At 39.7% G+C, this 288,358-nt stretch overlaps 2 protein-coding genes across 2 annotated transcripts; one reads left to right on the top strand and one right to left on the bottom strand.

Annotated features, from left to right (window-relative positions):
* Positions 1–29,703: 29,703 nt before the first annotated feature.
* On the top strand, positions 29,704–207,648 carry CAMK2A (calcium/calmodulin dependent protein kinase II alpha). Its single transcript, XM_058169649.1, has 20 exons — positions 29,704–29,765; positions 80,072–80,166; positions 123,995–124,054; positions 148,478–148,532; positions 153,630–153,695; positions 155,759–155,831; positions 157,905–158,007; positions 159,999–160,082; positions 162,818–162,912; positions 169,458–169,580; positions 170,456–170,539; positions 174,682–174,724; positions 179,437–179,477; positions 183,910–183,942; positions 185,001–185,049; positions 197,296–197,371; positions 199,099–199,193; positions 200,533–200,761; positions 201,618–201,680; positions 202,509–207,648. The coding sequence occupies exons 1-20, from the start codon at positions 29,704–29,706 to the stop codon at positions 202,510–202,512; spliced, it is 1,533 nt and encodes a 510-aa protein (XP_058025632.1). The 3' UTR covers positions 202,513–207,648.
* A 37,290-nt stretch (positions 207,649–244,938) lies between these two features.
* SLC6A7 (solute carrier family 6 member 7) lies at positions 244,939–277,698 on the bottom strand. The gene is made up of 14 exons (XM_058167856.1): positions 277,687–277,698; positions 275,760–275,943; positions 269,674–269,805; positions 268,483–268,717; positions 267,147–267,285; positions 264,273–264,407; positions 263,059–263,162; positions 262,055–262,179; positions 258,914–259,026; positions 258,687–258,818; positions 257,652–257,751; positions 256,783–256,883; positions 255,186–255,356; positions 244,939–245,151 (listed from the first exon to the last, which is right to left on the bottom strand). The coding sequence occupies exons 1-14, from the start codon at positions 277,696–277,698 to the stop codon at positions 244,939–244,941; spliced, it is 1,896 nt and encodes a 631-aa protein (XP_058023839.1).
* Between the last annotated feature and the right edge of the window lie 10,660 nt (positions 277,699–288,358).

The following is a 288,358-nucleotide window of genomic DNA, read 5'->3' on the forward strand; positions in this document are numbered from 1 at the left end:
CCCCCTTTTCACAGCCCTTCTGGCATTGTGTGCATATGTGCGCGTGTGCTTTAGACAAGCCATCTTTGTTCTAGCTTGTACCTTCTGTTCTCTTTGTCTACTGCTACAACTGCAGTTTCTAACTAATATGAAGAGAGTCCATTCTGGTTGGTCATTCTGATGTGCGATAGGGTACCAAGGTTTAAAAGGGAGCTTCCTTTGATTAATTACCATAAGAACATTGACTGATAGGCACTTCATACAATCATTTAGGCAAAGGACTTTCTATTGGGCTCTTAACAAGGCTCCTGAAATAGCTTTAAGACATTCCAATTCACATCCTAAAGCTTTGGACTCTGATGTCTTCAGTTCATGGCCTCTTGAGTTTTTATTTATTTCATTTGTCACAACAGTATACACAAACATCGACATAAAAAAAAACAACACATCATAAAAGAAAAATATATACCTATAAGTAAAAGTAGGCAACAGCTATGTTAATTTGATATAATGAAGGGAACAATAGGACGGGAACGGTATGCACTTTTGTGCTCTTATGCATGCCCCTTATAGTCCTCTTAGGAATGGGGTGAGGTCAATAGTAGACAGTTTTTGGTTGAAGATTTTGGGATTATGAGTAGAGACTATGGAGTCAGGTAATGAGTTCCAAGCGTTAACAACTCTGTTACAGAAGTCATATTTTCTGCAATCAAGTTTGAAGCGGTTGACATTAAGTTTGAATCTATTGTTTGCTCTTGTATTATTGCGATTGAAGCTGAAGTAGTCTTTTACAGGAAGGATATTGCAATAGATGATTCTGTGTGTTAAACACAGGTCATGTCGAAGTCGGCGGAGTTCTAAATTTTCTAATCCCAGGATTTCAAGCCTGGTGGTATAAGATATTTTGTTGTTTTCGGAGGAGCGAAGAACTCTTCTAGTAAAATATTTCTGGACGCATTTGATTGTATTAATGTCAGAGATGTGGTATGGGTTCCAGACAGATGAACTGTATTCAAGAATAGGTCTGGCAAATTTTTTATATGCTCTAGTTAGTAGTGTAGAGTTTTTGGAAAAGAAGCTGCGTAAAATTAGGTTTACAACTCTTAGAGCCTTTTTTGCTATGTAGTTGCAGTGGGCTTTGGCATTTAGGTCATTTGATATGAAAACTCCAAGATCTTTGACAGGGTGGTTATCGTCAGTAAGGTAATGACCATCAAGCTTGTACTTGTTGTTTGGGTTCTTTTTTCCAATATGTAAGGCTGAGCATTTGCTGGTTGAGATTTGGAGTTGCCAAGTTTTAGACCAATAGGAAACAAAGTCAAGGTCTTCTTGAAGGGTAGGAATATTGTTAGTGGTATTAAATAGTTTGACATCGTCAGCAAAGAGAACACAATAACTTGAGATAAGTTTCTTTTCTTATAACAGCTCTCTTCCCTTCTGTTTTATTTTATGTTCATTATACATCCTTTTTTCTTTGTGCAGAACAAAAGACGCAGCTTGCTGCTTTAACTGCTGAGTTAAAGAGCTCTCCACCCACCCGGAAGAAAACTTCACCAATGTGAAATTGGCTGCTTCCATTGCTAATCGCTCTCCTCCTTCAAATGCCTCTGTTCCCAGTCACTGTGTGACAGCTGACTTCCATCCAAAATAATGGATGTCAAAGCCCAACAGGTTTTGCATCCCTTAAGGCTGCTGGCCTTGGACAATATCAAAACAAACCGGAAAGCACTGTGGCTCTTTTGGATTGTCAAGTTCAACTACGAGCCACTTTAAACATGCAAAAAAGTACGATGGCATAAATTGTACTATGGCCTTCCCTCAATCTCTGTTCTACAACAGTCGTGGAGTTGGTGTAGGCTGCTGTTTGTAATGATATGTGGGAATGACCTTGGGGGAGAGGAGAAAGAGCCACAAACTAGACACCCATCATTCAAAAGACATCCCAGCCTATAGAAGCAGAAGGGACATGGAAAGCATTTCAGAAGAGACCCAACCTAATTTTCTGGAGAATAAAAGTAAAGAAGAGGAGAAATACTTTCAGACTTGCAAGATTCTGTTAACGGAATCTTACAACAAAGATAGAGCTAGCATTCAGAATTGTATTTCTTTTCTGGATTACTTATTGGATTGCAGCTAACATTATACTGGGCCAAAATAAATGATTTATGGTTCTCTGAGCTTTGTTTCCCCTCCAATAGGAAAACAATCACTTTCACTAGCATGTATTGTGGTAGATGCATAGAATGGCATTTAAGAATACCTCTCCAGTCTTTTGATTAACAGTGACAAGCACTAAAAAGGAGTGTGGGTTGAGGTAGGAGGAAGCACACCAGCTCCCTGCTTGGTGCAACTCTTCCTCCATACCCACTCTTTATTTTTAGAAAGAGCATTAAATCTATGATTGAAAAATCATTCAGATAATTGGGAAGAAGGAGAATCATACTCAAGGTGAGATGTAACAATAATGAGTGAGATCCATCTATGACTATTGCTCTAATAGAATGGCAAAGTTGGCAGTGAGTGACCAAGGAGTCTTGGCCAACAATATTTAGTGCTGTCAAAGCCGAAATGGAGTATAAAGAATGCCACCATCCTCATCATAGTAAACCCAACGAAGAAAGAATAAGTGTTGCCACACAATTCTACCTTTCCAGCAGATCATCTCTTCATGGGTTTCTATGACAATTTCTCAGTAATAGTGGCAAATATCTGTAGCTCAGATGTAGGATGAGGGTGGAGGTTTATTCTGTGAGCTTGGTTTCCAAACATTTCGTTACCAGTCTAGGTAATATCTTCAGTGGAATTTAAGGGAAGTCAGTGACAGTTTTCTTCTGCTTCTAAGCGATAGGTGTGTAAGTAGGTCTTGTGATGGTGAGGTAACATAGGTCAGGGTCACACCAGGTCAGGGTCACACCAGGTCAGGGTCTTGTGGTGGGTCAGGTGTGGATTGTGTCAAGTGATTTCAAATTTTTCAAATTTTAAATTTCTCTGTTGTATCACATCCCAAATTGCTTTCTTTTCAACCTCGTCCTCCAAAATCTTACAAATGCCTACAAACAAGAAGAAAATCCACATAGTGACTTCTCCATTTAGTTCAAAGACCAGGAGATCCTCTTTCTTCATGATTGCTCAAAATTAGAATTCTCCTCCTCCTCTGTATTGTTCTCTGTAATAAAAGTTGGACTTCAAAGAAGCAGGATAGGAAGACTATTCACATTTTTGGATTTTGATACTGGAGAAGACTTCTTAGAATACTGTGGACATAAACAAACAAACAAATGGATCATTGTACAAATAAACCAAGAGTTCCTAGTTTGAACACATTATGTGAAGATGTAGTTCTCTGGATGAGGCTTTAATGCCAAGAAAAGTGGAAGGAAAGACATAGAAAATGATTCACTATATGTTATGGAATATATACAAAAACTATAAGGTATTTAGAAGATGGCTTTACATTAAATTAGAAAAATTGTGTGCAAAACTTAACATTCCTACCCTTGCGTAAATCATTCAGTACATTAAGTAATTTGTTCTTTGTGTATTTTGTGATTTGGACAAGGCGTATGTACACTTATCTATTATGGATCTTGTTTCTGCCTGAGAATAGACAATGAAGGAGCTGTTGGCTTATTTTATGAGTAATTTCAAAAGAACAAAATCCACCCACAAAACATAGATTGGAATCAACATTTATGGATTTTTAATAGGAAACTTTACTAAAATGACCTAAAAAAGAACAAGATCCAAATTATATACCATATTGCTGTGGAATCAATACCACAGTTTCCATAGATCATCATCTAATCAGGCCTGGTATGGACCAAATCATAAAAATTGATGGACACAGTGCTTAGTATATCAACAATCCTCATTTTAATTATATGGCAGGAATAGCCAACACTCCAGAAGATAGGCTCAAGTTACAGAAAGATCTTGACAGACTTGAACATTGGGCGCTATCTAACAAAATGAAATTCAACAGTGAAAAAAGTAAGGTTCTACATTTAGTCAAAAAAACCAAAATGCACCGGTACCGTATATGTGGTACCTTGCTCAATAGTAGTACCTGTGAGAGGGATCTTGGAGTCCTAGTGGATAACTATTTAGATATGAGCCAGCAGTGTGCAGCAGCTGCTAAAAAAGCCAACACAGTTCTGGGCTGCATAAACAGAGGGATAGAATCAAGATCACGTGAAGTGTTAGTGCCACTTTATAATGCCTTGGTAAGGCCACACTTGGAATATTGCATCCAGTTTTGGTCGCCACGATGTAAAAAAGATGTTGAGACTCTAGAAAGAGTGCAGAGAAGAGCAACAAAGATGATTAGGGGACTGGAGACTAAAACATATGAAGAACGGTTGCAGGAACTGGGTATGTCTAGTTTAATAAAAAGAAGGACTAGGGGAGACATGATAGCAGTGTTCCAATATCTCAGGAGTTGCCACAAAGAAGAGGGAGTCGGGCTGTTCTCCAAAGCACCTGAGGGTAGAACAAGAAGCAATGGGTAGAAACTGATCAAAGAAAGAAGCAACTTAGAACTAAGGAGAAATTTCCTGACCAAGGCATTATAAAGTGGTACTAACACTTCACGTGATCTTGATTCTATCCCTCTGTTTATGCAGCCCAGAACTGTGTTGGCTTTTTTAGCAGCTGCTGCACACTGCTGGCTCATATCTAAATGGCTATCCACTAGGACTCCAAGATCCCTCTCACAGGTACTACTATTGAGCAAGGTACCACATATACAGTACTGGTGCATTTTGTTTTTTTGGCCTAAATGTAGAACCTTACTTTTTTCACTGTTGAATTTCATTTTGTTAGATAGCACCCAATGTTCAAGTCTGTCAAGATCTTTCTGTAACTTGAGCCTATCTTCTGGAGTGTTGGCTATTCCTGCCAGCTTGGTGTCATCTGCAAATTTGATGAGTTCCCCATCTATCCCGTCGTCCAAGTCATTGATGAAGATGTTGAAGAGTACTGGGCCTAAAACAGAGCCTTGGGGTACTCCACTGCATACTTCCCTCCATGTGGATGTAGTTCCGTTGAGGACTACACGTTGAGTGCAGTTGGTCAGCCAGTTACGAATCCATCTGGTGGTGGTGCTGTCTAACCCACATTTTTCTACTTTATCTAGTAGTAGGTTATGGTCTACTTTATCAAATGCTTTACTGAAGTCCAAGTAAATTATATCGACAGCATTCCTCTGGTCTACTAATTTTGTCATTTTGTCAAAGAATGCGATAAGATTAGTCTGGCATGATCTGTTTTTGACAAACCCATGTTGGCTTTTGGTTATTACTTTGTTTGCTTCTAGGTGTTCAGTGATTCGTTGCTTGATTATCTTTTCCAGAATCTTCCCCGGTATTGAGGTCAGGCTGATAGGTCTGTAGTTTCCTGGATCTGTTTTTTTTCCTTTTTTGAAGATGGGAACTACATCAGCTCTTTTCCAGTCCTCTGGCAGCTCCCCTGTGCTCCAGGATCTTTGAAAGATATAGTTCAGTGGTTCTGAGATCACGTCTGCCAGTTCCTTCAGAACCTTGGGGTGTAATCCATCCCGTCCTGGTGATTTGAACTCGTCTAGGGTAGGCAGGAGTTCACTTACCATTTTCTTCCTATTTTAACTTGTGTTTCTAATCTGTTTTTGTAGTGCTGTTTTTGATAGGTTGGATTGTTTTTTCCTTTTGTGTAAAGACAGATGCAAAATATGAGTTAAGTAGATCTGCTTTCTCCCTGTTGCTTGTCATCTTCTTGCCACTTTCTCCCAGCAATGGGCCAATTGTTTCCTTGACTTTTTTCTAGAACAATTAATAAGTGGAACGACTTGCCTGCAGAAGTTGTGAATGCTCCAACACTGGAATTTTTTAAGAAAATGTTGGATAACCATCTGACTGAGATGGTGTAGGGTTTCCTGCCTGGGCAGGGGGTTGGACTAGAAGGCCTCCAAGGTCCCTTCCAACTCTGTTGTTATATTATATTATATTTATTTATTTATTTATTTATTATTTATTTATTTATTTATTTATTTATTTATTTATTTATTTATTTATTTATTTATTTATTTATTTATTTATTTATTTATTTATTTATTTATTTATTTATTTATTTATTTATTTATTTATTTATTTATTTATTTATTTATTTATTTATTTATTTATTTATTTATTTATTTATTTATTTATTTATTTATTTATTTATTTATTTATTTATTTATTTATTTATTTATTTATTTATTTATTTATTTATTTATTTATTTATTTATTTATTTATTTATTTATTTATTTATTTATTTATTTATTTATTTATTTATTTATTTATTTATTTATTTATTTATTTATTTATTTATTTATTTATTTATTTATTTATTTATTTATTTATTTATTTATTTATTTATTTATTTATTTATTTATTTATTTATTTATTTATTTATTTATTTATTTATTTATTTATTTATTTATTTATTTATTTATTTATTTATTTATTTATTTATTTATTTATTTATTTATTTATTTATTTATTTATTTATTTATTTATTTATTTATTTATTTATTTATTTATTTATTTATTTATTTATTTATTTATTTATTTATTTATTTATTTATTTATTTATTTATTTATTTATTTATTTATTTATTTATTTATTTATTTATTTATTTATTTATTTATTTATTTATTTATTTATTTATTTATTTATTTATTTATTTATTTATTTATTTATTTATTTATTTATTTATTTATTTATTTATTTATTTATTTATTTATTTATTTCGACAGATAACCGCCCAGCTGCCCTGTTTGGGTGACCGCTCCCTCCTTCACCAGGGGCGGGATGACCCGTTGCAGGGGCGATGCTGAGAGTTTAACGTTATCTATCGATAAAATCGTTCAGCTTCGGGACGGTCTGGACCAAAATTGTGGCGATTCGGACGGGGCGTCTGAGGGCGGTCTTGGTGATATTGTTTGGGATGAGTTTGACCCTGTGGCTCCCGAGGACATGGACAGGTTGCTGGGTAGATTGAATGCCACCACGTGTTTACTGGACCCGTGCTACTCCTGGCTGGTGCTGGGCACTCAGGAGGTGACACGAGGCTGGCTCCAGGGATTCTGGCGCTTCTTTGGTGGAGGGAGTCTTTCCGGCCGCCTTGAAAGAGGCGGTGGTGAGGCCCCTCCTCAAGAAGCCTTCCCTGGACCCGGCTGTTTTAGGTAATTATCGTCCGGTCTCCAACCTTCGCTTCGCGGCGAAGGTTGTAGAGAGTATGGTGGCATATCAGTTTCCCCTGCACCTGGAGGAAACTGTCTATCTAGACCCGTTCCAGTCCGGCTTCCGGCCCGGTTACAGCACTGAGACGGCTTTGGTCGCGTTGGTGGATGATCTCTGGAGGGCCAGGGATAGGGGTTGTTCCTCTGCCCTGGTCCTATTAGACCTCTCAGCGGCTTTCGATACCATCGACCATGGTACCCTGCTGCGCCGGTTGGAGGGATTGGGAGTGGGAGGCACCGTTTATCGGTGGTCCCCCCCCTATCTCTCCGCCCGGCCGCAGACGGTGTTGACGGGGGGGCAGAGGTCGACCCCGCGGCGCCTCACTTGTGGGGTGCCGCAGGGGTCGATTCTCTCGCCCCTTCTGTTCAACATCTACATGAAGCCGCTGGGTGAGATCATCAGTGGCTTGGTGTGAGGTACCAGCTGTCGCTGATGACACCCAGCTGTACTTTTCACACGGGCCACCCCAATGAAGCTATCGAAGTGCTGTCCCGGTGTCTGGAAGCCGTCGGGTCTGGATGGGAGAAACAGGCTCAAGCTCAATCCCTCCAAGACGGAGTGGCTGTGGATGCGGCATCCCGGTACAGTCAGCTGAGTCCACGGCTGACTGTTGGGAGCGAGTCATTGGCCCCGATGGAGAGGGTGCGCAACTTGGGCGTTCTCCTGGATGAGCGGCTGTCTTTTGAAGACCACCTGGCCGTCTCCAGGAGACCTTTCCACCAGGTTCGCCTGGTGCGCCAGCTGCCCCTTTCTAGACCGGGATGCCTTATGCACAATCACTCACGCCCTTGTGACGTCTCGTCTGGATTACTGCAATGCTCTCTACATGGGGCTCCCTTGAGGGGCATCCGGAGGCTTCAGTTAGTCAGAATGCAGCTGCGCGGGTGATAGAGGAGCCTCGTGGCTCCCGTGACACCTATCCTGCGCAGGCTGCACTGGCTACCTGTGGCCTTCGGGTGCGCTTCAAGGTGTTGGTGAGCATCTTCAAAGCGCTCCATGGCATAGGGCGGGCTATCTGGGACCGCCTGCTGCTACCGAATACCTCTCACCGACCCGTGCGCTCTCACAGAGGGACTCCTCAGGGTGCCGTCGGCGCGACAGTGTCGTCTGGCGGCGCCCAGGAAGGGCCTTCTCTGTGGGGCTCCGCCCTCTGGAACGAACTCCCCCCAGGACTCCGTCAACTTCCGGACCTCTGAACCTTTCGTCGCGAGCTTAAAACTCACCTATTCATCTGCGCTGGACTGGGTTAGTTTTTAAACTTATGGGTTTTTAATGGGTTTTATTCTAAATTTTAATCATGGCCAATTTAATAAGTTTTTTAATTATATTTTAATTGTATTTATATTGTATTATTTTGTATTATTTCTGTGAACCGCCCTGAGTCCTTCGGGAGAAGGGCGGTATAAAAATTTAAATAATAAATAAATAAATAAATAAATAAATAAATAAAAGTTGGACTTCAAAGAAGCAGGATAGGAAGACTATTCACATTTTTGGATTTTGATACTGGAGAAGACTTCTTAGAATACTGTGGACATAAACAAACAAACAAATGGATCATTGTACAAATAAACCAAGAGTTCCTAGTTTGAACACATTATGTGAAGATGTAGTTCTCTGGATGAGGCTTTAATGCCAAGAAAAGTGGAAGGAAAGACATAGAAAATGATTCACTATATGTTATGGAATATATACAAAAACTATAAGGTATTTAGAAGATGGCTTTACATTAAATTAGAAAAATTGTGTGCAAAACTTAACATTCCTACCCTTGCGTAAATCATTCAGTACATTAAGTAATTTGTTCTTTGTGTATTTTGTGATTTGGACAAGGCGTATGTACACTTATCTATTATGGATCTTGTTTCTGCCTGAGAATAGACAATGAAGGAGCTCTTGGCTTATTTTATGAGTAATTTCAAAAGAACAAAATCCACCCACAAAACATAGATTGGAATCAACATTTATGGATTTTTAATAGGAAACTTTACTAAAATGACCTAAAAAAGAACAAGATCCAAATTATATACCATATTGCTGTGGAATCAATACCACAGTTTCCATAGATCATCATCTAATCAGGCCTGGTATGGACCAAATCATAAAAATTGATGGACACAGTGCTTAGTATATCAACAATCCTCATTTTAATTATATGGCAGGAATAGCCAACACTCCAGAAGATAGGCTCAAGTTACAGAAAGATCTTGACAGACTTGAACATTGGGCGCTATCTAACAAAATGAAATTCAACAGTGAAAAAAGTAAGGTTCTACATTTAGTCAAAAAAACCAAAATGCACCGGTACCGTATATGTGGTACCTTGCTCAATAGTAGTACCTGTGAGAGGGATCTTGGAGTCCTAGTGGATAACTATTTAGATATGAGCCAGCAGTGTGCAGCAGCTGCTAAAAAAGCCAACACAGTTCTGGGCTGCATAAACAGAGGGATAGAATCAAGATCACGTGAAGTGTTAGTGCCACTTTATAATGCCTTGGTAAGGCCACACTTGGAATATTGCATCCAGTTTTGGTCGCCACGATGTAAAAAAGATGTTGAGACTCTAGAAAGAGTGCAGAGAAGAGCAACAAAGATGATTAGGGGACTGGAGACTAAAACATATGAAGAACGGTTGCAGGAACTGGGTATGTCTAGTTTAATAAAAGAAGGACTAGGGGAGACATGATAGCAGTGTTCCAATATCTCAGGAGTTGCCACAAAGAAGAGGGAGTCGGGCTGTTCTCCAAAGCACCTGAGGGTAGAACAAGAAGCAATGGGTAGAAACTGATCAAAGAAAGAAGCAACTTAGAACTAAGGAGAAATTTCCTGACCAAGGCATTATAAAGTGGTACTAACACTTCACGTGATCTTGATTCTATCCCTCTGTTTATGCAGCCCAGAACTGTGTTGGCTTTTTTAACAGCTGCTGCACACTGCTGGCTCATATCTAAATGGTTATCCACTAGGACTCCAAGATCCCTCTCACAGGTACTACTATTGAGCAAGGTACCACATATACAGTACTGGTGCATTTTGTTTTTTTGGCCTAAATGTAGAACCTTACTTTTTTCACTGTTGAATTTCATTTTGTTAGATAGCACCCAATGTTCAAGTCTGTCAAGATCTTTCTGTAACTTGAGCCTATCTTCTGGAGTGTTGGCTATTCCTGCCAGCTTGGTGTCATCTGCAAATTTGATGAGTTCCCCATCTATCCCCTCGTCCAAGTCATTGATGAAGATGTTGAAGAGTACTGGGCCTAAAACAGAGCCTTGGGGTACTCCACTGCATACTTCCCTCCATGTGGATGTAGTTCCGTTGAGGACTACACGTTGAGTGCAGTTGGTCAGCCAGTTACGAATCCATCTGGTGGTGGTGCTGTCTAACCCACATTTTTCTACTTTATCTAGTAGTAGGTTATGGTCTACTTTATCAAATGCTTTACTGAAGTCCAAGTAAATTATATCGACAGCATTCCTCTGGTCTACTAATTTTGTCAAAGAATGCGATAAGATTAGTCTGGCATGATCTGTTTTTGACAAACCCATGTTGGCTTTTGGTTATTACTTTGTTTGCTTCTAGGTGTTCGGTGATTCGTTGCTTGATTATCTTTTCCAGAATCTTCCCCGGTATTGAGGTCAGGCTGATAGGTCTGTAGTTTCCTGGATCTGTTTTTTTTCCTTTTTTGAAGATGGGAACTACATCAGCTCTTTTCCAGTCCTCTGGCAGCTCCCCTGTGCTCCAGGATCTTTGAAAGATATAGTTCAGTGGTTCTGAGATCACGTCTGCCAGTTCCTTCAGAACCTTGGGGTGTAATCCATCCGGTCCTGGTGATTTGAACTCGTCTAGGGTAGACAGGTGTTCACTTACCATTTTCCTCCCTATTTTAACTTGTGTTTCTAATCTGTTTTTTGTAGTGCTGTTTTTGATTGGTTGGATTGTTTTTTCCTTTTGTGTAAAGACAGATGCAAAATATGAGTTAAGTAGATCTGCTTTCTCCCTGTTGCTTGTCATCTTCTTGCCACTTTCTCCCAGCAATGGGCCAATTGTTTCCTTGACTTTTTTCTAGAACAATTAATAAGTGGAACGACTTGCCTGCAGAAGTTGTGAATGCTCCAACACTGGAAATTTTTAAGAAAATGTTGGATAACCATCTGACTGAGATGGTGTAGGGTTTCCTGCCTGGGCAGGGGGTTGGACTAGAAGGCCTCCAAGGTCCCTTCCAACTCTGTTGTTATATTATATTATATTATATTATATTATAATATATTATATTATATATTATATTATATTATATTATATTATATTATATTATATTATATTATATTATATTATATTATATTATATTATATATTATATTATATTATATATTATATTATATTATATTATATTATATTATATTATATTATATTATATTATATTATATTATATTATATTATATTATATTATATATATTATATTATATTATATTATATTATATTATATTATATTATATTATATTATATTATATTATATTATATTATATTATTATATTATATTATATTATATTATATTTATATTATATATATTATATTATATTATATTATATTATATTATATTATATTATATTATATTATATTATATTATATTATATTATATTATATTATATTATATTATATTATATTATATTATATTATATTATATTATATTATATTATATTGAATTCATAAACTGTTGTTTAATGCCCATCTCCTATTGAAGGCAATTTACAAAATATCATCATCAAACTGTAACCAAAATTATGGCATTGTTATTATGGAAAAAAAAGTAAATACTTGCTATGGGTCATTGTGAATGCATACTGCCTATCTGGACCCATTTGAAATTTTATGCCTTTTTGTTACAAAGTGGGAGAAGTAATTTAAAATATTTATAGCAGACCATTTCTCTCCAGGGTTCCCCAGTAAAAAGTAATTATATAGGCTTCCCACAGGTTAGATTAAACCTTCTGGCACACTCTAGGGCAGGAGACTCCATCCCAAGTCATCATAAGGACTACATGAGGACAAATTCATTAAATCAAAGCCTTTTCACATGCTAAATTTCTTTTCATAGAATTTTTTAAAAAATCACAGGATAGGTTTGGGAAATTAGCCTATGTTTTTCCATAGAGGGCCAATTAGCTTAAGCATGCAAATAATAAAATGCTGATTAATTACATAAGGCATATAATTAAAGTCATCTGCCAGTAACAGCTCACATGTAACAAATGAATTGGTAAACCTCACGAGTAACCCAAAGTTTGCCTGCTCTTCAAAATATTATACAGACTTGACAAGTAGGGGCAGTAAGCAAAATGAAGGTCACTAATGGAGTTCAAAGAAGATAAGTCAGGAGATGCAGGAGAGATGTGAAGAGGACAGAAAGTGAACAATATTGAAGGAGATTCTTCAATATTCTCCTCTTCTTGGAGGACTTAGTGCTACTGGCTTAGAAGGAGACATTCTCTGCACTTTTGATTCTACTGATCTCTCTAGAGCCATCAAGAATGGCAAGAGTCAATGAGCTACTCCTTCCTTGTTTGTCTCTGCTCTCCCTGATGGGAAGCTGACTCCCTCTTCAGCCTGTTTTCTTCCTCTCTAAGGACAGAAAGATTGGAGAGGCAGGCTTTGGATCAAAGCACAACTGTGTCCTTTCACCATCTGTCTTTAAGAATCTTTATTTATACATTGTGATCCATTGCCCCTTTGCATCTAATCAAGCAAAAGCATGTCCTAGCGGCCTCCTTTTTCAGCCGAGTCCTTCTTCTGTTGCCTTCTTGACCCAGTCCATACCTGTCTAGAGTTAAAGTACTTTTTCCCCTTCAGTTGACAACTATGGCAGCTTTTTCCTATTGATGCTTTCAGGCACTCTTCTGGTCCCTGGGAACTGTCCAATTAAAGCAGCAAAGTCTCATTCTTTTCAACCAGTCCCACCAATTCACTGAGCCCATACCCAGTTCAGAGACCCTGATCAGCCCCAAGAGCAATGGGACAATGCAGGGGAAGAGGGCTGCACTATGAGCCAGAGGAGAGAGCATGGTGCCTGTGTTCAAAAGGAGCCAAAGCCACATTTAACAGGTGCAAGAGAAGGATCCCATGGTGCAGGAGGAAGAGCTGGCTTTCTCTCACTACCACAAAGACCTCCACCCTAACATGATAACTGTTAATCAGATTTCTGAAAAGCTGACAGGCACTGTGACAGGGGTGAAATCCAGCAGGTTCTGGAGAACCGGTAGTGAAAATTTTGAGCAGTTCGGAGAACCGGCAAATACAACCTCTGGCTGGTCCCAGAGTGGGGTGGGAATGGGGATTTTGCAGTATCCTTCCCCTGACATGCCTACCAAGCCATGTCCACCAAGCCACACCAAGCCCACCAAGCCACGCCCACAGAACCGGTAGTAAAAAACATGGATTTCACCACTGCACCCGTGAGTAGGAATTCTTTCAAAGGCTCCAGAAAAGCTCATCAGCAGCGCTGTGATGGGTAGATGGTTTTCCTATCAGCTGGTGAGCAGGAAGATAAGAACAGAGAAGGTTTTGACCATCAGCTGCAAACCAAAGCATAGTTTAACATGGTCATGCTGTAAGAAAGACCCCATAACTATGTTCTTTAGTGCAAGGGTCTCCAACCTTGGCAACTTTAAGACTTGTGGACTGTAATTCCACAAGTCTTAAAGTTGCCAAGGTTGGAGACCCCTGCTCTAGTGAATAAAATGGAGGATTTTTTTAAACCAACGTTAGCTCAACGTTCCTCCTATTTCTGTGCCACGTCACAGCTAGGCAAGAACTCAGGCTGGAGATGCTGTGAGGAATGGTAAATAGGATATAACATGTTTTCATTGTGGCAAAAATCTCCTTGAAAATGACCATGTTACGATTGAAAAATTATGAAAACCACAGGAAGGGATCTTATTAGTTGTACCTTAATGCTACCTAAATTTCAGTTCTTGTTCTAAATGTTCCAAACATTCTGAATGAAAGTTCTACATGCTACTGTCCTCTGAACATGCAAGAAAAATATATAGTCACTGAGAACCAGGTGACATGCAAATTTAATATATTATGATAATTACAGTTACTACCTCTGTTAGCAACAATTTGCAAATACAATGGTAATAAGTAGTAATAAAAAAATCATTTGCTGAACAATGTCTACACTTAACTCCAAATTTCCATACCTGATAATGCACATGGAAGGATGCTGCACAAGAAAACTTTTTCTAAATGAGATGGCAACAATCAGTGATCTTCACAATCTGTCACTGTCAGTCACATGTTTGATTTAGTGACTTTTGCTTAGCCATTTTTCTGAAATAAATTGCTAAATGAGGAGACACTGTGTTGTTGCTGGTATTGAACTGGTCTAAAAAGTGATTTAAAAATAAACTGAAACAAAGTCGCATATAATAGACTTAGAGAATAAAGAGAGAGAAGCTAGAGTCTGATAGGTGAAGACTTCAAGTAAATCAGAAGGAAGTAAAGGATTCTCTTTCATGAACTCATTGGAGGCTGCTTTTTAAGGACCATTTGGAATCCCGAATTTTTTTAAATGAATGCCTGGAGTTATTAATAAAGAAATTTTGTTGATTTTTTCCCCCTTAAAATATCCAGGATCCTGTAAAGGTGCAGATTTTCAAATTACACATGCCAGAGGATCTCTCTTTTCAGCTTTCTCTTAACAAGACAAAGGAGCAGCATAAAGCAGAGATGTTAAGCAAAGGAGCCACAGTGGTTTTGGACCCTAATGGGAAAGTAAGTCTGACAAAGACTGAAAGCAGAACATTCATGGCTGAGTCTAGACTAGCAAGAATGAAGGAGGATCATGGAAAGTTTCTGGATAAATCATGTTTGGGCTACTGAATGGGAAGCATTTCAATTGGCCTCATCTTTCAATAGCAAATGAGAGAGCTTATAGATGAGAGTTACTCTATTGAATTAACGGTACATAACTTTGTAGAGCAACTTTTCTGGATTAGTTCCTCCCCTGACTGTAGATATTTTATTTATTAGGATCTTATCCCGCCTTTATTTCTTTATAAGAAACTCAAGTTGGTGAACCTATCTAATATTGAACACTCCTTTCTTTTCTTATTTTCCCCACAACAACAACATTGTAAGGTGGATTGAGCTGAGAGAGAGAGAGAGAGAGAATGACTGGCCCAAAGTCACCCAGCTGGATAATGTGTTGGATGGTGGGACTAGAACTCTAAATGTTTATCACCTCTCAACGTGTTTGCTTAATGAATGGGTCCCTCTTAAAAGGAGCATGATTCATTCCCCGGGGAAATCCCCCAACAATCAATTAAGGAGGCATGCAAGTACCTCTTCCTCATTTAATTGTTTTTCATTCATGCTGCCTTGTTCAGCTTCTTACAGCTGACTTGTTTTAGAAAAAAAACATAGCTGCTAACGGAAGTCAAAAGGTAAAATGTCTGGGTGATGGCAGGCTAAAATATAAAACATCAAAAGACTCTCAAGTGGAAAAGGTTCCCCCCCACCATATATCGGCATGGATGTCAAAACTGTTCCAAAGCCAGGTTTATCTGGACATATTGATATCATTTAAAAATTCCTTCATGATAGTATTTTCGTCACATTAAAGCTATATCAAAGATTCTTAATCTTCATTATTTTAAAAACAATCTCCCCTGTTTTATTCGCGCTCACATTTTGGGCTGCTTCACTTGGCTGATTGTGATTAATGAAATTATCCTCCCCATCATCAGTTCTTCATTAGCTTCATTTTCTTTGTTTTGATTCAAGCTGGGTACCCAGTTCCATCTTCCTTCCCTGATCCAAGAGGAAAATTTTCTGCCTTGAATTCTCAAGAAACGATGCCATCTATTCATCATATTGATCCTCTGTGACCTATTTTATATTTGTTTATTAAAAACATTCTAAAGAATCTTCATTAAAATGAATTCCAGCCCAGGTAGAATGCAAAGCTCCTTATCCCCTAGTAAGGGGCTTTTATAAAAAAACCAAAACCCAAAAAAACTTGCTTTAAAATTTCTCTACCAGGTCAATAATGTAGTAGCTCAAAACAGCCAACTCAAAAGTAAGATTGCAAATTGGATGGTTGATGAATAGGTAATCACAGTTGTTTCTGACATTCTAACAGAAATATAGGTCACTCAGTCCTGTTTTTATATTTTCAGAAAAATGAAAACTAAAGGGGAAAAAACCCTTCTGAATTGGGTTTATTTTATGGTTAAGTCCCAATCTACGTTTTTCTAACAAAGTCCAATTTCAGTCTGAGGGATTCTTATTTCCATAATTGACAGCCAATAAAGTCATTGGCTCTGCTGGCTAGAATCTAGGGATGATAAAGTATTTGGAGGATTTCATATTTAGGACCCCTGTCCTAATGTCTAAATATGCCTTATGATAGACTGTTAGGACATAAGTTTAATATTGACTGAAATGTCAGTATCTTATCCCCTGACGAAGCCTGGAGAATTGTACTTAACTAAGGTTAGCAGTACCCAGTGCGGAATTTTTAGCTTGAACATTCTCACAAAACTCAGAAGTAATACAATTTCAATTCATGGTAACTAGAATACAAATATGCAAATAAAATGGTGTAGAATAAAATGTAGAATAAAATGTTCTAATATGCATTAGAACATTGCATGTATTTAGTTACTCATGAAGATAATGTCTTCTGCAAATTATGGTAAGTACGTGTGATACTCCTATGCAGTCCCAGAATTTCTGTAACTATAAATGCAGGTGTAGGCAAATCTGTAGTTTTATAAGGGACAATCTCTCAGATTCAATTAGCTTTCTATTGTGCTTTTGCAGAGGTGCTCAGGCGCCAGTCCCATGCTGCTAGCAATGACATACTTTCAATTCAGATATAGCTATGGCAGCACTAGACATAATATATCATTCTGAAGGGTTGCAATTATCTGTCAAATTATGAACAGAAAAGGACATATTGCAGCAAACATTTTCTCAAAGCGATTAACATTATTTTCCAAAGGTAGTAACCATCAGCTGGCTTTCTGTCGCAATGTCCCACTGCAATTTGGTGAAAAGGGATAATGGAGGTGCATAGCTTAGTTTAGACAGAAGTCCGGTGTTTCCTTTTACCCTAATAAGGTATTCTTGGAGTAATAAGGCAGATCCTTACCAAGTACCATATTTTTTGGAGTATAAGACACCCTGGAGTATAAGACACACCTTATTTTGGGGGGGGAGGAAAATAAGAAAAAAAAATTCTGCCTCTGCCTACCAGCATCCATCAGTATTCATCTGGCTACCGTCCTTGCAACAAGCAGCAAACAGCCTGGTCAGCTTCAGCACATTAGCCTGATTCAGCATGAGCAGCTGATTGGCAGGTGGATCGCCTCCCAGAATACCTCCAATCAGCTGTTCCCAGAAGTGAACTTTAGCAACAGGTTCTCTGGTTGTGAGCGCACATGCGTCTCGTTGGGGTAGATACGCAGCTTCAAAAATGCAGCTGATTGTCGCAGGGCGCTCCAGTGAGTACAACAGGGGAAATATGGAAGTGGTCTGGCAAGGCAACAACTGTTCCGGGTTGCCATTTTGGCCTCTTTGCCTTGCCTTTTCACCCTCTGAAAGCTCCATTTGAGAGGCTGCCTTTGCAAAGAGAATCTCCTTTGCAAACAGAGCTTTTGGAGGCTGCTTGAGAGGCTCTCTGCTTGAGAAGCTGCATTTGCAGCCTCCAAAAGCTCCAAAAGCTCGTTTGAGAAGACACGCAGAGGCCGAAGGGTGGGGGGTGTCGGGTGGGCGGGTGGGCAGGGCTACATTCGGTGTATAAGATTCACCCAAATTTTCACCCTCTTTTGGGGGGGGAGTGTGTCTTATACTCTGAAAAATATGGTATATTGAAAAAGAGATAATTCCAAGCTTGATTTAGAAATACTGCAGGGTTCTGATAGAACATATCAGAAAAAATATCTGAGTGAATTTAAAACGAACACCCCAGCTTTACAAGTGAAGAACCATAAGACAAGAACCAGTGGGTGGAAGCTTTACAGAGAGAACCAAAGGTGAACTGTGTGACAAAAATAAATAAATAAATAAACAAACAAACAAATAAATAAATAAAGTGAACTAAGGCGGGATTTCCTGTCTCAGCAATGGAGCTGTCTGCCTCCTGAAATGGGAAGGTTCGTTAGTGAAGGCTTTAAAAAAATAACTGTACAACTTTTTGTCCAGAATGATATGTGGATTTCTGCCCTGGACAGGGGACTAGAAAACCTCCAAGTTCCTTTCAACCCCATGATTCTAAGAATTCCCAATATATTGCCAACTGACACATGACTTCTTCGAATATCCACAAGTACTTCCATGAATGCTCATTGTTTGCAGGAAGGGTGCAGTGGCAGTCCTCCTTTGAACAGGACTTTTAAGTCCATTCTATTCTTCATTGGCCAGGACCATGTCTACTACTGGAAAGTACATTTTGAAAGGCTCCAAATAAGGGTGGCCAGTCAGATGTCTGGAAAGAAGTCCATGATTAAAGAGCTAATTATGTTTAGCCCAAGAAAAAATTAAGAAGTATTATTAAAAGATTGATGTTAACAGGAGATGGAATGGATTTGTTCGATTTCCAGAGAGGAGGACTTGAAACAGCAGGTAGGAATGGCAAGCTAATAAATCTCAATTAAACAGGAAAAAAATTCATAGCAGTGAAAGCTGTCTGACAATGGATCAAACTGCTTAGACTGGACATATTTAAACAGAGACTGAACAGATGTAAGTGCATCTGGCGTGCTACATCCCGGATCAAAGAAATGGATTTGGTAGCTTCCAAAATCCTTTTGAATGCCATGATTTAAAGAAATTAATGTAATTGATTTTTTTAAAAATAGAAAATGAGTCCTTTTTTTTAAAAAAAAGAGAGAGAAAATAATAAAAGAAAAAACCAAGAAGGCATCTATACATCCTTTATCAAAAAGGCTCTCCCTTGTGCATTTCTCAGAAACCTTTGATTCAGCTAAAACACCATTATGGTTAATTATCCATTGTTCTAACCCAGCAGAATAAATCTTCTGTTCATTCATTACTTGAAATTTCAAGACCTAAGTGAGTTCTCCTGCCATTTGCCCAGAAATTGTTCTCAATATTATTCAGTGGCATTTAAACAAGCAACCTTTATTAGTCATTGCTGAAGTAGCTATGTAAGAGAGGCAGGCAAATGGAATCTATGCTTCCTCTTAACTAGGCTGTTCAGGTGCTTGCCTAGCCTTATTTTTTTTGTCAAAGAAGCTGTTGCTCAACAATTTCTCCCAATCCACAGTCAATGAATCAGTCAATGCTCTGATTCTGAAGCAGAGTCTTCCTCCAAAATCTGGGTAAAGGCGGTTGAATTTTCCAGGGAACATGTTGAGATGACTGTAATAATGTGCTTTTCTAATCTGACTTGACTCATCCAGGATGTTTGTGGGTGGAGTCAAATTGCTGAGTGTTGAGTCTTGAAGAACACCGAGAAACCCTTTCCTTGTCCCTTTCCGTCAGGATGAATGCTGTGCTGAAATAGGAAGAATTGTAGCCCAATAACTACAGCTCTTTCAAACTACAATGAGCCAAACTACTAACTACACTAGCCAAAAATAGTAGTAGCTATATTTCAACTTCTAATATATTCCAATTATTCTCAAATCTCTTTGCACAAAGGTGACCCAGGACTATTTTTAAATGACAGTTTTTTGTGATTTGTGCCTTCAGTTCATCCTCCAGCCCACAGCAGAAATTGCTTAATTTCTCCAACCTTGGCAACTTTAAGACTTGTGGACTTCAGCTCCCAGAATTTCTCAGTCAGCAAAGCTGGCAATGTGGCCAGAACCTCATTCCTTGGTTACTCATTGTAACAATCAAGAGTGGTTCTGGAACTAGAGATTCTACTCATAAAAGATTTGTTTATTGATCAGATTTATAGAGCTGCCCAACTCAGACAGGTGGCATACAGCAAAAAGCCAACAACCACCCCACCCCACCCGATCACATCAAAAAAGCTACCCAGTATATGAAACATAAAATGGCAACTGTCTATAATAATTAAACATAATTAAATAATTAAACAACTGAAAGGGGACTCCTTTTGGATCCAATGACCAAGAGAAGAAGTCAAACAGAGGTGGGGACTGTAGCATATTGGATGGGGATGGAGGGGATTGGTCCAGAGCACAAGGCAAAAGGCACACTTCTGAGGTCTGATAAGATGGAAAGATTTCAAAGAGGAAATTTAGAGCATGGCCTACCTGGGGAAATGAGTGGGGAGGGAAGCTATTCTTGGGTGAAGTCAATGCTACAATGTACAACCCCATTATTGTACGATCTGTAAAACTCTGTAAATGGGAACATGAGATAATATAACAACTGTATCTCTGCTCTGAGAGTTTAAGATAGTGTTTCTCAGCTTTGGAAAGTCCACACATCAATTCCCATAATTCCCCAGCCTGATGCATCTTAAAGTTTCCAAGGCTGAGAAACTGATTTAAGAAAAGAGTCTGCCTTGCTGTGCATTGGACTTTGGGCTTCATCTCATCTCATTTCTTATTTTTCCTTTGAATTTGCTCCCTAATTGCTTGCTTAGATTGTTGCCTTGCCTATTGGGCCACAAGGACTATACAGTCTTTTCTCAGATCTAATGGGAGGGTTTTTTCCCCCTCATCTAGTGTGTGGAAGAGACTGAAGCTACTTATCTATACCCTGTGACAGATTTATAGCTTGGTAATTTACTCTTTGGCTGGCAGTCAGCCATGCTGGCAAAGAAAAGATTATTACCAGCTGCACCATTCGCAACAAACTGCAGAGTAAGTATGTGCAAGCCACAGAATAAATACAAGCAATTACAACCATACAAATCACCACAAAATTCCAGTTGAAAATCTTCTAATATGTCACAGGTACAGGAAAAAAATTCTCCTCTTGCATCACTCATTAATCTCTCCTTCTCTTGCTCAATCTTGCCAAAGAAAGAAAAAGAAGGAAGGAAGGAAGGAAGGAAGGAAGGAAGGAAGGAAGGAAGGAAGGAAGGAAGGAAGGAAGGAAGGAAGGAAGGAAGATCAAACGTGGGGAAAATGGGAGAATTAGAAATGGAAAATGTCATTATTTGGAATTCTTTCTAAATTCCGGGATTGAATCAGGTTGGTTTCCTATTAAATGCTAGATCAAGAGCAAGCTTTCTCGTGGGGAAAGAGGAGAGGAAGTAGAAAATGGAAGGAGAAGAGGAATTAGGAAAGTAGAAAGAGACAGAAGAAGGAAGAGAAGGGAACGGAAGAGGAAAAGAAAAGGTTGTGCTAAAACAAAGGAGAGGAAATAGTAAAAGAACAGGCCTGAACAATTAACAAATGAAAGTTAAAAGATAAGATGAATGAATAATGATTAATGATGGATAAGAGACTGTACATTTAAATATGTTGATAAAAAATAAAAAACTTTTTTTTTAAAAAAACAGCAAGCTTTCTTGGTATCACATGGTTGCTTCATGATTGGTATCTTGGAATAAGGAAATTGATATAATATATTCCCCAAATGAACCTGCTGTTATGTATACATTAAATAGACTAAGAGAAAATTCATATTTGCTTCTTAGTATGTTCCCTGACATAGCCTTTCTAGCAGCTTGCTTCTTAGTGGTTGTTGTTTTTTTTAATATAAAGGGTGTTGAACAGTGCTACTGTATTTATAATCTTTCAGATACTATCACAAAAGTGTCAAGTTTATCTTTTTTAAAAAAATTATTGTATTAAAAGTTTTCATTACAATAGTAAAATATGATACAAATTTAATAAGAAAGGAAAAATAGAGCAAATAAAAGATGCAAGTAAACAAAAAAAAGAGAGAGAGAGAAAGGGGAAAAAACCCTAAGAAAGTGACTAGACTTTATCATGACAAGTATAAATAATTTCATTATATTTTCACTTCCTCTTAATTAACAGATATAAAACTCTTCATCATATAATTCAGCTCTTAATGATAGGCAAATCTAATAAATAACATCTCCAGTCCAGGTATTAGCAAAGTCCAAGCAGAGCCCTAAAATAATAACATTAATTAATAAATGTAAAACTCATCATTCCGTATTTCAGCTGTTAACTGTAAGCAAACCCAGATTTAAAAGGCATAAAGTGGTCCCAGTATTTTCGTATGGACAAAAGGCTGAAACATAACATGATAAAGAGGGGAAATATCTCCTTCAAATACAGCAAGTTCACAAAGTACCTTTATTTAAGTGAAAAGACAATTAGATACTAAAGCAATTTAGATGCTGTCAGATTGGGATATATAAAGTGACTGTGAGGAAAAAAGCATGTTAACTGTAAACAAATCCAATACAAAATGTTTTTTCCAATTCAGATGTCAACAAGTCGAAAAAGAACCATCCAAAGTAACACATTCCATTTTAATTCGGATTGAATGAACTGGCTTTGCAGTCCTTTCTTTTGGGTAAAACAATCTTGCTCTTTATTCCATTCAGATAATTGTTTATCTTTATCTCCAATTTCTTCTAAATTTTAAAATGCCTCTTTTGTATGTCCAGCAAAAAGAAATTATTCCAATTATTCTTTGGGATTGGCATTCTTATTTCCTTAATTCTAAAAGTTTCACCTGATATTTTTTTTTGTATGTTAATGACAGATTCACATTCTCAAAAAGATTTTGTTGCAAATCCTTTTCTACAACAGCTTTATCTGGGAATAGACTGTTCCTAAGAAGAGACAACACAGCTGACATCAATGATTCAAGAACGATGCAATTCCTCATAAATGTCTTTGAATGCCATTATAAATTACCTTGTTACGTCTCCAATATTAAAAATATTTTTTCTTTTCAAGAAAAATATATTTAATCTTTATAATTAATTTTAAAGTCTGAATACTCCAAGTCCAATGTCCATATGATTACAGAGCCATTCATCTGTTTAAAACTTTCTATAGCCAAAACCTTGTCTTGCTTTTGCTTTTATTTTGAATTCTTAGAACTTATAAACAAAGTTTCATTTTGTTATATTAAGGATGGAAGGTACTCCCCTGGTGTTCTAGCTTTGACATTTTAAATGTGTACCTCTTTAAAGTAGCCATACGCAATTTCCAAAAGTGATTAGCAAAGGAAGTATGTAAGGAGTCCTTTGAAGGCTCCAATTGCAGCTGGAGAAGGTATGGCAAATTCCTTCAGCTATGTGGTCTCCCACCCTTCAGGGACTGCTGCCTTGAAGTCCCCTTGTGAGAAACAAGTATATGGAGTGCAGCCTGAGAAATCTCACATCCTTTCTTTGTCCAGAAGGATCGAAGGAGATGATCTGCTTGTCAGTTCCCTGTTCTTAGCCACAATTTTTACCTCCATCTTTCCAGATATATGTTCAACCCACCATTCATCACAAAGGCATTATTTATAATTTTCAAGTTTATCAATGTATCCATAACAGGTAGAGTCTTGTTTTGAAAATATTAATGTTCATGGTATTGATGTTTGCACCTGTTACAATCCAGGGTTTATATGGAATATATGATATAGGGTTTTTCTGCAATGCAGCATTACATATTTTGCTTTTCTGGGCAAGAAATGAAATCACTTTAAGGCATTCCTTTTCAAATGTTAATATTCTCCTCTGCTTTGACCATCAAGATGGATCTTGATGAGTAAATTCGTCTGCTATTTATCCCTTCCATTTCAGGGAAATGCAATGCCTAATGCTTTCTGTTCATGAGTGGGTCTTTGAACACATGCAATCCCCACTGTTTGACAACTTGGTTGAACCGCTGGATTTTCACTCCACCTTTTATTTGATGTACCATTAGGATAGGAAGGAAACGTTCACAGTTGTACAATTTTTCTATCTAGAAGGGGAAAGTAGTAGAAGGATTATCAATTTTACCAGATTTTAAAGGTTTCTATTTCACTGTGGCATTGTGTCACAGCTGAATCTGTAAAAAAAAAAAGGAATCCCCCTCCCCATTGCAATCTTTCACCATGGAAGCAGTGACCAGTAACCATAGGGAAGGGGGTTGTTTCTGCCACAGAGCACAGTAGCGAATTGGCACAAAAGTATTTGCCACAATGAAATCAAAGGTAGGTGAATCAGCACGGTGTGTACCACCAAAAATATCAAATGCCACTTTTTATGTACAGCAGGAAAAGACAGAAGGAAGTGGAGTTCCCAGTGGGAAGGTACAGCTGGACCACAAAATTTGTCTTGATTATTGCTAAACTATTAGCTCTTCAACATTGGAAAACAAATATATGACCCATGTGATTCATTGGGTCAAAGATATGATGCTACTTTCATTCTATCAATGAGATTTCTATAGTATGCTCCATCTCATAACTGGGTAGACCAGGTTGCCCTAATAGACCGGTCTCACTGGGAAAAACACTTAAACTCTCCCCTGGTATAGCCAACAAAGTGAGGAGAGCCTGTGGCTTAGAGGTTAATATATCTATATAATATGCAAGTAGCCTGAGTTTGAATCCCAGAAGGGTATGGCTAGCTGATGAGAGCTAAATAGCTTAAAATAGATCTAATGTCCCTTTATTTCTTTGTTGGTAAAGCATCAATTCAACACAAAAAGAATTTGTCAGGAAAGCAACTGCCTGCGAAGGCTCCTGGATTGGGACTGAAAGGTGAAAGTGGAAGCAGTATGCTCCATTCCATAATTGGGTAGACCAGATTGTTCTGATAGACTGGTTCCACTGGGGAAAAAAACTCCACTTTCTAGAGATTTATAAAGACTTCTATAGACAAAGATTATGCATGAACAATTACAGTGAAAGATGTTTTTCTTGAATGAAGCTGTTATGTGAAATATCTCACATATTTGCATCCATATTTGCACAAGAAGGGCGTCTTTGTAGGATTTATCTTGTTGTAATTGCATTTTTATATTTTTCAGCACTTTTCTTCATTTTACTCCCTTAAATAAAACAATGAGCATGTATTTGTGTGCATATTCATTATAGCAATAGCACTTAGACTTGTATACACAACGCCATAATGCTTTACCACACTCTCTGAGCGGTTTCCAGAGTTAGCATATTGCCCCCAACAATCTGGACCCTCATTTTACTGGCCTTGGAAGGATGATATACTGAGCAGAGGTGGGTTTCAGCAGGTTCTGACCATTTCTGGAGAACTGGTAGCGGAAATTTTGAGTAGTTTGGCAAACCAGTAAATACCACCTCTGACTGGCCCCTCCCCATCTATTCCCTGCCTCCTGAGTCCAAGCTGATCAGGAGGAAATGGGGATTTTGCAGTAACCTTCCCCTGGAGTCGAGAATGGAGATTTTGCAGTATCCTTCCCCTGCCATGCCCACCAAGCCATGCCCACCAAGCCATGCCACACCCACCAAGCCACATCCACAGAACTGGTAGTAAAATTTTTTGAAACCCACCACTGATACTGAGGCAACCTTGAGCCAGTCAGGATCAAACTCCTAGCAGTGGGTAGAGTCAGCCTGCAATACTGCACTCCAACCACTGCACCACCTTGGCTCATACAAGGGCCGGGATAGCTCAGGCTGTTAGAAGCCTGTTATTAGAACACAGCAGCCTGCAATTACTGCAGGTTCAAGCCCGGCCCAAGGTTGATTCAGCCTTCCATCCTTTATAAGGTAGGTAAAATGAGGACCCAGATTGTTGGGGGGGGGCAATAAGTTGACTTTGTAAATATACAAATAGAATGAGACTATTGCCTTATACACTGTAAGCCGCCCTGAGTCTTCGGAGAAGGGAGGGATATAAATGTAAATTTAAAAAAAAAATGTCTCCAAAACTTTCTACGTTTGCATTATTGTATAAACGACCAAAACAATCTGGAACTGAACACACTCAAAACCGTAGAAATGGTGGTAGATTTTAGGAAAAACCCTTCCATACTTCCACCTCTCACAATACTTGACAACACAGTATCAACAGTAGAAACCTTCAAATTTCTGGGTTCTATCATATCGCAAGATCTCAAATGGACAGCTAACATCAAAAACATCATTAAAAAAGGACAACAAAGAATGTTCTTTCTGCGCCAACTCAGTAAGCTCAAACTGCCCAAGGAGCTGCTGATCCAGTTCTACAGAGGAATTATTGAGTCTGTCATTTGCACCTCTATAACTGTCTGGTTCGGTTCTGCAACCCAACAAGAAAAACACAGACTTCAGAGGATAATTAGAACTGCAGAAAAAATAATTGCTACCAACTTGCCTTCCATTGAGGACCTGTATACTGCACGAATCAAGAAGAGAGCCGTGAAAATATTTGCAGATCCCTCGCATCCTGGACATAAACTGTTTCAACTCCTACCCTCAAAGCAGCTATAGAGCACTGCACACCAGAACAACTAGACACAAGAACAGTTTTTTCCCGAAGGCCATCACTCTGCTAAACAAATAATTCCCTCAACACTGTCAGACTATTTACTGAATCTGCACTACTATTAATCGTTTCATAGTTCCCATCACCAATGTCTTTCCACTTATGACTGTATGACTATAACTTGTTGCTGGCAATCCTTATGATTTATATTGATATATTGATCATCAATTGTGTTGTAAATGTTGTACCTTGATGAACGTATCTTTTCTTTTATGTACACTGAGAGCATATGCACCAAGACAAATTCCTTGTGTGTCCAATCACACTTGGCCAATAAAAAAAATTCTATTCTATTCTATTCTATTCATATGTCCATATCCATGGACTGATAACACAATTTATCTCTTTTCTTTGAAGTCCTCATCAAGTCTGTCCAGCTACAAAATTATTGTTCTTCTCCTTCTTCTGTCCCACTGACTTTCCCTTCCTACATTTAGTTGTGATTCAGTCCTCGTTCAGTCTTTCTATATAACCAAACCACCTTAATGTACTTTATAAGAGAAGTAATAATACTTGTGTGCTATTGCAAGAAATGAAATAGTCTCAGATTTATTTTCTTTTTATGTATTTTCATAATTATGTTGAAAAAACAACATATACATAACATAACATAACATCAGAGTTGGAAGGGACCTTGGAGGCCTTCTAGTCCAACCCCCTGCCCAGGCAGGAAACCCTATACCATCTCAGTCAGATGGTTATCCAACATTTTCTTAAAAATTTCCAGTGTTGGAGCATTCACAACTTCTGAAGGCAAGTCGTTCCACTTATTAATTGTTCTAACTGTCAGGAAATTTCTCCTTAGTTCTAAGTTGCTTCTTTCTTTGACCAGTTTCCACCCATTGCTTCTTGTTCTACCCTCAGGTGCTTTGGTGAACAGCCTGACTCCCTCTTCTTTGTGGCAGCCCCTAAGATATTGGAACACAGCTATCATGTCTCCCCTAGTCCTTCTTTTTGTTAAACTAGACATACCCAGTTCCTGCAACCGTTCTTCATATGTTTTATCCTCCAGTCCAAATCATCTTTGTTGCTCTTCTCTGCACTCTTTCTAGAGTCTCAACATCTTTTTTACATCGTGGCGACCAAAACTGGATGCAATATTCCAAGTGTGGCCTTACCAAGGCATTATAAAGTGGCACTAACACTTCACGTGATCTTGATTCTATCCCTCTGTTTATGCAGCCCAGAACTGTGTTGGCTTTTTTAACAGCTGCTGCACACTGCTGGCTCATATCTAAATGGTTATCCACTAGGACTCCAAGATCCCTCTCACAGGTACTACTATTGAGCAAGGTACCACATATACGGTACTGGTGCATTTTGTTTTTTTGGCCTAAATGTAGAACCTTACTTTTTTCACTGTTGAATTTCATTTTGTTAGATAGCGCCCAATGTTCAAGTCTGTCAAGATCTTTCTGTAACTTGAGCCTATCTTCTGGAGTGTTGGCTATTCCTGCCAGCTTGGTGTCATCTGCAAATTTGATGAGTTCCCCATCTATCCCCTCGTCCAAGTCATTGATGAAGATGTTGAAGAGTACTGGGCCTAAAACAGAGCCTTGGGGTACTCCACTGCATACTTCCCTCCATGTGGATGTAGTTCCGTTGAGGACTACACGTTGAGTGCGGTTGGTCAGCCAATTACGAATCCATCTGGTGGTGGTGCTGTCTAACCCACATTTTTCTACTTTATCTAGTAGTAGGTTATGGTCTACTTTATCAAATGCTTTACTGAAGTCCAAGTAAATTATATCGACAGCATTCCTCTGGTCTACTAATTTTGTCATTTTGTCAAAGAATGCGATAAATATACCTTAACAAGAACATTAGAAAAATGTAAAAACAAAGAATAAATACTATAAGCATTTTCCATCTAACTTGGCAAAATTCCCTTCATTCTTAGAAAAATGAGGAATACTTGGGCATGTATAATAATTTTCCCTACACAGCATTGTTAAAGCCAGGCTTAATCTGTTAATAGTTTCTACCATTCCATTCCAAACTGTTCTGAGGCAGTTCAGCCTCATTAACCTTTTAAGGTTAATGTCAGACTATCGCTGTGTTGCATACTATTCAGGATCCTTAACTAAGCCATAATCCACAATCACTCCCACTTAGGGACTGATGTCTGCTAGACAGTATGTCTTTCCATCTGGGTTCTTTTCCGTAATAGCAGCTGCCTATAGCTAACAAGTGCATCATGAACTCTCTCACATGGAGCGATTCAAAAACAAAACAAGTGCCAAAACAGAAAGTGCAAGAAATCTGGGCCAGATACTCCATTGGGAATAAAGCTCAGTAGCTGCGTTCCAGAAGATTTTTCAGAGTCTAGATCAACTTTAGTTTTAGCTGCTCCCCCTATTGGAATTTGAGAAACACTGAAACTTTCTGCTATATTTCTTTTATTCCTAAACCATAGAATCACTAGAAGACCTTTAAAAGAATTTAGTTCTAATTATCTTAAGTTATACCAAAAAGAAGCTATAGAAGCAGCCCTTATCCCATCTTTCCTAAGAAGCTGTGACTGAAGGAATAGAATAGTTGCCAGGCAACCCAGCAACACCTGTCTTTCTGGAGTAAAAGATGCAGTTACCAGGGCAACAACATCCTGTCTTTCTGAATACTGTCCTGTAATGTGGAAGCTGCAGTTTCCATAGTAATCTTTTTGACCTAATTAATTCTTACTTATGTGATTTAATTGTATTTTAATATTGACTTTTGTTGGCTTGTTGTTTGCAAAAGCCTTTTTCTTCGAACCACCTCTTGTCCAGCTCAAAATGCAGCTTCCCCGCTCACAGACTCAGGGCGTAAGAGAGCTGCAGAAGCGGCAAGCAAAGCAGGTGTTTGGGAAGTAGTTACCCGGGCAACAGAACCAGGGCGTTCCGGAGGTGGTTGCTATGGAGAGCTGGATGCTGACGAAGGCTTGGGAGACTGAGAAGACAAATTGCCCACATCATTATCTCCAGGCTTGTCAATCATACATATTCACTTATTTACCTCCGAGAGGCAAACAGCGCTAGGAGCAAAGAGCAAAAGGAGAACGTGTGTGCTCAAGCCAGTAACGGTGCCAGTGTTAAACTTCAAGCCAGGAGAGACAGTCACCATCCAGGATGGCAACCATCACCTGCAACCGGTTTACAGAAGAATATCAGCTCTTCGAAGAGCTGGGGAAGTAAGTTTGAGAAAGATCTGGGGGAAAAACAACAACTGTGTTTAATCTAATAGGAAATGTTGGGTTGTGCAGAAATGGGGGTGGTTAGAAGCCTTGATCAGAATAAGTGCAGCTTGTATCTCAAGGCAAAGACAAGGCAATGTAGTGAACAACAACCACAAACTCATAAGAAAGGAGGGAAATGCAGGCGCTAAAGACAGCAAAAGAGTGCATTAGGAGAGAGAGAGAAAAAATCAGGGAATTGGCAAACATTACCAGCCTGCTGTTAAAATTAAGGCAGTGGAAATAAGCACGGGAAGGTTACAACTGCTTGCTGACACTGTTCTCTTATTGGAATGCTTGTTGGTTCAGCCTGTAGTTCTGAGCTGTCCCAGCCAGAGAGGACAAGGGATCTATGCTCCTGTATAACAATTCTGTCGTGTTGTGAATTTGGGAGAAGTTTATGCTTCATTTGTCTAGTGAGAGCAACTTCCCAACGATGGCACTCTCTTCCCTGGGAATGATCAACCCCCATCCCATTGCTTTCCCCCCCCCAAAAAAAACCTTACTTTTTGTGAGATAATGATACAGCCACCTTGAAATCTCTAGGTAAAAGCACCCAAGTCAGTGCAAGAGAGTGTACTATTTGGGTGCTGCAACAAACAGATGGGTCTATGTTTAATTTTGCACATTTCTAGCCATGTTTTTGCATGCACAATTACACAAGCTTCCGTTGTACTGTTAGTTTGCACATGTGTTTGTCCAAGCCTATATCTGTGTGCATAAGGATATGTGTGAGTTTGCATTACAATATTGTTTACTCTCAGTGAAGCAAATACAAAGTCACTTTATTTGATTAAATTTCTGGAAAGATAATCAAGAGCTATGTACAGCTTTAGGGAGAGAGTGTTTGGGATTATATGTATTTCATTCTTTATAATGCATCTTTATAAGGCTAAAGAACATAATTCTTTATGTTCTATTTTTAATACTGGCAGGATTTCTGACTCTGTAAATGATGCCTGAATATTTTTGTACTTTTTTTCCTTTTTTTGGAATCATGTATGTATTTTCTGATGTATTTGCTATTTTCATTGTGTGTCTGTAAATGTAGTCCTTTGTTTCAACTTTTCTGTTGTATGTTTGCATTTTTTTTGTATTTGCAAAATATTATGGAAATGTGCATTTCGATTTGAATACGTAGATGTTCCGTTTCTCTAAGAACACACATTGCTACTTTGCATCCATACATACATTTGTGTGGAAGTACTTAGGTTTATGCAATTTATACAACGAACCACACTGGGAAAAAATATATATAGGACAAAAATTTATCATAAAGAGACGAGGACATTTAATTCCTTTATTAGCACATGTCAATGTAAATAAAGGGCCAAGATAAAGTGTGCCAAATTCCATACGAGTCAACTTCATAAAAGTTGACAAAATCGAATGGTTTAAATGTTACTGGTTTACATTTTGCACCAACCTTATATTTATATTCACATACATTTTGATGATTAAATCATGCATGGGTGGATGATAGGTGAGTCAATGAGCAGATCTCTGCAATAAATGGAGATGTGTTTCATTCTAATCCTTAACAAGCATTCTTAAGCATTATTTTTTCCTTTAATATGCACCTGGGAAAAAGTCAAGCTCAGTTTGTCAGGTTGTCAAGGTTCCAGAAAAACCTCTTCTAAAACATAGACTAACTCTCCTATAGGATATCACTTGCAAAGGTGATTTGGACGGGGATTTGGCAGAATGTACATAAGAGTATTGCAAGAGAGCAATGTTTCAAAGGCGCGTGGCTCAGATAGAAAAGAAAGTAGGCAGCATTTTGAGTTCTTCAATAGTGATTCAAAAAGTCGTTTTTTGGTGGCCACCAAAGTGTTACTACCATTTGTGTTTTGTTTTCTCTCTCTTTCTGCTTGGATCCTCATTCACTCTCTATTAGTTCACTCAAGAATATATATGGACAACAGGGTGTGGTGTAGCTTCCATTTTTCTCTTCCTTTATCGTAGCACAGGTGGGAGATGGAGAAGCAAAAGAAGAATGTTATTGCCATGGAAGAGCCCAGGGACAATTGAATGTTTTCATGGCAATAAAATGTTGTTGTTTATGATGTGCATGTGTGGGGGTGGGGACAGGTGGGAGATATAAGTTGCATGAGGAATACTCTTATCTTTGCAGATCTGCACCTAAATACTGCGTATCTATTGCCTTAAATATCCTATAGTCATTTGGTCTTGTTAATGTCATCTAGCTATTGGTTCACATATTATTCAATCTTATTGCAAATGCCCAAATCCTTAGCAAGGAGGGTCAAACCAATAGAATTTTGCGGAGGGGATCAACTTCACTTGAGGCAAGCTTATGGAATTATCCTGCGATAACATATGTAGGACATTGCTAGAGACTGTCTTCTGTAAAATGCAAAGAATTATGTATTTACACCATGAATGTACATCCATATGCATCTGTATTGGCTACTTATGTCCTAGTCCTTAAACTGAGAACCCACTGTTGTGAAATGTGTAACAAGAAAATATTTAAGGAACCAAGGGATAAGGATTTAATCTTGGATAAGCCATCATTGGCATTATCTACAAGTATTTATTTTTTTGAGAAATATCCAGTGTCGTGACCGCCTCAAATTATTTCAAATATTATTTGGAGAAAAAAAATGTTTTAATTTTGCATCATAATGAGTTTCTAAATCCCGCTAGACTTAAGATGGAAACCTAGTCCTATAGTCAAGTCGATAGGCTTGGCTCTGTTATTTTCTCATAGCATTCTTTTTGCTTGTATGTTTCAAAGATTGGTATATCCCTTTCTGATGTCAGCGGGGACGGGGGAAGGGAGCAAATGATGTAATGTATGCAATGGCTGATGCTGTGCCTCTTACATACTTGGAGTATGTCACTGCAAGCATGTAATGTGGAACATGCGTCATGATGTCAGAATACTTGTATCATCATTTTGATAAAACTTAGCTACTGTGGATGCCTATGACATAATTGGGTAGGATAACTTTTCCCTACCAGTTGTCCTTTATATTGTTGGACCACAATCCCATAATTAACAAACAGCAAGGTTAATATATAATACTTGCAAAACATCAGGTTGGAAAAAATTGCCCTATAGTCATATGCTATTATTTGCCGGGTGGTCTAAGAAGCTGGCAATGCAGCTCTTTATGTTATATAAGACAAATACACTTGAGGTTGAAAAAGCAAAATAATGTTCTAAATTTATATTTGGCATGCTAGAAACAAGGGGGAAAAACAGATTGAGTTAATATCTTCCCAAGCTCTTCTGCTGTACAAAGTATTTATGATGGAAAATATTTTTGTTCAGTAATTATGTTTCTAAATTGGCTGTGTATTGAAGGATTGATCTAAATTTTTTAAAAAATAAACATTTCTATTTATCAACAATTCAAGATATGGGTTAATTAAAAAGGTTTTCCAATTGATTTTTTTAATATGACCAAAGGGGGAAAAGGCTTTCTAAAGTGATCTCGAGAAAAAGTAAAAATCATTTTCTTTCTTTTAAAATGTCTTGTGTTGGAATCTTAATAACTGGAGAAGTTTCCAGTATATTCACATTATACAAAATGGTCTTGCATCAGATCCAAAAGGCGTTATCTCAATGTTTTAACATTGAGTAAACAAAAGTAAAGGTAGGGTTCTGTTAGAAGGGATATAATGCTATTATTTACATGACTGTGTCAAATGCCTTTCAAGACAGCATCAAATTAATCTTTAAGAACGCTCTTTCAATCACTCTTGCAGTAAAATTACCTATTCTGGTTAAGTAATACAGTTTCAGATAGAGAGTGTTCACAGAAAGATTAGGGGGGGAAAAAACCCAAGAGATGCATTGAGTAAATATGATGCCTTGTTTTAGAAGCCAGAAAGGTGATCACATCAAATGATCACTGATTAGCACATAGCACTAAACTGCTCCATAGACTCATGCTAGAAATCTCTCTTGCTAAATGAATTATTTACACTTTTAAAATCTTGCTTTTCTCTGCTAAAGAGTCCCAGAGCAATGAGGAAAATATCCTCAGGTCAACAGGCTGTACTCAATGACTCATTGGATCCTTTCCAGCTGTAAATTTACAGCTTATTATAATATTGAAATATGATTGCATTCATTTGTTCAACTATCTAGACTCATACAAAATGAGTTCCCAGTGGTTCTAAAGCAGTTCACACAAACTCAGGATAATTAGAGAATTCTGAATAACCTATCATTAGTTGCCAGCTGTTGCCACTAGCTAAGCTAATGTTCCTGACAGCAGTCTTTTCATCCAGCAAATCAATAATAAATTTACTGTAAGAACATAAGGATCTTGCTAGATTGGGCAAAATCAGTCAAGGATCTTGATTTCCATGGTGACCAACTAGATTCTCATAAAAAGCCATACAACAGCAGAAAACAGTAGTAATTCTTTTCCTGCTTTTAAAAAAAATTATCCCTGCCAATTCTTCATTCATACTTCTGTGAGAATGCTCATATGTTCTTGTCACAAGGCAAAAGCAGGAATGAGGAGGCCAAATGTTGTGTGTGCATAGTACAAATTTATACAACACATTCCAATAAGGAGGAATAGTTATTACTGAACAAAAATAGCTCAAATGATAATAAAGTCCTGAATTTATTTAGATTTTGTACTGCTGATTCCATAAGATCAATGGCAGCATACAATAAAATTAAAACAAAGTATAACATATTTAATATGTAAAATATGTGCAAGAATACTAAAATAACAGCAACACCTCAACACTAAAATCTCCATGGTAAGATCATGCAGCAACCACATAATATCAAAACCTAAATTATAATCAACCTCACTACTATTCCCGTAACTCATGCTTCCTTATCCCCACACACACATAAACACACAATAAGAAACTAACATCAGGAAGATGATATCAAAAACCAAAAGCTTCTGGCTCACTTCAGTTTTTAATTGGAAGCAAGGGACTGTTCTACAATGTTGGAGCCATTATAGAAAAATACACCTCTCACGACTTTGAACATACACACACGTACCCACCCAATCTTATGAAAATGCTAGATCCTCAAGAGTTTTTCCAGAAGATCAGTTTTAATGGGAGAATGCAGTCCTGAGGATGCTGTAGGAGAGATGAGCATGCGGAGCCCAAGGACAGGGTTAAACACACCATTAGTTTAAAGTCCTTCTGTTCTCACAAGAGATCCAAATCCAGCCACTTGTGACTCCTGTTGACCCTTATCTAGTGCCAATTTGATTTGACCATTAGTATATCAGAGTAATGTCAGAAGTTGAGTTCAAGATACTAAAAGTTTATTACATGCTATCTATACACAAGAATCTGAATGGTCCAAAATTGGCACTAGATAAGAGTCAATGGAATTCATGGCGAGCTGGACTTAGGTCTCTTGTGGGAATGTAAGAACTCTCAACTGAGGATGTGTTTAACTTGCCCTTGGGCTCCACCTGCTCATCTCCTATGGATACTTTGGCACGAAACACAAATGGCTTTATAGGCCAAATTCAGCACTTCAAACTGCACTTGGAAGTCTATTGGCAACACCTAAGCATTTTATTTTGTACAAATCACAGCTTTCCAGTGGCCTTTAAAGGCAGCCTTACATAACACACATCACATTAATTTGTGTGATAATGTGGGCATGAATTATTATTGTGGAATCTCCAAGTTCTGGACAAGGTTTGAAATGCTTTTTATATGGTTAAGATACTGAGTTAGAAAGCAGAAGACCCCGAGTTTAAATCCCACCTTCTCTATGAAAGTCAACTGGGGGAATTTGAGTCAGTCACTATCTCTCAGCCCAACTCACCTCATATGGTGGTTGTTGTGGGAAAAATAGGAGAAAAGTATGTTGGATATATTCGCCACTTGTAAAAATAATAAAAGCAGGATACAAATGAATAAATGAATGAATAGATAAATAAATAAATGTTTACACATACATATACACACACCAAAATGGGGAAGAATATTCATTACTCTAGGAAGGCTAGTGCCTTGACATAATTTTTCACATTGTGGACATAACCCATCCCCTTTTCATTTTGATAGCCTTTCACTTTTTCTAGCCCAACAATATATTTTCCTTGGTGGGTTAACCACATCTCTGCATGATATTCCACATGAAGTAGTTTTACACTTGCTTAAATGTACAGTTGGCTTAATTACACTTGGCTTAATTATTTCTGGTGTGTCACTTGTATTTTTACAGTTTCACACACTGCCCATCACAATCCCAAGATCTATCAGTTCAGACTCCATTTGTACAGATTTGAAGTTAATATATTTTGTTTCAATATATATTACACTGTTACCTTTATCTTTTTAAAAATCATGGCCAATTTATCCAATCTAAAGCTATACCTTGGGATTTCATCACAGCTGTTTAATAATTTAGGTCATCGGGAAATTTGATTACTTTCCAGCCTTCTCTTTAGTTAATTGTGAGCCACTTTAAAATCCCCATCCAAATATTAGACTGAGTGCTTTCTTTGCTAGATGCTAATCATTTTCCTGAGTCTTCAGGATAGTCACCATGGGGTACTGCTCAATCCTAGAAAGTGTCTTTGGGTCAGATCCCAACAGACCTGAAAGAAGACAATTTTCAAATGGCAAAATAATAGTATGGAGTTTTTCCTCTAATAGAAAGCAACACATCAAAACAGCTGCTGAAGTACTTTGACATATTGTGCTTCCAGACCCATTTTGAATACAATGCTGTTTATCTGTCTGTCGCTTCCTGTTTAATACTGTTGAATGTGTAGCATTCAAGAAAACTATTTCAGCCAGAATTCTCTTAGGTTACTCTAGATCAGGGGTCTCCAACCTTGGTCCCTTTAAGACTTGTGGACTTCAACTCCCAGAGTCCCTCAGCCAGCAAAGCTCTGGGAGCTTTGGGAGTTGAAGTCCACAAGTCTTAAAGGGACCAAGGTTGGAGACCCCTGCTCTAGATGACCAGAGAGTTCTGCTTATTGTTTACTTATATTCCATTGCAGAAAAATAGATGTTGAGGTCTGTTCTATGTAGCCAATGACACATTCCCCTTACTGTTTCTATTCTTGAGAAGGATGCTTCTCTTTTTCTCTGTAAATAATTGAGCTGAGCATACTTCAAAATGATTGGGATACACTAACAATGTGTTATGCAATACTTCTTTTTTCAGCCGTATATTTTATCAGGCTTCCATGTGAGCCTAAAAACGGGAGTGGGGTGTGTGTGTGTGTGCTGCTTTAAGGAGTTGACTCATGAAACTGAATGCAACTCATAAACTGAAGCAATTAGAAGTTGCTTCATCAAGTAGCAGAGAGGTGCATTTCTTGCATTCACGCAAGAGCCGAAGTACTTTTCCCCCCCAAATCTTTTTCAAGGTAGGTGTGGGCCTAGTAAGTTGGAATTTAGAAATGTACTGTCCCAGAAGTCTAGTCCAACCTAGTGAATTCTGAATACCAATAACTGTGCTGAGATTCAGACGCAAACATTTCAGCTTAGTGCAGGGATGTCTAAACTTGGCCCCTTGAAGAATGGTGGGCTTCAACTCCCAGAATTCCCCAGCCAGCAACTTGCTCATATTTATAGCTCATGCTGGCTGGGGAATTCTGGGAGTTGAAGTCCACCACTCTTCAAGGGGCCAAGTTTGGACACCCCTGGCTTAGCGTCTGCCTCAGAGCTTTTCCTTTCCTGAACAGGAGGAAGAATGGACAGTTATCTCTCAAGGACACTTCAATACACAGCAGTATAACAAGTTTAATAAATAAAATTAGAAAGAGGACAACAAAACCTGAGAGGCTGATTAATGATTCCAACTCAAAGCACATTGATTCCCTTTCCCTGCATTCTCAGCTTTCACCTTTCCTTTATAGCAGGGGTCTCCAACCTTGGTCCCTTTAAGACTTGTGGACTTCAACTCCCAGAGTCCCTCAGCCAGCAAAGCTGGCTGAGGAACTCTGGGAGTTAAAGTCCAGAAGTCTTAAAGCGACCAAGGTTGGAGACCCCTGATTTATAGAATGGCTATGGGGTATTGCCTACATTAAGCAACAACTGATTCTCACAATCATCCTTGAACATGGTCTTAGTTTTCTCCCATGTCAATGTGTTAGTACGGGTACAATCTTGTATGGCAGTATGTTGGGATGCCTTCCTGCTCACACCTTTCACTCTTCTGCTGTGAGATCAGTTGGATTTTTTTTAATAGTGCTGTGATAGAGCTGTGGTGGCACAGTGGTTAGAATGCAGTACTGCAGGCTACTTCTACTGCCTGCCGGCTGCCTGCAGTTTGAAAGTTCGAATCTCACCAGGCTCGAGGTTGACTCAGCCTTCCATCCTTCTGAGGCCGGTAAAATGAGGATCCAGATTATTTGGGACGTTATGCTGACTCTGTAAACCGCTTAGAGAAGGCTGTAAAGCACTGTGAAGTGGTATGTAAGTCTAAGTGCTATAGCTAAGTGCTATTGTTATCTAGAATTGGAGGACACCATGGGTAAATGGGTAAATGCCAGAAGAGATGGAGAGACAGGAGGAGGCCAAGATTTCTGTGTGTAATAACCAATTTCTGCAAACTGGCTAGATAAAAGCCTGGCCAAGGCTGCTAGCTTTGTTCAGAAAGTTTTTGTGGAGATCTTTATCGAAAGCTTTGTAAAACTTCAATCAATCTTTACTGTAAAGATTACTGAGACTCATAAAGAAAGCTCGAAGGGGAATGAGACAGGACTTGCCTTTACAATATTTACCGTCGCTCATGTTTGTCACAGGAATTAAAGTAAATGAACAGAGACAAGCTCCTTTAATTTGGTTTCATGTTTGGCTACGCTTAAAACAAGAGAGGCAGAAACCCGAGGAGGATCTCGGTTCTTTCTACTTGAAACATGATCAGAGGGACAAGGTTGCTTTTGTATTTGCAATTTGAATTACATTTTGTTTCCTGGCCGTGTCTTCGTTTGAACTTACTTCATGCAGAAAATTGTGTCATTTTAAAACACACAATGGATTACTATTGGATTTCAGTAATTTGTAAAAAAAAAGAAGAAGTAAAAAGTCTATTATAAAAAAAAATAAGATTTTTTTTAATATTAAATATCAATTGCCTTCCCCCCCTCAAAAGAAAAAAAATCCATGATCATTGTTTTTAAGCAAGGGATACTTTCATTATGCAAAATGCCTTGTATTCATTCGTTATTATATACAAAGAACCTTGTATATAATAATAATACTTTAGTTTATAATAATAATAATAATAATAATAATAATAATAATAATAATAATAATAATAATAATAATAATAATAATAATAATAATAATACTCTAGTTTATAATAATAAAACTCTAGTTAAAGACAGCCTTTGCATTCCTGATATGGCCATGCTTTGTATGTGATTGCTTGTACTGTATGCATTTGTTTTATTATTTGAGTGATAGCACACACACCCTCTGATTTTGAACCTGCCACCTCACTGATTTGATTGCATAAAATCACTAAGCGTGAGAGTTGGATTTATTTCTCTGCACAGCGCAGACTGGTAGAATTAAGCATCAGAGAAAAAGTGACAACACATTACTCAGTGCAGTGCCGCCAGCCACAGGAGTGGGTTTATCTACATGCTTGTCCCACTCCTCTCTTCCCCCTACCCCACCCCGCAGCATGAGAAGGCAACCTTCCCAGAATTCACTGTTTCCCCGTTCCTCAGATTTGACAATATGGTCAAAGTCCCAGCAGCCTCTTTTCATTGGCAAAATGAGAAAACTGGCTTCTTCTGGACAAGCTTCTGTTAAGACCGTGGAATCAAAGAATGGAGAGGAGCTGATATTTTGTTTAAAAAAACAAAAACAGATGGTTTTCTCCCTAATAACTGTCATAATGTACTCAGTCACTTAGCCCCTAATGAGAAATAGGAGAAGGACAAAGGAAGCGAGTGAAGAATATAGACAGGAATGAAGAGAGCAAACCAGTGTGCGTAAAGAAACTGGAGAGGATCCAAGCAGGGGGAAGAGGGGAGGAAGAGAGAGAGAGAGAGAGAGAAAGAATAGAATAACTCTTGCTGAGTTCTTGGAATCCACCCCCACTGGCAGGTGAAAGAAAAGGCTAAATGAAATTATCATGAGGCACCATATAATCAGGCACCTCATTCCAGAGATGTGGGGGGGGGGGGAAGAGAGATTTGCTTAAAAATAAGAAGAAAAAGAATATTTCCAACCCACACTCTTCTTGCTAGCAAAGAGACAAACTCTTAAAATGGTTTCATGGAGGAGGAATGCAAGGGAGGCAGGCAGGCAGCCTCCGAGCCAACAAGTGAAGTGTGAATAGGGGAGTAGAGAATGGTTCCAAGATGCTGTGCTATTGCAGGGATCTGCCAGCTCCCAGAGTCTGAAAGCAAAAGGAAGCCCCTGTCTTCCCATCGCAAGGCAGAAATAATTGATAAGAAAGAACAGCAGAGTTTATTGATAAAAGTACTAGACTGAGCAAAGTAAATGTCGTGTCCCACTCCTCCTCTGACGGCTGGGTCGGGGAAGTCCGTATCAAGCGTGGCTGCAAAGCCTCTGCAGCTTTGCCAAAGTTCTGTCAGAGTTCTCAGGGCAGGCAGGAGACCAGGATGTGATTTCAGCAATCCAAGTTAGACTTTGCCTGACTCAAAGAATGCCAGAAAACAGATCCTTTATATAGGCCATGGGGTGTGGCTCCATGACTCAGCACTTATCCAGGCCTGCCCCTCCCTTCCTTTTTCTGACGTCGCCTCTCCGGAAGCGTGGGTCCCTCCAGCCTCCAGCTGTCGGCAATTCCAGCTCATGACTGGCTTCACACTCCCCAGGCTCACATGCTGTGGGGGAGGGGCCCAGCTGCTCTGTTTGTCCGGGCATGGTGCCAGGACTGGGGGCTGGAGGCATGCCAGGACATTCTTCTGTACTATCAGTGTCTGGCAGGAGATGAGAGGGGCCCAGCTGCGGAGAGGGGGGTGAGCGAGGCACAACAGTAAAGCAGAACAAACCATGTTCAAAAATCACCTATTGATAGTCCTCCCAAATGTTTGGAAAGCAGCTCCAGGTCCCCAAGGAAATTGTGATCTTTGGGCCTTTTCCTCCTATCCTTGGGTTTGCAGAAAATGATGCCAGCATCTCCCTGCCTCTGTTTTAAATTATTGCAGTGAAGTTTCTCATTGACAATGGCTAGCAGACTGATGGAGTTCTTCAAGAGTTAGAAAAAAAGGAAGACAACTCTGTTCAACACAAGTACCACTAAGGATCCTTTGACCTATTTTTATTCCTTCTATTTTTCTGCAGAATAAGACAAGTCTTAGCAGACCACGGCTGACCTCAAAAAAGCTAAAAAGGGTTAACCTGGCTAGGGTTTGGATGGATGGCCACCAGGAAATTTGGTGTAGAGTAACTTGGAAGTTGAAAAACAGTAACCTGGAAACAAGGCAATAGCAAACCCCATCCACCTCTTTGTGGGGAAAATCACATGAGTGTGACCAAAAGCCAAGTTTGGCACAAAAGTTGACCTCATCTGTCTATCCATGCTAAAGGAATTCATAATAAATAAGAAAACCGCCTGGCTGAAATTCACGCAGAACATTACCATTATGGCATCAATGAAGCAGAATTGGTTGTGTTCATATAATATAAGTGCCTAAATAAATCATACAATGACCTAGTTCACACAGCAGGTTAAGGCAATGGCTGTCTCCTCCCAACACTTTTTCAATTGAGATTAGCAAATTGTGCAGACTCAGCTAGTCTGTGGGCGATTCATTTTATTGCAACTGGGGGATATATCTATTTCAGCCTTTGAATTCGCCTTTGTAAAGGGGGAAGATATACATCTACATCTCTTTTGGGGAGGGTTCATAACTCTGCACATATGGTGGAGTTACCCTCCTCAGTACGATGCTAGTCTAAAATTAGGGGGAGGGAAGAAAAAAAGTTTTCCTTGTTGCTACTACTACTTTCTTCTTCTTTTACCTGGAATCCTTAAAGGAGTCTTGTGATTTAGAAAATAAAATAGATAGAATGTTCTTGTCATGCCAAAAACCAACAATGTTCCCATCTGCACATTGAGTTGACAAGACTGGTGGGCCATAGGCAGTATGAAAACTAGGGAACTCAACCAAAGGATATGAGGATGAGTGGTGTCAGATGTGATTGGATTAAGAAAATAAGGAATTCTGACTTGCTCTACTTTGCAAGACATGGTTTGCTTCGCTTATACTAATTAATAAATACACTTATATTTTGTTTATTTCATGTAAGCTATCCTAGGAACATAGTAGCTACTACTATGCAAGACATGGTTTGCTTCACTTATACTACTTAATAAATACACTTATATTTTGTTTATTTCATGTAAGCTATCCTAGGAACATAGTAGCAAGAAGGACCCAAAGAATAACTGAACTTGAAGAAATGACTGCATTGTATCTCTGGAGAGAAGAATTATCTCCCTTCCTAGAGGCATTTTGGATGATGTATTCAGTGTTGTGGCCTCAACTGAGAATGTGAGAAAACAATCAGTCAGGGCCGTGAAGTGGTCACCTCAGGGAGAATTTGAGTTTTCTGAAAGGGCTACAAAGAGTTAGTTGTTCACTGTAATTCTATTGCATGTGAAAAGGGTGGAGCTTGTGTACATTTCTGCCTTGCATGGAGGGCAAACTGCTTTGGCCAACACGAGTAAGTGTCTTGGGAAGGAGAGGGGATGAAATGTTATACTATGTCTTGCCTTACAAGATTTTCCTCAGATCTTCCCTCATAACCCAGAAAACTGTGGATATGCTGATCAGTATAACCAGGAGCTTCTCCATCCACAGGGAGCACTTCCAAAGACATTTGGGAATCAGCCCTGAGCATTAAATGTCCCCATAAACAAAAAAAACAAAAAAAAAACCACACACAAAAAAAACCACTGCAGTTTCTTCTCCTGTGAAGTCATTCTCCTCACATTTTTCTGTTAAGAGATTGCTTAGTGGAGCAAGGGGGCAGATGAGATGACCTATAAAGTGCCTTCTAACTAACAACAGCATTATTCTCACAACATCGCATAAATATTTAGTTTCCTAATGCTACTTTCAGGTCTGGTAACTTCTAACCAGATCATCTGGTGCAGAATCATCAAGCCCATTTTTCACATTGGGCTTATGGGAGGCGTGAATGCCCACATAAATCAGCTCCATTTTTTTCCCTATGGGCAGTGATGAAGACATGCAGTTCAGAAGAAAACACAGGAAAAGGGAACTCTGGGAGGAGTAGGTATGAAGGAGAGATTTTATGTAAATTTGCCCCGAACTTAGCAGATACCCATTGAGATTTCTTCTCTCTGCAAATAGCTGCTTCAGAAGAGGACAATTCCTTAGGAATATTGAAAATTACAGACCAATCTCTCTATGCTGCATCACCTGCAAAGTAATGGAATCTATCATTAACCAATCCATTACCCTCCACCTAGAAACAAACAACCTACTCTCTAATAAACAATTTGGTTTCAGAAAAAAATTATCATGTACCTTACAACTTCTTCACTGCAAAAACATATGGACTACAAACCTTGATCAGGGCAAAGCAATAGATGCAACCTACATAGACTTCTGTAAAGCTTTTGACTCAGTAGTACATGATAAACTTCTCCTAAAACTAAAATCCTACGGCATTTCAGCACCCCTCCACAATTGGATAACAGCTTTCTTGTCAAACAGACAACAAGTGGTCAAAATTGGCAATGCTCTATGAAATCCTGTTCCTGTCAAAAGTGGTGTTCCCCAAGGCAGCTTTCTTGGACCAACACTCTTCTTAATGATTTCTGTGACCATATTACAAGTAATTGTGTTCTTTTTGCTGACGATGTCAAACTATTTAACACCACAAACAATACAACTAGCCTTCAAAAAGACCTTGACTTTGTATCTGAATGGTAAAACTTGGCAACTTCAAATCTCAACCAGCAAATGCTCAGTCTTACATATTGGAAAAAAGAACCCAAACACTAAGTACAAGCTTGATGGACATTACCTTAAAGATGACCCCACCCTGTTAAAGACCTTGGAGTTTTCATATCAAATGATCTAAATGCCAAAGCCCCCTGCAAATACATCGCAAAAAAGGCTTTAAGAGTTGTAAACCTAATATTGCATAGCTTCTTCTCCAAAAACACTACACTACTAACCAGAGCATATAAAACATTTGCTAGACCAATTCTTGAATACAGCTCGACTGTCTGGAATCCATACCACATTTCTGACATCAATACAATTGAACGTGTCCAGAAATATTTTACAAGAAGAGTTCTCCACTCCTCTGAATACAACAAAATACCTTATGCCACCAGACTTGAAATCCTGGGTTTAGAAAATTTAGAACTATGCCGCCTTCGACATGACCTGAGTTTAACTCATAGAATCATCTATTACAATGTCCTTCCTGTCGAAGACTACTTCAGCTTCAATTGCAACAATACACGAGCTCACAATAGATTTAAGCTTAATGTTAACCGCTCCAATCTTGATTGCAGAAAATATGACTTCAGTAACAGAGTTGTTAATGCTTGGAATACACTACCTGACTCTGTGGTCTCTTCCCAAAATCCCCAAAGCTTTAACCAAAAACTGTCTACTATTGACCTCACCCCATTTCTAAGAGGTCTGTAAGGGGCGTGCATAAGAGCACAAGCGTGCCTACCATTCCTGTCCTATTGTTTGCTTTTGTTAGATCCAATTAATATAGTTATTACATACTCATACTTATATATATGCTTATATATTGTATAATTATTTCATGCTTATGCTTATATATACTGTGTGACAAAATAAATAAATAAATAAAATAAAATAAATAAATAGGGAAGGAAGAGCTTTGGGGGAGAAAACTATTCACTTGTCCTTCCCTTCAGCTTCATGTTTGCTGCAATTTCAAAAAGAGACAGCCCTCTTCAAAATATACTATCCCTTGATAAATATAAGGATATATGTCTTGTTAGATCCTTTAATTCTCAGTCCTTCCATGGACTGTTTTATTTGTATCTGTGTTCATCGGGAAAGCTCTATAGAGAAATTATTGGAGAAGGAGGGGCAGGGACAAGTAGAGGAACATACAGTATTCACCCTCAAACTGCAAGCATGTCTGAATGCCAATCGAGACACCTCACCCACTCAACCACCTACATGCAAATTAAAATATGAACACAGTGAATACCTGTCACAGAACACAGCTCTTCACACAATATGCTCTTGCATACACATCCTTCTGGTTACTTCCGGAACATGTACACACACACCACCACTTTGAAAGAGACAATTCTGTTCCCTTTATATATAAGCTAGATGTAACTTGTCATTCACCAGCTTTAAAATGCTGGTTTCATTAATCGTTTCATCCCATCTTGCTGAGAGTTGATATGATTCACATCAGGATAAATGAGCTGAAGTTTTAAACAGAACTCACCAATTTTAACACTAATTTGTTTTGAGGCTACAACAGAGGCATTCACCAAGAGAGCGGGGGGAAAAACCCTCCCATGTGACTAAAAGCAATATTTAAAGGGCTCCTAAGTTGGATAAAAAGTGCATAAATTCCAGTTAGAGTATGAGATAGGACCTTCAAAAATGCTAAGAGGTAGATTAGTCCGTCTATTGTTTTTCCAAGTCAGTCTTAACCCCTGGTGACTTCCTGGACAAATCCTTGTAGTTTTCTTGGCAAGATTTTCTGGTCTGATTCCTAGGGCTAAGAGAAAGTGACTGGCCCAGAGGTGGGTTTCAGCAGGTTCTGACCAATTCTGGAGAACCGTTGGCGGAAATTTTGAGTAGTTCGGAAAACCGGTAGTAAAAATTCTTACTGGCTTTGCCCCCATCTATTCTCTGCCTGCCAAGTCCCAGCTGATGGGGAGGAAATGTGGATTTTGCAGTAACCCTCCCCTGGATTGGGGAGGGAATGGAGATTTTACAGTATCCTTTCCCTGCCACGCCCACCAAGCCATGCCACGCCCACCAAGCCACACCCATAGAATCAGTAGTAAAAATTTTTGAAATCCACCACTGGACTAGCCCAAGATGATCCTAAGGCAGGATCATAAGGCGGGACTAGAACTCCCAGTCTGATTTATATCCAGGTATCTTAACTGCTATAACAAACTGGCTCTGATGTTTACAAAACATCAGCTGATTTTTTTTTTCTCCCTGTTACTAGAATATTGACCAATCTTCAATATAAGCCTCTAGCATTTGTCCTGAATCTTATGTAAGTTACAGGGGAATCTCCAGAAACTCCCTGATCAAGATGGGCCTGACTGAAAACTCTGCTATAGAAGGATAGTTGGGATATTATTTGTTGGCTCATCTGCTTCTTTTGGTCCTCCTTAAAAACAGTGCTGTGCTTCAGCTGATGGGAAAGACTGGCCAGTGGAGATAGCTGTACTACAGTTCATGTTTCAGATAAATACAATTACCCTCAATGAGTCTGCAGTGGTCAAGACCCAAAGGGAATCAGGAGACCATTTTATAAAGGGCCGTCTACGAGCTCCTTTGTTATGAGTGAGGAAACTGGTACACAGAAAGGCAGTAAAAAAAGAACTGAGGTAGATTCTGCCCTTATACAACTTTGGGTTATATTTGTGGTAGATAGGAAATAATTTAGTTGTTGGAATTTTTTTTAAACCCCATCCCCTTTCTTTGCAATCCTTCATGCCAAAGACACTCTAAGAATTGCCTTTGAAAGAAGAATTATTTTCAATTTAGGCAGATGCCAAACAGTCTGACAAATAGCAATCAATCTGTTTAATGCCCATTAAAGTGATGGTTTTGCTACTGCACATGTATTCCCCATATGTACACAAAGACTCACAATTCCCAATGATAGTTTCTAAATAATAGGAATATAGCCAGGAAGGGCATGCAGATTGCCTCGACTTATAGCCATTTGTTTAGTGACCCTTCGAAGTTACACAACGGCACTGAAAAAAAGTGACTTATGACTATTTTGAGACCGTTACAGCATCCCTGTGACCACGTGATCAGAATTCAGATGCTTGGCAACTGGCATGTATTTATGACTGTTGCAGTGTCTCAGGGTCATGTGACCACCTTTGTGACCAGCAAAATCAATGGGGAAGCCAGATTCATTTAATAACTATGTTACTAACTTAACAACTGCAGTGATTCACTTAGCAATTGTGGCAAGAAAGGGCGTAAAATGTGGCAAAACTCACTTAACAACTGTCTTACTTAGCAAAAGAAATTTTGGACTCAGTTATGGCCGTAAATAGAGGACTAGTTGTATTCATCTTTACACAGCAACAATGAGTCTAAAGTCATGTTAGTAAGGTTTTCAGCCCAGACTGTATGGCAAGAGTAGGGGAACTCTAGATTAGGAATGAACATTCCAGCTCCTAAACTCACATCCAACAGCAATAGAACTGCATCCAAGTCTAACTGGATATTCTTTGAGATGTTCAGGATACAAGGCATAAAATCTCCTGTGATATCCACCACATTTTAAAATAAAAAATAAATTTGCATAAAGGCAACCTTCCATTGGTTCACAACATCAGTACATTCAAGCTTATTGTCCCAAGTTCATGTAAATAAGTTCATCTTAATTTCATTAGCTTCCTTCCCTTTCTTATAAAAGTGGATTAGTGGCAAAACGTTACTGAATTTTACAATTGAGAATCTCTAAGGATAGCAGTATCATCAGAAGCAGACAGTCCAAGCTGTAAGTGCTGAATAAACTGCCAATGTATATCCTTAAGTAAGCCAAATACTATAAAATTCTATCAAGGGATTAAAAGTACCTAGTCCATCAAGAACCTAGTCCAAAATTGTGAGAAGTTACATTAAAAAAAAATCAGCTGTTTTTAAAGTGGGATGTTCTCATAATGTAACCTTTCTATTAAAGCTACCTATTCAACCCAATCTTTTTCATCTTGCATTATTACAAGATGCCTTGTGTTACCTTCCCTATTCTCACCTGATCCTCTGCTGCCAAGCTAGAATAGAGTAAGAAACAGCTCTCCATTTGTACCGAACACCAATTCTCTGTGCATAAGTTTGCATTAAGGAAAACCAAAAATACATGGGAAAATATATCCATTCTCCCTCAACTCTAGGAAGGAGGCAAGGACAAACCACTTCCAAAATCTTGCCAAGAAATCTGCAGGTAATTGCCAGGAGTCAACACTGAGTCAAAGACAAAAGTAACAACAAAAAGGATAAGGAACAAGAGCTTATCATAATATCAGAGCTATATCCTAGTATCAGATAGTCCCATTGCTGAGCTGAAGTGCTCTTCACCCAACAGAAAACAGTAGCCTGAAATTTGCTGTCCCAATTGCCATTTCTTATCTTGGCTTTGTTTTCACTCTCTACTTGACTCCTTGCAAGGTAAACGTGCAATCAATTTAAGATACCAAGGTTACACCGAACAGGCTAGGGAAAAAGTGGGAAAGAGTTGCTGATGCCAGACCTGAAGCCTTCTGCAGACTGAAGATGTACAATTCAAAATAAATATCTTGGTCTGAATAAAATAAGAGAGCAGCTTTGCTTCCATGGGAAGGACCAGCTCTCCATTCAAATAATAAGCATTATTTTGAGAAGCACTTGTATCTTGGGAGGGAACACATCATCATTATAACTGCTGCTGTGGAAGAACTATTATCTGTAGGATGGGGTGGAGAAAATACAGGACTTTAGAATTCTTTTCTTTCCAATTGAAAAGACACTACAAATGGGCTTCTTTCTTGAGCCTTTTTTAAAATCACTTTTGTCCCTTCCCCTCTTATCCACAGATGTCTCCGTCCAATTTCCAGGTGCCTCCACTAAAACAGCATGTCTTTTGGAATCTGTGACTTTTCAAGTAAATTTCACCATTTCACCTTCACTTCCTTTACATTCTATTTTTTTAGGCTGAACTAAAGAGTTGGTTACTGCTATGAGCCTTTTCTACTTTGTATATTGTAAAGGCAGAGATAAACATTATTTCAGAATTGTTTTAGATGATGCCATACCAAATTTCTGCAGTTTACATCCTTTGGAAATATCTACCCATTATATAATCTCTGATGTTTTCTGTATAAACAGCCTCCCCTTCTTTCCATGTAATAATCCCAAATGTTATAATTACTCAAACCTATTAATTATCCAGGGGAACCATGGTCCTTGTTACATCCCCCTTAGAGTCCAGTTATTTTGTCACCCAGTGTTAAGTTCGGGAAGTAACGAGGCTGGAGACCAGGGTAGTGACAACAGCTCTTTAATATATGGTGAACCCAGCAACAGGCTGGGGGAAAAACCTCTCCTTTTATACAGTTCTGCTGGAGGCTTCGTCCAATCAGCAACGTGCTGATTTCCCGCTCAAATATTTAAAGGCACAACTGTTAATACATAACACTCCTCCCCTCCCAGAAAACACTTGGTCTTATTTACATATTTATTTACATGTTATTTTTCGACGTAGTCACGCAAATAACCTGGGCGTCTCCTAGTTCTTTCTGACCTGCGCGGTTCAGTTCTGGGTGGTGTTTCGAGCTGGTCGGAGGGGCTGTTTTCTCCTCCCAGCTCTTTCTCTGGGCCATCGGGCTCTGGATTATTGGCCGACTCTTTTTTGTGGCCATCCGGCTTTGGATTAATTTTGGGATTTTCCTTGCTGTTTCCCTCGGGGACCTGATGGCGTCGCTGGAACTCTGGGACCTCAGCTAAGTCTTGCGCCTCCCCCGGGTCATTGTCAGCTGTGGATTCAAAGTGGTATTGGTCATTACCTGTCTCTGTTGGTTCGGTTTGGTCAGTTATTCGTTTCCTTAACTGATCTATGTGGCGCCGCCACATTCGGTTGTCTGGTAGCTCTACCACATACGATTTTGGCCCTGTTACTCTTGTTACTTGTCCTGCGAGCCAACTAGGGCCGTCCCCATAGTTTCGGGCCCACACCGGTCGCCTATGCTCATTTCCTTGTTTTCCTAGCTCCCCCTTGTAACCCTCGGGTGTGTAATGGGGGTCCAAACGGTCAAGTGGGCACCGGAGTTTTCGTCCCATTAGCAATTCGGCTGGGCTTTTCCCAGTGGCTGTGCTTGGGGTTCTATGCTGGACGGCTAGGAAAAAGTCTATTTTTGTTTGCCAGTCACCTGGCTTGAGCCTGGACAATGCCTCCTTAGCGCTCGGACGGAACGCTCTGCAAGGCCATTCGACGCAGGGTGGAAAGGTGCAGAGAGGGCATGTCGGATGCCTTCCTCTGCCAGGTACTCTTCAAACTGGGCTGCCGTGAATTGGGGCCCATTGTCGGACACCAGAGTGTCCGGCAACCCGTGAGTTGCGAATAGGTGGCGAGGGTTGCGATTACTGCTTCGGCTGTGGTGGACTTCATAAGTATGATCTCTAACCATTTGGAAAATGCGTCCACCACCACTAGGAATGTTTGGCCGTGAAAGGGGCCAGCAAAGTCAATGTGGATTCTTGACCAAGGCCCTTGGGGCTTTTCCCATTCTCTGACTGGGGCTGTTGGGGGTAGCGGTCTGGACTCTTGGCAAGCTTGGCATTTCCCTACCCTCTCAGCAATCTCTGCGTCCATGAGTGGCCACCATACATAGCTCCTAGCTAACCCCTTCATCCTCACGATGCCTGGGTGACCCTCGTGGAGGAGGTCCAATACCTTGCCCCTTAACTTAACAGGAATTATTACACGATCACCCCATAACAGGCACCCCCCTTGAGCCGAGAGCTCATCACGTTTCTTAACAAATTCTTTGAACCGTTCGCCCGGCGCAGCGGGCCACCCTCTCTGTACCCAACCGGTACAGTCCTTAACACAATGTCGGTATGATGCCGAGCCACTTCCTTTGATGTGACTGGGCCAGAGTCAACGAGTCAATAAGGAGGATGGGTGTCCCGGAGTGGGGTCTTCGGTCGCCCGGCAGTGGGCATCGGCTCAAAGCGTCTGCATGCCCCACTTCTTTTCCGGTCGATGCTGCAGCTTGTATGAGTAAGCGGCTAAAATATAGTCCATCGAGTCAAGCGTGGCGAAAGTGCCACAGGCGTTGGCGATCGCCAGCCAGTATCCCAATAACGGTCTGTGGTCAGTCACGATTTCAAAATTCCGCCCAAAGACATACTCATGGAATTTTTTGACCCCTGATACAATGGCTAATGCTTCTTTGTCTAATTGGCTGTAGTTCCTCTCTGGGGAGGACATCGTTCTAGAGTAGAACGCTATAGGGGCTTCTGTGCCGTTTGGAAGTCTATGGCTGAGTACAGCCCCCACCCCATAAGGTGACGCATCGCAAACCAGCACTAGGGGTAGTGAGTCGTGATATTGGATGAGCAGGCTATCACTTGAGAGCAGGTTCTTTACTGCTTCAAAAGCCCTATTTTCTGACTTTCCCCAAGACCAAACAGTATTTTTCCCTAAGAGCCTATGCAGCGGTTCCATAGCAGTTGCTTTGTTCTTTAAAAGACCGCGTAAAATTAACCAATCCAGGAATGCCTGCAGCTCTGCTTTGTTTTTGGGCGCTGGAGCCTTCCTAATTGCCTTAACCTTGCTCTCAGTAGGGTGAATTCCTTTCTTGTCTATCCGGTAGCCCAAGAAATCGACCGATTCGACCCCTATCTGACATTTATTTGTCTTGACTTTTAATCCGGCTGTCCGGAAAATGCTCAAGACCTTTCTTAACCGCTCCCCCAATTCCTCCATGTTTTCCCCTGAAATTAGGACATCATCAGTAGGAACTACCCTGGGAGCCCTTGCAGTAGTCGTTCCATCAGGTTTTGGAACAGCCCTGGTGCCACACTAACCCCAAATTGCAATCGGGTGCACTTGAATGCCCCCTGTGCGTCACAATCGTTTGGGCTTGGCTGTGCGGCGTCTACTGGCAGTTGTTGGTAGGCTTGGGCCAAGTCTAACTTTGCAAAGACTTGCCCTTGCCCCAAGGAGTGCAATAAATGTTGCACTACGGGAACCGGTACGCTTTTCTGTAAGGCTTTGTTAAGCGTCGCCTTGTAGTCAGCGCAAATTCTAATTGACCCGTCCGACTTGATTGGGGTGACGATTGGCGTCTCCCACTTTGCGTGATCGACTGGCACCAAAACCCCTGATTTATGAGCTTGTCCAGCTCCTTATCAATTTTGGTTTTAGGGCAAAGGACTCTCCTCGCCTTAAGCCTAATGGGGGCTACCTGGGGTCTAAGTTGAAGGAAATAGGGGTCCCCTTGTACTTGCCCAGGCAGTCCTTGAAGACATCTTGAACTCGTTAAAGAGAATGTCTTTCAAATTGCAGTCACTTCTGTAGATGCCAGTCACTCCCATGCCCAGGGCACGAAACCAGTCTAGTCCCAACAGACTGGGCAGAGTTCCTTCGACGATCGTGATGGGCAGGGTCTTTTTGTGAGGGCCGTACTCGACTCGGACGGAGGTGGTCCCTCGAACAGGGATGCGATTCCCCTGGTAGTCGTGCACTCGTAGCCGCTGTGCTTGCAAATGGCGCTTCGCGACGGACGGCAGTGACTTCGCCAGGGTGTCCCAGGACATGATGGTGATCGCTGATCCCGTGTCTACTTCAAGCCTGCACCGTACTCCCTCGATCTTGGGCTTTGTAAAAATCTTCTTTTCCACTTTGGTTGAGGCGCGGCCTATAATGACAGTCGTTTGGTTAGACTTCGCGCCTTTCTTGTTTGAACCAATCGCGGGCCGCCTTTCCGGTTCCGCGTTTTGATTGGCCGATTTGAATTTTCGGCGGGAAGGTTGGGCCGCTCTGCAAACCTGAGCTAAGTGTCCTTTCTTCCCACACCGCCGGCATGTTGCGTCTTTAAACCTGCAGCGTTGGCGCTGATGCTGCCCTCCGCAGCTTCCGCACTCGTCACGGTCCTCAGTGTCGCGCTTCTCGGTCCGGCAGACCTCTTCCTCATCCTCGCCCTCACCTTGATTCGGACTGAATCTCCTCCTGGTGTACTGGCGTTGGCTGCTTCGCCTTGGATTGAAGAGGCTTTTGCGGAGTCTCTGCTGCTTTGGTAGACATTTCGTGTGCTCTGGCCTCGTCCAGGGCGGTGGCTAGTGTCAGGTTGCTCCTGGCTAGCAGTCGTCGCCGTAGGCGGATGTCCTTGACCCCTCGGATGAGTTGCTCGAGTAGCACTTCGTCTAAGTCTCGGTATCCACAGTCCTTGGACGCTCTTCTCAACGCGGCCATGTAGTCACCGATGGACTCGCCCTCCATCTGTCTCGTTCTCCAATTCAAACCGCTGCGTATTTGGACGGCGTCGGTGCGAAATGGTTCTTCAGCAAAGTCTGCAGAGTCGGCCACGATACCGATTGTATCGGCGTTGGCTCTGCCAGGGCTTCCGCAATCTCGATTACCTCGGGCCCGCAATGGCTTAGGAAGTAAGCCCGTTTGCGGTTATCAGGGATTCCCTGTAGTTCGTTGGCTTCTAGAAAGCTTTGAAGCGGGTCATATATGTTCCCATTTCTCCTTGCCGGGTTATGCAGTGCGGGTGGCGTGTTTGCCATTTCCGCGTTTCTGCCCTGAGTTTGCTGGGTTCGGAACTAGCGTGCTTCAGCTCGGTTCTGGTTCTCCTTAGCCTCGAGATCCCACCTTCGTCGCCAATGTTAAGTTCGGGAAGTAACGAGGCTGGAGACCAGGGTAGTGACAACAGCTCTTTAATATATGGTGAACCCAGCAACAGGCTGGGGGAAAAACCTCTCCTTTTATACAGTTCTGCTGGAGGCTTCGTCCAATCAGCAACGTGCTGATTTCCCGCTCAAATATTTAAAGGCACAACTGTTAATACATAACACTCAGCAGTACATTTTTCTGGTTTTGTGTGTGTGTGTGTAAACTTCTGAAGTTAAGAGGTGGTGTTATTACCATCTCCTTGCATAGAAGAACCAAAACACATCCTTTTAAGAAAGAGCCTCTTCTTAATATAATTTGCATTGCCATGGCAACTAGTCTTCAGCCATTAAGGAGCCTTTTTACAAGTTTGCAAAACCTGTGGTGGATGGGCTATCCCTTTTCTACAAGAGCTGCATTGTTATACTTTTGCTTTGCTAAAAGTCTCTGCATGTTGTTGTCTTTAGGATTATTGTGCTCGAATGAAGTCTCTCTGGAAGACATGACTCCTCATGGGTTGGGGTAGCGCTAAAGCTAGGTGGGGAAATCTGGGATGTCACCTAATTTGCATTGATAACCATAGAGATGCAAGAGATGTACAGGAGCAGCTGCTTATCAGCTGTAGCTAATGTGTCATGCCCCAAATACAGTGCACTTAATCTAAGCATGGCAGGCAGATATAAACAGCAGCAGGAGCAATCTTGAGTAGGAGATGGAATCCAAAAAATGGATATTATGAACTCAATGTATTACAGTCAAGTGGGGATTGAAACTGGCAGCCCCATGGTCAAATCTAGCATGGCACCTCAGGTGCAAAGCAGCTGTAAGAGACCTATAGCTCCAAAGAAGTGTGTACCATTGAAGCTTGAAAGCACTAATGAACTCCTTTGGGAATTGAGTGAGTATTATCTTTGCTTCCACCCACCTGCCCTCCTACTCCAGCCAGGTACTGGTGCCTGCTAAAGAGAAATTGTCACAGAAAGATTCTCACTTCCTCCTCTCCGGCTGCTGAAAAAGCAGAGATGATTTAGACAAAAGCATGGAAAGGGAGGGGGGAATGGAAAGGGAGCAGTAGCTCCTCCATGGAGAAGAAATGAAATTTGCCTTTTCCACCATTCAATTTAAACTTTTGTGTCCTCTGAACATATGGAGTATTAATTATCTACATAATTCACTGGGAAAGAATAATGGCTAGCTTCCCACGGTGAAGAGCAGGCAAAAGAGGATCTCAGGCAGGGATGTACTATTCTTGCTTTCTTCTGCTCTCTTGTCCCCGAACCCTGTTCACTTCCAGGTCTAGCTGCCATGTTACCAGGAATGGTGGTTTTGAGCTAGGAATCTTTGTGTGAGGATTTGTTTCATTCTGCCAGTTTCAATGCATGCATGCTACTTGTTCATGTCCTGTTGGGTTCCTATTTGAAATAAGGTTCCTATTTAAATGACCTCACCCTTGCACCCCAGTAGGAAAATCAATTAGTCATCCTTATCTATGAAGCAGGCTATAGGGAGGAAGGCAGAGGGAGCAGGCTTGTGCTGAAGATAGTAATAGCAACAGCAATAGCAATAGCACTTAGACCTCTATACAACTTCACAGTGCTTTACAGTGCTCTCTGAATGGTTTACTACATCAACATATTGTCCCCAAGAATCTGGGTCCTTATTTTACAGCCTTGGAAGGATGGAAGCCAGTAAGGATTGAACTTGCTTTCCATTTTTGGGCCCATTGAATAAGACTTTTTGTAAGCAAGCAGTGTTTCAACAACTCTATAGAAATCCACAACAAGCAGGCACTTTAAGGTTTCTGTCCCAACTAATACTGTCCCACCCTCTGGAACGAACTACCCCCCGGCCTTCGTCAGCTTTCGGACCTTCGGACCTTCCGCCGCGGGCTCAAAACATACCTATTTAATTGTGCAGGACTGAGCTAGATTTTAAATTTATGGGTTTTAACTGGGTTTTATTTTTTATATTTTAAAATACGGGCTTATAGAATAAGTTTTTTAATTGTTTTTATAGTGTATTTATGTATCTATGTGTTTTTTAAGTGCCTGTAAACCGCCCTGAGTCCTTCGGGAGATAGGGCGGTATATAAATATGATTAATAAATAAATAAATAAATAATACAGCTCCTCTCCTGCTTTACCATTTCCTAACTAAGAGTCATTAATTTATTTTCAGAATAAAAAACCCACTGTGGAAGGCCACATTTTTGTTTTGTTTACTTCAACTTTTGGAGGGAGATAAGGAGAGGTTTTCAAAATTTTAAACCATCAATTCTGCAGTGAACTCAGAAGATGTAAAGGTAGCCAAAATATTTTTTGGGTGTCACCAGCAGTGACACCAGTGAGATCAATTGCTTCCTCAGTTTAGGTGAAGCAGAAAGAATACCTTGGGTTCTGAGCAGTGGTGGGGTTCAAATAATTTAAGGCGGCAGAGTTCTAAATTTTCTAAACCCAGGATTTCAAGTCTGGTGGCATAAGGTATTTTGTTGTGATCAGAGGAGTGGAGAACTCTTCTTGTAAAATATTTCTGGACACGCTCAATGGTATTAATGTCCAAAATGAGGTGTGGGTTCCAGACAGGTGAGCTGTATTCGAGAATTGGTCTAGCAAATGTTTTGTATCCTCTGGTTAGTAGTATAATCTTTCTGGAGAAGAAGCTACGCAAGATTACGTTTACAACTCTTAAAGCCTTTTTGGCAATGTAGTTGCAGTGGGCTTTGGCACTTAGATCGTTTGATATGAAAACTCCAACGTAACGCCAACTGGATGATCTTAGGCCTTAGAGCTTCCTTAAGCTCTAGGAAGTAAGCCTGGTAAACCACTTCCAAAATCTTACCAAGAAAACTGCAGAGATTTATCATTGACTCAAAGGCGTAATAAATAAAAGAAATAAATCCCATCTGTCCCAATTGCAGATGAAAGATCAAGGTGCATATTATAAGGAAAAAAGGGCATATTAAAAATGTTAGTGATCAGAGTACCTTAACCAAGAAGATTATTTTTTAAAAAAAGCAAGAAAAGGAGAAATGTCTTAAGATGCACCCACAAGTAAATCTATCTTATTTGCTATAACGTAAAATTATTTTCAGACAAATTGTCTTTGGTCTTTTAGGGAAATATAAACAAGTAGGAAAAGGCAAACAATAACAACAACAAAATCCTAGGAAAATTGAAACAGTCACATTTATAGCATTTGTGGAAGTTATACTGCTGGAAGTCAACCAGAGGCCCATAGCTGTGTCAGATCTGTTGTCTGGGCAGTGAACCATCAATATAGGCAGCCACAAAGGGCATAGTGTCCATTATATTGAGTACCCTTAAAGGTAAAGGTAAAGGTTCCCCTCGCACATACGTGCTAGTCGTTGCCGACTCTAGGGGGTGGTGCTCATCTCCGTTTCAAAGCCGAAGAGCCAGCGCTGTCCGAAGATGTCTCCATGGTCATGTGGCCGGCATGACTCAATGCCAAAGGTGCACGGAACGCTGTTACCTTCCCACCAAAGGTGGTCCCTATTTTTTCTACTTGCATTTTTACGTGCTTTCGAAACTGCTAGGTTGGTAGAAGCTGGGATAAGTAACGGGAGCTCACCCTGTTACACGGCAGCACTAGGGATTCGAACCGCTGAGCTGCCAACCTTTCAATCAACAAGCTCAACATCCTAGCCCCTGAGCCACCGCGTCCCTCTTGAGTACCCTTAGAAGCCACTAAATAGAGAAGACCAAGTTAAAAAAATTTCCATTGAATTAATTAAAGCAATATAATTGCATTCCATATAATTAACCATCCCTTTCTTAACATTAGCAACAAATACCTGAGATATGCTGGAAGCTGAATCAAGCACTTGGGCAACTTGCAACATTCCTGTGGCGTTCTTATCCTCACTTAGCAATAATGCTGTATCCCATCCGCAGAATGAGCAGCTTAAAGGACCTAAACACAATGAAATTTTATTGCACATTTTTTCAATCTGACATAACTTTTATGTTTTCGATGGCTCTCTCTCTCTCTCTCTCTCTCTGTGTGTATGTCTGTGTGTAGAATGGAGGGAAGTTTCATGTCAAAAAGTGTCTGGGCCATTCCCTGCTTATATTCATTTTCAGGTAGATCTAGCAGACCTTTTTCCTAGCAGAAAGGTTGATAATAGAAGGTAGCCTGGTGTAATCTTGCTGTGAGGACTTTTGCTAGTAGCAAGTGGCAGGCTGCAGGCTTCTCCTTAGGTTGCTGTATCACTGCTAAGCATTTTGCTTTAGAAAACGTTCTCGTGTAGCTCTCCAAACAGTCTCAAATCACTAGTGAATGCCTGAATATCCTGAATGCAAATTATACGGAAAAAGAAAGGAGCCAAGTGAAATTTGTATTTACGTATTTTTCAATGCCATTAGCGCTGCCCATTTAGGATATACAATCCACTGTTAAAACCTGGCACCTGGAACATCAGTCCTCAGCTTAAAAACAAACAAACAGGGAGCCAACTTGTGAATTAGTCTTGGGGACTAGTTGCTTCATAGCCACCAGATTCCTGATTCAAAGCTTACTTCCCAGCACTGGACTAGCCAATCTCCTTTCTTCTTTTGGCTCTGTGAAGGCAGCATGCATGGCCAATGTTGGGAAAAAGTTATAGGTTGGTGAGGAAGAAAGAAGACGGTACTGGGAAATGAGGAAAGAGAACATATATTTGGTGAGAGATTTGTGGGGGGGTGAACACCATGTACACTGTAGGTCAGGGGTGTCCAAACTTGGTAACTTGAAGACTTGTGGACTTCAACTCCCAGAATTCCTCAGCCAGCAAAGCTGGAAACTGAAGTCCACAAATCTTAAAGTTGCCAAGTTTGGACACCCCTGCTGTAGATAAATGGTAGAAAGAAAAAAAGAACATGCTAGTTAGTTGGGTAGAAGAAAGCATTTGTATGGTAGAAGTTTGGAGAGGAAAAAACCCAGTGGATGAATGAAAAGGAAGTATATATAGAATGGGTGGGGAAGAAAGAATGCAGCAAGTGGGTGCGGAAGAAACACGACACAAAGCTTGGTAAGAAAGGGCATGATGGGTAGACAGAGTCTGTGGTAAATGAATGCATCAGGGAACATGAAGTAAGGGAGGGGAAGATGAAGAGAATATTACAGCAGTGGTTCATTTTCTGTATTTATTTTGTTTATATCCTACCTTTGTTATTTTTATAAACAATTCAAGCCGGTGAATGTATCTAATACTCCTTCCTCCTCCTATTTTCCCCATAACACCAGCCCTGTAAGGTGAGATGGACTGAGAGACAGTAACTGGCTCATGATTATCCAGATGGCTTTCACGGCTAGGAGGGACTAGAACTCACCAGGCTCCTGGTTTCTAGTCTGTTACCTTCACCACTAAACCATATGAATATTATATTATTATCATATATTATATGAATATTATAATAATACCATATATTATTATATGAATCTTTTATACGAATAATTTGGTAGGTTCCAGTCAGGGTGTCAGATCTGCCATCACACCACTTCAACCCTGCTTCACGTTTGATGGTAGCCTGCCATAAAGTGTGGGGAGGGAGCATAGAGGGATATAGGGAGGTTGGGGGGAGGATGACAGGAACCAGAAGTGCCAACCAGAAACATTGATTGAATGATCCAAAGACGCAGGCATGGGAATGGAATTCGAGCGCCCATCAAAGAGGTGCCAAACTTTAGATTGTTACCAAAACAACTAATTTGAACCTCATTGGACACAAACAGGAAGGCCAGGGAGGAGGGCCTGTTTGAAGAGAAAAATACTAGGTTTACACAGGAATTCTTAGATCTTGACTTAGGCTATAACCACTTGGCTTTAGTAAAAGCATACCTTTCGCTACAAATGAAGTAGAGGGTCTTTCTTTCCTAAATGCCCAAGGCCTCAACAGGATCACTCTAGTGACTTCCTCCCCTTATCACTAACCCCTGATAAGGACTTCAGTAATAATACCCTTGCCTTCCTTCCTCTATTCAGTAAATTATGTAATAACTTTTCAGTGACTGTTCTCAGTTTTCCCAGAATTCATAAATAACACATCCCCAAATCTGATTCAGCTGAATAGGCTCAGTTGTGCATTGTCCCTGTTCTAGAGTTGATCCCAGCACTCAGGTCAGCCTGAGGAGAGAAATCATGGGCTTTCTGACTGAAAGTAGCAGGCTATATAGATAAGGAGTGAGAGATCACTTGGTAATTCAACTCAACTTTCATATCAAGAGTCAGTACACTTGTAGCACCTTACACTGACAAATGTGTCAGAGAGCTTCTGATAAAAGACACGTTTCCTAGTAAACAAGGAATGAAGTGTAAGAAAGGAGAAAAAAGAGAATACATTGGAATCCCCAGTGAAGATTTGGTTTTAAAAAAAAACTGTATTAGTCAGGTCCGGCAGGTTTTGGCTTGATGCCCCTTTCAAGGAACTATGAAAGGCAAACTTAAGGACATGGAAATACGTAGTAAATATTAACACATTTGCAATGCAGCAAAAGGATGAAAATGCTCACTTGCTTTTCAAGTACAGTGACTTAAAAAACATCTGCATTATTACATAACTGCCATCAGAAACATTCTAAAAACATTCAAACACATTCTAAAATTGTTTGTTTGATCTCTCTAAATCTAAAAAAAAGCATATGATGTCAAAAAGGGCTAGTACATATTCACCCTATCAAAAATAAACGCCAAAACATTATAAAACCACTTTTGTTATTCACTGGCATTCTTTCAAACAAGCATAGTGTTTATTGGTTATATAAGCTACAATCAAATTCACTTATCTTCCATAAAACTAGACTTTTGATCTCAAAAATATGGTATGCTTATGTCAATTTCTTTCTTTTTTTAAAAAAAAGATAACCTACTTATCAGGGGGTTAGTGATAACATCCTTGCTCACCACTCTGTGAACTCATAGTGTTAAATAATATAATTAAAACACAAAAAGCTATATTAGGAATAGACATAGCCCTTATCTTTCTTTAAAAAGTGGTTGCAACCTACTGCATTGAAATCTGAAAGTAAAATTGATAGAAAAAGAGTAGCTGTTATAAAATGGGATATTAATAAGTTATATGTATTTCCAGTTAGTACTGATACATTCTTAAATGGAAGATTTATTTGTCTCAATGAACAATAGGAGTAAAAATATTTTTGGTGAAAGGTGAAGTAATGAATGGGGGAAGGAGTGGGAGGGGGCTCAGGGTGAGAAAAATGGGAAAGCAGAAGAGCTGGGAATGGGAAGAGAGAACGAGAGAGATGAAAACAAAACAAAAAAGCTGTTTTAAAAAGCAGTTATTAAATCAAGGAAAGGTACTAGATGTCTCCATTCAGTCCTGCAGGGAGCAAGGCTGCTTAGTGTCAGGATCCATTTAATCTTTCTTCTTATTAAGATTACACAATTGTTCTTATTTTGTTCCAAGGGCCAAAAGTGTAAATCTGACATTGGATTTTATTTTTTGTATAAAGCGGTTGACTTAAGGGAATTAATAAGAAGCCCACAGAATATGAGCGGATTTTATTCGTTCCTAAATTATGTAATTTTGATTTGATTTGGTTTCTTCGAGGAGGATTGAAATAAATTAAGAAAAATAAGCAAGCATATGCAAATCTTCTTAAATAGACACAAGCTACCAAGCTCATAGACTGCAAATTGGGATGCAGAATATGGTGTTTGATGTTGTCCCACAAGCGTGTGACACAGATCTGTAAACATATCCTTAGGCAACTGCTGTATTTGTTTGTTCATGCAATTTTTTAATGGCTACCCAATTCCCCAATTATGACTTTGGGCAATGAATGTAGGTTTTAAAAGACAAAAAAGAATGCAAGCAATGAACATAAAAAAATACAGAACCACAAAAATGAAGTACAAAGCAGCTTAAAATGAGATGGATGGTTGGAAAGGAAAGTATAATGTGTATAACAACTCAAACCATTCACCAGTTGGGCTCACCCAATGTCCTGTCTTAGGGCTGGGCAGAGGGGAGAGTGGGGAAAAGGTTTGTCAAGCTTTATGGAAGAACAGGGCCTCTGTGGCTCAGGCTGCTAATGCAGTCTGTTATTAACAGCAGCTGCCTGCAATTACTGCAGGTTCTAGTCCCACCAGGCCCAAGGTTGACTCAGCCTTCCATCCTTTATAAGGTAGGTAAAATGAGGACCCAGATTGTTGGGGGCAATAAGTTGACTTTGTATATAAATATACAAATAGGATGAAGACTATTGCTAACATAGTGTAAGCCGCCCTGAGTCTTCGGAGAAGGGCGGGATATAAGTGCAAATAAAAAAAACAACACATCTAGGTTGGGACCAACTGAATATCAGGACTAGGCTACTCTCAAAGGTAGGCTTCATGAATGAAAAGCCATGTGTCTTAAGTCCCACTGCGTAACATTGTTTTACAGATGAAATCTAAAACATTCCCTGTAGGTTGGATGTCATGGGATGAGGAGACATAACTGAAGATAAGCTGTCCTGCAAATAGCTATGCCCTGAGCCATGCAGGATTTTATAGTATTAACAAGTGCCTTGACTTGTATCCAACACCTACAGGAAGGTTAATGTCACAAAATAACAATGTCCCATGAATATACAATTCTGTGCCCACAACTATCTATGCTTCTACATTCCAGACTAACTGCAGTTTTTTGAAGCTACAGGGGCAGATAACCAAGGCACAAAAGACCATGAGCAGTGCTTCCTAATCCTGGAATGGATGCAAATAAGATGAATTGTGCAGAAGTCCTCCTTCCACCTCTTCAAGCAGGTCTATCTGGAGGAATGTAACCCCCTGTAGATGGAGAAACTTCAGATGCCACAGACCCCATTGCAAGGGTCTGTAATAAACTGTGAAAATAACATTGAGAGATTGGAGGGACGCAGTCTATGCTGCAGCTAGACAATGATCTCATAAGAAAAATCTGAGTCAAAGCAGGAATAGAGATGGAAAGCATCTCAAGCCTGACTCTCCATAGTTCTCTGGAATGTAAGATAGGAGAAGGAGAAGGACTTTTAAAATTCTATAACTATAAACGAAGTATTAATTAATTAATTAATTAATTAATGTATACAGTAGCCCAAGTCACATACAGGGACTCCTGACCACTCTGAATGGGTTCCCTAGCCCAGTGACAAAACCATGTCTTCAAGGCCTTGAGGAAGAGCAACAAAATGAAGAGCCATCTTATCTTTGGAGAATTATATTCCAAAGGGGAAAGCCACCATACATATAAAAGGCCTTTTCCCAAGTCCCACTTGTTAAGTTCGGGAAGTAACGAGGCTGGAGACCAGGGTAGTGACAACAGCTCTTTAATATATGGTGAACCCAGCAACCTGGCTGGGGAAAAACCTCTCCTTATATACTGTTTAACCGGCGGCTTCAACCAATCAGCAACGTGCTTGTTTCCCGCCAAAATATTTAAAGATACATAACACTCCTCCCCTCCCAGAAAACACTTTACCTCTATTTAGATATTATTTACATGTTATTTCTCAATGTAGTCACGCAAATAACCTGGGCGTCTCCTGATTCTTTCGGACCTGCGCGGTTCAGTCCTTGGGAGTGGGTTGAGCTGGTCGGAGGGGCTGTTTGCTCCTCCCAGCTCTTTCTCTAGGCCATCCGGCCCTGGATTACTTGCAGACTCTTTTTCTAGGCCATCCGGCCTTGGATTACTTTCAGAGTTTTCCCTGCTGTTTCCATCGGGAACCTGATGGCGTCGCTGGACCTCCGGGAACTCAGCTAAGTCTTGCGCCTCCCCCGGGTTATGGTCAGCTGTGGGTTCAAATAATGATTGGTCATTATCTGTCTCATTTAGCTCGGGTTGTTCGGCTATTCGTTTTCTTATCTGATCTATGTGGCGCCTCCATACTCGGTTGTCTTTTAACTCAACTAAGTATGATTTTGGACCGGTTGCTTTTATGATTTGCCCTGCTAGCCAACTTGGGCCGTCCCCATAGTTGCGGGCCCACACTCGGTCGCCTATGCCCATTTCTCTAGTTTTTTCCAGTTCCCCCTTGTAACCCTCTGGTGTGTAATGGGGATTTAAACGGTCCAGTGGGCACCGGAGCTTCCGCCCCATCAATAATTCGGCTGGGCTTCTGCCTGTAGCAGTGCTGGGGGTTCTGTGCTGAATAGCCAGAAAGAAGTCTATCTTTGTTTGCCAGTCGCCTGGCTTGAGTCTGGACAATGCCTCCTTAGCGCTCCGGACGGAACGCTCTGCAAGGCCATTCGACGCAGGGTGGAAAGGCGCAGAGGGCATGTCGGATGCCCTCCTCTGCCAAGTATTCCTCAAACTGGGTTGCCGTGAATTGCGGGCCGTTGTCGGATACTAGCGTGTCAGGCAACCCGTGGGTTGCGAATAGGTGCCGCAGGGCTGCGATTACTGCCTCGGCTGTCATGGATCTCATGAGAATGATTTCCAACCATTTAGAGAAAGCATCGACTACCACTAGGAAGGTTTGGCCGTGGAAAGGGCCAGCAAAATCAATGTGGATTCTCGACCAGGGTCCTTGGGGTTTTTCCCATTCCCTGACTGGGGCCGTTGGGGGTAGAGGTCTGGACTCTTGGCAAGCCTGGCATTTTCCTACCCTCTCAGCAATTTCTGAGTCCATGAGTGGCCACCAAACATAACTTCTTGCTAGCCCCTTCATCCTTACGATCCCTGGGTGACCCTCGTGGAGGAGGTCCAATACCCTTTCCCTCAATTTCTCCGGGATCACCACTCGATCGCCCCATAGCAGGCACCCCCCTTGAGCCGAGAGTTCCCCACGTTTTTTTACAAATTCCTTAAAACGCTCGCCCGGCGCAGCGGGCCACCCTCTTTGTACCCAACCGAGTACAGTCCTCAAAGTAATGTCCCGGTATGATGCCCGAGCCACCTCCTTAGATGTGACTGGGCCAGAGTCCAAAGAGTCAATTAGCAGGATGGGCGTCCCCGGAGTGGGGTCTTCGATCGCCCCTGGTAGTGGGCATCTGCTTAAAGCGTCCGCATGCCCCACTTCTTTTCCCGGTCGATGCTGCAGCTTGTAGGAATAAGCGGCTAAAAAGATAGTCCATCGGGTCAATCGTGGCGAAAGTGCCACAGGCGTTGGGCGGTCGCCAGCCAGTATCCCTAACAACGGTCTATGGTCAGTAACAATTTCAAAGTCTCTACCAAAGACGTATTCGTGAAACTTTTTTACCCCTGACACAATTGCTAGCGCTTCCTTATCCAACTGGCTGTAGTTCCTCTCTGTGGAGGACATCGTTCTGGAGTAGAAGGCTATAGGGGCTTCTGTGCCGTTTGGAAGTCTGTGGCTGAGCACAGCCCCCACCCCGTAAGGGGAGGCATCGCAAACCAGTACTAATGGCAATGAGCTATGATACTGAATCAGTAGGCTATCGCTGGAGAGTAGGTTTTTTACTGCTTCGAAAGCCCTAGCTTCCGACTTTCCCCAAGACCAAACAGTATTTTTTCCCAGAAGCTTATGCAGCGGCTCAGCAACGGTCGCTTTGTTTTTTAAAAAGACCGCGTAAAAATTCACTAGCCCCAGGAATGCCTGTAGCTCTGTTTTGTTTTTGGGCGCTGGAGCCTTTCTGATTGCCTTGACCTTGCTCTCAGTGGGGTGAATTCCTTTCTTGTCTATTCGGTAGCCCAAGAACTCGACGGATTCTACCCCTATCTGGCATTTGTTCACTTTAACCTTTAGTCCGGCTGACCGAAAATGCCCAGAACTTTTCTCAAACGCTCCCCAATTCCTCTAAATTTTCGCTGATATCAATACATCACCAAAGTAGGGGACTACCCCTGGGAGCCCTTGCAGAAGTCGTTCCATTAAATTTTGGAACAGCCCCGGTGCCACACTCACCCCAAATTGTAATCGGGTACACTTGAACGCACCTCTGTGAGTTACAATCGTTTGGGCTTCGGCTGTGTTGGCGTCTACGGGCAGTTGTTGATAGGCTTGAGCCAAGTCTAACTTTGCAAAGACTTGCCCTTGCCCCAACGAGTGCAGCAAGTGTTGCACCACGGGAACCGGGTAAGCGCTTTTCTGTAAGGCTTTGTTTAATGTCGCCTTGTAGTCAGCGCAGATTCTAACTGACCCATCTGGCTTGACTGGGGTGACGATTGGTGTCTCCCACTTTGCGTGATCGACTGGCACCAGAATCCCCTGATTTATGAGCTTATCTAGCTCTTTGTCAATCTTAGGTTTCAGGGCAAAAGGGACTCTCCTTGCCTTTAACCTAATGGGGGCTACCTGGGGGTCTAAGTTGAAGGAAATAGGGGTCCCCTTGTACTTGCCCAGGCAGTCTTTGAAGACATCTTCGAACTCGTTCATGAGTATGTCTTTTAGGTTACAGTCACTTCTGTAGATGCCAGTCACTCCCATGCCCAATGCGCGGAACCAATCTAGTCCCAACAAACTAGGCAGGGTCCCTTCGACGATCGTGATGGGCAGGGTCTTCTTGTGTGGTCCGTACTCGACTCGGACAGAGGTGGTCCCTCGAACAGGGATGCGATTCCCTTGGTAGTCGTGGACTCGTATCCGTTGTGTTTGCAGGTGGCGCTTTGCGACTGACGGCAACGCTTTCGCCAAAGTGTCCCAGGACATGATGGTGATCGCTGACCCGGTGTCCACTTCTAGTCGGCACGGCACTCCTTCTATTTTTGGCTTGGTGAAGATCTTCTTCTCCACCCGGGTTGTGGCGCGGCCTATGATCACCGTCGTTTGATTCGAGTTCGCGCCCTTTTTGTTTGAGCCAATCACGGGTCGCCTTGCCGATCCCGCGCTCTGATTGGCCGATTTGAATTTTCAGCGGGAAGGTTGGGGAGCTCGACAGACTTGAGCTAGGTGCCCCTTCTTCTCGCACCGCCGACATGTAGCGTCCTTGAACTTGCAGTGTTGGCGCTGGTGTTGATTTATAGTCTTCCCCTTCCCCGCCTCCTTCCCCCCCCCCGAGACTTCCCAGAACAGAATACAGGGTATTGTAACTAACAAACATAATCTAAAATATAACATAAAACATATTCCATTTCACACCATCACACTATCAATTCCCTTCTTTCTTAAACTAATACATAATAATTCCTAACTTCACTCAAAAACTAATTGATATTTTTTAATCTGATACTTATTTTGAATATAATCAATCCACTTCCTCCATTCCAATATATATTTTTCTTGTGTACAGTCTTTCAAGTAGGCAGAAATTTTTGCCATTTCTGCTAAATTTGATACTTTACTAATCCATTCTCCAATTGTAGGTAAGTCTTCTTTCTTCCAATATTGTGCAATCAATAATCTTGCAGCAGTTATTAAATTCAGAATCAGTTTTGTCTCTATAACAGTGCAATCTGAGATTATTCCTAATAAAAAGAACTGTGGAACAAACTTGATCTTCTTTTTCAAAATGTTCTGCATAATCCACCATATTTTAATCCAAAAGGCTTTAACTTTTTTGCAAGTCCACCATATATGATAATAGGTAGCATCCTCACAATCACATCTCCAACATTTTGCTTTCACATTTGGATACATACATGACAGTTTTTTAGGATCTAAATGCCATCTATAAAACATTTTATAAACATTTTCTCTTAAATTTTGTGCTTGCATGAATTTAACATTCCTCCCCCAAATTTTTCCCATGTTTCTAACATTATAGGTTGTTGAAAATTTTGTGCCCATTTTACCATACAATCTTTAACCAACTCCATTTCTGAATCAATTTCAACCAATACATTATATAATCTCTTTATATGCTGTTGACCTTGATCTTTTATTTGTTTTACCAGATTATCATCACTTTGCCTTATACCAATTTTCTGATCTATTTTCCATCTAGATTGCAATTGTCCATACTGGAACCATGTATAATTTCTTCCTTCATCTCTCAATTTCTCCCTAGATTTCAACTGTAATTCCTCTTTTTCCATAGTCAAAAGCTCTTTGTAAGTGATAACTTCCATTTTTTGTAATATATTTATATTCTCTATCATATGTCTGGGGATGGTCCATATTGGTATCTTTCCATCTAACTTATATTGATATTTTTTCCAAATCCTCAACAACGCACTTCTGACCATATTATTCTTAAATGTCTTATCAATTTTCTTGTCATATATTACATATGCGTGCCATCCATATAACAAACCATAACCTTCTATATTCAAAATCCTTTCCTCTGTTAAATTAATCCAATCAGAAATTAAAGTTAAAACAACTGCATCATAGTACAATTTCAAATTAGGCATTTTAAACCCCTCTTTCCTAACGTCTTGCATTATTTTTAACTTTATCCTCGGTTTTTACCCTTCCATACAAATTTATTAATCCTTTTGCCATTCTTGTAAATTTGCATCTTTCTTCAAAATTGGAATCATTTGAAACAAAAATAAAAATCTAGGCAAAACATTCATTTTATAGCTGCCACTCTTCCCAACAATGATAATTGTAACTTCTTCCATTTCTCCATTTCTTTAATTACTTTTCCCCACAATACCTCATAATTGTTTTATATAATTTTACATTCGATGCTGTAATGTATACTCCTAAGTATTTAACCTTTTAACTACTTCATATCCAGTTATTCTTTCTAATTCTTCCTCTGATGTGTATTCATATTTTTAATTATCATTTTGTCTTCTGTTGATTCACTTTAAACCCAGATACCTTACTATACTGATCAATTGTCTCCATCAAATATACAGCTGAATGTATTGGTTGAGATAAAGAAACAACCAAATCATCTGCAAACGCCTTAATTTATAATCTTGATTTTTAATTCTAATTCCTTTTATTCGATCTAAACCACGATCTTACTCAATAATATTTCCAAAGTTAGAATGAATAATAATGGTGACAAGGGACATCCTTGTCTAGTCCCTTTCTCAATCTTGAAAGATTCTGTTAATCCACCATTTACTATTATTTGAGCTGTTTGCTTTTGATATATAGCCTTAATTGCTTGAATAAAATAATCCCCAAATTGCATTTTTTCTATTACTTTAAACAAAAACTGCCAATCCAATCTATCAAAAGCTTTTTCGGCATCCAAAAAGAGGAATGCTGCTGAAACCTGGCTGTTTCCTTCCAAATATTCAAGTAAATTTACAATTTGTCTCATATTATATCTCATCTGTCTCCCCTTAATAAATCCTGATTGGTCATTATGAATTAATTGATTCATCAGTGGCATCAATCTATTCGCTAGTATCTTAGCAAATATCTTATAATCAGTATTTAAAAGCGATATTGGCCTATAATTCTCTGGTTTAACACCATCTCGATCTTCTTTAGGTATTAATGAAATAAAAGCTGTCCTCCATGAAGGAGGAGCTTCTCCTCCCCTTTGTATTCTGTTAAATAACTCCTTAAGTGGTACAATCATCTCATTTTGTAAATTTTTATAATAAGTAGTTGTCAAGCCATCTGTACCTGGTGCTTTATTCGCTTTAAGCTGCTTAATTGCAAACACTATTTCCTCTGAAGAAATTAATTGATTCAACTCTTCCTTTGATCTACTGTAATTTCTAAAATACCGTGGTCCTGTAAATATCTATCTATATCTTTATCACTAATCACATCTCTAGAATATAACTTAGTATAATATTCTAAAAAAGCTTTTTTAATCAAATTTTGCTGATATACTTCCTTACCTCTATATTCTATTTTATCAATTATCGTCGTTTCTGTTTCTTTCTTAATAAATATGCTAACCACCTTCCAGGTTTATTAGAATTATTAAACAAATTATGTCTTACATATTGTAAATTAGTTGCCACCTGATCTGCCATTAACATATTAAATTGACCTCTTAATATATTTATTGACTCTTTTGTTTTACTATCTCCTGGATTGCCTACCAATAACTGCTCCTTCCTTTTAATTTCCTCTTCTAGTTCTTTTCGCCTTTTGTGCAGTCTATTTCTATATTTATTATTCATCTCTAATAAAATTCCCCTCATATAAGCTTTACTGGTGTCCCAAACTATCTCTATAGGTGTCCCTTTATCCATGTTCAAAGAAAAAAATTCCTTCATTAGAGTTTTACATTCATTTACATTTTGTTCATATTTAAACAAGTTCTCATTCATCCTCCACGACCTCCTGGCCTCTTTTTCCCGATCTAACTCAATCCATACCGGCTATGATCAGACAAGGTTCTAGAACAAATTTTGTCTTCTTCACTCTGAAAAACAAATCATTAGTAATTAAAATGAAATCAATCCTAGAAAAAGATTGATGTCTGTCAGAAAAAAATGTAAAATCTCTCTCTTTTTCATTGCGTTCTCGCCATACATCTCTCAATTCTAAATCTTCCATCAAATCAAAGAATGCCTTTGGCAGTTTTACACGATTGGAAATATTTCTAAGACTTCTTTTATCTTTCTGGGTATCCATCACTCCATTCCAATCACCCATTAATATATAAGTTTTATAATCCCAAGATGTTATTCTTTTATGTACAAACTTATAAAATTTTTCTTGTTGTTGATTTGGTGCATAAACTCCTATTAAAAGTATTTTCTCCTTCCAATAAAAGTTCAATAGCAATATATCTTCCTTGATTATCCGCTTCAATTAATGTTGCAGATAAATTACTCTTTATATAAACAACTAGTCCATTCTTCTTTTCTGTAGCAGATGCAACAAAATGTATTCCCAATTTCGAATTTATCAAATATTTCTGGTCTAATGTTCTAATATGTGTTTCTTGTAAACATACAATGTCATTTTAAATTGCTTCAAATAATGAAATATCTTTCTTCTCTTTTGTGGTGAGTTTAATCCATTGACATTCCAAGATAAAAGTCTAATTGCCATTATCAGCAATCGAAACTTTTGAAGCACCAGCCGCAAATCATATCTTTCTTTGGGCCTTGCTCCTCCCACTGTTTCCGTCTTGGTAATAGCAGATTGAGCCTGTTGAGCCTTTTCTTCTTGTTCCTTGCGTTTGACAGCTGCTCTTGTCATCCTTGGCTCTTTTGGAATCTCTGATCCCATCTTAGACACATCCAACGCTTGTAAACGGTCTTCTTCCATTACTATCACTTCTTTTTCTTTAATTTCACCTTCCTTTCTCCTACCATCCGGAGATGGTGGACTTCAGCCTTAAGCACATAAGCATAAAACTCTTGTGCTTTACTGACTGTATTAAGACGATGTGCTTTCCTTCATAGTAAACTATTATACCAATTGGGATGTCCCATCTATACTCAATCTGACGTTTTTAAGTTCGTTCACCAAAAAGCAAACTCCTTCCTACCTCTCAACATTTTGGGGAATTTCCTTTAGTATTAAAATATCTTGGCCGCTTGAATCTTGTCTCCTTTAAAAAGCTTGTAAAATCTCATTTCTCACTGTTCTAGTAGTAAAATAAATAACAATGTCTCTGGGAAGATTTCTTTGTCTTGCTATCCAGGAATTCACACGATAAATTTTATCAATATAAAGGCCACATCTGCTGGCCGAACTGCCAAAATCTCTGCAAAGGCCTCCGAAAAATTTGCTTCAAATTCTCATTTTACATTCTTTAGTCCACGGATTCGTAAAGCAAGTTCCATAGCTCTATATTGTACCAAAACAATTTCATCATCAACTTTATCCATTTTACATTGAACTGCCTCAATCTTATTTTCCAATTTTAAATTAACTTTCTTTATTTCTTCTACTTCCTGCTCCAATAAAATCACATTTGATGCCAGACCCTGTACTGCTGACACCAAACCTTCTTTAACTTCTTTATTTCCAGTTTGAATTTCTAACATCTGTTTTTTCATCTCTGACATTTCTTCTGTAATTAATTTAAACTTATCCTCTATCTGGGAAGTTTGCCAATTCATAGCATCGTTAAGAGATTCTTTCATAAATTCTTTCAGGTTATCCTGAAGTGCTTCCAAATTTAATGATTTTGTATCTGCTGTATGTGCTGGAGAGACTCCCGGTGTTAATGTTCCTGGGGTTTTTGTAACAGTTGACTTTAATTGTTTTGCTGCCATCTCTTAAAATTTCTCTTTAACTTAATATTACGTATAAACCTTTTAAGTCTTTTTTTTTTTTCCAGTCTCAGTATCTCTTCTCCCTTCTCATTACAATGTTTAAAAAAAAAATTTTTTTTCAGCTGGCCTCAGCTATAAACAACAGACAGTGAGACTTGTAACACTTTCGTTTTCAACTGTGTAGCTCATTAAAGAACGATCGGCATTTTCACTTTGAAATCAGATCCAAAACTTAAAAAAAAAATAACAGGGAATTGATTGATTACTTGCTTTTATAATTAGAGCTCTCCTGTTTCTGTTCAGTCCGGTATTATCTTCTTTAAGTTAAAATTGGTCCCGGCTAATATTACGTATAAACCTTTTAAGTCTTTTTTTTTTTTTTTTTTAAATCAGTCTCAATATCTCGATTTCTTCTCCCTTCTCATTACAATGTTTTAAAAAAATTTCCAGCTGGCCTTCAGCAATAAACAGTAGATAGAGAATTGTAACACTTTCGTTTTCAATCATGTAGCTCATTAAAGAACGATCGCCATTTTCACTTTGAAGTCAAATCCAAAACTTAAAAAAAAAATAATAACAGGGAATTGATTGATTACTTGCTTTTATAATTAGAGCTCTCCTGTTTCTGTTCAGTCCGGTATTATCTTCTTTAAGTTAAAATTGGTCCCGGAAGTTGGTCGCGGCAATTAGGTCTGCCGGAGCAGGAAAAAAGCCTCAGATCTGGAGCACTTTGAAGTTCTGAGGGGCTTAACCTTGAGCCCCTGGTATCTTCCAGGAGCTCTAGGGAAGCTCTACCTCTGCTTCCTTTTGCTCACCACCGCTTCTTCTCCCGAAGAGGGGGGTTTCCGAACTGCTGGACAGCTGATTGTCGCTGTCTTAGCAGTCCAACATGATCCAGAGGTTGGTGACCAGAAAGATCACCTCCATTGCCAACGGAGCCAACCAGGAAGTCCGCGCGAAATGGTTTTTTAACAGGGTTTGCAGAGTTTGCCACGATACCGATTGTACCGGCGTCGGCTCTGCCAGGGCTTCCGCGATGTCGATGACCTCGGGACCGCAGTGGCTCAAGAAGTATGCCCTTTTGCGGTTGTCTGGAACTCCTTGCAGTTCGTTTGCTTCTAGAAAGCTTTCGAAACGGGTCATGTAGGTTCCCCATTTCTCTCTGGCTGGGTCAAACGGCGCGGGCGGAGTGTAACTGGCCATCTCCGCGTTTCTGCCCTGTGTTTGCTGGGTTCGGTTCTTCCGTGCTTCAGCTCGGTTCTGGTGCTCCTTAGCCTCGAGATCCCACCTTCGTCGCCAGTGTTAAGTTCGGGAAGTAACGAGGCTGGAGACCAGGGTAGTGACAACAGCTCTTTAATATATGGTGAACCCAGCAACCTGGCTGGGGAAAAACCTCTCCTTATATACTGTTTAACCGGTGGCTTCAACCAATCAGCAACGTGCTTGTTTCCCGCCAAAATATTTAAAGATACATAACACCACTAGATGTACTTCCTTGATAGTTGGGATCTGCAATGTGCCCTGCCTTCTTAGTCCAAATGGGCTAAGTCAGTGATGGGGAACCTATGGCACATGTGCTGGAAGCAGCACGCAAAACCATCCTGTGAAAAATGCATGGCCTCGCTGGCTCCTCTTCCACGTTCCTGTGATCACACGTGTGGCGGTCAGCTGGCTGTTGTGCATGCAGGAGCGGCGGAACCCAGAAGAGCAGCGTTCCGGCACACATGAGCAGGCCGGCACCCGACCTTCTGGGTTGACATTGCATGCACGCGTGAGGGCCAGCTGCTCGTCAGGCGCACTTCCAGACCAGTATCTGGGTGTTTGGGTGCCTGCTCACGCATGCATGATGGACCGTCGCTCTTCCGGGTATTGCCGCTCCAACACACACAAAGGCCAGCAGGGCTGCGCATACCTTGTGGGATGGTTTTGCGTGCCATTTCCGGCACGCAGGCCAGCACACGGGAACGTCAAAGGTTTGCCTTCATGGGGCTAGGTAGACGTAATTTCTTGATCTGGATTAACTTGAACAGTTGACAACCTTAAAACAACCTTAAAACCCACAGCTGGGTTGAGCCAAAGTCTAATATATTCATACCTGTCCAGATACTGGGAATAAAAGTTGATGGCACACTTCAGTGGTCCTTGATAGAGATATATATCATCAGTATATGATAACACTTAATCTTGCACTTACGGGTAACCTCATCCAACAGCATTATGTTGGAATTAAATGGGAAAGGAGACCATAGAGCTACAAGGAACCCTGCAAAATAGGGATTTAGTGCTAGTTCAACCCTTCCCACCACCACCAAACTTTGGGACTTCCTAATTTCAAAGGAAGGAGATCCAACCACAAACTTATACTCCCAACTCCTAACCCCTAAAGCTGATCCAGAAGGGTAACATAATCAGTAGTATTAAAGACCACTGAAATGTCCAGAGCCTATATCCCAGTCCCACCAAAGGTCATCTGTACATGCAATCAAGGTAATTTCCTTGCTACTTCCCAGCCCCATACCCACTGAAAAGGACCCCCATAATATTTCTCCCAATGTCCTTGTGAGGTATAAACTGACCTTCTCAACAAACTGCCTTAAAAAGCCAAGATTAGAGACAGGACAAAGTATTGTTCAGAGTGGTGGGAGCCAGAGATGGCCTCCTGAATAGGGTCATGTATCATGGACTCTGATATAGAGCTGGTATCCATCAGGTATCTGGAACAGACCAGTTACATTTTCCCAGATCAGGCTTTTCTGGAACACAAACACAAAGAGAAGAAGTGAGCTCAATAATGCTAGAGCAGTAGGGTTAGGGTTAGGAACTGTAAGGGACTATAAGCAATTTGGATGGATCTCTATGTTTTGACAAATGTTTTCACTCAGACTGTTCAGCCAAAATGGATGCATTGTCAAACCAGCTTTAGGCTTAGTCCTCATTTAGCCTGTAATGCAGTGGACAGTTCAGGGCTGCAATTTGAGAACTCCTGACTATGTACAGATTACAAAGCGATGACTAAAAGCATATAGCATAATTTATTTACTTCTTACTCAATCCTAATTCCAGACTTGTTCATTTATCATTTAGGGGTGTATGCAGGGGTGAAATCGACTTACCCTCCTTACCGGTTTGGAAGTGCATGCGCCATGCATGGACTTGCTTTGCTCGTGCGTGTACGCTCGCTTTGCTCATGTGCATGCACGCATCACATGCGCACGCAGACCTGCACATGCACAAAACCTTCTGCGCATGTGCAGAAGGTTAAAAAACACATTACTTCCTGGTTAAAACCACCCGGGTGGGTGGGCAGAGCTTTTGTTCGATAGCCAAACTCCTGGCCACAATTGCTACTGGATCACATGATCTGGTCCAATCTGGGAGCATTTCACCCCTGGGTGTATGGCACTGCAAAGTTAGAGACCCTCAAAGTGTTCTCTCCCCAACCTAAAACTATTGCTGTTTTCAGTGAAACACATCTGAAATCATTTGATGTATTATCCAGCGGAGGACTACTTAGCAGAAAGAATGACATGATCATGAAGCTGAAGTCATAAGTTTCTAATCCAGTGGATGGATGAAAAAATCAGAAAGGAAGAGGCCAAGCTTTGTTTTAGAAACCTCTGGGGAACAGATCAAACAAGTCAAAATGATGCCTCTAGTTGTTTGATTGAAGCCTTATTCATTTTTTACATAGAACATGTGTGCAACACATATAGAAGAGGGGTGAAGCTTTGTAGGGTCATGGCTACCATCTTAACATTTTTATTCTCCCCTACAGACAATTATTTTACATTTACAGCACCCTTAGAACTCTGGGAACCAATTTACTTATGGTGAGAATAGATATATCGGATTAAAGGAGATCTGGAAGAATGTTGGGCATTACATGACCTTGGTGAAATTTAGTTTTGTGTTTCTTTCTATAGAACATTTCCTCCAAAAACGCAAAGTTTAATTTGTCTTTGCAGCTTGACAGGCTTCTAGCTACATTCAAGAAATAAATGGAAACCAAACATTCTTTGAAGAAACTCATAAAATGGCAACAGAACTGTATTATCCAGAAACAATAGTGTAATTTTATTTTTATCTTAGTGTGGGTAGATAGAGTCACCATATTTTATAACCTTTCCTGAGAAAGCCGAAGTAGTGTGGATTTTTCAAAATCCAGATTGGCAGCATTCTTTCTTTCATTAAAATGCATTACATGTGGCGCATATTGCCATTTGTTCTGGGAGACATTTGATAAGACAGAAGGTATTGAATGCTTTCCACCAGTGGAAAAAGTCACCATTGAGGGTGGGGTGGGGAGAAGACAATGAAAAATACTCTGAATGTGCCAAATGTTTGACGGCAGGAAACAAATCATTGCTTTCTATAATAGGAAGATTCTTTTCCAGGGGGTTTTCACATTATATTTTCTCCTTCAAATGTCATTTGAGTGCAAATACATCCCTGGTTGGATCAAATAACATGTTGGCCGTATCAGGTAGGAAAGACATCCCTAATATCTGTACTTAGGAAGTCTTTTTTTCCCCTCACTTTGGTCTCAAGACATTGCCACAATGTGTGAAGAATTCAGAAAGAATTCATCCCTCTTCATGCAGTTTGGGAAAGCTATTTTTTTTCTACCATATTTCAATGTTATGGTGTAAAATTTTTTGGAAAAAGAGCAAGATATTGCTATGATATTGCTATATAAATAGCAATTTCCTGTCAATTTCCTGTCTCAAGTTTCCCCACCTGTGAATAGCATCTGGCTTTTTAAAAAAATCATTATATTTGTGAAGTTTTTTCATGGTGCCTATTAAGGATCTCCTGGCTGTTTTTTAACAATCCATTAAAACTGAATCTCAAATGGGAAATTTCTAGAGATATTTAGATGATGGCAGTTGGAGCTTCAGCCATGCTGCTCTTAGCACTGTTGCAGAATTATATCTCCAAATTTCCTGAAATATTTAATTCCTGTATGGAAGAAGTTGCTAATTTTTTCAGGGAGTGTCATAACTTTTTTTCAAATTTCTTCTGGTACTTTTCAGCTAATTTTATTATAGGGCCACAAATGACCCAGAAGGAATGAGAAGATGAGCAGAGCAGACTATTAAGGACAAGGGTAGAGAATAGCATAGCATAGCATAGCATAGCATAGTGTAGAATAGAGTAGAATAGAGTAGAACAGAGTAGAATAGAATAGAATAGATAGGAATTTTTTATTGGCCAAGTGTGATTGGACACACCAGGCATTTGTCTTGGTGCATATGCTCTCATGTACATAAAAGAAAAGATACGTTCGTCAAGAATCATAAGGTACAACACTTAATGATAGTCATAGAGTACAAATAAGCAATCAAATCATATTAGAAAATAGTCAATATAAATCGTAAGGATACCAGCAACAAAGTTACAGTCATACAGTCATTAGTGGAAGGAGATGGGCGATAGGAATGATGAGATTAATAGTAGTGCAGATTTAGTAAATATTTTGACAGTGTTGAAGGAATTATTTGTTTTACAGAGTGATGGCATTCGAGAAAAAACTGTTCTTGTGTCTACTTGTTCTGGTGTGCCGTGCTCTATAGCGTCGTTTTGAGGGTAGGAGTTGAATCAGTTTATGTCCAGGATGTGAGGGGTCTGTAAATATTTTCACAGCCTTCTTCTTGATTCGTGCAGTATACAGGTCCTCAATGGAAGGCAGGTTGGTAGCAATTGTTTTTTTCTGCAGTTCTAATTATCCTCTGAAATCTGTGTCTGTCTTGTTGGGTTGCAGAACCAGAAAGATAAGAAAAAACAAGAAAGACAGAGATAGAGATGGCAGAGATGAGATAAAGATATCTCCTTTTATTTATTTTATTTTATTTGTCAAGCATATATAAGATAACAGGTAAAAGTGTAAACATAATTTGAATACATGAAAAGAATAAGAGTAAAAAGGAACATTAGGACAGGGATGATAGGCACACTGGTGCACTTATGCATGCCCCTTACAGACCTCTTAGGAATGGAGTGAAGTCAACAGTAGACAGTCTAAGGTTAAAGTTTTGGGGCTTTGGGGAAGAAACCATGGTCAGGTAGTGCATTCCAGGCATTGACCACTCTGTTGCTGAAGTCATATGTTCTGCAGTCAAGTTTGGAGCCGTTTATCTTGAGTTTGTATCTATTATTTGCTCATGTATTGTTGTGGTTGAAGCTGAAGTAGTCATTGACAGGTAGGACATTGTGGCAGATAATTTTATGTACTACACTTAGGTCAGACCAAAGTCAGCGTAGTTCTAAGTTGTCTAAGCCCAAAATTTCAAGTCTGGTGGCATAAGGTATTTTATTGTGGGTAGAGGAAGGGAGAACTCTTCTCATGAAATATCTCTGGACTCTCTCGATTGTATTACTGTCCTATATGCAGTGCAGTTTCCAGACAGATGAGCTGTATTCAAGAATTGGTCTAGCAAATGCTTTAGTTAGTAGTTCAATATTACCAGAGAAGAAGCTACACAAGATTAGGTTAACAACTCTTAATGCCTTTTTGGCAATGTTGTTACAGTGGGCTCTGGCACTTAGATCTTTAGAAATGACTACTCCAAGGTCCTTGATGGAGTGAGGGTCATCTACAAAGTCATTAACATGCTTGCATGTTAATGGATGGGTCAATGGAAGTATATAGAATGAAGGCTAGTGTATAGGAGCAGAAAGATATTATGTTTAAGGATGACCTTAAAATGGATATAAACTGGCATTTTGTTTTTCTATGCGTAATCAGATAGTTAGCTTATCATTTTTTCAGTAGTAACATTGTCTTGTCTTCCATGGTACAAGCAAACTATGTTTTTCTGATCTCCTTCGTATTCAAGGTGGAATCAAATATTAGACAAAATTTGATAATTACCTATTGCAATTTGTGGTTCTTCAAATTTTGAAATTAGATTATTGATAGTTACTGTTCATGAGTTATAGATCAATTCCAGAATTGGATCCAGAACACTCTAACTTCTTTAGTAAACAATAAAAGGTGAATTACAAGATCCAGCACTACACACATTGTGTAGTCTTGGGTCTTGTAATTCACTTACAACAGTAACAATAAAAAAGAAATCAAATACCTAAAGCCAAATAATAATACAACAATAAAGTAAAAATAAATAAATAACGTACGCATCAATTATCAAAACATTAGACATTAGACAGAATAATGTTTGCCAGTTGAGTGTACAAGTAGCCCCCCACTTATACCCATGGATGAGTCCAGAATTTCACTTGTAAATTTTTGTCAAGTCGACATGACTGAAATCGAAGTTGCAACCATTATTTACAATAGTTGCTAAATAAACACTGTCGTTGTTAAGCAAACGCTGCAGTCATTAAACAAATCCATTTTCCCAAAGGGTGTTTTGACTAGAAACTGGCACAAAAGTCTCCAATTGTGGTCCCATGACTGAAAACATCCATGAAGTGAGCTGGTTGCTCTATGCCCAAAATGTGATCACAAGATTGTGGGTGTGACTGTTACAACTCTAAAAATGGTTCATAAGTAACTCTGGGGAGATTTGTCGTAATTTCGAACAGAGTGCTGGAATATGCAGCTGGAGAATGAGTTAAGGGGAATGTTGACTCTACATGCTGCTTCCTAGGGAGGAGGCAGCAATTTCTAGATATTGGCCCAAAACAAGAGAATGTGTGATGGGGGAGGGAGGAAAAGGATCAGGATAACCACACCCTTGAATTTGCCAGGGTATATCTATTATGTCAGAAAGTTATGGCTTTAGTCTGGCAAGATTCTGTCTATTAGGTGTAAGCCAATAAAGAACTGGACTTGATTGGCTCTCACTGTGTCTTTGGGCATAGGTCTTACAATGATCATTAAGTTACTGTTCATAAGTTGAGGACTACCTGTAGTGCCAGAGAGTCAGTTTGATCTAGTGATTAAGTTACCAGGCTACAAACTCGGGGCCATAAGTTCTAGTCCCACTTTAGGTATGTAAGCAGATGCAGGAGTTTGGGCCAGTCCTCTATCTCAGCCTTAGGAAACAGTCAATGAAAAAACATTTCCAAAAAAACCTTGCCAAGGAAACTGCAGGGACTTGTCCAACAGTGGCTTTATTTCCTGAAGATCCCACTATTAAGATAGAAATACAGATGATCATGCTTGGCTTTTGATAGGGCTGTAGACTCCCATAAAGGGCAGGTTCATGGAGTTGAGTTCCTCCTGGACTTATGGCTTCTGATCAAGGAGCAGGTAGAAGCCAAGACCAGGAGAGCTTTTGCCTAGTTTTGACTGGCTCATCAGTTGTGCCCTTACCTGAAACAGGATATTCTGAGGACGGCCACATATGGCCTTGTCATGTCCAAAATAGGTTACTGTAATTCATTGTACATGGGGCTGCCCTGTAGACTTTTTGGCCAGTCTCAATACTACCACATTATACCACTGCAGCAGGAGTTGAAATAGTTGCCAGTGTTTTGAGTACAATTTAAGGTGTTGGCTGCTACCAGGAAAGCCCTATAAGAGGTTGTCTTCTTGGCAGTATTTCTGCTCTCTGAGGTTGAAAGACATCCCAAGACATCCAGCTGGCTTTGTGGCTAAGGCAGGACTAGAACACCAAGATTCCTGGTTTCCAGTCTGACACATTAACCATTACACCAAACTGGCTCTTGGGAAGCAGGAAGGGCTGTTATAAAAGGATCAGCTCTAGGTGGCAAATATGCTAGGTATTACACTGTTTGGCCAAACTTCTCACATATATTTTGTTTTCATTCCTGCAGAGGTGCTTTCTCCATTGTCAGAAGATGTGTGAAAGTGTTGTCAGGACAAGAATATGCTGCCAAGATAATAAACACCAAAAAACTTTCTGCTCGCGGTAAGTGCTGTCTGGCCCTAATATTGTTGCCTTTATTTCATTTCCAGGCCACATCAGTGTTTAATAGTATTTTCTTCTATTTATTGAATCTGTGTAAGAAGAGCTTCAAGAGGCATAGCCCAGGGGTCCCCAACTCCTGGGTAGCAGTCAACTACTGGGTTGTGGCCTGTTCAGAACTGGGCCACGCAAGCAGCTGACCAGCACATGCATGTATGCCTTATTCACACAAGCAGTGGGCCAACATACATATGTGCGCCAGCTTGCGTGGGCCAGTTCCCCCCTCCCCCGCATGGGCTGCCAAACTGCAAAAATTGGAGACCACTGGTCTATGCCACTTATTAGTATGGAAGAAAATCAGGTCCTGGCAGCGGCTGGGTGAAAACAGAGGTGAAAACTGCAGGATAAGGATTAATAATGGGACAAAAAATATGATGCTAGCATTGTTTCTCTGCAGGGTACACCCTTTTAAAAAAAGTATAGTTTTATTCCCAGATTTTATTCCCAGATTTCCCAAGCACATAACTTTTTGATATGACTTTTCTAAAATATAAGTTGCTTTTATCATTTGGAAAAAAACTACTGGTCTTTGTGCCATGGTAGAATCAATACCAGGAAACTGTTTTTCATTGTTGAAGAGCAGCATGTGTCAAAAGCTCCATTGCATAGAATAGGGGTGGGATGAGGATCAAAACTAGATTTGCATTAATTTCATTCACATTGTCATTTGTTTGGTTTAAATGCAGAAAATTTGAGTGTTATCCAGTCATGCATTTAATATGAATAAATATGAATAAATAAATAAATAATGTTTTTCCTTGAACATACAATTATTTATTCATTTAAGTTATCAAAGGTAGTACCAATAGCAATAGGTGCTTTGGGTGCAATGCTAAAACATCTGGAGCACCATTCGAACACTAGAGGCATTGACAAAATCATCATCAATCAATTGCAAAAAGAAGCTTTACTTGGAACAGCTTACATCCTGCGACAATACCTTTAACATCATCAAACAATCACATTTCCCTATCCCAGGTCTTTGGGAAGATTCAAGAGGTGGACAATAAGTGCCAGATTCAATACAAACTGACCAGCCACAATAGTAACATTCCACGATAGGTAGATGTTACAGGTACCTTTAACTGAAGACAAGTAATGTATTCTTCATGGCTTCAATATTTAACCTTGTCTGTCACATGAAGTATTTCAATTCGATAGGAGTTTTTGGAGCTTCCTTGAAGACATGGGGAGGGAAAGCTTCTGCCTTAGGTTCATGCAGAATAACTGTGATCCCACATTGCCTTTTCTCAATCTTTTATGGCATAAGAAATTTTATTCTGCGGGGGAATTAAAAATCAGCCAACTATTTAATTCTTGGTACTCCAAAGTAACTTTTTATTTGATCATGACTCAGTTCAATATCCAATTTGCTAAATCATCCAAACTTTTAAAATTGTTTGTCCTAATGAGAATAGCCTTTGAAACTATCACCTTTCTGCCTTCTTGTATGTGAAAACGGTGCTCTTTCCTTGGTTTCTCCCGTACCTTTTAAAGAAGTTGAAATGAAGGGTGTTTTCACACATCACCTCTGAATCTCTACTGCAATATTCTTGATAATGTGGCAGAAAAAACAAGAGAACATTTGTGGTGTGAATAAGCGTTCTGGCAATGTAAGTTTTACATTTGCATTAGAAAGCTAGCTTTAAAGAGCTACTTTATTTTATTATTTTATTTATTTTATTTAATTTTTATACCGCCCTTCTCCCGAAGGACTCAGGGCGGTGTACAGGCAAAAGTAAAAACAACACAATATACAAATTAAAATACCTTTTAAAAACTTATTAAATTAGCCTGAAATTAAAATTTTCCATACTAAAAACCCCATTTAAAATTAATAAAATTTCCCCTTAAAACTAATTTAAGCCAGCCCCGCGCGAATAAAAAGATGTGTTTTTAGTTCGCGACGAAATGTCCGGAGATCAGGTATTTGACGTAAACCCGGGGGAAGCTCATTCCAGAGTGTGGGTGCCCCCACAGAGAAGGCCCTTCCCCTGGGGGCCGCCAGCCGGCATTGTTTGGCGGACGGCACCCTGAGAAGTCCCTCTCTATGGGAGCGTACGGGTCGGTGGGAGGCATGTGGTAGCAGTAGGCGGTCCCGTAAGTACCCAGGTCCTAAGCCATGGAGCGCTTTAAAGGTCATTACCAACACCTTAAAGTGCACTCGGAAAGCCACAGGCAGCCAGTGCAGCCTGCGCAGGATCGGTGTTACATGGGAGCTACGTGTAGCTCCCTCTATAACCCGCGCAGCTGCATTCTGGACTAACTGAAGCCTCCGAGCGCACTTCAAGGGGAGCCCCATGTAGAGAGCATTACAGTAATCCAAGCGAGAGGTAACGAGCGCATGAGTGACCGTGCATAAGGCATCCCGATCAAGGAAGGGGCGCAACTGCCGAACCAGGCGAACCTGGTGGAAGGCCCCCCTGGAGACGGCCGTCAAATGATCTTCAAACGACAGCCGATCGTCCAGGAGGACACCTAAGTTGCGCACCCTATCCTTTGGGGCCAATAACTCGCCACCAACAGCCAGCTGCGGCTGCAGCTGACTGAATCGGGGTGCCGGCATCCACAGCCACTCCGTCTTGGAGGGATTAAGCTTGAGCCTGTTTCTCCCCATCCAGACTTTAAGTCTCAAGTATGAAAACATCCATAGACTTCTCTCCCCACCCCACCCCTCGCCCCAGTATTATAGAAATATGCACTGGCTGAAGATCTTTCCTCACTTGCCTCTAACCATAGCACTAATTTGTCCTTGCAAGGAGTTCTTCTGCAGTAATGCCTTGATACTGCTTTTGTCTTGTCTCTAATTTACGAATAATATAAATGGAATCTCCCATAACTTCACTTGGAGTTAAAGTAGTGTTTCTCCCCTTAATTTGCCCCGCAAGACTTAAGTTTTCTCAAGTTGCTCAGTTTTGTCACTCCTTGTAATGGGAAAAAGTCAGCTGGCTGGCAGTGAATGGGAACAGAAATAACTGAGACAGGAAAGAGATTGGCAAGGGGAGAGGGAAAATGACATACTATGATAGTTTAGTGATGACCTACCCTTGGATTTTATTTTGATTCAGCAGTGGGGAATAAGTCAACTGTCAGAGTTCACTACCAGATATGGCAATAAATCTTAACTCTCCAGATACCTAAGTCCATATTAAGAAAGTAGCTTACAGCAGGGACACATAGTGATTAGATAAGTGATTTAAGGCGGACCAAAAAGAAGAAACATACAGAAAAGATTTGCCTACTGCAGAATGCAGAAAGGGAAACTTTTGTTTGTCTGCTCTGGGCCGTTTTCTCCCACTTTTTGTGTCAAGGAATTTTTGACCAGGGTTAAAACATTTGCTCAGTGTTTACCCAGTAATTCATAATGGTTGTGTCTTACCTGAGAAATGTTGCTTCAATCCTCACGCCTCCTGATGGGATCTCAAGGAAGTTTGTCTTCCAGTCTATGTGCAAAAAGGCTCATTTTCAATCTCTGATATCTCCAGTTAAACACTTCTATGCCAAGCAACCATTAATTTTCTGACTGGAGTTGGTAGGAGCTGTAGTCCAATACATCTGTGAGATGCTATAAGACAGGGATCTCCAAACTTGGCAACTTGGCATGTTGGCTGGGGAATTCTGGGAGTTGAAGTCCACAAGTCTTAAAGTTGCCAAGTTTGGAGACCCAACTTAAGGAAAGGCAATCTAAGAGAGTCGCTGCCAGCCAGGATTTCTTAGGTAGACAAATCATTGAGATCCTTCAAAGAAAGCGTCAAAGGCTTTGATCTCCTCTTTTCCATTTTGCAAACTGAGAGGTTTGATCTATAAGGGCAGGCAGCCCTCCCGACTCTGTTTTCATTGGCAGAGGGTTGCAGGAAGCTGTCATAGCCAAAAATGGAACTTGGGAGCCCATTTTTGCTGGCAGAGTGCTCGGGCCACCACAGCCCCCCCCCAACGAGTTGATGTCAAGCTGGCCATGCCCACCCTGGCCACCCCCACCCTCATCCCTTGAGGTCAAACACAACCCTGATGCAGCCCTCAATGAAATTGAGTTTGACAGCCCTGTATTAGGGTTTCTATATTTTCTTAAAGAAAGAATGATGGTCAGTAAAAGAAGTTTATTCCCCTAGTCATCCAAAAGCCTTTCTTTCAGTTCAGGATGGTTTACCATTGGCTCCGGAAAATAAAGCATCTATATTTACTAATCTTATTTTTAAATGTTGCAAAACTGATTAATTTAAGGCAGCGATAGAAGCTTCTAAAGGGAAAGGGATGCAGCAGCAGTGAAGCAGATTCCGTTTGCCTGAAGACGAATAAGCGGAGAGAGAGAGAGACACAATTCTTAGCCAAGTAGCGCCTCAGGCTTCGGCTATGTCACAGAGGACTGCCTAGAAAGCACAGCTGCCATCCAGGTGAGAGGAAGCCCAAGAGACAGTGCCAGATTGTGCACAATGAACAGCAAAAGGCAGCTGAAAATGTACACAGACCACCGAAAATAGGGAGGATAAAAAAAAAAAATCACATCTAAAAGAGCTGCCTCTCTCCCCCTCTCCCCCTGTCACCAGTGAAAGATCTATGATATTAACAACTGCAATAATCTTTTCTTTGCACATGAACTCAGCCAAATTTCGGACAGACAAATGAAACTGTGCAAGAGTGAAAGGATATTAAGATATTAAGATATTAGAAAGGTGATTAAATATATGGCCTCATTGTTAGTAGACAATTTCGTGATTTTTGTTTTTTTAAAGCAGATCCTAAACTGTACTTTAATAATAGGAAATAATCGATACAGGGGGATTGATTTGGGGGTGAGAAGAGGGAGCAGCGCACCCCTTACTATCAAGCACGTGGTTGAGTGACTAAAGATTAAAATGCATCTGCAAATTATTCATGAGACTGTTGACCTGGGAAAAAATTGTGTCTGATTAGAGGACTGAGAAATTAAAATGTATTAGTAAAGAATTCAGGAGGCAGAGGTACCAGGTCATGTCTGGACTCAGAGAAGATCACTTATATCAAGGTAGGTTTAATTTAAATGATTTATTTCCCACCTTTATTATTATTTTTTATTTAAAAAGTTTTACAAACATTCTTACCCAAATTTTCTCCCTCTACCCCTCACCCTACCCTTCCCCCTCCCTCCCTCACCCAACCCCCCCCTCCCCCAACCTCCCCAGACTTCCCAGAGCAAAATACAAGATATAATATAAATTAATAATCATAAACTAACATAATCAAACAACCCTAAAAACTTTTATCCCTCCCCTCTTACTTTAACTTCCCCTTTTCCATTAACAAATAGAAAAAAGGAAAAACAAGCTAATACAATTAAACCCTAACCAATCATAAGCTATCTTCAGTCCTTCTTCTCCAGTATATATCTTTCATGGATAGTCTTTCATATACATTGAAACTTCCACTGCTTCTCATAAGTTCCTTAATTTAATGTCCAATCTTCAATAAACAATAGTCCATCTTCCAGTATTGTTATAACAAAAGTCCTTCATCCAATAATATATTTATCTGTCATACATAATAAGTAATCGATTTATCTATTAACATTTATCTTATTCTTACCTACTTAACAAATTTTTATCCAAAATATTTTAATTTTTTAATAAATCCCCCATATAAAATCAAATAAAGTTACCACTATCTTATCTCTTACATTTAAATTTTCTACTTCTTCTCATAAATTTTAATTTAATATCCAATCTTCAACAATAACCAATAATCCATCTTCTAATTTTGCTATTACAAAAATCCTTCACCCAATAATATATTTATCTATCATACCTAGTATTAAGTAATCAATATTTCTATTAACATTTATCTAGTTCTTACTTACTTTAACAATTTTTATCCTAAATAGTTTAATTTTTAGCAAATTCATCACATAAAATCAGATAAAATTACCATAATCATATCTCAAAACTATGCCATCTACTTTTGCTCCATATCTTCCCACTCTTTCCCTTATTTTTTTTATAACCCTGTTTTAATACATATATGAACTAATAACCTCAAATACCATTTAGTTTTAATATAAACTCTTCTCCATTTAACCCCACAGACACATTTCCAACAGTTAAATTATAAATTTCTTAAAAATACATGTACAAATTAAACTTCCTTTTTATATTATATTAAAAAGTTTCCATAATTAACCCTTTCACTTAAAGAAAAAGAGAAAAGAAAAAAAAGAGAAAGAAAAAAGAGGGGGGAAAAAGATCTCTTCCTTTAAATTTAATAGTTAAACAAATTAATATTTAATCCTTTACCTCCTCTACTTTTATCAATATTTCTCCATATTTACAGGCCCAGCTTTATCTTGTGATTGTTTTACTTCCATCCCCCATTTTTACCCCTCCATCCCTGCACTCATCTTAGCTTCTAACAACCCAAAATTTCCAGCCTTTAATACCTTAGTGTAGAAATCTCTTGCTCTGAAAACTGTATTAATACTATACTTTCTTCCTTTATAATTCACTGTTAAACCAGCTGGAACATTCCATCTAAACAATATCTGGTGTTTCTTAAGCTCCTCCACTAAAAAGGCAAACTGCTTTCTACTTCTTAACATTTTAGTAGGGATTTCTTTCATCACTAATACATCTCGGTCTAGTATTTGAATTTTGTTTTTATAAAATGCTTGTAAAATTCCATTCCTAACCTTCTTAGTTGTAAAATATACCACAATATCTCTTGGTAGCTGCTTCTGTCTTGCAATCCAGGAGTTAACAAGATAGATTTTTTCAATGTGAACTTCAAAATCTTCTGCTTTCTCTCTAATTACTTGTGCAAAGGCCTGTGTAAAAATCTTTTTTAAATTCTCCTGTTTGCATTCTTTCAGTCCTCTAACCCTCAAGGCATACTCCATTGTTCCATATTGTAATACAACCTTCTGTTCTTCTGCCTGATCCACCTTAGACTGTACTTCCTCTATTTTGTATTTCAAATTCAAATTGTTTTGTTCCCTCTGGGCCTCTTCTATTTTCTTTTGCAAATCCGAATTAATTTGATTAGTTTCTTCCATCCTCTCTTTCATTTGAACCGCATGTTCTGCCAATTTTTGAAGTGTTGCCCACACTTCCTCTTCCAAATCATTATTCCGAGCTTCCACCATATTTTTAAATTCCAATATTTCTTTTTCAATTTCACTAAATTTTTGGTCTATTACCGAAGTCTGAAACTCAAAAACTTCTTTTAGAAGAGCTTTTAAATATTCTTTCATGTCTTCTTTCAATTTGTGTATTTGAGCTAAAGAAACTTCAACATTCTTAGCAACACTTAACTCTGTTTACTTAGAAGCCATTTCTCCTTAACTTTATTCTACAAAGTCCAAAGGAAAGAAAAATAAATAAAAGAAAAGGAAAAAGAAAAAGAAAAGAAAAGAAAAAAGGAAAAGAAAATAAAAGGAAAAAAATTCAGTAAATCTTCCAATCCTCTCTTTAACAATGTAATTGGATTAAATAAGTCTATTTATACTCCTCTTTGCTTTAATTTCTTACTGTAAAATCAACGCCAGCACCATTAGTGAAAGCTTCCTTAACTTTCATTTTCATGCCTTGTTACAAAGACACCATTTCCTTTCTTCTTCTCCGATCATACGTTATATCCACAAACTGGGGAGTTAAAATTTTAACTTGCAACTGCCAATATTTCTGGTTTTGCTCTGTCTGCGTAGAAATCCATTTATAATCCAAAATTGAATGCAGATGTGGACGCGACGTTTGGCTCTGCACAAGTCAGAGGCGCCTCTGGATCTGGAGCTTTTTCCGGGTTAATGAAGGAGCTCCCTCCCTTAAGCCTCCAGGATTATTCCTGGGGCTTTCCGGGGGGGGGGGCTCAACTTCAGCCCGAAAGCTCACCTTCCCCTCTTCTCCCAAGGGGAAGGCATCCAAGCCGCCAGACAGCTGATTTTCGCTGTCTGAGCGGCTTTACGAGATCACGGGGCTGGCGGTCTGGAAAAGACCGCCATCAACGATCTGCAGAGCCACCGGAAGTTCTACCTTTATTATTTTTAAACATAACTTCAGGCAGCGAATATATCCAATACATCTTTCTCATCCTATATTCCGCACAACAACAACCCTGTGAGGTGAGTAGGGCTGAGAGAGAATGATTGACCCAAAGTCACCCAGCTGGCTTTTATGGCTAAGGCAGAATTCACAGTCTCTTGCTTTCTAGCCTGGTGCTTTAACCACTAAACCAAACTGGCTCTCTAATTAACATAGTGACAAATAATGAACTGACCTGATGACAGAAAAATGACATACGAAAAATCCAAAACTTGGTAGGCAGTAGATACTTTGTGACCTAGGGACTGATAAACAATGACGGCAGGATAGAAATACTTTTGAGCCCCCTCTAGATTATGCCAGCTAGGGGGGAACTGCTCAGGTTATGAACTGCTTCCCCATGCAGCAGTAAACCCAGCTGACCAGAGCAGGGGTCTCCAACCTTGGCAACCTGAAGACTTGTGGACTTGTGGAGTTGAAGTCCACAAGTCTTAAAGTTACCAAGGCTGGAGAAGTCCACAAGTCTTAAAGTTACCAAGGTTGGAGAAGTCCACAAGTCTTAAAGTTACCAAGGACTAGAGGACTCCTCTAAGCTTTCACCCATCTAGCAAGATGCTCTCCATTGCATGTCTACCATTAGACCTTTTATTGTGAGTGTTCAGGTCTGTGGTTGCTTTCTTCACAAAAAGACTTGTTGGCAGAGGGTGAGGGTTGGCTCACACTAGCAGGAGCTGCTACCTTAAGATGGAGTGGCATATATTGAGTAGGCCATATTTTTTGGGGGAAGGGAAAGATACTCAGTTGGACATGGATAAAGCCATCAATAATTTTGCTTTCATCCTTCTTACCCCCATAACCCAAAAGAGATGGTGAAGGCTGTTTGGGCATTTTCAGGGATGCTTGCTTTACAAGAGCAAAAAATAGATTCAAGCTTAATGTCAACCGCTTCAAACTTGATTGCAGAAAATATGACTTCTGCAACAGAGTTGTTAATGCTTGGAACTCATTACCTGACTCCATAGTCTCTACAAAAAATCCCAAAATCTTCAACCAAAAACTGTCTACTATTGACCTCATCCCATTCCTAAGAGGACTATAAGGGGCGTGCATAAGAGCACAAAAGTGCCTACCGTTCCTGTCCTATTGTTCTCTTTATTATATCTAATTAATATAGCTATGCATATCCTTTACACACATGTATGTGTATATATATATTTGTTTTCTGATATATTTCATGATATATATTTTTTGTACTATGACAATGTTTATGTATACTGTTGTGACAAAATTAAATTAAAAAAAAATTGGATTCCAACATTAAGGAGGAGATCAGATTTAAAGGCCTATTCTATCACTCTATTTTTTCATCTAGAAGCATTATGTGGTTTTGTCAACATCATAGATTGGTTTAATGCTAAATAAATAATTTAAATAATAACCTGTTAAAATGTACTCCATTAAGCATAAGACGTGGATAATTAAAATGATAAATTATTAATATGTACACACAGACACCAACAAAAAAAAAATCTGAAGGGAGAATACAGAACTTGATTCAGGGTAATATCTAAACAGAAAACGAGGGCTGAAATTACAAGGGTGGAATGATGGGGCTACCTAAGGACACTATTGTAATATGTGTTATATCCTAATGCAAGATCAACAATGGCTTTAAATGAAACAATTTCAGGAGGAGGAGGAGAATGAATAGACTAAAGTGGAAAAAGGGAAATGGGGGAGGGGAAAGGACCATGAAGTAAGATCAACATTTGTTAAGATAATGAGTAAATCATGGAAGCTGTCAGAAAAGAACAGAAATTAAAATCTGCCACCAGGAATGTAAACCTATTTAAAAGGTTCTTGAGAAGGTCCAGATTCCAAAATTGATTTGGGGCATTTTGAAAAGAATTGCATTTTGGTTTAAAGAACCTCAGAGCCTTGCAGTTCAATTCAGAAATCCACCAACTCATCTTGATATGAACCTCATTTTAGTTTCGCTAATCTAGATTGTTAGGTCCTTTGTGCTTTCTGAGCTTGGTTGTTTTCTTGCAGATGTTTTATTACTAGACTAGTTAACGTCATGCTAGCACTGATGTTACCTAGTTGGGTAATGAGACATTTACAAGAAAACAACCAAGCTCAGAGACCACCAAAGACCCCACAGTTCAACCCTGAGCCACAAATTCTCTTCTATTGGCACCAATCTATTGGACATCTTGCAGATCGAAATGTGTTTAGTTCTAAAATATATAATCCCTAGCTCTATCCTATTATAGGACACCTACTGTCTGTTATTTAGTAAAATAGCAAAGTTCATGCTGAAACATCATTATTTTCTCTTCATAACTGCAATTACCACTTGTTTTTGTCGGAAAATGTTACCAGGTACAGAACATTCTTTTATCTGTAGGCATTTTATTTGTCCTAACAATAGGAGTCAAGCTAATAAGCGATCTCTTGCAAGTTTGCTACTGTTAATGGTGATTGTGCGACTTCTTTCTTGCAGTCACTGCAGAAGTAGGCTACCAAGTCTGAACAAGCAACACTGCATTAATATTGTTAATAATCGCTGGATGGATGCTAAAATATCTCAGCTTTCTTCTGCTGAAGCTTATTTTATATCAATGAAGAAAAAGGAACATGGAAATTTGAATACATTCTTCCTGTGTTCTGCCTCTCCTCTTAAATTTGCATTTACTACTCTTTCTAGCTCTCTACAGGGGGAAAATGAGTAGGTGTGACAAAGTGATAATTACTAAAGGAACATTATCAGTCTGTATTTTGAAGCAGGTTTAGCCAGCTTTCAGTGTTCTTTTTTGTTTAATCTAAAAATCTCATCAATCTAAAAATTAATCTAAAAATCTCAAACCCCCCCCCCAACAAGAAAGCTAAGACAATTCTGCTTCCTTCGCTTTCTCTACAACACGAATTTTCTTATAATTATTTGTGGTTTTTTAGCATCACAATATGCCACCATTAATCAGATACTATATGAATGTTCTGTCTCATCAATGTGGGGGCACATCCATGTGTTCCCTGGAAACTATGCATTACTTCCTAACATCTTTAATCCCAGCTGTTCCATTCTTTCTAAATTTGTGCCCCCATCACACATGCAAATACATACTCTTACATTTAGGCAGTCCAAATAAAGTTATGTAATTCATTGATTTGATTCTTGAGTCAGTTGCTGCTTTTGGGACTGGCAGAAATAAATAAATAACCCAACACCCACTGTTAAGAGGAATGGAGAATCTTTAATAAAAAAACATGAAACAGCCATATACATCCACTGGTTGGGGAGCAATTCCTCCTGATCTGGGAGCTACAGTCACATTTTATGTTTTTAAGTTTATTTCCAGCACATCCTTTAAGATTTGACAGGAACAATATTCTGTGATGGAATATGGAGCTGAGTTGAGAGGAAGAGTGAAAAGGATGACTAGTCTTGAATCACTGATGAAGGGGAAGTGGCTGAAAGATGATCCTCCCTAAAGCTTCTTTGCAGTGTTTATCTAGTATTTTCTTTAGTGAGTTGCATCAGTCTGACAAGAATGCCTGTCAACAGGCAAATAATAATAAACACAAAGTCCCATTTTGCTACAGGCAGATAGAGTACAGCCCAGCCCTTATTTTGATTATTCATGCACTAGAAAACAAGAAGGCCACCTTACTCTTAACAAGAGTCCCTAAGTTAGCATTTCAGTGCCAAAGCCTGCAAGCTTAGCTCTACATAAATCTCTTCATCAAGAGTATTGACTGGAAGCCGGGTCTTAGTAAATTGTAAGCTTTTGTTGCTGTTGATTGAGCACATCAAGCAGATTGTGAGATGCGACCCAGTGAGATTTAGACAGCCTTCGTTTTCGCTTTCTAAAAAGAGAAGCTTTTATCTATTGAATGTGATTTTCCACTTGCTCTTTATATAAGCTACTGTAGAAGAAAGCTGACACATGCCCAAGTTTTTTTTTAAAAGCAATATTTCCTCTTCTGTTAGAAAATTTTTAACCAGTGGATTCGAGGCAAGGAGCTCAAAATCTTTCTTTTGGCATAAAACATGTAATTGCTTTTACATTGAACTTCATAATTAAGCCCAAGATTTGCATTAATGTCTTCACAAATTCAAACAATCATCAAAACATTGAATGATTGGTCCTTTCTTTCACAAAATAATTTTGTCCCCTCTAACACTTTGCAAGACCTGTTCTTTTCTTTCTGTTCCCACTACTGGGATGCTACCAGCAATTAAAATATTCCTGTGCCTTTCACAGGGTCAATTTATGTGGCATCATAAGCCTTTCTCTACTTGCATCTACTGATGATACAAACAAGCTCACCAACATGAATGACAGTGTTTAGCTGTATCCAAACCATAGATCATATAGCAATTTGCAGCATTTTTAATAAGATCATAGAATCATGGAGTTGTAAAGAACAATTGAGGTCACCATGTCCATGTGCTTGCTCAGTGCAGGAATCTAAATTAAATCATCCCAGACAGATGGGTGTCTAGTCTCTGCTTGACCATATCCATTGAGGGGAATCCCACTATTCTCCAGAGAAATCAGTTCCATGATTTTAAGCTGCTCTCACTTGTCAGAAAATTCAACTTTCAGATGAATTCACATTTGACTTTCCCTAACTGGAATCCCTTTTTTATCTCTTGCTCTCTGGATCACTGGAAAATAGGTCTTGAAGTGTTTTATGTGATAGACATAGGTGACACATATTAAAACAAGAATGAGCCCCCAATATATCATTCTCATCACCATCCAATTTATCTATTACTTTTAGACTGATTGTCAAGGATCTTTGTTTGGTCTCCTACTTGCAGTACATTTTAAATATCCTGAATTAGAGCTATTTAAAAATTATAGCAGAACAGCAAGTTGGCCTTTTATTGCTCTTCCCAGAAGACTAATTCATGATTCCCATGTCTGTAAATTTGACAACCAGAAGCTCAAACAATGGTCCCAGCTGACTCCTTGGGAATTAGCCTACTAACCTTCCTTTTAGCAGCTTAGCTTGATGGTTTCTGTAAATATCAAGCAGGTTGCATGTCAGAAGGAAAAAGTCTCCAAAATTGTTCAGAAGTGGATTGTGGGATTGTTCAGAAGTGAGAGGACAAAAGCCTTCCACTGTGGAAACTATATTGGCTGGAGATATAAACTAGAATGGCTGTATTATGTTTCATAACTGGATGCTGTTTAATGTAGAGCATATGAAACTGAATTGAGCTTTATATAATGCATTTTGTACCCAAGGTACCAAAATACTTTAGAAAGCAATGAGTAGGAGCAGTGAGCGTGTGAGTAAATAACACAATCTGTATGTGTATGGGTGCAGCTGTCGCTCAGATGCAGTTTTGTAACTTTCCTTATTGCAAAAGGAAAGAATAGCCCAAGGCCCCCTCAAATATTTTCCTCCTTGTAATTTCCCACAAGTTCTGAAAATTTCAATTGAATAATCAGCGAAGCAAGCTAGGCTGATTTGCTCAATTGCCAATGAATTATTATATAAAACTGCCATTTATATAATGTTGCAGTCTTACTTGTTGCAGCTTTAAGGAACTGGACTCAGGCTTTGAAAAATCAGTTGCAAGATGTTTACTCTTTTCTCATATCTATTTTGCTGAATCCAGCTGAGAATCTGGATAGCTTGCCAATAAAAAAAAGAGAATATGTATTGTTGCTGTTGCGTAATAGATCTTTTGTGGTGCAGTTTACCAGATGTCGTAACAGCTCTTCTATGAAAATTAGCCATCAGATTAAAGCAATACCTGAAAATCTATAAATATAAATGAACATCAGTAAAATGTGATAAGTGTGGATGGAAATATACAGTAATTCTGGAAATGCAAAAACACAAAATATTTTATTCCTCTAGTCTAGTCCTATCCCAAATGTTGTTTGGCCACCCTCACTGTTTTCCTCCGCACTGCAGTCAGGAGATACCAACAGCACAAGGGATCTGTCAGAGGGTGCTTGGCTCAGGCCTTTCTCAAATCTGAAGACAACCTTGTTCTAAGGAGAAATGAACATACCAGTAATCATTTGTGATCAACTGTCCCTCTTCTTTCTCTTCTGTATATGGCAGTGGTGTGCAGCTTTGTATTAACAAAGGCCACCTTTGGTCTATGAATCATGTTCCATGAGCAATGGTTTTAAAAGCCATGAGGGGTTCTAACTAGCAGTAGCCAGACAACTTATTCTAAATTAAATTTTGATGACTAGATTCAGTGTTATGGAAATATCCCAGGCCTCTCTAGATTAGTTCTGTAATACACATACTGTAAAAAAACAACCAAAAAAGATCACTTGGTTGAAGCCAACTTTTTTGGGAGAGGGGATTTGACTCTGCCTGCTGATGCCCTTGTCCCTAACTCTGCTGATGCAGCTGCCATTGCAGTAGTTGCCCTGTAGTGTATAAAGGGTGTGTGATGCAAAACTAGATATATATTTTTTTTAAAAAACCCTCAACACTATTATTTTTATTTTCTGAGCTACTTACTTTTCTGTTGTACTGTTGCTGTTTTTAATCAGTCCATCAATGGACTGTTGAAATGTTAGAGTTTTTTTTTCTTTTTTTCATTTTATGGAGCCCCAGAGAAATGCAGTCATTTAGTGATTTAAATGATTTTGCATCATTTAGTCATTTGGGCTATTTAGACACTGGAATGAAATTCTACCACAAATAACAGCAGGAATGATGAAAAAAGTCCACTGATGAGCTGGTTCATTAAAAAGGCAGTAAAGGGGGTAGCTCAAGAATTAAAAAAAAAAACCCCAATACATTTAGTAAAAAGTTGCTCCTGCTGAGGACTCTTTGCATTTGAGGCAGACATGATAACCACAAAATGCAGCAGACCATATTTGCTATTTTTGGATAAATTGTTCAAGTGTGCTCTTCATTATTCCACTGCAAACACACATGTCCTATTTAGGATTTATTTGTAGCAAGACTAGCAACTGATTTTCTGATAGGGTGAAGAAGCAGGAATGTCCACTAACTGACTGTTGGGTTAATCAAAACCGTGGCCATCATTATAGCCAAAGTGGAAGGAAGGGTTGAAATATAAAAAGAGATTTCTTACGCCAGCCTCATTTCAGCTGGTTTACATCTGGCAGCCAAATAGCTTAAGGCTGCAGTGTGGAAAAAGGCATCAAGAGTATATTCCATACAGAACGCTGCCATGCAGTAAAGTCTTCAATGCCTTCTACTTGGCAGCAATGCCAAGAGCTCACTTAAACCACATTTAGCAGGCATAAGGGGCCAGAAAGATGGTGACCAGATTTCTGTCATCACACTCCTCTCCCAAATGCAGCACAGATGCCACATGAAATGGCGGAGCCAATGGGAAAGCAATGCCTGGAGACTGTGGGGCTGTGGCTTGGGGGATTCATTTTGACTTGTTTCTGAAAATTCAAAGTGGGGGCGTTCCCTTCAGCAAAGCAGCAGAGTGTTTAATTAGCATGAGCGAGAAGTCTGGAAATGGGTAAAGCTTTTCCTTTGTTTCTTCATGACACCATTATTCATCTCTCCCAAAGGTAAAAAAGAATAAAATAAAGGAGCTACTTTCAGAAATAGAACAGCATTTTACAAGCTTCCCACACACAGTTCTGCCAAAGCAACACACATTCCCCAAACCGCACAACTGCAGTTCTTCCATACTGGATCACAAATTAGGTTGCTCCTGCCCTAGCTCCCAGCTCTTTCCTAAACATTTCCCTCCAAGAAACAGGAATATTGCTCTCTATAGTGATCCAAAGATCAGTGTCATGTAGTGGACGAGTGTGTGAGACATCAGTTAAGGAAAAATAAAACTGACTTTAAATATGCTGGGCTGTGACCATTGCTCGGGTTTTCTCCTGAATCTGTTGAATTCATCTCATCTTGTCTCGTGCCAGAATTGCAGGAAGTAGAAAGGAGGAAATTATTAACTTAAATTTAAGAAGATTAAAAATACAAATTTATATGACAGGGATCAATCCATGGCAGATTTTCATAATTTGGCAATAGTGTGCCAATTGAACTATGGCCACTGCAGGACCTAAGAGGTCATTCTCCTGTTTCTTTCCATTCCCACCCATTCAGGGAAGGGAAGGCTTTTGGGTTGGCCACTCTACAGGCAGGTCTACCAATGTCCTCCTTCATTTAGGGATAGTTCCCCCTCTCACCAGTTGCTCTGCCTTTCCTTCGCATTTTCAGATATTTGCACACGTGGATGCCTTCCCATCCCTCTTCCTATGTTCTCTGCTCATTAAGGCCAATCTTTTTTCCCCGTTTCCTTTATTGGACTACTATTGCTTTAATCCTAAAAGGCTTAATGCAAAAGAAGCAGGTGGTTTCTTCATTCCACTATTTGTCCCAGAATACCTACATCGGAAGATATTATAACTTATTATTTTAACCAAAGGAACACTTGCAGTACTGGGCCTTTGATACAACATTAGAAAGAAAATAGGGTATGCTTTACAGAGACCAGTCTAAAGCAGACAAGGTGCCTACATGTGTGTGCTGGCAGCAGAGGTGGGGAAAATATGGTGGCCAATGAATATGTCAGCCTCATGAGGTAAATCAGACAGGAAACATAACCAGATGAGGTAATTCTATTTTATTGTAAAGTTACATTAACAGAATCTTGCAAGTCTGAAAGTATTTCTCTCTCCCATCCCCTTTACTGCCTCAAAACTAGCACTGCCTACATTCCTGCCCTAGGCTCAGCTACCTTTTATCTGATCATTCCCTTGGCTACCTCTATTTTATCCTGTCTCCCACTATCATTCCTACATTTGATGGACTTCATAGATAGTTCTTGGATCAACTGAGATGAGGAGGAGGAGGAGAAGGAGGAGGAGAAGGAAGAGGCTACTAATTAATTCACACTATAGCAGCCAAGCAGCCGTAAACAATGTAGTGACTTGCTGGAAGTTCTGATGCTTTGTAAACTCAAGGCTAGAGACGGTACAATAAACTCTTATGAAGAATGTGGAATTACAACTCTTATTAACCCCAAACAAGAATTATGTTTGGGATGATACCTATACCTATACTCCATAATTTGGTAGGCTGTCCTAAGTCTGTGGAGAAATGGCTACTTGTAAAGTATTTAGAAAAGGAAACAAATCTTCCAGTTTGTAAAGTGGATATGGATGAAAGCACCAAGAGATCATTAAGCTGTTAAGGGAACTTTTGCTGAAATGAATAATAATTTTCTCTGACAATGCATAAGGACAAAGGCCTGCACATGTGCAGTTAGTTAAGATTCATAGCGGATGCACTTCCCGACTAGATCTGACAGGAAATTGATGCTTCCTTCTTTCATATTCTTCCTGAGGGCTTAGCTAGATATATTAAATAATTGTGAGTTATATTAAACTGACGTTAGCAAACTGGAAGAATGCACTTATTAAATAAATGAGGGACATATAATGAGGGAATCAAAACCCACTTTTTTACTTACTAGACTTTCTTGCACCACAATAGTTTTTTTCACTTGCATAGCCCTTGATGAATCCCTAAATATAGGCCAAGGACAGGTAGTCCTCATCTTACGACCACGATTGAGTCCAACATTTCTGCTGCTAAGCAAAACAGTTGTTAAGTGAGTTTTGCCCCATTTTATGACCTTACTTACCACAGTTGTTAAGTGAATGACTGCAGTTGTTAAGTTCGTAACACGGTTGTTAAGTGAATCTGGCTTTCCCCGTTGACTCTGCTTGTCAGAAAGTCACACAAGGTGATCACGTGGTCCCGGGACACTGCAACCGTCATAAATACATGCCAGTTACCAAGTGTCCCAATTCTGATCATGTGACCATGGGGATGCTGCAACATTCATGTGAAAAATAATCATGTGTCATTTTTTTTCAGTACCATTGTATCTTTCAATGGTCACTAAATGAATGGTTGTAAGTTGAGGACTGCCTGTGTTTTTTCCATTTTTTAAAATACTTGTGGCTTCAATGGGCTCATATTCAGGGATCTGTCAAGGGCTATGCACTATTTTTTAAAAAAAGAAGTACACAATCATGCAGAATTATTAAATCCTGCTTATTGTCAACATTTTCATACGAGTTCTCATGAAGGCTTAGAAATGAGAACTTACAAATCTTCAGGATGTAATAATCTTGTGAGTGTATCTGGGAGTGAGATATGAGTAAGAACCACAGCCGAAGTGACAGTCTGATAAAATTTGAATCTGAAAGAGGACGGGTGGCAAAAGCCTCTCAAAAATCTAGCTTACAGCAGCACCATTCACCACAGCTTTTCCTAACTTTCTCTTCTTACAAATCTCCCTTGCTTACTGTATCTATAGAACATTTCATACACTGGCTTTTGTTTCTTAAACTTTTTATTTTTCTCTGTTTCATGATCTCATCAATTCCATCTGAGGACACATTTCTCAGCTTCCTTCATAAATTTGTTTTACAGTTCAGTCCTCATTCATTCTCTCTACGTAACCAAATAATTTCATCAAACATCTTCCGGTCTGGTCACTCATTTTTGTACTCAGTCCACATTTACTCGGCACTCATGCACTCTGGATTCCTTCTTTTTATTGCATTGTACCCAGTGGTGAGATTCAAGTGATTTAACAACCGGTTCTCTGCCCTAATGATTTCTTCCAACAACCAATTTGCCAAACTGCTCAGAAAGTTAACAACCGGTTCTCCCGAAGTGGTGCGAACTGGCTGAATCCCACCACTGATTGTACCCAGTTCTCACTTTCATACAACAGAAGAATGCTTTAATAAACAGTCACTTTTGTCTTTTTCAATAAACATTCATTCCTCAGAACTGATAGCATATTACCTGTTATGTTTCTAGCACTATCTCTACGTCCTAACATTTTCCTATCCATTTGCCTCTCTTTAAATATTCACCCAAGATATACAGATTCATCTATTTGCCCTAATTATTTTATTATTTGCATGTAACTTACACTGTATGTTATACAAGGAACTGCCAACAAACTATTTTTCTTTGTATGACTACCTGCTCAATGCTGAACCATTTGTTCTGTAGTCCACTTATTCCCAAACATGTTTTACTTCTTGCCTTCACAATACTAACAATTGTATGTTTTAGTGTTGTGGTGCAATTCCATGGACTCACTGACAATGATAGGTTCCATGCAACCTAGAATTAAGGAGAAATTTCCTACCGATGAGAGCAATCAACCCATGGAACAGCTTGCCTTCAGAAATTGTGGCTGCTCCATCACTTAAGGCTTTCAAAAAGAGACTGGACATATATCTGAAATGGTATAGACTCTTCTGCTCAAGCAGGAGATTGGACTGGAAAACCTCAAACTCTAATATTCTATGTTCTAATGAATCGAAGGAAGTCTCCTTTAAATTAAATTCAATCACCAATGAATTTAACTGAGGAAGTGACTGAGGGAGTGACTAAAACAACTGTCCAATTTTTAGGGAGTATTAGAATATTGGCAGAAGCTGTTGAAGATCAGAATGGAATAACCCCAATAACCCCAAAATGCCTCTCTGACTATTAATACTTCTGGTCACCTTATTTTGCTTCCAAATTAAGGGCTGCAAAGCTGAGGTAGGTTTCAGCAGGTTCTGACCAGTTCTGGAGAACCGGTAGCAGAAATTCTGAGTAGTTCGGAGAACCGGTAGTAAAAATTCTGAATGCTCCCACCCCCTTCTATTCTCTGTCTCCCGAGTTCCAGCTGATGGGGAGGAAATGGGGATTTTGCAGTAACCTTCCCCTGGAGTCGGGAGGGAATGAGATTTTACAGTATCCTTTCCCAGCCACGCCCACAAAGCGATGCCACGCCCATTAAGCCACACCCACAGAACCGGTAGTAAAAAGAATTGAAACCCACCACTGCTGTAGAGTGCAAACACTTTATACATCTTGAGGCTGCTGTTAAAACTATCAAAATAACAAAGTAAACACTACTTGAACACTGATAAGCTAAGGAGAACTTAAACCTATCCCCCCCCAGGTGCTTTTTCCAAAAAGCAATTGGACTTTCTTGGGTGTTTTTTTTTAAATATTTTGTTTCTAATCCAAGAAGTTCATTCAACTGAAGAAGCTTCTTAGATGAGAAGCAAAATGTTTTCAAAGAAAAAAACCCACCAAGATTTCCAAAAGTTGGAAAAAGCATCTCTGGGACAACAATGACCAGGATGATTGAGAATCTCCATAGACCTGTCTCATTTATGGCTGGAGAAAAGAGGTATTGAGGCGCTTCAAGGTATTGGTGACCATCTTCAAAGCGCTCCATGGCTTAGGACCAGGATATTTACGGGACCGTCTACTGCCATCTTCTATCTCCCAGCGACCGGTGCGTTCTCACAGAGACTCCTTAGGGTGCCGTCAGCCAAGCAATGTCGACTGGCGGCCCCCAGGGGGAGGGCCTTCTCTGTGGGGGCTCCTACCCTGTGGAATGAACTTCCCCCTGGACTTCGTCAACTATCCGACCTTCGGACCTTTTGCCGCGAACTTAAAACCTATTTATTCCGTCTAGCTGGACTGGCTTGATTTTAAAATTTTTAATTTGCTTTTATGGGTTTTAAATTTTTGTAAATTTTTTATAGGGTGTTATTGTATTTTAAATTTTTGGCCAATTGAATAAGTTTTTTAAGGGGTTGTTCTTAATATTATATGTACTGTTCTCTTTGTATTTTATTCTGGCTGTGCACCGCCCTGAGTCCTTTGGGAGAAGGGCGGTATACAAATTAAATTATTATTATTATTATTATTATTATTATTATTATTATTATTATTATTATCATCATCATCATCATCATCATCATCATCATCATCATCATCATCATCATCATTGTGAAGTTGTATCATGGAGACAAGCAGGAAAATTTAGGGGGGTGGGTCTGTGCCATAGTCAGGAGTGGTACACCAATTATCAATCCCTGCTCCAGCCAAGGCATATCATTCTCAGAACGTAATTCCCCAAATCGTTTAAAGTTTATAATTGATTTCATCAGAATTTAAACTTAAGCAGCTTAAATGATCTGTGCAATCAACTCATCAATGAGCCACTGGATTCAACCCGATTTGATTTGTGAAGAGGAAGTTCTCTTGTATGGTATATAAGATATATTGGATAGTTGTTTAAATGCTCTGCACCATTTCCTTCCACTACCTCAAGTGTTGATCACTGCCACTATGCATTGCGTTGTTGCTGACAGAAGCACTAGAGATGGTGCATTGCTTCCATTGGCCCTTTGTCTTACATTTTATAGGAGGCAGGTGGCTGCTGCCCTTTCTGTCACCTGCGGCCATAAATTATTAGATTCACAAAGAATTACTTGCCATGAACCCGAAGGTTAAGGAGATGCCCATTCATCTCCCTGACACCATGTGCAACAGAGTTCATTGGATTTATAGTGTCAGGTAAATTACAGAAAAGTATCTCAGGTGTAGACACAGATGCTCCAATGTACTGTTTCTCTCTGATCCTTTTCTCTTGCAATGTGGTTGCTTTTTAAAGGTTAAGGCAGAGAAAGCAGACAATATGTCCCCTGAGAGCAGATGGTGCAATTCCTTTACAAGTTGCACACTGGGTTGAATGCTTGGATGCTCCCTGTTTGTACAAGCTGGCAGTATTCAAGGAAGAGAAAACATGAAGGATGCTACAGCTTTAGGAAAGACCTGATTGACTTGTTATTTCTTTGTTCTTCCTAATGCTTGCACTCATTTTAGTTACTTTTTAATCCCCCCCCCACACACACACACCTTTGCTGAGCCTTACATAACTGTATCCTCCTAGCTAAGAGTCTAAGAGCAGCCCAACACTTACAGAGGAATCTTGTGCAGGACTGAAACTTAAGAAACTTAAGAACGGTTCAGTCATAACAGGAAATGGCAGCTCTAAAGCTTCATTCTACTATTTAGAGAAGGGGAAATTGTAGAGATCTGAAGATAGTTATAAAAGGCTGGGGGGAAACTATTCTACACACTGCAGTGGCTTGGTGGAGAAGGGAGTGCAGTACATGATTAATTTGTTTTATTAAATTTGTATGCTGCTCATCTCTATCAAAGCAACTCTGGGTAGCTTAAAATTAGATAGATAGATAGATAGATAGATAGATAGATAGATAGATAGATAGATAGATAGATAGATAGATAGATAGATAGATGATAAATAGATGATAGATAGATAATGGCTTTCACTGAGGACCTGTACTGCATAATCCAGAAAGAGGGCTGAGAAAATATTTACAGATCCCTCACATCCTGGAGATAAACTTTCAACCTCTCCCCTCTGGACACCGATACAATGCATTGCATGCAAAAAGAACTACCAGTATACACAAATAAATTTTCCCCCATGCCATCACTCTGTTAAACACATAATTCCTACAGCACTGTCTTATGCATAATATTTACCCATGTAGCACAATTGTATTGCTATTATCCTTCTCATCTTCTCATTTTTCTCATCTTTCCTATCTTCTCATCTTTCCTACTACCTTCTATTAGTATCTTATGATCATCAGTTATTTGTATCTTATGATTTATGATTGTATCTTATGGTTTATAAATTATGACCTATCACATGTGTTTCCAATCACACTTGGCCAATAAAGAATAGAGTATATTCTATAACAAAATAAAACAATTATAGAACAAAAATATTAATACATTCAACATGAAAAGATAAAACATTAAAAATAATATTAACATGGATAAAAAACAAATGCGTGGATGGGATGGATGTGAGATTTTGTATTAGTCTAACTCTAGCCATTTCCAGAATGGGAGGTCCCAATCAGGACCCAAAACCAGTTGGCACAGCCAGGTTTTCAGATTCTTTCAGAAGGCCAAGAAGGTGGAGATTGCCCCTTGGGAGGCATGATATTCTAAAGAGCTATGGCATCTTATGACCCCTTTGACTGTTATAGACAATGAGTACATTCCTGGTGTGCTGTAGAGAGGTGTAGCAAACTACAGTAATGTGAAAAGCTATGACAAATCAGAGACATATAAACTTCCCTTTTATTTAATTTTCCCTACAACAATAAGTGGGACTGGATTCATCTGTCTATTTACCACTATTTTTGTGGATTCTGACTTGAAAGAATTATGATTTAAGAAACTTGGAAGTTTATATGTGCCTAAATAAATATACTGTATTTTGTTAATTGTCTTAGATGAATAGCTATTTAAAAATGGAGATCCCCTGAAATAATTATTCTAAATGTACAAGCATGTTACTGGTGCACCTCTGCTCATCACCAAACAAGGATCATTTTTAATCACGCTTTTGCTTTCAATTGGGCGTTTATGTTAGGAAAGAATAGAATAGAATAGAATAGAATAGAATAGAATAGAATTTTTTATTGGGCAAGTGTGATTGGACACACAAGGAATTTGTCTTGGTGCATATGCTCTCAATGTACATAAAAGAAAAGATACGTTCATCAAAGTACAACATTTACAACACAATTGATGGTCAATATATCAATATAAATCATAAGGATTGCCAGCAACAAGTGATAGTCATACAGTCATAAGTGGAAAGAGATTGGTGATGGGAACTATGAGAAGATTAATAGTAGTGCAGATTCAGTAAATAGTTTGACAGTGTTGATGGAATTATTTGTTTAGCAGAGTGATGGCCTTCGGGAAAAAACTGTTCTTGTGTCCTTGTGAAAGGATTATTAAATTAGTTTAATGTGCTGGATTTCTGGATGATCAATTTTCGGTAACTTTATATGGTATCTGACTAGTCCAAACTGCCAAATAATTTAAAACTTAATTTGTAATGCCTAGTTTGAATCACTCCAGCCCATAAAATATCAGCTTTGGACAACAAAGCACTGACTGCTACATTACAGCTCAAGAAGAAGTAAAATAGATTCAGTGATACTCCTCACAGGTATAGTCCTATCATACTTTGCACATTCACAGGTTCCCAAAAGATGGTAGACAAGGCAGTTTTAAAAATGCCTTGTTCATTGGTAATGGGCAGAAAATTACTTCTCTCCCAAATTTTCTTTCTGTGGGTACAATGTATATTAGAATACATCCAAATACACTCCAAGGGCAGCAAAAAAAAAATAATAAATCTTGATTTTACATCTATTAATCTATGTCAAACTGATCACAGTACTTTGGTACAGATGCAATAGTCAGAATGAGATTTCAGTAACAGCATAATTGTCATGCCAAGTATTGACGGGCAGGTGTTTGATTCGTCAATCTTCAGTTGGCTTCTCCTTGAATAAGTTACCCCCATAACAGAAATGTGCTGGTAGGTATTTATATAGGGTGTTTCTGGTGTGTGTGTGTGTGTGAGAGAGAGAGAGTGTGTGTGTGTGTGTGTGTTTGTTTGTGCACTTATGTTATTTAAGTAATATGTCAAAAACAGGTCAGGGGGAAAGGAAGGACAACCTTGGCTTCCTTCAAGGAGCATTTTCTAAAAAGTGGGAAATGTTTAAATTAGCTGGGAAGTTCAACAACTAAACTCCTCCACATACAGTAGTTTCATTGTTCATTGCCGTCAAATGCTGAGGGCTTGCTTTCAAATTACATGAACATTATCCGGAAATTTATTGGCTTTATATATTCCCAAGCAGAAGGTTCCCTGCTGCCCTGTCAGACTTCACCATGACACCTCTTTCTGTTTAGATAAAGAGGGATTACCTCTGCCCCTTATTTATTTATTTATTTATTTATTTATTTATTTATTTATTTATTTATTTATTTATTTATTTATTTATTTATTAAATTTTTATACTGCCCTTCTCCCGAAGGACTCAGGGCGGTGTACAGCCAAAGATAAAAAGTTGATATACATACAATTTAAAACCAAGATTTAAAACTAAGCAAATTACAAAAAGGCCAATATTAAAATTTAAAAATTTAAAAACCCTAAGACAATAAAAACCCAATTTAAAATTAATAAAACTATTATGCCAGTCCCGCTTCACACCTCCCATACCTTCACACCTCCCATACCCAGAAAAGTACAGATTCTGCCAGAGGACATAGGGCCCTGCTGTGTGTTACACTATAAATCCTATTGTCAATTTCCTGTCACGTTTGCCTTGAGAATTTTAAATACACAGATTTTTTTAAACTAACTTCCTTCCTCCCTTCCTCCTATGTTTTCAGAGGACAGTAACAGAGGTGGTATTCAGCAGGTTCTGACCAGTTCTGGAGAACCGGTAGTGGAAATTTTGAGTAGTTCGGAGAACCAGTAAATACCACCTCTGACTGCCCCCGCCCCCATCTATTCTGTGCCTCCCAAGTCCCAGCTGATCGGGAGGAAATGGAGATTTTGCAGTAACCTTCCCCTGGAGTCGGGAGGGAATAGAGATTTTACAGTATCCTTCCCCTGCCACACCCACCAAGCCACAGCCACAGAACCGATAGTAAAAAAATTTGAAACCCACCACTGGACAATAAGTATTTTTGGGTGTGCCTTCGTATATAGACAACAGAGAGAACGAAATCTATACTAGAACATGCGACTGTCAGAGTAACAAAATTAAGGTTTTGTGATAAATTGGAGTTTGAGGCATACTTTTGAAGAAAATTTAAGCTAGTCCTATGGCAACAGGAATACGGAAAATATTATATATGTATGTTTTTAATAAACAGAGCTGATACACGACCAATCACAATTAAGCTTCACTTGGCACAGTTCCCGTGTCATCAGAGGTTAGGGTGTTAGCTAGTTTGGCAAGGTAGACTTTTGCATGCATGCAGATATGGAAATAATGATCAGCATGCAAATACTGTATGTATCTTTTGATTTTCCTTTTATGCAAAATCAATTCCATCTCTTAAAGAGGTGGTGTCACCGATGGCAAAATGTCAGTGGTTAAAATGTAGTTACTGCCCCAATAATATTAGAGACAGAGCTGATACAAGGAAAAGAGGAAGCATATGAAGGGGAAAAATGAGGTGGAAAGGAAGGAAAACATTTAATATAGAGCCTGGATAATGGGGTGACATCCCCATATGCCATGCCCCTCTGCATCATTTGGCCATGTTCAGCATGCATAATAAGGATATTTTTCACTTTCATATTCCCTCTCTCTATCCTTTAATATCGGTATAGAAAATACTTGAGTGATCTGCGCTACCAGTATGATCAAAACATCCTACATTATGGATGGAATGTGTGGGCCAGGTATCTGAGAACAATTTCACAGTACCAATTATGCTACAAAATCAATGTATGAATCAGACCTTTTGCTCAAGCTGTTAATGCTTACTTTTTTTTTTTATTGCCTAGATATTTCTATGCTGGAACATAGAATTAGAGACATGCTGGGAGAATATCCAGATAGGAGTGCAAGAGAGTGCAAGCATGTCACTTGTCAATAATAATGCATGACTTGTTTACTTCCGCAAGGACAATGTAGCCAGGCGGTCAGCAAAAGAGGATTTCAATTTGCCACCCATTTCATGGGCCCTCGGAAGTAAAACAACCAAGCTATTTTATCATCCTTATGCTTTATGAAAGGTGACAATTCCAGGAGGTGTTTGGAAAGTGCTAAAAGACAACAACACAGCAGCAACAACCACCACCACCTAATTTATTTTAGAATTGTGATATCCTTGGTGTTCCCTGAGCTTGGTTGTTTACCTGGAGATATTTCATTACATGACTACATAACATCTTAGCGCTAGAAGGAAGTGGGGTTTGCTCCCTGTTTATAGACAGTATAAATATAGTGCCTACTCAGATAATAGTCAAGCAGTAAACAACATCCTAATCAAAGAACTACAAATTTATTTATTTATTTATTTATTTAATTAAACTTTTATACCTCCCTTCTCCCGAAGGACTCAAGGCGGTGTATAGCCTGCATTAAAACAATTTATATACACACTAAAATAACAATTAAAAAACTTATTCCAAAAAGGCCGAAATTAAAACTGTCCAATTGACCATATAAAATACCCAATAAAATACAATTAAAATTTAAAATTTAAGAATTTAAAAAATTTAGCATTTAAAAATTAGGCCAGTCCCGCTTGGATAAATAAATAAGTTTTCAGTTCCCGGCGAAAGGTCCGAAGGTCAGGCAATTGGCATAAACTGGGGGGAAGTTCGTTCCAGAAAGTAGGTGCTCCCACAGAGAAGGCCCTTCCCCTGGGGGCCGCCAGCCGACACTGCTTGGCGGACGGCACCCTGAGAAGACCCTCTCTGTGAGAGCGCACGGGTCGGTGGGAGGCATGTGGTAACAGCAGGCGGTCCCGTAAGTACCCGGGCCCTAAGCCATGGAGCACTTTGAAGGTGGTAACCAAAACCTTGAAGCGCACCCGGAAGACCACAGGTAGCCAGTGCAGACTGCGCAGGAGTGGTGTTACCCGGGAGCAACGTGGTGCTCCCTCAATCACCTGCGCAGCTGCATTCTGGACTAGCTGAAGTCTCCGAGTGCACTTCAGGGGTAGCCCCATGTAGAGAGCATTGCAATAATCCAGGCGAGAAGTGACGAGAGCATGAGTGACCGTGCATAAGGCATCCCGGTCAAGAAAGGGGCGCAACTGGCGGACCAGGCGAACCTGGTAAAAAGCTCTCCTGGAGATGGCCGCGAAATGGTCTTCGAACGACAGCCGTCCATCCAGGAGAACGTCCAAGTTGCGCACCCTTTCCGTTGGGGCCAGTGACTCGCCCCCAACAATCAGCTGCGGTTGCAGCTGACTGTACCGAGATGCCGGCATCCACAGCCACTCCGTCTTGGATGGATTGAGTCTGAGTCTGTTTCTCCCCATCCAGACCCGTACGGCCTCCAGACAACGGGACAGCACTTCGACAACTTCGCTGGGGTAGCCTGGGGTGGAAAAGTACAGCTGAGTATCATCAGCGTACAGGTGATAATTCACCCCAAAGCCACTGATGACCTCGCCCAACGGCTTCATATAGATGTTGAACAGGAGAGGCGAGAGAATCGACCCCTGCGGCACCCCACAAGTGAGGTGCCTCGCGGCCAATCTCTGCCCCCCTGTCAACACCGTCTGCGACCGGTCGGAGAGGTAGGAGGAGAACCACCGATAAACGGTGCCTCCCACTCCCAACCCCTCCAACCGGCGCAGCAGGATACCATGGTCGATGGTATCAAAAGCCGACGAGAGATCTAACAGGACCAAGGCAGAGGAGCAACCCCTATCCCTGGCCCTCCAGAGGTCATCCACCAACGTGACCAAAGCTGTCTCCGTGCTATGCCCGGGTCGGAAGCCGGACTGGAACGGGTTCTAGATAGACAGCTTCCTCCAGGTACTGAGGAAACTGCCACGCCACCACACTCTCTACAACCTTCGCCACAAAGCGAAGGTTGGAGACTGGACGGTAATTACCCAAAATAGCTGGGTCCAGGGAAGGCTTCTTGAGGAGGGGTCTCACCACCGCCTCTTTCAAGGCGGCAGGAAAGATCCCCTCCATCAAAGAAGCATTTATAATCCCCCGGAGCCAGCCTCATGTCACCTACTATTTTAGTCCTTAGGAGAGGAGATGGGAAGCAGCATCTAGTTCTGATGTTTTGAAACACATGTAGCCACACAAAAGAACAGATAGATTGGAACTAGAAATTTCAGTGGTCAAGGATCTTATGCTATCAACGTTGTTTAAGAATTGCAGGACCTCTGGTTGATGATGCAAAATGGGCAGGCAACTGGAGAAATGTGTTTATTTGTGTGTACGTGTGAGGGAGAAAACTTCACATTTGTTGTGACCTAGGCCCAAGTAGTTATTACCAGACACAATCAGTCCTAAACAAACATATTTTATTAGAACAGCTGAGAAGTACTTCATTCTCAGCTTAGTCCAAATTAAGTAAAAAAAAAAGTTCTTCAGAAAAAGTCCTTTGGCCTTATCACAAACCTTTGTCTTCTTTTCTTGGCAAGAACCCAATGAAGTTCAGAAACAGGAGACGCCGACAATTGTAGCAACGTTGCTTTCCTACAAAGAACCCAAGAGCTGTTGCTGCTCTTTTAAGCCTTATTGGAGGAGCCAATCATCTCCTGGCCTTACTCCCAAGTCGTCCTTTTTGCTTTAGCTGCTCTTGCCTTCTGGCAGCTCTTTGCATGCGTGCACTTTGCCTCTCTGCTGTCCGCCTCTGGAGCCTCTGGAGTCTGCGCATTGCTCCCAGATGGCCCTGGCCACATCTCTCCCTCCGACACAGAGCCCTCGTCTGGGCCTTCCCCTGACTCCAGGATTGACCCATTGTCCTCCCCAGCCTCCTCACTATCTGACTATGCTGCCAGCTCTGCAGGTTGCTGGCGGACCACAGCAGCATTGTTTTCCTGCTTCAGGATGGAAGCATCCTTTAATAGAACTGTGTTTTTTCTCAGTTGGGATGACAATGGGGTCCTTGAATACCACAGTGGACAGGCGAATGATGCCGCATGCCAAAGCTACAATATGTGTTTTAATTTGTGCAGTGTGATTTTCTATTTTGTTCCAGTTTTGGTAGCAATGCATTTTTTAATACAGCTATGCCAATTTTAGAACATGCACCACAGTTTTACTGTCGGTAATGTTGTATGTTTTCTGCAATCCTGATCAGAGGAAACTATGGAAACCTAAAGAAGGGTTGTTATGGAATATAAAAGGAGACATTGGGGGCTGCGTTCAGTTGTAAGGTTGTGGTTGATAAATGAGGTAGATAGGTGGAGGTAGGACAGACTTTCTCAGCCAAGTGCAAGATCCATGAGAAGTCTGCCTCTTAAAATTCCCAGTTAGATTGGCCATTGGCCGCATTGGCTAGAACATGGAATTGTGGTCTCCTGTGTTTGAAAGATCCTAAACTGAGAAGCCATGATCACTTGCTAATCAGACATTTACAAATATGTGCCATATTAATTACTTATCTAATGCTTATGTTTTTCCTCTGATTTCTTTCCTCTTTGAATACAAAGGAGGCAGCATAATCTACCGGCATAAAATATTCAGTCTTTCACATCTTACTGCAATTTTTCAAAGCAGTGACGCTTCATTGGCAGATTGCACACTGCTGTTGCAGCCCAAGTCAAAAGTTTTGTTCCCATTTGGTAGCGCTCTAAATGCTTCCAGATGGGCCCTTTCTAATGCTATAAATCCTGAGGTTCTTTCCTTCTGTGTGTTGGAAAAGGGCAGAAGTGGAGGGAAACATGGAAAGATTATAAATGAGGGACCTCCCACAAGATTCTGTGTCTGAAGCAAGGCTATTACACAAATCCAAGTCTCGTCTAGAAATCAGCTTTCCGTGGAAAAGCACTTGGTGGGGAACTGCAGGAAAATTTCAAAGGTGGCTGATGGATAACCTTTGACTCCTTGTAGAAAAAAAGGGTTTCTTTGGGATTCTGTAAATACATTTTGCTTTCAGACTATAGTTATTGCTGTTTCACCTTCTCAAGGACCCAGAAATGAGTTTGCTTCCAAAGAAAAGATGAAGTATGATATATTATCAAGTTAGGTTTTTGTCCTTGAATTCCCAGGCAAGTTGCAGCTGAGACAAATCTTGAGACAGGAAGGTTTGTTTCTTTCCGCAGGATTTCTGACAGGCTGATAGCACTGGTTGATCCTCACCTGATCCTCTAGACCAGTGATGGCAAACCTTTTACAGATCGAGTGCCCAAACTGCAACCCAAAACCCACTTATTTATCGCAAAGTGCCAACATGGCAATTTAACCTAAAAATGAGGTTTTACTACCTAAAATAAGGATAAACAAGGCAGAGTTCAGCTAATTGTTTGAATAAAAATATGATAAATGCACTTTTATGCCTCTTCATTTTTTTCCTGCTTTTGAAATATTAAGTTTAGCAATAATAAAAAAAGAAAATATTTTGTATTATCATTTCTCTCATTCTCTCCATCTCTTCCTTCTCTCCCTTTCTCTTTATCTTTCTCTCTTTCCCTCCCTCTCTCTCTTTCAATCCCTCCCTCTCTTTTCTCTATCTTTCTCTTTTTGTCCCTCTCTCTCTGCCTTGCCCTCTCCCTCTTTCCCTCCCTCTCTCTCTGTTTCTCTCTTTCTCTTTCCCTCCCTCTCTTTCCTTCACTCTCTCTTTCTCTACCTCTCTCTCTCTTTCCTTCCCTTTCTCTTTCCTTTGCTGTCTCTCTTTCTCTCTACCTCTCTCTCTTCCCTTTCCTCTCTCTTTCCCTCCCCCTCTCTCTTTTTCTTTCTGTCCATCTTTCTTTGCCTCCCCACTCTCTGCCTCTCTTTCTTTCCCTCTATCTCTGCCTCTCTATTTCTCTCTCTGTGTCTCTCTTTCCCTTCCTCCCTCTCTCTCTCTGTCTCACCTCCCCCGGGGAGGGGGGAGGAACGAACTGGTGGTGGGTGGTGGGAATCTGACATCCGGAGGCCGACTAGCCCAAGAGCAGCATGCTGAAGACCAGCTGGCCAGAGGGGGGGCGGGGCATCCAAACACAGGCAGCTCTGCAGGAAAAGCAACTGACTAAATGTCAATTGCTTTTTTTTTGCTGAGCTGAGCTGACGCAGGGTCGCAATGTGGCTCCACACTAAATTTCACTGTGCGGTGCAAGGCGCTGTGAAGAGTAAGGGACAGGCCATGGAGGCAGCAACAGCAAATGTACTGAAATGAAGGTAGAATGCTGTTTTGCACATTTTTTTAAGTCTCTGAAACATTTGTTTCCCTACAAGTGACAGTGAGAAATGCAACGGATCTGGACTGGGGTGATGGCGCGTGTGCCCACAGAGAGGGCTCTGTATGCCACTTCTAGTACGTGTGCCATTGGTTAGCCACCAGGGCTCTAGACTCTAGTTGCTTGGGGATTTTCTAAGCATCCGCCTCTTTTAGAAAAATAAAGAGTGGAGGGATGCAATTGTTCGAATCTCCTAAAGCTTAAATATCCCGGGTCTTAGAGAGTATCCTGCAGAAAAAAGAAAATAATGTAATGATGGAATAAACAATGGAGATCTCAGCCAGGAATTTTAAAACAAGGCAGTTAAATGTCACCATACAGAACAAAAAATCTATTTAGCAAAAGGAAAAGGGAGAAGGGAAAGCTAAGATCCTACAGCAGTGTTGCAAGACTGGCTGGGGAATTCTGGAAATTGAAGTCCAACCATCTTAAAGCTGCCAAGATTGGGAAACACTGCCCTAGAGAGAGAATTTAAGTCAAATTAAATTTAAAAATTGTTCAAAGGTGACTTGTACATGTTAATTAAATTGAATAGAACCACGGCTTCCAGAATTAGTGTTTTTGCCTAATAGAACAGGTGGTGTATACCCCAGGTTGCATGATTCCAGGAGTGAAGCTACCCATTGAGGTTTCACTGTCTTATGGACAATGGAAGTCAGTATTAATCCTTTGAAAGAGATGTTTGTTTAGCTATCACAGCACAAGCTCTCTATAGTTAGTGGTCTAAGTCAGTGGCCCCCAATCTTTTGGGCACCAGGGAACAGTTCCATGGAGAGAGTTTTTTCTGCGGACTGGAAAAGGCGTAGTTTTGCATGCTGCCTGCATCCCACAGATGGAGCTTTGCTTGTTTGTGTAGCCCAGTTTCTGGCTTGCTGCAGCCCAGTGTCAATCCACCGACCAGGGGTTGGGGACCCCTGGTCTAAGTGACCTATCTTTACTTCTCTTAGGGGTCATTTCCACTCCCTTAATGACTCTGCACTAATGTTATAAAATGACCACTCTGTTTCATTTTAATTCAAATGATAAAACAGCAGCATCCTAATATCTTAGAATGCCTCTTGCTCTCGCCTGCCACATTAATGACTCATAACAACCTATGGCAAATGTGGGTGGTTCCCAGCACCCAATTTGTGACCTTCCATTAATTTTTTTCATTTTTGAGATTTTCTGAGGAAAGGTTAAATGGGTGCTTGAAGCATTTTGCACTTAAAAACCTCTGAAACAACTCTAAAACAATCACTGATCATTCTCCCTAATTGTCCCAGGTGTTTAGAATGGCAGGTTTAGCCACTTGTCAAGCTGCCCAAGTAACAAGTGGCAGGATGCTGGATGAGGTAGGAAGGAGTATTCTCAGTGCTTTTGCTCAGTACAATCCTCCCTCAGCACTCATTCTGTGTCAGTCTGGCTATTTCTGAATGGATGTACAGTGCTTTTCTTCCTTGCTGACGGATAACATGTGCAGAGGAAACATAGGGTGAAGCATGGGAGAATGATTGATAGCAAGGGAATGGTAGTACCAGCACTAAGCAACTAAAGCATAAAGTAACTAGGAAATGATCATGGGGACCATGCATGCTAGATCAGACTTCTGTAATCCCATCAATATGAATGCCTTCCCCCCATAATAGTAATGACAACTATTTCTGTGATATTCAGTGCTGGAATGGGACAACTCGCCGGGACCAATTTATTGCAGAACAATTTAACAATTTAATATAATTATTTAAAATAAATAAAAAATATTTTAATTTTTGTCATGCACATTTCATTTTGTCCCTTTTTTTTGGTGTCCTTCCTTTACTTATTCTATTCCATCATTTTTTTAAAGATTAGTGTAATACTTGTCCTGCAACTAGTTGTCCCATGCGAGTTGGCTGTGGGAGTTTTCCTGCAGCGAGTTGGCCATGGCAAGGGCTAGTTGGTGGTGGCTAGTTGGCCATGGTGAATTGTCATAAATCCATTCAGTGTTGCCAAAACTGGAATGGAAATATAATAGAAAGGAACTTTGAAAAAATATAAATGAAAAAACCTAGAAGTCATCTAGTTCAGATAATTTCACACATTTAGTTTGCAACTCTTAGACAACACTACAAATTAACTCAGTATTATTCTGATTTTACACATCATGGTAAGCCTTGTTTTAACCATAGTTTAATGAGCATGCTTTTCATGTAAAGGCATGATTTAGGAGCATTAAGAGCTGTGTTTACACAGTGCTCCACTACAACACAACTGTAAAGTATCATTTGGGAATCGTAAGATGAGAAGTAAATGGTCAGGAACCAGAAGGTTCACAGCTGGCAGAGTGGGACATGGCTAGGCCAAAAAATGTTCCTAAAGAGAAGACAATAGATGAAATGGACCTGAATCTTCCTGTCATCTTCCATCAATGAATGAAGAAGCAAGAAGCCTGAAATGGAAGATTTCTACAGACTGGAACTGTCCCGTTGTCTGAAGACACAATCTGGGCTTTAGCAAGATGACTCTATATCAGCATTTAAACCTAATTATTATTGGTTCTCAGTGCTGCTATGTAACTTCAACCAAAACCATTTCTTGATTGGCTGGACCTGCTCATTGTAACTTTGAAGTTGCACTGGAATTGGAGTGTTCAGTCCTGTGATATGATGTTCTCTCTCCCCCCCTCCCCAGTTTATAATTTGGCTTTGCTGTTCCCTGGCTTCCCATCTTGCAAATGATTTATGGCTGATTCTGGTCATAAAACAGGATGCCAAGGCTTGGTGTCAGGTTTGGCACAGTGCTCCCAAGCATCAACTGGCTTTAGTGCCCATAACCTATCTAGCCGGCAGAAGGGACATGGATGCAATGAAACTCTGCCACTACTCTCAAGGCTCAAGAAGTCATAGATTCCAGGCAGGACACGAAGGAGGGGGTGAAGTGACTTGCAACTTTGGGTTACTGAAAATGGCAATGTTTTCTCTGCCCAGCAAGATTTTGAGTTGCCAATTCTGTGAGTAAAGACTTGTGAATGGTAGTGTCTAGATTAAGTTTGTTGTGCTAAGTTCGCCTGAGACAGTGATTCCGGCATAATTACAAGAATGTTCACAGCTGCCTCAAGTATCACAATACAAAAGCCTTCTTCGATGTTCCTTACTCATTCTCCCAAATGTTTGTCAGATGAAAGAAGAACATTTGTTCCTCCATGAGGTGAGAGAATTTCTCCTTGTGTTGGAGTACATAATGAGCAGTACAACAAGCTGCTTCTTCAGTGGCAACAGATACAACTAACTTGAGCATTTTAGAAACAATTTGTTTCTTACCATTATTATTATCATTATTATTTAAAAAAAAGCACGACTCATAGGCATCTAATCTACCACTGCATGATATGGAAAAAATATAATTTCTAAATAAGGAATGGTAAGATTATTAGATGTGGTAAAAGACTTGCAATGGAAATACAAAAGTCGGAACTTGCAATGTGGCATCACCATGCAGGTTTTGCTATTTTGAGTGTCATTGTGGTTAGGAACAGATGCCTATGATTCAGAGGTGGGCTTCAGCAGGTTCTGACCAGTTCTGGAGAACCGGTAGTGGAAATTTTGAGTAGTTTGGAGAACCAGTAGTAAAAATTCTGGCCTCACCCCATCTATTCTTTGCCTCCCAGGTCCCAGCTGATCGGGAGGAAATGGGGATTTTGCAGTATCCTTCCCCTGGAGTGGGGTGGGAATGGAGAATTTACAGTATCTTTGCCCTGCCACACCCACCAAGCCATGCTCACCAAGCCATGCCATGCCATGCCCACCAAGCCACACCCACAGAACCGGTAGTAAAAAAATTTGAAACCCACCATTGCTATGATTGTACCTATTCAAGTTCTTCTAGGGGACAAGACCAAACGGCTGTGTTATAACAGAAAAGAACTGAAACAACACAGAACAAAACACAACTATTATTTATGAATACACTGTTAACACTTCTGACCAACAGTGCCTGCACATTTGAAATTACACGAGGTCCTATTTTTTGAACACATAGTACTCATGAGTATAAATAATAATAAAATAAAATTCAGTTGTTTTTATCCTTTTATAGATACAGCAAAATCATATGCACCTAATAAATTGGAGTTAAATGCTAGTGAGGTTACTAACCTGTGCCCATTTGCTTGTAAGAAAACTCTGTTTAACTCTGTGAGGCTTGTTTCGATATGATATAAATTGCACCAGGATTGCATTCCCAATTACAATCTGTTCCTGAACAGGTGTATTAGTTCAATTTGTTTCCAATATTTTGAACTCTGTAGATATCTTCTAAATAAGTAAAATTATAAAGAAAACTCCAAGTATTATTCCCTGAAATTGGGAGGGGGAGAGAACTAAATTCTAGTTTGTTGCTGCTTTCCTCATCCATATCTATATGTGAATGGCAGAAGAATTTTATCATGGGAACAATATCCAGATTTCGGACAGCAGCCAGGATTATGGTTGAGGTATGCAAACTTGAGCCTTGGTCGCTTGAGATCCCATGCTGCATCAAATTTCAACCTTCCACCCTTTTGCAATTCCTGGAGTTATCTGTGATGAGAAATTAGTGATTGGTTTTCCTATCTTGCTAAAGCAGAAATGCTAATGTATCATGTCAGCTATTAAAATGAAAGATCCATCCCTAGAAGAGGGAGAAGAAGACAGTTCCAGGCCCACAATTTGGCACTACCATACTGCCTTTGACAGCCCTTAATTCTTCCCCAAAACATCAAGTCTCTCCTGGCCATCTTATCCTAGGTGTCTTCCTCCTGACTGGACTAAGCTAGACTTTTAAATGGCTGAAAACTAACATAAAATGTGCTACCCTCACTGACTGTCCTTATCCAGGCACTGATAATATTTTGGCACCCTGTGTTGTCCATATTTATAGGCCACTCTAAGGAAGGGATTGATAGATTTCCCTCAATTTATGTCTCTCTCCTCTAGTCAGCCCTTCAAGACAGCCCATGCCAGGAAATAGACATCACAAGAATGACTGGAAGTCTGATAAATTCTTAGGGTAGATAAAGCTTGACAGATTCTCTCTTCCTTCTTCTTAAACTGAAAAGAGTCCCCCCACTTCTCTTGTTTTTCTGGGATAAGGTCACATTTTCATAATGGCTGTTGATTCCTTCTTCAAAGCTATTTGCATTCTCATTTATACCTCCCATTAAATGTAAACATCTACCAATCACTTGCTTTAAGGAGAGCTGAAAAGCAAAAGTCAAAATATTTTGGACATGTGATGCAACACCCAAAAAAATAAGGCATCCTTCACTTAATCCTCCAGGGAAAGATTGAAGGCAAATGAGGTCCAGGCAGAAGAAGAATATCATGGCTTCAAAACCTAAGGGACAAAACTGGTTTGGACAAAACTCAGCAGCACTTTTTCATGCTGCTGTTGACAAAAATAGGATTGACAACATGATTGCCAACGTCCAATGACAGATATGGCACAAGAAGAAAAAGGAAGAAGAGAAGAAGGAGAGCTGAGACTGGGAAGGCAAGGACTAGTAGGTTTAACACTGGCAAAACGTGCTCTGGTTTCACACAATTGTCACAATTGTGTGACACCAGAGCACGTTTTGCATGGGTGCAAGACCCTGACTGTCATTTGGTATCAGCAGATAGTTGAGCTCCCTTTACATGGATTTGATGCTATTCCAATCCAATGCCTTGGCAATTAGCTCCATTTTAGAAGCTGTGTGGAACAATATTGACATATTAGGGAGAAGGGATGTGATAACATGAAGCAACAGAGGGGTGAGGGAGCTGATTAGCAAAATGCCGATAGAAGATAATGGCTTTTATTAGATTTTTAAATATTACATAATTAGAATTAGATTAGAATTCTTTAAATTAGATCAGAAAGGACATGATGTGTCTGCACTAGCCTAATTGGTCAATACATGCTACACTGATTCTTCCCATTAGAAGTCACCTGGCTGCAGGATCTTTGGAAAGATCTCTGAAATGTGTCACATTACACTCAGGCGAAAACTACCATGACTTACTGTCTGCTTCAACATTATCATTAGAAAAACTAAGGATGAATTTAAGCTGCCTCTGGCATAGTTGGGGATGAAATGAAGCCAATGTTAGGAGGAACTGGAAGAACAAAAGAGGTTGCTGGAGCATGTTCATGACATGGTTAGATGTGAGTGGAAAAAATGCCTTGGTTCCAGATAGTAATTCCTGTATCTCCCGCACAATCTGCACATTAACATCAATATGGCTCGGCATCTCATGCAAATATATAAAGCTGAGTTTCTACTATATGTCATACTAAGCCATAAAAATGGTTTCAACGCTGTACTAACTGGGTTGACTCAACACACTAGACCATGCTCAAACACATATTACAGCTTTACCTGTCTTGCTGATGCCAACTGCAAAAATAAAGGAGTGACCAATGGAGGGAAATTGTGAAGGGGGTGGAATTCAATAAGCAGAATGAGATGGAAAAGATGAAGTTTTGTATTCTATGTCTAGTTTAAGGAGGAGGGGGTGAAAGTGCCGCAGTGGTGAGTCTTTAAAAGTCATGTAAATGCCAAGAACTGAAAAAGATTATTTAGGGCTTTACATGGCAGGTGCTTAAGTAGAGATGCAGAAAGACTGAAATAGGAAAAAATGTTAGTCTTCAATTATGAAAGAGCTGCCTGTCAGACTCAGTGGCATGAGATGATGGAATTCTGAAATAATTAAAGCTGCATCAGCTACAAATCATGTTCAGTCAGGAAACCCAGCGTAAACGGTTTGCTTTAGCCTCAGTAAACCTTGCCACAGTACAGCCCATTAGGGATGCAAATGTTTGGGTTCATTTTTCTCATTTTTTTTGCAGAGATCCGTGGGAAGCATTGAGTGTGATAGGAAGCAACTGCCCCAGTGGAAAACTAGAGTGGGAAATAATTGCATAAAGACATGTTCCTCTTGAAGCGGAGGGACATAGAGGAAAAAATAAACCCTTCTTCACTTTTCACTTTTGAAGCACTGCCCTCAGATTGCACTATGGGACCTCATATCCTTGAATAGCTAACTCTTTGAAAAGGCTGACATTGGCCCTGTTTTTCTACTCTTGTTGAAGTAATGATATAATAATACTGGTGTCAATTGACATGCCTAAATCATAAATCCCATTCACTTCTCCTGTCTCCTGCATTGGTGATATTACATAATACAGTCTGTATAAGAGTCCGTAAGAGCCAAGGTGGTGCAGTGGTTAGAGTGCAGCACTGCAGGCCATGTCAGCTGATTGCTAGCTGCAGTTCAGCAGTTCAGATCTCACTGGCTCAAGGTTGACTTCCATCCTTCCGAGATCGGTAACATGAGGACCCAGATTTTTGGGGGCAATATGCTGACTCTGTAAACCGCTTGGAGAGGGCTGTAAAGCACTGTGAAGAAGTATATAAGTCTAAGTGCTATTGCTATTGCTATTGCTATTGCTATTGCTATTGCTATTGCTATTGCTATTGCTATTGCTATTGCTATTGCTGTGCAATCCCAAAATGTTAAAGATTTAGAGTTAGAGAATACTAACAACACAACATGAAACACTGAGCTATACATATGTCTGCTATTGCAACATTCATAAATATTTAAAGGAGGAATATTATGCTCCCAGAAATGCATTGTATCCAACAAATTGCAAACACACATGTACAAACTATCACATTATACAATGTAAAGAAACAAATGCCTATATTTTACAGTGATGTTGCTAATGCAACTCCAAGGAGCTCAGAGCTGAAAATTTGTTTGTCTGTCAATAACAGAAGGAGGAAAACGATGCCTCAGTGTTAACACTACTAAGTTACAATTGATGCTGACAGCCCAAAATTTCCATTAATTCATAAACTCAGAAGGCTGACTCAAGCCATAAAGAATAAACCACAGTAGCTGAACTGACACTGTACCTAACATGATTTGAATGGACATCCTGTGTTCCTTTTGGGTTTGCTGCTGGTTTTATCTTGTTTTTTATTAGGTATTACTGCTAGCATTTTATTCTTTTACATTGTAGAAATAGCAACAGCAATAATACTTAGACTTATATACTGCTTCACACTGCTTTACAGCCCTCTCTATGCGGCTTACCGAGTCAGCATATTGCCCCCACCAATCTGGTTCCTCATTTTACCCACCTTGGAAGGATGGATGGCTAAGTCAACTTTGAGCCTGGTGAGATTCGAACTGCCAAATTGCTGGCAGCTGGGGATCAGTAGAAGTAGCCTGCAGTACTGCACTCTAACCACTGTGCCACTGAGGCTCTTGTACTTCTTCTTCTACATTTTAAATGAATATTGTCTGGGCAACCTCAGTTATTGAGGGAAAGACCAGCTTGGATAGTAACTGGACCCTTAAAGGATTTAAATGTCTGAGACTTCTATTCTGAATAAAAATTAAAACCCATCTCTTAGAAATCCCTTTGCTCACCTTTAGATCAGGTTTTTGTTGTGTTCTCTGCTCACACCATGTTTTTTTATACTAGTTAATAAGGAGAACGAGTTTATTCCTTCAAAACTCATTGTGAAAGTAGAAAAAAAAATACACAAGATCACGTCCTTAAAAGAGAAAGGTAATTTAAATTGATCCAGAAAAAAAGTTTTCCATTCTAATTATGCATTCATTTCTTTTACCAGCACTGTTTTTAAATTTTCTTTTCTTCTGGCAGCAAAGGAGAAAAACACTTGTAGAGGAACAGAAGCACTGCTGTGCGTGTTACAATTAACTGATGGCCACCAAGGCTACACTCAAACTCTTATTGCTGCTTTTCCTCTGAATGTATGCAGCGCAACAGGCAGGCATGCTGGGAGTGGGCTAGAAGGGGGGAGTTCTTCCATCCACTAGGAAAAAAAATGTAATTGCTTTCAGCAATTACCTTCCAGTTACGGAGATAATTTACAGAAGCACCAATTAAAATGTCAACAATGATAAAACCCTATAGCAAAGTTAGGAGCAAGACCAGGAGGAAAGATCTTCAGAAACAACTATTTGAGCCAAGGTGGTGGAGTGCAGTACTGCAGGTTACTTCTTCTGACTGCCAGCTGCCTACAATTTGGCAGTTCAAATCTCACCAAGCTCAGGGTTGACTCAGCTTTCCATCCTTCTGAGGTGGGTAAAATGAGGATCCAAATTATTGGGGGAAATATACTGACTCTGTAAACTGCTTAGAGAGGGTTATAAAAGCATTCTGAAGCGGTATATAAGTCTAAGTGCTACTGCTATTATTATTTCTTCTACATTATTCCATAACGTATTAGAAACTATAGTTTAGACATATTTAATATATGAGTGAAATCTAGCTGAGCCAAATACCTCAGGTTCAATCTCAATAGTTCATTTTTATGTTGCTTTGTATTACAACGGTAACTCTAAATCCATTTTGATAAACCATCCCACAGGCAATAGACAAATTTAAAATCACAGCTTTCTTATTACCACCTAGTAATAGTGTAAACTGGTAAGTTGGCTTTATGTTTTTCTGATATTGTGTTTATCTTCCCATCTTGAACTGTGACATGTGGGATATATAAATTTAATAGTAATAATCCTGTTATTTTGTATCTGTAAATCAGTGTTGGCTCCTGACGACTGCCTGGATTAGTCCCTGCAGTTTTCTTGACAAGGTTTTTCAGAAGTGGTTTGCCATTGCCTCTTTCCTAGAGCTGAGAAAGAGTTACTGGCTGAGTAGGACTAGAACTAGAACTCACGGTCATCCTATTTCTATTCTTGCACATTAACCACTAGGCCAGTGATGGCTAATCTTTTCTGGACCGAGTGCCCAAAGTGGGAATGCGCGTGTGCACACCTGAACCCCCAAAATGCAATGCATGCACAGCCCCCGTGCATTCCCCCCACACATGCATGCTCAGGCCCCCCCGCACATGCACAGCCCCACCCATGTGCCCGGCTCCCCGCATGTGTTTGCACCCATGTGCCCCATCCCTTGCACATGTGCGCACACCCCTGCATGTGCTTTACCCCCACTATTGCATGCAGGCCTCACCTGCAAGTGTCTCACCCCCCGCACATGGGCAGCAGAGACACGAAGACCAGCTGGCCAGTGGGAGGCATGTGCGCATGTGCGGCAGAGCTGAACTGGGATGATGGCTCCCCTGCCCACAGAGAGGGTGCTGTGTGTCACCTCTGGCACATGTGCCATAGGTTCACCATCACAGCACTAGGCTAAACTCTCTTCTAATGTATAAAACTGAGAAAAAAATTGTTACAAATTTTCTGTTAGGTAAACTTTTATATAGCTCCTTGCTTTAAGACTTTCTGAAAGGAGAAAGATTAAAGAAACCTCTGCCACCTTTCTCCTTTTCATCATGGTATGGCGAAGGGTTTTGCCCCTTACACTAATGTGTACTTGGACTAATCATACTTGCTTTTAGTCACTTTTATTTCCCTTCTGCATTGTGCTCATCCTCTACTAAGTTCTAAATTAGAAGTTCTCTGAGTCACTTTAATATAAAATACCATGTATTCTGATGGTCGTAAATGACAAATTGATCAAAAATATTCCTGGTAAACTTTGAAGGACTGCTATCAGCCTCATACTTATATAAATATTTCCTGCAATATATACAGTACACTGCTCACGCTGATAAAAGATTCCAAGGGTACAATACTGTAAAAACAATAACAGAACAAACACAAACCATGTTAATCATCATAATTTATTATTGATAATTACAGTGAGGAAAACCATTCTCCATAATACTGATAACTTCTGCAGGATCGAAACTCAGTCTCCTACCAATTCTCAAAGGTTTTCATGAATTGCCAGATTTTAGCAGCTTCCCAAAATGCCAACAGCCTTGCTGGCATAAAAAGTATTGGTTTAGGCAGTTATATTTTTCTTACACATAACAGATAGTCGCTAAAGGACCAGCGGAAGATTTTTAGCTATTTCAGATCCATTTGCACAAAGTTTTCAGGCATTCAACTGGTTTTTAAAGAAGAGAGAATTCATGGTTTATTTCTATATACCTGTTGAAACAGACATTTAAAAAGCTAACAACAACAAGAACAACAACAAAAACCACCCAAAAAGCAAAGCAATAAAGACAGGAGTGTGATGTTCTTACTCATACACAGCTTAACTTTTGATGTTTATCACCTCTGCTATGGTGTGAGACTCAGTCCCCAAGCACTGAGGCACAGTTACAGCACAATGGAGGATTGATAGCTGTGTGAACTTTCTCCTATCTCATCTCAACATGCTTATGTTTATAAGCAACTCAGGGCAAGTGGAATGAGTCAATTTTCATGGAAACATCATCTAAGATTCCTTGTTTAATTTCCCAGCAGAGCTTACATTCCTGAATTTTCTTGATAGTCTTCCAGTTCAAGTAATGTCTGACTTTGCTTAGCTTTTAAATAATCAATCCCATGGAAGTCAGTGGACTTGCTTCAGATTATACAACTCTAGGATTACTTAACAGAGGGCTATAAGGGCTGACTGGTTTCCACACCTGCAATCTCCTGCAGCTACTTTTAGCTTTGAGATATCCTATGCCAATGGTTCTTAACCTTTATAGTGCTGCAACCCCTTTAATACATGCTGCGACCCCTTTAATACAGGACCGAGGGATTAAAACGGAGACTCCTCCCCTATTAAGTTTATCGCGCCTGAAGCCAGATTAGGCTAGTGATTGGGAGTGATTGCAGTTGGCTTGAGAGGGAGACATCAGAGCAAAGATTTTTCTCTTTTTTAATTCATCATGCCTGAAGCCAAATTCGGCTAGCGATTTGAAGAGCCTGCAGCTGGCTTGTGGAGTCAACCATTGGAGCGCGATTCTTCGACTCGCAAGTATACTTCCCATATTTCCGATGGTCTTAGGCGACCCCTGGCAAATCGTCATTCGACCCCCACGGGGTCGCGACCCACAGGTTGAGAACCGCTGTCCTATGCTATTACCAGTGTATCCCTTAATTCCCTCAGATATCTTTTTGGATGACTTTATGTAGGCGCTTCTAATGTTTGTTGTTTATATCCTATGTTAGCCTTTCTAATCACTTTCTGATTCTGTATTGTGAAGAGCTGTATACCATTTCAAATATTATTCACTGTTAACTGAATTTGCATGTTATATATCCTAAAATAATAATAATAGGAGGAAATCACATTTGTTGTTGGGCCTCTCTCTGTCTCCCATGCTGATTTGTGAATGTCTTTCCTGACAGATCATCAGAAGCTAGAACGAGAGGCTCGGATCTGCCGCCTTCTGAAACATCCTAACATAGGTAGGAAAAAGCTCTCTAGTTCTTTCTAAGGGATTTTGCATGCTTCTGTTACACCTTTCTTTCATTTCTGGTAAATGACGGGAACCCAACATCAGTATTCTCATACTGTGTATTTCAAAGGCAAATGTTACCTGGTGCTGTTTGTTCATTCAGCAGTTCTAATTTACTCCCATGAAGGCATACATTAGATCTTCTCTGACAGCCTTTCCCAATTTATTGTACCCTGGATCTTTTGAGTTATACTTCCCATCCTCCTTGGCCATGCTGACCTAGGACTATTTCCAAATTTGCAAATGTGTGTTCAATTAATTAGATAATGTGCTGTTGAAGAGAGATCATTAACATAAAAAGATATTCAGCAAGAATTGTACAGTGCTTTTTAGTGCTAGTGTTGTCTCATTCCTTCTCCTTTAATTGTTTTGTTCTTTAAAATATGTTTGAGAGTGCATTTCCATATGTATATTAATCCCCTCCTTGTTTTCAGTTTCATTTGCAAACACCCCCACACACATTCTCTTTCTCTCTGTACAAAACATTACTGTTTTGTAATAGAAGGAAGGGAAGAGGCCACAATTTGCAGTCTGAAATTATTACAGCTCAGATCCAGGTTTATCAAAGATTACCTTTGGTTTGAAAAGTCTTGACAGGTCCTCTTCCAATGTACTTTTTTTTGTCATTAAACTTTTTTTTTTACTTATCCAGGTCTTCCACTGACCTGTGATAGCAGCCTTAATGCAAAGCCATCATGTTAATTGGCTCTAAATCTTTCTTTTACTGAACTATCTGGATATATATTATCATACTTTGCAGGAGATAAGATTTAGTAGCAAGGTGGGCTCTTTCCTGCTGCCTCAATTCTACACATCTGATTTGAGGACAACCACCCTTATAGGCCAAAGAAGGCCAAATGGACATTCCTGTTCTTGAATTTCTGTCTCCCCCCCTCCAAAATGTGTTTAATCAATGGGGGAGCAACCTACAGTCCTCAGTTGGCATGTGGCTCTTGGGCAAAGCGTATGCTTCCTCAAAGGAATTGACAAGACCTTTTCAAGCAAGCAATTCAGATGCCTAGTATGAAGGCCCCTCACTTGGCAAACTGCTGAATGGAGGGTAAACAAAAGAAAATCAGAACATTGGAGAAGGGGGAGAAGGGAGATAGATTTCAGAGAAAGATGTGACTTGAGGAAAAGAGACAGTGGGTGATTCCTGTTCACTTTTGTACCTGACCCCACTGACTGTTTGCTTTAGCCTGCCCCAACTGACCTGCATCTCACAAAACACTTACCTAAACAATATATTCCTTCTACTTAACAGAAAGAAATCTGGGTGTGTGGATTTGCACATTATGCCATGGTTTGTTTAACCATGATGTGTTGACTCACACTTGGCTGGGGTTACATAACACCCATGAGCCATCATTTATAAACAACAGTGGCTGAATATATTTTGCAGCAGCCACCTCCTTTATTGCAATAGTATTTTTCAATGCTGGGAGAATTGTGCCTCTTTTTAAAGGCACCAGGTCTTGCCAAGCAAAAAAATGATGGCAGCGCGTCTGTCCTGAGTGGGGTTGCTATGCAACTCTCCCCCTTTCCATTTCTTTTGCCTGCGCCTATAGTGGTCAGAACAGTGCTGGAGTGGAGTCTGGCTGCTTTTCAAGGCAAACTTCAGTGAGAAAAGATGACAGGAGTCAGGAAAAAGGTTGCTTTTTCTGTAATCATGGGAGAAGGACATTGATTGGTAAAAAGATAAAGGAGAGATTCATCACTTAAGCATTTTTCCTTGCATCCTTTAGTGTTTCTCTAATGGACTGAAAAGGCTTGCAGGCTTGGTCTTGGGCCTCGAAAGCAGAAAGTGGCTTTTCGTGCAAGAAGAGCACAATTCACCTACTAATGTCTGCAGGTCAAACCCATTTGTGGGCTGAGGGAAGAGAAGGGCAGCCATGTTTTCTGTCCCTTTGGTCTCCTTGTTCTCCAGAGCTCTTCTCAGGGTTATAGAATGAGGGTCCTTGATTTGAAGGACTAGCTGGAATCTAACAGGGGCTTTGCTAAAATGGATGAAAGAACGCAAGAAAGTTCATGCAGAACAGACCCTGCTGGTCCCCTTTCATCCATGCTCTGCATGTAACAATATCCCTAGTGCCACCCATGTTTCCTCCCTCCTTTTTCTCTTCACACATCCCCACGTACATGCACACCCATGTGGCCTCTGCTTTATAAATGATTCAGATCCTAAAAGAGCCTGTCAGTTTGAATCTGTCTTGGGCAAATGCCAATAGAGCAGAGTCAGGTCCTTTCCATCAAATGGAATCACAGACGGACGATTGCTGGACCAAGCGGCTGCTATGGCAACAGAGGCCTTTCTTTTTTCTCGTCCCTTTCTTTCCCTTGCCCCAACAACAGGAATGCTTCCTCAGATAAACAATAATAAGGGAGATAAATAATCATATGTGGAGAATGGAGGGGAAGGAAGAGGTTAATAGCTCTGGGTATAGGTATAGGACCTGGATCTTTGAAGAAAAAGAGAGCCAAGAAGACCATTGTTCCTTCTCATCACTTCAAAAACTTGATGTGTGTGTGAACATTTTTACACTGATGCTTCAAGCGACAAATCTGACCAAAACGGAAGAGAGACATTGACAAGGAAAGCAAATAATTCTAATGGAAAGAACAGTAATTCAATAAGGGGTGCACCACAGGCTTTCTGGATGCCTGCGGGTAATTAGAATTAATTTAAAACAGATAAAAAAAATCACAGCAAGACAATGTGCTTAATGAAAAAATAAACAGCATAAACCATAATAATATCTTGGCTCCATCTGGCACCAAGTTCAGATCTCTGCCAGGCTATTTTAGTTTCTTGAATACGCGTTGTACTTCCAGGTTGTTGCTTTTTAAGGCTTTCACCTATTTTTACCAGCTGTTTGTTTAAAGTAACTCAGCACACAGAAGCCAAATTTATATCAAACTTGGTTTTGTTATATCCTTCAGAATTAAAAAAAAAACAAAAACACTCAATTCTTCAGAACAAATCTTGACTGCTTATATGGGATTCTAAAAAGGTCTTACTTCTAACAGAACCACTCAACGGGTTTATACACAAATGATATTTTTATTATGTATCATTTAATATGTGGCATAATTTACCATTATTAATTTACCACGTATATAATATCTATACTCGACCTTCTTATCTTCATCTCTTTATTTTCAAACTTGATTGATGCTGATAAATCTGTGACAAAAGTCAATGTTATTATTACCAATTACCATTATAAAATAATGATAATACAACTATTATTTTGAGTGGGTTTTTTTCTTGTTATCTATCCTTGCCTAGCTTCTCCTGGGAACATAGAATAAAAACATGCATTAAACTGATGATGATGATGACGATGATGCTTTCTCTTTTGAATTTGGAGAGATGCAGTTCATCTGAAGGATATCAAATTGGAGAAGTTTTAACACATCACTTTCAACACCCATCATTTCATTTTGATCAACATTTCTCTCTCGCCCTTCAATTACTCTCTTCATCACTATTTATGTATGAAGGGTATATGAAAGCAACAAATTTATTTTCCTGGCCGATACCAGTTACATTGTGCAATATAAAGTCTCAGCTGCTGTAAATCCGTGGCATAGGAATCCAATGATAAAGTATCAATGATGGGATGTATCAAGAAGTGAAAAGACAGTGGACGACTGTAACCAATTGTGGCTTCCATTTATTGAAATGTTTATTGTACAACTTTACATACTGTATATATGCATGTCCTCATGTCTTCTTCACAAACATGCATACATATTTAAAGTTGTACAATAAACATATGTATGTATGTGTTTGTTTCTTTTTAGCCTTTTTCCGTTATAATTTTATAAAAGAATGTATATGCTTTCCTTTTTGTGTGCTTAGTTAATTAAAAAAAAATTAGGCGTTCAAAAGGCAGGAGTAATTATAACTTTTAAAATCTCCTCACTGCCCCCCCAAAATGTGCTTCCTCTAGGTTACTTCCCAAAATAAGATTAACCATGAGACAATGCTGTAACTATGGCTTTTCTGTATTCCATAGGGGATGAGATAATTAACATTGCTGATGTTTGAATATATATAATGGATATTTTAGCTTCCCCTAAGAGAATTGAATAGTTCATCACTCTAGTGAAAAGTATCTTGGAGATTCAGTTGGTTCCTCTTCATATTTTTTTCTCTCTGCAATCATAAAAAGCATTTTTGTTAAGTAGTGTTAAGTACACTACAAGATCATATAACAGGCTGCTTTTTCTAGGGTGGCCAATTTCCAAAGGCAATTAAGTTCTGCAGTTTTATTTATTAATTAGAAGGATACATTTATTGTGTTGTACACAAAAGAGTCAGTAGCTTTTCTCATTGTTATTTTATATCATCCTAGTTTTTTTCTGAGCGTTTTATCTTAATTGTTAAAGCTGTTTTATCCCCAAACACTTTCATCCTTTCTTTTGTGAAATGACACATTATTTTTATTTCCTCCTTTGTTTAGATGATCATAAACAATGGGGTAAAACATTTATATCCTTAACAGTTTTTGTTGGAAAGATGTAACTTCCCATGTTGTCCAGAGCCACAAGCAAGCCAAACACATCTAAACGTGGCTAGTCACACAAACCCGGCAGTACTGTTTTATAAGTTATTATACTCTGTGAGCCCATGCTACTGGGATAATTCAGTATGCAATGGATTAAATACTTTATAATGCTTTGATAAGACCACACTTGAAATATTGCATCCAGTTTGGGTCACCACAATATAAAAAAGATGTTGAGACTCTAGAAAGAGTGTAGAGAAGAGCAACAAAGATGATTAGGGGACTGGAGGCTAAAACATATGAAGAACGGTTGCAGGAACTGGGTATGTCTAGTTTAATGAAAAGAAGGACTAGGGGAGACATGATAGCAGTGTTCCAATATCTCAGGGGCTGCCACAAAGAAGAGGGGAGTCAACCTATTCTCCAAAGCACCTGAGGGTAGAACAAGAAGCAATGGATGGAAACTAATCAAGGAGAGAAGCAACATAGAACTAGGGAGAAATTTCCTGACAGTTGGAACAATTAATCAGTGGAACGCCTTGCCTCCAGAAGTTTTGGGTGCTCCATCATGAAGGTTTTTAAGAAGAGATTGTGTGACCATTTGTTCAAAATGGTATAGGGTTTACTACTTAAGCAGGGGGTTGGATAGAAGACTCCGAGGTCTCTTCCAACTCGTTATTCTGTTATTCAAAGTAAGCATGTAGCACAAATATAACTGAAAGGTCCTCCTACCTTCTGCTAGGGTCAGCTGCTTTTCAATTCAGTCACTGCAACTATACCTAATCACAGTAGCTTGGTTTTTCAAAAAGCTGCAGATAAAGATTCTATAGGATATATATTTACTTCATCTGCAGTTTACTTGTGTACCACTTTCTTTCCCATTGTTCTGATTTGGCCAGCTGGCCAAATGATCAAGCATGGTGCCTGCTTCTTACTTTGCTCTCCTGAAAGATCTAAATCGGAATCTAGCAAAATGGCAGCACTTTTCTAGTCTTGTCTGAGTCAAACAAGATTGTGTTAACATAATAGCCTACTAGTTAACAGGTTGCTATTTATACCCAGAAAGTTATTCTCCTTCCCCTTCACACCCCCACAGCTCACTACTGTTTGGTAAATTCAAAGGTGTCGTTCTTTATGACAGCAGCCTAAGTAGGTTGACTATTTGATTGATCTAGAAGGCTCCAGAATGCAATGCTGGAAATGCAAAGGCAGAACTGACTCTGGAAGGACCGAATTGAGATCCATGTGATTATGAAGCTGAGGGCAAAAAATAAAAATAAAATAAAAATGCAGAGTTCTTTCTTTGGGGGTACTCAGGCTGGTTTCCTGCATCATAATTAGCTGTCATGTGCTTTAATTTTAGCACAGCATATTATGTAAACTAAGACAATGGTGACTTGTTCATGAAACCATGATTGAGCAGATTGTGTGAATTTCATCATCTACTAATGCCATAAATCAGGGGTCTCCAAACTTGGCAGCCTTAAGGCTTGTGGACTTCAACTCCCAGAATTCTCCAGCCAGCTATGCTTCAGTTCTGGGAATTGAAGTCCACAAGCCTTAAAGCTGCCAAGTTTGAAGGTCTCTGCCATAAACAGTAGTGCCATCAGTATAAGACAGAAGTATAGGCACAGGAAGGTTATCAGGCAAAGTGCAGCAAACTTTCCACATATTGAAATAAATGACATGGCAGAGGTTACTGTCTAAAGGGCTAAGAAACTATTAACAGATTCATGTAACCTCATTGTACCATTCACCCTATGAAGGAAAGGACAATTCAACTGAGTTGGAACTCAGTTGTAAAACAAAAAAAAGTATTTGCTTGATTTAGAGTGGAATGAATAGGAGAGGTTTGTGTTTGTGTAGCACCTTCCCCATTTTACATTGTAGCACATACAATCACTGCAGAGAAGGTCAAGTGATTAAGACACCAGGTTAGAAAGTCCCACCTTAGTCATGAAAGGCAGTTGGGTAACCTTGGCTGGACCCTTTTTCTTTCAGCCCAACCCACTTAACAAAGGGGTGGTGGTGTGGAAAATAGGAAGGGGATGTGTTGAATATGTCCATCACCTTGAGTTCTTTTGTAAAAATAGTAAAGATGACATACAAATAAAAACATTAAAAAATAAATTAAAGATGGCAAATGTGAAACAATTTATTTCATTGTTTTGCTTTTCAATTTAAAGGAAATGTCAAAAGATAAAATAAAGTGCAGAAATAAAAAGAAATTAAAGAGCAATAACAATAACCATGGAAAAATTAAATTAAAAAGAGCCATAACAATGGAAAAAGAAAAGAAATTGGAAATAGGCACATACAGGTACAAACATTTAAAATGCTGTAAGAGGCATTAAAGATTCTGATTCAATATTTTTACATAGAATATTCAGGTGAATGTAACCTCTCAGGAAAAACATTGTTAATAGAGCTAAGGGGTGGTGACTAGATTTGAATAAACATATTCTTATTTTTACAAGGTTTCAAAGCTCTTCATTGTTGTGCTAATTTTTTGGCCAATGCACTTTCCTACCCTTTCAAATAGTTCTGTTACAAAAAAAAAGATGTACTTTCCTTCTCCAGTGTTTTGTAATAACAAACCTAGTAGTTGCCAAAGGAATTAAATTAGTTTCTTATTCCATCTATAAGCGTACACAATAAGCTAATGGCAGACTTCTTTGCCAAGAATTGCTATATAATTTTCCTCGTAACTTCAACAACTTCTGAAGGTAGAAGGTATGCCTGATTGTATATTGTTCCCAAAAATGAGATACTGGTAGTCCTCGACTTACAACAGTTCATTTAGTAACTGTTCAAAGTTACAACAGCACTGAAAAAAAGTGACTTATGACCATTTTTCACAGTTACGGCCTTTGCAGCATCCCCATGATCGTGGGATCAAAATTCAGATGCTTGGCAACTGGTTCATATTTATGACTGTTGCTGTGTGCCAAGGTCATGGGATCACCTTTTGTGACTTTCTGACAAGCAAAATCAAGGGGGAAGCCAGATTCACTTAAGAATTTATCAAGGCAAGAAAGATTGTAAAACTCTGTTAACAAATGACTAAGTTAACAACAGAAATTTTGGGATCAATTGTAGTCATAAATCAAGGACTACCTGCAGAAGTTGTGAATGCTCCAACACTGGAAATTTTTAAGAAAATGTTGGATAACCATCTGTCTGAGATGGTGTAGGGTTTCCTGCCTGGGCAGGGGGTTGGACTAGAAGGCCTCCAAGGTCCCTTCCAACTCTGTTGTTATTATTGTTGTTCATTTGAAAAGACCAAAAGGATTAAATCAGCTCCCCAACCGTCGCAGTGATTAATTTTGCTGAATGCTTTGAAATCATTTACATCTTGGATCTCACAGGAAATACAATTATATTAGAAGTAGGATTTATACTCCTTTTTTGTTCAGATTTATTGAATATGTTCTAAATGTTGAAGTGTGAGGATGCAAATTGAACAAATGTTATCAATTGTTATTCCCAATCTTTGTTATTGTCAATCTTTGGCTGTCTTGGCTTGATAGATTAGTGAGGAGGAAACGGCCATAGGGATCCACATTATTCTTAATTATTCATTGAAAGAGGAAGAGATCGAAGCCAGATTGCTCCTGAAGAAATACATTTGGATCTGGAATTAATGATTAGTTACTAATATCTTTTCGGGATAAGGTACTTGAGTAAGGGATTCCATAACAGTCTAGAGATTTTTGATGAAGTTGACATCTTCATCAATACAGTGAAAAAATCAGGCTCAGCGTTGGGACAGGAAACAGTTTTATTTGCCCTGTGATATGTCATTTGCTAGTAGATTGAAAAAGGAAGTATAACCCTATTGATTGTTTTGGGCCCCCTTCAGCATTATCGATCTTGGTAATAGTTTCTAAATATACTCTCCAGTTGAAAGTTAGAGGACTTTGTTCTACTTTACTTCAGTTGTTACTTGATCGCCATGTAAGAAAAGGTAGTACTGGAGGATTATATCTTTATTCTGTGGTAATTATTTCATGGGATTCCTCAGTTTCAACCCATTTTATTTAATATCTAAAGGAAACTGCTGGGAGAGATCACTTCGACAAAAATTGGTTGAAATTCAATTGGAAATCTCTTGGTTAGATTACCGCGATGTATTGAAGCCTGATAAATGTCTGATAGCTCAAAAAAAAAAAAAAGGAAGCAACTGGGATTGGCCTATATGCTCATGTAACATTGATGTATTTGTCAGCTGCCGTGGCTTAAATCCATTTACAAAGCCATTTCAAAGGGCTGTTGGTATACTGATTGTTAAGCAGACGAGAACATAATAAATAATACAATAAAATATTCATCATTCTGCTTCCATAATAGCAAATGCTGGATGCTTGACCCTAAGCATTTTGCTGTGTTATTCAGCAACTATTATTTAAAAGAATGCTACTTCTACTGAATGAACACATCACTCTTCTGACTAAGCCATTAGTAGCTAATTCCCTATTCAAAATGATGAACTTTGCTTGTCTATAAGTTAACTATGTCTCAAATGTTATCTTTTTATCTATTTTAAATATTCATGGGACAAGCCTTATACTTACTTTCTCTATTGCTAGTACAATTTTCAATAATTCTCACTTTACTGCCTTTATTTTAAGCTGATATATTTATATTGCAATAATATATTGTAAGATCATTGCTTCAATACTTCGCTGGTTTAAGTTCTTCCTATCCGTCTGCAAAAACTTTTCTGGAATTGTGATAGAATTGTATAAAGACATGATAATAATGCCAATTGTATTTTCAATTCTTTTCTTATTGATGCTTACTATATTTCTTGCCTGTTTCATAGCAAAGTAGAATTGGCTTTCTTTCTTTATTAAGTGGTCTGCCACAACTTTAGTGTTCATTTTTTTTTCCTTTGAGAGCTCAGTTAAAGAAAATATCTAGCATGTCACTGCTCCTTTCCCAAAGAACTGTAATACTTTAACTAGACAGGACTTTTCTTTATATAAGGTAATTGGATTCTTCTTCAGTGAGGTTTATTGTACTTATGTATTTTTAATTATAAGTGATTAAACCTATCTTTAAAGTATAAAGCTTGTACTTTCCTGATTCATCCCCTAAGTGACAGATTTCTTTTCAAAATTTGACATTACATGGACCAATTTTTAATTTTCTGAAGCAGAAGCCCATATTTTCGTTGAATACTGCATCACATAGTGTGAAGAAGCAGCTTGGTTTGCCTTCATATGATTCATTATCATTATCCTACAGATTTCCTTCATTATAACAATTAAATACATTTTGTAAGCGTATGTGTATAAGCCCATTACGTACACCTTACTGTCCCATTCTTATTGCAGATCAGTTATTTTAAGAAAATTGAGAACAAATGGTTGTCTTCCTTTGTCAGTTAACTGAATTAACAAACATTACTTGAACAGAAGAATAGCATTAATCTTTTGAGGTGTGAAATCCAATTATACAATCATTTGATTCAAGCTAACAAGTTAAAGTTATATAGGTACTGCATATAGCCTATTTACAACTGTTTCAATGATCACTTCCATTTCCTTACTCGTTGCTGATCATTTAGACTGAAGATGAAGAAAAAGCTTTGAGGTTCCATTAAGGAGACAATATATTGGGAGAGCATCAGACTGGGGAGCAGTAGAATAGCTCATCCTTTTGGGCAACAAATATGGCCTAATCCCTATCCATATTTATATTTTCCCGAAGGCCATCACTCTGCTAAACAAATAATTCCCTCAACACTGTCAGACTATTTACTGAATCTGCACTACTATTAATCGTTTCATAGTTCCCATCACCAATCTCTTTCCACTTATGACTGTATGACTATAACTTGTTGCTGGCAATCCTTATGATTTATATTGATATATTGATCATCAATTGTGTTGTAAATGTTGTACCTTGATGAACGTATCTTTTCTTTTATGTACACTGAGAGCATATGCACCAAGACAAATTCCTTGTGTGTCCAATCACACTTGGCCAATAAAATTCTATTCTATTCTATTCTATTCTTTATATACAGATTTATGGCACGTTTCATAACATAGTTTAGCACTTGCCCTCTGACCCCTTCTTTATGCTGGTCCACCCTTCCCTCATCAGGCCACTATAAGCAAATGCTTAGAGCCTCCTGTGTGGACCAGCTAGCCCTGCAGCACCCATGAGCAGGTGTGATTTTTTTTCTAAAGACTAAAAGGCCTGCTGTACTTGGAAACCTCCAGGTGGCCCCTGTCACTGCTTTGACTATTTTTATACTACTGGGCCAGGTTCAGGAGATAAAGACAATGATAGGTCAGGATTCAAGAAACTCGCAAATATAGGATGCCAAAGTATGGACTCAGTTGTACAGGAGTTGTTTCAGCTATGAATCCCACTCTGGGATGGCCATAAACACCCAAGATTCCTTGTTCCCCACCTTACGCTAAACTAAGCATCCTAGATTTATTAAGGTCAAGCTTAAGAAAGGTGCCTTTTAAACAGCTGCTTCCCTTCCTCTTACTCTTACGTTTTCCATATGTTAATGACTCAGCTCCTAAAGGATATGTGCCTAGGAGTGCCATTCAAGGTCTAAGGCTGGGGTGTCAAACTCAAGGCCTGCGGGCCGCATCCGGCCCAAGAAGTGCTTAGATCTGACCCATGGGGCCATCCTGGAAACAGTGAAGAACCAGCCCATGGCCCTCCCGAGCTCCTTTTTTGCTGGCAGAGGGTTGCAGGAGGCCATCACAGTTGAAAATGGAGCTCACAAGCCCATTTTCAGTGACAGAGCTCTCAGGCCATCACAGGCACCCCCCGACACAAGTGACTTCAAGCTGGCCACACCCGTCCTGGCCACACTCACCCCAGCCCCCCAAGGTCAAACACAACCCTGATGCGGCCCTCAATGAAATCGAGTTTGACACTTCTGGTCTATATTGGAGGAATACAGAACGGCAAGTCCAGCTTCCCATTCAGGTACTTGGGCTTGGCTATATGGCCTTTATGTTATCTAGTTTGTTCATCTTTAGATGGTATGCCCAGATAGACCTTAATATTAACCATTTGAAGCTTCATAAAATAGATAATTTTTTAGAACTGAAACCAAGAGCAGTGAATAACAATGTCCTCTCCTGTCCTCTCCTGTCCTCTCCTCTCCACTACACTACACTGCTCTCCACTACACTACACTACACTACACTACACTACACTACACTCCCTGCCTCTGCCTCTGCCTCTGCTTCTATCTCTGCCTCTGCCTCTGCCCTGCCCTGCCCTGCCCTGCCCTGCCCTGCCCTGCCCTGCCCTGCCCTGCCCTGCCCTGCCCTGCCCTGCCCTGCCCGTTTCTGGAAAATTGGGAATAGCAAAATTTGATCTGACTTGGTCAAAATGTATTTTTAGATGAGAATGCATAGCAGAAAACCTCATCTTCTATCATGGTCTGATGGTCATACAAACCAAATGCTGCTGCTCATGCTGTTTGACCTTTATGGGTGTAAAATATGTGAGACAGAGGACATGTACCCATCCATCCCAAACCCCAAAAAATGAAAACCTAACAAGGGAATGACAAGAGCACACAGTGGGAGAAAGATAGGATAAGCAGAAATAGTACTAAGCTATAGTGGTAACTATCATCAGGTTGCCTGTCATTATGCGCACATAGAACTAGGGAACAAACAGATAGGATTAACAGCCATGTCTCAAATCTTCAAATGTACAATGGAGAATGAGAAAAAATATTCATTCAAGCACAACAAAACTCATAAATCCCTATAATAATTTGCAATACTATAATAAATTTCAGAGAAAATTTAGTGCAGACTGGCTCAAGCTGACAATATTTTACCAAAGGTGATGTTTTTATAGCTTAGGAAAAAAATTCAAGACAAGCATGCCAAAAAATAAAATACGTTGTAAGCAAAAACATATCATGTCATACATAGGAAATGTTCTTTACTAAAGCATCATAAAAGTGATTTTTTTTTTCTTTTATCATTTACCTTATCTTTTCATCTCCTAGAGGCTGGTATTCTATTTTTTAATCTCTGCCACATTTTCCTTATATAACATTTTATTCCTCTATGCAGTATAACGATTAAATATTTATAAAATGTTTGTCCAAAGTACCTCACATATATTATTAATTAGACCTTGAAGAAACCTATAAAGTAGATCAGTTTGGTTTTCAAGTGGCTCTCTATTGCAATGATTAGATAACTCAAGTTATGTCCAAAATAAATCAAACTGTATAATGGTCAGGGATAGTGCAACCTTTACATATTGACATATACTTAGAAGAGTATATATAATTGTATTGGCTTAATCATGAGTGAAAATTGATACAATAAATTAATCACTCTAGTCATATTTGATCTTGAAGCTTTCAGGAGATATATAAAGATTTGGATTATAAATGTTGGATGCAAGGAAGAAATGAAAGAATTGATTTTCATGTATGCTGTACAAAAACGCATGCAAAGGAAAACTGTAAAATCATATATAAATCTTGTTACCTTTTTACACATTAAGCCAAAAAAGTCTGTGAAGAATAAAGAAAATTAATCACATATATGATACGAGATGTAAAACATTAGAAAAATTTCAAATACATAAGAAAGTGGGAATAAAAACAACTTTTGGATATACAGTAATAACACTTAGGAGCTAAATAAAGATGACAGAAGCTAATAAAAATAACAAAAGAACAGTCTTGTGCAAATTGGACTTCAGGAGAGAAAACATCTATATCATACTGAATTATGCTAAAGTCGTTATATAAAAATGATCAGTGGTGGTATTTTTGTTTACAACAGAATAACAGAAGGGACCTTGGAGGTCTTCTAATCCAACCCCCCCAGTGGTTGGATTCAAAAAATTTTACTTTTTTTTTTTTTATAAATTTTTAACGTTACAAACAAAAAAAGAAAATACATTTTCCACCCTTGTGCTATACATAAATAAATAAAAAAGGAAGATTTGGGTCTTCGGATATATCCTTATGATTGCCAAAATCCACGTTCTCGAGGTACAGGTACCGAAGTGTCCAATGTTCCAAGCGCATAGTCCACAAATGGTTTCCAAGTCTTCCAGAAAATATCTTCTTTATACACACCACTTCTAATTTTAATATCACATGTCATTTTATCATTTAAAGCTAATTTCCACATTTCAGAATTCCACTCTCTATTCTAAAAATCACATCTAGTTTCCAATATCTAGCTATTATAATTCTACCTATTATAATCATAATTCTAATCAATTCTTTTTCATATTTTGTTAATTCTATTTCCTTAATTACCAACAATAATATAGTTTCCACTCTCAATGTTATTACTTTCCCCATCATTTCAAATATCATTTTCTCCAATGGTTGCCAAAACTTTTTAACTTTTTAAATGTGATAAGGTTCAAAAAATTTTACTACCAGTTCTGTGGGCATAGCTTGGTGGATGTGGCAGAGGAAGGCTACTGCAAAATCTCCATTCCCACCCAACTCCAGGGGAAGAATACTGTAAAATTCCCATTTCCTCCCAATCAGCTGGGACTCGGGAGGCAGAGAATAGATGGGGGAGGGGCCAGTCAGAGGTGGTATTTACTGGTTCTCCAAACTACTCAAAATTCCCACTACCTGTTCTCCAGAACTAGTCAAAACCTGCTGAATATCACCTCTGCACACCTCTCCCCCCTTGCTCAAATAGGAAATCCTATCCCATTTCAGACAAATGGTTGTCCAATCTTTTCTTAAAAACCTCTAGGGTTGGAATACCTACAACTTCTGGACGCAGGTTGTTCCACTGATTAATTGTTCAGTCAGGAAATTTCTCCTTAGTTCTAGGTTGGTTCTCTCTTTGATTAGTTTCCATCCATTGCTTCTTGTTCTGCCTTCTGGTGCTTTGAAGAATAGGTTGACACCCACCCATGCTCTTCTTTGTAGCAGCCTCTTAGATATTAGAACACTGCTATCATGTCAGTGCTATCCTAGTCCTTCTTTTAATTAAACCAGACATTCTTGCAACCGTTCTTCATGTGTCTTACCCTCCAGTCCCCAAATCATCTTTATTCCTCTTCTCTGCACTCTTTCTGGAATCTCAACATCTTTTTTATATCACGGTGATCAAAACTGGATGCACTATTCCAAATATGGTCTTACCAAGGCATTATAAAGTGATACTAACAGTTTATGTGATCTTGGTTCTATCCCTTTGTTAATGCAGCCTAGGACTACATTGGCTTTTTTGGTAGCTACAGTACACTGCTAGCTCATATTTAAGTGATTGTTCACTAGGACTCCAAGATCCTCCTCACAATTACCACTATCTGGTTCTAGTGATTTAAGCTTATCTAGAATGGATAGATGTTGTTTTACCATTTTCTTGCTTATTTTGACTTGTATTCCTAATCTGCATTTTACTGAGGTTTTTTAATAGATTGGCCTTTTTTTCTTCCTTGTAAAGACAGAGGCAAAAAAATGAATTAAGCAGTTCTGCTTTTTCCCTGCTGCTTCTCACCTTCTTACCATTTTCTCCCATTAATGGACCAATCATTTCCTTAATTTTTTTCTTGTTTTTTTATGTTTTTCCTGTTTTCTATATAAATACACAACACTCTGGATTGCTGTGCCCTGTCATCTGCTCCAAAGAAGCCCTTCTCCTTCTCCTTTGAGAAGAGAGGCAAGCACAGGAAAGTCCTTTTCACTGAAAGACATATTCTATTAACTTTTTAAAACATGAAAATAACTGAGAACAAAGTATAGTATCTTACCTAGTAACAGAAAAATTTGAATGGAGACATTTCAAGATAATAATTTGCATTTGTAACTTTTCATTTCCAGATAAACTGTTGTCCATCTTGAACAGAAAATTAGGAAACACAATGCAAGACTATGCTAATCTGTAATAGCACAGCCCCTGGTGGTCTTCAAGAAGATTTACATGTTCCTCAGAATATGTCTTATACTTGCTAAACCATTTGTCTTTCAATTTCAATGGGGGCCAAATGAATTTCATCAAAATCTAAAATAATTGCACTCTACCCCAGCAATTCCCATCTGTGTGAAGAATGTTTTAAACTAAAATGGAAAACCAAACATTTTAAAAAAGATTTTCTGTTATTAACATTCAGAACTTTCAGAAACAGCACATAAGTGCTTAGATTATTAAAGAATAATTTAAAAATGCATTAGTGATAGTGTGAATCAGTTTTTAGTGCGGAGGAATGTTAAGCTTAATTTATTTGAGACCAAGATTTTAAGATCTTGTGATTCTGAAGTATTTGCATTTACTAGGAACTAACTTTGGTTGTTTTTTTCTTCAATTTTATACTGGAGTGATCATTTAGTGATCATATTAAAATTATTAATAAACACGAGCAATATACAAGTTATAGTTTCAAAATCAACAATAACATAAATACATTTCCATGATTTCTTGACTTGGCTGAACCTCAAGGTTAATTTCTATTTGTATCTTGTTCATTTTATATATTAACTTCTTCTCACCTGGATATGTTGGCCAGAATACGGAGAATAAAAAAAATCACAATTTAGACTCATATACTGCTTCACAGTGCTTTACAGCCATCTCTAAGCAGTTTACAGAATCAGCATATTGCCCCCAGGGTAATCAGTTTACCGACCTTGGAAGGATGAAAGGCGGAGTCAAACTTCAGCTGGTGAGGATTGAACTGGTGAACTGCTGATAGCTGTCAGTCAGCAGAAGGAGCCTGCAGTACTGCATTCTAACCACTGTGTCACCACGGCTCTTAGATGTAGATGTATAGATAGATGTAGACATAGATATAGATGATGCAGATACAGATATGGATAGAGATATAGCTAGATATAGATACACACACACACACACACACACACACAAACACACACACACACACACACACACACGACTGATAGGTCAGAAAATCACGAGACCGCCTGCTGTTACCCTTTGCCTCCCACCGACCCGTACGCTCTCACAGAGAGGGTCTCCTCAGGGTGCCGTCCGCCAAACAATGTCGGCTGGCGGCCCCCAGGAGTAGGGCCTTCTCTGTGGGGGCAGCGACGCTCTGGAACGAACTTCCCCCTGGCCTACGTCAAGTGCCTGATCTTCGGACCTTCCGTCGTGAGCTTAAAACACACTTATTTATTCAAGCGGGACTGGCATAATAGTGTTGAATTTTAAATTTGGGGTTCTGTTAATATTTTAAATTTTAAATTTTAAATCTAAATTTTTAAATTATCAGCCTTTATAATCTGCTATGTTTTAAATGTTGTTTTAATTGTATATATTTGTGTTTTATTTTTGGCTGTACACCGCCCTGAGTCCTTCGGGAGAAGTATAAAAATTTAATAAATAATAAAATAATAATAATAAAAATATCCTGGAGGAAGAGAGTGGCAACCAGGCCCCTTCTGCTATTATGAAAACTTCATAGATATATCTTCCTAGGTTGTCACAAGCTGAATCTGTCTCAAAGGAGAATTGCATTTGCATTTCTAGCCATAGCACAGAACAGATAGGAACAGGATAATTTCCAAAAGGTTATGCAAATGTTATGATTAAAATTTCAATAATATTTATATTTCTCACAGATGTATCAAATGCAAAATTTAAGTTTGGCTGTTTTTAATCATATTCCACTATTCCGGGTGTCTGTAACCTGTGGCTCTGCAGTCACTCCTTTCATCCCCCTGCTGTGGCTTCCTGTTGGCTGAACCCACCACTGGCTGGCCCCACCCTTCGCCCTCCCCTCCAAGTCACTCCTCACCTGGCCTGAGAAGGTAAGATTGATGGTGAGGGATGGAGACTTGCTCCATATTCCAGAACGGGAACAAAGCACCCCTGTATTTGTCATATCTCGCAGGTGCTTCTTCTGGCCCTTGTTGCTGCACACACCTCAGTTGCTTGGGGAGATGTGCGACTTGCTCTCCACCATGAGAGACTTGCTCTCCACCCAGCCCAGCTGTGCCCAATGCTCTACATCCTAATGGGCTACAGAAGGAGGAGGAGGAGGCACCGTCTCCCGCATTGTGAAGCACGCTAAATTTAACTGTGCTGTGCAAGGAGCTGTGAGAGCAGCGGGCAGCAAGGGTGAAATGCTCCCGGTTCAGACCAGATCACCCAATCCAGTAGTGATGGTGGCGGGTGGTTTGGAGAACCGGTAGCAAAAATCCCTGCCCCCCACCCACATGCCCAGCTGAGCTGCGTGATCATCAGAAGTTTGGGGTTTTTTTACTTTTAAAAACATTTTTTCTTCAGCCAAAAAATGCTTTTAAAAGTAAAAAAAAAGCCTCTGATGATCACGCGTCTCAGCTGGGATCGTCAGAGGCTTTTAAAAGCATTTTTTCTACAACCTCTTTGGCCGAACATTTTTTTTAAAAGGCTCTTCTGGAGCAAGTTGAGGTGATCGTTGCCTGATCGTTAGAGGCTTTTTTTTCTTTTAAAGACAAAAAAACCCCTTGTCTTTTCTTTTAAAAGCATTTTTTTTGCCTTTAAAAGAAAAAAAAGCCTCTGACGATCAGGCAACTCAGCTGAGATTGTCAGAGGAGCCTTTTAAAAGCATTTTTTCTACAACCTCTTTGGCCGAACAGGTTGTAGAAAAAATGCTTTTAAAAGTAAAAAGAAAAAAAAAGTTGCCCACGCCCACCCAGTCACCCCCTCCCCTCTAAGCCACACTCACAGAACCAGTAGTAACAAATTTTACATTTCACCACTGGCGGGCAGGCTATGAAGGTGGCAACAGCAGTGGCATCAGCCGCAGCCAGGCCAAGCCAGTGTCTCAGGGCAGAGAGCAAGTGGCACGTCTCCCCGAGTGACCAAGGTGTGCGCAGCACCAACAAGGTTCAGAAGGAGCACCTGCAAGATATGGCAAGTACTGGGGCACTTTGCTTCCACTCTGGAATATGCAGCAAGTCTCTATCACCCGCTGTCGCCCTTACCTTCTCAGGCCAGGCAAGGAGTGACTGGGAGGGGAAGGCAAGGGGCGGGACCAGCCAGCGGTGGGTTTAGCCAACAGGGAGCCACAGCAGGGGGACGAAAGAATTTCATTTATCTGGGAACCTGAAATGACTCTTGATTTAAATATGGTAAAAAGCACCCAAAGAAAAAGAAAAAACAACATTAGGAAAAAAAACCAAAACAAAACAAACCACCAACCCTCACCTGTTTTGGGAAATGGTTCAAGACGGAATACAAACACACCCACATGAGACAGAGAGAGAGAAAGAGAGAGAGAAAGAGAGAGAGAGATACCTGTTTCCCACAGAAAACACCAGGAGCCACAAAACCTGGGTAAGCATAGCTGGGGGTTGTCATGTGACTGGGTGGGAGTAAGTAACGTTGAGTTTTGTGGCTCCTGGTGATTTCTTTTCTGTGGGAAATGGGTCCAAATGGCTCTTTGAGTGTTTAAGGTTGCAGACCTCTGCACTACTATAATCTACAATGATTCAGAATAGAATAGAATAGAATAGAATAGAATAGAATAGAATAGAATAGAATAGAATAGAATAGAATAGAATAGAATAGAATAATGGAGTTGGAAGGGACCTTGGAGGTCTTCCAACCCTTTGCTTAGGCAGGACCCCTACACCACTTCGGACAAATAGTTATCCAACATCTTCTTAAAAACTTCCACTATTGGAGCATTCACAACTTCTGGAGGCAAGTTGTTCCACAGATTAATTGTTCTAACTGTCAGGAAATTTCTCCTTAGTTCTAAATTGCTTCTCTCCTTGATTAGTTTCCACCCATTGCTTCTTGTCCTGCCCTCCTTGATTAGTTTCCACCCATTGCTTCTTGTCCTGCCCTCAGATGATTTGGAAAATAGCTTGACTCCTTCTTCTTTGTAGCAGCCCCTGAGATATTGGAACACTTAGTCCTTCTTTTCATTAAATTAGCCATACCTAGTTCCTGCAACCGTTCTTCATATGTTTTAGCCTCCAGTCCCCTAATCATCTTTGTTGCTCTTTCTGCACTCTTTCTAGAGTCTCAGCATCTTTTTTACATCATGGTGACCAAAACTGAATGCAGTATTCCAAGTGTGGCCTTATCAAGGCATTATAAAGTGGTATTAACACTTCACGTGATATTGATTCTATCCCTCTGTTTATGCATCCTAGAACTGTGTTGGCTTTTTTGGCAGGTGCTGCATACTGCTCGCTCATATCTAAATGGTTGTCCACTAGAACTCCAAGATCCCTCTCACAATTATTACTATTGAGCAAGGTACCACATATACTGTGCCTGTGCGTTTTGTTTTTCTTGCCTAAATGTAGAACCTTACTTTTTTCATCATTGAATTTCATTTTGTTAGATAGGGCCCAATGTTCAAGTCTGTCAAGATCCTTCTGTATCTTGCCTATCTTCTGGAGTGTTGGCTCTGCCATCTTGGTGTCATCTGCAAATTTGATGAGTTCCCCATCTATCCCCTCGTCCAAATCATTGATGAAGATGCTGAAGAGTACTGGGCCTAAAACAGACCCTTGGGGTACCTTACTGCATACTTCCTTCCATGTAGATGTAGTTCCATTGAGGACTACATGTTGAATGCGGTTGGTCAGCCATTTATGAATCCATTTGATGGTGATGCTATCGAACCCACATTTTTCTACTTTATCTAGTAGTAGGTTATGGTCTACTTTGTCAAATACCTTACTGAAGTCCAAGTAAATTATATCGACAGCATTCCTCTGGTCCACTAGTTTTGTCACTTTGTCAAAGAATGCAATAAGATTAGTCTGGCATGATCTGTTTTTGACAAACCCATGTTGGCTTTTGGTTATTACTTTGTTTGCTTTTAGGTGTTGATTCATTGCTTGATTATGTTTTCCAGAATCTTCCCTGGTATTGGTATGTCTGTAGTTTTTTAGATCTATTTTTTTTCCTTTTTTGAAGATGGGAACTACATCAGCTCTTTTCCAGTCCTCTGGCAGTTCTCCAGTGCTCCAGGATCTTTGAAAGATATAGTTCAGTGGTTCTGAGATTTCGTCTGCCAGTTCCTTCAGAACCTTGGGGTATAGTCCATCCGGTCCTGGTGATTTGAACTTGTCTAGGGTAGACAGGTGCTAACTTACCATTTTCATCCCTATTTTAATTTGTATTCCTAATCTGTTTCTTGTGGTGCTGTTTTTGATAGGTTGGACTGTTTATTCCCTTTGTGTAAATACAGATGCAAAAAAACCAGTTAAGTAGTTCTGCTTTCTCCCTGTTGCTTGTCACCTTCTTGCCACTTTCTCCCAGCAATGGACCAATTGTTTCCTTGACTTTTTTTTGTATTTTTAACATGTTGAGAGAAGCTTTTTTTTTATTTTTTACTTTTGTCGTAAGCCTTTGTTCATTGTGAACCTTAGCTTTCTTCACTTCATCTTTACAGGCTCAGGCTATTTGCAGATATTCTGCCTTACTTATGTGCCCCTTAGTTATGTTTCCACTTTTTATATTGTCCTTTTTGTCTTTCAGTTTGTCAGAGAGTTCTTTATGCAGCCATGCTGGTTTCTTGAGAGCTGTTATTTTTCTTCTTCATTGATATTATAAAAGCTAGACTGGGCTTTTATAATCTCACTTTTAAAAATTTCCCAAGCTTCTTGAGTTGTTTTCACCTTGAGGATTCTCATTCATGGAATCCTTCCCAAGGTCTCTCTAAGTTTATTGAAATTAGCTCTCTTAAAGTCCAAGACTCTAGTTTGACTTTGTTCTACTACTTGTATTTGCATAATGTTGAATTCCAATATTGAATGATCACTTGCCCCCAAGGTTCAACACCTTCTATCATTTCATTTCTGTTAGTGAGAATTAAGTCCAATATGGCTGATCCCTTTGTTCCCTTCTCTAGTTTTTGGGAAACAAAGGTGTCTGCTAGGTTTGTTAGGAACCTCTTGGATCTTCCACTTGGGGCACAGTTTGTCTCCCAATTGATGTCAGGGTAGTTAAAATCCCCCATTACTATTGTGATGTATCTCCTACGTACCTTAGTTAGCTGACTAGCAAAAAGTTCATCTATTTCCTCTGTTGGTTGGATACCTATAGTATAGACCAGGGGTGAAATCCAGCAGGTTCTGACAGGCTCTGGAGAACCGGTAGTGGAAATTTTGAGTAGTTTGGAGAACCAGCAAATACCACCTCTGGCTGGCCCCAGAGCAGGGTGGGAATGGAGATTTTGCAATATCCTCCCCCAGGAGTGGGGAGGGAATGGGGATTTTGCAGTATCCTTCCCTTGCCATGCCTACCAAGCCACACCCACCAAGCCACACCCACAGAACTAGTAGTAAAAAAAATGAATTTCACCACTGGTATAGTCCTACAGCAATGTCATTTTCCCCCTTTAATATTGACCCAAATACATTCAAGATAATTTTCATCGTTGTTGTGCTCTATTTCTGTAAAGATGTAGCTACTTCTTATATATAGTGCAACTCCACCTCCTCTTTTACTTGGTCTATTTCTTTGGAATAATTTAAATCCCTCTAGCTGTATGTTCCATTTGTGGGTTTCATCCCACCAAGTTTCAATAATGGTAACAATATCATATATGCCCTCAATTTCTAATTCATAGAAATATGAAGTAATTCTGAAACATGCCAAAATTAGATCAGAACTGAAATACGTATTATCTTTTCAGGTGTTGTAAATCTATAGAACTAATCTGGAATCCTCCTAAAGAATGGACTGCTCAAGGGGTTCGTTAGTGCAAACTCTTTCAATAAGAATTCTTTTTTTTTTTTTACAAAAATGTAAATTTTAAATTTCATATAATAAATTGACACCAATTTTCCTTCTTTGTGTATTATTCCCTATGCTATTCTTGTGATGAGAAAAGCCAAATCCTATGATCGTTTTAATGATGCAAAAGATGGAGGAGGGGGGATTTTTTGGATGTTTTTAAGCTATCAGCCACATTGATTATATGTTCTGGTATGCTCCACATTTTGCTTCCACATTTGTTCAGAGTTACAGTCAAAGTAAAGGGAATGTCACTTTGGACATGGAAGCCATCTCCAAATGGCATGTCAGGGTAGAAGATTAACTTGATAACTGGTGTCCACAAGAATTTGTCAGAGAATATCAAATTAAGCCCCGCATAGACATCCTGCCTGCTAGAATGCTGTGATAGTAAGGTTTCTTTTAAAGCTAAGGTACCCTGCCAAGCAAATTACATTAGCTATTGGTTGAGTAAAAGCATCTATTTGATAACTCATTGTTGGATTCCAAGGATAACATTCTGAAGTTTGAGTAAAACATTTTTATCCTATTCTAAACCTGATTACAGCACTTCTGAGAATCTCAGATGCTATGTGAAAGATGGGGAGTTTCTTAGCCGTGATATTATTCAGCTTTCATCCTGATCCAGCATGTTACTAAACAAAGGAAACTGGATAAATTGTAGTGATTTCCAGATAAAATTGCTGAAAATTACAATTACTACAATTCATTCCCAATTCTCTGAGCAAGGTGAAGTTTCAGACTTGCAGTGCTTTTGTGCGATTGAGTTCCAAAAAAGTCAGAGTGCCTTAAAAAATATCTATTGAATTAAAAACCTACAAGCTGAATATCCATGGAAATATTAAATACTCAGGATCTCCTTGTCTTGAATGAAATTAAAATGTTTCCATATATCTCTGATGTACATTAATGATTTTTCCTGAATCTGAGCTAACACTTAAATTGCAACACATTTTAATTGTTAATTAATTGTTAAAGGAAAGTTTTCTAGGCTATACCACATACATGACTCAGCTAAGAATTCAAACAATGGCCGGTTGACTATTTTATGACAACTTAGAAGCAATAAATTTTGATTTAAAATCATACTATGAATCAAGGTGATTTAAAATCATACTATGAATCAAGGTGTATATTGTTTTCTGAACCAGGCCAAGATGAGAACAATGGTAAAGCAACATTGCAACGTATGCAATGCATCTTTTGTTGTAATAGCTTTAAACACAGAATACAAAATGTTATTGGCTAATATAAGCTGAATGAATTGAATATTTGAATTGAAACAAATACGTTTCCAATTCTCAGCAACAATGCTAATCCCATCAATCCACATCTGGACACAAATACAAAATACCTATCTATTGCTCCCAAGTCTGCTTTCGGCCTTCTCTTAATTTCATACCTCCTTCTGCTCCATTGTATTACATCCAAATTTTGTATTCTATTAGTTTCACAGTCTGATATCATCATTATTTCCCACGGAAATGTTGCAAAATAGTCATGGTCTAAAAGAACATCTTGACAATATAGTTATGGTCTAAAAGAACATTTTGCATAGGATAAAAATGTTTTACTCAAACTTCAGAATGTTATCCTTGGAATCCAACAATGAGAGATCAAATAGATGCTTTCTCCTCAACCAACAGCTAAGTAGATGTATTTGGGTTTCAACTGCTGGCAGTACTGAAGAGGAGGCATGTCTGAGAAAATGAAAGAGATGGGTTTCAATATTATTTTATTTTCTGCTCTTGTATTTTCACATTATAGCAAGGAAATATTTTATTCAACTACAGAACTGAAAGATTAAATTGTTTTTAGAGTTATAGAAAATTTCAATTATTGGATAAAGACATAATAATATTTTATAGTGACATCTGGAGCTCCATTTAATCCAACTGGCATTGACAAAATGACCACTTGTCAATTGCAAAAGGCAGCTTTACTTGGAACAGCTTTCAACCTATGGTAATAGGCATCAAACAACATCAACCTATCCAGGTCTTGGGAAGGACTCAATAGATGGACAAATGCCAAATCCAGTCTAAACAACTGGCTGACTGTGCAACCAACCAAAATAGTAGTAGTAGTAGTAGTAGTAGTAGTAGTAGTAGTAGTAGTAGTAGTAGTAATAATAATCTTACGATTCTTTTATTTTTGCAGTGAGACTCCATGACAGCATATCAGAAGAGGCACACCATTATTTGATATTTGACCTGTAAGTAATTACAGAAAATCCAAACATTTTCATATACATGTTGAGAGTTCCACGAAATAAAAAGATTATAGACACAAACATGCATACCTACTTCATCTTCCATAGGATGCTTTTTTCCATGTTGCATATTGGATCCCTTGCTGTGTATGGTGTGTACACACTGTTTGTTGTTGTTCTGTTACATCTTCCAAAAAATAGATAGTGCTACAAAAAAACATTAGCCCCCATTTGATGAGAAACCATAAAGTACCATAAAGGTGTTATTCAATCAAGTTTGGCTGCCTAGTGAAGTTTTCTTAGTAATGATACTGAAAGTGGTTGCCGTGGTCTTTTTCTGGGATGATTTTTTGACTTTCCAGACTATCAGTTGTGAATCAAGTGATGTACATCATGGGCAACCTTTTAAAATCTATCCTCTGTTTCTACTTTGAGATGGTGACACTCATTCTTAGATACCTTGGCCCGATAGCTTGTGCCCCATTCAGACCAGAAAGTAGTAACTAAGTGGTTTAGACGTTAGAGCCGTTTCCTGCAGTAGCTGATAAAAAAACACAATGCAACTATTCCATCTCTTACTCCTCAAGGCATTTTCCATAGTTAAAAAAGATGGAAAATGGAGTAGGTTAATCTGTGATGGTCCCAAATGGAGAATGGCAACATCTGGAATTTTCATCAACTCATGAAATGATTGCATTTAAGTGCCCCCTTATGAGGCATACAGCTTTAATAGAATTGCCATTGCTCTTTATGCAGATCAGTCCTTCAAAGTTATTAGAGCAAAAATTAGCATCTTTAACATGGAATCCCTGGAGAACCAGCTGCTCTTCCACTGTTCTCTCCATTTTTTTTTTATTAGATCCTGCCTGCTGTTTCAGCTTAGATTCATTACTGTAACATTCACATAATCAAAATAGCTATTTTATTTTAACCTTTCTTCCCAGAGGCTGCTCTTGGTTTCTTTATTTCTGCTTCTACCAAGAGAGCAAGATTGGGATGGAAATGGGGCCTTACAATTCCAAGAAGGTATGCAATTAGGCAAGCAAGAAACACTGAGTTGGCAAACACTAGGAAGACATAGATACTCTGTAAGCCAAGAACAGATATATTAAAATAGAATAGAATTTTTATTGGCCAAGTGTGATTGGATACACAAGGAATTTGCCTTGGTTCATACGCTCTCAGTGTACATAAAAGAAAAGATTCGTTCATCAAGAATCATAAGGTACAACACTTAATGATAGCCATAGGGTACAAATAAGCAATCAGGAGACAATATCAATATAAATCCTTGAGTGGCTCAGGCTGTAAGATAGCCTGTTATTAAAACACAGCTGCCTGCAATTACTGCAGGTTCTAGTCCCACCAGGCCCAAGGTTGACTCAGCCTCCCATCCTTTATAAGGTAGGTAAAATGAGGACCCAGATTGTTGGGGGGGGCAATAAGTTGACTTTGTAAATATACAAATAGAATGAGACTATTGCCTTACACACTGTAAGCCGCCCTGAGTCTTCGGAGAAGGGCGGGATATAAATGTAAATAAATAAATTAAAAAAAAATTGTAAGGATAAAAGCAACAAAGTTACAGTCATAAGTGGAAGGAGATGGGTGGTGGGAACGAAGAGAAGATTAATAGTAGTGCAGACTTAGTAAATAGTTTGACAGTGTTGAGGGAATTATTTGTTCAGCAGAGTGATGGCGTTCAGGAAAAATGCCATATAGTTCGAGACTTTAAGATTACAAGGATTTTTTTTTTTTTTTTTTGCAAAAATTTTTTATTTTTCCATAATAATTCCCACAATTTGACCAGTGTACAATACAATCACTTATCCAACAATCAGTCCTATACTCAAATTATACTCAGTCAGGGCTGCTCGACTGCCACTCCCCCCTTTAATCCTTTCTTCCCTTCTCATCCTTCTTAAACTTCCCCCACCACCTTCTCCTCGCTTTCCTACTTCCCCTCCTCTTTCCCACTTCTCACTACCATCCTTTCTAACCCTCTATCTTCTCCTTCTTCTCCTCCTCCTATCCTTTCTTCTCCCTCCCTTCTTTCCTCCCTACCCACCTACCTACCTACTTTCTTCCTTCTTTACTCCTCTTTTCTTACCTTTTCCCTTCGGGAGTGTTTGCCGAGCAGTCCCGACATTACACCATTCCAACTTGTTTAATTCTACCATTATTCCTGTACAATGGCAACCAATCAATTTATAGTCTTCCCTTCCCGCCTCCTTCCCCGAGACTTCCCAGAACAGAATACAGGGTATTGTAACTAACAAACATAATCTAAAATATAACATAAAACATATTCCATTTCACACCATTCCCTTCTTTCTTAAACTAATACATAATAATTCCTAACTTCACTCAAAAACTATTTGATATTTTTTAATCTGATTACAAGGATTTTTATTTATTTATTTATTTATTTATTTTGTCAAGTATGTATTAGATAACAGATATAAGTATAAACATAATTTTGAATACACGAAATAGATACAAATAAAAGGGGACATTAGGACAGGGACGGTAGGATACAATGAAACAGACCAGTTTGTAAACTGCTTGTGGCAGTGTTTCTCAAACATGGCAAATTTAAGGCTCATGCTGGCTGGGGAATTCTGGGAATTGAAGTCGCATATCTTAATACAATAGTGCATAGACTTATATACCCCTCCATAGTGCTTTATAGCCCTCTCTAAGTGGGCTGCATATCCCTCCCAACAATCTGGCTCCTCATTTTACTGTCCTCAAAAGGATGGAACCTTGAGCCAATCAGGATCGAATTCCAGTCTGTGGGTAGAGTTTGCCTGCAATACTGCATTCTAACCACTGCATCACCGTGGCTTGGGCACCATGTTGCCAGGGTTGGGAAAAACTGGTTTAGGGAATGAAAAACCTAATAATTTGCTCACTGATAACAGGGTATAGAATTTGTGACGCTGAAAGGCAATTGCCCTCTCCATAAATGGCCAAGACACTATGCAAATAAAACAAAACAAAATATATACTTGATGAAAATCTCACTCATGCATAAAAGAAATATGAGGTTATGTGTGACAAATTTATGAATTAGGATTATAGTCCTTCCTCAAACGATGTTCATTGAAGAAGAATAGTTCAAAATCTGCAGACATTCCTCTTCTTTTCCAGCAATGAAGATTTTTCTCCCATATCCCAGGGAATCCACTCCCCCACACATGCTCTGTTATATTGTCCTGACTGCAAAGATCACTGGTTACATCTAATAATCTAATATTTGTAGGCTACCTGGATTCATTCTATTAACAGTTATTCTTGTGACACCAATGTAATTTTATTTCTCTAAATTTTGCTTTAACATTGGTAGAATATGTAGTACATTGAGATCGTGTTTTTATCATTAACAGAACAGAATAACAGAGTTGGAAGGGACCTTGGAGGTCTTCTAGTCCAACCACCTGCTCAAGCAGGAGACCCTATATCAAGGCTGTCCAACCTCCAAGGCTCATTAGTTTTATTACAATTTTTATTTGTTGTCTCAAAATTTCTCATCTTTTTGAATTAGTCAATTGATTGATTGATTGATTGACCCTAGCCCCCAATCTCTCATCCCCCTTGATTGGGCATCTGCCATTCTTTATCCAAATATAATATCAAGCTGTAATTACTCTTCGAAGCTTTAACTTTTCACAGTGCTTTTATTCAGTGCATTCAGCAAATCCCATTAATATTCGTTCACCTTTAATGGTCCACACATGTATTATATTCAGTGATTTCCAGTAAAGCTCCTGCCCTTGAGGGAATATCTAGTTTTAACTCATACTTTTTAAAAATCTTATTTAACTTCATTTTGGTGGCCTCAAAAAATATCCAGGCAGATTAGAAAGTAAAGCTATTCTGAACAACAATCTTTCTGTTTTGCCATTCATCATAGTTTTGCATATGCAAAAAACAGACTTGTTAATCTAGCATGATATGCAGTCTTTTTTTTTAAGGCCCCTATTCTTACAACCTATCTTATCATGAACATGGCTAGTTACAATATCCTTCAGGTGTGTATTTATATATTAATATCCTGCTTTCTCAAACTTATTTGTCTTTCATAGTTGCTAGTTTATTATGGAATTACAAGTAGTCCTCAATTTATGAACACAATTGGGCCCCAAATTTCTGTTACTAAGTGAAACATTGGTTTAGTGAGTTTTGCCCCATTTTAGGACCTTTCTTGCCAGAGTTGTTAAGTGAATCATTGTAGCTCTTAAGTTAGTAACATGGTTGTTAAGTGAATCTGGCTTCTCCATTGAATTTACTTGAAGGTTGTGAAAGGTGATCACATGACCCTGGGAAACTGCAACCATCATAAATATGAGTCAGATACCAAGCGTCTGAATTTTGATCACATGATCATGGGGATGCTGAAACAGTTGTAAGTGTAAAAAATGATCATAAGTCACTTTTTTCAGAGCTGTTGTAACTTTAAATAGACACTGAATGAACAGTTGTTAAGTCCAGGACTACCTGTATATATCAGTGAACAAAACAATGGTAACATGCTGTTTCCTACAGTCCAGGGGTGAAATCCAGCAGGTTCTGACAGGTTCTAGAGAACTGGTAGCAGAAATTTTGAGCAGTTCGGAGTACCGGTAGCGGCAATTTTGAGTAGTTTGAAGAACCGGCAAATACCACCTCTGGATGGCCCCAGAGCAGGGTGGGAATGGAAATTTTGCAATATCCTTCCCCTTTCACGCCCACCAAGCCACGCCTACCAAGCCACACCCCGCTCGCCAAGCCATGCCCACAGAACCGGTAGTAAAAAAAATTGGATTTCACCATTGCTACAGTCAATCACTAAATTGAAAAAAAAAATCAAACCCCAATATATATGAGCATGCATCTTGGTCAGAATAACCATACTGTATAAAACCTGTCATTGATTAAGATTGACAGAGTCATCATGAGCACAGAGTGAGCCCACTATCCTCTACAATTCAGCCTGCATCAACTAAACTCTTTCTGTCTGATACTTACCTAAATTTGGGTCAAGGTCCTTCCATAGTACATGTGATTATTTGGCATTGTCAATCAATGGAAGCTGATTCTCCTTGCCTTACTTTTCAGTGTAACTGGAGGGGAGCTGTTTGAAGATATTGTTGCCAGAGAATACTATAGTGAAGCAGATGCCAGGTAGGTACTGGAAGGTAACAAAGTACCTCTGAGACAATGTTTTCCAACTTTGGCAATTTTAAGATTGGTTGACTTCAACTTTCAGAATTCCCCTGCTAGCAGGCAGACTGAGAAATTCTGGGAGTTGAAGTCCACACATTTTAAAGTTGCTTTGGCTGAAAAACACTCGTCTAGAAAAACTGGTTTCTAAATTTTCTATCTGAAATTGATAGGCCAGAAGGGTGAAAACCAGGGGTGAAATCCAGCAGGTTCTGACAGATTCTGGAGAACCAGTAGCGGAAATTTTGAGCAGTTCGGAGAACTGGTAGCGGAAATTTTGAGTGGTTTGGAGAACTGGCAAATACCACCTCTGGCTGGTCCCAGAGTGGGGTGGGAATGGAGATTTTGCAGTATCCTTCTCCTGCCATGCCCACCAAGCCACACCAGGCCCACCAAGCCACGCCCACAGAACCGGTAGTAAAAAAAAATTGGATTTCACCACTGGTGAAAACATTACTTTTTTCACTTATAAAATTTATTTTCAGCTCGTTGCTCTGTTAGGTCTGCCTGTTTCTTCGGTTAGGACTACATTTCAACCATTAGTATACTAGGGCTTTATTATAATTATTTTCTTTTCAGAATAGCAGCAGTCTGTGATGCTGTATATCTCCAAGATTTGATTTCACTGAAACAGGAGAAAAAATATTGTTTTTAATCACAGGTGGGCAAAAGCTTAATGGGGATTCAGATAGTTGCAGGCAATTAGCATGATTTGTGGTCAAGATTATAAAGGGGATCACACATCGTGCTGTATTATGGTTTATTAAATGAGTTCACACAGCATAGTCATTATAAAGTATGATTTTTACAAAATAGATCAGGTTTACATAACATGCTGAATTGCAACTGAGATCGGTGGTCTTCAGCCATCCCTTGAAAAAGGAAAATTCTCTAGGCCAAAAGTCTGCTCCGTTTGATTTAGATAATCAGGAATAATGTATGCCTTTCAATCTCACAAATAATGAATCTCCTTTTCAGTTCAGTTCATTTTTATGGCACTTAATTTGTATCTGAATTTCCAATTTAAATTTGATCATTTAAAATTCAAGGTAATACTGACATAGGTGGGTATATTGGGCCTTTGTGAGATAAATCTTTCCTCCAATTTGTAAAGCAAATTCAAGACGAGCTCTGTATCTAACGCAGAGAAGATAATCCATGAGATTGCCTCGCAGAAGGTAAAAGATACCAACTCAATGCATACAAATTTGCTGCAGGCTTGAAATTTGAACCCAATTGCATTTTAGCATCTGTGAATCAAGTCATTTCATTTTACAGGTGGCTTCTCTGTCTGTTCTGCCACCTGTGTCTTTATGTTTCCTGCATGATGCCATCTAGCAACCCTGGTGAGATCTACCAATAAAATGGTTCTTATGGCTACCATATCAGATCTGCCAAATATTAATGAGCACTAGATGATGCCAAATAGCGGGGCCTCCTATCTCACTGTTATCTGGAATTTTGCAGCCCAGTAATGGTAGCCCTGTTGGGATGGTCATGTTATCTAAAAATCATCATTTATGCAAGAAGGTTGTTTTTGCTATCACCTCATAAAGAAACCGCTAAGTTCTTTATGCTTGTTTCTCACAGAAAGGATCCTTAGTAACTCTAAAGATTCCCTGGTGGGTTTTCATTACACAGTCAGATTTCTCTTTGTTAAATAAGCTAAAATTGTAATGAAAGCTTGTTCTGCTTGGCTCTCAGCAGAAAAGCACATAGGAAGATGGAAAATGAGAGGAGGAGTGAAGCATGAAATGGAGACCACTGAGAAACATTATCTCGGGCCATTACCCATAACGAGGAATATGACATAATGTGACAAGGGGTGTGCATAAGAGCACAAAAATGCCTACCGTTCCTGTCCTAATGTTTCCTTTCATTATATTAAATTAATACAGTTATTACATACTTTTGCTCATATATATGCTTATATGATATTTTGCTGATTTATGTTGATGCTTGTGTATACTGTTGTGACAAAATAAAATAAAACAAAAAAATAAAACAATGTTTCTTCTTCCTAGCCATTGTATTCAGCAGATCCTAGAAGCTGTCTTGCATTGTCATCAGATGGGTGTGGTGCATCGGGATTTAAAGGTAAAATATTTATACATTGTAAAATTGAAAGAACTTAAAAGCACTCCTCTGGTTAAACTTCCTTCACAAAACCTAGAGTGAAAGTGTACTCCATGAAATAAAAATCTGCTCTTCTTAATGTGCAATTTAAACTGGTGATTTAAGCTGTTATGGCCTGGCACCTGGATATATCTGCAGGACCACTTATTCATACCAGTAACAGCCCAACCAATTCAATCAAACAATGAGGAACTGCTTCAGATTCCAGTCTTCTCTTGATTTTAGCAAGCCATCTTCATTTTCTATTTTTATCACTTATACCTTTCTATGTGGTTTTAGTTCTTCAATTGTTTTATAATTAGATTTATATTTTATTTGGCTTTATACTTTACATAAACTGCCAGGAATCTCTGGATTGCAGTGGGTAATAAACAAACACCCTTATGCAATTGCCTACTGTTGAAGGATTTTGCCATTCTAAAGGTTCTGTGAAAATTTAAGTGTTTTTAGCCATCATCCCATAAAAAGGTGGAGGCCGTTCTGACTTAACGAGGGCAACATTTTCCATAATGAGGAAGCTGTTAGTGAAAAAGACATTGTATAGACCAGAGGTGGATTTCAGCAGGTTCAGACCAGTTCTGGAGAACCAGTAGCAGAAATTTTGAGTGGTTCAAAGAACCGGTAGTAAAATTCTGACTGGCCCCACCCTCATCTATTCTCTGTCTCCCAAGTCCCAGCTGATCGATTTTGCAGTAACCTTCCCCTGGACTGGGGTGGGAATGGAGATTTTACAGTATCCTTCCCCTGCCACGCCCACCAAGCCATGTCCACCAAGCCACACCCACAAAACTGGTAGTAAAAAAAATTGAAACCCACCACTGATATAGACCTCTCAGTAACAACCTTCAGGGGCCAGGAATCTATAGTGGTCTCTCCAAGTAGACTGTATGAGGCAGGCAGAATCCCCCTGAAGTAGATTATCCAAAGCAGAGGTGTCAAACTTGATTTCATTGATGGCTACATCAGGGTTGCGTTTGATCTCGGGGGCGGGGGCGGGGAGGTGTGGCCAGGGGGAGCATGGCCAGTTTGATATCACTCATGTCGGGGATACCTGTGGTGTCCTGAGCACTCTGCCAGTGAAAATAGAGCTCTGGAGGGCAGAGATTGCAGGAGGCCGTCATGGCCAAAAACAGAGCTCAGGAGGGCTGGCAGAGGCACTGTGGCTGATCCGTTGCTGTTTCCAGGGTGGTCCTGTGGGCCAAATCTAAGCACCCACCAGGCCTTGAGTTTGACACCCCTGATCCAAAGGAAAGAAGGATTTAAGACTTAAAATACATTATAGTTAACAACCAGCACTTTGAATTGGGCTTGGAAGCTTACTGGCAACTAATGCACCTTCTGCCAGGTGGGTGTGGTTCTATTGAATTGGTGGTCAGTAAATTTGCAATCGCTGTCTGTGATTGCTGTAGCTTCTGGGTCAGCTCACCACCAGCCCCATGTAGAGCAAATTGCAGTAATCTAAGTTAATAGTATCCACTTCAATGTTTTTTCTGACATATCATCATTATTCCCATACAATCCTTTACAGTATTTCTTTCGATGTTCTCTCACTTCAGTTTCAGCTCAAAGCATTCCTCACTTGTATTCTGAATTCCATTTGCTTAATTTTTTGTAAAATTTTTATTCATTAAAATACTGCATTTTCTCTGCCACTTTTAATCTTAATTTCTTGTCTCTCATTTGCTGCTTCCATTTTCTGTCTTAACACATTGTATGGCACGGTTCAACCTCTTTTTTTTGCATCCATCAATCTTTCTATACATGTGGATGTTTCTCATCCACAGCCTCTTCTCTTCATCTTTTAAAAACATTCTTGCATTGTTTTTGTTCATTAGCCTTCCTATTAAAAATAAATTTATTGCTCTCTCCACATTTCCCAGAAATATAGATTTGTCTTCTTAGAGATGCAAAAGTGTGCCAAGTTTAGTGTTCTGTTTATAACAATTTTTGCATCTCAGTCACAAAAGAAAAGTGGGACCTTTTTTCTTTGCACTTTTATTGTTCCCTTCTCTTCTTTTTTTTTTTCTCTTAAAGCCAGAGAACCTCTTGCTGGCCTCCAAACTGAAGGGAGCTGCTGTTAAACTAGCTGACTTTGGTCTTGCTATTGAAGTGGAAGGAGAACAGCAAGCCTGGTTTGGTAAGTAGAAGAAAACTGGGCTTAGAGCGGTTCCATTTTGCGTGTGTATGTGCGTAGTTGACTAAAATACATTTTTCTCTCTCAGTAGAATGAAGCAGGATGTTAATTCTGCGCTACTGTGAATTAGTATTTTTCTATAAATGATAGATTAATACTTTCCTCCGGTGGTTGTGTTTTTTCCCCTTCTTACCCTATTTTAGTTTGTATCCATGTTTATTCTTGTTTGTTAAAACTTTCAATAAAATTATATTAAAAAAGAAAGAAAGTAAACTGGTATAAGGCTGAAGCCAACGAGTCAGGAATCAATACCTCCCAGTCTGGGAAGAGCCATATCTCAGCCACCCAATGCCACCAAGCAAACCACCATGTACCTATCAATTTGACAAAGTGAGGAGGAAGAATCCAACAGCTTCAACACTGAAGTATACTGTATATGTGTAAAAAAATCAGTATTCTCTGCTCTGAGAGGGTCAGTCAGCTGCTGTGTTTAAAACTTTATTCTGGCCATGTCATTCCGAAACATCTTCTGCCAGGTCAAGCTAAAGGATTAAACATCTCAGAGAGCTCTGATTATTTACAACATGTCGGATGTATGAGAATCGCATTTTGCTTGAAATAGTCTGTATTCTAAAACTAATTACTTCAATGGAGTTTCTGTTTTGAAAAAAAGTCAACTACCCTGATTTAGACCAGGGGTCTCCAACCTTGGCAACTTTAAGACTTGTGGACTTCAACTCCCAGAATTCCTCACCCAGAATTCCTTTGCTGGCTGAGGAATTCTGGGAGTTGAAGTCCACAAGTCTTAAATTGCCAAGGTTGGAGACCCCTAATTTATACTAAGTAAAGTGCCTTAATTTAAAGGGACCATAGAAACTAATATCTTCACTGTGGTCATATTAGTCTTCCCCAGTGACATTTATTCAGACATTTCTTTCTGTGTCTGTATGTGTATAATATTATATAATATTAAAGCCAGCTACCACTCCAGTTGGGAGAAAGTATGTATTTAAATACAGACAGATATAAATCTGGAGTACCAGCTGGGGTTTAATTAAGTCATAATAACTGCAAGCTGATTAGGTCATCCTGATGTCTGTTACTTTTGTATCTTTGAGCTGTAGACACAGGCTGTTAAGGGAATACCTTTATAATTTCTAAGCCATAAATACATTTTGCAAATAAACTAGTGCAGCACATGCTTCTGCAACCAAAAAAAGTCCCAGAAGGATCTTGAATAACAAGGCTGGAAAAGATTATTGCTTTGGGACTTCACAGAGCTGTCATCGGTTTGATCTGATAGCGCTCGTCTGGCTGGGCCAGCAATGGGATGCAAGGCGCTTTCAGCTGGCCGTTGCCTGTCCTTCACAATCCCTCAAAACACATTGGAGGATGATTAGTGATCCTCTTCAAATCTATGAGACTTGCAGCTGTGAAAATCAAGAATGAAGTCATTGCTCCACTGCCAAAGGCCCTGAAGCAATAAATATCCTCCCATTCCAGAGGGGGAAAAGGCAAAGGAAGACAAGACCAAGACCTGCCTGCTGTTTTTGTTTGCAGGCTAACAAAACTTTGTCATTTTTCATGTGTCACCGAGCAAGAGATAGGAAGCAATCAATCCAGCATCCCCAGTACCAGACTTTATAGAGTGAACTCAAAACCAGGAGGAGGAGTTCCCTCCAGTGGGCAAATAGATTGCTTGCAGTCTCAGCTTTAGGGGAGAGAAAAATTGGGTTGTTTGGGAAGCATTTGGGAGTAGTGGGAGCAGTAAACCCGGATCCAAATAGAGTAGAAGTTAGAAGAACAGCTCCCATAGTACGTACGTCATAATAGAACATGAGGCTCGGGAGATGACAATTATCCCTGCCATTTCAGCTCTTAATATTTGTCATGTAATAAGAAATCCCAGGACCGAGAATTGTTCTAAATGAAAAGTTGTTGATTCTCCTGGGGGCAAATAGTGTAATTAGCTGTCTATTTTTGACAATTAACAGGTTTTGCAGGCACTCCAGGTTACCTTTCTCCTGAAGTACTCCGGAAGGATCCATATGGCAAAGCTGTTGACCTTTGGGCATGTGGTAAGTGAGACTGTATTTCAAAGGATGCTGAAGACAGTAACTTAGGGCAGCAGCCCCCAAACTTTTGGGCATTAGGGATTGGTTTCCTAGAGAGAGGTTTTTCTGTAGATCTAAGGCATGATTTCATGTGCTGCCTGCATCCCGTGGATGGGGCTGCATTTGTTTGGGCAACCCTGTTTCTGGCATGCTGTGGAACATGCGGGTTCACGCACTGGGAGTTGGGACCCCCTGACTTAGGGATAGAAAAAGGGTCCCATGGGATCTACTACCAGTTTTTTTCCCCCCATTTGTAGCTTATCCATGGGATTGGCTATTTATGGAAATATTTCATGGAATGCCTTCCCCTATGTGTACAAAGATCACTTTGGTTCGGGGGGGGTGGAGGGAATAAGCATTTGAAATTTGATAGATTGGAGGGCATTAATTTGGGAAAGCTAGATTCCATATCACCATTAACCTAAGTAACAGGTTAAAATGAAATCCTATGAGAAAAATATGAGCATGCAAGTCCCTCCTTTGAGTTGTTATTCCCAGTCCTTTTTTCGCTTATTCTGCATCATGCACCCATCCACAGCACATCCCTGCCCATATTCCATAACACAGGCGTGCCCACAGAGGCAGGCCATAGCACCCTCCTGCCTGACCACACTCACACAGCTGGCTGTGATGTTGCACTTTAGGATTGCGTTGCTTAATGACAGAAATCCTGGTTCCAATTATCATCGTTAAGTAAGGACCTCTGGTTAGTTATAGACAGTGCAGATGTTAGTTTAAGTACAGCATTAAGAGTTTTTGCTCTCCAACATGCATCAGAATAGTTTGATGATATATGCAACCTTCTCCAACTGAGCATTATTTTCTAAATGAAAATAATTTATGGACGAGATAAAACGCCTTGGTCTGAACACTCATCCTTGAAGAACTCTCCATTGAAAACAACGGCCACATGTTCCTACGCTTTGGTTTCTCAGCAGTAATAAAAAATACTAGGATAGATCATCTAATCCCATAAGGGATAAAGATACTCAGGAACTTTTTATGAGGAATGTTGTCAAGGCTTTGTGAAAATCTAGGTATACAATATTGACAGGATCTCACCATCCATGGCCTGAAGACTCTAAATCAGTGATGGCTAATCTTTTCTGGACCGAGTGCCCAAAGCGTAAGCATATGAGTGCACCCAAACCCCAAAATGCAATGCGCATGCGGGGGGCCCGTCTGCACCTCGCCCCCATGCATGCACAGCAGAGACCCGACAAACAGCTGGCCAGCGGGAGGTGCGTGCACATGCAGGGCGGAGCTGAACTGAGACAACGGCTCACGTACCCACAGAGAGGGCGCTGGGTGCCTCCTGTGGGACGTGTGCCATAGGTTCACCATCACAGCTCTAAATGATTCATGAGACAGATTCCCCTCTTCAGAATCTATGCTGGTTTTCCTTCAGCAAGCCTTATCCCTCTGTGGGCTTAGTTTGTTTTTGGTTTGATTATAGTTTCTTCCAATTTGCCTGGAACATGTTAAACTCCCTGAGCTGTAATTTTCTGGATCTCCCACAGATCCCTTTTAAAATATTGGATGAAGACCATTATTAATGCTTCACTAGGCCATTAAGGCTTGTTTTCTCCAGCACAGGGAGTGACTATTCCTGATTCCTAGGATTGACTTATTGTAATAAATCCTTGTTAAAATCAAATCATTTATTCCAGCAGTCCTATTTCCATAGCGGAGCAAAACAACTTAGTTGAGGAAATACTCAGATTCCTAATGTAGCCATTATGTAAACAAATTATAAGGGCAGACTGGATTGCCCTCCTTCCTGTTACGCTGAAAGGAAGCAAGGAAGGAAGCCAGAATCTAGTGGTTTGGATTGCCTATAAATAGGTTCCACATCTGAGAGCAAACTTATTTGCCAGAAATCTGGTGTTTTTACTGCAACCTTATTCCCAATAAATCTTAGTAAACAGAGAATTGTTCCTTGTTATTTTCCTCTCATTCTGATAGATGTTAGGAATAAAAGTCATCCTGTTTGAAATTTAACACCTTTTTAAAACAACATTCATAATAAAAATGTTTAAGTGCTTTCATGCTGCAGATTTTTTTTTAAATGACAGGTTGATTATCCTCCTCATCTTTCATCTTTCTTACTATCTATTTCCTTAGCTTCTTATGAACTATAATTTTGTTGTTTATATCTCATGATTTATGTTGATTGCCTTTATTTAGTATCCTATTATGATTTATGCTGTTTGATTATTTACTGAGTTTGTATCTTATGATTGATTATGATTGTATTTTATGATTATGATCACAATTTATCACTTGTTGCTTGCAATGTACACTGAGAGCTTATGTACCAGAGACAAATTCCTTGTGTGTCCAATCACATTAGGCGAATAAAGCATTCTAATTAAGGGAAAAATGAAAAAAAATGCTAGAGATATTTTTACAAATTTTCATGAGGAATTGCGGGTCTTGTTTTCAGGCAAATTATGATACTGATGATTCAGGCTGAACTGCAAAGAGTTCACACTTATCCCTGAATCCTTGGCATTTCAGTTAAGAAGTAACAATTTTATACAACATCGGGATGATGTTGGAAATACAGGAAGATGTTTAGCTCTTGACTCATCTCATTTTTTTTTTGTCTTGTTCACTGCGTAGGCCAATTAAGATCCCCTGTGTCAATCAATTCCTTTCCACTAACTTATGTAACAATGTTCCCTCTGACCACACAGGAGTTATTCTGTATATTCTACTGGTTGGCTATCCTCCTTTCTGGGATGAGGATCAACACCGATTATATCAGCAGATCAAAGCTGGAGCCTATGATGTAAGTGATCCTCCCTTTCATATTCTTCTTCTCTCTCTCGCCTTATTTTTTTTTAAAATAATGTTTTCTCACTTGCTTTATTTATGCATTGGAAATCTAAATATCAATCTAATATTGCAATTAATACATTGGAGTAGGGTTGAGACTATGTTGACATCAACACTTGGGTAATTGGGACTGATAAACCATGATTCTGAACTGCTGTTCAAAGCCAGTTTCAGTCAGTTGTAGCAAACATGAACAATGTAGAGAGATACTGAAAGCTGCAATTCAACAAGATTGGGAAATCATAGACTCTTATTCCAGATTAATGTTCCTCTCAGACTATTTCATATTGTGAGCTTGTCATGAAGAAAGCTGGGCCTTCTGTATTTATTTAACATATGCCACCTTCATCAGGAAAGTCTCTCAGCAGCTTCTGTAGAACAAATGCCGATTTAAAGGTCTACAATATGAGTAAATTAAGAGATGTGGTGGCCCAGTGGCTAAGACGCTGAGCTTGTCAGTCGAAAAGTCGACAGTTCAGCAGTTCGAATCCCTAGTGCCACATAACGGGGTGAATTCCCATTACTTGTCCCAGCTTCTGCCAACCTAGCAGTTTGAAAGCACGTAAAAATGCAAGTAGAAAAGTAGGAACCACTTTGGTGGGAAAGTAACAGTATTCCATGCCCCTTTGGCATTTAGTCATGCTGGCCACATGACCATGGAGATGAACCATGAACCAGTGCTGGTTCTTCGGCATTGAAATGGAGATGAACATCACACCCTAGAGTTGGGAATGACAAGCACATAAGTGCAAGAGAACCTTTACCTTTACCTTAATTTGAATACCATGTTTCCCCAAAAATAAGACCCAGTCTTATATTTGAAATAAGTGCTTGGCCTTATTGCCATGCGCTCAAAAGCCTGATTGGGCTTGTTATCAGGGGATGTCTTATTTTGAGGGAAACAGGGGGAAACAATTACAAAACAACAGAAAAATAAAACTGACTGTTTTTATTGTATCTATAAAAGGGGATGCATGAGATTATAGTAAAGAAGGAATAGCAACAAGGAGAGTTTATGAACAATGGAGCATCTGCTGGAACTTGATTTCTCTGCGTGAGATGGGGTGATTTTTCCTTCCTGTGGCAGCTCCGTATCAAACAAATCTGTTGACTCTGTGGGGAGTATTCTTTCTTTTTAGGGGGGAGTTTAGGTTGGTAAAATGACCTCTTTGACCCCTCTTTCAAACTAGTGGTCTCTCTGTCCAGAATGTGGACTTCCCTGTCTTCAAAATAATGACCTTTTGAAGAGTGGCCATCTATATTAAAAGTAAACGGTCTTCTTTCAACAGCGGGGAAGGGATACAACACTATCTATCCCCTGTCTACCACACAATCCTTTCAGCAGTCCTAAGAAAGTTCCACACCCATTTGCACTCTGATTCAGGTCACCCTGAGAGCACAGATAAACCCCCAAAGTGCCTCAATGACTCTCGGAGAGTAACAACTGACCTCAGAGTCAGTGGTGGGTTTCAAAAAATTTTTACTATTGGTTCTGTGGGTGTGGCTTGGTGGGCGTGGCATGGCTTGGTGGGCGTGACAGGGGAAGGTTACTGTAAAATCCCCATTCCCTCCCAATCAGCTGGGACTTGGGAGGCAGAGAATAGATGGGGGTGGGGCCAGTCAGAATTTTTACTACTGGTCCTCCAAACTACTCAAAATTTCCGCTACCGGTTCTTCAGAACTGGTCAGAACCTGCTGAAACCCACCTCTGCTCAGGGTATTAACAATCAGATGACTGCAAATATAAATCTTTCCATTCCCCACCATTCAATCAGAACTGAAGAATCTTCTTGGATGAGAATTGACACATTTTTAATGGAAAAAAAATAAAGTCCAGTTGCTTTTTGAAAAATACCTTTGGGACAAATATGACTTGGATGATTGAGAATCTCCATAAATTATCTTATCCCATTTCAAACTGCTTTGAATAGAATAGAATAGAATAGAATAGAATAGAATTTTATTGGCCAAGTGTGATTGGACACACAAGGAATTTGTCTTGGTGCATATGCTCTCAGTGTACATAAAAGAAAAGATACGTTCATCAAGGTACAACATTTACAACACAATTGATGATCAATATATCAATATAAATCATAAGGATTGCCAGCAACAAGTTATAGTCATACAGTCATAAGTGGAAAGAGATTGGTGATGGGAACTATGAAACGATTAATAGTAGTGCAGATTCAGTAAATAGTCTGACAGTGTTGAGGGAATTATTTGTTTAGCAGAGTGATGGCCTTCGGGAAAAAACTGTTCTTGTGTCTAGTTGTTCTGGTGTGCAGTGCTCTATAGCTGCTTTGAGGGTAGGAGTTGAAACAGTTTATGTCCAGGATGCGAGGGATCTGCAAATATTTTCACGGCCTCTTCTTGATTCGTGCAGTATACAGGTCCTCAATGGAAGGCAAGTTGGTAGCAATTATTTTTCTGCAGTTCTAATTATCCTCTGAAGTCTGTGTTTTTCTTGTTGGGTTGCAGAACCGAACCAGACAGTTATAGAGGTGCAAATGACAGACTCAATAATTCCTCTGTAGAACTGGATCAGCAGCTCCTTGGGCAGTTTGAGCTTACTGAGTTGGCGCAGAAAGAACATTCTTTGTTGTCCTTTTTTAATGATGTTTTCGGTGTTAGCTGTCCATTTGAGATCTTGCGATATGATAGAACCCAGAAATTTGAAGGTTTCTACTGTTGATACTGTGTTGTCAAGTATTGTGAGAGGTGGAAGTATGGAAGGGTTTTTCCTAAAGTCTACCACCATTTCTACGGTTTTGAGTGTGTTCAGTTCCAGATTGTTTTGGTTGCACCACAAGGCTAGTCGCTCGACCTCTCGCCTATATGCGGATTCGTCATTGTCTCGAATGAGACCAATCACTGTTGTGCCATCTGCGAACTTCAGTAGCTTAACAAATGGATCATTGGAGATGCAGTCATTGGTATACAGAGAGAAGAGAAGTGGGGAGAGCACACAGCCTTGGGGGGGCCCTGTGCTAATTGTACAGGTATTTGATGTGATCTTGCTTAGCTTCACCTGCTGCTTCCTGTTTGTTAGGAAGCTTGCGATCCACTTACAAGTCTGTTCCGTACCTGTAGCTGGTTTAGCTTAGTTAGAAGAATGTCTGGAATGATGGTATTGAATGCTGAACTAAAGTCTACAAAAGGACCCTTGCATAGGTCTTTGGAGACTCAAGATGTTGTAGGATGTAGTGCAGAGCCATATTAACAGCATCATCTGTTGATCTATTTGCTCGGTATGCAAATTGCAAGGGTCTAAAAGCGGATTCGTGATGGTTTTCAGGTAGGAAAGCACTAGCCTTTCAAAGGTTTTCATGACTACAGATGTTAGAGCAACTGGTCTGTAGTCATTCAGTTCCTTGATGGTGGGCTTCTTGGCACTGGGATGATGGTAGAGCGTTTGAAGCAAGAAGGAACATAGCACATCTCTAGTGATTTATTGAAAATATGGGTGAAGATGGGGCCAATTGGTCAGCACAGACTTTTAAGCAAGAAGGAGTTATCTTGTCTGGGCCTGGAGCTTTTCCTGGCTTTTGTCTGTGAAATAGGTCCTGCACTTCCTTTTCTGTGATCACTAGGGGTTGTGAACCCAATGAAATGGGGTCAGTTGTAGGAGGCTTGGCTGTTGTTGGTGTGTTTGAGATGGGGTGGTGGAGATAGGTGGCTGTAGTTTCCTTTCAAACCTGCAGTAAAACTCATTCAGGTCATCTGCCAGTTGTTGATTACCTTCAGCCTGGGAAGGAGGTTTGCCATAGCCGGTGATATTTTTAAGAGTTTTCCACATGTTTGCTGGTTCATTTGCTGAAAATTGATTCTTTAGCTTTTCAGAGTAGCTTCTTTTTGCTGCTCTTATCTCCCTTGTTAGTGCATTTCTGGCCTGATTGTACAGCATTTTATCACCTTTTCTGTAGGCTTCCTCTTTGGAATGTCGTAGCTGCTTAAGTTTAGGTGTAAACCAAGGTTTGTTATTACTGTGTATTCGCAAGTTCCTTGTAGGTACACATAGGTCTTCACAGAAGCTGACATATGATGTTACAGTATCTGTGAGTTCATCCAGGTCTGCAGAGGTATCTTTAAAATATTCCAATCAGTGCAGTCAAAACATGCCTGTAGCTTTAATTCTGATTCCTCCGTCCAGGTTTTCACTGATTTAATTATTGGTTTTATGGCTTTAAGTCTTTGCCTGTAAGCAGGTACAAGGTGAATCATGCAATGATCAGAGTGTCCTACAGCTGCACGTGGTAAAGACCGATAGGCATCTTTTAGTGTTGTGTAGCAGTGGTCTAGAGTATTCTTGCCTCTGGTGGGACAATTGACATGCTGAAAGTATTTTGGTAGTTCTTTCCTTAAGTTTGCCTTGTTTAGATCTCCCAAAACAATGGCCAGTGAATCAGGGTGTTTGGCTTCAGCCTCCATGATTTGGTCAGCTAGAGTTCGTAATGCCTCGTTTACACAGGCTTGTGGTGGGACATAAACAGCAATTAGAAGAAATGAGGAAAATTCACGAGGCGAATAGTAAGGTTTGCAATTGATAATTAGAGTCTCTAAATTGTTGTTTGATGGTGGGCTTCAGATAGTTTTGGTCTGCCTGATAATGATTTTTTTATCCAGGGATCGATTGATGGAGCATGACTCCATTGGTTCTCATTGACATATCAATGGGTCTTGATATCTTCTAGATCATCTGAGAAATTTGTGAATAGGAACCACAACTTTGCAGTGGACCTATTGCTAGCTCTCTCAGATAGATTTCAGATAATGCTGCATCCTCAAAATGGAAGCTGTGACATGGTATCCTCCAGAACTACGTTACGTACAGTATCTTATGCTTTTCAACATCTAGAAGTAGCTGGAGGGAAATAAACAAGAGAGTTGAAGCTGGATGCTATAGTATGTTGATGATACTCTTTCTCCTTGATGTCTTTAGGAAATGGAATGGCCCTCCTGAATGCCTTCCTGCAGTTAGTAATGGGCTAGATGAGGGATATAATTTTTTGAAACTGGACCCAGACCAGAAAGAAAAGCTCAACATGAGGTCCCTATTCTAGACCTGAATCACTCTCTGTTTTTCAAGATTAAAGCAAGGCCAGATGTGCCTTTGATGAGCTCCAGGGACTGCACCAACCATGTTTGTCTTTCTGAAGATAGTGACCTTAGAGTAACAGTGGCCAAATTAATAACCACCAGATTTAAATAGAATAATATCTCCTGTATGGATCTGTTATTTCTGTCTAGTCTGGAACATACTGCACAAACTTGTCCAGGCAGTCATCAGGAGTAAAAAAACTGACTCAAAAGCATGCATGCACGTCACGCACCAACATGCACATAGGTTAACCTCAAAGCTTTACATGATTTAGTTCTAGGCTATAGTTTTCTGATTGAACTTCCACACTTCCTGAGAACTTGTAAAAGCATTTGCCTCTAATTCCTATGGTCCCTTCTGAAAGAATAATGCATGATTGAACTTAGCCCCTTGGAATGCATTGTCTGCAATGTGGACCAGCCTAATACCTTTATTCGTTTTTTAAAAAGACCCTTTCATCTTGAAATTGGTGAATGGGCAAAATGGAGATGGGCAGTTAAGAAATATGAAATATAAATAAATAAATAAATATTTTTGTACTGCATTTCACCGTTGTACTAATTTCCCCCCAGTCAGCAATGAATACAGCTCATCTGTCTGGAACCCATACCACATCTCTGACATTAATACAATTGAACGAGTCCAAAAATATTTTACAAGAAGAGTTCTCCGCTCCTCTGTAAACAACAAAATACCATATTCCACCAGACTTGAAATCCTGGGATTAGAGAACTTAGAACTCCGCTGACTCCGACAAGACCTGTGTTTAACACACAGAATCATCTACTGTAATGTCCTTCCTGTTAAAGACTTCTTCAGCTTCAATAGCAATAATACAAGAGCAAACAACAGATTCAAACTTAATGTCAACCGCTTCAATCTTGATTCCAGAAAATATGACTTCAGTAACAGAGTTGTTAATGCTTGGAATACACTGGAATACACTACCTGACTTTTTAACCAAAAAACTGTCTACCATTGACCTCACCCCATTCCTAAGAGGACTATAAGGGGTGTGCATAAGTGCACAAAAGTACCTACCGTTTCTGTCCTATTGTTTCCTTTCAATATATGTTCCTGTATATAATGTTGTGACAAATAAATAAATAAGTGAAAACTCACACAAGACATGAACTTCTAATTTGTTTTTATTGCTTTTAAAATAATGACAAAAAATAAAGAACAACAAAAATGCAAAGCTAATTAAGATAAAAATACATACACCTAGGCTTCCACCACCCCCTTTGACAATGTGTGTATACAGAATATGTACTTAATCCTTGGACTACGAATCATTTTGGGCTTTTGGTACAATTACTGTCTCAAAGATATCTATTGTGTCTTAATTCTCTCCTGCAGAAGAGAGAATGAGGAGTTTTATCTTCTTGTACTTACAGTTTCCTTCTCCTGAGTGGGATACCGTTACTCCTGAAGCAAAAGACCTCATCAATAAAATGTTAACAATCAACCCATCCAAACGTATCACAGCAGCAGAAGCTCTGAAGCATCCATGGATATCAGTAAGTGCAAAGTGAATCATACTTTTCTTTTCTTAGCAGACGCTTGGATTTTGATAATAATCTCCAGGTGACAGTGCTCTCCCATTTTAAAGTGGAAAGTGGGGGAGGTCTGCAGCATCAAAACCCAGGGCCTTCTAAATCCTTTCATTCAAGCCCTCCAAAACCTTTCAAGTTTTCTTTTGAATTTCTTCTCTCTGAATTGCCCAGAGTCTTTGGGACTTGACACAGGGTTCAAATTGAATAAATAAACATTGTAGTTTTTTTAAAAAGGAGGAAGTAATGATCGTGTTGATTTTAATTTAATTTAAAATTAATTTCTTAAAGAAAATTCCATTTTTGTCCTAACCCCATCTACCTCTTTATCCTGAATCTCCCACACTATTTTTTAAGCATGACTCTTGACCGCAACAATATGTTATTGTTGGGAGGAAAAATTATAACTGCCTGGCAGAGAATATCCAAATTATGTAGAAAAATTTTAAAAGCACATGAGATCAGTCAAGATGATACTCCATTGCTCCTTTAAAAAAAAAATCTAATTGGGATAAATGTTGAATCTTTTTGCAACATTAATGGGGAGCAGCATTCTGCAACAGGTTCTCTTGGTAGAGGCAGGGGAGGGTATATGGATGTCTTTAATCACTGTCTTCTTCATATCACCAATATATTTGAGTCTCTGCAGAAAAGCCAGCTTGTAATGTCTTTCAGTTACAGCAATAGTGTGGAACTGAAGAACAGAAGGCAATCCTGTTTCGCAGATCATGTTTACAATCACACAAAGAAGCACAGCTTCTAATACAAGCTCAGGTTTCTAAAAAAAAGAAGGGTTTTGTATTCATTTTCATTTCTAAGCATGCTTTCTTTATATCTTTTAGCACCGTTCCACTGTGGCTTCTTGCATGCACAGACAGGAGACTGTTGACTGCTTGAAGAAATTCAATGCCAGAAGAAAGTTAAAGGTAATTATGGGACATGGTGCTTCCCTGTTTACTTAATTGGAAGTTGCCACGTTCATTTGTTCCCCATGTTCATGTTCCACATCTTTCAAGACCTGGCTCCATACTAGACTTCTTGCAGGTTTTTATTTATTTATATTCTACAGTTCCAGATGACATCACCTGTAATGGGTAATTTTTCTAAATTTTCTCATCACTCGTAGTCATACTTTTTCCACACATACACAAAAAAAATACCAAATTGGGAAAGACAGACAAAAGAAGGGTTTTAGACTGATGCTGAGCTTGTCAATCAAAAGGTCAGCAGTCCAGCGGTTCGAATCCCTAGTGCCCTGTAACGGGGTGAGCTCCCGTTACTTGTCCCAGCTTCTGCCAACCTAGCAGTTCGAAAGCACATAAAAAATGCAAGTAGAAAAATAGGGACCACCTTTGGTGGGAAGGTAACAGCGTTCCATGCGCCCTTGGCCTTGAATCATGCCGGCCACATGACCACAAAGACGTCTTCGGACAGCTCTGGCTCTTCGGCTTTGAAACGAGATGAGCACCGCCCCCTAGAGTCAGGAACGACTAGCACGTATGTGCGAGGGGAACCTTTACCTTTACCTTTATATTTCTATTTGTATAACTAAATTCGTTTCTATACATGAGATAGACCTGTTCCAGACAGTATTAATGCCATGCCATTAGTTGAGACAGAAAAATTATTATGAGTTTTGCTGTGGTTCTTTCAAAAGTTCTTACCCAAGTGATTTTGTTCATCTGAATTTGAAAAGCTAACATTTGGTCATTTCCCCACTGGGTGAAAATTCTATAGAGATTTTAAAGTTTTCTAGGCCATTGTTTCGCTAAAATAAGGAGGGTAGACTTTATATTACATAAACAGTATCTGGGTGATATTATTAAACTGCTTTAGATCACTTGTCAGGAAATAACTCTATTAACCTGAAACTTTTAACTAAAATCTTAAAAGTAAATATAATCGCTTCTTGGGAGATTTCTGAAAACTGATATTCAATGGAATTCAGATAAATTACATTCTTCAAAGGTCTGCCTTTGACATTTTTAGACTACTTTTCACTCAGCTGGATGCTGCTGTGGGAAAGAAAAGATTCAGTTAGGAGACTTAGCAGTAATGTCGTTATCAGTTTCTAGATTCAGTGTTTTCTTGGATTATTTCTACACATACATTCTATGAACTCTTGCAGATTTCTTGCCTTGGGCTGGACACTAACAAAATTACTGGCTAAGTAATAGATAGTGATCTTTGTTGGCTTTTTATACAGAAATCTGTTGATTCTGCTAATGTAATTTCTCACTAGCTCATACACTTGATTGAAACATTGAGAAATTGTGGATCATCACATAGTCAGCCAGATATTCAGACTGGATTTGACATTTTTATCCACCCATTGAGACCTTCCTAAGGACTTAGACAGGCAAATGTTGAGGTTTTATGGTATTTATGTCACTGGATTATTTACTTTATTCATTAAATATCAAACTCAGTCAACTGAACATTCAAAAATGCATCACAAATACCATTGACTGGTACTAATGGTTGATACGGGTTGCTGCCAGTGTCCTAGGTATCAACCAAGTACCTTCTTAAGATATACAATGTTCCAAGTAGTAGTTGCAGTTCCGCTGGTGTTATTGCAGGAAGCTGCAATTTGTTGATGTATCTTATAAAATTCTTGGACATGGTACCAAGTGCCCCAATGACAATGGGTATCACTGTTCACTGGATGATGATGATGATGATGATTTGTTAAATTCAATTGCTGCTTATCTTGCTGTTGGGCTACTCTAAGAGGTTTATGACAGTAAAAACCACAGAAATGACAGGAAGTATAAACAGTAACAAAATAGTAAAACAATAAAATAAACAATGACAATTCAGTAATAAAAAAATTAAAAGAAATGGAGGAGAAGGGAAGATGGTCAGTAAGCAGTAAAGATCCAGATCCATTTGACCTTTTTATCCTATGCTTCAAAATTATATTTTGAGGGACAATTTCAAATCTATCCATAGCTAGAATAACAGAGGTTATGTGGCATTCTTATGCTAATTCAGCTTTTATTCAGTGCAAGTATATCTTGCTTTTTTTCTGTAAAAGTTAAACAAATACAATGTTCACAAATATCACAAATACCATTCCCTATCACATAAAAGCTTAATCCCTCCAAGACGGAGTGGCTGTGGATGCCGGCACCCCGATTCAGTCAGCTGCAGCCGCGGCTGGCTGTTGGAGGCGAGTTACTGGCCCCAAAGGATAGGGTGCGCAACTTGGGTGTCCTCCTGGATGATCGGCTGTCGTTTGAAGACCATTTGACGGCCGTCTCCAGGAGGGCCTTCCACCAGGTTCGCCTGGTTCGCAGTTGCGCCTTCCTTGATCGGGATGCCTTATGCACAGTCACTCATGCGCTCGTTACCTCTCGCTTGGATTACTGTAATGCTCTCTACATGGGGCTCCCTTGAAGTGCGCCGGAGGCTTCAGTTAGTCCAGAATGCAGCTGCTGGTTATAGAGGGAGCTACGCGTAGCTCCCATGTAACACCGCCTCCTGCGCAGACTGCACTGGCTGCCTGTGGCCTTCCGGTGCATTTTAAGGTGTTGGTTATGACCTTTAAATCGCCCATGGCTTAGGACCTGGGTACTTACGGGACCGCCTGCTGTTACCACACGCCTCCCACCGACCCGCACGCCTCCCATAGAGAGGGACTTCTCAGGGTGCCGTCCGCCAAACAATGTCGGCTGGCGGCCCCAGGAAGGGCCTTCTGTGGGGCTCCCACACTCTGGAACGAACTTCCCCCGGGTTTACGCCAAATACCCGACCTTCGGACATTTCGTCGCGAACTCAAGACTCATCTTTTTATCCGCGCAGGGCTGGCTTAAATTGGGATTTTAATGTTTAAATTTATTAATTTTAAACGGGGTTTTCTTAGTATGGTAAATTTTAATTATTGGGCTAATTTAAAATAAGTTTTTTAAATCGTATTTTAAACTTGTATATTGTATTGTCGGTTTTATTATGCCTGTACACCGCCCTGAGTCCTTCGGGAGACGGTATAAAAATCAAATAAAATAAAAATAAATAAAATAAAATAAACCAATTGCTCAGAATTCTCCATCAAACATGTGGAACGTTTCCTTTTCCTAGGAAGGGAACACTTCCTGCTAGCAGGAAGTACATGACTTTAAAATATAATGCTGGGCTATGGCAAACCAGGCACCTATAATAAATTATTTTATTGACTTACAGAGAATGGCTATGTTACTTCACTAATGCATTGAAGTCTTCCCCCCTGCCAAATGGATGTGATGAGACTGATCTATGGGACAATATTCTTCAGGGCTCTGTGTCGTAATTATATAGTAGTGGTAATTGTGGCAGCTTTTATTTAGAGCTGCTAAATTGAAAGGGAGGAAGAATATATGCTACACATGAGCCTTTGTCAGCATGCCCAAATGCTTTTGTTTTTAATGCTGAAAGTGGAATGACTTTGGGGCATTATAGGGCAATCTTGCATTTTACCACAACACTGAATATGGAAGGGTGAGGGATTGGTTGATCGTTAGGATAATTTCTTCTGTTCTGTGACCTGAGACAAGTGACTGATGCATCCAAAGAGTTTTAATCTGTTGAATGTCTCAAAGATAGATGGCATATTTGAGATTACACTTGGGATACTGTAGGAAATCCTCTTTAATACAGCAAGACATTTATCAGTTACTCTGGTCCCATCAGAGCTCAAGCATTACTTGCTTAGTGGAGAATGGAGTTTCATTAACATTGGAAGGAAAGCTTTTTAATCTCTATGTAAGATGGCTATAATAAACTCTGTGTCCACCATTTGGAAACTTGCAGTTAAAAATCCCTGAGCTAATATCCAGTGACTTGATTTCTGCAAACTGTTTGCTGTTTCTATTAATATCTTCCCTGAACTATATTCATCCTGCCCTGAAACAGGGCCAAAGGTACATTCCCCTTGTAGCTCAGCCAGCTCCATTTTCCATGGGATGTTTTTAAGAAAAAGGAGATATTAGAATAGGCAGAGCTGGTGGGAGGGAGGGATAGCCCTGATTCTAAATCCAACATTGTGTCCTGTTTCCCTTTCTTCCTTTTTGTCTTTTGTGTGTTCCAGGGTGCAATCCTCACTACAATGCTAGCAACCCGTAATTTTTCTGGTAGGTAACCCAACTCTATTTACTTGTTACCTCATCACTTATTGGCTACTAACTTTGGTTAGAAACTATGGATGGTTGCTGCACTAAGACTTCCACAAGCAGGTTTGGACTTTTTTATGTGATTCCCAAATGACTTTTTTTTTCTATGTTTGTTGAAATGTTCATACCAGAAAACAAAGACGAAAAAAAATTACATTTATGTTGTAACCTATACCTGATAGTGGTGACCTGAGGAGAAAGGTCTGAAGATCTTATGTTCATGTTATGTATATTCTTGGACTATGACTTAAATGTATCACCATTTTAGCAAATGATCTGATCACCTATTTCCCTTACTGTATTTTAAAAATACCCCTAAAAGTTCCCATTTGAATGTGGAAGTAAGAAAGAGTTTCTTTGGCAGAAGAATCCATGAGGACATTTAATACAATCTTCACATTCTGTAGCTCTGCAGGAGGTAGTGCTGAAGATGTTGGCTTCTTAAGATTAATTCCTTATAATTTTGTAAAAGAAAGATTCTTTTATGCAGTCTAGTATTCCTAAACAATACGAATAATTTTTCCTTCAATAACCCACCCCATACCCTTTTCTTCACTTAAAGCTGAAAAGCCACTGTAATTAATTATAGCTCAGGCCCCAATTCACAGAGTGTGATAAATGTAAACTCCCTTGGATTAACAGCTCATCAACATAGCTTGAGGAACATCAACTAATCATTTCCAAAGGACATATCTGCATATCATTGCCTGTGTCTCATCATCCAACCGCAGCTGAGGCAGACCAGGGATAGCTTTAAGTGTTCCATTCTGAAAGTAATGTCTTCCCTCTTATCCCATCTTCATGAGTTGGGTATGTTGATGCCATAGAAGAAGTGGCTTAAAATGACTTCTTCCATTCCGATTATTTGATTTATATAGCCGTCCACTTAGCACATGACTCAGAGCAGCCTACATCATCAAGAAACAGCAATATATACAGAAACACATAATAAAAATAAAACACAAAAATATAAACCCATAAGATGAGAATGGAAAGTTTCATCCTATGGGATCATGTCATTCTGTGACCCAGTGCCTGGGGAAAGAATTAAGGTTACTGCCTTTCAAAGGCAAGATAGAACTGGGTCAACTGAATCTTGGGAGGAATGCTGGTCCAAAGGATGGAGGTAGCGACAGAAAGAATATATCCTGGGTCCCATCAAGTGACATTGGCTGAGCAATAGAATCATTATGACCCTGTCACATCTTACCAGAAAAGCAGAAATAAATGGAGCCCCAAATGTGCTTTTCAAAAGGCAGTTCTGAAGAAGCTTCTTGGATGAGAAATGAAATGTTTCCAAAGGAAAAAACCTAAAAAAACCACCCAAAACAAAATACCTAAGGAAGTCCAATTACCTTCTGAAAAGTACCTTTGGGACAACGATGACCTGGATGAGTCAGAATCTCCTTAGACAAAGAAATGTAGCATTAGAAAACCCCTGGCTCCAACTAGTTGTGTGATCTTCCTGTGGAACCATCACCTTCCATCCCAATTCCTGACTGATCTTCTACCCTCAGGCTGTGGGGGAGACTGAAATCCAGCTTTTTTAAATGGGTCATCATCTATCCATTGGTTGACTTAGAGACCTGGTCTTGGACCTGGTCCTGAAAACAATCCTCCTTTAAAGCAAGTAACTGGAAGTGTAATTGAAAATATTTGTCTTTTATATTCTGTAACCTGCCTGGCAGGGAAAACCCTTCCTAATTACCGTTATCAGGAGTCTTGGCTCCATACATCCTCTTCTCTTGTAATCTTAGGGTAGTTTATAGCTCCCACACCAATCCCCACAGTTTACCCCCTTGCTCAAACTCTAGTTCCTCTCCAGCACTGATCCAGCAACAATGCAAATCTAGATGACTGCTGGAGGGGAGCCATTAAAAAAAAAACAACAACTAGACAGTATGAATTTTTCTGTCATCTAGCAATTGATAAATTGACTGATTGATCCATAACTTTAAAGAATTAAAAAATAAGTCCAATGGATCAATGAGGCAATGGAAAAGGGAAAAAATGCTTGGTCAATACTTAACCAGAGTATTGCCTGTGCCAATTTTCAAATGCAGGATAGTGTCAGGCAGGACTGGAATGCGATCAAAAAAACCAAAATTACAGCTTTTATTACAGAAATGTGTGCTGTAGGGGCAATGGCAGAAACCTTCTGCGACATGTGCTGTGGAGATAGCAAGACTTAGAAAAGGACCCAGGATAAGAAGGAACATAGTAAAGCGGGTGTGTGGATGTAACCTAAGTGAGGCTTGCACACTGACTCATACAGATAGACAGCAGGGAGATTAATTCAGGCACTAGCATCTTTCTTCTAGCATGTCATATAAATAAATAGATATTGACTATTTTCTCTGGATTATTAAGTGAAGACAAAATACAAAAATACTTTTTTTGCACATTGATAGAAAGGCTGTGATAAAGAAATCAATCAAGTTCCCATCCCTCAACAACAGGGCATTCAAACCATCACCATTATTTATTAATAGAAGGAGTTTGAAAGAGCTCAGATTAGATAATAGAAAGTTCATTTTACACTATTCTGTGAGAAGTGATGGGTAGCATGGTTATTAATCAGAGGGATACACCATCCTGTGAGATGAAGTTTTTTAAGGAATAATAATAATAATAATAATAATAATAATAATAATAATAATAATAATAATAATAATAATAATAATAATAATAATAATAATAAATATCTTTCTAGAATACATGTATTCGGATAATTTCTTTCTGGCATAAGAATTGCATAGAACTAATTTTTTTATTATAATGTTTTTATTAATTTGTAATATGACGTATAAAGAGAATACAAAAGTAAATATTAGGGAAATTAGGGAAGGAAAAAGGGAAGTGAATAGTGAGCCAGTGGGGGGAAAGGCATTGACTCTGACTCCTTTGGTGAAGTAAAATAAGGCATTAACATTTACCCTCTACTTTTTACTTTTTCATAATAATATAAACGAGAAATAAGTTTTAAAAATCATCGTTCAGGAAAGTAAGGCAGTTTTATGGGATTTTCCAAAAGAATCTTGAATTTACAGGGAATCTTCTAAAAACAGCTTCCATTTGCTGAAATTTCACATGAAGAAAAATGGATCCACAAGAAATAAGTGGGATCTTTTGATTGATATTGTATTTGGAAAGTAATAAAACGATGGCTTCAAGAGAGAAATAGAAAAACGTGTGGAGGATTATACTTACGCTACACCCAGAGTATAGGTTTAGAGCCCCTGAACAATTTACCATCCTTAAGTCTTCTGGACTTCCCAGAGTCATCTCAATTATTGTAAGAAACATATTGTAAAAAAATGCTGAACCAGACAGACGTTTTCTCTGCTCTAACAAGTTTCCCTTACATTTTTAGCCTTGATTTATTGTGACAAGATACCCTTTTTAGAAGGAACAATTGTTATGAACAGACATTATGACATTAAGGCTATTTCAGGATTCACACACACACACACACCCCCCAAATAGATTTCTGCTTAGGAAATTACAATATGCACAGTACTCATTCTCATATACAGTATACAGTATGTGTCACTATGGGAACTGTTGGATACCAAACCATAATTGGCTGTTGCTTTTACATATCAGCTCATGTAATAAAGTATACTTAGGTAGTATTTACATGTGACAATATGTAATTTGTTAAACCCTAGCAGTTAAGAATTACAGCAAATGGAAAATGCATTGCAGAATTTTTAAAAATCCCAAATTGTAGAAAAATATAATACACTTAAAGATTATGCAATAGATGTGTATTTCATGGAATAAGAGCATTTAAAAAGATCACGAGAAAAACCTCACAACAACCTGGGAAATAAGAGAGGATATAGATCTTAACAATCTAAGGAAACAAGTTAAAAAAAAACAACCTGGAGCTTGGAAAGGTTAATTGGCTGAGAATACTGGAACTGTTACAGGTTTATCACAAAGACTAAAAAAAAAAAAAAATCCAGTTTGAACTTCCTATCCAGCATGAACCAAATATAGTAATCCAGGTCTGCAGTGGCAATGGGAACCGGGTAGAATAGAAGGGGCCTGTTTTTTATCATTGTCAAAATGTGGGCTGCAGCTGTCAGGATGTCATAATTGCAGCACGTGATCTCCACCAGCATGTGGGACTAAAATTAGCAGGAGAGCCTGAGAGTGAGAAAAGCAGGCAGGCAAAAGAACACTTACCTACAGTTGTGTTGAACCATTCGTGAACCGATCTAAGAAAAAAGTGAGACCAGCAAACTTAGAAAGTGGAGTGGTTTCAAAGAGAAGTAGTAAATCGTTATGGCCACCTGGTGGGAAGATCCTTAGTCCTTTCAAGAAGGAATAAATGAACTTCACAGAGAATGCTCCTTCGGTTCACTGACATTGCTGGGCTCTGCTTTGACTTCTTCAAAAACTTGGGAATACATGACCATAAGTGGTTGTGGCTTGTTTTGTTCAATTGGAAGGATCATAGTAATCCAGTTTGCGAGCTTCATGGGTTTCTGAGAGACTTCCTTCCAACTGCTGGATTATTATCAGAGAATGCTGCAGCACTGATTGTGTGGTTTTCAGTTCCCTCGTCTCCTGCTCTTAGTCAGTTGCCCTCATGTTGCTGATTCTCACTCTTCTAACTCTGGTATCATGCTTATGCCTCTTGACCTGGTACCTTTTCTCCACAGGAGGGAAAAGTGGTGGCAACAAGAAGAATGATGGTGTGAAGGTAAGTCCTCTTCATTTCTGGATCCTACAAGAGGACAAATACGCTTGGATGTCTTCTTTAGTAGTGGGTCCCAGCGTGGCCCAAGATCTTCTGTTTCATGTGTTTCTCTATTTTTAGACACATTTTTCAGATACCATTTGTGCCTTTTCTACAGAAAATACAACTGAAGGGGGAAAAAATTTATATCTTGTAAAGCTTAGATATAGTAACGGTTGCCTCAGTTTATCCTCAATTTGCTTACTTAATTCATATCAAAATAAATGTTAAAAAAAAAGAATTAGAGAGCAGAATTGTGAAAAGACAATAATAGAGAACTAAGCAACATTTTGACTTGCTCATTGAGGCTGAGAAATATATTCTAACAATTCCCTTTCCATTCTTTCTTACTTTTATAAATTGGAGAAAACATTGTGCCTTTCTTCTAATCTTCTATGTTTCAATATTATCAGATAATTATGTGATCACTTAGAAATAATCTAGGCTCACAACCAATTTAACTTTTCAGAAGTTATAGTGATACCGCCTTCTTGTAGAACTGTAATTTACAATTCCCCCTATGGTATTTAATATCCCAGAATATTTCTGTGGCTCTGTATAATCTCACAATATACCCTAGTGTGAATTCCTCTTGATCCCCTTAAATATTAGTTCCTAGTGAATTATCTTTCCAAGCAAAGGAAGTTTTTGAAAGAGGAGTCCTTACCACTTTGCAAATATCCCAGATCAATATGACAGCTGTATTCTATACTGCCTCTGGCATTTCTACTCTCATGTAAGGGCTGTCACAGGGGAGCCTAAGAAGAAAAATAGGAAATTAGTTTAAAATTGGGATTAAAATACCACAATTCCCAGTGGTCCCAGCCAAGATGGCCAGTGGAGAAAGTGTGTGGTGATTTGATTTAGCAAGATCTGTTAGATACAGTATTTTGCTCCTGGCTTAGGTTTTGAGCAGTGGTAAGAATCCCAGCTGTTATATCTCTCTCTCTCTCTTTTTTTTTACCTGAATAGTTTGTTGTGATTTTTTTAAGAAAATTACACTCTACTACATTAATATGATAAAGGAACTTTGGAAACCTGAGATAGATTAAAGAATTCAGAGGTTGTTGTCACCCCGGTAGTAAATCCAGGAACAATGCTTCCAAGTCTTTGGCTTTTGTAAGGCCATTGACACTTTGAAAGCTGGTTCATGCCTTTACTGAGAAGTGGATTCAAGCATGGACAACTTTTCTCTTTTTAGCAGTAATACTACTTCCATTGCTCAGTCCCAAAGTATTTGTGTTGGAAAAGAGTGTAATGTAGCAGTGCACTGACATTATTACGGTTTTATTTTCTGGAAACCAAACTGGAATTTTCTGGAAAGGTGTCTGGCAACACTTTCATAGTTCAGATGGTGACTTGATGGTGGTTTGAGGGTGTAGAAAGGAATGCAGTTTCAGAGAATGACTATATATATGCCTTGGAGATTCTGACTACAGGACTGTCAGGCCAAAATATATATTTATGCTGAGGCAGCTGGCTGTTCCTAGTACTAACAGCCTCTCCTGGTGCTCAAACTGTTAATTCCTCTCAGAAATGAACCCAAAGAATCAATTTCTTCCTTTACAATAGTTAAACCAGCTTACTGATATATTCTTGTACTTTCCCCCTCTTATTTCTGTGCGCAGTGGAGGAGTTTTTACTCATTTTGTTTCAAGGTACAAATGTCAGATTCATGGCCACAAGATTTCTGTATTTTTCTAATAAAATCCATGGTTTGATAAACGGCTCCTAAGGAAGCAAATGTTTTAAACTTGAAGTAGGATTCTTTCCATGAATAGTCCATTTTAGAAAGATAAGATATTCTTGTTTGGATATAACAACAGCTCATTTTTAAAAAAACAAACAAACTTCTTTTTAGCCAGTGGCTACACAATAATGTTCACTGTCCCATTCAGAATCACATCTCCACACACTAAATTAATGCAATCACTGCACTCCACCATGTCACATCCTATGTCCTAAATTACTAAGTTCACTTCCCTGTACTGTGTTTTTTTACTGTATGTTTGTCCTACTTAAATGAGGCCACTGCTTTTGTGTTGCATCGTGTTATGTCTGATTACCTTTATAATTATTGTCCAGTAAGATTTCCTAATGTATCTTTTACTAGGTTTTCAATGGAATCATAGATCGACCATAGCCTAGCTAGTTCCACTGTAGATAGTAAGATCTATTCTCCTTGTTTCTAAATTTATTTTCAGTGGACAGTTGTGAAGCAATTGTTTAAAACAAGATATGTTATAGATAGATGATAGAAGAAAGTGAGGATTCCAGATGCCAATGGGCATGAATTGCTATCTCTGCCCACATGATTTGAAGCATATAATAATTTAATTTGCAATACAGACTTTTGAAACCAGTTTCTAAGGGTCGTGTGAAGCACCTGAAGTACTCAGCTGAACCCACTATCTGAAGTGCTGAGATGCTACATCCTTTTGGAAAAGCAATACTTTCTACCGTGTCCAAGTAGGCATGCTCACAAGAATTGCTGGGATTGCTGCCAAAGCAAAGCAGAGTACAAAAACCCAAACTGGATAGTAATGATGATAAGTAAGAGGGGAACTTCAAAACATTTCTGAGTGCTCCTTGAACTTCTGAAATGTAGCAAGTCCATCCCCTTCCAGTGTGCAGTGTGAAGTAGTTTCATCATGAATTAAAGGCAAAGTTTTAAATTAAAAGGGACGCGGTGGCTCAGGGGCTAGGACGTTGAGCTTGTCGATCGAAAGGTCGGCAGCTCGGCAGTTCGAATCCCTAGTGCTGCCGTGTAATGGGGTGAGCTCCCGTTACTTGTCCCAGCTTCTGCCAACCTAGCAGTTTTGAAAGGACGTAAAAATGCAAGTAGAAAAAATAGGGACCATCTTTGGTGGGAAGATAACAGCGTTCCATGCGCCTTTGGCATTGAGTCATGCTGGCCACATGACCACGGAGACATCTTCGGAAAGTGCTGGCTCTTCGGCTTTGAAACGGAGATGAGCACCACCCCCTATAGTCGGCAACGACTAGCACGTATGTGCGAGGAGAACCTTTACCTTTACCTTTACCTTTAAATTATACTTCTTGGGTTATTTCTTGGATTTCTGCTCTTAATATGCAAAGTGCTAATTTGTGGTGTAACATGAGTCCATGTCTGCAGTTAATGAGGGGCTGATTTTCACCATTTAATATATGGGTGATTTTTGATGCCATTCTGAGGTTATATGAAATAAATGAAATATAATCTCTGCTCCTTAGATTGTAATTAGAGTGTGTATTTTTTGCAGTTAAGTATTAACCATATAGAAAAAATCTATAGTTTTAGTCATCCTCATTTTTTAAAAAAAAATTCTAATGAAAACACGTGTTAACACATTCCTACATAAGGTTAATGATTACTGCCGTTTGCAGAAATCTAGGAAAGAAGCAGACATGATATGAATAGCATCTATTTAGTATTTTTATTTCCAAATAAAAAGCTTAGCAACCCTCTTCTTTTTAGTGGGAACGAATGAAAGTACTTTGTCATCATTAAAATCCAGTTTCCAGATTTTCTTCTTGGGAGAATTTGTCTCCAGGCAAAATTGTATCCTGTACTCCACCATCACTATGGCCTACATCAAACCTACAGTTTTGTTACCTGGTAATGCCGATGCATAATGTGGGCATCTTGAAAAGTGACTGTGTAGGATCAGATATGCTTCACGTATCCATGCAAAATACTCTGTAAATGTGTTTTTTTTGAAGAGTACACCCATTAATCATTTTGTGAAGCAATGGTTTTCAGCTGCACCAAGTATAGAGTTTAAAGTTAATAAAGTAAGAGGCTTTCAGCACTTCAGCAATTATTTAAGAAAAGTTCAGATAGTGGTGTTGTAACATGTCCCGCCTCACTAAGTTTGAGTTGTTTGAATTCCTTCTAGCTTATCTTCTGATTCTAAATGAACAGTTTTTGACTATTCTACTAGCAGGATTACAATCTTTCCTCTTGGCAAGGCAGATAGTTTTAGTCCGATATCTAATGTGCATTCAGCTTGGAAAATTTCCACTTGGAAATACTTGCTTTGGCTTGGATAAGAAATGAACTAAGTTGAGAATTAGATGTCAAGGCTGTGTTAGGGTAACAAGATTCATAAGCAGCAAAGATGAGTAGCACTCAGGGTACGAATTGGACCATGATGATTGAATTGCTCCTTGTGCGGGAAATTTTAGGCTAGCATGCTGTGTACAATGGTTGTTCTGTCTTTATTGAAGACATGGAACTCTTCATTTATGCATCAGGCTTACCCACAAGAGAACCTATCTTCTTAGAGGGAACACCGCAAGTGTCCCAGGTTCCTTGGCATCCCATGTTCTGCTCGCTTCTTTCTTTCTCACTCTGTGTCTCTTCTTGTCCCATCTCTTCTCCTTGTTTTTCCAGAAAAGAAAGTCCAGTTCCAGCGTTCAGTTAATGGTGAGTGTCCTTTGTCTTCCTCAATGCTGATAATGTTGGGCCTCTCAACATCTTCCAACCATTCCTGTTCTTAGAAAGCATAGAGGGTTGGGTTGAAGGTTGAACCTCTTCGGTGCAGCATCTCCCCTACAAATCCCATCAAACAGGAATGGATGGCAAAAGAAGCTGAAGCCCACCGAAGAGCACTGAGAACCTAATTTGAATTTCTAGGGAAAGGTTTTCAATGGTGCTTATTATTTAGCAGATGTGCAAACTACCTCCATCCAAGGAGACATGAAGGAAAAGGCTATCTAATATGGCTCTGCTGGAACTGTACAGTCACAAGCAATCAGACAGCTGATGAAGCTTGGTCAATTTGTTGTTTGAGACTGAGATATGAAAAAAAAAGTCTCTGGTGGGATGAATGAGTAATCCTAGTATAAGTACCAGAGCAGTTGATAATGCTGGAGAGTAAATGGTTCCCCTTTCTCCATGTTAATTTGTGTACCACTTGGCTGTTTATGGAAGAAAGTGTGTGTCAGGCTTTGATGGTCTGTGTGGGTCTTAGAAACCCTCTTTGTTTTACTGTACATTTCTTTCTTTACTATGCACTCAGTGTGGCCTCTTTCACTCCTGCACAGTCTCGCTCTCTCCCTCATCCTAGTTCCCTCCTGTTAATTTGTACATACTGTCTTTCACTTCTACACAGCCCGCTTATTCCTCCTAACGATAGGAGATTTCGGGACCTTCATTCCTGCTATACTGATCGATCTTCTTTATGATGGTAGACAATTGCAAGAAAGGCGATTAAGTTCTTACATGATAATGCAGTCAGACCTCCTGCTTAGTTTTGTAAATTTTGGATAGAAGTCAGGGAAAATGTTACAGATACAAAGGAAGAGCTGCAGTTATTGACCTGTACTGATACTTACCTGGTTTTTATTTCTTTGCAGTGTTTGATGCTGTTTGGGTAAAACCTTAATGAAAGGTTAACAAACAGGTCTGAAACAAAGTTGAAATAGTCTTACTTTGCTCCAATATTTTGCTTTTGTTTGTTTGTTTTTTCTTTTCTGGTCCAGGAATCTTCAGAGAGTACAAATACCACCATTGAAGATGAAGACACTAAAGGTACAATATAAGATTTTGGCAGAAGTAGTGTGGAATTGTTTCTAATCCTTTTGAGTCAATAACTCAGAGTTAAAATCAGTTCATTACTGAAGGAAATATTTGACCCAATTCTCATTACTCAAATACAAATACATGTCTTAGCTATCTCAACAGTACAAAAATTTTCCAGCAGAATATTACTTCCACTATAATTTCAGTTCATGAATTAGAGGACAATTAGAGTTCATTCATACTACAGCAGTTCTGCTGATCTATGCAGTCCGGTTCCTAGGATTATACAATGGGAAAATATATAGGAAAAATGAACGATGGGATAACCCTCTACAACAGCGGTTCTCAACCTGTGGGTCGCAACCCAGTTGGGGGTTGAATGACGATTTTCCAGGGGTCGCCTAAGACCATCGGAAATATGGGAAGTATACTTGCGAGTCAAAGAATCGCGCTCCAATGGTTAAGTCCACAAGCCAGCTGCAGGCTCTTCAAATCTCTAGCCGAATTCGGCTTCAGACACGATGAATTAAAAAAGAGAGAAATCTTTGCTCTGATGTCTCCCTCTCAAGCCAGCTGCAATCACTCCCAATCGCTAGCCTAATCTGGCTTCAGGCACAATAAACTTAAAAGGGGAGGAGTCTCCGCTTTAATGCCTCCGTCCTGTATTTAAAGGGGTCACAGCATGTATTAAAGGGGTTGCAGCACTATAAAGGTTGAGAACCACTGCTCTACAACCTTGTTGTTGCAGTGCAGCTGTTGCAGTGCAGGACTGAGACCATCACTGATCATTGATCTGGGTATTTGCCCACCTTCTGTGATTCCTAGATGTATCTGTCCTCTTCTAAGGCACAAATATCAAACTGCATGCTATAGCTATAAAGCTAAATCAATTAGAATAGAATGCTAAGGAGACCAAACAACCTAAATGCTTTAGAAAATGTTCTTCGGTATATTTTTATTTCCCTTTTCCAACTATTGCTTGTAATTGTCTTCAAAACATGGGCTGTCAGAGCTCTTCCCTGGTACTGTATTAAATTAAATCATTCTGTGGCACAGAGGTAACAAAAAATGGAATCTGGTAGAAAAAGAGAACAGAGGTTGGCAGGAGCACATACATCAAGTCATTCTTATTAGTTTGGCTTTCAGTAGCAGAAAAGTGCCTTAGTGGTTGCACACGGGCCTCAGAATGAAAAACAATAGAACCAATTTGCCAATTGAAAGGTAGCAATGTGTTTTCATTATGGACCCTTTTATATTATTTAAGTTTAGATGACTCTAAATCATCTCGCAGCCCATGGGCTAGATACAACATGCGCTGGCCATACCATGCCCGGTTTGGCAAAGGGGGAAAAAAGTCCCAATACATCATGTGATGCTACCGTGACAATGCAGGTTTGACATTCCTGCTCTAAATGATCAGCAATATGCACTGTAACAATAAAATAATTCAATAATAACAGAGTAATATATACACGCTTCTAAAATAGATAGGGCATAACATAAAATCTGCGTCCATAAATTACTCCATCTGCTTTCCAGTGGCCTTTCAACATAAGCAAGTCTTAACATGTTTTTGGAATATCAGTGAGGGAAAGGGCCATCCATGCCTCCGGAGGCAAGTTGTTCCATAGAAAAGGAGCCTCGTAGAGAATTCCTGCTTTTGAGGACTTCTTGTTGAATAACCCCACAGATGAGAACCCTTGGCAAACACTGACTGTTTGAATGAATTAGATAAGCCTACTCTTCTCCGAAAAGATGATCTTCAAGATCCTAACCTTAGTATAAAGGGAAAGGAATTGCATGGCAGCAGCATCAACTTGAAAGTTACAAGGTTTCCACATCTATAATAATACTACTGTAGGATCCAATCAGGGTCTGTCTCCAGGATCAGAGTTTTGTCTCACGAGCTTTCTGACTCATGCTGGAACCCAACTTCAGAGAACTTCTCTCTGAAGATGGTCTCCAACACAAGTCTAAAAGCTTGTAAGAAACAATCTCTGGTCCCGGTGACCAACCCAGATAGGATCCTGCAGCATTATTATGCGACATGTATATCATCATTATCAACAACAACAACAACAACAACAACAATAATAATAAATGAAGAAGTTAAATTTTTCTGGGACTTTAGAATTCAGAGAGACAGGTGCCTCCACATAATACCCGGGCTTAACGATTGTCGATAAGAAAGACAAAAAAAATCTGGATAGTGGATGTGCCTGGAGACAGAAGAGAAAGAAAGAATTGGAGAAGATAACAAAATACAAAAATGTACAAATAGAAATAGAACAACTGTGGCAAAGGCAAGCAAGGATAGTACCAATAGTCATAGGTGCCTTGGGTGCAAAATAAGTGGAGCACAATTTAGCATTGTGTTGTGTTAGCACTGACCGTAAGCACTGATAAATTCGCCATCAGTCAATTGCAGAAGAAACTGCTTTCATCCTGTGACAATATCTAACACCGTCAAACATCCAGATTTGCCTATCCCGGGTAAAGGACTCGATAGGTAGACAAAAATGCCATTCCCAGTCTGAACATCTGGCTGACTGTGTGTTAATGAATGAATAATAATTGTAAGATATGCATTCAACTCAGCTTCCCTAGCAAAGGGTTCCTTTATATGATTCTGCCTTCCAAAGGACTCAAAAAGCACATTGAAGAGTTTTACACTCAGGAAGAGACATAAAAAAAACTTTCTGGCTAATCCACCAAATGTGTGGATCCAGAGAAAGCATTCAGACATTGCTTCATGTCTGTCTGGCAGCTTTTTCAGGAATAAGATCTATATAAAGGCACACAGCCTTGGCTGACAGTGATTTGTTAACATATTTGTAAAACTTTGTAACTGAATCCCTACACCAGATTGTTTAAAAGAACATCTAAGTGGATTTTGAGGTATTGAGATGGTTAAATGACTCCTTCCCCCCCCCCCTGCTTCCCCCCCTCCCAAATTGCCATCTCCAATGACTTCTCTTTCTGGGATACAAAATTGATATTTATTTATTTATTTTTATTTATTTTTTGTATTTTTATACCGCCCTATCTCCCTAGGAACTCAGGGCGGTTCACAGCCGGGTAAAAATATACATATAAATACAAATAAAACATCCATTAAAAAACTTATTACAAATGGCCAAATAATTAAAATGATGATAATAAAAATAATAAAATCCCCATTAAAACTAATTCGAATTTAAAATCTAGTCCAGTCCTGTGCAAATAAATAGATGTGTCTTAAGTTCACGGCGAAAGGTTCGAAGGTCGGAAAGTTGGCGAAGTCCTGGGGGAAGCTCGTTCCAGAGGGTGGGGGCCCCCACAGAGAAGGCCCTTCCCCTGGGTGTCGCCAGCCAGCACTGTCTGGCCGACGGCACCCTGAGGAGTCCCCCTCTGTGAGAGCGCACGGATCGGTGAGAGGTATTGGTAGCAGCAGACAGTCCCGTAAGTATCCCGGCCCTATGCCATGGAGCGCTTTGAAGATAGTCACCAAAACATATTGACTCATATTTGTTCTGAAGAATTATATGGGGGTGAAGAACATGTCTCAGTTCAACTCTGCTGGTTGAAATATTTTAAAAAGATGGTTTGGAACAAACATTATCAGAATATGTACAAAGAATGCGTTTAGAGCCTTAGTGAGAAGATTACTTTAAATGGGGCTATCTTAACTCTATCTTATCTGAGCTGCAAAAGCTCAGATGATTGTTTACTTCTTTGCTGCCATCTAGTGATTATTTGGATTTTTGTGGCCCTATAGCTATTGCTGGCCTATTTCCATTCCCCCACCCTCCACAAACTGTCTAATAATCAATGGCAAATCCTTTCTCAGGATTAATAGTTCTAGGAAGAATAGTCCTGCATGTGCTTACAACTCATAGAGTAAAACTTTCATATAATTATAATATCCACCCATAAAACTAACAAATCAACTAAACAATGGAAAAATTAAACCCAACACTGCAATTCAATGTATTTAAAAATCTCTTCAAGAGGACTGTTTTTGTCATCTTCTGAAGCATAATCAGAGTAGGACCACAACAAGGGTCGGGTTCTGGAAAACCGGTAGCGGAAATTTTGAGCAGTTCAGAGAACTGGCAAATACCACCTCTGGCTGGCCCCCGAGTGGGGTGGGAATGGAGATTTTGCAGTATCCTTCCCCTGCCACGCCCACAGAACCAGTAGTAAAAAAATTTGGATTTCACCACTGGACCACATATAGTCACAATATTCGGGCACAATAAGCAAGTTGTGCCCGAAAAAGAGGGCCACTTATTTAGAATATCAATTTAAAATCTAACCCCCATTTTTTTCTTGGGGGTGGGTGGGTTGGCAACAGTAGTGGGTACCTGAATGTATACTGCTCAGATAGTCATGGCCTTCCCTACCAGTTTTTAAAAAGGCAGAAATTGAATAGCTAATTAGCCCCTGAATTGTATAGGCATATAGAAAACCTGGTCTAAGGGGAGAGATTTTCACCAATCTTATGAGAGAGATACTTCTCTGTCAAAAAAAACCCCGAGAACTCAGGAATTCTCACATGTATAGAGAATGATATGCCATGTTTCTTTGAATGAGCCCATTTCCTGAAATATTATGCACCAATACTACTAAAGGTAATTGTACCGCAGTCCCAAACTATATCCTTCATATTTCCTTACTTTTTGAGATGACCTTTCTTTCTTGGGCTTATCATGATTCATAACCTCACCATTTCCAATCAAGACAACGGCAGATGATTAGATGAAATTTCCGTCTTCTCAGTTTTCATTTGTGCTTCTTCATTTTCAGCCGTTTAAAGAGATCCCACAACCTACGTGGCTTGAACTTGAAACTCTGTAATTACAGATAATCCTCGATTTATGACACAACTGAGCCCAAAATCACATTACTAAGAAAGTTAAATTAACTTTGCCCCATTTTACGACTTTTCTTGCCACAGTTGTTAAGTGAATCACTGCAGCTGTTAAGTTAGTAACATGGCTGTTAAACGAATCTGGCTTCCCCACTGATTTTGCTTACAAAAGGTCGCAAAAGGTGAACCACATGAGTCCGAAACACTGCAACCATCATAAATCCATGTCAGTTGCCAAGTGTATGAATTCTGATCATGTGACCATGGCGATGCTGCAACGGTCGTGTGAAAAACGGTAATAAGTCTCTTTTTTCAGTGCTGTTCGAACCATGACAAAATGAACAGTTTTTAAGTTGAGGATGTGCTGCTTTATTTTCTTGCGGGTATTTTCCCCATATTTTGTTTAATAAAGCAATTAATGTGGAGCAATGGTGAAATCTGAACTGGTTTACTACCGGTTCACTGGCTGCGCATGCATGCACAGTGCACACCACGCACCAAATGCCAAATAGGTTGTAAAAAAATGCTTTTAAAAGTAAAAAAAAAGACTCTGACAATCGCTCGGCTCAGCTGTGATTGTCAGAGCCTTTTTTAAAGCTTTTAAAAGCATTTTTTACAACCTATTCCTACCATTCAAGCAGGAAAAGTGAGCAAGCCGGAAAGAAGTGGCAAGCGGGCAACTGAGCAATTGGGGAGGGGCATGGATGGGGGGGCAGGGATTTTTGCTACCGGTTCTCCGAACCACCCACCACCATCGCTGCCAGATCAGCCAATCCGGTCTGAACTGGGATCATTTCATCCCTGATGTGGAGGTTTGGGGCTCATTTGTATTTTTTTTATCATGCTGCCCTACTACATCCTTTGAACTGCCCAGATCACTGTGTTATATTACAGTTTTCAGTTAATGAGAGGTAAGTGGGAAACAATCTTCTCTGGACAAGCACTGAAACTCTCTTTAATTGTGATAAGAGTATGGAAACTTTATTTACCCAATGCAGTCTGATTAGAGTGACTGATAATTATTCTGTGTTACTACTTTTCTATTCTTGGCCATCACCTGGGCTTAAAAATCCTTTATTGTCCCTCCCTCCTTCCCTCCCTCCAACAAACTTCTTGAAACAACTTACCATATATTTTGGAGTATAAGATGCACCTTCCCCCCCCCCAAAAAAAAAAAGATGGTGAAAATTTGGGTGTGTCTTAAACACCGAATGTAGCCCTGCCCTCCCACTGCCCCCACCCTTTGGCCTCTGCCTCCCAGCAATTTACCTCCTTGCAGCAAGCAGCAAGAAGAAACAGCCCATTTCAGCTTCAGCGCATCCTAATTAGCACAAGTTGATTGTCGGTTGGATCGGCCTCCCGACTCTCAGCTGTTTCAGGCTGCAGGGATTGCCATTGCCTGTTGCTGCACTGGCCTCTGCTGCTTGCTGCAAGGAGGTAAATTTCTGGGAGCAGATTTTTTTTTCTTGTGCTAATCAAGCTATGCTGAAAACGAAAGTGAAACTAAAGCAGGCTGTTTGCTGTTTGCTGCAACAAGGCAAAATTGCTCAGAGGCAGATTTCTTTTTCTTGTTTTCCTCACCAAAAAGGTAGGTACGTCTTATAGTCTGGAGCATCTTTTACTCCAAAAAATACAATATCTCTTTAAATATTGAGTAATATTGTAAAGACCCAAAGGTTGCCCCCAGGATCCAGTCTGCTGGCTTGGCTGTGACTCTTCCATACTATCTGCATTTCCGTACTGCCTTGATTTTTTGCCAAAGCAATTTGAATCTGACCTAAAGTCATTTTCCTTTTGATTGACTTTGAAATGCAGTGGATGGGGGCACTTAAGATTGGAAGAGCCTTCTTGGTAGCACATTTAGTTCAGCTTCCTGTGTCACTCGGTGGACAACTGATGCATCTGGGAAAATCTCTTCCGGCTACTTCACAGCAATTCATATTAAGCCAAGATATCTACAATTAGGGAGATGACAAAGACCCATCATTTTTGATAGCTATTGATAGCCACGAAATTGTCCAATCTCCTTTTAAAACCATCTAAATGGGAGCTACTGATAGCAAATTCCAGCTATGCACTGTGGGGAAAAAATATTTCCTTTTATTTCCTAGAACTTCCTTGCATTTAATTTCAATGAATTATCTCAAGTTATAATATTATAAGAAATGGAGGAAGCTTCTCTTTATCCTCAGAAATATACACCTTGCATATTTTTCTGGTATCCCCCTATACATTGCTTCATTTCAGTCTATAAAGCTTTACTTTCTATAGTTTTTTCTTCTAAGAGAACTGCTCTGAATATGTAATTGTTTGGGTTGAATTTTTTAATATATTTTCTAGTTTTTTAATATTCTCTTTTAAAGATGCACCAGCATTGTACGCTTTCTGCAAATGTTGGTTTTTATATATTTTCATAAGGGAGTTACTGTTTCAGCAGTTCTGGTTTAAATTCTCTTTCTGATATTCTGAGCATGGAATTTGCCTTCTTTTTTCTCCTGCCTTTCACCTTCTTCGTAAAACAGCAGTGAAAATACAACATTCACACACAAACATATATGGAAGGAGGAGAAAGACAGGAGAAAAAAAATGACAAATTCCATGCTCAGAATATCAGAAAGGGAAGAGCTGAGATGGCGAAGTGGTTGAAATGCAGTATTGCAGGCTAACTCTCCCCACAGCCAGCAGTTCAATCATGACCGACTCAAGGTTGACTCAGCTTTCCATCCTTCCAAGGTCAATAAGATGAGGACCCAGATTGTTGGGGACAATATACTGACTCTATAAACCACTCAGAAAGTGCTGAAAAGCACCATGGAGCGGTATATAAGTCTATTGCCAATTTCCAAGGCCACATATCTTCTTCCATGGCAGCTGAGTTTGCTCAGAAATTTTTTTGTGAAATACTTTGTCAATTGTTTAGAAAATCCAAGTATACAGCATACCTGACTTTATATAATATACACCGAATTCCTTTGTCTATGGGTTTGCTGATAACATCAAAAACAACATATTTGTAAGATAAGATGTGGTTTGTGGAGCACTGCTGGCTTTTCAACAAGCTTCATTCTTCTAAGGGTTTACCTATTTTTCCCTGTAATAATACAGCCATTTCTTTTTTTTTTCAAAACTTTTTTTATTTTATAAACAAACAAACATTTGAAATATCAATCATTCCTTCCGTGTAACATCTCGGTGTTTTCTTCATGGCTCCATCCTTTATTGTTTCTTCTTTCTTCACTTCAATTTAATCTATTACCATTTTTCCACAAAAACACTATTCTAATTATACCATTTTCTTCCATAATTATCCATTGCTTATCTTCTAACCAATGGTAGAATTTATCCCATATCTTAAAATATTCTGAATCCTCTTTTTAATCATCAATCTATTTAATCTATTCATTTCTGCACAATCTAAAATTTTTCTAATAATTTCTCCTTTCAGGGGTATTTTCTCTACTTTCCAATTTTGCGCAAAAACAATTCTTGCTGCTTATTACATTATTACATGTATAATCAAATAAATATTTTCTTTACTGATTTTCTCTGGTAGAATCCCCAATAAGAACAGATCAGGTTTTGAATCAATGTGTTGTTGGATCATTTCTTCTAATCAACCCTTTATTTTCTCCTAATGGTTTTTGGCTTCTGGGCATGTCCACCACATATGATAATAAGATCCTGGTAACTGATGACATTTAATACAAACATTTCTAACTGATGTCTCATTTCCACTATTGGCTGCTTTCTAGCTCTTTGAAACAGATACTGATGTGAAATATGAATTGCATAATATGGGCAAAGATCAGAATTGTTCTTTAAGAAACTTGGATGATGCTATCTACATATGGGGATTTAATTATTTTTAGTTTGTCAGGTTGACTTAGAACTTCATGTCCCATTACGTCTACTTTAATCAGAATAACGCTGGAAGGGATCTTGGAGGTCTTCTAATCTAATCCCCTGCTCAAGCAGGAGATCCTATACCATTTCAGACAGGTGGATGTTCATTTTCTTCTTAAAAACCTCCAGTGATGAAGCACCCACAACTTCTGGAGGCAAGTCATTTCACTGATTAATTGTTCTAACTCAGGAAAATTCTCTTTAATTCTGGGTGGTTCTCTCCTTGATTAGTTTCCATCTATTGTTTCTTATCTTCCCTTCAAGTGCTTTGGAAAATAAGTTGACCCCGTCTTCTTTGTGGCAGCCACTCAAATACTGGAACACTGCTATCATGTCACCCATAGTCTTTCTTTTTTCTAGTCTAACTGTACCCAATTCCTGCAACTTTTCTTCATATGTTTTACTCTCTAGGCTTTTAATTTCCTTTCATTTCCTTCAGTCTTCCTCTTGAAAAAGCCAGCTTGAATACAAATATCTATACAACATTTTTACCTGTACAAGCAGAAGAAAATAAATGGTTTCATGTCATGTGGAAATTGACAATCATCAAATTTCATTCCCTTCATCTATGTCCATTTTTTAAAAAACTTGGCAACTTTAAGATGTGTGGATTTCAGCTCCCACAATTTCCCAGCCATCATGGGGAGTTTATTTATTTAAAACATTTACTCTATGTAGCCATCCATCTTCTAATCTAAACGGTTCTAGGTGGCTCCCAATCAAAAGTTAAAACACCATTTAAAACCATATTAAAACTATGAATCTAAACATATTAAAACATTAAAAGTAATAACAAAATTTGAAGTCCACGCAACTTAAAGTTGCCAAGTTTGAAAAATACTGGTCTAGATCCATAATAAAAATGTTGAGCAACATAGGATCCAGAGCAGATCTAATGGCGTTCCACTTAATACTATTGTGAGATATAAGACCCAAATATTTTAATCCTCATGATTCATAAAAAAGTCTGGTTCACAAAATCAAAGGTTTATTGGAGATAAAATGAAGAAAAATAAAAAGAGGTTGCAAGCGCGGCCTCTTAGACCTTTCCCAAATGGATTGAGTTCAAAGAGCACAAGAAGCAGTTTTCAAGCTACACATTTTATACTCCTACACAATACACGCCACACCTAAGAAACTTCCCCCTAGCCCCCTTATTCTACTAAGTCATTTCTTTAAGTCATTCCATCTTCTGAAGGGTCATCATGACAATTTCTCTAGAAGAACAGATATCTTATCTTGTTTACTAGTAGCTTCTTTCTGGGCAGATGTTCCTATCTAACTGAATTGTGGCCTTGCCTTGGACCTATGTTTCTGTCTTCTAAGAAAGATTTTTAGCAAGTCATCATGTACTGTTTTACTGAATACAATTTGTGGTCATTTTACAACAGTAAGAACATAATAGCTTTTTAATACATTACACTTTTTAAAAAAGTAACTTATTATTCATTTCCTTCACTATGCTCTAAGCTGATAGGGAGCCGTTGATGGGCACTTTCTGGGTGTATTCATTCAGCCAGTTATGACTGATATATCTTTTAGCCCACCTTTTATGATTTTATTAATAAGGATAAAAGATACTTTGTCAAATGCGTTGCTGAGGTCAAGATATACTATGCCCATGACATTCCCCCAGTTTATTAAGCTAATGAGTCCATTAAATAGTACACAGAGTTAGTCTGCTTGTGATTAATCCATTCTGTTTCTGGCTAATTGTTTTGTTCCTATCTAAGTGCACATAAATATGCTATGTTAAAAATCTACTCAGTCAAGCTAATAGGTCTGAAATTCCTTCGGTCATACATATTCTTTTCTGAAAAACAGGGACACCTTTTGTTTGCCTTCACTTTTGAGAGATGTCACCAGTTTTCCAGGAAAGATTGCAGGAGTTGTGCAACCATCTCTTCTACATTCTTCCGTGTCCTAGTAATTCATCCTGGAGATCCGAATTTGTTTAAATTTGCCAAATATGCTTTTATCTTCCCCTTGTTTAGAATTAGCTGCAACTCCTTCCTTCCATCAGTGATACTACAGTAGTCACTGGGGCGTCAGTTCCTTTCTGAGAAAAAGCAGACATAAACTATTGAGACATTTTTTACTTTTTCTTCATCTCCTATATCTTTCCTTTATGGATGCTATGTCCCTGGAGCTATGATGCTTCATTAGCTGGGGCTAACCAGCTTTGGAGAGCTCTATCAGCCAGCTGATGCTCACCTTTTCTGCATGCTGCTCCTGGGAGGGTTCAAACAAGATAATTCAATGAATGTTCCACTTTCTGAATGACTCTTGTAACCCCTAAATAGAAAAATAAATTACTAGCCTTCCCATCCATATTTTTTCAGTACGAGTTCTTGTGTTGGCTGACTTCTGGGGGAAAAAAATCTGATAAGAAGTTCTTCAAGGGAAGGTCAATTGTTAAAAAAAAAAAGCATTAAAATAGTCCAAACACTCCCCAGCTGCCTTGCTGCTATTGTTATATTTAAACAACTGTGAAGGTGAAATGCAAGTACATTAACAATTTCGCTATTGGTTGCTTTTTCAAATAGCTGTGATCATAATTGCATGTTGCAGCTGTAATTGGATGATGGGGGGAGAAGAGGGATGAGTTCTAAACAATGCATATAGGAACAGACAAATTTCAAAAACATGATGCTAAATTATTCTTGGGAGATAACGGATTTTTGCCTTGCGCTCAGAGCCAGGAAGTGCGATGAGGCAAAAGTTTATGCAATGGGGAAGTGAACTATCCCACCCCCACCATTTGCACAACTGCAAAGAAATGCACCAGCTTTGCAGTACTTAAACAAACAAACCAGGGCAGAGCCAAAGTCAAAGCCAAAGCTGAATTCCGGGTGAAGTGAGGTTAATGAGAGATGACACCAATCTCCTCATGGCACAAAACAGTAGTGCAGAAGTGCTGTGTTCCTCACCCTCAGAAGATTTTTTTTTTTTGTTTACATTTATACCCCGCCCTTCTCCGAAGACTCAGGGCGGCTTACAATGTATAAGGCAATAGTCTCATTCTATTTGTATATTTTTTACAAAGTCAACTTATTGCCCCCCCAACAATCTGGGTCCTCATTTTACCTACCTTATAAAGGGTGGAAGGCTGAGTCAACCTTGTTAAAGTGAAAGACAGCACACTCATTAATTTTTTTTTAATATTTTTTTTTGTGATTGCTGCTGCAGTTGCTTTTACTTTGCATAATTCATTCCGGTTCAGATAGTTTTCGATATGCAGAAAACCCACCCCTAAAGATACTGAAAATCTTATTTATCATCAGTGTGGTTGCTGAGGTGTCCCAAAGACTTGAATTCAAAGCAGTAAGAAGTAGAAACGGGATCCTCCAAATAATGAAATTTGATTTCTATGCCCAATCACATTCTATGCATTTCCTATGCTCAGCAGAAACAGACATACAGTTCTAAGAAGGGCTACTTATCATTGTCAGTTTCCATCCAATTTCACTGTTTCTCTTCTCTTCTTTTAAATCCAACAGTACGGAAACAGGAAATCATTAAGGTGACAGAGCAGCTGATTGAAGCAATAAGTAACGGGGACTTTGAGTCCTACACGTGAGTCTACCTTCTGTGTGTTTTGGTTTGTATAGAGGGAAAAAGCAGTCCTCTCAGCTTGCCTAGTGTGTAGGAGTGTAGTTAGTAATTCTAAATGCCTTATCTATGGAAAACAGCATAGTGATGTTGGCTGGTTTTGAAATGTCAGCTTGCTATGAAGGCAAGCAAATTAGTGGCTTTCTTTGATCACATTTAAATCACAGCTAGAAATGGACCTCAGGAACTTTCAATTTCTCTGTACATTGTACATTATTTTGTTATTATCTTCCAACACAATCACAAAAAAATGGATTATTTTGGACCAGTGCTAAATCTCAGCTGTTACTGCTGACTAAATTATGATTCCTGATGGAGGGAATGAACTTTGTGAATGTATTAATGAAGAATAGGAGAAAAAGACCTTCTTTTTCTTTTATCCTTGAGAATGTTTTTTTTTAAAAAAAAAACAAGTATTCAAAAACCACTACTAGTTCTGTAAATAACTAAGTAGCAAGGTGATTCAAACATATCATTGTTAGAGCCTAGCAGACATCTTGAAAGACATATGGAATTAATGGGAAACGTTTTTATGAGATGATTCAAATAAGGTAAATTACTCGTTCTTGCAATATTGTGGTGGAGTCAGACAATATTGACCTTCATTTGTAATCCCATGTTTTTTTCATTATTAAAAGGAAAGACAGAAAAGCTAATTAACGGTAGCAAAACATCCATGAATTACAAGGGTATATCCTTGTTGGGTAATTATGAGATAAGAGAGTAGTTTCCATACGTTTTTTAAAAAAGAAACTAATAGAACATTTTATTTGGAAACAATTGTTTATTTTCTCCCTTTACTAAAATCGTTACTTTAAGGTATATTTTCTTTTAAAAATGGATTTCTCAAACATAGTCTGCCATACCTTCTTTTTAAGAATAATCGGTACAGTATGGGCAATATAAAATAATGCCATTATTAAATGGTTTAAATAATAAACCGATAACAAAACAGTAGCAAAGAATTCCCATCTAGAAAATATAAAAAACACAGTAACCTGTGGATCAAGTACATCTGACACTTGAGAATTGAAACCTTCTCTTCAAATTGTATCAGAAGTCAACCAGCAGCTGGATAGTTTTTGTCACACGGCTGACATGGACTTTTAGCAGATCACTGTTGCTCCTGAGAATACTGTGAGACTTTTAATTCATCCTTCTAAAAAATACCCCTAAGCATATTATGTAAACCTATGTCTCAATATTCTAGCATAGAATTTCTAAATATGAAGGTAGGTTGGTACAAGGTACTTCTAAAAAGGAATGCCACTTCTCTCAAAATGAGCCCGTGATTCTTCAATGTGACACATGAGGAAGGGACTTTGATCCCAAGTCAGACCAAATTCATATAGCAACCCCTATCTCCTCTCTTTGAATTCAGCTTCAATGTGCTTACCATGTTCATAATTGACCTTGTCTTCTCAATTGGTTTGAGACGGGTGACTATATGAATTAACTGAATAAACAAATAAATAAATATCCTTGGAAGCAGTGAGGGACAGTCTTTTTGGAGATATTAGCCCCCCCCCCACCTCCACTCACAGCTCTTTCTCACCCTTTTTCACTGATGGATGGGTATAGTTTTATACTCTCACTTTATATTCATCAGCATGATGAAAAGCTTCTAAGTAAATTTGAGTAGAGAGATAATTATTTGTCTTGATCCTCTACTTTTTTATGGACATCTCTAGTAAAATGTGTGACCCCGGAATGACGGCATTTGAACCAGAAGCTCTGGGGAACCTGGTGGAAGGGCTGGATTTCCATCGATTCTACTTTGAAAACTGTAAGCATCCTTTATGTTTTGAAAAGTTGCTGGAATGGGATTTAATTGGTGTATGTCTGTGTGTGTGTTTAATCCCTAAGCAATCAAGGATGGAAAGGGGAGTTATGGAAGAGCGTAAGAGAGAATAGTCGTTATATACGAATTGAACAATTAATTATACAGGCCATATTTATTTATTTATTTATTTATTTATTTATTTATTTATTTATTTATTTATTTATTTATTTATTTATTTATTTATTTATTTATTTATTTATTTATTTATTTATTTATTTATTTATTTATTTGCACTATTTAAATACCATTAACTACAGGCAATTAATTTTAATTTGTATGTTCTTCCTCCCCCTTGGAACTTTGTCCTTTGAAAAATGGCTTCTAATATGTGTATATACATATGTACATATACATATGTATCAGTGGTGAAATCCAAATTTTTTTACTACCAGTTCTGTGGGCATGGCTTGATGGGCATGGTGTGGCTTGGTGGGCGTGGCTTGATGGGCGTGGCAGGGGAAAGATACTGCAAAAACCCCTTTCCCTCCCCACTCCTGGGGGAAGGATATTACAAAATCTCTATTCCCACCCCACTCTGGGGCCAGCTAGAGGTGGCATTTGCCGGTTCTCCGAACTACTCAAAATTTCTGCTACCGGTTCTCCAGAATCTATCAGAACCTGCTGGATTTCACCCCTGATATGTATATACACACATACATATATGTATACATATGCATATAAACACATGCATAGATAGACAGATATAGATATAGATAGATATAGATATAGATCGGAAAATGTCAAGGAATAGTTTGAGCTGGAATTGGTAACTCTAGGTTGTTAACACAGAGAAGTTAGCATTTATATTCTGTCTATTCTTCCTTTCATGAAATCAAAAATTTGAGTTTTGTCTTGATGCTGTATATATATTTACTATTACATTTCTACAGTTCTCTGGTTGTTTGTAAAAAAAATCTGAGAGGTTGCTATGATGGAAGTCTGCCAATAAAAAGGCTAAACAGAATTTCTGAGTGTACATTCTGAGTCTGGGGTAAAAGATTTGCACAATTGTTAAATTAAGCTTCTTAGGTTTGAATTGGAGCAGCAAAAAGCGTTTGTAGTCAATGAATAATAGAAATACACCTTTGAAAGAAATATTGCATTCTGTTTTAAATGTGGCTGGAACACAGACTGAAATCCTAGCAAAATGTATCGCACACTTGTTTTTTTTTCAAATTGATTCAGCTATTTCCACACGAATGAGGTAACAATCTCCGAGGTACCCTGAGAAGATCTTGGAAGCTGCCTTCATATCATTGACTTTTTTCCCCCCCATCTGCAGTGTGGTCCAGGAACAGCAAGCCCGTGCACACAACCATCCTGAATCCACATATCCATTTAATGGGAGATGAGTCTGCCTGCATCGCTTACATTCGTATCACACAGTATGTGGATACAAGTGGGATCCCACGCACTGCCCAGTCGGAGGAAACTCGAATCTGGCACCGCCGGGATGGCAAATGGCAAATTGTTCATTTTCACAGATCTGGAGCACCTTCAGTTTTACCACAGTAAGTCAGTCCCAATCTATGCTGATTCCTATTATCGCTTCTCTTGGCACACAGATAGCAGTATACAGGTGTGTCAGTGTAAAATATGGATTCAAAAATTCATTCCAAAGAAGATAGTAAAAAAAAATAATCAGTTAAAGCCATTGTTAATTCACCCAACATACGAACGTGGTGTTGTTTCATCATCTGTGCCCGACATCTGAAATTTAGAGCTGTAAGAAGTGCAACAATTAAGCTGAACTAGCATTTATGTATTATTGGGCTTTCACAAGAATGAAGAATATTTTAATGTACTTTAAATGGATCCAAGATAGCATAAAGTTAACCCTTCCTCTGTTCATATCCTTCTCAGAGGCATCAGTAATTTTTTTCTAGCTTACATTAATGTGTTTGAATAAAACTACATTTATTAAATAAATAAGTGGTCCTTTTCTTTTTAAAGAAACTGCCATTCTTTCTATTCCATTATTGTATCCATACTATTACATCATAGTATTATATATATATATATATATATATGAAATGGTATGTAATGGGTTTGTATACTATTTTGTGCTGTGGGGGGTTTGACGTTTTACAGCCTATGATGACCCAGCAGTAAGAACTTGAAACATGGGATTAGCTTTTTCCTTTTTTTTAAAATAAGAAACTTAGTAAACTATGTAAAATTCTTCATGGAGGGGTGGAAAAATTGTAGATTGGGGTTGAACAACACTAGATGATTCACCCATTAAAAGCATCAAGTGCTTAGCTCTGAAAAGTGTGGATTTTGCATTCTTCTGCATTTAGCCATGTTCCTGGAATTGATTTTTTTTTTCTGTTGGGTTCTTATATGTAACAACTACATGGATGTTAGGTACAATATGACCCTTTCCATGCAAAGTAGAGCTGCGCCTATTCATTTGGCCGCTATAGACGGGTAAGAATTTCATTAAATTAATTTATCAAACATATAAACATGCACAACTGTCAAGATGATTCCGTATTTGTCTACAGAGGACATTCATACAGCGTTAAACAAGTGACAAAAATAATTACTTATATGAGATTAGAATGGCTAGCTGTGAAGAACCAGTTTGAGAAAGCAGTGTTTGGGTGGAGGAAAATTTGCCCATCCCTACCCACCAGCCCTAAAAAGTTGCAGTGAAGCCCATTTTTAGAACTGGGTTGATGCTTACATGTATGCTCTGTCTCGCATATTCTTTTATATCAGAATTTGAGGGTTGGATATGCTGTCTTCCATCTTCTCTCTTCTCTTTTTTAAGCAGTTCTTGGGGCTGTGTGGGCCAAGCCTAACTGAACCTAATAGCACAGGTGTAGGGAATGATGGCCCCTTTAGGACTTATGGACTTCAACTCCCAGAACTCCCATGTTGGCTCAGGAACTCTGGGAGTTCAAGTCCAAAAGTCATAAAAGGGGCATCATTCACAAATCAGTAATAGCAGCTGGTCTCCTCCGGTCCCAAGAGATCATTGTTAAGGAGAAGCCCTTCCAACATAGCAGCCAAGTTCCTATATAATAGGAATATATACTTGTTGTTAAAGGCCATCTTTATTTCTCCAGATTGTGAGAGCTGGACACCAGTAGCAAACAAGGTTCCATATTTGTCCACAGAGGACATTCATAGACCTTTAAACAAATGACAAAAATAATTATGTGGAGGCAAGAAAGGCTAGCAGTGAAGAACCAGTTTTAGAAAAGAGTGTTTGGTTGGAGTAAAACAACTATTTCTTTTTGTGTCTTTCAGCTGAAGCACCTGCCTTGCAGGCCAAGTTTCTCACTGCCTCACTACAAAAGGAAGATACTTCTTATCCTTTATCTAGGGAACTTGGCAGCTGGCTCTCCTATTTGTTTCTTGCTGGGAATTCCTTTTACCCTCAGAACTCCTTATCAAAATAAACTGAGCATTTAGTAGACTTTTCTCCTCCTGTTTCACCTGGTTCATGTTTGCTATTCTGTGCCATCCTAATAGAAGACGGCCTGTGTCATGGCCCTATTGCAGGAAACGGCTTTCTGTAGACAACAGGAAACCAACATGGAAGAGGCTGAGTTAAAGCCTTCATCAAATAGAAAACCAGCACTTTCTGGCCTCAGACCCCCTGCCTCCCCATCTCCTGGAAGTTGCAAGCTACAAATAGCTGCTCCTCCTAATGGGAGGTCATACTAATTGGAACATCCAGACACCACATGAAGAAGCCTCTCTGAGTCCATGCCAGCATTTTCAGTTGTACCTGGAACCAGATGTCACATGCTCCTAAAACCGGGAGGCAGGCAACTAACTTATTAGGTGGCCATACACATCTAATAAATAAACAAAATTATTTGATTTAAACTATTACATAAATTCCAAACAACTTTCTATTACTCGAGAAAATCTCTATGTTTACAATTTTTTCTTGGAGTGAATTAAGTTCTATTTTGAATGGCTTGTAAAATATATCATTCATTTATCTTCCCACCAGCATAGGTTTTATGATTAGGCCAACAGATAGTCCCAACAATTCTAGCAAGAAAAATGCCCTTTTCTTTTCTTTTTTTTCAGAGACTGAGCTGAAAGGAAATGGCCAATAGTTTGTCATCACAACCATGCTTTTAAGTCAGTGTTGGAAATGTTCAGATCTGTGGACTTCAGCTCCTCATCCTGGCTGAGGAATTCTGGGAGTTGAAGTCCACACATCTTAAAGCTGCCTAATTAAAAAAAAAAGTTCTAAGTAACCATAAAAGAAATAATAATTTGAAAATATTGACATGGCAACAATTATTTCCATGTTAGTTTTCACTATAGTGAGATATTTTCAAAATAGTGAAGTATATAATTACTACTATTCAATTTATAACAGGAGCTTCATTTATTTATGATTAGTTGAAAAACAGCTGCCTAAAAAAAAAAGTGCTGTTTTGACTTAGTAGGCAACTGAGTTTGACTTTGTCTTTGTCTCAGCAGGCCTTCTGTTCCCTTACCTTTAACATTGTGAATATTATTTTCTCTCTGCCTCTCCAAGACTTGGGTTCTTAACTAGTTAATAGCAGTAGCCAGACTCCCAGATCTGGACTCTATCTCTTATCTAGCAGTCAGCTGAATTTTGGTAGCACTAAGCCGTTAACAACCAAATAAATCAGTAAATGTCTCCCAAAGCCCACCACCTACCTTCATCCACCTTTCCTACATATAAATTTCAGGAAACATGGCAGCATGGAAGATGGTGTGGAAACAAAACTGCCCCTTAATTTGAAATAAAAATAGAGGCCAACCCTTTCCAGCGAAGATAGAAAATGAAAGCTTTACAAATGACACTTAGAGGCATTTCGATGATGCTTTTAACGAACAAAATGAAACATTTCGCTATTTCTTGTACTTTGCATGCCTTTTTACAGGAAAAATGAAACCCGTGTTATTTCGTAAACTTTTGAGTATTGCTGAAATGGATCTTTATGTAATACCTAGAAATATCAACTGTTTGGGTTTGTGGTTGATTTTTTTTTAAAATAAAGTTGGGGTGGGGTGGGTGACTTAATATGTTATTGTTTACATTTTGGAGTTGACTTGTGATAAATTGTTATGAAAAGTGTAAAAAGGTACAAGAAACTAAAAATGGGGAAAAAGGATGTGTGACATGGCCCAATGGAAAGGCAGAAAGTTTACACAAATACAAGAACCCTGTCAGGTTCACTTGTTATATGCTGCGGAAGTCTGACAATCCAAACTGCACATCTGAATGGCATCATGAAGACAGAATCAACTTTGGAACAGTGGCAATACCTGTTAATATATCATGACATAAAAGCCAGCTTGAAGAAACAGTGAAATTGATTCTTCTTAAACCTGTATAATTTTTTTTTTGAACGATAGAGAAAACATGTTGAAAATGACCTGGAAGGCATCACCTACTTGCCTTCCAAGAACAGAAATAAGAAGCTTGAGGATTTATTTATTTTTTTGGCAGTCTCTCTGTTTTTTGTTCCTTTTTATTTTTTTAGCTTTAAGAGTCTTTACTCTTTGGTGTGAGATTAACTACCATACACTTCTACTACCAGGGGAATGAACTTATAAATGGCACTTCCTTCATTTGCATGACATCTAACTTTATAAACCGCTATATGTATTTCAAAGCAAACAAACAAACAATGCTTGTTTAGGAACAATTACAACAGAAAATGGATAAGCTTACTATATACATTTTGAATGATGTAGTTTTACCTTTTCCGTAAAATGCTTTGCTTTGCTTTCCATCTTCTAAGAAATGTGAATACATGATGCTATAAAACTATGTTTGCAAAATGCAAGAATAATTTCCCACTGGAGCAGGGGGAAGTGATGATAATTACAGGGCGCCTACTTGACAGGATTTGATTGCCTTAAATAGAAGTTTACTTTTTTACATGGAACAAAGTAGAAATATACCATTTACACAAAACTGATAACATAATTGGATGATTCAGTGCTCCATTGGAGCTGTGAAGAATTATATTGAGATTATTTAAGTTGGGAAGGGCTTTTAGAGTTCAAGAGGTATTGTATGAATGTATGGATCTGAATACATGTTCATATTTAAACTACTTGGATTTCAGAACATTTGGGGGGCTTCTTTACACAATTCTATCCTGATATTTCACATTAACATGGCCCTCACTATCATGGACACCTATTTTTGAAGGGTCATTCTCTCACATAATATAATTTTATATTGAGCATCACTAAGCCTTCTACTCAGCCCTGGATTCCAAGGAAGAAATGGATCTTCTTTTGAGCTTGAATCTCCTTTTAACTTGTTCATCCTTAAATAACTGTCTAGAGACCTACTCTGGTGCTCTTTCCTTATGAAAATCTCAGTTTTCATGAGGTAATACATCTTAAACACTTTCAGTGTTGTTAAACCTTGACAGCCTATCTTGTCTGAGTTTTCACTTGTTTTCACTACCCATGTTTTCTATCAAGAGTTGCCATCTTATGGCAACTTAAACACTGCATTTTGTAATATTTTATAGCTTCTATCATCATTTTGAACAATGCTTTGATAAGCTAAGAGAAGCTGGAGTCTAGAGGAAGCTGAGTTGAGTTTTTAGTCTTCCAGTAAAAAAAAAACCCTGACAGACTGAAATGTATTTCAACTCCTTTGAGTTTTGCCTGTTGCATCTGACATAAGCACCTGCACTTTAAACCTACGGATTGCATTGCCATTTCTAAAACTTTTTTTTTTCTTACCTAAGGAAGCATTTATAGCCACATTACTATCCATTGCTATACTTGTTTCTCTTCTACATTTTCTGTCCTTACTTTTTCAGATTTTTAGCATTTATAATGGCTCATTTCTAATGATTCCAAACATCTGCAAAGAAATTGTCAACAAAATAAAAAGCATTCTTATTATTTATTTTGTACTGCTAGAGCTCATAGTCATAATTAATACTACCTTTGAAGACTGACCTGTTTTCATAGATTAGACAACCCAGTACCTTTCTTGATTGTAACATAAACCATGTGGGGAAGAAGTAGCTTACATACTGTACATCATTTTATCCTGTAAAAAGAACCATTTCTATTTTTATTTGAATTATTTTGGCAGGGAGAGGGAAATGATTTCAGTGTCTAATGGATTGCTAACTTTTTCCAACACAATATCTTTGTTAATGTTTGGACAGCATCTCATAACATTTCTATGTTTTTCCTTTGTCGTCATCTTTTTTTATTCCTTCTAACAAAATTTACAGCTTGTTTATATTTCTTTCTACCCATTCCCCAAGAAATGTCATTGATTTTTTTTCTCTACTTTTCTTTAAAGCGGGGTGGGGGAGTGATTTTTATAATCTAACAAAAATTGTCCCATACAGAAATATCAGACCAGATACGACTTTCTGGATGTTACATCAAAGTAATGGAAGCATATTCAATTAAAAGTAAAAATAGCAAACATTTTGAGCAAAAAAGCAATTCATGCATTTATAGTTAAGAAACAACATGCAGCAAAAGCATCATAAATGAAAGGATAGCGACACTCTAATTCAAAATCAAATCTCGTCCATAAACTGCAATGCATGAGGTCTTGTCTGGACATTACCCTTTATAAAACTAGGAAACCAGGGCTGATGTGTGCTCTGTCTATTGATATTTTTATATAGCAGTATGGAGATATCTCTTTCTCTAAAGATTTTCTAAATAAATCAATGTATCTATTTTAGCTCTAGTAAATTGGACGAGATGAAAAAAGGCTACTCCAGGTGAAATAGTTTGTGAATTCAGAAACTAATTTTAAAAGAATAATGGAAGAATATTTTCTGCTGCACTATACATTTACCGATTCGTTATTTTGCAAATCAACTTATTCCTGGCTCTAGAAAATAAACATGTTTTTTTTTTTAAATTTCATAGCAGATCTTATGACATTGTTCAGTATCAATTAGGCTGGTGAGATTATTTCCCCCCTCTAAACAAATGGAGATTCCAAATGAAGATTCCATTAACTTGGCTTCCTGAATGGCTGGGCATACAGGCTTCTGTTTTTTCCTCCCAGTTATCTTCCATATTTTCTGTTTTATTGGGATTGGTTTACTTCCTTCTCTTCAGTTCTTGCATGGCTGCAAACAAGCCACATTTTGACTTTTTTCTGCCCTAAAATAAAATTTGTGGGAAACAGTTCGGGATTTTCATTTTCTAAGTGTTGCACAATTTTATGACTTTTTAACTTTAGGGGGAAGTAACAGGAAAAAAGTTAAATGGAACTATGTGTATATATAAATATATATTATATAAATAACAAACACACAATATATATGTATATATATATATGAAATACCTTTGAAAATATTTATTTCACATGAATGCAAAAAGCAAAAGCAAACCTAAAAAAAAGCGGCTTTGTAATGTAAGCAAATAAAAACTTCAGAGAGTTTCTCCCTCTCTTTTGCAACTTGATGTGACTGGAATACTCAAAACAAACAAAAAAAAATCTTCAGTATCTTTTGTACGTGATCGTGTTGGGTTCTTTTTTCCAGTTTTTTTGAAGCTGTGGCTGTGAACAATGATCACTGCTAAAATTTTATGCTATATTTTTGGGGTGAAGGGGGAAAATAAGGGTTGTCAAATTTATTCTTGGTGTTTAAGTGCAATAAAATAGCTACAAATTCTTGTATGGAAAATACTGATTCTCACTGAATAATTCCTACAGTCTGTCCTCCTTTATTTCTTTGTCTGAGGTGGATTATTTCCATATTCTATAACACTTGGTATTGGAGGCTAAAACAACATTATCTGTGTTCATCGCATTCCTGAGGGTGGGAATCTGACCTGACCAATGATTAGTGAAGCAGGTTTTATAAGTACAACAGATTTACTTTCACGATTATATTATAGGATGAGGTAAAACCTGTCTAGGTACATTCTAAAGCAGGGGTGGGGCGCTATGGCAACTTAACAGCCTATGGACTTCAATTCCCACAATTCCTAAAGGCTGGCTCAGGAATTCTGGGACTTGAAATCCACAAGTCGTAAAGTTGCATAGTTGCCCACCCCATCCTAGAGAAAAGTTTTAAAACTTGCTTTGTGTGTGCACATGTAGAAAATAGAAGAAAGAATCTGACCTCAGATTAGCAAAGCACAGTGATAGGCTTTTTAGTCAGTAGATCATGAGGTCAAAGGGTCATGAGATGCTGAAGAATCAGTCATTGGGGTCATTGCCTTTCCCTCTTCTCTTCCCTCCCCACACCACCCAATAGTAGTCAACTTTTTTTCCCATCAAAAGTGTTTGAAATGTTCTTCAAATATATAAACTACCTCTCACAATTCTTCAGGCAGCATGCAGTTGCTAAGAATTCTGGGATTTGAAGAATAGATATCTGGGATAATGAGATTTGGGAATGATGAAAGGTGCTAAATAATCAGTTTCTCACCAGTCAAGCATCCTTCAAGCATATTTGATATTATATGTGCACTTTGCTCTTTGTACTTGTACATAAAATTTCGTTCAGTGAGAGTTTCTTGGAAGGAGATGAGAAGAGAGGCACAGCCCGGTCCAGGTCTTAAGCCAGAATCAGAGTGCTACAGCTTGCACATGAAGGCAAGATTGCAATGCATGGACCCCTTTCCGTCCCGGGCCCATGTGGGCCCCAGGTGAAAATTTACACAATTATTTAGTAAAGTCAAGGTGAAGAGAATGAAGGGACTGAATCTCATTGTGGCTTTAAAGATAGCACAATATTTATTTGTGTGTTTGTTTATTTATATCATTTATATAGTCACCCATCAGGCAGAAGTAGGGCTGCCAGAGGAGGACATGGACAATTGATAAGGAGAACAAAGGGGTGGGGGAAAGGAAGAGATACTAAGAAAGAAAGAAAGACATAAGACACACTTATGTTTCTTGGCACCTGTGGCAAAAATGGCACAAAATCCTGCAAAAAACAGGTACTTGGATCTACTTGCATATGAAATTAATTTTTTCCACTTTTAGAGAGATTAGTTTTCCAGTCATGGTTTATTTTTTCCCCTACAAATCTTTATTTTGAAGAACACGTGCTAGTTGATGACAACATGCTTTTCAAATTTCACCACAGAAACTCACGGAATGCCTCTGGCGACTTGCAGACTACAATGATTGCAGATCTGAAAGGGCGGCCTTGGTAGTTAGAATTAAACTAAATTAAGTTTAATTTAAGGCCTCCAAGGTCCCTTCCAACTCTGTTGTTGTTATTAACAAAGAATCTCAGCTGTCCAGTCTGTTTGATGGACGAGGGAAAGAAAGACGCAGACAGGTCACAATATGAAAGTTTGAATGACTAGTATTGCGGAAACAGTGGAAGGGAAAACAAAAGAAAAAGGTAGACGATATTTGATTTTGAGGCTATGCTTGCCGGAGGATGGAGAACATGAAAACATAAAGGACACGAGTGATTCTGGCCAGCTAAATTGTTGCCACTGCCTCTGCACCTTTTAATATTAGCAAGATTTGATAATGTAAATGCTTGTCTGTTATTAATGTGTTCGCTCCCTGCTTTTGTCCCATTTTGCCAGTTAATGCTTGCTGATGTTTAATAAATAAACATCAAGCTATATTTTTGCTAGCTGGATTAAGTGGTATATCTACTTGTACTCATCTTCATCTAGGCACTGACTGGGAAGGCACTGCTGTTTTTTCCAATGCAATGTAACTCCAGCTCTTTTTTATAAAGCAGTGCCATCTAGCGAGTCTTAGAAGAAGTGCCTTCTCTTTGCTGTGTAGCCCAATATGCACATACCCCACACTTCCCAAGCCTGAGATCCAGAAGACCCAAACCCTGCTAGGTCTTTCACGAGGCTTTAAAAGCTTGGTTTTTCCGTCCAACCTTAAAACCAGGATTTTAGCTAAGCCCAGCTGGATTGTGTGTCTTTAGTCGTTTGCAAGATGGGGTGGATTTTTCCAGTGGTGAAATCTGAACTGGTTTACTACCAGTTCACTAGCTGCACATGCATGTTGTGTGCCACACACCAAATGCGAGGTCCGCACACATACACATGCACAGTGCACGCCAAAAGGAGGCATGGGGTAAGTAAAACAGCGTGCCCGGGTGGGGGGGGGCGATCAGCTGTGGCACACAATCTTTTTTTCTGCTGAATAGGTTGTAAAAAATGCTTTTAAAAGTAAAAAAAGGCTCTGACGATCGCGCGGCTCAGTTGTGATCATCAGAGCCTCTTTTTTTTACCTTTTAAAAGCCTTTTTTTACAACCTATTCCTACCATTCGGATGGGAAAAGCGAGCTAGCCGGAAAGGAGCACCAAGCGGGCAAGCGGGTGACTGGGCGATTGGGGGGGCATGGGTGGGGGGGCACCCTACTGGTTCTCCGAACCACCCGCCGCCATTGCAACCAGATTAGCCGATCCAGTCCGAATCGGGAGCATTTCACCCCTGGATTTTTTGGACTTTAGATGCACCACGCTTGAATGTCTTCCCTAGCCATTTTAAATATTTTGACTTGCTTTTTTAAAAACTTGCTGCTAGCAGCCTAAAGTTATATTATTTAAAAGAAACAAACACAAGGGCTTTAGGAATAGAATGGGGTTGTAATACCCTCTGCTGGTGTTTGGAGGTAGATTGGTATCATGCTTAGTTATCCCAAATGTGCTGTTCAAAATGCAACTGGACTTTCTTGGGGGGGGGGCGGGGGGGTTTCCTTGAAAATTTTTCATTTCTCATCCAAGAAACTTCCTCAGTTCTGGCTGAATGTGGATGGAAGGATATATATTCTTAGCAGTCCTCTGGCCGCTAGAATTCTGAAGGTCAGTCATTAGTTCTCTGAGAGTCATTGAGGAATTTATCTGTACTTTAGAGTTATCTGAGTCAGAGTGCAAATAGGTATGGAACCTTCTTGGTGCTACTATGTTGTAGACAGGAGATAGCTGGTGTCCTATCCTTCCCCCTCTGTTAAGAAAGGGCTGTTCAATTTTAATATAGATAGCCCTTTTTCAAACCAGTGATCCTCTCTGTCCAAAATATGGACTTCGCTGTCTTCAAAAGAGCGGCCTTTGTCTTTCAGATGCAGATGGACTGCTGTCCTGATGGGTTTGCTCTCCTATGTCATGCTGCACATTTGTGAAGTGGTTGTTTTGTTTCACCAATGGCGTTGTCTCACGGCATTGCACCGCATAAACCACATTGCACAGTGTGTATGGGGGGAGGAGTTTATCCTTGGGATGTATCAGCTTCTGCCTTAATATATTGTTCAGTTTAAAGTGTGCAAGTATGTTGTGTTGGCTGAAAAATCTTGGATGAGAAGTGAAAAGTTTTCAAGGGGAAAAAACCCTAAAAAGTCTAGTTGCCTTTTGAACCTTTAGGACAACCATGACCTGGATGATTGAGAATCTCCATAGACATTTAGCCATGCTTACTTAGTAATTCACAAAAGTTCCATATCACTGTCTAATAGTTTTTTCCCCCTTTGAATAGATCAGTATTATTATGATCATTTAGCATAGCAATTTAGCTATGAAGTTTCAATTTCTTGAAACGTCTTGTTATTCAACTACTTCAACTAATCAATTACCTCAAACTATTTTTATTTTATTTTTATTTATTTATTATTCAAATTTTTATACCGCCCTATCTCCCAAAGGACTCAGGGCGGTTCACAGCCTTATAAAAACATAAGAATAAATACAAGTTAAAACAACATTTAAAAAACTTATTACATTAGGCCGAATTTAAAACTATCATTAAAATAATATAAAACCCCATTTAAAACTAACTTTAAAACTAAACTCTAGGCCAGCCCCGCACAAATAAATAGATGTGTCTTAAGCTTGCGGCGGAAGGTTCGAAGGTCAGGAAGTTGGCGAAGTCCTGGGGGAAGCTCGTTCCAGAGGGTTAGGGCTCCCACAGAGAAAGCCCTTCCCCTGGGTGTCGCCAGTCGGCACTGCCTGGCGGATGGCACCCTAAGGAGTCCCTCTCTGTGAGAGTGTACGGGTCGGTGGGAGGCAGTCGGTGGCAGTAGGCGGTCCCGTAAATAACCCGGCCCTATGCCATGGAGCGCTTTAAAGATGGTAACCAAAACCTTGAAGTGCACCCGAAAGGCCACAGGTAGCCAGTGCAGTCTGCGCAGGAGTAGTGTCACATGGGAGCCACAAGGGGCTCCCTCTATCACCCGCACAGCTGCATTCTGGACCAACTGAAGCCTCCGGATGCTCTTCAAGGGGAGCCCCATGTAGAGAGCATTGCAGTAATCCAAGCGAGATGTGATGAGCGCATGAGTGACCATGCATAGGGCACCCCGGTCTAGGAAGGGGCGCAACTGGTGAACCAGGTGAACCTGATAAAAAGCTCTCCTGGAGACGGCCATCAAATGATCTTCAAAGGACAGCCGTCCATCCAGGAGAACGCCCAAGTTGCACACCCTTTCCATCGGGGCCAGTAACTCACCCCCAACAGTCAGCCGCGGCTACAGCTGACTGTACCGGGGTGCCGGCATCCACAGCCACTCCGTCTTGGAGGGATTGAGTTTGAGCCTGTTTCTCCCCATCCAGACCCATACGGCTTCCAGACACTGGGACAGCACTTCGATAGCTTCGTTGGGGTGGCCCGGGGTGGAAAAGTACAGCTGAGTATCATCAGTGTACAGATGGTACCTCACCCCAAAGCCACTGATGATCTCACCCAGCGGCTTCATATAGATGTTGAACAGGAGGGGCGAGAGAATCGACCCCCTGCGGCACCCCACAAGTGAGGTGCCTCAGGGACGACCTCTGCCCCCCCGTCAACACCGTCTGCGACCTATCAGAGAGATAGGAGGAGAACCACCGATAAACGGTGCCTCCCACTCCCAACCCCTCCAATCGGTGCAGCAGGATACCATGGTCGATGGTATCAAAAGCCACTGAGAGGTCTAATAGGACCAGGGCAGAGGAATAACCCCTATCCCTGGCCCTCCAGAGATCATCCACCAATGCGACCAAAGCCGTCTCCGTACTATAACCGGGTCAAAAGCCGGACTGGAACGGATCTAGATAGACAGTTTCATCCAGGTACCAGGGTAATTGACATGCCACCACACTTCCTACAACCTTTGCCACAAAGCGAAGGTTGGAGACTGGACGATAATTTCCTAAAACAGCTGGATCCAGGGAAGGCTTCTTGAGGAGGAGTCTCACCACCGTCTCTTTCAAGGCGGCAGGGACGACCCCTTCCAATAAAGAAGCATTTATAATCCCCCGGAGCCGGCCTCGTGTCACCTCCTGTGTGGCCAGCACCAACCAGGAGGGGCACGGGTCCAGTAAACATGTGGTGGCATTCAACCTCCCCAGCAACCTGTCCATGTCCTCGGGAGCCACAGGATCAAATCCATCCCAAACAGTCTCGACAAGATGGGTCTCTGACATCTCACCTGGATCCACCCAATTTTGATCCAAACCATCCCGAAGCTGAACGATTTTATCGTATAGATAACCATTAAACTCCTCGGCATGCCCTTGTAACGGGTCATCCCGCACCCCCTGTTGAAGTAGGGAGTGGGTCACCCGAAACAGGGTGGCCGGGCGGTTATCTGCCGACGCAATGAGGGAGGAGACGTAAGAACGCCTCGCGTCCCTCAGTGCCACTAGGAAGGTCCTATTAAAAGACCTAACTAGTGTCCGATCAGCTTCTGAACAGCTGGATCTCCAGACACTCTCTAGGCGTCTTCTCCGGCGTTTCATCTCCCTCAGCTCCTCAGAGAACCAAGGAGCTGGTTGAGACCTACGCCGGGTTAGAGGCCGCAAAGGCACGACATGGTCTAAAGCCCCAGCCGCGGCCAGTTCCCAAGCCGCGACTAGTTCTTCAGCTGTGCCATGGGCAAGATCCTCAGGGAATGGCCCAAGCTCTGTCAGGAACCTCTCTGGGTCCATCAGGCACCTGGGACGGAACCACCGTATTGGTCCCGTCTCCCTGCAGTGTTGGGTGGCAATCTGAAAGTCCAGATGAAGGAGAGAGTGATCTGACCATGACAACGGCTCTGCGACTACATCTCCCAAAACCAGATCACTCATCCACTGTCCAGAGATGAAAATCAAATCCAGTGTGCCTCCCCCGATGTGGGTAGGGCCATCCACTACTTGCGTCAGGTCCATGGCCGTCATGGAGGCCATGAACTCCCGAGCCGATGTTGATGACATGCCGGTAGAAGGCAGGTTAAAGTCCCCCATGACCATGAGTCTAGGGGTCTCAACCGCCACCCCAGCAAGCACCTCCAACAACTCGGGCACGCAGCAAGGAACCAGGTACGTGACCAACAAGCCCAACTGACCCCTATGGCCCCACTTCAAAAGGAGGGATTCACAACCGGCAATCTGAGGAACAGTGGTCTCCCTCGGCTCTAGACTCTCTTTTATAACAACCGCCTCCCCCCCACCCCTACCTTGGGCCCTCGGTTGATGGAATGCTCGGAAACCCAGTGGGCACATTTCCCCAAGGGGCACCCACCTTGGCCCAGCCAGGTTTCCGTAATGCCCATAAGGTCCGCGGAGCCCCCCTGTATAAGATCACAGATGAGGGGGGCTTTGTTCACCACGGACCGTGCATTGCACAGCATCACCCGAAGGCCCAAGCTCTGAGGATCTTGACCATCCGGAGAACAGGAGAAGTCTGAAGGGTCGGAGCGCGTGATCGCTTTCAAACATCGAGCACGTGCTCCCGGGAATCGATATGACCCCTCACTTCTGCCATACCTGCCCCTCCCACTTACCGTACCAATATCGTAACTATCTTTGATGTTTAAATGAATTCCTAATTAGTGGGTGCATTTTTTTATTGAAAGGTCAAATTCCCAATCTCTCTTTTTCAAAGTTGCAGTTTCCATTTGATAAATGGGAGGTTTAATTCTCCTGGTTTATATTTTCCTGCCTTTAAAAAAAATTTTTTTTTAAATTCTATTCTATTCTATTCTATTCTATTCTATTCTAAATTATATAATTGGCCATATGACAGAAGTAGTTAACTTCTGTTTCATTTGGATGAAAATGATGCTGTTTGTCTCCTGTTACAACCTAAATTGGAGAACTACTACTTGACAAATCTTCATACTATTTGGTTCTAAAATAGTAGAAACTGTTTTATTTCTAGCATGGAAGGAATCAGACATATAGATGGCTAATTGGGGTGCTAATTGGGAAAGAAATTAACATTTGATTCCTGCTTTTATGAGAAACTGATTTATTTGAAAAATGAGAGTATTACCCTTAATAGGTTTGTTACCCTTATCAGCTAATTACTAAAGATAATTTATACTTTTGAAAAATTATAAAAATATTTTTTTTTTAAAAAAAGCAGCTGAATGGCAATATAATCAGTTAAAATATTTATTATATTTTCCGTTTGGACAGCAAATCCTTTTGCTGTCTCAGATACCCCTGTAGTTTTGAACAATTTTAAACATTCCAGAATTCCCCAGCCAGCATTCTAGGAGTTGAAGTCCCACATCTTGAAGTTCCAAAGTTTGAAAAACATTGTTTCAAAGTTTTACAGTATCATTATTCCTCAAGTTTATGGGTTTATTAGAACCTGGGAGCTACAAAAAGTGAAAACATGTACTTAACAACTATGCCATGAAGTACCAGAACTAAATGCAGCTAACAGTCCTTTTCATTCATCTTCAAGTCAGTCCAAACTTTCTTTATTTCAGTGTTATAACTTAAGGAATGGGTTTTTAATTTTAGTCTACAGGAAAACAGAGATCTTTATAATCTTCTGAAAATTATCTAGAGATCTGCTGGTTGTTATTTAGCATCATTCATTCTTGTCTATTGTGCTTCTGGAACAAATGAAACTGATAAAAACATAGCATGAAATATCTTGAGAAGTCTGTGGTGCTCTCTGAGCTTGGTTGTTTTTTTGCAGAGGTTTCATTACACAAACTAGGTAACATTTTATTTATTTTTTTATTTATTTGTCACAACAATATACATAAGCATCATACAAAATGATTATATAGTATATAAACATATATGTGAGGAAATATAAGGAAGTATAAGCATATATATATATATAAGAAAAAAGAATAGGACAGGAACAATAGGCACATTTGTGCTCTTATGCACGCCCCTTATAGTCTTTTTCGGAATGGGGTGAGGTCAACAGTGGATAGATTTTGATTAAAGCTTTTGGGATTATGAGAAGAGACCACAGAGTCAGGTAATGTCCTTCCTGTCAATGACTTCTTCAGTTTCAATAACAATAACACAAGAGCCACCAACAGATTTAAACTCAATGTTAACCGCTCCAGTTTAGATTGCAGAAAACACGATTTCTGTAACAGAATTATCTATGCTTGAAATGCATTACCTGACTCTGTGGTCTCTTCTCATAACCCCAAAAGCTTTACTCAAAATCTATCCACGGTTGACCTCACCACATTCCTTAGAGGACTCTAAGGGGCGTGCATAAGTGCACAAACGTGCCTACCGTTCCTGTCCTATTGTTTCTTCCCCTATATATATACTGTATATATGCTTATACTACCTTGTTTCTCCTCATATATATGTTTATATATTATATAATCCTTTATGTAATGCTTGTATATATTGTTACGACAAATAAAATAAATAAATAAATAAATGTGTTCCAAGCACTGATAATTCTGTTACAGAAGTCATATTTTCTGCAATCTATGCACTGCCCTGATGACTAGCACTGATGATATTACTTAGTTTAGGTAATGAAATGTCTGCATGAAAACAACCAAGCTCAAAGAGCACTAAGGACCCCTCATATCAACCCTGAGCTGCAAATATCCTCCTTTATTAATACTACCTTTGCCCACAGGATGTCAGGAGATAGCCATACAAATGCAGCCTCGCTCACCAATGTGAGTAATGTGCTTTCATTACTTCAAACTCTTTAGGACAGCAAACTGCCTTGCATGATGGAATGTTTGAAGCTGTTAAAAACCTCTTATTAGTAGAAAGCTAGCAGTCAGGAAAAAAATTGCAGACATTCAGCAGGTAATACTGGGGATTTTGTTTTTAACACTTAGTATCTTTCAAAGTTGGAACATAAGAAAGGCTGAGCGCCAAAGAATTGAAGCTTTTAAGCTCTGGTGCTGGAGAAGACTCCTGAGAGTCCCTTGGACTGCAAGGCGATCAAACCGGTCAGTCCTAGAGGAGATCAACCCTGACTGCTCTTTAGAAGGCCAGATCCGGAAGATGAAACTCAAATAGTTTTGCCACTTAATGAGAAGGAAGGACTCACTGGAGAAGAGCCTAATGCTGGGAAAGATTGAGGGCAAAAGAAGAAAGGGACGACAGAGAATGAAGTGGCTGGATGGAGTGACTGAAGCAGTAGGCATGAGTTTAAATGGACTCCAGAGGACAGGAAGGCCTGGAGGAACGTTGTCCATGGTGTCGCGATGGGTCGGACATGACTTTGCAACTAACAACAACAAATCTTTCAAAGTTTCTTCAATAGCATTCCAGAATAATGCAAGGCTGTTCCTAGCTTACTGCAGCTATAGACCAAAACCTCATTGAAATAGTACCCATCTAAAGATCTATGGAGAGTCTCAGTCATTCAGGTCATGGTTGTTTCAAAAATGCTTTTTTTTCATTAGGCATGAAATTAGGCATTAGGCACTATGATTTTTTCTTGAGGAAGAAATGTTTTTTTGAAGAAGACATTTTGTTTCTCATCCAAGAAGCTTCATCAGTTCTGACAGGATGGTGATGGTGAGGAAACAGAAGGATTAGTTCTGACAGGATGAGGGAGGATAGAAGAAATATGATCCATTCCCTCCCCCATCCTGTCAGAACTGATGATGCTTTTTGGATGAGAAATGAAGCATATTTTTCTTCAAGAAAAAACATAGTCCAGTTGCCTTTTTGGGGGGTGGTGGGGTAAAGCACTTTGAGAGTACTACTCTATGTTACCTTCTAAAAGCAAGGAGGCCTTGACTTGCTTGTTCTTCTGAAGATACTGAGTTGTAAAAGATAGGGGCCACCACTGAGAAGGCCTGTCACATGGTCCTTACCCCATGAAACCCATAAGGAGGGTCGACTCTCAATAAGAACTTCTTAGATGTACAAAAGAGATGGTCAGATTTTATTTTGGCAAGGCATTGCCCAATATAACCCAACTCTGTACAGTATTATGAAGGGTTGTAAAAGTAACGACCAACATTTCACACTGAAAAGTTCCAGAAACTCAGAATAGAGACTTCCAACTGGATTCCAACTACAATGACATATTCTATCAGCAACTGTATTTTGAACTAGTTGTAACTTCTGGGTCATCTCGAAAGATAGTCCCATGCACAGCACAGTTCTAGCTCTATGTGGAGGGTCGCAAAGATGACCTTAGGGTAACTATGAAGTGACAATTACAAAACCAGAAGGATGCTTTAAGCCTAGGAAGCAAAGAACAGTAATAAAAGTACACTCACGTTGGCCCCATCCTAGCCGAGAAGGAAGGAGTCATGATTCTATTATTATAACCTTTAACCTATAAGCACATACAGAGCTTATTTCCTGGTCTGAGGTATCTCAAACGGCTGACAGGGTATGAGTACTGTTGCCAAAGAATCCCTGCTGAGCTAGGGTCACCACAGATACATGGTGCCCCAGTGGAAACTGAGCAAAAGACTTCCCTAGTCATAGCTTCCATCTGCTGCTTTAGCAGGAACCCGGAGGCCAGGAGGATCCCCAAGTCAAGAACCAAGAATAACTTATCACAGATGTGGGGCCAGCTTCACCCCCCTCCAATTTCTGTCCAAGTGAAAAACTAATGCCAAAAGTCTTCTTGCTATTCAGCTAGCATGGAGCACAGTGGCTCCCATGGGGTTCGGATGCTGGATTAGGACAATTTGCAAGCCTCCATTCAAAGCCCAAGTGCTGCTGTGTGATGGAATAAGCTCCTGTCATTCGGTCCAGCCAGTGGTGGAATTCAAGCAATTTAACAACCGGTTCTCTGCCCTAATGATTTCTTCCAACAACCAGTTTGCCAAAACTGTTCAGAAAGTTAACAACCGGTTCTCCCGAAGTGGTGCGAACTGGCTGAATCCCACCACTGGGTCCAGCTCCTGCCAACCTAGCAGTTCAAAAGTGTGCAAACACAAGTCGAGAAATAAGAACTACTTCAGCGGGCTCATTAATGGGGACATGAGAGGAGCCCTCAACTGGGCATCCCCAGGCAATGGGGATTTCACCCAGTTGATCTTTTCACATTGAAAATGCTTCTGTGCTTCAGACATGGAAGTACAGTATAGTATATTAGTTCAACTTATTTTATGGTGTTTATGTTTCTACTGGAAGAAGCCTATATCAATCAAAGTTTCTAATATATTTAACCTAATCTGGTTTGCTGTAGCCAGTATGGTGCAGGGAGCAGACCTAGATCTCTGTTAACATCCCATGATCCCACCATGCTTTCAGCTTGATTGAGCTTATAATTAGGTTTTAAAATTAAAGTGAAAGAACCAAGAATGCAATCTTGGTCCCACTGAATTAAAAGTGGCAGTTTCAAGAGATTCATCAACAAATAAACTATCCTTTTAAAGCGTCCATTTCCCCATAGTTTCCGTTCCTACTGACATTGCCACAATAACCTAGAGTAACTCAAAATATGATTATTTTCTGTGCTGTTTCTCACTGTTATCATAGCACACTCTGTCCTTTACCTGTCCATGTTCCAGCTCGCTGTGGCAAGGGCCAAAGTCTGTTGGGCCCACGGATGCTGGAGACAAACTTCCTGCCGCAAAATATTGAAGCCGATTCTTCACTTCCATTGAGAGCCTGATGATTTTTATGAATGTTACTATTTATGCTATCTCCATAGCATTTCCAGGCTGTAGTCCCTATAAATGCTTCTGAACTAATAAAAATTATCAAGCAGCTAAACATACTTAGCATTGCATAGTATATTATGATGAGATACTCACTGTAGTTTTCAGAGTCAGGATTTCAGTTACAGGGCTCAATCTGATCTGGAATGAAACTAGGAAATGCTGATTACAGTTACTGATAGTTGCATCAGAGATAAATATTAAGACTGATTCAGTTCTAGGGACTAACCTTGCTCAAACAGGATTGTAAAAGGAAGGCAAGAGTATTAGATTTTACAAGCTACTTCAGTTTTAGAAATTTGTTCAGAATCTGTGCCTGAATTTGACCTTAGACTCTGATAGCTGGCTCGCTGAAGATTATAAACGGATTGATTTAAATGTGCATGGAGTTGAATCTTCAGGACTCATTATGGAATAAAAGTCTGCGCTAGTGAGGCAAAAGAGATCTGGGCTTGTTTGTGCATTCCCTTCAACCTCTACCAGAAGCTATTACCTGCTTCATTAATTAATAGAAGCAATGTTGGGGTGTATCCATGATCATAATTAAGGTTTGATTGAGTTGGGTTGTATCATTAAAAAGAAAACTGGCAGCGCCAACTGCATTGCCGTAATTTCCAAGAAGGCCATGATGTTAATTGAACAAAGTGGCTTTGAAAATGCCATAATTACCAGGAGAATACTGGATAAAATCCCCCAAATTTATGGTAGTTTAATTTAGTCTGGAGAAGACTCACAAAGATTTGGTTTATTTAAAGCTCAGGGTCCCATAATTGAGATGTATTCTCCTAATATATGTTTTCACCTCCCCAAATGTATGACGAGCCTTTTCACTGACCTCATCAAGACCAGGTGCATTATTACTAAAGCTACGCTATTGTAGAGGGACGCGGTGGCTCAGGGGCTAGGATGTTGAGCTTGTCGATTGAAAGGTTGGCAGCTCAGCAGTTCGAATCCCTAGTGCTGCCGTGTAACGGGGTGAGCTCCCGTTAATTGTCCCAGCTTCTGCCAACCTAGCAGTTTTGAAAGCACGTAAAAATGCAAGTAGAAAAAATAGGCACCACCTTTGGTGGGAAGGTAACAGTGTTCCGTGCACCTTTGGCGTTGAGTCATACTAGCCACATGACCACGGAGACGTCTTTGGACAGCGCTGGCTCTTCGGCTTTGAAATGGAGATGAGCACTGGCCCCTAGAGTCGGCAACGAGTGGCACATATGTGCGATGGGAACCTTTACCTTTACCTTAAGCTATTGATTGACCAATACAGTGAATTCCCCATAGATGAAAATATCCAGAAAACACGTAAGTATATTACTAGAAGGAATTGTGTGAGGAATTCATTAAGTAGAATTTCTACAAGAACAATAATCTATTCCTTTCTAACTCTGACATTGGGATTGGTGGCTAAGAAAAGTAAACTTGGATTATGTCATTAAGCATTTCTGGGAGATGTTCATGTTCCTTTCTGCAACTGCCACATAATTCATAAGAATTAGGAGCGCTTCTTGGAATGCTAGGCTACCATTAGTTTTCATTATTATGGTTCTAATCTTCATAGCTTGAAACATTGAAATGACTGCTAGATCCCTCAATGTTATATAGCTGTGATGGTGTACCTATGGTACACCTGCCAGAGGTGGCATGCAGAGCCCTTTCTGTGGGCATGCACCCCATCATCAGCTGTTCTTCCAGGTTCCGTCATGCACATGTGCACCAGACAGCTGGTCCGGTGTGCATGTGTGCCAGACTTGCTGTCCATCGCGTGTGTATGTTAGAGAACCCAGAAGAGCAGCTGGCCGCTGCCCACATGTGCAATGGCCATGCAGGTTCCGATGCTCCGGCGTGTGCACACGCTCCAGTTTCGGCACTTGGTGCCGAAAAGATTAACCATCACTGTTATATAGTATATTGGTTAAAATATTGGTTTAAGGCGCCATTTGAACACAAAGCTTACTGGTCATATATCTCATAGATTCATTGTTGTGAAATGAGGGAAAACCCACATAATATGCCACACAAAGGAAAGCTAAGCTAATTTTTTATTTATTTATTTATTTTTGTCACAACATTATATACAAGCACATATAATGAAAGAAAACAATAGGATAGGAACGGTAGGCACTTTTGTGCACTTATGCACGCCCCTTATAGAAAGGCAGTGAATAAATACTAATGGTGAGCCTTTTCACTGACATCATCAAGACTAGGCCTGTAGACTGCACACATTTCAAATTTCAGGCGGAAAAATATCTTAAGGCTGCATGGCTCTTCTCGTTATGCAAGGAACTCAACCTTTCTCAGGCTTGTGTGGAAACTGGAAAAAAGGTCAGGCTACTTTCAGGAAGAGCAGACAGATTATGTGTTTCCATTCAAGCCATAATAAAGTAATTGTTCCAAATGGGTCAGAGGATTTATAGTTGCTTTAGGTTTACTGAAATCTTTTTTGAAAACGTCCAAATTACATGTTTACTTATTCTTAGTTTTAGTACTCCTTAAAAAGAAAAAAAGAAAAAGGCTTCCACCATTACATGGTTACTTTTCCCCAGAGTTGCTCTTGCTTTTATGTCAGTATATATAACTATTAATAGTATGATTTGTTTTAGTTTGTTTTTTCTTTCAGTGGTTCTCATGAAATTGTCTCAAAATCATAAGTAAAAAGATCAGGAGAGCTTGGGCAGTGGAAGAAGGTGCATCTTTCTGTTGATTGCTTCTCCACAGCATCTTACAGGAAGTCCTGGACTTACAGAAGTTCATTTAATGGCTATTAGAAGTTACAACAGCACTGAAAAAAGTGACTTATGACCATTTTTTTCACACTTATGACCATTGCTTTGTCCCCGTGGTCACATGATCAAAATTCAGAGGTTTGGTAACCAACTTATATTGATGATGTTTGCAGTGTCCTGGAGTCATATGATTGTTTTTTATGACCTTCTGACAAGCAAATCAATGGGAAAACCAGATTTACTTAACAGCCGTGTGACTAACTTAACAACGGCAGTGATTCACTTAAGAAATGCAGCAAGAAAAGTTGTAAAATGAGGTAAATTTCACTTAACAAATGTCTCACTTAGCAACAGAAATTGTTGGGCTCAATTGTGGTCGTCCGTCGAGGGCTACCTATAATGACATACAAAAATGCCTTAGTTTGACAGAGGTGCACAACTCTGTTAATTGCCTTTAGATGTCTCTTCTGTGAACCAGAAAATGTTAGATCTGTTGAAAGCAGCCGTTATTTATTCCCATGAGAATTTCTCATGTTATCATTGATTTATCACTTTAGCCTCAATTTACCTTTCTGTTCCCCTGCAGTTATGTGGTAAAGAAATTTTTCCTCACAAAACCTGCATGCAATGATTTGCACATAAATTGTTGGGAAGAGGGGTGTCTAAAAGACAACTTTCCCCATATCTGATGGGTTTCGTGATTTTTGGCCTCTCTAGCAGTGTCTGAAAATACAGTGCTTGAGGACTAGGCCATTGGTGAGAGGCTGATGGTCAGATGAAACAGAGGAGTTACCAGAAAAAAATAAAAAAAGATGGCAGGAATCACAGTAGATGCAGATGTATTTCAGCAACTGAGTAGTAGCAGGGGTTGGGGGGTTATTGAAAAGTCACAATAACTGTGATGATACAGCTTGTGCCTTGCCCTCTTTTTACATGACAGTTGCATTTGATGGGCTTTTTAACACCGCCACACCCCATCACCAGACACATTTGAAGCAGCAATACTGCATTTTTTATTTTATGTATTAATTTATTAAATTTATATGCCACCCATCTCACTGCCTGAGGTGATTTTATATTCATATTCCCTTCCAAAATATCATTTTTCTAAAAAATCTAATTCTGTTATATGTTTTTTTAGTATGATATATCTTCAGTTGAATTTCAGGTTTCCATATTTAGAAGGTACTACAGAGGTTCATTAATGAAGGGACAGGCTTGGTTATTTCTCCATCCTGCGTGGCCTCCTCAGAAGAGTTTCTCGAGGAAGAACAACAGCCCTGTAGCTCAAGGCTCTTGTGAAAGAGAAGGGTTAAGAGAAACTCAGCTGTGTACCAGGACAGTCTCACATTTCACCTCAGTGGTGAACTTACTAGGAACGCTCCCAGATAAGGCATTGCCCTGCCTCATTCAGAGACTTTTATGAGGGATCCAGATAAGGTCAACATAGATTTGTAATACTCTGTTTTCCTGGCGCTTCTTCTTCTTGCCTTTTCTTCTACTTTACTATAGTACTGAAATACTGGTAAGGAAAGAAAGTAGCTGCAAAATGTCTGGCAATGTGAGAAACCATTGATTTAGAGACGTTAGTGACCTTTTGCAAGCTTTTAGCCTCCGCTTTCATATCTGCAAAATAAGGATCCCGATTCTGATCTATCAGTTTTTTTTAATTAGCGTGACTGCAACAAATAGTTTAAATTAGCGTAACTGCAACAAATAGTTTAAATTAACATGCCTTAATACTCAAATAATTAGTTTGCAAACTGTTCAAATATATTTTTCAATCCTTAAACAAAGCTGCAAGAATTTGCACAATGAATAGTGGCTAAAGTTTTAGAGTAATTTGTGGAATAGAGTTATTTTTACAATTTCCCTCCATGCCCATTTAGCATTAATATCAATTAATGGTGCCAACACAAGCATAAAGTGACCAAGGTTCTTTGTAAAAGATCATGCTCCTTACTGTCTGAAAAGGAATTAGAATAACAGAGTTGGAAGGGACCTTGGAGGTCTTCTATTCCAATCCCCTGCTTAGGCAGGAAACACTACACCACTTCAGACAAATGATTATCCAACATCTTCTTAAAAACTGCCAGTGTTGGAGCATTCACAACTTCTGGAGGCAAGTTGTTCCACTGATTAATTGTTCTGTCAGGAAAATTTTCCTTAGTTCTAAGTTGCTTCTCTCCTTGATTAGTTTCCACCCGTTGCTTCTTGTCCTACCTCAGGTGTTTTTTGGAGAATAGAGAAGACTCCCTCTTCTTTGTGGCAGCCCCTGAGATATTGGAACACTGCTATCATGTCACCCTTGGTCCTTCTTTTTATTAAACTTGACATATCCAATTCCTGCAACCATTCTTCATATGTTTTAGCCTCCAGTCCCCTAATCATCTTTGTTGCTATTCTTTGCACTCTTTCTAGAGTCTCCACATCTCTTTTTACATCGTGGCGACCATAATCGGATGCAGTATTCCAAGTGTGGCCTTACCAAGGCATTATAAAGTGGTATTAACACTTCACGTGATCTTGATTCTATCTCTCTGTTTATGCAGCCTTAAAACTGTGTTTGCTTTTTTGGCAGCTGCTACACACTGCTGGCTCATATTTAAATGGTTGTCTACTAGGACTCCAAGATCCCTCTCAGAGTTACTACTATTGAGCAACGTACCACATATACTGTACCTGTGCATTTTGTTTTTCTTGTCTAAACAAAGAACCTTACTTTTTCATTTGCTTTAGCTCATATTTAATTCATTTGTTTTAGCTCTTATTTTCTAACTTGATGGAAGATGAAGCAGTCCAACACTGTGGAAGGGTACTGGGTTGGGGAAAAACTATTTTTATAGTTGGAATACAACAAAAATATAGAATATAAAATATTCATTGAAAGGCAATGCAAAGTCTAAACAGTAGTACAGTAGTACAGAACTAGCAAACTGCATGTAGTTACAAAGATTCAAGCCTGACTTTTAGGTTAATTTTTTTAGCATTCTGATCATTATGTTTAATCGCTAAGAAATGGAAGTTTCTGCCAATCTTTGGGTTGAAAAAGTGCTAGTGATTGCAGTTCTTAAATTGGTATGACAATTCATTAATTTATATGTTTCTTTCTGTCTTGTTTACTTATTCAGCCTCTCTCATTAGTTCCTATATCTCCTGCAATGACAAGTGACCATTCTAGAACGAAGGCTAGATGGCTCAGGTACATTATTACTAAAGCTGAGCTATTGATTGACCAATAGAGTGAATTCCCCATAGAAGAAAATATCCAGAAAGCACGTAAGTATATTACTAGAAGGAATTGTGTGAGGAATTCATTAAGCAGAATTTCTACAAGACCAATAATATATCCCTTTTTAATTCTGATGTTGGGGTTGGTGGCTAAGAAAAGTAAACTTGGATTATGTCATTAAGCATTTCTGGGAGATGTTCACGTTCCTTTCTGCATCTGCATAAGAACTCATAAGAACTAGGAGGGCTTCTTGGAACGCTAGGCTACCATTAGTTATTATGGTTCTAATCTTCATAGCTTGAAACACTGAAATGACTGCTAGATTCCTCAATGTTGCATAGTATATTGGTTAAAATATTGGTTTAAGGCACCATTTGAACACAAAGTCTATTGGTCATATATCTCTTAGGTTCATTGTTGTAGGGATAATATGAGGGCAAACCCACACAATATGCCACACATAAAGATAAGCTATAAAGGCAGTGAAGAAATAATAAATTAATGTAAACTGGTTTACATTTATCTTTCTCTACACATGATATATTCCATGCAGAATAGCGTAGAATTAAAGAATGCCACAGGACTTTGCATTTCTACTATATTGTGCAATCAAATTGCACAAAGTTATCCAATTTAAAGTAAGAAGCATTAAGATGCTCTGCTTTATCACAAATACAGGTAGCCCTCAATTTACAACTGTTTGTTTAGTGACCATTCAAAGTTATAACACCATTGAAAAAAGTGATTTATGACTATTTTTCACATTTTACGACTATTCTGGCATCCCCAGGGTCATGTGATTAAAATTCAGATGCTTGGCAATTGACTCATATTTATGATGGTTGCAGTATCCTGGAGTCATGTGCTCACTTGTGACCTTCTGGCATCCAAAGTCAATGGGGAAGCAGATTCACTTAACAATCATGTTACTATCTTAACAACTTCGGTGATTCACTTACCAACTGTGGCAAGAAAGGTCTTAAAATGGGACAAAACTCACTTAACAAATTTCTCACTTAGATATTGAAATTTTGGTCTCAATTGTGGCCACAAGTTGAAGACTAACTGTACCTCTTCATTACAAAGCACAATTAGTGTCAGGTGCAAACAACCAGATCCATACATGTAGAGTTCAATTAGCTATTTTATTGCTCAACCCTATACACACGAATCTTCTCAGACTGATGTTTGCACCTGGATAAAACTAGATAAGGTTCAGTGACATTCAAGGGAGGTCAGACTTTGCCTTCTTGTGTCCACCTAGGGATTCCAGACTAATTCCTCATTTGACTCCTCCTGGCTTGGCCTGTCTCTCTCTTATGGCTACGTCTGTCCAGGCATGCAGGCATAAAATCATAAAACCCAAAGTATTAGCTCCTAATTATTTTTGCACTCTAGCTATCAGTTCTAGGTAAGAACAAAGATCAAATAGATTGCTGACATCCAAGATACCCCTATTATTCAATAAGGAAACATAATAAAAACAAAAGCCTAGAATAAACTAAAAAATAGAACTATTTTTAAACCCCATCCATCCATAAGTAGTTTGCCATTCACAAAGTCTACTTATTTATGCAATCATGAATTCCCCTCCATCCATCCATCCATCCATCCATCCATTCTTTCTTTCACTTCTGTAAGAAGCCTTTCTACCAGAAATGTAACTAGGAACCAAAATTTAGAAAAGAATTCATGTTTCAACTCATGCTTCAAAATAATAATAAGACTGAGCATTTATTATCATGTCTTTTATGTTATGGGTCAGCATTCTGTAAATGTGAATTCAAAAGTATCTAATGGCAAGACCCATTTAAGCCATTGCTTAGGTTTTCCCTGCAAGGCTTTCCCTAGTCACTTGAACTTTTATGTATTGAAAAATACATAAAACTTTTATATTCGCTAACAAGAATATTGTGTTCAATACCCTTTACCCAGCGTGCCTAATCATTCTGTTCAACAACCATGCAAAAACATTGCTGCTCATCAGCTACTTTTACATAACCAATTGTTTTCCTCCCTAACGAGATTCTGAAATCAGTGTGGTTCCTCGGCTTTCACCCAGTCAAAGGCAATTTGGGCAGTAAAGTAGCCTCTCCTTGGGCAAACAGTGTCAAGGTTAGAGCAAGTCATTAATTGTAATAATAAATCTTTATTGCAAATCCTTCTTCTTCCCATCCCCCACCCTGGATGTAACTTTCCATAAACTACATTTATGGTATGCCTTATAATGATTAACTCATTGCTTGGTAGCTTGCAAAACTTTTTGAAAAGCCTGGCCCTGGATAAGCTAAGGGTGGGCTGGAATCTGAAAGAGAAAGAGAAAAGTCTATCTCTTTTTCAGGATATCTCTTTCATTTGTAGAGCTAATGGCCTGCTGGCAAATCTGATTAGGAAAGCGAAGAATGCAGCTAGCTGCTTTTCCAATGAAATAATGTTAAGACAGCTTCTTTTTCTAAGCTCTGTAATGGAAAATAAAATACAATTACATAGACCCCTTGTCAGGTTGACTAATTTTAACTGTCTCAAACTCTACCCCAATTCCCTTTCCATGGTGAGATATAAACGTATGACTGATCAGAAAGAAGAGTTTTCATAAAAGCACCATAATCAAAGAAATCAATTTGGCGTCTATTTTGCTATTTGGAAGGACATTTGGCAAAGACTTTTATTCTTCCTGCCTTTTGAGTCCCTTCACTTGCATTTCGGTTCCTCTATGAACATTTTAGGCCATTTTATTACTATAATTTTCTTCCAACCCCTTTTTAGCCTGCACTTTTTTTTTCGTTCATGGTTAGCTTCAATTTAAAAATCATGTTCTTGTCTTGTTTTACTTTTGACTGATAGGCATCTAAATGTTTTATTGTACATCATCCTCATATCTGTTAATTTCATGGTGATTCATTAAGTCATGCAAGAAATAGCTTAATCATGCCTTTTGCAGGAAATATCTACTGAGGAATTGACAAACTTTGTATCAGAAAGCAATACAAAATAGATATTTGAAAAAACAATGAATTCACTTTGCTTTAAATTTGTCCTCTCCAATGAGAGAACTCTTACCAGAAGGACTCTGCTTAATCAAATGCATTGGAGAAGCTGGAAAGGAAGACATTCAGAGGTGGTATTCAGCAGGTTCTGACCAGTTCTGGAGAACCAGTAGTGGAAATTTTGAGTAGTTCTGAGAACCAGTAAATACCACCTCTGACTGGCCCCACCCCCATCTATTCTCTGCCTCCCAAGTCCCAGCTGATCGGGAGGAAATGGGGATTTTGCAGTAACCTTCCTCTGGAGTCAGGAGGGAATGGAGATTTTACAGTATGATGCAGTGGCTCAGGAGCTAGGACGTTGAGCTTGTCGATCAAAAGGTCGGCAGCTCAGCGGTTCAAATCCCTAGTGCTGCCTTGTAATGGGGTGAGCTACCGTTATTTGTCCCAGCTTCTGCCAACCTAGCAATTTCGAAAGCATGTAAAAATGTAAGTAGAAAAAATACCAAAGGGACCACCTTTGGTGGGAAGGTAACAGCGTTCCTTGCGCCTTTGGCATTGAGTCATGCCAGTCACATGACCACCGAGACGTCTTCGGACAGAACTGGCTCTGCAGCTTTGAAACAGAGATGAGCACCGCCCCCTAGAGTTGGCAACGACTAGCACGTATGTGTGAAGGGAACCTTTAACTTTACCTCCCCTGCTAAGCACACCAAGCCACACCCACCAAGCCATGCCACACCTACTAAGCCACGCCCACAGAACCGGTAGTAAAAAATGTTGAATCCCACCACTGAAGACATTCCAATATACAGTCCTTCTATACCATTAGAGCTACTTCAGTTCAGATTAAAGCTGAATTCTTCCTGTGGTTTGGGCAAGCAACCTGAAATCCCAAAGGTCCCTTCTGTTATGTCACTTTCAGCAGCACAACTAGCAAAACTTTGGTACTTGTTTCCTGTCATTTTGAGAAAAGAAGATCTGAAGGCAGCATTGTACACTTTAAAGTTCATATTTTTTTTATTAAAAAAAAAAAGACAGAGCTATCCTACTGGGAGAAGGAAAAGGGCATTGGGTGAGCAAGAGCAGAATAAAAACAGAGGGGAGGAGAGGAGGGAGGCAGATTCAGTGTGTTATTTCTCAAAAGGCAATGTCCATTTTTCCACCCCTTCTGCTCTTTTGCCTTTTTGTTCAGGTTGCCTATAATACAGCAGCCAGTTGCTGTTTAAATTCATGCTCGTTCTGCCCAGCACAGAAAACCCTGCTCTGTGGTGCTCTTTTGGTTGTGGTTGTTTCAATAAATGGGGGTGCTCCAAACCCCCAGGCTTCTCTGGAAAGCTTAACTGTCCCACAGCTTTTCAAAAGAAGCTGAACTAAAGAACAAATCGTTAATCATTTTAAACGCGAGCTCAAGACCTTTTTATTCCACCGTGCGGGGCTAGCCTGATGAAATTTTTAAGTGGGGTTTTATGATGGTTTTATCTTAGTTTTAATTCTATTAGGCCATTTTATAATCAGTTTTTTTAAAATATGTTTTTAATTTTTGTCTATGTTTATGTTGTTTTATTTGGCTGTAAACCGCCCTGAGTCCTTTGGGAGAAGGGCGGTATAAAAATCGAATTATTATTATTATTATTATTATTATTATTATTATTATTATTATTATTATTATTATTATTATTATTATTATTATTATTATTAATAATAAGAATAATAATAATAATAATAATAATAAAGCTCTTCTTTCATTTCCTACGTAGCTGCTGCTTAGTCCCCAATGGCCTGTTTTCTTCGCCTTAATAAAATCATGAAACACCCCCAAATAACGCAGCATTTGAAGAAAGCAGTTCTGTATATAAAAGGTGAAATGTAATGATTACAATTTTCACATGAGGTTGCTCCTCTTTCTTTCAATTTATTAATAAAAGCAGACTCATTTATTTTAGTGACTCTGCTTTAGGGATGCTTTTTACATGGAATCACCTTGCTTTATTCATGGAATCTTACCCAGAGCTTACACTCTTAGAGACATGTAACTCTTGAGATGCTTGCATGAAGATATCATGATGGAAATATAATTGCTAGAGAAATTACAAAAGAAAATACAAAGTCCAGAAAACAACTTGTGACTTTTTAAAGGAATCATAAGTTTTTAAACACTGAATCATTGGAAGAAACATCCTTCTGGTTCAGTGGTGGGTTTAAAATTTTTTTACTGCTGGTTCTGTGGGCGTGGCATGGCTTGGTGGACGTGGCTTGGTGGGCATGGCAGGGGAAGGATACTGTAAAATCTCCATTCTCTCCCCACTCCAGGGGACAGTTACAGGAAAATCCCCATTTCCTCCTGATCAGCTGGGACTTGGGAGGCAGAGAATAGAAGGGGCAGGGCCAGTCAGAATTTTTAGTACCAGTTCTCCGAACTACTCAAAATTTCTGCTACCGGTTCTCCAGAACTGGTCAGAACTTGCTGAAACCCACCCCTGTTCCTTTCAGTTCCAAGTAGGGAAAAAGGACAATGGAAACATGGAGACCGCTTGGAAAAATGGTTTAATGGTGGACAGGAATCTAACTTCCTACAGAATTTTCCCATGCTTCCACTGACTCTATTTCCTTTAGGCTTGGGAGAGATGGGGATATGATCCTACATCTCCACTGTCCAAGTCTAACATCCTAATCATTATTCTGTGGTAGCTGGGATCTGTTTCCACCCTTTGCATTGGGATGTTTGTATTAGTTGCACTTAAGGCTACTGAATGTTTTAGTTTGCCTAACCTTGTATGGAACTGAGCTGCCTGCTAGCCGTGATTTACAAGAAGGAAAGGGAAAGCCATCTATCTCCTTAAAGAAGGTCACATCTAAGCATGGGGTTTTGTGTGTGTGTGTGTTATTTCTATGATTCAGCAAGACAGGAAGGCTATTAGTTTTTCATGCATATAGAGCTTCTTTGGGAAGTTACAGACAAGATACATTGTCTTTACACTATCTTGAATATCTATTATAAGTCCAGTGGATAGTAGCATGGTAGAGTGCAGGAATTCTATGTTACACATGGTGGGTACCAAGGAAGTCATATTTAACTATGGTGAACATTTAGTGCAATTTTTTATTCGTTCTCTTTTAGCCTAGAAGCAAAATAGCAGTGGCATCTGGGAAATGTCTGATACTAGGCACTTGCACCTGGAGTCAATTATTATACTGCCAACATTGATGTTCCATAGAACTGCTTTATAGAGGTTTTTACCCTATGGGAAGCCTTGACATTCTGAAAAATGTGTGCATTGCAAAGCTGAAAGTCTAAGTATACACAAAGCAAAGCACAAATTGCTTTACTCAGGCAAAAACAAAGCCAAATTGTTGATACAAACAAAACACTGAATATTTTTTATCCAAGGCAATGTATAATTAAAAGGGAAGGAAGGAAGGAAAGAAGGAAGGAAGGAAGGAAGGAAGGAAGGAAGGAAGGAAGGGAGGAAGGAAGGAAGGAGACATTAAATATTGAATCATATTTTAACAGAACTTTTCAGAAATAGAATATTATTTGGATATTAAAACAAATAGGCATTCTCCTTAAATCTACAAATAATGATGCAGATAAATAAATTTGAGATCTTTCTCTCTTCCCTACACAAAATTTATATTCAGTATTTAAATCTCAATCTTCCTGAAAATACTTTACAAAATTGATCAACATCCTCTTAAACACAGGACCTTCATTTTAACATGCTGTTCTATTTGATGTTATTATCATTCATCATTTCTTTTACAAAGGAGATAAGCAGAAAACATATAAGAATTTTTCTTCTGTTTCCAACCTTGTCCATCCAGTTAAATAATCAGAAAGGAAGGTATATTTCTTCAGGGTTTTTTTTTCTTACATGACCTATATCTGATTTCAGTTCCCTGAAACAAGGAGAGACCTGATCATCATGTATTTAACAATTCCATAACCAGGATGGGTTAAACTATCTGAATAAATTTGGGTTGTGAATATGTATTCTTAGAACACCTGCTCCAAGATGGGAGGAGAAAGAAACAGACAAGGAATATTCTGCAATGTATGTATGAGGGGCCGGTGCTACCATCAGCATTCAAATTGCTGTCCACTCACAACTAGCACTTCAAAGCTTTCTACCTTCATTTCACAGAGCTGATATTTGTTGCAATTCAGTGAGAAAAGTTAATGTCCTCTTGACCTCTTTCTCCCTCACCCTGGGAAAATGTGTGTCCTTCTTCTCCTTTTATTCCTCCCAATTCTATCAGGAGCTGCTGATCCAGTTCTACAGAGGAATTATTGAGTCTGTCATCTGCACCTCTATAACTGTCTGGTTTGGTGCTGCAACCCCACAAGACAGAAACAGAAACTGTTTCCTCTGAAGAAACAGACTTCAGAGGAAAATTAGAACTACAGAAAAAACAATTGCTACCAACCTGCCTTCCACTGAGGACCTGTATACTACACGAGTCAAAAAGAGGGCTGTGAAAATATTTCCATCCTGGGGTTTCAACTCCTACCCTCAAAACGACACTATAGAGCACTGCAGACACAAGAACAGTTTTTCCCCAAACGCCATTATTCTGCTAAATAAATGATTCCCTCAACACTGTCAAACTATTTACTAAATCTGCACTACTATTAATCTTCTCATTGTCACCCATCTCCTTCCACTTATAACTGTATGACTGTAACTTTGCTGCTTGTATCCTTACGATTTATATTGATATTGTTTCCTTATTTGTAACCTATGACTATCATTAAGTGTTGTACCTTATGATTCTTGATGAACGTATCTTTTTTTCTTTTATGAACACTGAGAGCATATGCACCAAGACAAATTCCTTGTGTGACCAATCACACTTGACCATAAAAAATTCTATTTAGTCTAGTCTATTCTATTTTAGAATCTTTAACATTGTTCTGCAAATGTATAAAAAAGTACAGAGCATGTTTAAAGTGCTGAATCTTTATCCTATGTTCAAGTTGTTATAATAGAATATTTATTTTTCTTAAATGACTTAGCAGTAAATTCCTAATTTAGCCCCAGTATCATTGAATTGGCAATAGCTATGGTTTTCTGTTTGGTCACCACTGATACAAGCATTGACGAGATAACCAAAAACTGTTGTTTGCAATTGTACTATTTCCTTTACAGTAGTGGCCAAAATTGTGGAAACCTTTTGGGAAAAGTGTATTTTCTAAAACTAGCTAATAACATCACTTTTTTTAAAGAGTAGTACCATAAAATTATATATCAATGGAAAAATAATGTAATCAGGAATGTAATGCAATAACTTTTATGAAGGATTTGGTATTAGAATAGCAGTTACAAGATAAAGAAGAAATGTGACATATGTAGAAAAAATGAGATATATAAAAATTATCATGTCAGTTAATACTTAGTTGGGTAACCTTTAGCATGAATTACAGCCTTACAACGTCTTCCCATGGAGTGAACCAAGTCTTTTAGTTCTGAAGCTGTTATAATGTGAAACCAAGATTGAATGATTGCTTCTATTAATTGGGTTTTATTGCTGGGTTGCTTCTGACTAACAAGTTTATTTAGTCGGCTCCATAGATTTTCAATTGGGTTAAGGTCTGGGTTATTCCCAAGCTATTCCAGCAGTGGAATATGATTATCTTTAAACTCCAAAAAAAGTGATGTTATTATCCATCAAACCTCAAAAATACACTTTTCCTAAAAGGTTTCCACAATTTTGGCCACTACTTTAATGGTTTTGGGACCAGACTGTATTTCTAGTGATACTTCTTAAGTAATAGAATTCCTATGTCAGAATAAAATCACAAACATAGCCATGGGGTAAGTTTCAATTTTACTTCATTCCCTAATATTCTGAAACATAAAGTTTGCATCTGAAGCAACATTTAAAAAGTGATGAAGAGTAGATTTCTTATGCTGGCAGCAAGAAATTAAAAGATTCATTAAACCATATAATTTGGTCTTCTTACTGTCCTTGACTTATACAGTTCATTTAGTGACTGTTCAAAGTTACAACAGCAATGAAAAAAAAGCAATTTATGGCCATTTTTCACACTTATGACCGTTGCAACAGCCCCATGGGCATGTGATCAAAATTCAGATGCTTGGCAGATGCTTGTCGGTATTTATGACAGTTGCAGTGTCCCGGGGTCATGTGATCACTTTTTGCAACCTTCTGACAAGCAAAGTAAATGGAGATGCCAGATTCACTTAACAGCCATATTGCTAACTTAACTGCAGTGATTCACTTAACAACTGTGGCAAAAAATGCCGTAAAATGGAACAAAACTCATTTAATAACTGCCTGACTTAGAAAACAGAAATGTTGGACAATTGTGATTGTAAGTCAAGGACTATCTGTATAGCTTTGTCTGAACTTAAAATTACTACATATAGTAGTATAATCTTGGAGAGAAATATGATGGAAGGATCACAATGTGATGTTAAATTATATGCCTAAAACATAGAATTTGTCATCTTGTGAAGAGCTTAGCTCTACTGAGCCTGGGTTATGGCAAAGAAGATAATTCTACATAAGTGGAAAGAAAATTATTCTCCTGATTTTAAAAAAATGGATCCAGGATATGAGTTTGTGAACTGTTTTGAAAAATCTTTGCGTTCTAAAAATGAGAAGATTGTTTGGCCTTTTGCTATAGGGTCTAGACCCATGATGATGAACCTATGGCATGCGTGCCAGAAGTGGCATGCAGAGCCATCTCTCTGGGCACGTCAGCCGTTGCCCGATGCTCTTCCGGGTTCCAGCGCACATATGCGCGCCGGCCAGTTTGTCTTCAAGTATGCAGGAGCGCTGAAAACCAAAGAGCAGCTCCCTGGCACAGATGTGCATGCTGGGAAGCTGAGCTTTTAGTTTCCGGTATGCACATGCGTGCCGACCAGCTGGTTTTCACATGAGCATGCATGCCAGAAACTGGAAGACCACATGTGACAGGCACACATGCTCATATCAGAAATTGGAAGCTCAGCTTCTCGGCATGCACATCCACACCAAGGAGCTGGTCTTCCAATTTCCGGCACTCCCGCGTGTGCGTGTTGAGGAGCTGCTCTTCCGGTTTCTGCTGCTCTCCTGTGCACGAGCTCCCATTTCGGCACTCGGTGCTGAAAAGGTTCTCCAACACTGGTCTAAACCAGGGGTCTCCAACCTTGGTTGGAGCAAAGCTGGCTGAGGGACTCTGGGAGTTGAAGTCCACAAGTCTTAAAGGGACCAAGGTTGGAGACCCCTGGTCTAGACTGAGTTGTAAGTTCAGTAGTTGAATTAATGTTATATGCTGTAGTTATTTACAATTATTATTTGGAGAGGTTTTTTGTCAGGTTTTTTTTGTCTTCTTTGCCACATTTAGTTAAAGTGCTTTTTAACTCAGCTGGAAATTCTAAAGCCGAAAGAGACTACTGCTGGGGTAAAAAAAGTTTGTATTCCAGACTGCCCTCTAGCCCTTAAGCCTTACTGGTTTCTTCTAGGAACGTGGCTGCTTATGAATGAATGCAAGGTCAATTCCAATATGGTTATGCTGATTGAGCCAAACACAACAGGAGGAATTCAGTAATTTGCATATTCCTCCTTGTGAGGTTAATAAATAATCAAGGCTATTCTGTTGTCCATGCTAAGATGGCTGATATCCTAGTTTATTTATTTAATTAAACTTTTATACCGCCCTTCTCCCGAAGGACTCAGGGCGGTGTACAGCCTGCATTAAAACAATTTATATATACACTAAAATAACAATTAAAAAACTTATTCCATAAAGGCCGAAATTAAAACTGTCCAAACTGACCATATAAAATACCCAGTAAAATACAATTAAAAATTTAAAATTTAAGAATTTAAAAATTTAGCAGTTAAAAATCAGGCCAGTCCCGCTTGAATGAATAAATAAGTTTTCAGTTCCCGGCGAAAGGTCCGAAGGTCAGGTAATTGGCGTAAACTGGGGGGAAGTTTGTTCCAGAAAGTAGGTGCTCCTACAGAGAAGGCCCTTCCCCTGGAGGCCGCCAGCCAACACTGCCTGGTGGACGGCACCCTGAGAAGACCCTCTCTGTGAGAGCGCACGGGTCGGTGGGAGGCATGTGGTAACAGCAGGCGGTCCCGTAAGTACCCGGGCCCTAAGCCATGGAGCGCTTTGAAGGTGGTAACCAAAACCTTGAAGCACACCCGGAAGACCACAGATAGCCAATGCAGACTGCGCAGGAGTGGTGTTACCCGGGAGCAACGTGGTGCTCCCTCAATCACCCACGCAGCTGCATTCTGGACTAGCTGAAGTCTCCAAGTGTACTTCAGGGGTAGCCCCATGTAGAGAGCATTGCAATAATCCAGGCGAGAAGTGACGAGAGCATGAGTGACCGTGCATAAGGCATCCCGGTCTAGAAAGGGGCGCAACTGGCGGACCAGGCGAACCTGGTAAAAAGCTCTCCTGGAGACGGCCGCCAAATGATCTTCGAACGACAGCCGTCCATCCAGGAGAACGCCCAAGTTGCGCACTCATTCCGTTGGGGCCAGTGACTCGCTAGTTATTTTTGCATAGTGTATAACACTATGTAATTAAGACCCGAATTATCTATTTACATGCATGACCTGTGCAAGACAATCTAAAAATTGGGGACAAAAGAAGGGTACACTTTAGGATGGATTATTGGTATACTACATCCATGAGACAAATCAGAATCATTTATTACATACAATTTATTTCATTACAAAGGACATAACCAAAACTGTGCTCAATGGGTCTCCTATAATCACTGGAACATTGGAAAAATTATCACCATCAGCATCCAGTTCTCTTAAAAAGAATTGTCATTATAAAGTGTTCATCCATAATATAGTATGAACACTCATTTGCTTACTGCTTGGGTGTCAAATTCGCCATGTCATGTTGCCTTTATGTGATGTTTCGAGGCGTTTTCCCTCTTCACAAAGCTGGAGTGGGGTGGCCTGCGTGTGATGCATCAGGCCTGGAGGCTGCCAGTTTGACACTCAAAGCTTACAGTATTTTACACTTGACGGAGCTTATTATCCTATGTTGAAAAACTGGAGAGAACAACATATGATCACTAATAAACCAACATCCCACTCTTGTTTGACCATCCCTATTATTCAAATATTACTGGATAACTGTGAAGAAGGTTGATTGTGCTGCATTAGTAACAAAGTCTTCATTGTCAATGAAAATAGCAATACAGAATACTTTATAACATTTTATTGCATCTTTCATGTTGCATCTTTCATGTTGAGGGTCAAAGGTACAAGGTCTGCTATTCTTCATACCAGCAAATGTTAATATGAAAATCAGATTCTTTCTTTAAATTGTCTTCAGTGGACAATTGTTGTTGACTCTTGCTTTTTTTAAAAAAAATCCCCCTTTACCAGTATTTGAGGAAAAATATTCATATGTGCATTCAAGGATTTTAAGAGAGATTTTCCCCTACTTAGCTAATGTGAATTACTTTTATTTGCAAGTGCGAAAAAACACTGAATGTTTATTTCTTTGGATATTCAGAGTGACCATTAAGAGAGCCTATAATGCAAATGAATAGGCCAGAGATCACACATTTATAGTCTGTATTAGGTCTAAGACAATTAAAAATGCCTTAGTTTTACATACCATGGGATTTAAGCAGGTGATTTAAAAAGGATTAGGAAGATAAGAAAGTACAATAAGTTTGGCTGGACAACATAAATGAACCGATAATTAAAAAGCCCATTAAAAACATAATTATTCAGTTTTCTGGCCAGGATGTTATGAGAAAAAGATCAGTTTGGCAGTTGAAGAGTGACAGTTAGAAAGTGGAGAATACTGACCAGAGCATATAAAACTTTTGTTAGGCCAATTCTTGATTACTGCTCGCCTGTCTGGAACTCATACCATATATCTGATATCAATACAGTTGAGCGTGTCCAAAGGTATTTTATGAGAAGAGTTCTCTACTCCTCCATAACCAATAAAATACCTTATTCCAGTGATTCCCAAAGTGTGAGCCGCGGCTCCCCAGGGAGGCGCGCTATCGTCATAAGGGCGCCGCGAAGAAGCAGCGTCTGCTCCATACGCGGTGTTGCGAGATCCCAGATGCACAAAGCCGGACACGGCCGCAGCGACCGGGACTCGTACACCGCAACTTGGGATAACTCTAAAAGCCAAGGGACCTTTGCGCAGCCGCACTCACACCCTCCGCGGGGCAGGCCACAGCAGGTAGGAAGACGGCAGCCGCTGCCGCCGGACTAAAGGAGAAGCGCGAGCGCCGGCTTCGCCCGCCCGTTTGAATCCAGCGCCTGCCCAGACAACGGACTAAAGGAGAAGCGCGAGCGCCGGCTTCGCCCGCCCGTTTGAATCCAGCGCCTGCCCAGACGACGGACTAAAGGAGAAGCGCGGCGCGGCTTCTCCGCCCGTTTGAATCCAGCGCCTGCCCAGACGACGGACTAAAGGAGAAGCGCGGCGCGGCTTCTCCGCCCGTTTGAATCAGCGCCTGCCCAGACGACGGACTAAAGGAGAAGCGCGGCGCGGCTTCTCCGCCCGTTTGAATCCAGCGCCTGCCCTGACACGCTGTTCAACATGGCTGCGGCCATCACGCTCGATGCCATCGGGAAAGAGGGGTTGCGCAGAAAATAGTAAAACTATTTTGTTGGTTCCTCCCAGGTGAGTCAGGCTGGAGGCAAGAACAGTCACCTCTTTTACAAGGCGGAGATTTGAGGGAACAAGGGGATCGTGAGAGGTCAAACTCCGAGACCGAAGCAGGGACTTTCATTTCTGGGGAAGTTTTGCAGAGGTTGCTCTTATCAAAGGAGACGGCGTGTCCATCAGCAAATCCAGACGGGCAGACCTTCCTCTGTTATTGCCTGCGTTTACTGTCATGCAGACGGCGGCTTACTCATGAGGGCGCGGCTTCGAAAAGTTTTGGAGGCGGTCATTCCCCAGTAGGTCATTGCTTAATGGTGGTTAAGTTACTTTTCAAAAGCTATTTTTCTGATCACCCTAAAATGGACAAATTCTTATTAAACTTGAATAATCAAGATAGTGCTAAATCTATAGACGAAGTTCCACAAACTAGTGGCAAGGGTTCCGAGAAGCGGCGTCGTAAATATGATGACAGTTACTTGGATTTTGGCTTTACATCAATAAACGAAAATGATAAAGAGAGACCACAGTGTGTATTGTGCATGAAAGTTTTGGCACCGGAATGTATGCTTCCAAGTAAGTTAAAACGACATTTAGAAACCAACCATTCTAACTTTGTTGGTAAACCTCACAACTTTTTAAAAAGAAAGTTAATGGAATTAAAACAACAAAAAGGCAGCATTTATAAACATATGTCAATACCAAATAATGCTTTGCTAGCATCATACAAAGTTGCATATAGAGTTGCTAAGTGTAAAAAGCCCCATACTATTGCTGAGCAACTCATTCTACCGGCTGCTGTAGATTTAGTGAACATTATGATTGGTGAGTCGTGAAACTACTTTCAAATGTCCCTTTGTCTAACAATACACTCAGTCGCAGAATTCAGCACATGGGGGAGGATCTCAATGCACAATTAATTGAAAAATTAAAAGGAAGTGAATATGGACTGTAACTCGATGAGGCCACAGACAATAATAAGGACGCACACTTGATTTGTTACGTACGGTTCTTAGATGGTAATTCAATCGTTGAGGACCTTCTCTTTTGTAAAAGTATTACTGGAAGTACAAAGGCTCAGGATTTGTTCGAGATCCTGAATATATTTATGGTTGAAAATAATTTAGACTGGACAAAGTGCGTTGGCGTCTGTACTGACGGTGGTCGTTCGATGTCCGGCTGTTATGGAGGATTGCAGGCGCTTATTCGAAACAAAGCTCCAGATTCAGTTTGGACCCATTGCATCATTCACAAAGAAGCACTTGCATCAAAGTATATAAGTCCTCCACTAAATATAGTTTTAGAACGTGTGGTAAATATAGTAAACTATATAAAAACACGGCCACTAAAAGCAAGATTTTTTAAAAGAATGTGTGAAGATATGGGAGGTGAATACACATCTTTGTTGTACTACTGCCACTCACGATGGCTTTCTCGCGGGGGTGTATTGTCTCGTACGTTCCAATTACGGCAAGAAATATACACTTTCCTTGAAGAAGAAAAACATGAGTATGCCAAACACTTTGTAGAAACAGACTTTTTGATTAAACTCGCATACCTATGTGATATCTTTGAAAAGTTGAATGTGTTGAATCTCTCTTTACAAGGAGGCAATATGCACATTTTAAAGTTAACAGAAAAGATTTCAGCTTTCAGAAAAAAATTACAGCTATGGAAACTAAAAATTAATGAAGATGATCTTAATGATTGCTTTCCCTTGTTGCACCAGTTTTTAACCTCCAATGAAATCAGTTTGTCTTGCAATTTAAAATCTCTTTTTGAAGATCATTTATCTCAGCTTATCAAATGGTTCGAAAAATACTTTGAAGCAGATAACATTGAAAAATTTACTTGGATTCAAGACCCATTTAGAGCCAAAGCTCCATCAGAATTTACCTCTACAGAAGAAGAATCTCTTATTGAGTTGTCTTGTGACACAACATTGAAGTTAAAATTTGTTAGCATGGAACTTTCTGATTTTTGGATATCAGTAAGAGAGGAATACCCACTGCTTAGTTGCAAAGCCCTAAGAATATTAATTCCTTTTGCAACGTCCTATTTGTGCGAAGCTGGGTTTTCAGCAGTCGCGGTAATAAAAAGTAAATATCGCTCAAAAATTAACCTCGAGCAAGAAATGAGAGTCGCTATTTCCAATTTTATTCCAAGATTTGAGAAGTTGTGCAGCGAACAACAAGCCCATCCATCCCATTAATAATTTTAAATCATTAAACGATGTTCAATAAATTGTGAATTTAAAGCTCATATTTTATTTTTCAATTAACCTAACCTTAACGATCTAAAAAGTAGATTTCCAAATCCTTAAAAAGATAAAAAAAAATTTAAAAATCGGATGTACCTATTAAGGGAGCCGCGGAAAAAATCCGAAGTGTTATGGGAGCCGCAAACCAAAAAAGATTGGGAACCTCTGCCTTATTCTACCAGACTTGATATCCTGGGTCTAGAAAATTTGGAACTTCGTCGCCTTCGACAGGACCTGGGTTTAGCTCATAGAATCATCCATTGTAATGTCCTTCCTGCCAATGATTACTTCAGTTTCAACTACAATAACACAAGAGCTACCAACAGATTTAAACTTAATGTCAACCGCTCCAGTTTAGATTGCAGAAAACACGATTTCTGTAACAGAATTATCTATGCTTGGAATGCATTACCTGACTCTGTGGTCTCTTCTCATAACCCCAAAAGCTTTATTCAAAATCTATCCACTGTTGACCTCACCACATTCCTAAGAGGACTCTAAGGGGCTTGCATAAGAGCACAAACGTGCCTACCGTTCCTGTCCTATTGTTTCTTCCCCTATATATATACTGTATATATGCTTATACTACCTTGTTTCTCCTCATATATATGTTTATATATTATATAATCTTTTGTGTTATGCTTGTGTATATTGTTATGACAAAATTAAATAAATAAAAAATAAATAAATAAACAGTTGGCAGTGTTTCTCAACTTCAAAACTTGAAGGCATGTGGACGTGAACATTCAGAATTTCCCAGCACCTATATAGGTAGTCCTTGACTTATGACCACAACTGAGCCCAAAATTTCTGTTGCTAAGTGAGACATTTGTTAAATGAATTTTACCCCATTTTACAACTTTTCTCACCACAGTTGTTAAGTGAATCTCTAAAGTTTTTACGTTAGTAACATGGCTGTTAAATGAATCTGGCTTCCTCATTGACTTTGCTTGTCAGAAGGTTGCAAAAGATGATCACACTGGGACACTGCAACTGCCATAAATATGAGTCAGTTGCCAAGTGTCTGAATTTTAATCACATGATCATGGGGATGTTACAATGGTCATAAGTGTGAGAAACGGCCATAACTCGCTTTTTTCAGTACCATTGTAACTTTCAATGTAATATTTCATCAGAGATATTTCCTGGTTTTACTGTAAAATGCTTCTTGAGGAATGATCTTATTAGAATTGGTACTGTTGGCAATATCAACATTTCAAGTTAGATGTTGTCTTTTATGCTGGCTGTCCTCATGAACAATGCTAAAGAGTAAGTTTGATCTTCTCTTCTACTATATGTGCAATGCATGATTGTATTCCAGATAATGGTATACATTTTACACCCCATTAAAGGCTGATTTCAATACAAGACAATGTCAGCATCTTATAATAAATGTTGAAACCAACATGTTTTCACAATGAATTAAAGAGCATATTCTACCATGCAACCATTCCTTTATTAGTCAGTCCATCCATTCATTCATCTGAGCAGTCAGCCAGCCCATCATAACAGTTCCATATTAAACTCATTTTACATATGGCCAACTTAAACCATCTCCACTTTTGATACTATGATTCTTTAGAAAGAAAAGAAGTAATATAGATAATGCTCTGTAGGCAAGTATTCTGACACCTCAGGTTTGTAAAGTCCCCCATTAGAACTGTTGTAGCCACTTCAGCTTGATACAGGTAACAGTGGTCTAGACTTAATGGTATTTTGTAAAGCAATTTCAGACAGGAAAAATCACTGATGGGGCACGTAAGTTTTTGCATTTTCAAAGTTTCATCCTCTCTGAAATCCTGAATAAATGGCAGCAGTTCTTGAGGGTTTCAGAGAGCATGAGACTTTGAATTTGAAAAAAAACAACAACAACCATGTGCTCCATCAGTGATTTTCCTTGTATGAAACTGCTTTATAGAATATTATTAAGTCACATGGAGTTATATCACCTGAGACTCAATATAAAATAGCTTCCTACATTCACAATCATAGACTGTAGTTTTCATACATAGTGACTGTATGGACCCTTGGCATTAAAACATCATATGAATGTGCATAGTACTTGAATTTGAACTCTTATTCCTACAGTTTTTAGAGTTAATTTATAAGACCCTACAGGTATAAATTAACCCCTTTATAAACAGATGCCAAAGCGTCCAGTCACTGTACAAACAATTGTTAAAAATGTTGGTTGTAGTTATTATTATTATTATTATTTTGTAATGTATCTTCATGTAAAAGACATTTTTTCAGTCAGTTTAACCTTTCTAGTGCAGATATTTCTTTTACTGGCATGAATTTGGTTCCCTGGACTGAGTTAATCCTTGGGGGGGAAAAGAGACCTTAAGTTAGTTATTTCTAACTTCTAGAAATCAACATCAACCCAATATAAGACGGAATACATTATATAATGAATTTTATGGTTGCCCCAAAACAATTCCTCTATATCTTTTAATTTATCCTAGACTTAAAAATTAGACTTATTGATTTGGAATTTTAGACTTACTGTGATATTGAATATTTTCTTGCAATTCATACATATGTTCAAGGTCTCTGACTTTCTGTAAGGAATACACGCCATAAGCTACTTTCAAACTCCTTTGGCACTATGCAAAACTACCACTTACTACGCCACAGAAGATAGAACAATGGAAGGTTTTTGAGAAGTGGTCCACTGGATAAAGAAACTTCTATGCTTCTATGGAACAAGGAAGTTTGTGGATAAAGAAGCACAAGCATATAACTACAAGAAAATAGACTGGATCAATACAATAGGAACTAGCATACAGTATACTTATTCTGAATTTGAGAAACCCATTCTTGGTGACAGCAGCAAAGACAACATGAATGACTGACCTGCATCAGGCATCAAAGCACTAAGACAAGCTCATTGCACATCTTGTCACACTGAACAGAAACCTCAACAACATTGGGATTTACAGCCAAATGCACCGATATAAGGTTCTGAATAGGCAATCTTTGGCTGCATCTGGAAACAGACTGCTGATTGGACTGATGTGCCAAAGTGCAAAGTTGGTCAGAGTATTCCCCACAATCTCTTTGCCTTCCATCACCTGATGTGAAAAGGTAGATTGTTTCTTTATATGATAGATTCTTCTTCATCCTCTTCAATCTCTTTATCAATTTGAAAAGCTATGTTTTCATAGCTAGTTATCCCTCCATATTTTCTCATATGGACCATCAAAGGTTTAGGAGACTGGCTACCTGCCAGGGTGGCCACATACATGCCAGTTCTGTTCTCCTCCAGGGAAGGACCCCAGTTCATAGTTGGTCTGCTAGCTTGCTGTAGTCTCTGCAGGTAATGAACAAATGAATTGTCGTCATTATAAGCACAGCTCAACGAAATTCCAGTAGTTAGGAATTAATTATTTTGCAGTTCATGGGTATTAACGGAATCTGCCATGTATTATTTGTGGATTTTGATGGGGATTCCAGTTTATCTAAACTAGTCCCAAATTTAATAATACCATATGTAGTAATCTACAATATTTGTTCGTCTGTTAACATAAGAAATGATTCCACTATAGCAGTTCAAAAAATGGAAATTTCTGTATTTCTTTTCTCCTGGAACAATAAGGAATTATAGCACTCAAGTTCTGTTTGGACTTGGGATCTCATTAGGCCATCTCAAGACTTGTAAGCCCTCAGATACAAAAAACTTATTGTTTTGTTGCAGGATGTTTTTTAGAGATCTAATCACTTGACTAATGTGCACGGGTGAGGTAGCAATAACTTCTGTTGGTACCAACGTTCTTCCTTGTTTACTTGCTTTATCTTCCACCTGCCCTTTCATACTTTGTCTTATTTAGTAAATACATTAACGGAGACCATCAAGGAAAATAATAAGTTTGTTCTGCTGATTGAACATGAAGATTTGCCCCCTTAAACAAGAAACAATGTTGGTACCAATGGAGATGCCCAAAGGAATTATTTGTTTCTTTTTCACAGTCAATGCAAAAATAATAAAATAATTATTTCACTTATTGCTATGTGCCAATGAATAATCTGCCTAATGTTTATATTATCCCAAGGTTCACATAAATTTTCACTCTTTCAAACTGCTTGGTGGGTATGGGCTGGAGCATGTAACCAGAATTCACCCGGATGCATGGCACTCAGGTCTCGAACCTGGGCTGTCAGTTTTCCATCTGACAATTTCAGAGTCTTTAACCACTGAGCCATTGCAACCGCTGTTGTTGCTCTATTCCATAACTTTTTCCTTATTTTATGGTCCACGAGAACAGCTTGTAAATGGCACATATGCAGTCAACACGAAGAGGAAGCAAGGTAGATTTGACCATTATTGGGAGTAGTTTCCAAACCCAGGTGAAGTGGAGAGGGTGGCATAAGGAGCCATGGTGTCTTTCTAATGATTCAGGAATCTAATAGTTCAGCCCTAATCTAGCAATTGCTGGCTGGGTGAAAAGTGGATTCTGGAGATCAACTCAATTTGAATCAGGTTGCAGAAAGCTAATTTGTTTATATGAACCCCTGTAATGCTCAAAACCCGTCACATATGTAAGGGAGATGTCTAACAGTACCATATGACTCCAGCAATTAATGCAGAAGTGTTGAACTCTGTTCTCTTTCTAGAGGCAATCACTTTGCAGTCTACATATATACCAGTAGAGAGGATACTTTCTGCCTCAGTATAATAGTCTGAAAAATGATCTTAGTAATATAATAACATTAAATGGATATAAAGAGGGAACTTTTCTATCTAGGGCAAAATGTTCAAATAATTGTGTAATGGAAATGTATCCCTGGAGCTATAAAATTTTGGAAATGTGACAGAAAATAAAAACAAAATTGATGATTATCAAGGACAGGTTCTGAGCTTACATACCATAAAGTCAAAAGCAAAAGATCTCCATGGAAAATTGAATAATCACTGAGATGGGAAGATTGTGAATCTGGAGATCCATTTTTTTAAAATTTAAGTTGCTGTTAAAAGACCTATTATGACCCAAGTATATCTGAAGAGTTCTTTTTAAGGATTAAATGTCTCTGTACATGTATCCAGTGCCTTTTTATTTATGAAAGGAAGCAACTTCTGTTTGTTAAAAACTTATACACATTCAGAAAAAGCCAAAGGCACATAGGAAGCTATCTTGATACCTATATCAATTTATAGCCCGTAAGTGACTTCTTGGATTAACAGCAATATTAGAGATTCTCAAATAAAGGTTTTTCCTCATCATCTTCCCTCATTTTTTTCATTTTTGAAATGGGAATTACCAGGGATTGGTAACTGAACATTTTCATTTATAAAATTGTGCGTTGAATTACTGCCCCTCTGCCTAAAATTCCCATGGCAAAATCTATTTGGGCTGGAAGCAAAATTTTAAAGGTCAGTTTACCTTATGTGAACTGAGCACTTTCATAGAAGGATAATATCAGTAATAATATCTTAATAATAACAAACATAATTTTAGGAAACATGAAAAGCAAGAGAAAGAAGGTCCTCTTGTTTTAAATATATAATAGCCAGCAAAAGGTTAAGAGATGAAATTTCTAGCTTTGCAGGCCCAGGAATAAAATGTTTAGCTTTGGCTGGCTAGCAGTCACATATATTAAATGAAAGGCTAGGAAATATTATTTTGTATTTGCCTAAATAGTGAGAGAAATCATCAACGCTTCAGGCAAAATGTATTGTATTCTATTTTCTTGCCTCTGTTGAATAAAATATGTCAATTGCAAACCCGACCTGTGTTGCAAACATTTTTTTTTAAAAAAAGAAATTCATTATCACTTTCAGAAAATTGGTCTTGTTTTTCTCCGTCTTTTCAGAGTTGGGTGGGATTCTAGTGACCATCTAGAGCAGACTTTCTCAAACTTGGCAGCTTTAAAATGTGTGGACTTCAACTTCCAGAGTCCTCCAGCCAGCCTGGCTAGGGAATTCTGGGAGACGAAGTCCACATATCTTAAATTATGAAGTTTAAGAAAGACTGCTCTAGAGCTTAAAAGCATTTGTTGTTTTCATTCTGGAGAGAGGGCCTGCCATGCTCCTGGCACACACCTTGTCTTCCAGGCTCAGCTAGTGTATTAAAGAGACTAAGGATATTCTCATTGTGTCTGCTGACAATCAGAGATCGGTTCTCCCTTGGAAGTGCCTTCTTAGGTAGAAGAGGTGGAAGCAGTATTATCAAAGCCAGCAGACCAACACTCACAAAGTCCTGTTACCAAATATCTGGTCTTTTGGGTGTTTTGGAGACAAAAACAAGGAACGATCGCTTCCTTTTATGTGAAGGAAGGAGACAGGTCTATTTTTTAAAAAAAACTCACAGAGCACTGGAAGCTTCAGGGGCAATGCATCCAACAATTGATTTTATGCAAGGAAAGTGAGCATTCTTTCATCAGCCTTCTCTGTGCTTAGTTATGGGCTCGGTTGGCTGAGCAATAATAGGCTGAAGGCGCAGTTTGAGAGTTCCAGACCCATAACAATACAGGTGATACCATGTTGAAAGCCGATTGGATTTGCAGACAAATAGGAGAGAGAGGAAGAATGATAGGTTGACCTTCAAGTGGGCAAAATGATTGCAAGCAGTAAAGCTGGGGTGTGGCCAAGCTCTTTATCTATTCACTGTATGAATAGATTGTACTGTATGAGTTCATAATGACCCTCCAGATGTAATGCTAAAGTTCAGACTTGTACTGAACAAATTCGAACAAATCTGGAGGAGCATTGGGCATTTCCTGCCCAGGTGTAAGTTCAAAAGCTTTCAGATTCGTTTTCAGCTAACCCGAGTTATTGATATGCTTGACTCTAACTGTGTTTAACTTTAACTATGACATACATATTTATAGACCATTTGTAGACCAAGAAGTGGATATTTCATTAACCCACAGTTAATATTAATTGGCTTCAATCCGAATGCTTTAGTGAACAATCAAAATGAAAATTGCAGTTTTTCTCCTTATTGCAAAAAGAAGAGAAAAGAAGGTTTGCCAAAGGTGATCATGCATCACTGCGCAAAACTGAGGTTAAAATGTAGAAAGAAGATATAGGAAATATATGATTGGGGCTAATTCTCACTTCCATGCCCTCTAAATTCCTCACATGTGTAATTACTGTTTCCCTTTGACGCTTCATCTCTGTAATGCAACCAACACCTTTGTAACCTTGGTCCATAAAATATGATTTGGGTCTTAAAAATGCAAAATTATTGTTTGGGGTTTTTTATTCCTGCTATCAGAAGAAAACAAACAGAAAGACCATGAAACCACATCACATTAGATGGGCATTAGAACTGACTAGATGAGAAAATGCAGTAAATAATGTTTTAGTTGGGCAGTCAGACAATAAAATAAGGAAAAACAGAAAGACCATGAAACCACATCACATTAGACGGGCATTAGAACTGACTAGATGAGAAAATGCAGTAAATAATGGTTTGGACCCGGACTCCTGGACTCGGATGATTCAGAAAGTGAGGGAGAAGACCTGGCCAGCCCTGCTTCTCTTGAGCCCTTTCCCTCCCTGGCACCCACTCAAAGGGAGGAGGAGGGGCCGGCAAAGCCTGATTCCCTGGAGCCTTCTTCTGATTTGGCAACGCCCCAAGAACAGTTTTGGAGTGATGCAAGACTGCGCAGGCGTGACCGGCGTGCGCAGCAGCGGAAGAGTTGGGACAAAGCCAAGTCATAATTGTCATGCAGTGACATCTGCAGAGACTATAAATAGGAGGCGGGACTTCCTGGTTTTTTGTCTTGGACAAAGTAATGAATTCTTGGGCAAACTGTCTCAATGGAGGGAAGAATATATTCGTGAGTAATTCTGGCCTTATCTATAATTTCCTCGTTATCTCCAGAAACTTGGCAGGCCCGTGGGTAGACGTGGCCAGGACATTTATATATATGTAAATAAAAGGAGAAAAGGAGGCCTCTGACTGACTCTTTGCTGGGAGTATTAGGGGGAGGGAAACAGCACATTTTGTCCAAGACCTGACTAAAACATCTTCCACCAAAGATGGACCAGCGGCAGGTACAGCAGCAATTACAGCAGCTACAAGCGGCTAATCAACAGCTCCAGCAGCAAGTGGCTCACTTGGCAGGCCAACTTGCTGCCAGGAATGTGCCTGCAGGCCCCCCCCCATCCTCGCACTCCTCCTCCTCGTCGCAAGTGCCCGATAACCCTGCCGGATAAGTTTTCTGGGCAACCTGACATGTTCCCGACCTTCTTGGGACAGTGCCAGCTCTACATGGCTATGAGGCCAGAGGATTTCCCAGGCGACCGGGCTAAGGTGGCCTTCGTGATTAACCTTCTTTCCGGCTCGGCTGCTCGATGGGCCACGCCCTCTTGCTCCAGGACAGCCCCTGCTGGCGGACCAACAGCGTTTTGGCAGCACCTCGCACCATGTATGAGGACCCGTTCGAATGCTGACGGCAACCAGGCGCCTTAAGGAACTCTGTCAAGGGAAACGCCCCTGCAGGAGTACATCGCCGAATTTCGTCTTTTGTGCCAGGACTCTGACTGGAATGATGCAGCGCTGGTGGACGCGTTCCAGGAGGGACTCTCAGAGGAATTGCAAGACGAGCTGGCCCGGGTGGAGGCGCCGCGGACCCTCGACAACTTGGTGCCCCTTTGTCTCCGACTCGATGCCCGTCTGCAATGGCGACCGTCCCGTCGCACCCCCCGGGACCCGCCGTCGACATCTGCACCCCCACTTCCTGCACCACCAGCACCCCGGGTCGCCCCATGTTTTGTAACCGCTGCGGAAGAGCCCATGGAGTTGGGAGCGGCCACACCTCGCCTGACAGCCCAGGAGTGGAACCGGAGGCGCCAAGGGGGATTGTGCCTGTACTGTGGAGAGCCCGGCCGCCGATTCTTGCCCCAGAAAGCGAAGTGGGGCATGCACGCCGGTCCCCGAATCACAGCGTGACCAATCAGGAAACGGAGCAGGCCCGACCTCGGGGAAACCCTAGGTTGGGCACGTACTAAGCCCCCACTGGACGTTGCGGAAGTAGACTCTGGGCCCCCTCGGCATCTGATTCTGGACACACGGATATGGTTGGGGAACCAGTCGGACGGGCTCCAGGCACATGCGCTGGTGGACTCAGGGGCCACAACAAACTTTATGGACCAGGCCTTTGTGACCCAGTTTGCGGTCCCCGTGGTTCCGGTGGACCCTCCGATGCGGGTAGAGACAATTGATGGACGAGAACTGGTGTCCGGCCCCATTAAATTCGCCACCCAGCCTTTGCGCCTGGCTATTGGGGACCATGAGGAGGCGATCCAGTTTTATGTCACGGCGGACCTTCATTTTCCCTTGGTCCTTGGGATGGCCTATCTTTGGACCCACGATCCTCAGGTGGCCTGGTCGCAGAACGCCATCTCTTTCTCGAGTCTGCAGTGCGTCGACCACATCTGCCACACCTGTGCCGGCCAGAACGTCCCCACCGCTGCCATCACCTTGCCTCCTGAGCGGACGGACTTCGCTGGTGTGTTCAGCGAGAAGGAGGCGGACCGACTACCCCGCATCGGCCCTACGATTGCCCCGTGGGCCTTCTGCCCAATGCACCACTGCCTGTGGGACACCTGTATTCCATGTCGGAGCCCGAGTTGGCCGCCCTCAGGGACTTCCTGGACAAAAATCTGGCCCGAGGGTTCATCCGGCCTTCAAAGTCCCCTCTCTCAGCCCCAGTCCTCTTCGTGAAGAAGAAGACAGAGGACTTGCGCCTGTGCTGTGATTACCGCCGGCTAAACGCCATTACGGTGCGAAATCGCTACCCCCTGCCGCTCATCCTGGAGCTGTTGGAGAGGTTGCGGGAGGCCACGATCTTCACCAAGCTCGATCTCTGGGGGGCCTACAACCTGGTGCAGATGCGAGAAGGAGACGAATGGAAGACGGCATTCGGCACCCGATACAGACACTACGAATACACTGTCATGCCATTTGGGTTGACCAACGCTCCCGCCGTTTTCCAGCACTTCATGAATGACATGTTCCGAGACTTGTTGGATCGGTTCGTGGTGATCTACCTGTACGACATCCTGATTTACTCCTGGTCCAGGGAAAGCCACCTTCGACACGTCGGTCTGGTTCTGCAACGCTTGCGGGAGCAACAACTCAATGCGAAGCTGGAGAAATGCGTCTTCTTCCGGACTTCCATAGAATTCCTCGGGCATATCATCTCGCCCGAGGGCATAGCCATGGACCCACGCAGAAGCTTTGTGTAGCTGGGAAGCCCCTCATCGGGTGAAGGATGTTCAGCGCCTGCTAGGCTTCGCCAACTACTACCGGACCTTCATCCCGGGCTTCGCCACACTGATGGCTCCACTTACCCAGCTCCTCAGGAAGAAGGTTGCGTTCCGGTGGGGTCCCCCGCAGCAAGAAGCATTCACAGCCCTCAAGAAAGCCTTCGTCACGGAATCCATCCTGAGGCATCCCGACCGCTCCGGCCTTTTGTGGTGGAAACGGATGCGTCCAATGTGGCTCTGGGAGCGGTGCTGCTACAGGCTCCAACGAATGGCGGCACACTTTTTCCCTGCGCTTACTACTCCCGGAAACTCAATCCTTCCGAGCGCAACTACACTATCTGGGAAAAAGAGTTGCTGGCTATCAAGGCTGCATTTGAGGCTTGGCGACACCATCTGGAGGGGGCCCGACATCAGGTGGAGGTCCGAACGGACCATTGGAATCTCGAGCACCTCACCACAGCTCGGAAGTTGAACCAGCGGCAGATCCGGTGGTCGTTGTTTTTTGCCCGGTTCAACTTCCGCGTGACCTACATTCCCAGCGGTCACAACCGGAGGGCGGATGCCCTGTCCCGCAAGCCAGAGTACCTCTGCGCCAAGGACCCCCTTCCTCCACGGACAGTGCTGCGGCAGAAGCCTTGGCCGCAGCACGGAGCCAGTGGACTTGCGGGCCCAGGTGCGAGGCGCAGCGCCAGGACGCCTGGTCGCAGCAAAGGAGAGCGGAGGTGGGCCCCACGTCTCCTTGGACCTTGGAGGAGGACTTACTCAAGTTTGAGGCGATTATATGTGCCCACAGGACCACTCCGAGCCCTCGTCATGACCCAGTGCCACGACAACCCTGCAGCAGGACATTTTGGGTTCTTCAAGACCCTCCACCTGGTGACACGGACCTTTTGGTGGCCCAGTGCGGCATGATATACATGCCTCGTGACATCCTGCGTGCCGTGCCGGCAAGCCAAGGCCGCCACGGGGCCCCTCCGGGCTCCTCCAGCCCTTGCCGACACCCGACAGACCCTGGGGCGATCTCTATGGACTTCCTGACAGACCTGCCGCCGTCCTCTGGGTTCACCACGGTGCTGGTGGTGGTGGACATGCTCACCAAGATGGCACACTTCATCCCATGCCGCGGACTGCCCACAGCCGCAAAAGCAGCCCGTCTCTTTCTGCAGCACATCTTCCGCCTCCATGGTCTACGGACAGGGTGGTTTCGGACCGCGGAGTTCAGTTCACAGCCCGCTTCTGGAAGAGCCTGATGGCGCGTTGGAGGTGCAGGTGTCTGTCGTCATCGCACCATCCGGAGACCGGCGGGGTACAGAGAAGGTCATCGGTATACTGGAACAGTATCTCCGTTGCTTCATCAACCAGCAACAGGACAACTGGGCCGACTACCTGTCCCTGGCGGAGTTTGCTTTTAACAACTCTCAGCACACCTCTACTCAGATGACCCGTTCTTTGCCAATGTGGGGTACCATCCGCGGCTCTTCCTCTGGCACCACGGACTCTCCTGTTCCCAAACGCAGACCTTCCTGATGGAATTGCATGCGGTCCAACAGTTGGTACGCCAGCAGCTGAATCGGGCAAGGAGGACTACAAACGGTCCGCCGACCGCTCCCGACGGGCAACGCCCCGCTGGCAGTTGGAGACCGGTGTGGCTCTCCACCAAACACCTCCCGTCCGACCGCCCGGTAAAGTTGGACCACCGATTCATCGGCCCGTTCCCTGTCGAGGCAGTCATCAACCCGGTAGCCTACCGACTGACCCTGCCACGATCCATGCGGATCCACCCGTTTTCACGGTCCCTTCTGGTTCCTGAGGCCACACGAGTCCCCTTCGGTGCCCAACAGCACCGTCACTGTCGCCGAGGGCGGATCGGAGGAATCTGAAGTCCACAGCGTCTGAGACTCCCGCTGGCTGAAGGTCGTTTCCAATATTTGATCGCGTGGAAGGGATACGGGACTGATTTCTCCTGGGTAGATGCCTCCGGCGTTCATGCCCTGACCTGGTGCAGGCCTTCCATGAGCAGAACCCAGCCCGACCGCATCCCGATCGTCAGCCCGGGGAAGGGCCCTGCGGTGAGGATAGTGTTGTGACCCAGGTTCCTGGACCCGGACTCCTGGACTCGGATGATTCAGAAAGTGAGGAGAAGACCTGGCCAGCCCTGCTTCTCTTGAGCCCTTTCCTCCCTGGCACCCACTCAAAGGGAGGAGGAGGGCCGGCAAAGCCTGATTCCTGGAGCCTTCTTCTGATTTGGCAACGCCCGAAGAACAGTTTTGGAGTGATGCAAGACTGCGCAGGCGTGACCGGCGTGCGCAGCAGCGGAAGAGTTGGGACAAAGCCAAGTCATAATTGTCATGCAGTGACATCTGCAGAGACTATAAATAGGAGGCGGGACTTCCTGGTTTTTTGTCTTGGACAAAGTAATGAATTTGCGCGGGCAAACTGTATCAACGGAGGGAAGAATATATTCATGAGTAATTCTGGCCTTATCTGTAATTTCCTTGTTATCTCCAGAAACTTGGCAGGCCCGTGGGTAGACGTAGCCAGGACATTTATATATATGTAAATAAATCAGAAAAGGAGGCCTCTGACTGACTCTTTGCTGGGAGTATTGGGGGAAGGGAAACAGAACAATAGGCCTCATCCTCTTCCTTGGCGCCTGTCTTTCCAAAACCTGTATTGATGAAAATGGGGCACATAATTTCTTAGTAGGAGAAATAGAGAAGCTCTGGTGGCGCAGTGATTGGAATGCAGTATTGCAGGCTCATTCTGTTGACAGGAGTTCGATCCTGACTGGCTCAAGGTTGACTCAGCCTTCCATCCTTCTGAGGTCAGTAAAATGAGGACCCAGATTGTTGGGGGCAAGATGCTAACTCTGTAAAAATCACTTAGAGAATTCTGTAAAAGCACTATTAGGCAGTATATAAATTTAAGTGCTATTTCTATTACTAGACTGCTATGGAACGAAATCCATTGCAACTCTAGCTCAAGTCCTATAACAGTTTTAATAGTGTTTAGAATTCTAAGAATCTTCCCAAATGTTCCCTTCCTCTTTGTATAACTGCTTCACTTGTTTTAGCCTAATAGGATTACGCTGGGGTTTTGGGTTGGGTGGTTTTCTTCCTGTTACTTACTTGCCAGAGTGTCCCTTCTTCTCGGAGCACAGCAAACAGCATTGCCAGGGGGATCATCAGGCAAGAGAAGATCCCCATTAGGATGCCCAGAGCCTCTGCCCAAAATGGAAAGCAGTAGGTCCCATTGTACTTTGAAGGCTGGTACTTGATAATACTGTACACAAGCAAGGCCTGAAACAGAGCATCAGATGTCAGAGAACCAGTCAATCTGTCATAGAAGTTTTCATTTCCTTTCAAACTTAGATATTACAAGTTAATTAGATATATATCATACTACTTAACAAATGCAATATTAATCCCATGGGATTAGGATAGTGGCACTGTGGAACATCATCAAGGAGATAGTGAGATGTATTCTTTTATCCTTAGCTTTTATTCCATATAAATCAGGGGTCTCCATCCTTGGTCCCTTTAAGACTTGTGGACTTCAACTCCCAGAGTCCCTCAACCAGCAAAGCTGGCTGAGGGACTCTGGGAGTTGAAGTCCACAAGTCTTAAAGGGACCAAGGTTGGAGACCCCTGATATAAGTGGCTGGGGATTGATATGGAATGAAGTTAGCATCTATTTAGTCACTAAAGGGTTATCCTTTGTTTTTTCTGCCGTTGGTATGGAACACCTGTGTAGAGTAAAGTGAACTTCCTCAACTTCAGTAGAGGAGGTTGCATCACCAACTTGTACAAACAAATACTCCTTAACCTTGGGATGTTTTCCTCCTCAGCAGACTAGGCAAAGCTTTCCTAGAAAAAGATTAGATAAACCTATCCTCCTTGCCCTTAGCGAAATCAAGTGAGATGAAGGCACTGAAAACAGGGATGGGTTGCGGTGTTTTTTTTGTTTTTTTTTTTATGGTTTGGAGCCCATGTGAGCTGGTCAAAAATCCCAATGAGATTGAACATCAGTGCAGACCTAATTAGGAAGGTGCTCCATGTTTTTGCTAGCCATAAAGGCATCTGTTGTCTTTATCTCTTTGGAGTTCCCTGACTGGAAGAAGTGGTGCAAGAACATTCTTTTTTTGTTTCCCCTTAATGTGTTCCAATATTTGAGGGGCTAGCACAGAGAGGAGGGGGAGTGTCAAGTTGTTTTCCAAAGCACCTGAAGGCCAGACAAGGAATAATGAACGGAAATTGACCAAGGAGAGATTCAACCTTGAAATGAGGAGGAACTTTCTGACAGTGAGAACAATCAATCAATGGAACAGCTTGCCTTCAGAAGTTGTGGGGGCTTCATCACTTGAGACTTTCAAGAAAAGATTGGGCTGCCATTTGTCAGAAATGGTATAGGGTCTCCTGCTTGAGCGAGGGGTTGGACTAGATGACCAGTAAGGTCCCTTCCAACTCTGTTAATCTGTTAATCTTGGGTATTCCGTGATTACTGCTTTGTTATTATTTTCTCACACTGCCATCCAATAAAGCCTTGAGTACTCATACTGATGTAATCATTGTGTCTAAATTCAAAAGTATCTATGATTCAAATCTCCTGGGCCAGGGAAGGAACAATGCAACAAGGGTATATATATATTAAAAAATCTCTGGGTGGCAAACATAGGGACAATAAGAAGAGCTAGAGGAAAGAATGCTTCTGAGTGACTATAGTTACCGTCATTGTTACTGGAGACAGGAACAGCCAGCAGGCCCTAAAGTACATCCCTGGTTTGAAACCCAGCATCATGTGAATGTCACGGCAAAATCTTTTCATGCCTATGGAGAAGAAAAGGAATGGGAAACAACGACGCTGTTCAGTCAGAAGTATATTATCTGATTGAAACTGATAGATTAACTGTTCTACTCTATGTTTACTCAGATGTTTTTCAATGTCCGGTGAGACTTTCTTCTAGGTAAGCATGCCATCAGATTGTAACCTGAGAGGAAGTCACACTGAGTATTTTGGAGAATAACTTCCAGGAAAGCAGGCATTAGTTTGTGCCGTTTAAGACACACAGTCTGTGATTTCCAAACAAGATTTTAATATTTCTTCAGCAGCCTAAACCACAGGGTTGTCACGTGAAAGATGAGGCAGTATTTAAATCAGCTTCATATGATTTCATGTGAAATGGTACAGGGTTTCCTGCCTGAGCAGGGGGTTGGACTAGAACAGTGCCCCTGACCTTTGGGGCACCGGGGACCAGTTCCATGGAGAGAGGTTTTTCCACAGACCAGAGGTTTTGCATGATGCCTGCATCCCGCAGATGGGGCTTAGCTTGTTTGTGGCCGGTTGCTGGCATGCTGTGACCTGGTGCCGGTCCACGGACTGGGGGTTGGGGACCCCTGGACTAGAAGATCTCCAAGGTCCCTACCAATCCTGTTATTCTGTATTCTGATCTTTAAGAAAATGCCACTGATTCTGATCCGCTACCTTTTTTTCTAAATCCCAAATCTCTGCTCCACAAATTACATCTCATACATTTTTGCAATTCTCATTTCACTTCAGAAAAAAGAGGGTTTATAACAATTGCAAAAATATCTTACCATAAACACGTGTTACTACCAGACAGGTAGTTATGACCACCACCATGAGCCCAAACCCAGCACTGTAGTCATCCAGCAGCACCAACCAGTACATTCCACCCTGCAGAGAAAAAGCCAGAAAAGGTCCAAAGTCTTTATTTATTTATTTATTTATTTATCAATGGAAGAGTTTTTTTATAGCTTATGGGTCAAACTGCGGAATCCTTTTCTCTTGGCCTTTTTCTTGCAGACATTTTATCACCCAACTAGGTAACATCATCAGTGCAAGAAAATAACTAAGCTCAGAGACCACCAAGGATTCCACAGTTATTTATTTATTTGTTTGTTTGTTTGTTTGTTTATTATGAATTTGAAGCTGCCCAACTCAATTTTGTTAGAGCTACATTTAAAAACATATTAAATGGAATATAATCTTTGTTTCTGAATAATGTTTGGGACAAAATAGCATAGCTATAGGCTAGGTTTCATTACTAAACATTCAAAATTGATTTGAAACATTCAAAATCAATTGATTGATTGTTTCCTGGTTGCTTATTTGTAGCCTATGACAACATTAAGTGTTGTACGTGTTGTACCTTGATGAAGGTATCTTTTCTTTTATGTACACTGAAAGCATATGCAGCAAGACAAATTCCTTGTGTGTCCAATCACACTTGGCCAATAAAGTATTCTATTCTATTCTATTCTGAATTAAAAGGAATAAATGCCAGAATACGCTGAAATTCCAAGGAACTGGTCCTAAGAATCTGATAAAACCCTGCTCAGATTTTGAATGTTGGGGATTAAGTAGCTAATTAACTGATAATAGAAATTAGCCAATTAGTTGGGTAGACAGATAAGATTCATCTTCTGCTTTGATGATTTTCTCTTGTGCTCATGTCACATCGTTTATTAGATACTGTATGCAATCCTCTTCGTTCCTTGCTCTTTTGCCCCTTTATCCTAATATAGTATAGGTTTTACTTGTAACTACGCCCTAGATTATTATCTTAAAAGCCCCAGCTATTGCAATCTCTTCCAATCTATTTTGCTTACCTCTGTTGTGAGAATGAGCCCCATTAGAAACATTGCAGCACAAATGATGCCTGAGAAAAATGCCTTCTTCGGCCGCAGGTAATATGGAAACTCATCAGTTACTGCAGTAACAATGGTCTCTAGAAAGGCAAACTGAACACAAAAGCATGTGATCCCATCAACTGTAAGGTCCATTCATTTGAAGGTCCATGGTTAAAGTCTTTCCTCTCAAAAGGCTTTGCCCTTACCTGACTGTCCAAACCAAGAGTCAACAGCATGAAGAAAAAGAGGAAAGACCAGAAAGGAGAAAGAGGAAGCATTGTCATGGCTTGTGGATACACCACAAAAGCCAACCCTGGACCTAGAATGGGCCAAGAATGAGAAGAATTATGAATGCAATCAAAGAGACATCATCAGGGCTGGATTTCATGAGCATAAACAATAAGTCACTGAACAAATGAGGTTGCAGCTCTCACTGAATCAGCTTGCTCATATTGACACACAATCTGCATTTTTGGATGTGGTTGGGCTGCCAGTGTGTGGTTTTATTTATTGGCCTCCTATGCAAACAAGCTAGCCGGCCCTGACTTAAAGGCATTTGCTGTCCATAGTGAGGGGTTTCCCTTGTTCTTGTTGTTCCTTGGGGTCATTGTTCACTCCTGGCAACTACATGAACTAATCCCAGTATTTTCCTTGGCAGCATTTTCCAAAGTGGTTTGCCATTGCCTGCTTTCTAGGGCTGAAAGACAGTGAATGCCTCAAAGTCATCGAGCTGGTTTTGTGCCTAAAGTAGGAGTATCAGTCTTAGTTTCTAGCCCACTGCCTTAACCGCTACACCAAACTAGTTCTGATAGCGGAATGTTTTCAGTTGCCCTCTTGGTAATATGAATAGGGTGGGAATAGGGTCTCTTCTGAAATTCATATGAATAAAAAATTATATCTCACACATGATCAATCAGGAAATATATTTCACAACTTCCACTTAATTTGGCTCTATATTTATCAGCTACTACTAACACCTGCTGGATGCAATGATACATTTTTCTTGGCAAAAATATATATGCAGTTAGTGATAGCCAAGTTCTGGATTACAATACTAATGAGATTTAAAGCCTCTTATTGTTGTAATTGCTTGGTTTCTGGTACCTTTTATCACAGTGATGCACAAAGAAGAAAATTAATCTTCTCAGTCTATGGGTTATATGATTAGTTGGAGAGGCTATCATTATGTACAGTTCTTTTTTTTTTATTATTTGAATTTATATCCCGCCCTTCTCCGAAGACTCAGGGCGGCTTACAATGTGTTAAGCAATAGTCTTCATCCATTTGTATATTATATACAAAGTCAACTTAATTGCCCCCAACAATCTGGGTCCTCATTTTACCTACCTTATAAAGGATAGAAGGCTGAGTCAACCTTGGGCCTGGTGGGACTTGAACTTGAAGTAATTGCAAGCAGCTGTGTTAATAACAGACAGACTTAGTCCATTGAGCCACCAGAGGCCCTTCTTTGTCTTCTGTTAACCTGCTCATTCTATTGCCTTTAATCTTTCTAAGCATCGACATCTTTCCAAGCACCAACATCTTCTCTAAAAGTTATGTGTCAAAAATATTAAACTTTAGCCAAATGGAGGAGGCACATTGTGAGGGCAGCAAGATTTAGGGTGCCACTCTTTCCTACCAGTTCCAGGATGGGAGGATAGCACAATGAAGCAGCTGGATGCAGGGGTGAAATCCAGCAGGTTCTGACAGGTTCTGGAGAACCGGTAGCAGAAATTTTGAGCTGTTTGGAGAACCGGCAAATACCACCTCTGGCTGGCCCCAGAATGGGGTGGGAATGGAGATTTTGCAATATCCTTCCCCCAGGAGTGGGGAGGGAATGGAGATTTTGCAGTATCCTTCCCCTGCTACGCCCACCAAGCCATGCCCACCAAGCCACACCACACCCACCAAGCCATGCCCACAGAACTGGTAGTAAAAAAAATTGGATTTTACCATTGGTTGGGTGGATGTAATCTAGAAATGGGGAAGCTCCAATTCTAACCCACGCTCAACCATGGATGTTCATTGGGAGATGCTGGGCTAGTCCCTTTCTCTCAGCCAGCTTATTTCACCAGGTCATTCTAGTGGGTAAAAATATATCAGCTTAATCTTCTGAATGAAAGGTAGCATATAATATAATAAAGACATTAATTTAATTTCCCTTTTCCAAAAGGTCTGGCTTTATCCCAGTGTTCACAGTTTTGAACATATCAATGATCTGGGAGTCCTCCTTGTATAGTTCTTCTTGTGTTTGTACCTTTTCTTCCTCATATCTATCTTGTCATTAGATCTTGCTTCTTATTGTATCCGATGTTGTGAAAAAGTTTCTTTTGATTCCTTTAGTTTCCTTAAATCTCCTGCCCTTTCCATTCACTTTTTTGTTCTGAATTTCTTTACATTTCTTATTTAAATATACCTGCTCTCTCTTCTTGTTTTATCTGGAATTTGGCACTTACTGTAGTTGAATATTTTTTTCCTCCATCATTGCAGTGCAAATCAGTGGTGGGTTTCAAAAATTTTTACTACCGGTTCTGTGGGCATGGCTGGGCGGGCATGGCTTGGTAGATGTGGCAGGGGAAGGATACTGTTCTGTCTCCTTCCCTACTTCGGAGTAACGAGCTGGCCTTCAGCCAGTGGATTCACGGCTCTTATCAGTCCTGGCAGAGAAATCGCAGCTGCTTGCCAAAGTTCAAACTAATGACTCACAGAGTAAGACTTCAGTTCTCTTTGAAACGGTTCAGCTAATCTTTTGCTCCCGTGGAGTGGGAGCAGTCCCAAAGCTCCTTATATATCCTGTGGGGTGGGGCTCCTGCCCCACCCTTCCCTTTGATGATGCCGCCTCTCTAATCTTCTGAAGCGAGGGTTAATCCAAGCTTGATTATTATTATTATTGTCAGCTGGGTCTGAAGGCATAGCTTGAGAAAGAGGGGAATCAGGGGATGACAGCCTCATTACGTCCTCCTACTGGCCTGGTTCTGGCTCCTGGAGCCGGGCCAAAGGCATCGGTGCTCCCGAGGTAAGCCTTACTGGCCCTTCCCCCTCACTCTTGGAGTCACTTTCAGGTATGGGGCCAGGTTCAGGGGCTGGAGTCACAACAGATACTATAAAATCTCCATTCCCTCCCCACTCCAGGGGAAGGTTCCTGCAAAATCCCCATTCCGGTAGTCAGAATTTTTACTACCGGTTCTCCGAACTACTCAAAATTTCCCCTACCAGTTCTCCAGAACTGGTCAGAACCTGCTGAAACCCACCTCTGGTGCAAATTCTCTGGCAGTTTAACAGACATTCTAACCTGTATACACACATATATAATTGTACAAAAGCTAGAAAAAATTTGTAGGTTTTACCTGCTTTGGCGACTTCCTGAACAGGAACATCAAGTTCTTGGGACATGTATCCCAAAACAGAAAAAATGGCAAAGCCAGCCAAAATGCTGGTAACAGCATTCCCCACAGTGACTATAAATGTATCCCTACGGAACAAACAAACAAAATAGGACCTTTATAATCTGAACTCAGACATTGCAGAATATCTAAGCAGATAAAAGATAGCAATAGCACTTAGACTTATATACCGCTTCACAGGACTTTTACAGCCCTCTCTAAGCAGTTTACAGAGTCAGTATATGATGTGTTGTGAATTTCTGCAGGATGCCAAAGGAGGAAGAGGAGGAGGAGGAGGAGGAGGAGGAGGAGGAGGAGGAGGAGGAGGAGGAGGAGGAGGAGGAGGAGGAGGAGGAGGAGGAGGAGGAGGAGGAGGAGGAGGAGGAGGAGGATAATAGTGATCTGTTCACAATAATGTGAAGTCACACTGTCAGTTCTTTAGCAGGTGTTGGTCCGCCTATCCCAGATCCTTGGAAAGGAATCATAGATGGATAAAAATCCTGAATCCAATCTAAACATGTGACTGACTGTGTGACAAACCATAATAATAATATTTTTTTTATTTATATGATTGTCTATCTCATCGAAGCAACTCTGGGCACGTTGCAAAAATAAAAAACTCGGTCCAATTTAAGTTAAAAGCCAATATACGGTATAAACAAAAAGCATATCAGCGAAAGCCTTACATTGGCTCAACCAAGCCATTGTTGAAGTCCCTACCATTATCACATATCCAGAAATAATGACAGAGCTATGTCTTCAGACTCAATTAGCCTTTCCTTTCCTTTCTTTCCTTCCCTTCCCTTCCCATTTATAAGTTTAGCTGTATATCCATAATTGTCTTTTCTCTCCCATCCATAATTCTTATTCTTAAAATACACAAAACATACATATTCTTAAAATACACAAAACAATAATTTGCTTTCAATATGCTCCATCTCCATTACATATAAATTGAAAATATATACCTGTAAATGTTCTGGTGGAAGGTATTATATGATGCAAAGGTGAGAAGTCCCCCAAATCCTACCCCAAGAGAGTAGAAGATCTGCAAAGCTGCTTCAATCCACACCTACATTAGAAATGGAAAACAAGAAGTTAAATAATTTCAATAAACCAACAAGCAACCAGTATTGGTTACTAAAGCTTTTATCCACAACCATATTTTCAAAATTTTAATCTTAGACTGGTTACTGTTGACCTCACCCTATTCCTAAGGGTCGTGTATAAGAGCACCAGCGTGTCTACCGTCCCTGTCCTAATGTTCCCTTTAATTGTATTCATTTTATATATTCAATTCATGCTTATATATATTATATATATTATTATATATATTACTGTATATATATATTATATATATATTATATATTATACTCGACAAATAAATAAATTTTTAAAAAACAATGAATATAAAGATAGTTTGAAAAGGATGCATTTGAATGTTCTGTGTAGGGAAACTCTGGTGCTCACTAGAAAGAATGGTTTTTTCTGGCACATTTTTTTTTTCAGTCATAGCTTCTATAATGATAGAATTCTAAAGAAAAATGTTGCCAAATTACTGTCAACCATCACTACCTGAAATTGCTTTTAAATACATTTTATATTTTCCCTGCCATAAGTGCTCATCATATATGGGAGTAAAAGAAAATGCTACTTGACAAATAGTAGAGAAATATGAAAACTTATTCACATTTTCTCCTTTGTGCAATAACAATAAACTACATTACATCTGGATGGGCCCACTCAAATACATTTCAGGATCATATATAAACTTTCTAGTCCTTAAAGAGTTAATTTTTTAAAATGTTAACAATGATTTGATCATTTTCTAGTTAATGCAGTTTTCTTGGCATTTCTTGGCATTACAGAAATGCCATTGCCTTTTTTAAGGATTTCTTTTAAGGTTTCCAGTTTGGAAAGGTCTGGAGTTTCCAGTAAGTTTCATCCAAGAACTCTGCTTAGTTTCTAAGATTTTTTCTTATTTTAATTTATTTTTTCAAACATATATAAGATAACAAGTAAAAGTATAAACATAATTTGGATACATGAAAGTAAGTAAAAAGGAATATTAGGACAGAGACGGTAGGCACACAGGTGCATTTATGCATGCCCATAACATGAGATAGGCAAAAGAGGTATATAAATAAATTCTTTTATATAATAATATTCACGTAGATCTCACCTTGGGAGACAGTAGGAGCTCAAACTGGGGTGTAAGATAGAACTTGATTCCTAACCAGGCCCCCTTGAGTGTCACCCCACGAATCAGGAGCATGATCAGAATGAGGTAAGGAAACGTGGCCGTGAAATAAACAACCTACAAGACAACAGGGGCATTTATTTGTAGCAGCTCTAAAAAGATGCTGCCTCTTTTTAGACAACCCTAGAACTCTTGTAATCTTCCATAAATTTATACTACTGCCATATGCAAAATGGTTATCATGCTTCCATGAAAAATAATTAAGGATCCATAAATTGAAATGAGAGAAATGGAGGAAGCCATAAGGACCTTCAACAACCTGCTTAACATACAAAAAATCCACAAACAGAATGTGTCATTCTAGTGGGCCTGCTCACCATATCTATTATCAAATACTTCTGACCATCAAGACATTTCATTTAATAATTAAATAAAATCTTTCTTCCTTGTGTTTCAAAACCAATTTGATCTAGTATTGTCCACTTGCAAAGTATTATGACAGCATTTTTAGATATATTGTGATCTTTCGCAAAAACGCTCAGAACCTATAGGTGATGCTGGAGTATGACATTTTCTCTCAGTCCTCCACAAATATTAAATTATACTGCTGAAATAAAGAAAAGTTGAAAGAATCAGTAGTGGATCTGGCGTAGAAGAAATGTAAAATTCATTTCTTAGCTCAGATTTGTGGATTATAATATGTGTGTGTGTGTGTGTGTGTGTGTGTGTGTGTAGGTCTTTGGTTATTCGGGTTTTCTCCCGCGTAAAATTGGAAGTGTCTTGGCGACGTTTCGACGAAGTCTCATTCGCATTCTTCAGGCTTCAGCTTCGTGCTCCCAGAAGCAGGCTGAAGCTGATGACGAATGAGACCGTCAACGTCACCAAGACACTTCAGAAAACAAATATATATATATATATTACTGTATATATATATATATATTATATATATATATATATATATATATATTTGTTTTCTGAGGTTTTCGTGGGTGTTTGTATGTAGGTCTTTGGTTATTCGGGTTTTCTCCCGCGTAAAATTGGAAGTGTCTTGGCGACGTTTCGATGAAGTCTCATTCGTCATCTTTAGGCTGGTGTTTACTGCTTCATGCTTCTAGGAGCAATGTATGATCGCAGCTGTTCCTTCCTTTTAACTGCTAGTGGGGGTTTGAACTGATTGGTTGGGAGCTTGGCCATGTTCTGATTGGGTGGAGATGTGTTCTGATTGGTTGGGGGGTTTGGCTGTGCTCTGATTGGATGGTGGGGATGGCTGTGCTCTGATTGGATGGGAGTGTGTTCTGTTTGGGGGGGGCTTGGTTGTGCTCAGGTTAGTCTGAGTTGCAGGGGGATTTGAGTTGGTGAGCTGCATTGCTGTTGTTTGGCTTTGCGTTTGTGATCATGCTATATCTTCATGGTGGGTGTCAGTCTGCTGCATGTATGGATTGGAGGGGTTTGAAATGGCTAACGATGCAGCTGCGGTCTGGTTTCTGGTCCGTGGTCGTGCTTCATCATTGGTGTGGGTTTGAGTCTGCTTTCTGCATGGATGTGTGGTGGTGACATGCTGTGTGGCACTCTTGTGTCATTCTTCATGTTAGGAACTCGTTTGTCGATAAGGGCGGGTTTCCAAATGGCTGGTAGGCGGGAGGTATCATCTCGTTTATTCATGCTGTATGGGCGTTTTTCTATCTCAATGGCTTCTCTGGTTATTCTTTGTTAAAGTGTTCAGTTTTGGCAATAGTTCTGGTATTTTTAAAGTCAATTTTATGTCCTGTGGCTTTAAGGTGTTGGACCAGGGAAGAAGTTGGTTCCTCTTTTCTGACTGAGTTCTTATGTTCTTCAATGCGTGCACTTATTCTTCTGTTGGTTTGTCCGATGTATGTGGTGCTGCAGGCGGTGCATGGGATTTTATATACTCCTTGATTTTCTAACTCAATTTTGTCTTTGGGGTTTCTTAGGATGTTGGATATTTTTCGGTTTGTGCAGAATGGTGTCTTGATGTTGTGTTTGTGGAGGATCTTGCTGATTCTGTCTGTGGTGCCTTTTATATATGGGAAAGAGGGCTTTGCCATTTTCTTGTTCTCTGTCTGGGATTTTAGTGGGGGTTTCTTTATGGATTAGTTTGGTAATCTTATTTCTTTGGAATCCATTGGATGTTAGTACATTAGTGAGAGTGTGTAGTTCGGTTTTTAGGTGTTGTTCGTCAGCTAAGCGTTTTGTTCTGGAGATGAGTGTCTTGGCTACGGAGTTGATCTGTGCTGGGTTGTGGTGTGAGAGTGCGTACAGATAGCGATTTGTGTGTGTTTACTTCTGGTAGATGGTGTGCCCTAGGGAGCCATTGGATTTCCTGTAGACTAAGACATCCAGGAAGGGAATCCCCCTGCAACTCAGACTAACCTGAGCACAACCAAGCCCCCACCCAAACAGAACACACCCCCAGCCAATCAGAGCATAGCCAAGCCCACCATCCAATCAGAGCACAGCCAAGCCCCCAACCAATCAGAACACAACTCCACCCAATCAGAACACAGCCAAGCTCCCAACCAATCAGTTCAAAACCCTAATAGCAGTTAAAAGGAAGAAACAGCTGTGATCACACATTGCTCCTAGAAGCACGAAGCTGAAAACACTGGCCTGAGGATGACGAATGGCCATAGTAAATGATCTAAGAATTCACGGAGTGTCGAGTTGACCCCATGGGAAAAATAAAGTTACTCATCCCTGCCCTAAAGTATAGAAAAAAATATTTTCCAATTCCTACCACAATTATGACATCTACGAAAAGTTAAATAGAATTATTTTATAATTTGAGGGTTGGGGGGAAAAAAACAGATGGGTGCCTTCTGCTAATGTATACTTTACCTTGCCAGACGATTTGACTCCCTTTAAGATGCAAAGATACACAATCAGCCAAGCTAGCAGGAGGCAGAGGCAGAGATTCCAGCGAATCCCCCCAGGATCTCCAATGCCTGAGCTTCCTTGGATGTGGAGGACATATCGGCTTGGGGAAAAAAAAGAGGGAGAAACTTCAGTGGGAGGAATTTCCTCCTGCAATTATTAATGAATAGGTGACAAAGTAGATCAGCCTGAAAAGTCTTTCCAACTAGCAAAAAATATAACGTTGTGTGGAAATTGCTTTATATGACAGCACTGTATATGCGTATATATTTTCCCCATACAAATGTGTGCATCATGCAGGGAAGCAATAGTTAAACTGCTGTTAAATCAGATGTATTTAATCTGATTAAATACATCCGATTAGATTGAGGCTTTTGTTTAATTGGATGGTTTTTTCTCAAACAGAGATTTCTTTGCATAAAGAATTTGCAGTATTACCACAAATTAAGAAATGCAGTGTTCATTTCCTGCATACGTATTATTTCAAATAATAAATTTGTGATGAGTGCATGTGTCATGTGCATGCATGATAAAATACGTTTATGTGTGTGATAGCTGCAATACACACAAAAGCTATTTCGCATGTTACATTAATTTGTATGGAGTTCAGCATACACTCTGCTTAATGTGTCTTTGTTAATAAAGTCTTAAATAATTTCCAGTCCTATTAACAAAATAGTTTATTTTGAACAAAATGAACAATGCCTCCACATAGATTCATGAAGCTGAACTAAAGCTCCAGTTCCTTCTCTTTGGCTGTTTTAACCTTATATTGACTTCTATACAGCCTCATTTTCGTAATTCTCACTAAAATATTATGCAGTTAGAAAAACAAAGGTAGTAATAATATGGATAGATTCATATATTTCACAGCAAATATCACATCCACCTTATATGATGATTTGGGTAGGAAATGTGATGCCCTTCAATTATTTTGGACTACAATTCTCATACGGTGGTGCTCAAAAGTTTATGAACCCTTTTCAATTTTCAATATTTCTGCATAAATATGACCTAAAAGGAGACCTGTTCGACACATAAATCCTAACACTAGATAGAGACAACCCAATTAAATAAATGAGTCAAAAACATTATGCTTGTGCATTTACTGAGAACAATCCAAATCTATATTTATGCAGAAATATTGAAAATTCAAAATCTTAAGCACCACTATAATTACTAACTTCTGACCATGCCTATGAGTTTTGAGGAATATGTGGAGAGCTCTTAGACTGAAGAGGGCAAACTTATCACCATCGGTTACCTTCCTTCCTATCCTTTTCTTGTCTAAGCTACTTACCTCCAATATTCCTCACTTGGACTAACAGTGTTAGAAGCGTTGAAAGGGACAGCACTGTTCCCTGTATGCATGACATGGTGGTCCAGGCACAGGTCTGTGTTCCACCAGTTGCCGCAGTACTGCCAAGGCAAGTTGTTGGTCAACGAGGCAAAGAGGTAGAAGAGAACATAGGCAATGATCATGTTATAGTAAATGGCCACCAAGGAGACAATCAGGATTGTGGCCATACCAATACCTAAAGAAGAGCAGAAATGATATATAATGGCAACAAAACACAGGCAACCCCGAAAGTTGATGGTTGTTTACTGCAACGTTCATGATGCAGTTACATGAAGCCCTGGTGGCACAGTGATTAAATGCTTTATTGCAGGCAACTCTACCCACAGCCTAGAGTTTGATCCTGATGGGGTTCAAGGTTTCCTGACCCAGCCTTCCATCCTTCCAAGGTTGGCAAAATGAGGATCCAAATTGTTGGAGGTAATATGCAAATAATGCTGACATTGTAAACTACCCAGAGAGGGCTGTAAAGCACTATGGGGAAATATATAAATCAAAATGCTATTGCTATAAATGCAGTCCATGAGCTCAGTTGAGACTGCTAGATCTTTCTAGCCACCAAGTGAGGACACAGTAGTCCTGTTGTCCTCTTCTATTGCTTTAACTGCATTGGATCATGCATTAAAGTTAGCTCTTTTTTCAAAATCCTAAATAAGTCAGGATATCCTAGGATTTCCAAGTTATCAGAGTTAAAGTCCTACAGAAGAATTGGAATTATAACTCCCAGAGTTCAGAATAGAGATGAAAAACATTCATTCTTAACACATTATTGAATTCTAGAACACTGTTCTAACATAATTTGTAGTGAGTTAATTTTGAAAGGTGTCAGCTTTGTAAAAAAAAGAAAAAGCTATCTATATTCAATCTGCCTCATGTTAGTCCACCTGGACAGTCATGCTTCTAAAACTGTGGGAGAGAAAATTCTTTTCCCAAATATTTTTTTACTTTCACAGTAATGAAAGTATACTTCCAGCAGTTAATTACTGTTCTCACCTATTGTGGTAAGGAAGGCTCTACTTTCATCTCTACAATGCGTGAGGACTAACCTGTTCCACTGTCAACCATAAGAATTTAGTCTGAAAAAGACATGAAGACAGGCCTGATGATGAAACTAGATTAGCATTGGACACAGACCTTTGAAGAGTGGGCTTATCTTCCAAACAGCAAGAGGCCCCAGGCTTGAGAACTGGCCTAATGACAGCTCCATGAAGAAGATGGGTATTCCGCATATAGCCAACATAATGAAATAAGGAACGAGGAATGCCCCTGCAAGAGAGAAATTACAAACAAGTGACAAAAGAGACACAATTGGGATGGAAAGTTGAATGTGATAATCACAGCATGAGCCAGATGGTATCCCTTCCTTATATATCAGGTACGGTCCTCATAAAACTAGAATATGGACCATCTAGTAAAAGTGAGAGATGGGAAGATTCAGTACATACAGTGGAATAGATTATTTTTCATGCCAAAAAATACTAAAATATAGACTTTTGTTTTGCAAGGAGAGGTTGTGATGGTCACACATTTGGAAACCTTTAAGGGGTGATTAGAAGATAATCTAAAAGAAGCTCTCCAATGGTTCCCAAAATTTAAAAATAATTGTCCCCTGCATCAGGAATATTATACTATTTACTCTGAAATATAAGAGTGGGACCAGTATTTCATTCATTTCCTGCTACACTGTTTGCCTTAAAATAAGACATCCCCTGATAATAAGCCCAATCGGGCTTTTGAGCGCATAGCAGTAAAGCCAAGCCTTTATTTCAGGGTTCAAAAAAATATAAGACAGGGCCTTATTTTCAGGGAAACACGGTACTATTATCCTCACAATAGATGTCATCCATCATGTATTGCAGTGTTGGCAAACCTTTTCGGCACCAAGTGCCAAAATGGAAGTGTGCACCGGGAAGATGATCTTCTGGTTTCTGACGTGCATGCATGTTTGAAGACCAGCTGGCCGGTGCACATATGCACACCGGAAACCTGAACAGCAGCCCCTGGTGCACATGCGCGTGCTGGGAAGATGATCTTCCGGTTTCCGGCGCATGCATGCACCCCGACAGCTGGTCTTTGCGCTTGAATGCATGCCAGAAACCGGAAGACCAGGTGGCCGGTGCACATGTGCGCCCTGTAAACTGGAAGATCACTTTCCCAGTGCACGCATACACACCAGGCAGCTGCTCTTCCAGTTTCCAGTGCTCCCGCACATGTGAAGACCATCTGGCTGACACACCAGAACCTGGAAGAGCAATGGGTGATGGCTCGCGTGCCCGGAGAGATGGCCCTGCATGCCACTTCCAGCACGCGTGCCATCGTTTTCACCATCACAGATCTATTGTGAGGTTAAAATGCTGGATCAAGCTGATTTTAATCTAATTTTGCATTCTCCTTTTATTGTCTTACAGACTTTAATCTCATCATGAGAGTTTCCAGGTGCCAAATTGAAAATTTGACTCAGAACTTTTTTCTTCCTCCTGCCTACATAGACTAGGTGTGAAATAGAAGAAGGAAAGAGATAGAACTCTCTCTACTTGTTACTTTTGAAATATTTTAAATCCCCAACACAAAACATACAACCCTTACAACTCCACCTTATCTTATTTCCAGATGTATATTTCTATATGTAGAAAGATCTAGAATCACTCCTTAACTTTATTACAAGAATATTTCTGTGTCTTAGCATCTAAGAATATTTCTATCTGTGTCAACATTGCCAGTTTCCTTTTCCCAATCTGTCAGAACTAGGTTGAAGATTGTCCACATTGATCATCACTGCTGCCAATTTCAAAACACCAAGAAGCGAAGAAGACCTAATCACAACTTCCTTACTGTTGTCAAATAGGAGAACATGAAACAATCAAGATTCAATGGAAGCTCTGCCTCCATTGATAAATTTAATTCATTGTCTGTGCATTTTCGGGAGGGGAGGCATCAGTGAGAAGTTGCAGTTAAAAGAACCATAGAGGATGAATTTTTATGTAGAGAAGTAAGATGTTGGCTGACTTCTAAAGACCATATGGCTGAGCCAGGCAAGTCTCTACAGTAAGAAAACAGCCGCCCATCAGGTCTTACAGAAGTTCAATCTTGAAAAAGGAATGTTTGGCTTTTGTGCAATTCAAGTTACACTGCAGTTAATTCAGAAATAAAATGGCTTAATTATTGGGCACAATCAACAATAGGAGATCACAGAAGCGCTCTGCAATGGTTTGAAGAACCCGTGTGGAACTTCCTGGAGATTTTAGAAATCTGGTACTAGTCAGTAAATCTCCAGGAAGTTCAGGAAATCTACACCAGACAGGGTAGACAACATTGTATTTGTTGTTCACTGAAGAATACCATGACCTGGTGCATAGTAGCTTTCAAAGAAGCAGGGAAGCTTTAATTTATTGTTTAATTTATTATTAAATTAATAATAATTTAATATTTATTCAGAAGGAGAGTCAATAGATGATGTATGTATATTATATCTTCCTTTCTTCATAACTTTTTGTAGTTAGAAAAAAGATGGGTAAAATTGAAGAAAAACAGGATGGGATGACTATTTAGATATACTTATCTATTCTCACTGTCACTACTATCTGTTAATGTGTCAGGACCCCATCTGGATACATTACCTTGACAGCCTTGAAGGCTAATTGTGTTCCAACCCAAATGTTTAGAGGATAAAAGCTGAATGTGAAAGAAAACTGAATTTACTACTACAGGAGTTGGCAGGCTTTAGTTTGTGGAAGTAGTTATTTATTTTATCATTCTTTTTTTATTGGCATTTCTAGATCCCGCAAGTAGAATTGATGGAAATATATATATAGTTAGAATTAAGAAAATTAAATCACGAAAATATGTTTGAGTACTAGAAGTGAGCAGGAGAGAGAGAGCCAGTTTGGTATAATGGTTAAGGTAACAGGCTAGAAACCAGGATACCATGAGTTCTAGTTCTGCCTTAGGTATGAAGCCTACTGGGTGACCTTGGGTCAGTCATTCCCTGGCTGCAAACAAACAAAGGCAAAACACTTTTGAAATCTTACCAAGAAAACTGCAGGGATTTGTCTAAGCAGTCACTGGCAGTCAAGGATGACTCAAAGGCACCAAAGAGGGGGACGGGGAGAATTTGTTTGTGGAGTTCACAGTCCTTCCATATTGGAATCTACTTCTATTTATTTAAAGCTCTCTTTATTCCAGCAATAAATTTCAAATTTGAGAAAGTTGCTCTCTGTCATTGCTATCCCTTAACAATTTGAAGGTAGAATACTTTGCTGATCTACTGCAAATCAACCACAGATCTATTATAACATTCAGATTACTTTTTCCTGCTACCCCTGCTATAAATATCTTGACAAGATCACAGGACTGATGCAATCAACAACCCTGCTTAAGTCTCAGTTTAGTACTTTGGTCATTATCAGGCACAAGGAACCAGAACAAGTCTGTGAATAGGGCAAAGCGGTCTCTTTATTGTTGATTATCTGTATTACATAAATCTCACCAGACTGGCTGCATTCCCTCAAGAGCCAAAAAAGAAGACTTCATGAGTCAGGTCTACAATGTTTCTTCCTCTTCCTCCTCCAATACAAAGCAACTCCATACTGGCACGCTTCTTAACTCTCCCTCCCCCCACCCACTCCTTTAGTTGATGATTCTGTTACAGTTATCATATATATATTGATTTATTGCAAAGTGCCAAAAGATTGTTTGTGTTTTCCATATTTGAAGTATAACTGTTGTTTTTCACTAGTGGCAAATTTATAATATTTTCTGTCCATGACAAGTGCTCAATGTTTATTTTTTCTGAACTGCAGGAAAATGCAAGGAAAACATAACTTTAATAAAACAAATTAACTTGGGTGAAATCCAATTTTTTTTCTTAATCATATTTGCATCCTGGAAGGAATATACTAATTTCCCAAGGCTGCGTGAGCAGAAGGTTGGACTAGATGACCTCCAAGGTCCCTTCCAACTCTGTTACTGTTACTGAATCTTGGAAGCTCAGAATTTCCCCCCCCCTCCTTTTGCTGATATTGTTGCCCGGTAGAAAACATTTCCAGCAGTGTTTTGCCCTTTGGTGTAATTTATTCATGCAAGCTGAATAACACATTGACTCAGAACGAGGAAGCCACCTACTGATTCATCAGCATGGCTTTTGGGAATACATGAGATATTTGGCAAAGAAGCTCGGCATCATGCTGAAACTGCTTCACAGTAAATAATTGACATATTATGATGGCCAGAATGTTTTAAAAGGAAGGTTGTATTGTACACACACACCCATACACACACAAAGAATTTATACTTACATATTTATATCCCACATTATATCTAATACTCTTTCCTCCTAATATTTTCCTCACAAAAACCCTGTGAGGTGGGTTAAGGTGAGAGAGAGAGCAACCAACTCAAAGTCAGCTTTCCTGCCTAAGGAGGGACACGAATTCACTGTCTCCAAGTTTCTAAGCCTGGTGCCTTCAAATATTTTCATTTACCAAAAAAGTCTCCTGAATGTCACATGGCCCAGAAATATTTTGATGAGGAGCACTTCAGATGAAAACAACACTTGCCACATATTTAAAAAAAGAAGAACAAGAGAGAGGGAGATAAAATCATTAGCAAATTATACTGTAGGTGAATGTGGGTAGATAATGCCAGAGATATCATGCTGGAGAGTGCAGCCTTATCAATTAATAATCAGCAGAGACCAAATCAACTGGCTGTTGACAACATTTGAAAGTATGATGAATGTACAGATCAATCTATATCCAACGGTGTCCATATCACATTCATTAGTCTTGCTTTCAAGGGTCACTTCTCCAAATATAGGAACTTTTGTGCGTAATTTTAAACTGAGAAATAAGACATCTGCAGACTCCATGAATTATGTGCCATTGTATTTGAACAGAAATCTGTGACAGATTTCTGCAGCATCTCTAGTGACAAGTAACCCTTGAAGAAATGTATTAAATTATATAAGAGATGGGGGTGAGCAAACAGGAGGTGACAAATTGACCAGAAGGAAAAGGTATTACTGGAGGTGATACACACTATAGACTCCAGATTTCTGTCAGCAATGAGCAGAAGTAATACATAGAAATTAGAAATGGGATGTTCATACTTGAAATGTCTGTTTACTTTTTCTGTAAGCCTTCTATCGTCATTTTGATGCTGTGATTGTTATGGAATACAAGAAAGTACTCTTCCATATCACTTGTATGCTTCATGGGTTTTTTCCCTAAACTTTGCTCCTTACTCCTAATTCTTGCTAGTTTTAGAAGTGGAAGTGTGGATAAGCTCAGTGGAGCAAGTATAGAGTGTATGCATGCCAGTTTCTAACAGATCAATATCTCCTATATAATTCTCAGAAAGACTGTCTCATATGTACATATACTTTATCTGATACCTGTACATTAGGCTTAAGTAAGCGCACATCTATCACTAAGAGGCTTTTGTGACTATTGAATTTGTAGCAGTATATCACCTAGTATTAGTTGATGTGATAGTGGCTGTAGATAACATAATAATGACTTGGAATCTTTTCATGCCTTTACCCCTGTAATTAAACTCATGTAAAGTGGAATTTAATAAGTGTAGAATCTAATGTGTTTCTGATGCTATATTTGATATTGTGTTGTTATTTATGCTTTATATAGCATCAGAGAACATTTGATATTACATTTATTAAATTCCACTTTATAGGAGTTTAATTACTGGAGTTGTGGCATGGAAAGATTCCAAGTTATTATTTATGTTATTTATTTGCGCTTTAGAATGATTTAATGGCCTACTGGTGAAGGTGCTCGCCTTCCACTTGGAAGGTTGAGTGTTAGCGGTAGTGGCAGATATTTCTCTCTTAAGTCACAAAGAAAAAAATATCTGCTGTGAACTTTGCTTGGTGTCAGGAAGGGCATCCGTCCAGTAAACACTCAGTTCCATCCAGTTGCCCTGACTCTCCCCTGAATTCAGGGATTACAGGATCGTAAAAAGGTAGTTGTTATTTGTGCTTTAGACTCTTTTTAAAATTTTAATATGGACTGCTCAGTCTCTATTTCAACTGGAGCAACAATACTTACATAAAATTTCTCTTCTCTGGGACCCTATTTTTTAAAAGATGCTGTTATCTTTTCCTTTTCCCGGTTGTCAATACAGATATGAAAATCTCACTATAAAACAATAAGAAAAATAGAAGTCTTCCACAAAAAGGTAAGGAACAATAGCGGTCAAATTCTCACCTCCCCCATTTGTATAGGCACGATATGGAAATCTCCAAACATTCCCCAATCCAACGCAGTAGCCAATACAAGACAAAAGGAAATCCAGCTTGCCTGTCCAATTTCCTCTGTCTTCAGGATATTCGGTCTCTAGGTCACCATCACCTTGGTCACTAGGAGTCATTAACAAGTCTGGAATGACTGGCTGATAAGGAAGAGATAGAGAAATGCAGAGGAAATGAAAGAGTTGCATGAAAGAAGGGGGAGGGGAGAGAGCAAGGCATATTTCAGAGCAAGGAGATGATGGCTTTTAACATATTTAGTATCTATCAAAAGGTAGAATGTGGTATATAAGTCCTTATTTCATAAGTTCACTGAACCAGGGCTTTTCATATTACTTAGTATGCATCGTGAGATGAGATGGGTAGCAAAGCAATTTAATAATAAATAAAAATGCGTCCTTTGATGTTGCACTACATTGTAAATTGCATGTGTAAATCAGCCATCACAGTGGAGACTTCTCAGGTAGGATTTCATATCCTTTCTCACATCCCACCAATACTTCTTCTGTCCATAAAGTCAATTCATATATTTCGGATATGACTCTCCAAGTTTGCTTCCCAAAGTGACAGCCTTTACACTAAGGCCTCCAGTACCATGGAAAGCTCTTGGCAGTCCTCACAGCCCAGCTGCTTTTAAGTGGGAGTGTGGATTATGTGAACTGACATAACCACACAGAGCTTTCGCACAGTGCCAGAATCTGTGTGAGTACAGTGACTTGCAAAAGAGCATCCAGAATCATGTCAAGAAAAAAAAAAGAATGGACACTATTAAATATTACATAAAAGCAAGAGTCTTTCTGAGAATGCTTGTATCATCATCTCATTGAAACATGCTACTTTTATCCTATCAGATTAAGTTGTATAGCCATATGGTTGGCAATCCAAAAAATAGTACTGATTTACCCATTTTGATATTTTTTCTATGAGTAGTACTTAGACTTACATGCAGTGGTAGAATTCAAGTAATTTAACAACCAGTTCTATGCCCTAATGATTTCTTCCAACAACCAGTTTGCAAAACTGCTCAGAAAGTTAACAACCGGTTCTCCCGAAGTGGTGTGAACTGGCTGAATCCCACCACTGCTTACATGGTGCTCCACAGGGCTTTATAGCCCTCTCTAAGCAGTTTACAGAGTCAGCATATTGCCCTTAACAATCTGGATCCTCATTTTACCAACCTCAGAAGGATGGAAGATTAAGTCAGCCTTGAGCCCATCAGGATCGAACTCCTGGCAGTGAGCAGAGTTAGCCTGCAATATGGCATTCTAACCACTGGCAGGGTTCTAGTACTATATTTAGAAATAATAGTTGATAGCAGAAGGAAAATCTTCCAAGGACTTACCTAATAACCTTAGGCAAAATGTCCCAATTCTGCAGTCTCAAATATGGGCAACAGTTCCCATAATTCCAAGCTGGATTCTCCATTAGGGAAGGCTTTATGAGAATATCCCTTCCAGGTGTTTTAAAAATGTCAATGCACTTGTGCTATTTAAGAACAGCCCAACTAGCTCTGCCTTTAAAATGTTCCTCCCTTTCCATGGTTTTCAACTACATCTTCTCAAGAAACTGCTTCATGGGCTCCATCCAGTGGTGGGTTCCAAATTTTTTTACTACCGGTTCTGTGGGTGTGGCTTGGTGAGCGTGGCATGGCTTGGTGGGCATGCTTGGTGGGCATGGCAAGGAAGGGTACTGTAAAATCTCCATTCCCTCCCAAGTCCAGGGGAAGGTTATTGCAAAATCCATATTTCCTCCCGATCAGCTGGGACTCAGGAGGCAGAGAATAGATGAGGGTGGGGCCAGTCGGAATTTTTACTACCAGTTCTCTGAACTACTCAAAATTTCCACTACTGGTTCTCCAGAACTGGTCAAAACCTCCTGAAACTCACCTCTGGCTCCATCTAATCTGGAAATTGTACATCTAGATTTGCTTGGGTTTTTTTTCATTCTTGATGTGAAAAACTATGTGGACACTTCCACATTGTCATTTCTAAACCTCTAGTGTTCATCTTCACTATCCTAAAAATGCAAGATGAGTTAATCAGTGATCCTTTGGGTGGCCAAAAGGGAAGCACTTACACACAAACACATACCTAATGCTCATCCTGCAAAACCCTTAACTCTTCTGACAAATTATTTAAAGAAAAAAGACCTACTGACGGGTACAATTAGATGAAGCTTGGTAAAACAGTGATTTGATTCCACAGAGACTGGGCAGAATTAAAGAGTAGGAGACAAAACGGGCAATTTTTTTCCACCAGTGGGATCTAGTGTTACCACTGTCTTTGCACTCTGCTTTCACACCTGAGGGGAAGCTGATGGATTACTTGCCAAAGAGCAATAATGCTGTGGAACACAGAGTATGGCTGATTTAGGTGGAACCCAAAACGCTTGGGTAGAATTGCTCTCTGGTTACCTAGGAATGACCCACTGTGGATGTTTAGGAAATATCTAAAATCTATATTGGTCATTCATATAAGCCGAGTTTTCAGCACGTTTTGTGCTGAAAACTTCCTAAACTTATACTCGGTCTATACGGCTTATACTCAGTTTTTTTTTTTAAAGCCCTCGGCTTATACTCAGATCGGCTTATATTCGAGTATATACGGCTTATACTCGAGTTTTTTTCTTCTTTTTCACATTTTACGGACGGAAGCCCTGCCGGTGCAGTGAGAGGGCGGGCGGGGAGCCGCCAGCCTTCTCAGCTGAGGAGGAGGGTTTCAACCGGTAGGTGCCTCATTTCCCACCCTCGGCTTATACTCGAGTCCCCAGTTTACCCCAGTTTTTGGGGTAAAATTGGGGACCTCGGCTTATACTCGGATCGGCTTATATTCGAGTATATACGGTAGCTAAAATCTATATTGGTCATTCATATATTCCTTGGAGACAATTCCAGGCTGAATTCGGGGTGTCTGGAGACCTCTGACCTAATTTAAACATTTGCCCTTCTTTTTCACAAGTCACTCTCTTTTCATTTACCACAGTTATAGAGGCAAAACTTATTTTGCTCAGTTTCCATGGAAACAATGAAGAAACAGTTAACAGAGGAAACTGGCCCTAATAGTGGAGCACTATTAAGGCTTTTCCCTCAGGGCTTGAGTTAGGGTGGTTACAACCTCTTATAGGATTTTATTTGTTATTCGCAGTGCTCTCTCTTCTGAAAGTACACTGTTCTTTTCTTTGTTTTATGGTTCCTATTATTTTTAATAACATATGCCACTCAGCATCTTTATGAAGTTCAGCAACTTTTAAATTTGACAAACAGATAAATAAACTTCCTCTACTCTGTTTTTGAACTATAAGTCAACAACATCTACTTTTCTTCCCCACCTCCCAAGCATTTCAAAGGCTAACTATACATTTTTGAATATTCAGATATTATCACATCTTCTATGACTAAATTATATGGAAATGCTGATTTAGAATACTAGTTCTATTTTTGACTCCCAAAAAAGTGAAATTAGATTGATATGATACATTTTTATCTTATATAGATCTCCCAACGACTTCCCACAAATATTAGTCATAAACAACAAGGAATGTGTTTGTGTCCAAAAAGGAGGAGGAACTGGCTGTCATAATTTACAAGGGGACACTTAACTGCTGGTGGATCCAACTTTAGGAAAGAAAATTGGGGTTTTTGCCAGCAAATTCCAGGAAAAAAATTACCATCAATTATCAAGCTGGATTATTCTAGAGTTTTGATTTATGATGCCAGGATTTAACATGGTTGGTTTGTTTGTTTATTTGTTTGTTTGTTTGTTTGTTTGTTGTGCCTTTGAGACAAGCAGTTTTGACTTTTGTCAACGGCCCTAGACTAATCCCTGCAATTTTCTTGAAAAAAATTTTGGGGAGTAATTCAACATTGCCTTCTTCCTAGGGCTGAGAGAATTTAATTATTGTTATATGTTATGGGGATTATAATTATGTTTGCATGATTGTTATACCATTTATTGTTTTATGATTGTCACTCTGAGCTGCTTAGGACTGAAATTGATTGAAGCAGCATAAAAGCATATGAAATAAAAAAATGCTCCTTTTATTTTCATTCAGCTGAACTTCTTTTCCTGTAACTTAAAACTATTGTTCTGAATTAACATAACATAACATAATAACATAATAACAGAGTTGGAAGGGACCTTGGAGGTCTTCTAGTCCAACCCCCTGCCAAGGCAGGAAACCCTACACCATTTCAGGCAAATGGCTATCCAACATTTTCTTAAACTTAACACTCGAATAATAATAAAGACTGGTTCAGCTTCTAAGATGTTTCACAAACTTTCTACAGCTATGGACCATTGAATAAGCTTTCAGAATATGTGATATCACCCAGTTAAACAATTCTTTCAAATTTAATAACATGGTGAATTCATATTTTGGTGAATAAGATAGTGATTTTTGTTGCATTTGTATATGCCTTCCCAACCCCTCCATTTTGAACCTGTATTTGAATTCAAATTATGAAATCCAAAAAAAATTATTTATTCACCATTGGAAGTATTTTATGAATCCTCGACTACAACAAGAACTCTTAACATCATTTTTGCTGGTCAAGAAAACAGAAATCTCTGAGTATCAAGCTCACTGTGTGAGTTCAGCAACCATATAAATTTATTTAATAAACAAATAAAGAGTTATAGGAGGATAGGTGTCAAAGACCCATGGCTAATGACAAAGCATGTGACATGATGCTGCAGCACAACTCTGCATCTTTTCTATATAGACCACAATGTCACAGGCATCACATCAAAACTTCACAATGTTCATTTAGTCATTCTGAGGAACCCTCAGTTTGCTACAGGTGTCCCTATATTTCACTCTCATCTAAAAAAGAGTGCCTTTTTCTTTGTCACACACACACATTTAAAACAAAGTTCTTTCTCTTATGGAAAATGGACTTTTCTATGCATTCTGTGGGCTCTCACTTTGCAATTGTTATCAGCACTTTGAAGTAGGCTAGGCCAACAAACAGATGTGACAGGAATCCCAGGAATGCTGTGGGACATAATACTGAAAGCCTATCACAGTTTCTCTCTGCTCCATCAAATACGAGCAACATTAAAGTAGGATTATCTTGAGTTTCTTTCTAATGCTTTTCTCTTTCTCAGAACTGAGAAGTCTTTTTGAAAGTCCTCCTTAATCACTTGCTCATTTCTTGTCTATTCCAAAGGCCATGCTATCTGGGGAATTTTGGGAGTTGAAATCCACACATCTTAAAGTCACCAACTTCTTCTTGTGCCATATCCATCATCGGACATTAGCGACCATGTTGGCAAGCCTATTTTTATCAACAGCCACACAAAAAAGTGCTGCTGAATTTTGTCCAAACCAGTCCCTTAGGCTTTGAAGCCATTATGTTTTTCTTCTCCCTGGACCTCGTTTGCCTTCAAACTGAAGCAATTATCTCACTTATTTTTAATTGGTTTAAATATGGCAAACTGGTCAGATGAAAACTTCTTAAGTCTAAATCTGCTTTTTCTGCATGACTTTTCAAATGGCAATTTATGACTATGGAGAGTTGAAGATCACAGCATCTTATTTCCTTGAAATGCTCCAGGCCAGACTGTTTCCCTGCCTCTTCCACCCCCAAATCATACATCAACTGAAAAGGTAGAAGGTCGGTTTGTTCATCGATGGGTTAGCCTTGAAATCTTGAATTTACCAGGAACCCTCCTTATATGTAGTATTTCCACAGTCATTTGGAAAACTGAAAGTGGAGAGAATAACGAAGGTAACCTTGGAGAGATAAAGAGATTAAAAGTAATTAGTTTGGCCCACAAAATAATTTTAAATAGGATTGAAAAGAAATAGCTTGTTGTGTTATTTCTAGCATTGATTAACTTAGAATTGGTCATCTTTAAGTAAAAAAACAAACAAAAAACCCAACGCCAAACTTTTGCAATTAGTGCAATAAAGTTTATTCCTAAAAACAAGGGTATTTCAATTTTTTGTAAGGTTTGCTATTTATTTATACCTTTAATTTCACTATACATATGAGTTCTATGTACTGTATGCTGACCATTGTCATAGGTGTGCATATACATGCACAGTTCACAGTTGAAAGTCATTGTAACTTTCTTTAACACTTCACTTTACTTTTTCTCAGCTTAGTATATTGACTAGTACAATGACTATTAGCATCTACTTTAAAATCCAATTCCTTCCTTGCCAATTTTTGTCCTCTCCACTCCAAACTGCAGTTGAGTGCAATCTTATGTATGTTTGCTCAGAATTTAGTGTCACTGTTTTATAGTGCTGTGATCTTCAACTCTCCATAGCCATAAATTGCCATTTGAAAAGTCATGCAGAAAAAGCAGATTTAGACTTAAGAAGTTTTCATCTGATCAGTTTGCCACATTTAAACCAATTAAAAATAAGTGAGGTAATTGCTTCAGTTTTTCCAATATGGTGTTTCCAGATATGTCAGATTATACCTCCAAGCGTCTGAATTTTGTTCACGTTGTCCCTCTTATTGGAAATGCTAAGAGTTGGTGTCCAACACCAGATTGTAAAAGATTAATGCACTGCATTAATTTTTATATGGTTATGATTTATTCCTGAAATGTGTAAGTTTAACTCATGAGAAGTCTGAACAATATTCCATATTTTTGGAATATAAGATGCACCAGAGTATAAGACACACCTTAGCTTTTGGGGAGGGAAATAAGAAAAAAGCTGATTGGCAGGTGGATCAGCCTCCTAGAATACCCCCAATCAGCTGTTCCCAGAGGTGAATTTTAGCAACAGGTTCCTTGGTTGCAAGCTCTGTGCCTTGATTTTTTTTTTTTCCTGCTTCTAAAACTTCTGAAACTACATTTCAGAAAAAACTTTTTTCTGCCTCTGAAAGCCTCCGAAACAGAGCTTCAGAAAAAAAAAGCCTCTGAAGCTCTGTTTGGGGGCTTCTTTTCTGAAGCTTTGTTTCTGATGCTTTTTTCAGCCTCTGAAACCTCAGTTTGAGAAGCTGGGCCGGGCTACATTTGAAGTATAAGATGCACCCAGATTTTCACTCTCTTTTTTGGGGGAAAAAGGTGAGTGTTATACTCCGAAAAATTCGTTATATGCACGTGGGCATGGATAAAGTGTGTCCTGCAAACCACAATCCCTATTACAAGGAACTGCAGGTAAATATATCTGGCTTTAGGCAATGTAAACAATAATACAGGTGGATGAAATGATCCCAATATGTCAGCAGTGTCTTAGGGGCTGGGCTTAAAAATGGAAAGATAGTAGTCACCACAGCATGCTCCAAGCCCTTTCTTTTGGGCTCCTTGAATTACAACCATTTGTTTAGTGATTATTTGAATTTATAACAGTGCTGAAAAAAGTGACTTATGACCGGTTTTCACACTTAATGACCATCGCATGCAAAGTTAAAAACTGTATTAAAAGATAGAGTTGCAATATTAAAAATTTAAGAAGTGGGGAGAAGACTCTTATGACAGCAACCATCCCGAGAGTTGCCTATCATTCTTCAACCCCACCCCACCCCACCCACCCCCACCCACCCATATAAATTGGCAGAGCCAGATTTTAATACTTTTTCTGAAGGCCAGAAGAGTGGGGTCCATCTCACCTCTGGGGGGGGGAAGTGTTCCCATAGTGCGGCAATAATACTTTCAGAGCATTAAAGAGAATTCTGAAGAACCTGTCTTTCCGTATGTTATTTATACTGAGTAAAATAAAATCACAGTGTTATTTCTAAAGTAATTTTATTTGTTTTAAAACATACTGTTACACACATAAAAAAGACAACTGTTTTCATCTCAGATCAGCTACTCTTTCAAATAATGTTTGCAACTTCTCAGCCAAATTAAATTGGATTTATTATTTAACATAAAGCTGTAATATTTTTTCACAAGTTACTAAACTAAACTTTTTTTATTGCTCTTATGCTATGTCAATGATTCAGGAACAATGGACAGGTAAAACATGCAAATTTATTCAGCAGAGAGAACAATTACTCCTTCTGATTCCTTGGCAGAAACAAAAGACCGCTGTCAAATGTAGGGCCTTAAATCTGCATTCCTGGGTCTGGAGCATCACAGCAGTGATTGTGAGATGGTGTAGGTGCGTGATGGCAAACCTATGGCACACGTGCCAGAGGTTACACACAGAGCCCTCTCTGCTAACACATACGCAGTCGCCCCAGATCAGATTTCCATGGCGTTTCTTTCATGAGCTTCTGTTTCCCTGCAAACGACAAACAGAAGCTCACGAAAGAAAAAGATCTTATCTCTTGCCAGGGATGAAATCTACTTAACTTCCCTACCGGTTCAGAAGTGCGTGTTCCACCATCACCACGTCCAATTTTTGACCCTCTGCACATGCGCAAAACCTTCTGAGCATGCACAGAGGGTCAAAAACGGGTTACTTCCTAGTTAAAACCAGGAAGTAACAATGTCTGGGTGGGTGGGCTGAGCCTCACGCTGCCACCGCCACCAGTTCACCGAACCACGTGCTGCACCGCTACCAGTTCAGGCAACCGGACAGAACTGGCAGGATTTCACCACTGATGCTGTCGGTGTTGGGATACCCCACCTCCCACCTGCCAGCTGGTCTTTGGATCTCTGTTGTTCATTCGCACATGCCGACACATGCACGTGCACATGTCAGCGTGCATGCACATTCATGTGCACAGGCACACCTTTCAGTTTGGGTATGTGCATGCACGTAGTTTAGGCACTCAGTGTCTAAAAGGTTCGCTATCACTGGTGTAGGTTGCCACTAAAGACAATCCCCATGCCAGATGCCTAGAAAAAGTGGGGTGTAAATGTAACAATAAACAAACCAGTCAAGGTAGCAGGTAATAAGCTACAGAAACCTGACTGGAAGAAGGAGGGAGCCTATTACTCCCAGCTCTGTCTAGAGGCTACAATTAAAAGGCATGGAGCTGAAGTAGCCTGGACTGTGGAATTTCCATCTTACTGAGCAGATGCTCAAGTGACTGTCAATTTTGAGACCATGCAGCCAAGTTTGAAGGCAAACATACCATAGACATCTTTCTTTCTTTCTTTCTTTCTTCCTTTCTTTCTCTCTCTTTCTTTCTTTCTTTCTTTTCTTTCTTTCTCTCTCTCTCTCTCTCTCCCTCCCTTCTTCCTTCCTTCCTTCCTTCCTTCCTTCCTTCATGTAACATGCTGAATCTGGTGATTTGCTATTCTGTCCCCCCCTACCTCTCCTAAGAAAGCAGCCAGCCGAGGGCCGTCTGCCAGCAATTTATTTACACTTGGCTGGGTTTCCTTCGGCAGCAAAAAGTTCTGGCAACGTTTCTTCACATGCCTGCCAAGTCTCTATCAAGTAGCAGCATGCTGACAGACCATTGCCAGGGCAACCAGGAGTCTGCAGGATGATCAAAAGTTACTCACGAAGAAATCCCAGCCTTCAGTCCAAGAGCTGTCTGTAGCTCACACGAAGCAGTCCAAGAGCTAGTAGCTTGTAGCTTTGTCCAACCCAAGAGCCTACGGAGCACTTCCACCTGCTTTTATCCCCTATGGGGTGTGGCTCCATGACTCAGCATTCCCTGGGTCTGCCACACCTCTTCCTCTGCTGTGTGTACTTATCTCGGTGTCGCTGTCTCAGATCGAGCCAAGATTGATCCTCAGCAGCTGGCATTTGGGGCGTTGCCAGGGAGGAGGAGGGGTCGGGGAAAGAGGCCTTGTCAGCTCCTTCTGGCCTGCAGCTGGAACTTGGGGCAGTGCCAGCAAGGAAAGTCCTGGTGAGGGAGGCCTTGCTGGCTTCTGTCCCTCACTTTCCGAGTCACTCTCCTCCATGGGAACAGGCACGAGGGCCGGAGTCACAACACTTGCATCTTAAAATAAAGCAAGTAAACCGTCCACTATGGGACTTCATGGGACATTAAAACCAATTCATCCTGCTGCCTTGTAGTTTGTCCTTCTTGGCTATCTGCAGTGATCTTAAGCATGTTATTAGAGCTACTATTCCTGCTGGGTTTCAATCTTCATGGGGAGACCAGGAGCTGGAAAACGTTTCATGTTCTTCATGACCACCATGAACTTGTCTCAAAATATGGATGTTGAGGTTAAAGTATGGTGTGTGCACATGAGCATTCCTAAGAGCACGAATTTCACTTACATTTTATAACTAAAACAGAAAGGAAATTTATTTAGAGGAAACACATTATGGGGATCAGCAGAGCTTAGCTCCTAGCTAACTATATCCTCCCACAGGAAGAATCAAAAAATGTTGGGCCATGCAGAATAGGCCAGCATTGTGTTAACTTATGTCTTAACTATGAGGTATTTGCTTTATACAGGTGATAGAAGGGAGAGTTAAAACATTGGGTTTTAAGAACAATTTGCTTCTATGGATAAATTCATTTGGACATAGGATTGGTACAGATCATATGGCAATAGCCTCAGCAACAACTTCAACTTGAGATGTGGTCAGCATAGGAAAGCAGTTATCAGCTTTTCATTGTCCTCCAAGCTGTTGGCCGAAATCAGACTTCACATTATGCTTAAGGGAAGTCACTGGTGCTTTCTTGTGAGTGGAAGATAGTCTGTTCTGCGCAAGGAACCCACCTGATATGCAGAAAAGAGCCTGTCTTGGCTTCTTCCGAGCTATTAAAAAGACTCCCTTAAGGAGTTGTGCTTGGCCCTCACTGCCTCAGCCTTTAAAACAGTGGTCACCAACTAGTGGTCCATGAGAAAACTTTGGTGGTCCACAGAAAAATTATTTGCATTTTTTATATTGCATTAAATTAGGGGTCCTCAAACTATGGTTCCTGGGCTGGATATGTGCAATGAATGTTTGTGTTGCTGCAGAGAGTCTCCCCCTTCTGAGTCTTTTTGTGCGGGTTGGAGGGGGGGCAGAAATTCCAACTTGGGGTCTGCTTCAGCCTCCTGGTCCGGGGCTTTGGCCGAAGGCTGGAGGGAAGTGCCACTGGTGGTGAAGAGCCAAAGGGCCTTGTTTCAGTGGGACAGCATCATGGCCTGGAACTGGCTGATCATTTCAGCTTGCGAGCCTCCAGGTACCGGTACCTGGCCTTCCACTCTTGCAGGTCTTCCCTCTGCTTGGAAAGCCTATGCTCATAGTCCTCAGTGAGGTGCTTCTGCTGAGCCTCCTTCTCGGTCAGATCCAATGTGAACTGAGCCAGCCTTTTGCCAACTCTTTCTCATGGTAGCTGCTTAGCTCCAGTAACTGCTTCCTGTTGGGGCCCTAAGGAGCCCGGGTGGGCAGGCAAGGAGTAGCGAGTGGAGGCTGGCAAGGCGCCCCTCAACGTGAGTGACATTGAGTTGGCCACACCCAGCCAGTCACATGACCACCTTGCCAGGCCCACCCAGCTGGTCATTAGTGGTCCACGGGATTTAAAATTGTGGATTTAGTGGTCCCTGAGATCCAAAAGGTTGGTGACCCCTGCTTTAAAAAACTCTGTGAACTTGCCTTTTAATAGTTAAATCATTTTGGAGTCTACCTTACATATTATCTTTTGTTTTGTGTTTTGGAACATCGTTAACTGAGTTGAGTGCTTGTTTACTTGCTTAGGGAACAATAAATTAAATAAAAACACCTATTAAAGATGTATTGCAAATAATACTGTCAAGACCCATAAAATTTCCAAAACCTTAATGTGGCAAGATTTACTTTGCCATTATCAAATTACATATATTGTTTTCACTGCATGGGGAATATATTATGTAAACATCATTATCTTGGGGTCACTTTAATAAATGTCTTGAATATAGCATTATTATATATTGGGAAGATAACTAGCTCCTTAGATATTCCCAACTCAGTGCTGGAGTTGCATTCTTCTAATAAACATCAGGTAAATGCGTTTCATTTTTTGTTTTTAAATAAAGGGAATAGCTAAAATGCATGAGTCAATTCTTTACTGACATGTCTTTATTTTGCTAATAATGGTTATTCCTTCTGTACTACTCTCAGAACAGATGGTGCTTCCAGACTAGACTTTTCTTGTGCAATCACCATTCCTTGGCTGTCCAGATGTCACTGCCTTGCATCCTTTCTCCCATTGTTTACCTTTTCAATAAAAGCAAAAGTATAAGGAGGAAAGGATGGAAAAGTTGTTCAGGGCATTTGGACTGGTAGCACCTGGATCTATTAGTAAAAACATTTTCTCATGCTAAGGGGAAAAGAATCTACGGCACAACTGAATCACAAGGTATACTGGAAAAATCAACGTATGCTGTCTTTCTCAAATCAAAAGTCTTTCTTTATTATTATGGTTTGTTGTACAGTCAACCAAATGTTTAGACTGGATCCACCTATTGCGTCCTTCCCAAGGATTTAGGATTGGCAGATGATGACTAACTAATCCTGTCTTTTGCAATTGACCAATGGTAATCTTAACAACGCCGATGGTGTTCAAGTGTGTTCCAGTTGTTTTGGGATTGCATCCAAGGTGCCTATTACAATTGGTTCAAACTTTGCTTAATAGGGGACATGAGTGCAATTCCAAAACAACTGGAGCATCACTTCAACATGAAATCATAGATGCCAATTCTTTAGCTGATGTTGCCTTCATACACATCAACTTCTTGTCATAATACATCAGCCTGGTATATGTATGGATCTCTAGTG

The sequence above is a fragment of the Ahaetulla prasina genome, chromosome 2, assembly GCF_028640845.1.
Source record: "Ahaetulla prasina isolate Xishuangbanna chromosome 2, ASM2864084v1, whole genome shotgun sequence".
NCBI classification, from domain to species: domain Eukaryota; kingdom Metazoa; phylum Chordata; class Lepidosauria; order Squamata; family Colubridae; genus Ahaetulla; species Ahaetulla prasina.

Bases quoted from the DNA above. Each gene is read 5' to 3' on its own strand.
- CAMK2A (XM_058169649.1), top strand. From the start codon at position 29,704: ATGGCAACCATCACCTGCAACCGGTTTACAGAAGAATATCAGCTCTTC. The intron at 124,055-148,477 runs GTAGGAAAAAGC...TTATTTTTGCAG, and splicing joins TCTGAAACATCCTAACATAG to TGAGACTCCATGACAGCATA. The intron at 148,533-153,629 runs GTAAGTAATTAC...CTTACTTTTCAG, and splicing joins CATTATTTGATATTTGACCT to TGTAACTGGAGGGGAGCTGT.
- SLC6A7 (XM_058167856.1), bottom strand. The intron at 264,408-267,146 runs GTAAAGTATACA...GTTGTCTTGTAG, and splicing joins GAGTCAAATCGTCTGGCAAG to GTTGTTTATTTCACGGCCAC. The intron at 262,180-263,058 runs GTATATATTTTC...TTTGTTCCGTAG, and splicing joins TTCCACCAGAACATTTACAG to GGATACATTTATAGTCACTG.